General features: G+C 36.2%; 1 protein-coding gene across 6 annotated transcripts; it reads left to right on the top strand.

The window, feature by feature from the left end:
• The first annotated feature begins 108278 nt into the window (after window positions 1-108278).
• Window positions 108279-271761, top strand: LOC149803465 (ras-related protein Rab-26-like). Of its 6 annotated transcripts, none has more exons than XM_089953176.1 (8): window positions 108279-108518; window positions 169334-169444; window positions 216679-216720; window positions 231143-231209; window positions 244382-244434; window positions 246423-246545; window positions 252824-252900; window positions 259663-271761. In XM_089953176.1, exons 1-8 carry the CDS (start codon window positions 108390-108392, stop codon window positions 259763-259765), a joined length of 705 nt encoding a protein of 234 aa, XP_089809302.1. In that variant the 5' UTR covers window positions 108279-108389; the 3' UTR covers window positions 259766-271761. The 6 variants fall into 6 exon arrangements, with proteins under 6 accessions (XP_089809302.1, XP_089809301.1, XP_089809307.1 ...); XM_089953175.1 differs by lacking the exon at window positions 231143-231209 and adding an exon at window positions 230997-231063 and having other exon boundaries at window positions 108295-108518; XM_089953179.1 differs by lacking the exons at window positions 108279-108518; window positions 169334-169444 and adding exons at window positions 195002-195207; window positions 197146-197256.
• The last annotated feature ends 16597 nt before the right edge of the window (window positions 271762-288358 follow it).

Here is a 288358-nt window from a genome sequence, read left to right as displayed (position 1 = left end):
GGGGGTGGTGGTGGTTGCGGTGCCACCCAATTATTATAAAATCGCAATTATGCGCACCACCGACCAGTTGTCAGCCATGGGGATTCGATCCTGGACCGCGAGCGTCACAGTCCAATACGATACCGATTGAACTATCGAATCTTCTTACAAACATATGTTTCGGAAATTAATATGTAGCTAATAATCATTGAAAAGGAACTAACTTCGAATATATTTACTTAAAATACAATTCTGAGTTCAAGAAATACGTTTTCATCAAACAGGTTAGATTTATAAAGCTGGATTAAGGAATTTCCTATTTACTATACCGCTTATGATCCACGCCATCTATGATAGAACATCCGGTTCAGATCATCTAACTGCTAGATTTTTCCATCCTTCCTATAATATAACTGCTAGATTTTTCCATCCTCTCTATAACTGTTCAATGGAGAAATATATATTAAGAGATTTCCCACTCGTAAATCTGTATCCGTGAAGAATATAGTCAAAGGGAGTATTTAGTTGTTAATATTACTCGATAAAAAAATAACCACTCATACGTACATAAATAAATAATCACACATACGTACACAATCTCGCATTATATTTCTGCACTGAACAAGAAAAATACAACTAATTTTTAATTCCAAACATTATTATACACGTATTTCTGTAATCGAGTAAATACATGCAGGATCCCTGTACTGTACTGCAGATCTAAAATTAACCTGATGTGATCGATACAGACTAGACGCTGGATTCTGCACTCAGTAAGCTGAAAATATACATGTCGGTTTTCTGTATTTTAGATGAAATATACATGTAATGTATGTGCTGTCTATGTGTAGTGCGCTGTTCTAAATATTTCACGAATAGAGCAGAAAAATACACGAACTATATATTCTTGCAAGTTAGAAACCATAAACGGGTATGTAGATGATTATGACCATATACCGAGAATCATAAAATTACCTCCCTTTCGTATGGTCAAAAAATAAGTAGTATAATAATGATAATTTCTGACAAAAAAATAAATAGTTAACAAATATAATTCGAGGTAGTGATGATAGTTAACAATACTGAAAGGTGATTTTCTGTTTATATTTTTTTGAGAAAGCAGATCTGGTTATATTTTCTGCTACTTTTTGTACTGAAGACGGATTAATATCAAAGTATTTCGCAGCAGCACTCATAGACTGAAATATAATTTCTTCGCCAGTTTCTGTGTTTGTTACATTGATCACCCTTCTAGAAACTGTCTTACATCTTCCAGTATTACCACGTGTACAGTTTTCGCTATATGTAACAACTCGAAGGTTGGATAAATTATTGTTTTGAGGATCCCGTCAGTATGATCGATTACAAGACCGTCTTTGATCACTCCGAAGAAACACTCATACGTAAATCGATGACAATGATAATGTTTTCTCTTTCCAACAGTAAATCTAAGATAACAAGCATTAGTAATATAACCAACCGGTTTTTTTAACCTGCAGTGTCTGATGACACCATTACGATCCGATTCATAGTTTGTTATAACAGGATGTGGGACAAATTTATTTTGCTCCATATATGCAATAATATTATTTGTTTAAATCATTGTTTGTCTGAAATCTTGATATATAATCCTCCACGGATTTTATGGCGTTTTCACTATTATTATTTTTTTTGTCATAATATCTTTTAAGTTCTCTGAACCTTTTTCCAACGACTTTCCACATAATCCTGTTTTTCCTCGCACCCCAACACCACATCGCAGACACGGTATTGGTCCTAGACTTCCTCGCCGTATACTTTGTAAGTGCATCCAACAAAATTCCTTTCTGCAGGATGTGTTGCATCGATTTACTGAACCGATCATGAGCCATCTGCATTGAGACATTGTATATATAATATTTTTTATTTAAATATTTGTTTTAATTATATGAACGAATTCGAGAGATTATCCCAAACTAGGCCTTCTAAATATAAATTTAATCTCGACAGATTATCTTCTGACTTACCAGTACGAGATCTGGTTGATCCGAAAAATAAAAGTTTGATCAGTAAAATTCATGACGCCAAGAAAGAATTTTACACGGATGGTGCAACTCATGTATGGTCAACGTTCAAGATTATTCGCAATACTGTCAAGGACGCTACAATGAATGACAAACGAGCGGCAACTATCATTAACTACATCGCTGAGTACGAGGGTAATCAAAAATATTTCTTCAGAGTAAAATTCATTGTATTAACAGAAACAGGTAGTTGGATTATCCGTGATAAATATGATCCTGTCCTTGGTAATAATAAAATTGCCATATTAAGTAAAAATTCCAGACCAGGTCTGCTGATTGGTATTGAAAAACCGTATTATGAGCGAGCGTACCCTGTAACAGCAGTTATTTATGGAATCTGTGAGATAAATAAAAAAAACCAGCGTTGATAAACTGGCACCCATGAAATTTTCAAGGTTAAATTGTGTAGCCGAACGAGTAATAGAACACTTTACAAACGCTATGCGTGGAAATGGATTAACTGATTTAAGACGTGAAAAAATAAACTCGTGGGCCGATTCAGTTAAGGATACCGGTGCTACAATAAAAGATGTTGCTGAATTAGGAAAAATATTAAAATTTCCAATAAAAATATCAACGATAACGGGAGAAGTACTGTACGAATCAAAATATAAATCGAAAGGAGCTCCAATAAATATTATTGATCATAACGCGCACGCATGGACCAGCGCAGTAACAATATTTCCACGTAATCGAACTGTTAGATTTTACCCCTCAGATTCGGGAAGCATGTTTGATTTTATCAACGAAATAAGTAAAAACGATCCTGTATCAGTATGGTTACTTAAAAGTGATGAGGAAGGTGGATTTGATCAGCTTGTTAGACCGAATGGTGAAATATATCGAACAGAATATCTCCACGACGAGATGAAAAATCTCGCGGAGAAGTTTTTCACGGAAAATACTGACAAATTACTAACTAATTGTTTTACCGTTCCATCTGTTGCGGTTCATTTTGCTAGAGAAAAAAATTCATGGAAACCAACACAATTTGATTTACTCGAGGACGTACGCGCAAGTTGCGGATTGTGGAATACCAAGTATAATTACAATGATGTTATTTCGGTTGATATGGTTGCATGTTATCCAGGAAGTTTTCTAGGATACGGAGATTGTTCTGTGTACTTTAAAAGATTTGGTCACCCTACAAACGAGATGACGCGAGTGGCAATTAATGGACCATTACCTGATTTTGATCTGACTGGATTCGCTTGTGTTGAATCATTCGAGTTTAATGAAAATCTTCACAAGATTTTTTATGTTTGGTTTGACAGACATTTTGTGAAAAGCGTTGGGTGCCTATAGTTTTATTACGATATATGCTAGATTGCGCTGTACTGACATCGTTGGTGGCTAGTGAGGCAATTATATCATATCACGCGCAGACCGAAGTTTGGTTGCCCATGCCAGATTCTATCAATCTCGATGAAGTTATTAAGGAATTTAAAGAAAAATGTCCTGATGTTTCCGAAGATGATATTATCAAAGAAGCTCCTAAAATACTCGAGATTAAACTTAAAAATAACGAAAAAAACCGCAAAAGATCTCGGTAAAAGAATTATAGGTAAATTTACTCAGGGTGGTGCATATGATCATAAAAGACATCACACACGATTAATTCTAGATGATGTCGAGTACGATTTTATAATTGCTGATACAACAGCGAGAAATATATTTGTAAATCGAGAAAGTGTTTATTTGTCCGACGGAACAAAATTGGGTACGATCGTTAGTTGCATAAATGATGTCTCCCCACAGTATACTCATCTAAGATCTTCTATGTTGGCTTATGTTTCAATAAATTTATTATCGATGATTAATAGATTTCCTGAAACCGCAGTCAGAGTCGCAACAGATTCGTTTTATATTTCGAGTAAATATTTAGAATCTGTTATGGAATTTATAAGTAATGATGAACGATGGAGTTCGTGGAGAATAAAAAAGGAAATATTACACAATTATACAGAATCAGCAGATGTTCCGATGAGAAATTTTTATCGCAAGTGTAATAAAATATCAGAAATGTCGAAAGCGCCGTCGTTGAGTGATCCAATAACTAGATATAAGACAGTATATCTCAATGGACCTGGTGGATGCGGCAAGACGACTCGAGCAATTAATGTTTTTAGAAATTCAGATATGATCGTGCTGACACCCACACACAGACTTGCTCGGGAGATGAAACAACGGCAAGTACAATCGTGCACGTAACATAGTTTCTTTCGGTGGCGCAGGGATACATGGACTCCTGAACGAATGGGAGAAAAATATATACCTAAACTAATTATTTGGGACGAGATATGTACGGTGTCATTGGATACACTAAAAATGTTTCTTGATTGGTTGCTGACGAAAAATACCGCTATAATAATGTGTGGCGACATGGTCAACCGCCGTCTTTTGTTGGACCATCTCCACATGATTGGTTAAAAATTTCGTTGATTATTACGAAAAAATAGATGATGATCATAGAGCTCTTGATGCAAATTTAAAGGAGTTTAAAAATTAATCAGATTACAATCAAACAAAATTCAGTGTGAAATAATACGCGGAGTAATCTCAGAGACCTCAATGAACGATTTTTTAAATTTATGGAGACCCAACGATTTGATAGTAGCAAGCAGAAAAATAATCAGAGACGCTTTACAACAGCAGTTATTTCAGCTGCATAAAGAAAAATACTCAGAATTACCCGTACCGTTATGTTATAGACCATCAGATACACGAAAACAGAATATTAATGTTGATATTCCAGGACAGACTGAGAAGCAAAATCTCGTATTAAATGATATTGTCGCTGTTGATATCAGTGTGGTCGAAGATGCATTACGTGCTGACAAATCTCCATGGGTGTTGGGATACGCTATGACGATCTACTCGTCTCAAGGATTAACTATTTCTGATACACGAGTCTGGATTGTAGACGATCGTATCGAGTGGTCAAAATTAGTCTATTTAGCGGTATCGAGGGTCAGAAAAATATCTCAATTACGTAGAATTATAATTCCTGAAATCGTTAATAAATTTAACATCATCGATGATGATATAATAAGAAAAAAAATTAATCGGATACAAACAATCTGATAAAAAAAATAAACGCGACTTTGATCTTGATGCTGAATTTATTGTTGAGTTAAAACAGCAGCAGAATAATAATTGCGCAAGTTGTAATTGTATAATGCTGTGGAGGTATTCGAGTAATGATTCAAGACAATTTACCGTAGACAGAAAAGATAGTAGTCGCAGTCATACACGAGAAAATGTGATGTTGACCTGTCTCGAGTGTAATCGACGTAGAGGCGCCAGCGCCTTGGGTGCTAGTTAAGTGATCGCGGTGGTAATTGTGTATCCTCTGGAATTATTTGTAGTTGTTCACGTACAAATCCACGTTGAGGAGCAGCCGAATCTAATCTGTAGATTGCAGGTCTACCTGGGGATCTTGTCACGGTGGATATTTTGTGTGTGGCAACACTCCAAATAGGATCAGTGGCTCTTTTTTTTACCACCTTCAAGCTCACCAGGCTCGTATAAATACCTTACAGTAATATTACCTAATACTGGCTGTGTTAAATCACGTCGTTGTATTGGTATATTTTTTTTTGTAATTGCATTAATAGGTTTCATGTTGATTGTTCGTGTAATCTCATTATTTAATGCAGCTATCACACCTGGTAATCTTGCAACCCATTCACGAGATCTCGTATCCTGAATAAATTCCTTTGCATATTGATATCCAAAAAACCGCTCAGCATGTGTTCGATTAAATCGCTCTACAATTGCCTGATCACGGTGAATTGCAGTATGCCCTCGTCGTATTTTGGTATTATGTCGTTTCATCAACGATGATACTGGACCAAGAAATTCCTTGCCAGGATCAACCTGTAATAATTGTGGCCATCGTAATGGTCCTCGTTGATAAATTCGTTCAAACGCATCAGATACTTCAGATGCTGTTTTCGTTGATAGCGGCTCTGCCTCTTTATACCTACTTGCAACATCAACAACAGTCAACGCGTACTTGTACGTTTTTCTGCGTACAGTATCATGTGGTAAAAACAGAATATCTGCTTGATGAACTTAATTAGGAACACTAACATCGAAATATTCGTACTGAATTCGTTTCGGTGGTGGTAGGTAAATTTGCCATATTGCTTGTTTGGATAACCACGCTTTATCAGTAGAATGTTTAACCGCTGCTGCATCAGCAAGTTTACTAATTCCTGCTTTGCCTCTCCAGTATCCTCTTGGTGAATAATAAATTAATTCCATTATATATTACCATCCCCTAATACGAGTTTACCTTTCATCGCAGATCTTACCAACCAATTAGCTAATTTTTCTTTGATCTTTTTATTTTTTATAGAATCTAGCGCATGAATTAATTTCACATCTGCAATATGCCTATCTTGTAGATTTTTACTTTTATAAGCTACATCATGAGCGTGACAAGCTCGATCAATAGCGTTTATTGGTTCTTCGCCTGGTTTTGGTTGATCTTGATTATTAAGCCTGATATCAAGTCTGGTACCAGGACCGCAATAATTATATCCTGGTAGATGTTTTTCTCCTGGGTATTTAGCCCATGGAGCACCTGGAAAGTTTGACATCATTTTAGCAATATCACCACCGCGCTTATTAGGTAAAAACGAAAATTTCTTTCTACCGCACACAGAACATTTTCCACCATACGCTATTTTTTATTTTTTGTTGTAACCGTAGCTAAATCAATAGTTGGAGTTTTAACTTTACAGCGTAAACAATATAAATTCATGTTATAAAATATATGGATATAATTGATTTCTCAGCGAGAAGAAAACGAGAACCTGTTAAGCATCATCCTGCGCTACCGAATTCCATCAGAATGATTATCATAGGACCATCTGGATCGGGTAAGACGCAGTTATTACTTAATCTGATAATAAGGTGGTTGAAATGGGATAAATTATATTTAGTAGCACCATCCGTTGATGATCAGAGGTGTTATGATGTACTTAAAGATTTCAATGAAAACGCAAGATTACTGGACGAAGATAATGATGTTATAGAGTTTATAACCGATATTGATGAAGCGCCGAGCGTTGATGTTTCAGACGGATTTATTAATAATTTAGTTGTGTATGATGATGTGATGCTAGATAAACAAACAAATCCAGCCAGAATATTTTCTCGCGGCAGACATAAAAATACAGATATGATCAATGTTACTCAACGATATACACAAGTTCAGAAAGAGATCAGGGACAATTGTAATATTTTAGTTGTGTTTAATGGCGTAGATACACATACGATGAGAAATATTCATCAAACCTGGTGTACCGGTGACATGGATTATAATAAATTCAGAAATTTTTTCTCACGAGCGCAAGCTACTCCGCATGGATTTATAACAATAAATTTGCACGATCCTAGAACAAGATATCGTGTGGGTCTTGATAAAATATTTGGAAAACAGCAGAGAGGGCGCCTACCAATGTTGGTCGTCTGGTGGAAAAAAACAAAAACTAAATAAACATGTAGAGTACTTTATTTTTTAGCTACTATTTCGAACTAAGGTTTTATTGATGGGGTTGGTTTCAACAAAAATAAAAACATCTCAAGGAAGCTTTCATTTGTAAAAATCTGGACCTTTCTGCGGATTAGATTTCCATGAAGGTTTTATTTATTTTTTTTCGGAATTCTTGGGTCTGTTCGCCCTCTCTGCTGCTCATGCCAACCGTGTTTGGCTGATCAATGGATGATCTTCTTTATTTTGGCCACTCCAGAATAAGGTTCATCCGTCCCCTGCTTTGGGGAGGTGTCTTTTCTCAGCTACGCGAATTTCTCTCCGGGCTTTTAAATGAATATTGAATGTGACCAGTTTTCTACCACATAGGGCTGTTTTTTGCTTTGGTCTATCTGCTGATGTACGGTCCATTAGTATGCGTACGTTCCAGGCACCGATAGTGAGTTGCGTCACTTTTCTCTTCCTGCTTGATGTTCGACCGCTAAGACGGTACCCAAGTCAAACAGTTTGCTGACCAAGGTAAATGTGAAATATGTTATGTTTAAAGCACCCTGTCTAGGCCTTCCTGCACAGCTATGCAGATGATTATCGATCACTGCTGCTTCGGTCCAGTGAAAAGGGACCCTATTTCCTTAGTCGCATGTGTGCAGGTCTGCAGTTACAGTTCAAAGAGTATCCACACCTTGTACTTTGCTGTCCACTCATTGCCACACGACTTGAAAGTCTAAGGTGGGGAGAGGGGAATAGTGTCATGACATGCGCGTGAGTTGGAATTAAGTGAGAGAATGTTGCGCAGTATTTCCCTCACTCACTCGTCCAGGCCTGTCCGAATCCAGTGGCACGACGTCTGGAGACACGTCCCGATGCAGTGAATGACCATCAGTTACCACAGCACATGAGCTAATGCCCAGCGTTGTCCACTTGCCATTGGCTTTCACTGCCAGGGTATAAGCATATATTGTCGGCCACCTAATCGATCAGAAACAATTTTCCAGAGGGAGACAGGTGTAGCTGTCCACTCTGGATCAACAGTCACAGGTAGTAGTCTACTGTTGCAAAATCTATTAGATGCAACTTAAACAAGAAATCATGCTTGGGAAATTTATTCTACAAATTTCCCTGTAATTTTTTTTAAATTTTTTTTATTTACGTTGAATATTCTGTTTCACGTCATCTTTATTTAAAGTAACTGTAAATATTTCAGCTTCACCCTGTACACTACTACTGCTATCTTATATTCTTTTTCTCTTTAGCTTACTTCAGTTTTGTTTGAACAAGTGATGTCAAACTGAATCCAGGTCTGTCTAGTTCCGATACATTAGATGTACAGCTTATATTCATGTGTTCACTTAAAAATTAGATCTGTCCGAAAGAAGTGAAAATTTCAATATATATATATATATATATATATATATATATATATATATATATATATATATATATATATATATATATATATATATTATAAGAATGTTAGTGGCATAGATTAATAATTGAAAAGGAATTTTCTTTTTTGCTTGCCTTAGGTTAATCTTAATTCTCAAATTATAAAAATGAGTACATGAAGTAAATGCGGTAAATACATATAGACACGATATATTAATACCTTCAAACAAGCAAGGAATGCATCTAACAAAAATGTTTTTCAGCGGCTACAATGATTCAGAACTTGTCAGTCTTAGTTTTAACAATGTTAGCATCATACACTGCCATTATCAAGACAGAAAGAATTCTTCCCAATACTTAATTACCTTTCACATAATATTATTTATGTTTATATCTTGGAAATAATTGCTTACGTGGTCAATAGTTTTATTAAAGAAATCTCCTCTAGAATATGGATGATTGCTATCTTCTGTACCAAATTAATCTTCCCTTTCCGACAAAATATCATACTCTGCACTTTAACTTCGACCCATGATTATATCAGTTGCAACATTCGCCTAATTGGAATTGATAAGCTGCCATTTTTGACGTGGATTAATGAATCACAGTAAGACAACGGTTTAAAATGTCTTCATTATTGTTTTCTTATTTCACTCGACTTTACGTCACATTTACTTTTGAGCGAGTAAAGAGCACGAAGTGAACCTAATTGATTCATAATATTTGCCTTTATTATCCGCAATTGTCAATTAAGCAAATGAAAATGCCAGATTCTTAGACTTAAGCTGAAAAACGGTTCATTACGAATACCATGAAATAAAAGAAAAACCTACTGGGGACTATCACAGTTTAAATTTTCCACACTTGTTTGAAATCAACAACCCTTTCAAGATACTATTTGTCAAACCTGACATATTTATTTATTATTTACTATGTTTTCAGTGATTTACTGTTTCGATGGGATGACGCTGAGTTGAAATAGTCTGTTAGAAACATTTCAAACTGACAAAAGTGCATTTTCACGAACTGGTAAACGTGAAAAGTAGTCAAACAGAATGCAATTTCAAATCGCAGCTACATAGCCTTCTCTTAAAACACGTTCTCATTTCAAGATTACTTGACTAAAACATATCACCTTCAGATTAAACTCCTTTAAAGAACTGTTTGAAATCCATAATTATGACGATGAACATATTTCGTGTAATTTGTCTGCGTCATTTGCTGACAAATAACTACAATCCAAAAATACTTTTTTTGATCACTCGAAACGTTTTCTGCATATATTTTAGTGTTTGAATTGTTTCGACAATTATGTAGTTTGGCGACTGACATACAGAATTATTCAGAGAATTATGCCATTTTGAAGACTTGTACATAATTATTTATTATATATGAACATGAGGTCAATGTCTCCTCCCTACGGTTGCCTTTTTAATTAAGAAACCTTTCGATAGTTTCAGCAAAGAGGCTTAACACAACTGCCACACTCTGTGACAGTTTGTCATTTCAGATGATTTGATTAATGTAAGAAACCCAGCCGAATTATATGTGAAATCTACTTTCCCTTCTGTATATGCAACTATTTCATCAGCGACGCACGTCTTTGAGGCAGTTATATCATAAAATATCTTCAGGTACAGTCACGATAAGGTGAATTAACCTTGATAATGAAATGAAAGAATGCAATGAGAGTCTGGCTATCCTAAAAGTATCATTCTACGTTAATGACGCTAGATAGAATGTACTAACTTTTAATATTGTTCTGATGTATAAAAAATACTACGAAGAAACCAAATTTTGAAGTTGCTGCCTTTAATATTTTCCTTTGTTGTTGTATGTGTCGACCACACACACACACACACACACACACACACACATATATATATATATATATATATATATATATATATATATATATATATATATATATATATATATATACACACACATATAATGAGTATATACACACACATATATAATGAGAACACCACGCAAGATTAGAAAAACATGTTCTTAAAACTTAGCTTACCGATTTAAAATGGCCGCAGTGTTGTCTTGGTCAGGACCCAGGGGGATGTACTAACTGCCTACTAAAACAACATCTTGTAACGTCAGTGTCATCCTGATCATCGAAGCTGACATGCAGTCCCATTTTGTTTTCTCAAAAGAAAGAGGGTCAAATCTAAGATGCCCAATCTGATATACCCCAATTAACGTGCCCCATCGGATTCCCTGAAAATAGGTGGGCCTGACAATCACCATCAGTTGCTAAGTCTGATTTATATCCTCCCTTGAATGGACCATCCATTTTCATATACACGCTTCCCTCCCTGCAAATAGTGGGTGGGACTTAACACCAAGGTCAGATGGACTAAATATCAGTACCAGTCCCCAAATTTCTCGCCAGTGCGACATTCCCTACTTTATTTGAAGATGATCGAAATGGGAAAAATTAGGGAAAGTCTTAAGAACAGAAAAGTCTTCTAGTTATTTCAATGCATACATCTGATGAAGAATTCACGGAAAGAGACGTGCAGAATCCGCGTTAAATAAAATATAAATTGTTACTAGTTCGTGATAGTTTTACTCTGAGTCTGCAAGTCTGAGTCTGCGAGATAATCGTCTAACTTGATGAAACATTGTCTTACAAAGATTAAATTAACATTCGAATAAAATAGTGTAAAGAATTCGCCCAAGTCAATAAATACAAATTCATAGAATGATTTAATTTCATCACTGCTACGTTCAGTACCCACACAAAGAAAACCAAAACAAAATGCTGATTTTGAACTTAATATTTTCTTTCATATATTTTTTTGGGAAACGCTTATTTTGGAATTTATGTCCCCTATAAAGATGAAACAATGAATTATTAAAACTACAAGCACTGTCAGTACGCTGATATTTTCTGCAGCTGGTGTCTTGGTATGTTAGGGATTCTTGCTTCTCATTGGATGTTGAGATTGTACCACTGAAATGTAGATAAAGGCACAAGAATGACCAGAGTAAACAGCCAATCCGAGTATTGGGTGGGTATGGGAGAGAGTTAAGTACACGTGTTATAGGCATTTGAAACCATGTGCTATCAAGACAGCATCTCCATCGTTGAAAGTTTGTAAAAGCAGAAGAAGCGCTCGAAGTTTGAGAGGTATGTCATTTGACCAAAATTACCGTATATGCCATACTTTTCTAAACTAAGAAATCGAAAAAATTCCATCGATTATTTTACTTTTATTTAAGATGGTTATAAATTTGAGATAACAGTAAATTGTATATATATATATATATATATATATATATATATATATATATATATATATATATATATATATATATCTTTAGAATCAGCTTGTGTGCACACAATATCTCTTCTATTGGTAGTTGTGGAACCAGCACTTTGGCTGAAAAAGGAAAATAAAGTTCTGATCTGTAGGCTGACTTTATATATTATTGCTTGCAGAGGCTTGTGAAATTGATATTAATAATTATAATCTAATTAGTGTGAGAGACATATGTAATTGTAAAATTACATAAACTTAAATAAATGTAAAGTTTTAAATGTCACAAGAGAAAAACACTGTTGACACGATGGAATAGTCGTGATCTGAACTCAAATAATAAACGGTTGCTCTTCACAACTGACACACGTTAATTCCAGAGTATGCAAGAAAATCAATTGATCATTTACTGTTGGCTATGATATTTTGTATACTTCTGTTAGCACCCCCTCAAAAGAGAGCTCTTCGCTTTCACTATGTATACAACAGTTTGATAGTAACTGTGACAAGTCCTATCATGTCATTCAGAACATAGAGACTACTTTTATTGTAATCAACTTGTTCTATTGCTACATATTTTTCTTTGCACGTATCTATTTAATCAGTTATCTAATTCAGCCTGACAGCAATATCGAGACAACTCCTCTTCAATTACGGGGCAACTGATGTGACTCAACTGTGACAATTGCCTGAAATAATGCATACTTATTACGTATATACCTAAAACTAATTCAATTGAAATAATGTTAGAAATGACGTATTAACCTTAAATATATGCCTCCGACGTTTTTTCCCCCAAACAGAACCATCCATAATTTTTCACCACGGTTTGACGTTTTTGGAAGCGATTGTCTGTAGAAGCTGCAGAAAGAAAGAACGAATGGATAATCGGAATGAATGAATGAAAATAAACATTGGAGAAATTATCTAACAGCAGTACTTTGATGTTAGAATTTTCACATTACAATTTCAGCCATCGGTTAGTATTGAAGGAAGTGCTTGACAAAAAGTATTGCTGTTTGTATGTTGTCTTACAGCATATGAATCAATAATTACATATAATTACAATCTGATCATGCAATACATTGTTTTTATACAAAAATCCTATAAATAGAAATCATCGCTCTTCACTGTAGCTAGATGACGTTAACATACAGTGGGAATTCAAGTCTTGTTATATGTTTCAAAAGGACTTGGTGATCGGGCAGATTTCTGAAATATGGAACCATGTGGTCATTCCCACCTGAAGAAACCGAAACCATATTCACTGTCAATCCGTTCACACGGCTTCATCTCGTCCCTCTTAATAAAGCGATAATGTCACAGAGCCGTTAAGGTTACAGGCGTCCAAATGGTTTCAGTTTGCAATCATTATGAGGTCTAGACATTTCCAAAGATTATTGGTCTGGATTTTGTTTGTAAAGTGCAAAGACGTAAATCATCTAAAGCCATATAATCGTTGTTTGAATACCGCTTTAGGTCTGAACGTGATAATTATGTGTATCCTGAATCTTTAATGAAATCGTTATCCTTGTCCTTGTCTGTGACAAGACTTGTTAAGACTGTCCGTGTTAGTGAATAAGACGAACGGCTGGCGAACGAATTCCTCCTTCATCTGAAAGGAAGCAATGATGTGTCGAAAGAGCCTGTCTCGATTGGTCATTGTTTAGAAAGCCAGTTATGGTTTTGGGGGCAATCTGTATTGCGAAAGCGAAAGCAGGTACGCTAATGATATGCCATCCTAATAATTTGAAGTATTATAGGGAAAATAATCTCCTTGACTGTAGCATCTAGCGAAAGAGAAAACGTTGAATCGATTCATGATCTCCAACTTATTTACACAATGATAACATTAGCTACAGGCTAGGCATTTTGATTCGGCGTTTACTTCTCCATTAAATCACCAATATGTCTACTTTTACTAAAGTAAAGGCTTTTGTCGTTATGGTAAATTCTAGCAACAATTCGACTAAATGTATTTTTGTTTATAAAGCGAGTGGATCCGGAAAATGTTTTCGTTATTCTGAACGATATATCATCTGCGAGCACTAAAACATTATGGGGACATTTTTATAACTTATCCAGTGCCCAATATTATATCCGTGTAGAAAACGGGCTATAAAAATGATGCTCCTCAGTATAGAATATATTATTGATGAAAAGGATGATTATGAAATCCCTATCAAACGATGTTAATGAACAGGACTTAATCTAGAAAGATCAATCTCTATTTCATCCATTTCATAAACCATATTTCCAGCTCATTTATATTTCAACCATATGATAAACACTTTAGACAATAGTAATTGTCTATATATGGTCTTTTCCGATGTTTTCAGAACACTGACCAAGTTTGGCATCGAGGTCTTCTGTATAAAATGAGATTGAAAGTGTTACGTATTTAGGCTCGAATAAACAGTAAAAGAAGAAAGAGTAAAAGCAACAAGCTATGAAAAATGTAACACATTATTTATTTCTCTGGAAAAATATTGGAAAAATGAGAAAATAAAAACTTACGGTTTTAAGAATCAAATCCAAAAATAATCCAACAATAATTCACGAATAAAATTCTAGAAGTCCTAATAATAAAATGTTCTAATGACTTCAAGTTCGAGTCCCAACGAAGAATCAAAGATGGAAGGCGATGTCGTATGCTGTATCCTATACTGTGTTGAGGTCAACAGTTCCTTGTGGAAGCACAAGAATTAATCTCCTGTTTGAATTAATGAAATTCCTTTGTTCAAGAATTATGCATGAGCACTCAAAATATTTCCTGAAAAACGAATACATATTTTAGAATCAAAATAATTAGAATAAACATTAAAATGTAATTCCCAAAATGACACAACAAAAATAAAACACTTTTAATTCCCAGTGTTTAGAAGCCAGGCTGATCTCTCTCTCTCTCTCTCTCTCTCTCTCTAAGCAAAGGTTTAAAACTTGAATATTGTGCAAAACAGCAGCCCGGATAAGGGTCACATGATAATGTTTACATACACGTACTCTCAGCATGGCCCGGACAAGAACCAATCATTTTATTCAGAGAATAAAATAATAAAGGTTGTTTACTTCAATAAAACTATTTACAAGTCTAGGGTCACGTATTCAATACAGCCTCGATCTCACACGTATTATTCCCACAATAAAAATAAATTCTAAAAAAACTTGTTCACTTCACTGTTACTAATTTTAAATTAAGGTCGGGAACCAGGTCAGTCTTATGTGTTTACAAAAATGAACAGTCAAGATCAAACTATTTTCTGGAAAAAGTACCGAGTTCCTAGTAAACAGAACTACATTATTTTGACACATAATGAAATTAAAAATTAAAAGATTTTAAAACTTACAAACAATTAGATCAGATATAAATTACATCAAATATACATAACAAAAGATTGGCGTTTGAGTTACTTTTGGGATAGAAGACAATGTTCATTTGTAATTTTTTGACGAATATAATTATTAATGTTTAGCATTTTTTACCAGTACTTAATGATACACACGCTTATTTTAATCAAATGAAAATACATAGAATATTGCTGACAAGACAATTTTCCTTGCAAAATTAGTAAAACAACTGTCTGGCAAAAAATACGATTTGAAAATATATTTTTTCTATATTTTGTTTACATTGATTAGTAGTAAAGGGGGGGGGGGAGATTAGCGTCAATGGGAATTAGCATTAAAAACACCCCTGGGTCAGATTAGCGTCAAGGGAAATTTAACATGGAGAAAAATCGTGGGTCAGATTAGCGTCAAGGGAAATTAACATGGAGAAAAATCGTGGGTCAGTTTAGCGTCAAGGGAATTTAAACAGGGTGGGACTTTATAGCGTCAAGGTAAATTGAACATGGGATTTTTTTTTAAAAATTTTTTTTTTAAAAAAAGGGGTAGGGGTTTGTAACTGTGGTGCAGTCATTGCCTGTGGAGGTTCCATCACCCAGGGCTTCACCTCACATTTCTCTATCATGAACACGTGAGACCTTATCCCTCTCTTTTTTTCTTCCTCTTCTTTCAGTTTTCTTTCTTCTTCCTCTTGTTCTATCCTGGCTTCTTCCACAAGGGCCTCTGCAGCCAGCTCATTCAGGAGGCATCTGGCATACTCCAGATGCATCTGAAGTTCCATCAATTTACTCAGTCTGCTGCTCATTTTTCTAGTGTTGAACAATCAACAAGGGTAGCTAGACTGTCCAGCGAGTTTCAATTTATACTGAAAGCGCGGACGTGAAGGAAAACATCCCCCCTAAAAAACATAAAATTGATCTTACCTAGATCATGATCAAAAGAAACAACGCGCGGACCTAAAAGAAACACTCACTCACTTTTTTATGCTACCCATCACTATTTTAAAATTTTTCATCAATCACTTCAATAGACTATCCACATACGCAAAGCAATCCAATCTAACTCCAAATATACACCTCAAACACCAAGAAAGACATCATTTTAATCTACTATCCATACCAACTTACTTAAGCACTTACTAACACAAAAACACAAACACATACCCTCACATTTTTAAAAAAAGAGTTAGTGTTTATATTCACACTACTCTACCTACACACATTGCCAAATCGATCGTTATTTCTTTTCTAGAGTATTTGGGTAGCCCTGAAAAGGGCTGTTTTTTGTTTGCTATGGCATTCTTTTTTTAGTTTCTAAGAATGCGATGTCCTCTGAGGATAGACTTTCTGGCAATAGGTCTGCTTCTTCGGAAAGAGAAGAAGAACTCTTTGGTGTCGATACGACAATCGACAAAGCCTCTGTCAGCTTCAGGTTGATGTTGCTGCTGTTGTTGCTGCTGTTGCTGCTGTTGCTGCTGTCTCTGAAGTCTGTACTTCTCTGTCCATTCTTCTTTCTCTCTGTTCATTTCTTCTCTGAAGAGCTCTTCTATCAGGTCTTCAGTGACTTTTAACATTCTCACATTCTCTATTTCTTCTGGCTTCGGTATCAGACTGTGTCTGACCCTATGCAAATTCACGTAGGCCTCGTTGAGCTTAGCTAGTTTGGAGCACATCTTCTTAGGAGGATGAGTGAACAATGGATGGTTAGACTCGAAACAACCCCCCGGTTCTTAAAGTCAAAGCGCGGACGTGAAGGAAAACATCCAACACACGGTTTTCGAGCCGCAACGTTCAGTGAGTGTCATGAGAGGGATAGAGAGAAATGAAAGAGCATCAATCCAACATTCTTATAGCTAAACAAAAGACAAAGTCATTTTTTTCAAAACACAACATTTTTTATTCAAAAATCACTTAACACTAAACAACAAGTCTAACATTTTTAACAATAATCCAACAGTATAACATCAAACAATTTTTTCAAAACATCTAACATTTTTCTTCAAATACAATCTACTTTAAACAGGGCTGACAACGTTGTGAATGAAATTGTGATTTCCACTTTTGGAAATCATTAGGCCATTGATGGACACTACGTTTCCTAGCTTGAGACAAAAGATAAGCATAATGGTCACAAAACCATCGATCTACTTTTACATCGTTTCTAGTAGAAGAACGAGGATCAAAATGAGTCACTAAATGTTCTAAGGAATAGCCCAGGCTGCGATGATGCAGAAAATACACACAGTACTGTCCACACACCAAGGAATCTGTGCCTTGTAATTTCACGTTATTGAATCGGGTGGTTTGAGCATTTCTTCTCATAAAGTCAATAATATCGTCTTCCAAAGGGGGCAATCCATACGAATCGAAATATTCCACACATCCTTCTTGAGGAAAGTAGACGGCTACCCAGTGGGTTCCTGGGAGATGACTGTCGTCCGTGTTGATCACGTAAGCTTGATGGTCTTTAGGTTTGCGATGAGGGAGTTCATCTTTAGCACAGACGACAGGATTCCAAGAAGCCGTATACGAACTGTGGTTCAAAAGGTAATACAGTTCCCAGGTATCCATGTTTTGTGTGTGTGTTTTTTTTTTCTTCTTCACAGGTAATAATAAGTTGTCAATTCGATCCTGACTTTTTGCTTGAAAATGTCTGACGAATAAATGGTTATTCGTTCTGTTTCCTCACTCTGATTCAGGAGAGCTTCGATACGATGGATCTCTTGAGTGGTTAATGGTGGACAAGAATGTTCACGCAAGTCTTTATACCACTGGTGCAACACGTCTTTGTCCGAGATGAGACTCCAAGCTTCGTCCAGATACTCGTCCAATTTTTCTTCTTGACTTAACATTAGGCATTTATCGTGTTAAATTTGACTGGGATGATCGTTTTGACATCCATAACAATTTTTCTTGATCAATTCCGTCATTTTGTCGACCAAGTGTTTGGCAAAACAGGAGACTAAATGGGCTTCTTGTTCTGGCCATCTCGACTTCATGATATCTTCTTCGTCTTTATCTTGAGATTCTTTTCCTTCCACGGTCTCCTCACATTCCATGTCCAAAGTTTCTCCACTAGGTAAAGAGGGATAACAGTCTTCCATGGCTTCTAAAAATCTAGAATGACTTCTCTCAAACTGTTGATTTCTATGGTATTATCGAATTCTGCATACAGGATGACGTTCACTGTCTCTGTCAGTTTATCTGCAAACTGAAGTTCCACACGAATCTGGCCTGATTTTATAGGGTGGAAATGTCCCTCGTCGCTGCCTTGATCTGGAGTGAAATCAAAAGCCCACAAAGCGTAGCCTCCTGCGTAATCGTCGTACGTAATCCCGTGACTGGTGTTGGTTCCTAACTGTCCGGTGGCTTCGTACAGGGACAAGTACGATCTCAAGTAATTCTTCTTGGTAAAGTCAGGTTCGAAAGGTCGGGTACACAAGGTCTTGCCATCGCGACTGACTTCGATTTTCTTTACGTTGAAGTGTTGAAAGTGGAAAGGATTTTTTTTGAAGGCTCCGTTGAAGGCTTCATTCTCGACCATACCAAGGATTAAACGTTTGGGTAACTGTCCTTGGAACAGATGATCTTCGATCATGGAATGATGTCCAGCGGGAATGGTGAACGTTTTCACTTCCACGCGTCGTATGGGATACTTGGCGGTCGTTCTGCTCAACGTCTGCCTGATGTCGTTACCCACTTTAGGTAACACTTCCACGCGTCGTACGTAGAGTTTGGCCTCCTCGATTTTGCTTTTAGGATTGCCAGCAGTAGTATCAGCCAACAAATGGAAAGCGGCACTGCTACGATTCAGTCTCAGGCGGATATTCACCCCGTTCAGCAAATACTTTTCTGGCAACCACATGTCCAAATGCAAACGATCCATCAGTTCTAAACTCTGTTCACCTAGGATTTTCTTTCGTCTTTCCACAAAGCCGTCATTGTCTTTATCTAGTTCGTCAAACGCCTTCGCTTCGTCAGGTTCCCACAGCACGCAGGCATTGAGATGAGTATCCTTGGCATCTATTCCGTACGTCAAGAGATTTTCCAGGTAGGCATGGTAAGGGTAAGTATCCATGCTGCTACTGACCAGTTTGTTATTCAAGTACAAGTCCACTGAGCTGAACAAGGAATGCATGAAATTGTTGACGGGAGCTATATTCTCAGTGTCTTCTACTCCACCATTATCCTTATCTAGAACTTTGACTTTCAGATACAAGTAACTGCTATTCAGATCGATGTAATCTTCGGGCTGTCCCTTGATTTCAAACTCGATGGGAGCAGAATCTGCCAATGAGGAGACGGGGTGAAATTCCACCCATTGAGATTCTTGCATCGTCATCATGGTGGGGGGCATGGCAAACAGATCCAGTTCCGTCTTGGAACAAGCGCAAGACTCTCGGTGCATCATTTTTTTGTTCTGTCTCAATAATCGAAAATGTCTAAGTCTCGAACGGTTCTTCTTTTCTTGGACTTTCTCGCTTGAAGTCTGGTGAAAGGGTGTTTTTTTCGTCGTCGTCTCTTTCTGCCTTGTCCTTGCTGAATGCCTGACTCGGTAGCGTGCAGGGCATTTATAGGTGTTTCTCGTTGGCCTAAAATGTCTTTGCCCGTTTGCAGCAAGACATTTTTGCCTGCCCTCATGAAGGCTTCTTTAGGGTTTTGTTTGTCGATGATGACATTTTGGAGAAATTCTTTGCCTTGCGTCAGTGCCGCATCTTTCAAGGCGTGCAATCCGCGTGTCACCATCGGTTTCAATACCGGAGCCACCGAACGAAAGGCCGATTTTAACATATCTCCTAAACCGTGTCCTCGCTGTCGAGCAACTCCTCGGTACACTGGATACATGACTTACGAGTCGTGAGAAAACCGTTTTCGAAAATGGAGTTTCACCGTGACTTTTCCTTTGGTGAATGGAATATTTTGTCCCAGATCTCCTTTTACAGCAATGTTGACCGTGTCCAAATAAGACTTGCTGACAGGCAAATAGTGAGGATGGACAAATTCGCGGTGGACGTGGTAAGTGTTTCCACCTTCCTCGTCAGTGACCGTGGCAGAATTTACTTTGAAAGGAATGACACGCAGTAACGGTACGGAGGTGTGTCCCACCACGTTGTACTCCACCACATCGGAGTACACAGACATCAAATTCAGTCCTTGGTTCAGTTCTACCGGGAAACGAAAATACCTTGCAAAATGCATGTCGTTGTCAATCTCTGCCATTTTAATAATTTTTTGGTCTGCTTATCCGTGATCATATTGAGGTCTCCACCCAAAATGTCATACAAGTCAGGGCAAAATTTAATACGTATACTTTTTTCATCACTTTGAAATTTGATGAGTACACGGTGAGACAGTTTGTGGTACTCGATGGTGACACGTTTTTTTGCTGTGGTCAGAACTTTGTCAAAGGTTGCATATAATTTGTCAGCGATGGCTTCCACCAGATGTTGACCACTAAAATAATGGCCTGAGTTAATTTTAAAGTGATAAACGAAAAGAGGAGGAGAAGAGTCACTGCTGCGGGGTAATAGCTCCTTTGCAAGATGTGAGTTATGTTGAGGACTGCCCGTCATGGTTTGCTGCAGTGCTGGGTCCAAAATTTCGACGTCAAAAGTGTTCTGAGTTTCAGTGATGTTTTTGATTTGTGTAGGGTGAATCATTTCTACCAAAGCCACTTCCCAATGGGCTTCGTGATCTAAGGGGATGGCCTGAGGTAATTTGGCCGTGTAACAGCACAACGTGTTGTGGGGAAACACCTCCATGGAACTGTCACTGGGTAAGGTTAAGTAAAATTGGTTTTGGTGACTCATAATTCCAGAGTTCTGTGGCTGTCCGAGGGGATATTACTGGACGTCAGAGGCGTGTCTCCGCCCAAAATGGGGTTCTGGTTGTGGTTGGACTGGTGACTGGCACTGGCACTGGACACAAGGTTCCCGTGGTTCCCGTTCGAGGAGAATTTCAGGGAAGGATTGGGGAAGCAGGTAACCGATGCAACTGCTCAATAAAATGGTCCACAATTGTTTGTCTCCTTGTTGCAAACTCAAATTGGCAATGGCTGCCCCGATGACACAATACACCACGAAGATTTGGCAGAAAAAGACGATTTGCGTTTTAGGCACACGTTCTCCACACCACACCCACAAGGGTTGTTTTTGTAAATCTTGCACAGAAGAACTAGGTGAAGAAGGAGTGGTCGACGTAGCTGCGTCTGCTGTGTGAAAGGGCATGATGGTCACTTCTTTTTATAGTCGATGACTTGCGAAGCGTCGATCCAAGAATCAAAACTGGGTGGATATCCTTTCCAACGTACTTTGACTTCTTTGACACGTCGTTTGCCCACTTTACGGGTTCTGCGTTCGCGAATGCTTTCGATGTCGTACACGTCGTCTTCTTTTTTGGTGACACGTTGTAACTCGGGCAAATAAAACGTTCCTTTGAGTACTTCTCCGTTCATGTCTTCCAATTTATAGACGGCAGGATGACGGCCATGCACTCGTCCAGTGACGCGAAACAATTCGGTCGTCCAGTTAGGTAAGTAACCTTTGTCGAAAGTGCGTTTGGTTTTGCCAATGCGTACCCAATCTCCTACGGCCAACTCTCCACTTTTCTTGGGGACAGCCCTCGTCGGGGACGTACCAAACAGGCGCTCAAACACCAACACTTCGTTGTCGGGAGTCACGTCTTGCGAGGCACGTCCGATGCTTCGATGGTAAGATTGGTTGTACGCTTGCACCAGGTGAGGTAAGATGTCGATGTACTTCAGAGTGTGGTGATGCGTAAAATATTTCCACATGCGTTCTTTCAAAGTGCGTTGAAAACGTTCCACGATGCTGGCTTTGGTTTCGGGATTCTCGGTGGTAAAAAAATGAATGTCACGTTTCTTTAATTCTTTTTGGAAAGCTTGGTTCAGAAATTCGGTGCCTTTGTCCGTTTGCCATCGAAGAGGGTGACGACCGCTTTGTTTCAACACCCGTTGCAGGGCTCGCACTAACTCGCTGCTCGATTTGGAAGTCAAGGGCACGACCCAGGCAAATTTGGAAAAGACGTCGATGACACAAAACAAATATTTGTAGCCACGATTGTAGCTGGCCAAATGAGAGACATCGGCTAAATCGGCTTGCCATTGATGATCGATGCCTTCCACTCGGGTGCGACTTCTGGCAAACTTGCGTCGAATGGGTTTGTGTAAAGTGTAGGTAGCTTGTTCTTGTAACCATCGTTGCACTTGAGGTAAACGGAGACTTTTCAGTCGCGTTTTGGCAGCACGATACAATTTTTGAACTCCTGCGTAACCTACAGGATGCGAGGGATCGTAGTAAATGTTGGCTAAGACTTTTACCATTTTTTGTGTGTTAATAAGTCACCCACTCTTCGGTGATGCTACTTTGGGTGGGACGGAAGAGTGGTTTGGAAACGGATTTACGTGTCCGATGGGCTACGGGAGTAGAAGTCGAAGGTAGTGGTGGTGGTGGAGGTGGCAATGGAATGGCTTTGGTTTTCTTTTCTTTTTTCACTTCTGGTTTCCCTTCTTTCTTTTTCACTTCTGTCGAAGGAGGAGTGGACATCATCTTTTTAACCCAAGCTTTCATTTCTTCTCGTTGGGGTGTGGGGGACGGGGTCAACAAGGATGCTGCAATCTTACTCGAAATGAGAGCTGATGACGGTGTTTGAAACACTTCTCGCATCTCTTCTTCCTCAGGCCTTCGTGGGGTAGCATCTCTGGTGACCCCTGGGGATGGTAGTAGTGGTGGTAGTGGCAATGATGATGGTGCTGGACTTTTCATCAAGGTCTTAAAATCTTTCAGAGTGGGTAGAGCTGTTTCGTCTAAAGCTTTCTGGTGAAAGAGTTGCAGTCGTTGCAAGAGTTGACCGTACTTTTGCGACTTTTCTGTTTCGGACAAATCTTGGCGATCCATCAAAGACTGCAATTCGTGTTGTAACTGGGACATTTCGCTCAAATGGGGATTGGGAGGTAAATGCGGTGTGCGTTGTTCTTGCCACCGATGGTATTCCATCCATCGTTTGTAAGGCACTAAAGCTAGTTTTCGTCCTTCCATGGGGTTGTCAGGGGTCAATTCTGAGATCTTGGGACTTCCGAAGGCCTTTTTATCTTGCTCCCACCAGTCCTCCCAACATGGTTCCCAAGACTCCTTTCAGTATGGGGCCTAACAAGAGAGGCAAAATACCTCCACGTTGCACTAACATCTTCTTCTTTTGACGAATGGGAATTTTCTTTCGAACCATTTGGCAAAGAACGTGACGATGTTTGCTTAAGCATTGTTTCTGGTGTTTGGACAAAGGGATCGTGCCTTTCAAAACGTTCAAACAACATTCGCACACGGTATCGATGACCTCTTTGGAGGCCGTTTGAATGAGTTTTTTTCGTAGGGGTGGAGAAGCTTTGGACAGGACAGATAACATGTCCCCATGTTTGGCTAAACGTGGTGGCAGTCCTTTCCTTTTCTTTCCTTGGGGTTTTCTGGAGGGTGACATCTTTGAGTCTTTAGGAGCACCAAAAAAACACTGATACCCTACTTGGTCACAGGCCATTTTTATACTGGAACGCGTCGCCATTGATTGTCTTTACGTCGTATCAGTTTGAGGACAGGCATGACACGTCGTGCAGGGGTACGTAACGGACCAAATCGAGCCAGTTCTTGCTTGGACAAATCCAGTAAACTTTGTAACATGCCCGATCTTTCATGGACTTTGATTTTGGGAGAAGGTTCTTTGTGAGCAGCAGCCACTGCCACTAAATTGGAGGGTCCTGCCACTGGGGAAGTTCTTTTGGGGGTCATCAACGGAGATGTTCTTGGTGTGATCAACGTCTCCAAGTACTCTTCAGTTCCTGGTGTCATCAACGGAGAAGTGGACAAACGTGAGGATGCCGGAGACGTAGTCACCGCCGTGGCAGGTCGTGGTTTGCGAGTGTAAGGTTGTGTCCTGGCCGAAGTGCCTCTCTTGCGACTAGTTTTCTTCTGTGGACTTTTCTTTTTCTTGGGGCTTCTTTTCTTTTTCCGGGGTGGTTTCTGGTAAGAGGAGGGTCCCGCCACTGGAGAAGTTCTTCTCTTTGGGGACCTGGTCTTTTTCTTTTTCTTCTTGGGGCTTCGTTGGACTTTTGTCTTGGGTATAACTTTGGGGGCATTAGGATCCCATCTTAAGAGTGAGCGAATGATGACCCCTCCTAGAGTACCGCTCCCTCCAGGTTTCAAAATGATTTGTTTTTTGGTTTGAGTGTCGATGCGGGGATCGGCCAGTTGGACCAAAGCGACTTTGTTTCGATCGAAAAGGCGTTGGGTTTGATGAGGAATCTGAATGATTCCTTGGAGTATTTGACGTGCCGTCACCGTGAACCATCGTAAGACTTCTTTGAGACTAGCTTCTAAGACACGAGCTCGTGTTTGTGGATCTTTTTCTCGACTGATGCCATACAAGGCACGAATCAGTTTGACGGGAAGATGCGACTGAAGGGACGTCATGCTCGCACTGAGAGTGAGACAGACGAAAAAGGGTCTGAGGTTTTTATAGATTTTTTGATGGGGAGTGAAATGAAGTCGAGGACGGAGACGTGTACAGGACAGGCCCTCCGTCTTGGCACCAGTGGTGAAACAAGTGGGTACGAAATCGCAAATCCTCGGGGGTGGTAGGTTTCAAATCGACGAGTAAATAGGCGTGTGGAGTTTGAGTGGCATCGTCGTACGCCTGAGTCAGCCAAGGTGTTCCTAACTGTTTGGCTAAGACTTGCACTTGCGATTTATCTCGAGGGCTATTAAACAAGACCACGTAATGCGCATTGAGACTGATGGTGCGATGGGCTTTACTTTGTTGAAACAAATTTTGGGTGATGTAAACGACACTGGCATTACGATGATGCCCTTTGCGCGTGAACCACAGTTTAATTTCTTCTTCGTCTTCTCTTAACATGTCGTCGAAAATGACCAAATGGGTTTGACGGGAGTCAGAGACGATGCCGTCGTCTTCTTTAGGAATGCCTTCCACAAACACGATGGAATCGCCTTGACTTTCTCGCAAGAGGCTGTACGCCGATTGCCACTCTTTGTAACACCACACGATCCGTTGAGGTGGTCGATCGATCAAATGATGTTTATGTTCGATCAAACGTTTGACGAATTCGGTTTTGCCTGAACCGCTAGGTCCAGCAATGAGCATGTTAAAGGGATGGCGAAGATACAAAGCCTCCCAACTGGCACGATCTAAGTGTTCGTCGATGACTTTGACAGTAGAGGAAGAGGGAGCAGAGACAGCAGAGGTAGCCATAGTGTGAGAAATGTCACTTGTGACGCGAAAACAAACAAGACAAGAGTTTATATACTTTTTCAGAACACGTTTATTGAATGTTTCAAACATGAATACGAAAGACAAAAATACATAAAAGCCAAAGGCTTAAGTACAAGGATAAAAGGCACATGATAACTATGAACGTGGAATAAACACAAGTGTCTGTACAACAACATGTTTTGGATAATGTTCTAACCAGTTCTATAGTAGGGGGTAAGGTCACACAAGTGTCCTCCCGAAAGGGTCTTTCAGGTCTGTCCACGACAGTCCTGTCCTGGGTGACGGGTTCTTCTGGCACCGTCACTAACACGGGTTGAAAAGTAACTTTTTTCCTTGAACAACTCTCGTGCATACTGGGCCACTTCTTGGGTCCAAGCCTCAAAACCCCATTCTTTCCAGGCACGGACATCTGTCCAATAGGGATGTAAGTCACAAGCTACACACACATCGTCATAGACGTCTTGGGTAGCTAAAAGTTGACAAATCTTTTTTTCCTGTTGAGGTCGAGAAGTATCCAGATGAAAACGCAAGGCTTTGAGCAAAAGGAGTTTTTCGTGACCATTTAAGGCCATTGAGGTGGTAAGTACTGATCGTAAAGAGTCCACAAGGAATCGGCTGGTAAACGAAATCCCAGAAAACAAGTCACTAAGACACACACCACTTGTCGTCCCAAATTGAATGGATACAGTTCTTGTAATAATTGATGGTAATGATCCACGGTTTGAATATGGTCATTGAGTTCCTTCCACGGAATCTGTTGAATGATATGTGACATAATCCGTGGCATGGCAACTTGATTTTATAGTGTCTTTGTTTCGGAAGCAATAAAGGTAATTTCTAACCAAACACGTTCGTTCTCCAGGAGGGAATTTAAATGTTACATACTGTAACTGAAACGTCAGAGTTTGTCTAGAGGTTTCGTCTTTTTCTAAGCAGATTCCATGTAACAAATGTTGGTAATCCTTTAACTCGTCTTCCTCAATACGTTGCAGTAAGTGAATCTCCAAGTAACCAAAATTACGAACGTCTGGTCCATCATCATCATCATCATTCATACACTGAAAGTGTTCAACAAGGTCTGACCAGTGAAAAAAATTCTGACGAATCAGTCCTCTTATACCATTCAGGTACCAGTGGTTAAAGATCTGGTGACGTAACGGATGCAATTGTTCTTTACGTTTCACTTGTATTTTCACCAGCTCTCGGTAAATCCTTTCTCTCAACTCCTCAGGCAAGCCCAAAATGTTCTCTTGTAAAGTATCCATAAGTATATACACTGTTTTTGGAATCGTTGGGTGGTGGCCAATAGCCTCGTTTAACTTTGTGCCTAATGTAATATCCACTCATAATCAGTATTCTTGTACTTTGGAACATAGCATAATTTAAAACCGGACGAATCACTTTGAGTTTGCGTTTCACTTGTATTTTGATCAGTTCTCGGTAAATGCGTTCTCTCAACTCCACAGGCAAAGCACGAATGTTCTCTAGCAAAGTATCCATGAATAGGTCATACTAAATCCTCTTTGGTCTGACACAAGAAATGTACTCTTTGCACAAACATGGTTTTACTTCAGTGTCGAATTTAAATCGTTGAGTCACTAATCTACACATTATAATTCGTTCAGAAGTTTCCTCTTTCACTAAGTTGACATTGTGAACAAGATGTTGGTAATTCGTTAACTCTTCCTCTGGAATTCGATGCAGTACGTTTACAATGATGTAGGTAGAATCGTCCATACCAAACCAATCCTTTTTAAAACTAGAGGATCGTTGATCAATGTCTGTCCGATGGAACACTTTCAACTGAATCAATCCTTGTATAGCCTTCAGGTACCAGTGGTTCAAACACCGGTGACGTAACGGATGCAATTGTTTTTTACGTTTCACTTGTATTTTAACCAGTTCTCGATAAATGCGTTCTCTCAAATCCACAGGCAAAGCACGAATGTTCTCTTGTAAAGTATCCATGAACAGATTATTATGGTAAGAAGTTACTTCAATGTCTCGGTCCCACTAAGGGTAAGTAATGACAATTCGGTGACCATCGAGCATGTTCTACGTAGGCCGAATCTTGCGGTTCCCAGTGGTGAAGTGACACACCGCAACTGAAGCACTTGACTTTATCTCCTTCGCCCAAGTAGAAAAATCCGGCTCCGGCTAATTCTTCGGGGGTCGGTCCTCCCAGATACTTAGGCCATTTTCCTTTGAACGATTGAAGACGATTTTCAAAGTCGCAGTATTCCGACAAACGCACAGGGAACGAATATTCGTCTTTCACAGGTTCGTTTCGATGAGGGTTGAGTGACATGGGTAGGAGTTTGCTCAGGGCTGGATGACATCCGTAGGGGGGTAGACGTGAAGGTGAACATTCCCCTTTAAAACGAAACTCAGTAAAATGTCCAAGAGGACGAGCGGCATCACTTTCGCATCCCACAGGTTTGACACGCACAGCTTCACTTTCCATGATAGGGGTAGGGACACTAAAGTTCCCATGATGCTTTACAGCATCGCTCAGGTCACAACGTACAGCATCGTACCCATCGCAAGGCTCACAATCGCATTCCACTTCCGAAGCCTCACACTTGAATTGTGCCCTTCTAAACAACTTGTTCTGTGTTTCTCTGAAAGTATTCATCTTGTTCGCTCGGTCTTGGTAGTCACAATGAACTATCGATCTTGCCTAGGGTTCCTTTTTTATATACAGACCAATACCGACGTGACCGTACGGCAACGTAAAGTGATTGGGAATTCTCACTCGCTTCTGGTACACGATTTGATAGACTTTTTCCAAGGGTCGACTGACGATGTGGTGAGTGGGTAAACGTACAATCTTGTTCGGTTGGTGAGTGGTCACTTTAAAGTTTGCATCCTCTCCCGATTGCAAGGCTTCTTTCAATACCCCAAAGTTCACCACACGACTGGTACGATAATTCAGAGTCAGTCCTTTTACTTTGCACGTCGTGTGCAATTCTCCTTGTTTTTTCCGGTATTCGTAGCCGTAATTTTTGGGACCGCCACTGACGAAACTTAGAATCTTGTCGTCGGGATGCTCGTCTGTCCAGGCTCCTAAACGGTCTCCTTCGATGTCAGGGTGATGTTGAATCGGGTGATGGATGTAAATGCAACTGTCCGTGTCAAAGTACAGGACACGTTCCCCTAACAGTTCTAAAGCTTCGTACAATTTTAAGCGAGCATGAGCTGTCACGTAAGCCGCAATGATGACATTTCCAAAAGGGTCGTCTTGTACAAAGTCCAGATCTTCTTCGTAATTGACCAAGATCAAATCCTCTCGAACGACGTCCACGTGTTTCATGTATTTGGTTTTGTCGTGAATCATCTGGAAGTAGCGGGAAGGTTCTGTCAAATATTCTGTCTTGGGTAAACACGGACGTTGTGCCCTTTTACCCCACAAGCAGTTTAACATCACTTTGGCAAACGATCGCCTGCCTTCGTTTTTCTCGATGTGGTCTAAAGTGATGCCTTCTTGTTCGTAGTATTTCTCTTTGAATTGTATTTGGTCTTCGGGAGTGTGACACCAGGAAGGATAGCCGCTGGCTTCTTGCTTCAGTTTCAAAAAGGCATCCACGTAGTCTGCGAAAATGCCTTTCTGAGTAGGGTCACCCTTCTGGTATTGTTGTGTCTTGGGAAAGTGGCAAATTTCGTACACTTCTAACAGTTGGTATCCCATGTCCAAAGCTTTGAACAATTCTACGCTGACCCAGGTTCCCGTCAAGGCCCGTTCTTCCTGGCTGTGATGGCAAGGCTGATCTTGGTTGCACGTTTCGGCACAAGTACGGCACAAGGGAAACATCAGTTTGCCTTGACAATGGTGAGGTAAGACGGGATGGTATAGGTTCGTGGGAGGCAAAACTTTGCACTTGATCAAGCCTTCGTATTGTCGAATGTTTTTCAGGTCGATGTGTTCCGTCAGCAATTGCGGGTGCCCTACAGGAAAGCGACAATATTTGCACACGTAGGAATACAGCGAACACACGTCCAAGTATTTGATTTCTTCTCCTTTCTCTTCGTCGGCTTGGTACAGGAAACAGGTGGCATTGGTCCTTCCTCCGTACAAACTATCCCTCGGGTTCAGTGGGTCCATGAACTGGTAACTTTCCACGAGGCGTTTAAACTCGGGATCGGTTTTCATACGGTGATCGTACTCGTGTTCCCACATTTCCACCACTTGGTATCCTTGCTGTTCTAACTTTAGGCGTCGCTGACAAGTGTCCTGGTACAAGTCTTCCATGGTTCGTTGCAAAAACTGATTTTTAGTGTCACGGTCGGGGTAACAGACGGGACATCCGTGAAATAAGCAACCGTTAAACTCGTGCACGATCTTGGGGTTTTCTAAGTCCCAGCCATCTACCAAATACGTTCCGATGGTCTTTTCGCCCCCTCCGTTGCGGGCATGCTGAATCCACTTGTCTTCCTTGTCGCACAAGTAATGTAACCAACGTAGGGCTTTGACCGAGTATTGACGTTTGACATAGTGGGTCGTTTGAGGACTGATGACAGCCACGGTGTTTTCAGGCATGAATCATTGTCGATACACTAAGGAACACGCTTTGGCAATGGTGCAAGCTTCTTTCAAAGGATCGACCCCTCCGTGTTCCATGAACAGTTCTCGAAATTTTCCACAGCAACGTCGTAAAATGTCCACGTCGGAACGACAATACTTTAGCATTTCTTCCTGAAAGTCGAAAGGGTCCGAGGCGTGAGCCTGGTACCAAACGTAGAAAGCTTCTCGTTGTTCGGTACACATATTGTCGGGGTCGTAATAGTGAGCCTCAGGTAAATGGGGTAGAACAGCGTGTTGATTGGCTTCCGTATTGAAAAAGTGTGGAAAGTACCCTTTAGCCATTTCTGTCATTCCAAACGTTTTAGGCATTCGACTCAAAGGCATGGCCAAATAGCTCATCGAATCTTTAAACTGTACTTGTCCCACTTGCATGAAAATGATTTTGGCTCCGTTCAAAGTCACTTTAGGACGCTCGGTGCCTTGTTCCGTATAGTACCTCAAAAGAAACTGTCTATCGTATCCGGAGAAATTGTGAGCCATCACCGTGGCATGACGATGACAATCTCCGTAACGTTCGATGTCCTCTTGGCTCCACGTCTTGTCGACGGGGTCTAAAACCCATTGGGCAAAATCGGCTAACGTGTTCGGCCCCCGAAAGATTTTTTCACGCCCTCCGGGAATCTTGCTGCAGTGAGGACAATGACTGAAGATAGGTTCTTGAATGCACTTCTCGCACGCTCGATGAGCCACGCAGAAATTAGGAATGTGAATGCCGGTTTCCTGCATGCATTCGAAATCGAAAAAGATGAAATTGCCTTTCTTCTTGTGACCGTCCTCTTTCTCTGGTGGGGGTTGGTATTTTTGCACGTAAGATTGGTGTTCCAAGTTCACGATGTGGTGACAAATGTGACATTTTTTCTTTCCTGAACATACGTGTGCCTTGGTATTATTGGTACGTATGACTTGTTCACACGTAGAGCACAATCTCAGCAGTTGACAAGCGCATTTCTTCTGTGAACCTTGCGTTTTCAGATGTTGTTGGTAACAGGTAGGGCTGACAAACGTGCGCAGACAAGTTGAACAAGGCACTGGTTCTTCGCTCAGACAGGGTGAAGAGGCCAAACATCCTGTGCATTTCAATCCACAATGCTTGTGTTGCTCTCGAATGTTATAACCATGGTCACATTTCTCACAGTAATAACTGTATCCCAGGAATCCAGTGATACTGGTAATGGTATCGAAATGGTCATCGTGATAATAAACATGAATGTATTTTCCGTCCTTAAAATCTTGCCCTCGAAACAACAGAGGTCCGCGCACTTCTTGAGGGTGCACTTTCAAGGTGTATCGTGGAGCTAGGACATCTTGCAATTTTTGCTTTTCAGGAATGCCACAGGGTGTGTCTTTGGACAGGCCAGCTTGTTGCATCAGGAGTTCTGCTTCGTTTCGTTGTTTGGCTCGGTCCGATTGTTGAATAGTTTTCCAGGTTCTTTTCCATTCTGCCGTGTCGTTCTTGTTGGCATAGGTTCGTCCCACCACGATGGCTCGGGCTAAGCACATCTGGTCTTGAGGGTTGTGAATTTGGACGAGACTCTTTTTGGTGCTGCGAAGGTCGTTCACCAATAACATCTTTTTGTATCCAGCTCCTTGAGGAGGAGAGACGTGGGTCATGTCCAGTGTGGCTTTACCATCGGTGATGTCAAACTGATCATTAGATTGTTGTACGTGTTGAATCTTGTCCATGACTTTGGAAGCGGTCAATTCTGCAGGGGTGCTAAACTCGATCCAAACAGGGGATTTCAAACCGTCGTGTTGTATGGAAAGTCTCAAGCGATCGTCTTCTTTGGGTTGACATTGTCGCTTGAGTGAAGTGAGCAAAGAATCCCACACCCCAGTGATGAACACTTCTGCTTTCTCTAACGGCACTTCAGCCTTGAAATCTTTAAACTTCACCGTGTAGGTGTAAGCCGTGGTTCTAAATTTTCTAGAGGAGCGTTTTTCCGTCTCTCGAATGGAATAGTATTTTTCAGGGTTGACTAAGGGTGGTGAACTTGGTTTAGAAGTTTCAAATTCTGGTTCACTCATGTCCTCTTCAAAATCAATGGCATGAATTTGTGCCAAGATTTCAGCCCTGGTACGAGGCGATAGATCACGTTTCTGCTTCTTACTTTCTTCTTCTTTCTTCTCAAATGAATAGGATCGTTTCATCTTGAGTGAAAAAACGTCAAATGACTCAAGTTCAAACACCATAGACTAATTTATAGTCATGGCAAACTGGCGTATCTTGTCCTTTCACTATTCATTTCACTCTCAAGCCGAGCACAACGATGGAAGAGACTAACCAAATCGAACGTTTCGTCAGAGCTTTGCGAGGGGTCATTAGAAAATTCTCTTCAGACCAGCCTACGGACTACTCTCCTTCCTTTCGAGATAAAAGTCAAGATACTTGCTATATCTGTCAGAAGAAAGGGCATTGGTCTTCAGAGTGTCCAGACCGTCAAAAAAGAACAAAAACAGGGGCTAAAAAAGACAGAAGTCAAGATACCTGTTATTATTGTCAAGAAAAAGGACATTGGTCTCCAGATTGCCCAAAAAAGAAACAAGAAGAAAAGAGGGATTCTTCAGAAGAAGAGAGGGATTCTTCAGAGGAAGAAAGCAGACAGGTGAAGAAAAAGAAACAGGAGAAGAAAAGAAGAAGGGAGGAAAGTGAGGAGGAAGAAGAGGAAAAGAGTGTGACGGTGAAGAAATTGAAAAAACAGAGAGACTAAACAAGGAGACAGAAGAAGTAAATGAACTTTTAATTAAAGTGTTGTGTTGTGAATTGTGAATTGGATTGTAACAATGGATAAAAGAATAAATTAATGATATAAGGTAAGTGTCTTTGAGTTATGATTTTAAAATAAGAAGCTACACTCACGCACTCATACAAAGACACGTACTATAGGGGTAAAATGGGCTGTTTAATATTTTCTTTGAGTTATTGGCAAAATTGAAGGGCTATCTCTTTTCGAGAAATGTGGGTGGCCCTGAAAAGGGCCTTTTTTCTTTATGGTGTAGTTTAAGCAATCAACTTTAACTGCCTTAAGCCTTTGCCACGGCCAAGGCCTACTTCTGGACTGCGTAATGTTGATGATGATGATGATTGGGTTGAAATCACTAAGGGTGGTACGGTAGGCTTAGTCACAGGGTTGACATATTTAGCTCGGGAAGGTTGTATTCTCTTCGGTCGTAATAAAGAAGTCTGATACATTTGTTTCAGACTTCTTAACTCCGCTAAAATGTCCAACAGTACCGTGACCGTTTGATTTTCACCCTCTTGTTTCTTTGCTGCTACTTCTTCTTGCTGTTGTTTTTTTTTTCTTACCTCTTCTTCTTGCTGCTGTTGCTGTAGGATAAAAGCTTGTTCCGCTTCCTTTTGTCGTTGTATAAATTTCTCCAATTCTTCTTTCTGTCTCTGTCTAAAATTCTCCACTTGCGGTAATGAAGAAGGTAACGAAGGTTCCGGAACAAATTCTTGCGAGGAGAGAAAATCCACAAAATCCCAATGTACCTCTTCTGAAAGTAAGTCAGGGTTCCCTTGGACGGTCTCCCCTGTTGGTGCACCCCAATGGATCGTTTTCTGACTTTCCGTCATGTTGAATCACTGTCGCATAGACTGACTGCACACAAGCGCTAGCGAATCCATATAGACCAAGTGACGTCACATACTGCTCTCTTCGGATTGGATGCGAGCTGACTGAATTTTGTAACGCATGATTTGATTGGTGAATGAACTCAATCGGTTTCAATCCTTCCTCTACCTATAAATAAGCGCAGTTCACTGCATTGATTCACCTATTCTCGTCGCTTCAAGATGTGGACCACAGTTGAGTCATCCACCCTTGTGTCTTCCATGATGTTTGGAACGGACATGCTCATGTATGTCCGGTCCAAGTGGACTGTTGTTGATAGGACAGATACTAGTCTATGGATGAGGAGAGTTTATATAGAAAGACAAGGATGTCTCAAGAGGGTACTTGTGTATGGACCGGCAGTTAGAAGGAGTTTAAGAAGAAGAAAAAGATGTGACAGATGCCATCTATGTTAATATTAATATTAACATAAACCCAAAGGCCCTTTTCAGGGCCAGCCATAGTTCTCGAAAAGAGATAGCCTTTCAATTGCCTACCCCTCTTTTTAAAAAAAATTTTTAAAATCCCATGTTCAATTTCCCTTGACACTATAAAGTCCCACCCTGTTTAAATTCCCTTGACGCTAAACTGACCCACGATTTTTCTCCATGTTAATTTCCCTTGACGCTAATCTGACCCACGATTTTTCTCCATGTTAAATTTCCCTTGACGCTAATCTGACCCAGGGGTGTTTTTAATGCTAATTCCCATTGACGCTAATCTCCCCCCCCCCCCTTTACTACTTTGATTGCTGTCGTTAATTGACGATAAAGGCCAAAATCGATTTGTAGCTACATCAAATTAAGGAAGTTGTACTATAAAACAGCTGGAGACACTTGGTGATAATGGCAGAGTGGGCAAACGGAATCTGAAAAGATAATTATCAGCGATGACTTCGACTTTTTCCTGGACAGAAAGTCGCATCACGAGCGCTGTTTACAAATAATGAAATGAAGCGAACAATAGACAAACATAAATAGAAGGTTATATAAATAAATCAAACTATTTTCACGCTTCAACCAGAAAAGAAAGTGCAATCAAACCATATACACATTCAATCTCGTCCTAATGGTCCCCTGTTTTCAGTCGGAAACCTGGTTACAACGGTCATTCTAATACCCCCGGTGAATTTCCTATATAAATATCCTGCATTTGCCATCAGCGGTCAGATGTTCCCTAAACAAACAATGGTTATACCCTGCATTAAATGATCACTGTAACACTTTGGCAGTGACGATACCAAATATGCAATCAATCGCTTCATTTCTTTGATGAGCAAGGCATTGTTTAGATAAACGTATATTATGTGAATCAATTTGTAAGCATTTCATCACTCGAATATGTTTACCGGACTAGAGCTAAACTGTATGTTAGACTCAAAGGTGACAACATGTCATCTTGCAAAGAAAGCCGGTGTTTATCCTTAGAGAAGATGATTGAAGAAATTCGTTTTCTGGAAAGTGCAAAAGATAGTTGTAGTCGTGTAGTTGCAACATAAATGGGATTAGGACGAAGTCAAATCCAATGGATTACTAAGCGTAAGCGAGAAATTATGGCCGAATTACAACTCATTTTAGTTTTTTGCCGCAGTTCATAAGACGAATTTGTGAATTATTATGAAAGCTCTTTTCATTACTTTTTTTTTCTTTTTTTGGGGGGGCACCAGACAGATGCCCCCCCCCCCAGCCAAAGAATAAAAGTGTTTTTATGTTTCACTGAGTCCCCCAGATATGTTGCTTTGTTTTTTAATTTAAACATAATTTCGATCAAAAATTTAATGAATTTTTGACGGGGTATTTATTTCCTAGTGTATTCTATAGGATTGTTCTTCCGAGTCGGTTTCGATCACCAGACTCGGAGTCCCTCTCCTAGTATCTTTGTTACCTTGGCTAAAGGTCGCCTACGTCCCGTGTTTGCTATGTGTGAATGTGCTATATGTTTGTTCGTGCTATAGTTGTGTTCGTGTTGGGACAGTCGTCTATATCGAATTCTTCCCCAGTTGTCCCGCGATCCTTATAACATGGATCTTCAATATTTTGTACATATTTATATTTCCAAGTTTTTAGAATAAGAATTTTGAATTTTGGGCGAAGTAACGGTGTAATAATATTTTGAGGGGGGAAAAAATATTGTTTTAGTGTGTGCTATGTGTGTGTCGTTCTTCGCAAATCTATATTCTGCTGAGGTCAGCTGTGTTCGAGAGAGCTCCATATATTTACTTTACTTTTTTTACTTCACTCACTCGAACTTGGCTACCTTTATTTATTTATTATGTTTCCGAAAAGGGTTGCCAAAATTTTTATTTCCTATACAGTTCAGTGACAGTATAGGTGTTAGTATAGATTTGTTTCTATTGTGTTGTATGTCTACTTTTCCATGTCGCATGTCTGTTCCTTCCTTCCTAGCTCCATGTGAGTGTAGGTCTCTGTCCTATAATTCTCAAAGATAAAAGAAAGGTATTAGTATTCAATATACATTTGCTTAAGTAGAAATGGAGAGGTATACGTTCTACTATTATTTATCAAGAGTAGGCAGGAGTAATGTCCCACTGGGGTAACTACCGTTGGTAGTTATCATTACATATGCCTCTCACTCTAGTTTATTTTCTATGACTATTATTTGGCCACAGGCCATCATTGTTGTAACGACATAGTCAGTAATTTTATATAGCGTAGTTTTAGTAAAATTCCCATCAAGATATGAAATGCTTTGTTGTTTATATTTATCTGTTTTGTTTATTTCAGCTATTACCTTGTTCCTATTTATTTTTGTTTTTTCACATTGTATTATTACATGGAATTTAGAAAACGGGCCTCTTTTACACAGTGGACATTTTGGCGGTACTCTGACCATGCGCCGTCTCACAGCAGCCTCTCCTCTCAACCATGCATTGTGCATGTATTTAAAGCAGAGGCTTTGAATTTTAAGGGAGCCTAGTTTCATCCAGTGTCCCCATGCTCTGTCCCAGTTAACGTATAAATTTTCTTTTTCTGCTGTGCTTTTAATATTTTTTGTTACGTCCTCCCTTATCCAGTTATATGTTAAAGTTTCTTCTTTATTCCATAGTTCTTTTTAATCTCTATATTTTATTAGTAAATCTTTAATGTTTTTGAATTTTCTTCGAATTTCTAATTGTTTTATTAACTTATTATTTTTGTAAATATCGTCCCTATTTCTTATGGAGAATCCATAGCGGTATATGTAAATACCTTCCCATGGACTCTTTGGTTCTACTCTTAGCCTCTTAAATCTATTTAAAATATTGCCGGCTTTAAGTAGTATAGGGGTGGGGAGTCCTACCCCTCCCCTTTCTTTAGCTTTATATAGTGTTTCTTTATTAATATAATGAAGTTCAAAATCCCAAATGTAGTCTATTATATTATTATCTATTGTGCTTAATGCTTTGTTACTAATATCTATAGATTTTAAGATATAATTAATATGGGCGTACATATATGTTTTCGGTACTTGTACTCTCTCCATGAGGCATAGTGGCGTTAGTGCCCAGATTTTCACATTCTGTTCAATTGCTTCTCTTATTTGTCTGCAGTTTTCCTTCTCTTCATTTTCTCCAAAATTGACTCCCAAAACTTTGACCCTTTTCTTGATTAAATGTGGGGGCAAACCTGGGTGGTTACCTCTCCAGTTTCCTATTTTGAGTATTTCCGTTTTGTCGTGATTAATCTGTGATCCTGATGCTGTGCTAAATCTGTCAAATTCTTGGATCAGGTGTTTAAAGGAGTTATGATCCTTTATAAAATTTGTACAATCGTCGGCGTGTTGTAACATTTTCACTTCTTCTTTTATATTCGGTATTTTAATACCTTCAATATCTTTATTCAGTTTAATGCTCATGCTTAGTATTTCAATCGCTATTACATATAATAGCATAGATAGTGGGCAGCCTTGCCTCACCGATCTTTTGATATCAAATTTACCCGTCTTTGCTCCATTCACCTGCACTCTTGAAGTTATTTTTTTGTACAGGATTTTGGTCCATATTTGAAATCTGTTTCCAAAGCCAAATTTCTCTAAGACTTTTTGTATATAGTTGTGTTCTAATCTATCAAAGGCTTTTTCTTGGTCAAAAAGTACCATAGCAGCTTTTTGTCCACTATCATTTATATGTTCAATAATTGTTTTTATACTAAATATATTATTTTGTATGTCTCTGCCTTTGGGACCACATGCTTGATTTATATTTATTATTTTCCCCATTTCCTTTTTTATCCAATTCGCTAAAATTTTGCTTAGTATTTTATAGTCCGTATTTAGGAGGGAGATGGGCTTCCAATTTTTTAGATCTTCCCTATAACCCTTTCCTTTATACAGTAGTGTTATTATCCCTTCCCTCATACTCTCTGTCATGACATCATTTCTAAGTAAAATATTATTATACAACCATTCTAAGATGAGCGACAACTCACCACAGAATTTCGCATAGAAGTCCGTGGTGAGTCCATTTCCTTTGGTGAGGCTTCGAATACTTTCCACTATTTCTTTTTGCGAGATGAACTCATCACATAAGTCTTTATGTGCCGATGATATCCTCTCGCACTGAATATTTTTTAGATAGTCATCAATTTTGTAGTCTTCAATTGTTTGAGATGTATATATTTGGGTGTAGTATTCCTCAATGTATTTGAGTATTTTATTTTTATCAGTAGTTTTTTCCTCATTAATTTTCAAGGTCTCAATAATTTTTTCTCCCCCCTCCTAATCTCTTCTCGCTTATACAGCCCTTCAGCTTTTCTGTATATATGTGTGAATTTTCCCGCTCTCATTTCTTTACCCCTGATGTTTTCTTCTATTATTTTGTTTAGTCTATCGTTTAGTTTTTTTTTCCATATCTGCTGTGTTTTCCCTCTTTAACTGCCGTTCAATTTCCTCTTTCTCCATTTTAAGTTTTTTACTTCTGATATTTGAAGTTTCAATAGCTATACTTTTTATTTTTAATTTAAATTTATCCCATTCTCTAATAATATCCATGTTTCTTCTTTCAATAAACCTTTTTAATTCATTTTTAATTTCGTTTATTTCATTAAAGCCGATGCAACAAAAATGCTCTTCGAGTAGAGAGACGCTGCACTTGTAATATCCTCGACGTTTTTTAGGCTACTAACAGCATCTTATTCCGTATGTAACCAAAGGTTTCTCACAAAAGCCGACTATCCTTTGATCTCGGTTAAACTTGAGCAACTGCTTAATTCAATTATTGTTTGAAGTGTGAACACGTACGTGCATTCATAGCAATACCAGCTGCCCTAACAAAAAAGTCAATCTTGTGTTGCGCAATCACCAGTAAGCTGTCAATTAGTAATTTTATTTAGGATATGTCCCTACTCGTTAGGAGATTAAAGTGTTTGCGCTCGTGCGTATGTGTGAGTTGTTGGGTACTGATAAATTCAGACAAAACAATTTCTCAACAGAAGAGAAGATAACACCTATTGGCATTGACAACTTAAAGAAACCAAGATGTTTTAAGAGTCATTAATGACTTTATATACACCATGGGGGAGGGGAATAACTAACTAAATACATGTATCTTGATATCCAACTACTACTGCTAATATAATAGTATATGCAAAATAGTAAATGGATTTGAAATGAACATACTTTGAGCAGTAACATGTCTACGGCGGCTACATTACCTTTTGCATATGGGCCGCTGAAGACAGGTTCGAGAATATATATATATATATATATATATATATATATATATATATATATATATATATATATATATACACACACACACGATGTCATCTGATATATTGAAGCTTTTAAGACTGAGTGAAACGCTCATCTCCGCATCAAATATACTATTTTTATTCTCTTTGATTCGAATCAACAACGACCATCGATTTTGATTGTGAACTAACATCCAGCGATAAAAGTTAAATAATGTTAGCATTCATATTGAATCGAGGGTCCTCGGGTGGCCGATTCGTCTGAAACGCTCGCCTTTACAAATCACTGACACCACAGCTCTGTTCGCGTGGGTTCGAGTCTCTCCTCGGCCATTGTGGGTGCATGAGAAAACGTGTTATTAGCTTCCTGTGGGTCAATGGTTCGTCCCTCTTTCCTCCTTCACCAGACATTCTGGCCGCCATGTTTAGTCAATCATGTGCTGAACTATTGCTTTTAAATCAAAACCATCCCCGCTGATGACTTGAACTTCTATGGGATAAAAACACTACTAGATTAAAACGTGCAATATGCGACTAATCAGCATTTTTATTTTCATACTCATCGCTAACACGATTCTTAAATTATCTCTTGTGGGGAGGGGTGCCCGGATGGTCGAGAGGTCTTAAGCGATCGCCTTTAACAATCACTGTCATCTCACTGCTGTCCGCGTTGGTTTGTGTCTCGTGCTCGGCTGATATGGGTATGTGAGAAACCTTGCCAGAAGCCTCACGTGAGTTGGTGGTTCTTACTGGGATTTTCCCTGGTTCTTCCTCAACCGGTTATACTGTCTGCCATGTATAACCTATCACGTGTTGAAAAAGGGCATTAAATGTACAACAACAACAATATATTATGGAATAGATCTTACTTTATTAAATTTGTAGGGATGGTTTGTATGTGTGGCCTTGTATTTAAAAGCAAACCATGTACAGCATTCACCTTCCGAGACGGAATGGATGAGGGTAAAATAAATATCATATTCCTTCATTGGACAGAATATCTTCTCAAAGATTACAAGTAGACCTTGATGGAGACAGCGTATTCCACTGGTCTTAGAAACGTCCGAGAACTGCCGTATATTAACACCTGATATGCAAATGGGACTTCTATTTGTCTGTAAAACAGTAAGACTAGGCAAAGTTGGTAAATTTACGTAAGGCTAGAAAATTAGCTGTTTCTATTAGGTGACACAATAAACTAGCTGTCACGGTGTTTAGCTGAAACAGATCTTAGTTTTCTACCTTCCCGTTATTAAATCAAGTTTTAATATTTCACCAATATCGGTGCCTAAAGATATATATATATATATATATATATATATATATATATATATATATATATATATATATATATATATATATATATTGTATAACATTCATAATGACAGAGTTATATAATCAAAAGGATCTCACTTTGCTTGTTTGAAGTTAATTTTGATTTTCATTATTGAAGTATCAATATGAGTAAATTATATCAATCATAGAGTCAAATTAGTTGGAAGGCATTTTTCAAAGTCTGTAAGTAAGTATACAAGTCTAAATTGTATTAATGTATCTTAAATACTAATATTGTAAAGCGGTTTACAAAAAGCATTGGGCTGATTTTCGATGCAAATGCAAAATTACTCTATTACCTTCACTTTTTCCAGAACAAATTTTCTTAAATATCCAAATAAATTCTTCCAATATACTCTCACACCAATTACCTAATAAGGTTATCTTTATTTATTTATGCAAATGATGAAATATTGGACCAGTACGGTTTATCTGAATTTGCACCATACTAATATTTACTAATACCTCAGCAAAACTACCTTACAATCTTTTTCCTCAGATCTACTTGTGATGCAGAACTAGTAACTTATGAAAGTTACGGCCATGTAGTGTATATACGATAAGTAAACTATAGTAGGTGCTATGCGGAAAAAATCCCGAAAACTTTGAACCCACGATACTGTAAAACCTGCGATATCGTTGGAAGCTAATATAATAGGCACTTCTCAACAAGGTAAGATTGTTACTCATCTTTAGAAGAGAATGTTTACTCACTTGATAGCAGTGATGTTGATTGTATTTAACTGTTATTTTTGATATAAATGTCTTTGATAAAATCGGTTCATATTGAACCTCACACATTGTAATGGTTTCAAAGAAGTCTTTGAAAATCCATGAAGAATAATACAAAACTAGTATGTGAGTGCTTATCTAATTTTTTGCAACTTTGAAACTAAAAAAACGGTATCAGGTCTCACACTTGTTTCTCATGCATATCATTTCGTGGATTGTACTTTATTATGTTAGCAAGTCGAAACTTGTAATACTACTTGAAACCTTAAGGATTTTGATTTAAAAAGTTGACAAATAAAGTCTTTTTATGGATTCAATTAAACATAATGATTATATTGTATAGTAAGTACTGATCTTAGACAGACATTGTCTTATTAATAGGTTACGTATATCTAGTGAGAAATAAAAACACTCTTCTAATAACGATGAAATTTGCCAGACTTGATGGGACAGAGACCATACGCACTGAATAACAATATAATTTAGTACACCTAAACAATGGCATATGTATTGAAAGCTGAAAAGCAACACCAACACATTGATCAAACAAAGAAAATAAAACATTTTTACAAGATTCTGTCTTAAAAGAAAGGTATTGGCATCGGTTCTCTGGAAGTGAATGGAGGCATCTGAATTAAAGTGTACTGCTGATGTTTTCAATAAATTCCATTTTTAAATTTGGGAATATCATAACTACATGGTTCTAAAACTCAGTATAATCAATATGATTTTTCATCTAAAATAAATCCTTACCAAACTTGAATAGTAAATTCACCTTTTGAAATGGAACAGATTTATAACATTTTTGTAAATTTCTCCGATAAAAGGCCGTGAGAACGGACAACTACTTACCTAAACTCCTGATAATATGCTGTTTCTGAAAGTCTTGCACACATAATTAATTTCTCATTAAGAACAGGTACAGTTTCAACATCTTTAAAAATGTAGACGTTTTGGTCATTTTGTAAAAAGGTAATATATCAGATCCGTGTAATTTTCGCCCAGAATCTGTTATATCACTATGTTCCTACAACTTGCAGCATTTTGCTTATTCTCAATTTTAGTCGTACTTTGCAAGTAACGATATCTTCTATTCCGTCTAATATGGTTGCATAAAGGAAAACTCTACAGAAAATGGACAACACAGAATCATTTAATATGACTTCAACAATCAACCAAGTATGATGGATGGATCGAGAACCAATCCCACAAAGAAGGTCTTTGACACTGCTAATCACTCCATTTCTCTGTATAAACAAAACATTATGGCATTAGGGACACTACATTGGTGTGGCTTTGCGATTGTCTTTAAAAACAGAAAATAATTCACTGCATCTACTGGCAGCCTTTCCGCCTCAAAGATCGTCAATACACTTCCTCCATCATTATCCATCCTGTAAATCTTTCGTTTGTCATTTATGCAAATGATAGACCAATTTCTCTTAAACATGCACGCGGATGATACTGCTTTTTATTTTGGCTAAAACAAATAATGACAAAATAAGATTAGTCCCGCTGTCAGAGCTTCTCACGGCTATGACTGGTTAAATCCCAACAAGCTAAGTTTCCACATTAGTATTTCTCCTTGCCCTTATTTGTGCTTAGGCGACATCCAAAATTTAATTTGGCTCCCTAGTTCGGACACCAAGTTTGTTTTTACTGAATTTGACCCAGTTCTGGCACCAAGTGGTTTTTGACTCTCGATCTTGCATCCCTTGGAGAAACATGTATATTCTATAAAGAATGTAAGCAAACATTGCAGAAACTCTTAAACTCAACAATGAGAGAGTATCATGAATTTACAACAAGGACTACCTAGGTCTTTCGACGAAAGTTTGACTTTCAAACAGAATTTTCAGAAAGCCTTTAATAAAATTCAATAGCTGTGCTATGATCCTAAAATAAGTTTCTTCTTTCCTCCCAAATCTTACTATTATATTCTGTATCATACGCTGATTCTCCCACATGTCTGTGCTAATGTTTTGATGTAGGCTCGAAAAGACTGGCTTCAAAACTAAAAAGTCGCAATATGTGCATAAGTGAAAAATCTCATTATCTTTTTACATTGATATGATCAATCGGGTCATTTTTCTGAACTGATTGTATACAGCATACGGTGCTTGATGTGAAAGGTCTAGCATTACATGGCCATTAAACAGTAACCACAGCAAATCACATAAATCTCTTGTGAGTTTCCACCGTCCTGGATCAGCTCTAGAACTGGATGTGCATGCTGGTAGAAATGACAATAATTCTTTCAAGTGCTTGGGGTACAAGGCATATAATTACCTCTGACTAACTGTCCAATACAAAGTTCAAAACATTTATGAAAATATGTATCCAGTATATTAAATCTTTACCGAGATAAAGTTCTGAGATAGATTGTATTTTCATTCGCTAACTCCAATGGAAACTTTTTATGTGTAATTGTTTTATGTGTTATGTTTATATGCAACACATTAAGCATTTGTATTCTCGAACACAAATGTGTTTTACGTATGCAACATCACATTGTTTCATGTTACCTTGTTTCATGTTACCTTCATTTGCGAATTGTATCTTACTAGCCTTTGACCAGTGTGTTAAATTCTTGTTTCTCTCTCTCTCTCTCTCTCTCTCTCTCTCTCTCTCTCTGTATATATATATATATATATATATATATATATATATATATATATATATATATATATATAATTTGTATTAATTATTGTACCGTATGTACATCTGTATTTCGTACCTGACCTTGTCCAAAATCAAGTTTATGGTATACCTGACTAGTAAAATTTATTTTGCATGCAACATAATACATAGCTAAATATTTCTCTACGATTGTGGATTAAATATTCTGATGATTAGTAATCGTAAACATGTTCATAATCTTGATTCTGTCCTTCGAAACTTTTAGAATGGAGAATTCCATTAAACTAACAGAGTATTTTCAGAAAATGGCAATTGTGACCTATTAAAGTAGAGAGGTATATAAGCTTCTTCACATAAGAATTATTTATTCTTGTATTAAATTTGGAATCTGGATCAGTCGTATTGTTGTGTTCAGTTTTTCATTTGAGTGGGTTTAGTTATTAAAATATTATTTACTGGAATTACAAAGTGCTCATCAATATTCTTGGTCTGAAATATAAAAAAGCTATTATAGTGAATTTCCACAATAACATTTTGGGTTGTATTACCGTGATACATAAAAACACTGGCACATTAGCAGATTCGAGACTGCAGGCACAACAAGACATTCAATATTGGAATTTATTTGAAACACCAATGGAATTCGATTGGAACTTCATACGTTTGGACTTGTGATAGAACTTTTAAGATTATTTAGGATGGATTAGATTAAAGGCATACTAATGGACAAGGCTGTAGCTCTAGAAATTGCAGCTGCACACATTTATGTAGCCCTTCATTTCTTTAATGATATGGGCGTCTAATGAGTGATCTAGATGTCACAATTTTCCTTTTCAATGATCTATCCAACATCATCATGGGTTAGATGTGGCAGAAGTTAGCAGACAGAGAATGTCAAATTTCATGATTTTCGGCAGGTGAGACTTTGTTATGCTTTCCCTATATCATCAGTATTTTCAAGACAGTAGATCTATTAATGCTTTGTCACGCCAAGATAACTACGCCAGTGATATTTATATAAGTATGGAATTACATTGCACAAGAAAAGTGTCAGTTATTTGAATTTCAAAGAATTTTTTCCATTTTGGTCAAACCTTCACTCTACAGATCTACATACAGGCGCCATAAAATGAAATATTGCTGACTGGCCAAAATAACTGGAACATATCTAGGTCATTGCCCCAAATAAGCTTTGGCTAATCGGCTACTTTTTCAACCTTATCTGCTCTTTAAATAGTTTACGACAGCATGCAGTGTGTGAAGGGTACTGGAAATTATGAGACACTTAAAGCTACACAACATTAGCATTTTTGAAGGATGATTGATGTCTGACTAGCGACACGCTAACATCATTAGCATTTTTGAAGGATGATTGACGACTGACTAGCGACACACTAATAACATTAGCATTTTTGAAGGATGATTGATGTCTGACTAGCGACACACTAACATCATTAGCATTTTTGAAGGATGATTGACGTCTGACTAGCGACACACTAATAACATTAGCATTTTTGAAGGATGATTGATGTCTGACTAGCGACACGCTAACATCATTAGCATTTTTGAAGGATGATTGATGTTTGACTAACGACACGTTAATATCATTAGCATTTTTGAATGATGATTGACGTCTGACTAGCGACACACTAATATCATTAGCATTTTTGAATGATGATTAATGTCTGAGTAGCGACACTAATACCATTAGCATTTTTGAAGGATGATTGATGTCTGACTAGCGACACACTAATATCATTAGCATTATTGAAGGATGATTGATGTCTGACTAACGACACGTTAACATCATTATCATTTTTGAAGGCTGATTGATGTCTGAGTAGCGACACACTAATACCATTAGCATTTTTGAAGGATGATTGATGTCTGACTAGCGACACGCTAACATCATTAGCATTTTTGAAGGATGATTGATGTTTGACTAGCGACACGCTAATATCATTAGCATTTTTGAAGGCTGATTGATGTCTGAGTAGTGACACACTAATACCATTAGCATTTTTGAAGGATGACTGATGTCTGACTAGAGACACACTAACATCATTATCATTTTTGAAGGCTGATTGATGTCTGACTAGCGACACGCTAATATCATTATCATTTTTGAAGGCTGATTGATGTCTGACTAGCGACACACTAATACCATTATCATTATTGAAGGATGATTGATGTCTGACTAACGACACTTTAATATCATTAGCATTTTTAAAGGACGATTGATGCCTGACTAGCGACACACTAATAACATTAGCAATTTTGATGGCTGGTTGATGTCTGACTAGCGAGACACTAATAACATTAGCATTTTTGAAGGATGATTGATGTCTAATGAGCAACAAACTAATAGAAATATATATATCTGATACGATTGCCGTGTTCAAAATGTATTATTCATTTTTACCGTGACCGACTATGAAATTTCAAGGTGCGAGTAGTTTTCAATAATACCAGATGATATCGTAGGACAAAAGGTTATCATGGAAATACATTATTCAAAAGGTTTCAGTTATGCAGTATTATAAATCGAGGCGTGTTTGAGGATAAATATAATCTAGTCCAAAAACCAATTAGACGTCTCTGAAAACTACTCTAAGTGATTTTAGCAACTGCAGTGTAAAGATGTTATTGAGCATTTGACATAAAAGTTTTCTCGTATTCTGCTCTCAACTTTCGAGTAAAGAATGTTTATCGATATGCTAATAACAAATCGGTTAAAAATGTTTATCGATATGCTCAAAACAAATCGGGTAAATATTTTGACCGATACGCTGCTAACCAATGCAATACTTTTTTTAAAACAGATTTATGAACTGGAATCGACTTAAATGTTCCCTGATTAATTTCACAGCAACTGTGTTGAATTTATGCAAAACACAGGATACCCATGTTATTTCCAACAGTATCACAAAACATAATGAATTAACTGGAAACAGATATAGTTGGCGGTTCGTATACTAAACGATGATTATCAGCAATAACCACGTCTTTTCTTACACACAACAAAAGTTATACCCATTAATGATGAGAATTTGGATCTACCTAGTTAAAGTACATCAACGTTACACATGTTATACAATATTCCTACGCAACAAACATTCTAATGAAATCACAGCGATGGTAATGCTGATTTGCAATGTGAAATACTCTTTCTTCGTTTGCCTTATTACGTGTTGATATTGATTTCAATTGGAAAATAGGACTAAGCAAGTGTTGGAGACTCACGATTATTAATGTTAACTTTTCTGAAGAACTGTGATTCTTTGGAATGAAAGAAAGAAAGAAGGAAGGGATGGAAAAATTAGCACGCAATCAAATTAATTATATATTATACTGCGCATTGCTGCATTCAAATGCGTGCGCATCGTTGTTGGACGAGCTATAGGAATTTGGAAGTATGCATGTATCAAAATCAGATTTCATTTGGCATTGATAGCCTAGTTTATTGCCCTATTTATTCATTTATTTGTTTTCTACAGAACGCAGAAAAATAAGATGTGCTTTTTCCCCCTAATGCTTATCATTTACTCAGATTCATGAGATCTTCTGTTTATTCCTTTTTGTCTTGTCGGTACCCAAAATACATACCTCAGCATCCCGCATACTGTGTGTATTAGATGTAAAGATGCAGACGATATCACTTTTGCAACCAGACAAAAGAAAATGTACTGCTTTTCTAAAGCATATTATTCGCTCAGAAAAGGTAGAAGAAACATAAACGATGCAAGCAAAAGAGATTAATAACCCGTCTTCTGTATAGTAATTTGTGTGTATTCTCATTTGCGTATGAATGAAAATAATGTTCAAGATTTGTGCAGTTTCACGTAATTACCTATCAACACGTATTAAATGCTTTTTTCATCAGAAATAACAGATAGTATGCTGAAGGAGTTAATGCTCAACCGATCTTCAAAGTGTTCAGTCTTACGAGGTTCTCACGTCTATTAACAAGTCAGAAAAGGCAAAAGTATTGGGTATTGATACCTTCACTATGGTAACTTTAAATTCTATCTGAAAAGTTCCTTTTTATTTTCTTTCGTAGAATAGTGTGTGTGTGTGTGTGTGTGTGTGTGTGTTCTGATGTCAAAAGTTCGCCGAATCCTTCAGGTGTGTTTAAAACCCAGACCTTCAGACCCTGTCTTCAACTTTGATGGCTGAAAAAATATGTATGGTCCCTTTAGGAATTATAAGAAGATCCATTTCGGGAGCCTGTCAGTTTTAATCCTGTGATATAATTTCTTAGTTTGCGCATTCCCGTGATAAAATTATGGGATTTGTCGCTATTTTCGATTATTTATATTGAACCTGACAATGTGTTTGTGTGTAATTTGGATCCTTGGGTAGAGTTCCTTGTTCGAAGAAGACAGAATACAGTGACTAATTTCGGCTATCTTATTTATTTTGTACTCAAATTACGGACATGAAACAAGCTTTTAACCGTAGCTTTTTATGATGTTTGCGATTGATTTCCCAAATTTCCGCATTCGGAATAAATAACAATCTACGCAGATAGTTCTTTATTTTGTTTTTAAGACTGATCGGATAGATAATAGTGTTAAATCTGTTATAGCTCTATGCTTCCACTCGGTACTTATGTTGGTAGATAATTCACCACGCAATTCTGACACGATGAAAGATTTTTATTTTTATTTTTAAGTTTTATTGTAAATTTTGAACTAAGGTGATAGTGCTCAGAACGTGAGAAAGAAAGAACCATTCCAAACCATGCCTTTATTATATTTATCATATACAGTATTTATTTCGTTCTACATGCTAAATACCCAGTCACGTAAAGTTTACATATTATACTATAGTAAATTTGAGGACGAATACATTTGAAGGTTCCAGCATTCAAACAGAATAATGATTCTGGCCTACCTTAGCAAAATGAAATACATGATTTGAAATTTCTCTTAGTATCCTCTTTAAGTACTTCCTTATTCAGAAAGCTAAAATATACGCCGCTTGGTCAACTGAAGCTTGGAAATAAATCTGTAGCTAATTCTTGGTAGAAAATGTGACAAATTATCCATATTAGGCGACAAAACGAATCGGTGGTGGGCGAAATTGCACAGTCATTTAATTATCGATAGCGTGTTGATCGAGCAAATATCTATTGATCAGAACAAGGAAAGACATGAGATGTCTTTCAGCTTAATGTGAATATTGGAAAAGAAAATGCGTACCTATTTTAACACGGTATGTATTGTCTATTTCAGCACGGTACGTTCCTTTTGCTAGAAGAGAACATTTTTTAAAAATACTACTTTGAATATTTAGTGATATTGTTGAAAATCGTTTCTCGAGCCAACACAACAAAATGATAACATTCCCATCACGTGCATGTACATCAATATATTCACTGAAACAGTCTTTTAGCTCAGGTGTTTCTCGTTTACCAACAAGAAATGGACAGAAAACAGAGACTTCATGTCAATGCTTGCAAAAACCATTGTATGTTTATATTTTATCACGAGTAATGTCCACGTGATGAAAACAAGCTCTGTTGATGAAGCCTGCATTTACATAAAGCAGCTGAAAGATAAATCTAGCTGTATGATTTATAAAAAATGAAAACTGTAAATATAAAGCAGAAGTAAAGTGGGATACTATAGCCTCAATGGGAATTAGCATTACAGACTACCTTGGGAACATATAGCCTCAATGGAAACTTAACATGGAGAAAAATCGTGGGAACATATAGCCTCAAGGGAATTTAACATGGAGAAAAATCGTGGGAACATATAGCCTCAAGGGAATTTAACATGGAGAAAAATCGTGGGACGATATAGCCTCAAGAGGAATTGAACATGGGAATAGGGACTGTATAGCGTCAAAGGAATTTAAACAGGGTGGGACTGTATAGCGTCAAGGGAAATTGAACATGGGATTTTTTTTTTTTAAATTTTTTAAAAAAAAGGGGTAGGCAATTGAAAGTCATTCTCTTTTCGAGAAATGTGGGTGGCCCTGAAAAGGGCCTTTGGGTTTATGTTAATATTAATATTAACATAGATGGCATCTGTCACATCTTCTTCTTCTTCTTAAACTCCTTCTAACTGCAGGTCCATACACAAGTACTCTCTTGAGACATCCTTGTCTTTCTATGTAAACTCTTCTCATCCATAGACTAGTATCTGTCCTATCAACAACAGTCCACTTGGACCGGACATACATGAGCATGTCCGTCCTAAACATCATTGAAGACACAAGGGTGCATGATTCGACTGTGGTCCACATCGTGAGGCGACGAGAACAGGTGAATCAATGCAGTGAACTGCGCTTATTTATAGGTAGAGGAATAATTGAAACGGATTGAGTTCATTCACCAATCCGATTACGCGTTACAAAATTCAGTTAGCCCGCATCCAATCCGAAGAGAGCAGTTTGTGACGTCACGTGGTCTATACAGATTCGCTAGCGCCTGTGTGCAGTCTGTCTATGCGACAGTGATTCAACATGACGGAAATTCAGAAAACGATCCATTGGGGTGCACCAGCAGGGGAGACCGCCCAAGGGAACCCGGACTTACTTTCAGAAGAGGTAAATTGGGATTTTGTGGATTTTCTTACTTCGCAAGAATTTCTTCCGGAACCTGCGTTACCTTCTTCATTACCGCAAGTGGAGAATTTTAGACAGAGACAGAAAGAAGAATTGGAGAAATTTATACAACGACAAAAGGAAGCGGAACAAGCTTTTATCCTACAGCAACAGCAGCAAGAAGAAGAGGTAAGAAAAAAAAAACAACAACAACAAGAAGTAGCAGCAAAGAAACAAGAGGGTGAAAATCAAACGGTCACGGTACTGTTGGACATTTTAGCGGAGTTAAGGAGTCTGAAACAAATGTATCAGACTTCTTTATTACGACCGAAGAGAATACGACCTTCCCGAGCTAAACACGTCAACCCTGTGACTAAGCCTACCGTACCACCCTTAGTGATTTCAACCCAATCATCATCATCATCAACATTACGCAGTCCAGAAGTAGGCCTTGGCCGTGGCAAAGGCTTAAGACAGTTAAAGTTGATTGCTTAAACTCACCCCTACACCAAAGAAAGGCCCTTTTCAGGGCCACCCACATTTCTCGAAAAGAGATACAATTTCATTTGCCAATAACTCAAAAAAAACCCATTTTACCCCTATAGTACGTGTCTGTGTATGAGTGCGTGAGTGTACGTTCTTATTTTAAAATCAAAACTCAAAGACACTTACCTTATATAATTAATTTATTCTTTTATCCATTGTTACAATCCAATTCACAATTCACAACAGAACACTTTAAAAAGTTCATTAACTTCTTCTGTCTCCTTGTTTACTCTCTCTGTTTTTTCAATTTCTTCACCGTCTTTTCCTCTTCTTCCTCCTAACTTTCTTCCCTTCTTCTTTTCTTCTCCTGTTTCTTTTTCTTTGCCTCTTGTAAATAGAATTGTCTTCTTTCTTCCTCTTCTTCCTCTGAAGAATCCCTCTCTTCCTCTGAAGAATCCCTCTCTTCTTCTGAAGAATCCCTCTTTTCTTCTGACTCCTCTTGTTTCTTTTTTGGGCAATCTGGAGTCCAATGTCCTTTTTCTTGATAATAATAACAGGTATCTTGACTTCTGTCTTTTTTAGCCCCTTTTTTCTTTTGTGACGGTCTGGACACTCTGAAGACCAATGCCCTTTCTTCTGACAGATATAGCAAGTATCTTGACTTTTATCTCGAAAGGAAGGAGAGTAGTCCGTGGGCTGGTCTGAAGAGAATTTTCTAATGACCCCTCGCAAAGCTCTGATGAAACGTTCGATTTGGCTAGACTCTTCCATCGTTGTGCTCGGTTAGAGAGTGAAATGAATAGTGAAAGAACAAGACACACACCCTTTTATATACGCTGGTCTGCCATGTCTATAAATTAGTCCATGGTGTTTAAACTTGAGTCATTTGACGTTTTTCACTCAAGATGAAACGATCCTATTCATTCGAGAAGAAAGAAGAAGAAAGTAAGAGGCAGAAACGTGATCTATCGCCTCGTACCAGAGCTGAAGTCTTGGCACAAATTCATGCCAGTGATTTTGAAGAGGACATGAGTGAACCAGAATCCGATCCCTCTAAACCAAGTTCACCACCCTTAGTCAACCCTGAAAAATGCTATTCCATTCGAGAGACGGAAAAGCGCTCCTCTAGAAAATTTAGAACCACGGCTTACAAATACACGGTGAAGTTTAAAGATTTCAAGGCTGAAGTACCGTTAGAGAAAGCAGAAGGGTTCATCACTGGGTTGTGGGATTCTTTGCTCACCGCACTCAAGCGACAATGTCAACCCAAAGAACACGATCGCTTGAGACTTTCCATACAACACGACGGTTTGAAATCCCCTGTTTGGATCGAGTTTAGCACCCCTGCAGAATTGACCGCTTCCAAAGTCATGGACAAGATTCAACACGTGCAACAATCCAATGACCAGTTTGACATCACCGATGGAAAAGCCACACTGGATATGACTCACGTCTCTTCTCCTCAAGGGACCGGACGCAAAAAGATGTTATTGGTGAACGAGCTTCGCAGCATTAAGCGTAGCCTCGTCCAAAGTCACAACCCTCAAGACCAGATGTGTTTAGCCCGAGCCATCGTGGTGGGACGAACCTATGCGAACAAGAACGACACGACAGAATGGAAAAGAGCCTGGAAAACTATTCGACAATTGCACCGAGCCAAACAACGAAACGAAGCAGAACTCCTGATGCAACAAGCTGACCTATCCAAAGACACACCCTGTGGCATTCCTGTGATGCAAAAATTGCAAGATGCCCTAGCTCCACGCTACACCTTGAAAGTGCACCCTCAAGAAGTGCGCGGACCTCTGTTGTTTCGAGGCCAAGACTTTAAGGACGGAAAATACATTCATGTCTATTATCACGATGACCATTTCGATACCATTACCAGCACCACTGGATTCCTGGGATACGGTTATTACTGTGAGAAATGTGACCATGGTTATAATAATCGAGAGCAACACAAACATTGCGGATTGAAATGCTCAGGATGTTTGGCCTCTCCACCCTGTCTGAGCGAAGGACCAGTGCCTTGTTCAACTTGTCTGCGCACGTTTGTCAGCCCTACCTGTTACCAACAACATCTGAAGACGCAAGGTTCACAGCAGAAATGTGCTTGTCAACTCCTGAGATTGTGCCCTACCTGTGGACAAGGCATACTTACCAATAATGCCAAGGCACACGTATGTCGAGGAAAGAAAAAATGTCACATTTCTCACCACATCGTGGACTTGGAACACCAATGCTACGGGCAAAAATACCAACCCCCACCAGAGAAAGAGGACGGTCACAAGAAGAAAGGCAACTTCATCTTTTTCGATTTCGAGTGCATGCAAGAGACCGGCATTCACATTCCTAATTTCTGCGTGGCTCATTGAGCGTGCGAGAAGTGCATTCAAGAACCTATTTTCAGTCATTGCCCTCACTGCAGCAAGATTCCTGGAGGGCGTGAAAAAAATTGTCGAGGACCGAACACGTTAGCCGATTTTGCCCAATGGGTTTTAGACCCCATCGACAAGACGTGGAGCCAAGAGGACATCGAACGTTACGGAGATTGTCATCGTCATGCCACGGTGATGGCTCACAATTTTTCCGGATACGATGGACAGTTACTTTTGAGATACTATACGGAACAAGGCACCGAGCGTCCTAAAGTGACTTTGAACGAAGCCAAAATCATTTTCATGCAAGTGGGACAAGTACAGTTTAAAGATTCGATGAGCTATTTGGCCATGCCTTTGAGCTGAATGCATAAAACGTTTGGAATGACAGAAATGGCTAAAGGGTACTTTGCACACTTTTTCAATACGGAAGCCAATCAACACGCCGTTCTACCCCATTTACCTGAGGCTCACTATTACGACCCCGACAACATGCGTACCGAACAACGAGAAGCTTTCTACGCTTGGTACCAGGCTCACGCCTCGGACCCTTTCGACTTTCAGGAAGAAATGTTAAAGTATTGTCGTTCCGACGTGGACATTTTACGGCGTTGCTGTGGAAAATTTCGAGAACTGTTCATGGAACACGGAGGGGTCGATCATTTGAAAGAAGCTTGCACCATTGCCAAAGCGTGTTCCTTAGTGTACCGGCAACGATTCATGCCTGAAAACACCGTAGCTGTCATCAGTCCTCAAACGACCCACTATGTCAAACGTCAATACTCGGTCAAAGCCCTACGTTGGTTAAATTACTTGTGCGACAAGAAAGACAAGTGGATTCAGCATGCTCGCAACGGAGGGGGTGAAAAGACCATCGGAACGTATTCGGTAGATGGCTGGGACTTAGAAAACCCAAGATCGTATACAAGTTTAACGGTTGCTTATTTCACGGATGTCCCGTCTGTTACACTGACCGCGACACTAAAAATCAGTTTTTACAACGAACCATGGAAGCCTTGTACCAGGACACTTGTCAGCGACGCCTAAAGTTAGAACAGCAAGGATACCAAGTGGTGGAAATGTGGGAACACGAGTACGATCACCGTATGAAAACCGATCCCGAGTTTAAACGCCTCGTGGAAAGTTACCAGTTCATGGACCCACTGAACCGGAGGGATAGTTTGTACGGAGGAAGGACCAATGCCACCTGTTTGCTGTACCAAGCCGACGAAGAGAAAGGAGAAGAAATCAAATACTTGGACGTGTGTTCGCTGTATCCCTACGTGTGCAAATATTGTCGCTTTCCTGTAGGGCACCCGCAATTGTTCACGGAACACATCGACCTGAAAAACATTCGACAATACGAAGGCTTGATCAAGTGTAAAGTTTTGCCTCCCACGGACTTGTATCATCCCGTGTTACCTCACCATTGTCAAGGCAAACTGATGTTTCCATTGTGCTGTACTTGTGCCGAAACGTGCAACCAAGACCAACCTTGTCAGCACACCCAGGAAGAAGGGGCCTTGACGGGAACCTGGGTCAGCGTAGAATTGTTCAAAGCTCTGGACATGGGATACGAACTGTTAGAAGTGTACGAAATTTGCCACTTTCCCAAGACACAACAATACCACAAGGGTGATCCCAGTGAGAAAGGCATTTTCGCTGACTACGTGGATGCCTTTTTGAAACTGAAACAAGAAGCCAGCGGCTATCCTTCCTGGTGTCACACTCCCGAAGACCAAATACAATTCAAAGGGAAATACTATGAACAAGAAGGCATCTCTTTAGACCACATCGAGAAAAACGAAGGCAGGCGATCGTTTGCCAAAGTGATGTTAAACTGCTTGTGGGGTAAAATGGCACAACGACCGTGTTTACCCAAGACGGAATATTTGACAGAACCTTCCCGCTACTTCCAGATGATTCACGACAAAACCAAACTCATGAAACACGTGGACGTCGTTCGAGAGGATTTGATCTTGGTCAATTACGAAGAAGATCTGGACTTTGTACAAGACGACCCTTTTGGAAATGTCATCATTGCGGCTTACGTGACAGCTCATGCTCGCTTAAAATTGTACGAAGCTTTAGAACTGTTAGGGGAACGCGTCCTGTACTTTGACACGGACAGTTGCATTTACATCCATCACCCGAGTCAACAGCACCCTGACATCGAAGGAGACCGTTTAGGAGCCTGGACAGACAAGCATCCCGACGACAAGATTCTAAGTTTCGTCAGTGGCGGTCCCAAAAATTACGGCTACGAATACCGGGACCCACAAGGAGAAGTGCACATGACGTGCAAATGGAAAGGACTGACTCTGAATCATCGTACCAGTCGTGTGGTCAACTTTGGAGTATTTAAAGAAGCCTTGCAATCGGGAGAGGATGGAAACTTTAAAGTGACCACCTATCAACCTAACAAGATTGTACGTTTACCCACTCACCACATCGTCAGTCGGCCCTTGGAAAAAGTCTATCAAATCGTGTACCAGAAGCGAGTTCGACTTCCCAATCATTTCACCTGACCGTATGGACACGTCGTTATTGGTCTGTATATAAAAAGGAACCCCTAGGTAAGATCGATAGTTCATTGTGACTACCAAGACCAAGCGAACAAGATGAATACTTTCAGAGAAACACAAAACAAGTTGTTTAGAAAGGCACAATTCAAGTGTGAGGCTTCTGAAGTGGAATGCGATTGTGAGCCTTGCGATGGGTACGATGCTGTGCGTTGTGACCTTAGCGATGCCGTAAAGCATCATGGGAACTTTAGTGTCACTACCCCTATCATGGAAAGTGATGCTGTGCGTGTCAAGCCTGAGGGATGCGAAAGTGATGCCGCTCGTCCTCTTGGACATTTTACTGGGTTTCGTTTTAAAGGGGAATGTTCACCTTCACGTCTACCCCCCTACGGATGTCATCCAGCCCTGAGCAAACTCCTGTTCATGTCACCCAACCCTCATCGAAACGAACCTGTGAAAGACGAATATTCGTTTCCTGTGCGTTTGTCGGAATACTGCGACTTTGAAAATCGTCTTCAATCGTTCAAAGGAAAATGGCCTAAGTGTCTGGGAGGACCGACCCCCGAAGAATTAGCCAGAGCCGGATTTTTCTACTTGGGCGAAGGAGATAAAGTCAAGTGCTTCAGTTGCGGTGTGTCACTTCACCACTGGGAACCGCAAGATTCGGCCTACGTAGAACATGCTCGATGGTCACCGAATTGTCATTACTTACCCTTAGTGGGACTGAGACATTGAAGTAACTTACCATAATCTGTTCATGGATACTTTACATGAGAACATTCGTGCTTTGAAGTGGAGTTGAGAGAACGCATTTACCGAGAGCTGGTCAAAATACAAGTGAAACGTAAAGAACAATTGCATCCGTTACGTCACCGGTGTTTGAACCACTGGTACTTGAATGCTATAAAAGGACTGATTCAGTTGAAAGTGTTCCATTGGACAGACATTGATCAACGATCCCCTAGTTTTAAAAAGGATTGGTTTGCTCTGGATGATTCTATCTACTACAATGTAAACGTACTGCATCGAATTCCAGAGGAAGAGTTAACGAATTACCAACATCTTGTTCACAATGTCAACTTAGTGAAAGAGGAAACTTCTGAACGAATTGAAATGTGTAAATTAGAAACTAAACGATTTAAATTCGACACTGAAGTAAAACCATGTCTGCGCAAGCGGTACATTTCTTGTGTCAGACCAAAGAGGATTTAGTATGACCTATTCATGGATACTTTGCTAGAGAACATTCTTGCTTTGCCTGTGGAGTTGAGAGAACGCATTTACCGAGAACTGATCAAAATACAAGTGAAACGCAAACGCGAAGTTATTGAACCGTTTTTAAATTATGCTCTGTTTCAAAGTATAAGAAGACTGATTATGAGTGGATATTACATCAGGCACAAAGGTAAACGAGGCTATTGGCCACCACCCAAGGATTCCAAAAACAGTGTATATACTTATGGATACTTTACAAGAGAACATTTTGGGCTTGCCTGAGGAGTTGAGAGAAAGGATTTACCGAGAGCTGGTGAAAATACAAGTCAAACGTAAAGAACAATTGCATCCGTTACGTCACCAGATCTTTAACCACTGGTACCTGAATGGTATAAGAGAACTGATTCGTCAGAAATTCTTTCAGTGGTCAGACCTTGTTGAACACTTTCAGTTTGTGAATGATGAACTAGACGTTCGTAATTTTGGTTACTTCGAGATACACCTACTGCAACGTATTGAGGAAGACGAGTTAAAGGATCGCCAACATTTGTTACGTGGAATCTGCTTAGCGGAAGACGAAACATCTAGACAAACTCGTTTCGGTTACAGTATGTAACATTTAAATTCCCTACTGGAGAACGAACATGTCTAGTTAGAAATTACCTTTATTGCTTCCGAAACAAAGAGACTATAAAATCAGGCTGCCATGCCACGGATTATGTCACATATTATTGAACAGATTCCATGGAAGGAACTCAATGACCATATTCAAACCGTGGATCATTACCATCGATTATTACAGGAACTGTATCCATTCAATTTGGGTCGACAAGTGGTGTGTGTCTTAGTGACTTGTTTTCTGGGATTTCGTTTACCAGCCGATTCTTTGTGGACTCTTTACGATCAGTACTTACCACATCCCCCATGGCCTTAAATGGCCACGAAAAACTCCTTTTGCTCAAAGCCTTGCGTTTTCATCTGGATACTTCTCGACCTCAACAGGAAAAAAAGATTCGTCAACTTTTAGCTACCCAAGACGTGTATGACGATGTGTGTGTAGCTTGTGACTTACATCCCCATTGGACAGATGTCCGTGCCTGGAAAGAATGGGATTTTGAGGCTTGGACCCAAGAAGTGGCCCAGTATGCACGAGAGTTGTTCAAGAAAAAAAGTTACTTTACAACCCGTGTTAGTGACGGTGCCAGAAGAACCCGTCACCCAGGACAGGACTGTCGTGGACAGGCCTGAAAGACCCTTTCGGGAGGACACTTGTGTGACCTTACCCCCTACTATAGAACTGGTTAGAACATTACCCAAAACATGCTGTACAGACACTTGTTTTTATTGGTTATCATGTGCCTTTTATCCTTGTACTTAAGCCTTTGGCTTTTATGTAGTTTTGTCTTTCGTATTCATATTTGAAACATTCAATAAACGTGTTCTGAAAAAAGTATATAAACTCTTGTCTTGTTTGTTTTCGTGTCACAAGTGACATTTCTAACACTATGGCTCCCTCTGCTGTCTCTGCTCCCTCTTCCTCTACTGTCAAAGTCATCGACGAACACTTAGATCGTGCCAGTTGGGAGGCTTTGTATCTTCGCCATCCTTTTAACATGGTCATTGCTGGACCTAGTGGTTCAGGCAAAACCGAATTCGTCAAACGTTTGATCGAACATAAACATCATTTGATCGATCGGCCACCTCAACGGATCGTGTGGTGTTACAAAGAGTGGCAATCGGCGTACAGCCTCTTGCGAGAAAGTCAAGGCGATTCCATCGTGTTTGTGGAAGGCATTCCTAAAGAAGACGACGGCATCGTCTCTGACTCCCGTCAAACCCATCTGGTCATTTTTGACGACATGTTAGGAGAAGACGAAGAAGAAATTAAACTGTGGTTCACGCGCAAAGGGCATCACCGTAATGCCAGTGTCGTTTACATCACCCAAAATTTGTTTCAACAAAGTAAAGCCCATCGCACCATCAGTCTCAATGCACATTACGTGGTCTTGTTTAAAAGCCCTCGAGATAAATCGCAAGTGCAAGTCTTAGCCAAACAGTTAGGAACACCTTGGCTGACTCAGGCTTACGACGATGCCACTCAAACTCCACACGCCTATTTACTCGTCGATTTGAAACCTACGACCCCCGAGGATTTGCGATTTCGTACCCACTTGTTTCACCACTGGTGCCAAGACGGAGGGCCTGTCCTGTACACGTCTCCGTCCTCGACTTAATTTCACTCCACATAAAAAAATCTATAAAAACCTCAGACCCTTTTCGTCTGTCTCACACAACGTCAACATGACGTCCCTTCAGTCGCATCTTCCCGTCAAGTTGATTCGTGCCTTGTATGGCATCAGTCGAGAAAAAAATCCACAAATACGAGCTCGTGTCTTAGAAGCTAGTCTCAAAGAAGTCTTACGATGGTTCACGGTGACGGCACGTCAATTACTCCAAGGAATCATTCAGATTCCTCATCAAACTAAACGCTTTTTTGATCGAAACAAAGTCGCTTTGGTCCAACTGGCCGATCCCCGCATCGACACTCAAACCAAAAAACAAATCATTTTGAAACCTGGAGGGAGCGGTACTCTAGGAGGCGTCATCATTCGCTCACTCTTAAGATGGGATCCTAATGCCCCCAAACTTCTCCCCAAGAAAAAAGTCCAACGAAGCCCCAAGAAGAAGAAGAAAAAGACCAGGTCCCCAAGGAGAACTTCTCCAGTGGCGGGACCCTCCTCTTACCAGACACCACCCCAGAAAAAGAAAAGAAGCCCCCAGAAAAAGAAACAGAGAAAAAGTCCCCAGAAAAAGAAAAGCCCACAGAAGAAAACTAGTCGCAAGAGAGGCACTTCGGCCAGGACTCAACCTTACACTCGCAAACCACGATCTGCCACGGCAGTGACTGCGTCTCCGGCATCCTCACGTTCATCCACTTCTCCGCTGATGACACCAAGAACTGAAGAGTACTGGGAGACGTTGATCACACCAAGAACTTCTCCGTTGATGACCCCAAAAAGAACTTCCCCAGTGGCAGGACCCTCCAATTTAGTGGCAGTGGCTGCTGATCACAAAGTACCTTCTCCCAAAATCAAAGTCCAAGAAAGATCGGGTATGTTACAAAGTTTACTGGATATGTCCAAGCAAGAACTGGCTGGATTTAGTCCGTTACGTACCCCTGCACGACGTGTCATGCCTGTCCTCAAACTAATACGACGTAAAGACAATCGGTGGCGATGCGTTCCAGTATAAAAAAGGCCTGTGACCAAGTCGGGGTATCAGTGTTTTGGTGCTCCTGAAGATGTCACCCTCCAGAAAACCCCAAGGAAAGAAAAGGAAAGGACTGCCTCCTCGTTTAGTCAAAGATGGGGACATGTTATCTGTCCTGTCCAAAGCTTCTCCACCCCTACGAAAAAAGCTCATTCAATCGGCCTCCAAAGAGGTCATCGATACCGTGTGCGAATGTTGTTTGAACGTCTTGAAAGGCACGATCCCTTTGTCCAAACACCAGAAACAATGCTAAGGCAAACATCGTCACGTTCTTCGCCAAATGGTTCAAAAGAAAATTCCCATTCGTCAAAAGAAGAAGATGTTGGTCCAACGTGGAGGCATTTTACCTCTCTTGTTAGGCCCCTTACTGAAAGGAGTCTTGGGAACCATGTTGGGAGGACTGGTGGGAGCAAGATAAAAAGGCCTTCGGAAGTCCCAAGATCTCAGAATCGATCCCTGACAACCCCATGGAAGGACGAAAACTGGCTTTAGTGCCTCACAAACGATGGATGGAATACCATCGTTGGCAAGAACAACGCACCTCGCATTTACCTCCCAATCCCAATTTGAGCGAGATGTCCCAGTTGCAACACGAATTGCAGTCCTTGATGGATCACCAAGATTTGTCCGAAACAGAAAAATCGCAAAAGTACGGTCAACTCTTGCAACGACTGCAACTCTTTCACCAGAAAGCTTTAGACGAAACAGCTCTAATCACTCTGAAAGATTTTAAGACCTTGATGAAAAGTCCAGCACCATCACCAGTACCAGTACCACCACTACCAGTGACCAGGACAAAAAAAGGAAAAGAAGAAGAAGAAGAAGGGTTTCAAACTCCACCAGAAAAAGTACACAAGTTAACAACACCACCTACGTCCAGAATTGGATGGATTAAAAAGATGATGGCCACCCCTTCTTCATCACAAGAGAAAAAGAAAGTGAAGACAGAAGTGAAGACAGAAGTGAAACAAGAACCGATATTCCCCGCTCAGACATCCTCCTCGACACCTATTGCCGGTCGCACACGCAAAGCACTGCAATCCAAGAAAGTACCCCAAGAGAAAAAGAGTAGCATCTTCCAAGAGTGGGTGCCTTATTAACACACAAACACAAAAAATGGAAAAAGTCTTAGCCAGCATTTACTACGATCCCTCCCATCCTGCAGGTTACGCAGGAGTTCAAAAATTGTATCGTGCTACCAAAACTCGACTGAAAAGTCTCCGTTTACCTCAAGTGCAACGATGGTTACAAGAACAAGCTACCTACACTTTACACAAACCCATTCGACGCAAGTTTGCCAGAAGTCGCACCCGAGTGGAAGGCATCGATCATCAATGGCAAGCCGATTTAGCCGATGTCTCTCATTTCGCCAGCTACAATCGCGGCTACAAATATTTGTTTTGTGTCATCGACGTCTTTTCCAAATTTGCCTGGGTCGTACCCTTGACTTCCAAATCGAGCAGCGAGTTAGTGCGAGCCCTGCAACGGGTGTTGAAACAAAGCGGTCGTCACCCTCTTCGATGGCAAACGGACAAAGGTACCTAATTTCTGAACCAAGCTTTCCAAAAAGAATTAAAGAAACGTGACATTCATTTTTTTACCACCGAGAATCCCGAAACCAAAGCCAGCATCGTGGAACGTTTTCAACGCACTTTGAAAGAACGCATGTGGAAATATTTTACGCATCACCACACTCTGAAGTACATCGACATCTTACCGCACCTGGTGCAAGCGTACAACCAATCTTACCATCGAAGCATCGGACGTGCCTCGCAAGACGTGACTCCCGACAACGAAGTGTTGGTGTTTGAGCGCCTGTTTGGTACGTCCCCGACGATTGCTGTCCCCAAGAAAAGTGGAGAGTTGGCCGTAGGAGATTGGGTGCGCATTGGTAAAACCAAACGCACTTTCGACAAAGGTTACTTACCTAACTGGACGACCGAATTATTTGGCATCACTGGACGAGTGCATGGTCGTCATCCTGCCGTCTATAAATTGGAAGACATGAACGAAGAAGTGCTCAAAGGAACGTTTTATTTGCCCGAGTTACAACGTGTCACCAAAAAAGAAGACGACGTGTACGACATCGAAAGCATTCTCGAACGCAGAACCCGTAAAGTGGGCAAACGACGTGTCAAAGAAGTCAAAGTACGTTGGAAAGGATAGGATATCCACCCAGTTTTGATTCTTGGATCGACGCTTCGCAAGTCATCGACTATAAAAAGAAGTGACCATTATGCCTTTTCACACAGACGCAGTTACGTCGACCACTCCTTCACCCAGTTCTTCTGTGCAAGATTTACAAAAACAACCCTTGTGGGTGTGGTGCGGAGAACGTGTGCCTAAAACGCAAATCGTCTTTTTCTGCCAAATCTTCGTGGTGTATTGTGTCATCGGGGCAGCCATCGCCAATTTGAGTTTGCAACAAGGAGACAAACAATTGTGGACCATTTTATTGAGCAGTTGCATCGGTTACCTGCTTCCCAATCCCTCCTTGAAATTCTCATCGAACGGGAACCACGGGAACCTTGTGTCCAGTGCCAGTGCCAGTCACCACTCCAAGAACAAGCAGAACCCCATTTTGGGCGGAGACACGCCTCTGACGTCCAGTAACCCCTCGGACAGCCACAGAACTCTGGAATTATGAGTCACCAAAACCAATTTTACTTAACCTTACCCAGTGACAGTTCCATGGAGGTGTTTCCCCACAACACGTCGTGCTGTTACACGGCCAAATTACCTCAGGCCATCCCCTTAGATCACGAAGCCCATTGGGAAGTGGCTTTAGTGGAAATCATTCACCCGACCCAAGTCCTCAATGTCCTTCCCAATCAAACTTTTTTTGATGTGGAAGTTCATGACGAGCAAGTGCAAGAGTACTTGGATAAGAATGTCAAATATGACAAGAAAACCCGTACACAAAATCAAAATTTTACCTACCACTTGTTCATTTTCCCAGGCTATTATTTTAGTGGTCAACATTTGGTCAGCACCATAGCCACCAGGTTTAATAGCTTGTTTCTTAAAGCTTTGGAGAGTGTCAGAAAAAGTGTCACCATGGAATACCACAAAGCAGCTCGTCGCTTCTCGATGAGATTTGACGGGAGTAAAATCCTGTCCATTTTATTTTGTCCTGAATTGTTTGACATGTTGGGCGGAGACATGAACATGAGAATGGCCATGATGAAGAAAAACGAATTACCAATCATTTACGACAACGATTCTTTTATCAAGTTATTTCGTACCCCGGTAGAACTGAACCAAGGACTGAATTTGATCTTCGTGTATTCCGATGTGGTGGAGTACAACGTGGTGGGACACACCTCTGTGCCGTTACTGCGTGTCATTCCTTTCAAAGTGGATTCTGCCACGATCGCTGACGAGGAAGGTGGAAACACTTATCACGTCCACCGCGAATTTGTACATCCTCACTATTTGCCTGTCAGCAAATCGTATTTGGACACGGTCAACATTACTATAAAAGGAGATTTGGGACAAAATATTCCATTCACCAAAGGAAAAGTCACGGTGAAACTCCATTTTCGAAAACTGTTCTCTCACGATTCGTAAGTCATGTATCCAGTGTACCGAGGGGTTGCTCGACAGCGAGGACACGGTTTAGGAGATATGTTAAAATCGGCCTTTCGTTCGGTGGCCCCGGTGTTGAAACCGATGGTGACACGCGGATTGCACGCCTTGAAAGATGCGGCACTGACGCAAGGCAAAGAATTTCTCCAAAATGTCATCATCGACAAACAAAACCCTAAAGAAGCCTTCATGAGGGCTAGCAAAAATGTCTTGCTGCAAACGGGCAAAGACATTTTGGGTCGCCGAGAAACACCTATAAATGCCCTGCACGCTACCGAGTCAGGCATTCAGCAAGGACAAGGCAGAAAGAGACGACGAAGAAAACACCCTTTCACCAGACTTCACACGTCTAAAGCGAGAAAGACAAAGAAAAGAAGAACCGTTCGAGACTTAGACGTTTTCGATTATTGAGACACAGAGAAAAAATGATGCACCGAGAATCTTGCGCTTGTTCCAAGACGGAACTGGACCTGTTTGCCATGCCCCCCACGATGATGACGATGCAAGAATCCCAATGGGTGGAATTTCACCCCGTGTACTCTTTGACGGATTCCGCTCCCATCGAGTTCAAAATCAAACTGATGGATTGTTTGCATTTGGACATGTGGTTGCAAGAGAAATATTTGCTGAACGGGGTAAATGTTCGCTTGAGACTGAATCGCAGCAGTGCCGCTTTCCATTTGTTGGCTGATACTGCTGCTGACACTCCTAAAAGCAAAATCGAGGAGGCCAAACTCTACGTACGACGCGTGGAAGTGTTACCCAAAGTGGGAAACGACATCAGTCAGACGTTGAGCAGAACGACCGCCAAGTATCCGATCCGTCGCGTGGAAGTGAAAACCTTCACCATTCCCAAGGGACAGCGATCCATGATCGAAGATCATCTGTTTCAAGGACAGTTACCCAAACGTTTAATCCTTGGTATGGTCGAGAATTCAGCCTTCAACGGAGCTTTCGCTGAAAATCCTTTCCACTTTCGACACTTTGACGTGTCCAAGATCGAAGTCAGTCGCGATGGCAAGACCTTGTGTACCCGACCTTTCGAACCTGACTTTACCAAGAAGAATTACTTGAGATCGTACTTGTCCCTGTATGAAGCCACTGGACAATTAGGGACCAACAACAGTCACGGCATTACGTACGACGATTACGCAGGAGGTTATGCTTGTGGGCTTTCGATTTCACTCCAGACCAAGGCAGCGACGAGGGACATTTCTACCCTATAAAATCCGGCCAGATTCGTGTGGAACTTCAGTTTACTAATGCTCTACCAGACACGGTGAACGTCATCCTGTATGCAGAATTCGATAATACCATAGAAATCAACAGTTTGAGAGAAGTCATTCTAGACTATTAGAAGCTATGGAAGACTGTTATCCCTCTTTACCTAGTGGAGAAACTTTGGAGATGAAATGTGAGGAGACCATGGAAAAAGAAGTTATCATGATGAAGTCAAGATGGCCAGAACAAAAAGACCATTTAGTCTCCTGTTTTGCCAAACACTTGGTCGAAAAAATGACGGAATTGATCAAGAAAGATTGCTATGGATGTCAAAACGATCATCCCAGTCAAATTCAACACGATAAATGCCTGATGCTGAGTCAAGAAGAAAAATTGGACGAGTATCTGGACGATGCTTGGAGTCTCATCTCGGACGAAGACGTGTTGCACCAGTGGTATAAAGACTTGCGTGAACATTCTTGTCCAACATTAACCACTCAAGAGATCGATCGCATCGAAGCTCTCCTGAATCAAAGTGAGGAGACGAAACGAAGAAACGGTTATTTGTCAGACATTTTCAAGCAAAAAGTCAGGATCGAATTGATGACTTATTATTACCTGTGAAGAAGAAAAAAACAACACAAATGGATACCTGGGAACTTTATTACCTTTTGAACCACAGTTCGTATACGTCTTCTTGGAATCCTGTCGTCTGTGCTAAAGATGAACTCCCTCATCGCAAACCTCAAGACCATCTAGCTTACGTGATCAACACGGACGACAGTCATCTCCCAGGAACCCACTGGGTAGCCGTTTACTTTCCTCAAGAAGGATGTGTGGAATATTTCGATTCGTACGGATTGCCCCCTTTGGAAGACGATATCATCGACTTTATGAGAAGAAATGCTCAGACCACCCGATTCAATAATGTGAAATTATAAGGCACAGATTCCTTGGTGTGTGGACAATATTGTGTGTATTTTCTGCATCATCGCAGCCTGGGCTATTCCTTAGAACATTTAGTGACTCATTTTGATCCTCCTTCATCTTCTAGAAACGATGTGAAAGTAGATCTATGGTTTTGTGACCATTATGCTTATCTTTTGTCTCAAGCTAGGAAACGTAGTGTCCATCAATGGCCTAATGATTTCCAACAGTGGAAATCACAATTTCATTCACAACGTTGTCAGCCCTGTTTAAAGTAGAGTGTAAATTGAAAAAAATGTTTGTGATTTGAAAAAATTGTTAGAGATTTGAAAAATTGTTTGATGTTATATTGTTGGATTATTGTTAAAAATGTTAGAGTTGTTGGTTAGTGTTAAGTGATTTTTGAATAAAAAATGTTGTGTTTTGAAACAAATGCCTTTGTCTTTTGTTTGGCTATAAGAATGTTGATTCATGCTCTTTAACTTCTTACTATCCCTCTCATGATACTCATTGAACGTTGCGACTCGAAAACCGTGGAGGGATGTTTTCCTTCACGTCCGCGCTTTGACTTTAAGAACCGGGGCAGTTTCCAGTCTAACCATCCATTGTCGACTCGTCATCCTACGAAGATGTGCTCCAAACTAGCTAAGCTAAACGAAGCCTACGTGAATTTGCATAGGGTCAGACACAGTGTGATACCGAAGCCAGAAGAGATAGAGAATGTGAGAATGCTAAAAGTCACTGAAGACCTGATAGAAGAGCTCTTCAGAGAAGAAGTGAACAGGGAGAAAGAAGAATGGACAGAGAAGTACAGACTTCAGAGACAGCAGGAACAACAACAACAACAACAACAACAGCAGCAGCAGCAACCTGAACCTGACAGAGGCTTTGTCGATTGTCGTATCGACACCAAAGAGTTCTTCTTCTCTTTCCGAAGAAGCAGACCTATCTCCAGAAAGTCTATCCTCAGAGGACATCGCATTCTTAGAAACTAAAAGATTGCCATAGCAAACAAAAAACAGCCCTTTTCAGGGCTACCCCAATACTCTAGAAAAGAAATGACCATCAATTTGCCAATGTGTGTAGGTAGAGTAGTGTGAATATAAACACTAATTCTTTTTTTTAATAGTGCGAGTGTATGTGTTTGTGTGTTTGTGTTTGTAACAGCTCACGTACGTTGGTATGGATAGTAGATTAAGATCATGTATTTTGTTTGGCTGTTTGAGGTGTAGGGAGAGTAGATTTGGGGGTTTGATTGGATTGCTTTGCGTATGTGAATAGTATATTGAAGTGATTAATGAAAAAGATTTTTTTAGAATAGTGATGGGTAGTATAAAAAAGTGAGTGAGTGTTTCTTTTAGGTCCGCGCGTTGTTTTTTGGTCATGATCTAGGTAAGATCAATTTTATGTTTTTAGGGGGATCTTTTCCTTCACGTCCGCACTTTTAGTATTAATTGAAACTCGTTCGGCAGTCCAGCTACCCTTGTTCATTGATCAACACCAGAATGAACACCAGACTAGCGAAACTGTTGGAACTTCATGTACATCTGGAATATTCCAGGCGCCTGTTGAACGAACTGCCCGCGGAAGCCATTGTCGAAGAGGGAAGGATGAGAGAGGAGGAGGAAAGAAGAAACAAAGAAGAGGAGAGAAGATACAAAGAAGAGGAAGAGGAGAGAAGAAATTTCAGAATCCCAGAGACAGAAAATTGGGATTCTGAAGCTATTTATCCCGCCTCTGCTCTCTCCCCAAGAAAAGTAAAAAGCAACTGGAGAACAAGATGTGTATGTGGCGCCAGGCCTGGAAGGTGCCATCATTAACCAGGTGTCCATGAAGTTCAAAAAAAAAAAACAGCCCTTTTCAGGGCTACCCAATACTCTAGAAAAGAAATAACCATCAATTTGCCAATGTGTGTAGGTAGAGTAGTGTGAATATAAACACTAACTCTTTTTTTCATAGTGTGAGTGTATGTGTATGTGTTTGTGTTTGTAAAAGCTCACGTAAGTTTGTGTGAATAGTAGATTATGGGTTCGTTTATTGTTTCTTAGCGTGTGTGAAGAGTATAGTTAGGATTTTATTATATGAAATGAGAAACTATGGGATGTTTTCCTTCACGTCCGCGCGTTTTAAGTGATGAACTAGGTAATATCAATTTTATGTCTTAGGGGGATGTTTTCCTTCACGTCTGCGCTTTTCGTATAAGACCCCACAACGTTCGTCGTTCGCACCATTCTACGGAATAACAGATACAAGATGGAAGTGTCGGCGTTGTTTAATGATTTAAGAAATGTTTACTTTTGGATGATGGATGGAGAATATACTATTGAAAGGATAGAAAGAGAATGGAGATTGAGAAAAAGTCTTGACTATGTCAATGAACTGAAATTAGCCAGGAAGATGATAGAGGAGATGATAGAGGAAGAAGTTAAGAGATTGAGAGGATTGATTCAACCAGAGTATGTAAGAGTGGGGACAATAAAAGAGTCTATGGACAAGGTAAAAGCAGTGAGATGTTATTTAGAAGAGCTAGAGAAATGGTCAGAGTGGAAGTTTGTGAAAAGGGGCAGTGAACAACTAAAGAAAGCGGAAGAAAAGATGAAAAAGATAATAGAGGAAGAAGTGCAGAAAATTAAGGACAGATGGGCAAAAGATAGAAAAGAAGAAGAGAATAGAAAGAAAAAAGAAGAATATGAGAGACTGAACAATAACTGGATAAAAATCCAACAGAAGTTCCGAGCCATGGGTCACCCGGACTGGATACCGGAAAATGAAAAGAAGAAGAACAAAGGAATTTGAGGAAAGATTAGGGGCTGGTTGAGAAAATGGAGGAAATAGAAGAAAGCCAAAGGCCCTTTTCAGGGCCACCCACATTTCTCGAAAAGAGAATGACTTTCAATTGCCTACCCCTTTTTTTTAAATTTAAAAAAAAAAAATCCCATGTTCAATTTCCCTTGACGCTATACAGTCCCACCCTGTTTAAATTCCTTTGACGCTATACAGTCCCTATTCCCATGTTCAATTCCTCTTGAGGCTATATCGTCCCACGATTTTTCTCCATGTTAAATTCCCTTGAGGCTATATGTTCCCACGATTTTTCTCCATGTTAAATTCCCTTGAGGCTATATGTTCCCACGATTTTTCTCCATGTTAAATTTCCATTGAGGCTATATGTTCCCAAGGGGGGTCTGTAATGCTAATTCCCATTGAGGCTATAGTATCCCACTTTACTACTTAAAGCAATTGAAGGATGACTGGAAAGTTTGTTCGGGGATAATATTGGTTAGAAAATGGAATAAAACTATTATTCTTTAGAATTGTGAAAGTTGTTATGTTTACTTTAGTTGAATCATTTACCGTATTTCATAATGTACGAGATATTATTATCTAAAAATGAACATGTATCTATTCAAAAGTTCCAAGGTTCCATTATTTATACAAAGTGATGATGCAGGGCGATTTTAGTGAAAATAAATACAGTGTAACCTCTGAAGAAATAAAAACAACCTTGAAATTTGTTTGAAACTAAATCATATTTCAGATCGCACAATTTTCTTGTTCTAGTTTCAGTAAACGTTACATCAGTAAACCTTAACTCCTCAACTCTGAAAACTGAATGAAATTTTAAATTCCAGATGCAAATTTGACACTAAAATGAACCAAATTTAAATCAGAATACTTTATAAGCCAATAGTCTATAAACAGTGGAAATTCATTCAGTGTCAAATAATGCCAAACATATCACATTCATTTATCTTGACAACTGACCGACTATTGATTTTTTTATCAAAACATTAAATATTAATTTGTATGTAAGAGTCATACCTGCCAACCATCCTGATAATGGTGGCGGTGGGGAGTGGATGAGAATGAAAAAGTAGGTCTTGTGGTAACTGGGGAGGTATGCGGACGTAACTCGTGTAAAAAAACGTTGTAGAATTCAGAATAAATTATCTACACGCACAAGCCCATAGAAAATAACCAGAAGTTCAAAATTAGGATAAACAAAATAAAATACGTCTTTTCTTGGAAGAATTTTAATATACTTTGAATTCCCTAGTAGTTAGAGCGTTCGCCTCGGAAGCGGGAGATCGTGGGTTCGATCCCCGGCCGAGTCATACCAAAGACTTACAAAAATGGTACTAACATCTGCCTCGCTAGGCGCTCAGCATTAAGAGGTTAGTGTTAGGACTCGTCGGCCTGGTGCCAGGATGATGTGACTGGGTGGGACATGATACTACATGTCTGCGGCATGATGCCTCAGTGCTAGACATCACGATAAACCGCTACTACAGACATCGTAGCGATATGACTGAAAAGTTGTTAAAAATCCTAATCACACACACACACACACACACACACACACACACACACACACAGAGAATATACTTTGAAGCAGAAGACGCTTATAGACTTAGTATATTCATATATCGTCACCTTTCTTTCTCTCCTTCTCTCTCACATCCACATAAACACACGCACATACATACACGCACATTCACAACACATAAACACTCACAAAGCACGAATTCCCAACCACAGTGCCAAAATTACCTGAACACAAACACTTAACCAAAGTGTAATTGACCGACAAGGCTAATGTTATATTTCCCTACACTTTGTTGAGAGGCATAACATGCACACAGTTTCTGTCATTAAAACATTATTTAAAAAATACAGAATTCAACATCCACATTTCGTCGCGTATGATTTTGTTCTAATTGTCACCGTTTTTTTTTTTTTAATTTTTTTTTTTTGGGGGGTGGGGACGGTGGAGTACATCATTAACTTAGAACTGCAGACGTTGCTGCTCTGAATACTCCATTTGGATGGCTGGAATGTGATACAAGTTTCATCAGTGTTGCTATCTGCACTCATTAAAGACTGGATGGTATTGTTCAAACTTCTCAAAACGCTTTTCTGAGCAAAAAAGTGATCTTGCTGCATCCGCATTGCTACAAAGGGAGAATTCAAGTACAATGGTCATATCAGGTAAAGTATTGACATTACGGATGGTTGACAACGATAGCATCGTTTTAATCCCGATACGTTGTCAGATTGGTATTTAGTATCGATTTCATCCTGATATGCTGTGAGATTGGTATTTAATATCGATTTCATCCTGATAAGTTGACAGATTGGTACTTAGTATCGATTTCATCCTGATACTTTGTCAGATTGGTATTTAATATCGATTTCATCCTGATACGTTGTTAGATTGGTATTTAATATCGATTTCATCGTGATACGTTGTCAGATTGGTATTTAATATAGATTGCATCTTGATACGTTGTCAGATTGATATTTAATATAGATTGCATCTTGATACGTTGTCAGATTGATATTTAATATAGATTGCATCTTGATACGTTGTCAGATTGGTATTTAATATAGATTGCATCTTGATACGTTGTCAGATTGGTATTTAATATAGATTGCATCTTGATACGTTGTCAGATTGATATTTAATATAGATTGCATCTTGATACGTTGTCAGATTGGCATTTAATATAGATTGCATCTTGATACGTTGTCAGATTGGTATTTAATATAGATTGCATCTTGATACGTTGTCAGATTGGTATTTAATATCGATTTCATCTTGATACGTTGTCAGATTGGCTTTTAGCATAGATTTCATCCTGATACCTTCACATATATCATATCATTTACATATATAATAGTTCCAGAATAGGCAGTATGTAAGAGACAGTGCTTTAAAAGCCACGGCTATCGATTATTACTCTATTTTAACTTGTTACGGTCTCCTGGACATTATATTACCGAATGCTTATCATGCATATCAGTAAAATACCACTTTCATATTCGCATCTCCTCTCGACTTCTCGCGAGATAACGATGATTTTAAAGGGAATGAAACATTGCTCCTGTTAATACTTTCGTGTTAACAATCAAAATAAATTGACAATGTTTCACTTAAAGGAAACAAATGTTATTGAGTAATAAACTTGCAAGCAAATAAGATGTATGCGCAAAGGTGTGTGCATTTGAAGCGAAATGCAACTTTGGGATCAAAATGAAACTTGACCTTTCAAAAAACGTTTTCACTTGTGGATTTAAATGACTTTTTTGATCATCTTAAGGATATAAATAATATTAAAAAAATCTTCGATCACTGATTTTATGAACGAACTGACTCCTAGATAGGGAAGGTTGGAAAGAGAGCTGATTCTTTACATTACTAACATTTCATGTAAAGCATGCTAGCCAGGAACGTTTGGCCTTATTGCCTGCCAAGCAGGTTTCAAAAACAAATTTGATCAAGTGACCATAAATTGCAACAGAATATTAATCTTTATAACTCTTAATATGATAAAAATACTTTGAGAAAATAAAATGTTAAAACAGAATTAACTAGCGCAGCCATTTTATGGCCTTGCAAATGTAAAATTCTTTGTGTGAAATTATTCGTTCTGGAAAGCTAAAGTAAAGATTTTTTTATTTAAAAAAATCCCATTTGTTAATTCTATGACATTTACGACACGGTTGGCCAGGACAAATTTCTATTTATTTTCTCTATGACAAATACAGTGCGGATGGGCAGGAAAACATTGATTACTGTGATATATATATATATATATATATATATATATATATATATATATATATATATATATATATATATATATATATATATATATATATATATATATATATATTGGAGGGGTGATGTATTTATGCCAATTACTTTTTCAATGACTGTTTGAAATTCTTTGTATCAATGAGCATACATTTTTCGCGTAAAATCTTCAGCCATTATTTTTCCATGAAGGAAGTATACATTGAGTTATCGGTCATTGCGTGAAGATGTTTCACATGTTTGATAGGTGGTACATTTTAACATTGACTACCATTAGAGATCAAATTGAAAATGCAACACTGATGCTTTAAATCACTAGAAATTTAAAATGGAGTGTATAAACAAATTGGGACTAGATGTATGCTTCTGGTTTCAGACAGAAATATGTCACAGTAAATTACTTGTTTTACATTTTGTATAGAATTTGTTCCGATCTGAAAACAAAGCTAGTCCGATTCAGCAATACATCACGGCGGGTTCGTCATTTTTGTCCAGGCATTAAGTGAAAATAACTTCAATGAGACTCAAATGGCGTCGAGTGGAATTTCATCATCAAAAAATAATTGACACGTCTGAAATGTACTGCAGGTCCATTTCTTTATTCTAGCTCAACAAATGCTCGTAATTGTTGCTACAGGTAGCACTTTACATGGCTGTTTCTACAGGAATTCAACCTTTTAACTTTATTATGTTTCAACTAGTTTATTTCAACTTGTTGCTGATACTGGAAAATATTTGTATTGACCTAGAAATTGATGAGCCATAACGACATCTGTTATTTTATGTAAATTTATGTAAGCGCAAATTATATCCTGGATATTTCATTGTTATAGTAGTCACATGCTATTAAGCAAATTTAGAGAATGATTGAAAAGAAACTATGTCGGCTGCGAAAGATAATTTTATTTGTGCATGGTTGTCTCTTTCTAGTCTTCTTGGTTTACCCCGCATGGTTTCAATGTTCTAAGGCGGCGTATCCAGTAAGATTCCTTTTCTTTCCTAGTTTGGGGTGGGATGGGGGTGGGGTGTACGTTGGGTAGAATGGGGGTGGGCTGTACGTTGCTAATGGAGGATATCTGTACAAATTCACCTTTGCAAGCAATGTTAGCAGTACCATTAATTACTTATTGGTTTCATTTACACAGTTTTGTGGGCATCGTTTCAAACAGTTCTGGTTCTTTTTTTTTATATAGTTCACTTATTAATTAACATCAACACTTTAAGAAAGCTGAAAAAGGAAGTAAACCGAAAGTAATGTTCACCGCGTTGTTCCGTGCTGCCACCAATCGAATTAAAGGGACGCTACTGACTATGAACCTTCACAGTAGCTGTCATGTGCATCGAAACATTTTTTTGAGCTGTAAGTGAAGTGCCTTTACTTTATGATTATCATTTTCAGTTGTATATTTCAATTGTGATATGCACAGCAAAGGCATTTTTGAAAGCATTCAATGTAGATATATTACCCTTTTATCGCATCGCTTGGAACATCGTTTTGCTGAAAGGGTATTATAGACTGACTCACAGAAATAAACCAGCACCAATTATGAAAGATCTGTTGGTGCGTGACAAATCGCAAATCATTCCAAATTAGTAGTTGAGAGGAAGCAGAAGCAAGCCCAAGTTACTCTTGTTTAATTATCGACAAAAGTGACGAGGACGGGACCAAAGCTTTATGGATAATGACTCTATCGTGATTTCACTACAGACTTAATAATGATACGGAAATGTGTGCAGGAATATCAGATTGATCGTTTTACTGGGGTTATATCTTGCCATTCTAATCATGTCTGAACGCAATCTGTGTTGATCGCGGGTGTTGTTTGAAATTAAGTTTTCATTTAATACAGTTCTCGTGTGGAGTTGAAGGTTTTCCACTCTAATGATGCAAACGAAGAGTGAAAACAGAATCATTAACAAACAAAATGAGAGAGGGAAATCATGATTCTTCATCATTTGCCCTTTTGTTACTGTTATTATTATTATTATTATTATTATTATTATTATTATCATCACCACTTGGCTTAAGTGGTTAGAGCGTCCGCCTCGGATAACGGGAGGTCGCGGGTTCGAACCCCAGCCGAGTCATACCAAAGACTTACAAAAATGGTACTAACAGCTGCCTCACTTGGCGCTTATAATTAAGAGGTTAGTTTTAGGATTAGTAGGCCTGGTGTCAGGATAATATGATTGGGTGGGACATGATGGTACATGTCTTTGGTATGATGCCACAGTGCTAGACATCACTATCAACTGTCACACTGAAGACAACGTAGTGATATGACAGAAAAATTGTTAAAGCTACATTAAGCATCTAAAACACACACACACACACACACACACACACACACACACACACACACTGTTATTCTTCTTCTTCTTCTTCTTCTTCTTATTATTATTATTATTATTATTATTATCAAAATCAGAACATATTTAAAATATGACTACATTTACAAGTTTTTTTCTCATGGGTTGAAAAACAACGTTATAACGTGTTACGAATTCGACTAAGTAGCAAGGATGCATTTCAAGATTGTTTGTTAGTATATTGATGTCATGGTCTGGAAAACGGTGTTTAAGCAATTAATGAAAATTTTATCCTATTGACAATGACCATAAGAAAATCCTTCGATGCAGACAAGCAAACACACTTACAGATTATATTTTGATTTCGGACAAAATTGACCCGAGATCTGAAGGAAAAGAAGAACAGAGAATGAATGTGTGAGAAATACACTGAATGTATACAGAACGAAAACTCAATGGTAAACAATCTACCGATAAAAAACAAGAGAAAACCTCTGACGTTTCACATACTGCCTAAATGAAGCCACTCGATCCCATTCATCGTCCTGATCCATTTATTTTGCATGTCTAGGATATTATTAAAAAGTTTATACTTTAATCTCAACACTTTGCAGTTTAAAAAAAAACAATAAAGAGATGACGCCGATTCAGTAATAAATATCTCCTAAAACTGAAATCTACCATTATCATGTTTATTTGCTTTCAAACTATATTTTTATAGCACTGTAAACTGTAAAGATAGCGGGAAGGGTACAAAATCAATTTCGTTTCCACACTTTAATACACTACAGCCTTTATATTCTTGGAGAAAAACGAGATGAGGAATTTTTCCAAATTGAGCCAACCTTCAAACGTTTGTCAGAGATGAGGCAAGACTCCTTCGAGGATAATTTCAGATTTTACGAATTGTTTTCTTCCTGATGCCTGCTGAATATTTTGTGAAACGAATCATTGGTACCAGCCACGTAATAAAAAAGATATTCGAAATCGCAAGAATTCTTTGATGTTGGTGTGATGCGGGCCCTTAAATAATCCATATTAATATTGGCAAAACAAGGTATTTATGTGACTCGCTAGTTTGATCTTCAAAAAAATATGTGTGTGCCTCTGTGTTCAACTAGCTTTGCAATGTGTACGTTTTCATCTGAAAAGGAAGGCCAAAAGAGAGGTTTCAACGCCATGCATCAGTTACCTTTCATAGTTTATGACACAGTGGGACCAGTCATTGAAACAAAATTAATCACACATTTACCTTTATCGGGGTGAACGAAATCCAGTCATGAGCATTGCAAAGAACATTGACAACCAGAGATCAATTTAATTAAGTGACCTGAAGATAAAATACCACAATCATGTATCAGTAACGCTGATTAAAGATTCTTGACAACTTCGAAATTAATTGGCCATGAAAATATTCGCCAATAAGATATATGGATAAAGTTGCGTTTTAGGAACCTTAACAGATATATATATATATATATATATATATATATATATATATATATATATATATATATATATATATATATATATATATATATATATATATATATATATATATATATATATATATATATATATATATATGTATGTATGTAATTGTATGTATGTATGGATGGATGGATGTGTAAGAAATTTAACTGCTGTATCTGTTTAATCTAAAAGCATTTATCTTCTCCCCAAAAAAAACACAGGCACTTATCATATAACGTCTGGAACGAAAGACAGACAAACGAATCTAAATTCACAACGTAGAGCGGTTGGATATATGATGAAGCTTGAGATAAGTAAATGGTAACCTGGCAACAATATTCTTTCAGTTTTCTAGTTTTCTTAATTGCTGATCCTGTTTTATTCTAAGTGACATGTTCCTATTGCCATGTCAACTGCTTTTCTAACAACATGGTGATATTCGTTTCATCAAGCTAAGCAAATTGTTTTTCTCAATGTAAAGAAAAACAAAGAAAGAAATAGTCATTAGACCAAAAGGTTGAACTATTTTCAATGGAAACATTTTCAAATAATATCTAAACACAACTTACATGAAATATTTGGTGCAGAAATGTTTATTAATAAACTATTACAATAAATCACTGAGTGAAAGTTGATAAAATTAATTCTTCATTGTGACGCTGGAAAATATTTATGCAGGATTTAAAACATATTTTCTTCCCTTGGCACACATATGAAACTGTCATCTGTCGTTTATATCATGAATAATTGGTTATAAAAAACAAATTAAAATCCATTCATCTCATGAACGACAGTAAGAACGAAATAATAATAATAATAATAATAATAATAATAATATCTCAATAAAACGAAAAGAGATGATACACGTTTTCAATTTTTGATAGCCATATTTTACGAAAATCATTGTGACTATGCAAACTTGAAATAAATAAAGAGCTTGAGAATCTATTTCACACACATAAATTCTGAATTGAAAATTTCAGCAAAGTATTTTTTTGGAAAAAAATTATATCATTCGCTTAAATTATTTCCTCTGACCTATAATCTCTCTCTCTCTCTCTCTCTCTCTCTCTCTCTCACACACACACACACACACACATACACACGGGCGAGTGCGCGAGCGCACATACTGACATGCCTTAGTGTGATGATTTTAAACATCGGTAAACCAAAATCGATTTCAGCACATTACATTATTGATTAAACACGCTGTCTCGATATAGAACAATAAACCTCCAACTGTCACAACTATAGTTGTCTTGGGGATAAAACAAAGTCGGTCAGTGTATTTATCACTCTAAGATGGTGTCTTAATTTGATGAACGGAACTTTGATCGCAGTACGCTTGCAGAATTGTAACATATTTAAGATATGGAACACTCCAAAGTGATTTTCCAGCAGAATATTGAAACATATATTTAATAATACCCGTTGACACACACCAGTTCGGAAGCCAAACAGGGATGGGGAGACGGATGGGGCTAGAAGAATATTGTAATATAATTTTGATTGAGCGTAAACTATTATTTTTGCAACAAAAATATAACAAATAGATAGTCTCAAATAGGTTAGTAGTCTTGTTTGAAACTGGAGAATAGGGGCGTTTCAGAATATTATTAAGGGAAGTAACAAAATGCCATTGGAGAAGAGACCATAAGTTTTAGTAATATAATGATATGATAGATCATACAGGGGTATTACGGATAGTGATACCAATTTTTTTTAGATGTGATTTAAATTCTATTTGATACCAATTATTTACCATACCGTACTGAATAGGACAGCAGTTTTGCTTAAAATAGGGGTTAGTGACATTATGAAAGGAGCTCAATATTTTAACGTTATTTGTAAGAGGGATGATTTTCCCTGTCAACAAACTTATATTTCTCTCCAAAAAAGGACCAACATGTCCAAAACAAACGACTCCTCGTGGGAAACGAATGTCGTTATAAAACATACCGTTATCTAATGTTACACTGTTAAAACACACCTTTCAGCAAGGTGGCTTCCTCTCAATTACCTGTTTGTAATCTTAAAATTTCGACCCACCCTTTTTGTCCCTATAAACTTAACTTTCAAAAGTCAATTTCCCATGTGAATTTCCTGTTTATTCCTGTAATCTTTGAACCATATTTAGCACATGATTCTCGTACAGTATTTCATTTAGAGGGTAAACCAAATTCACATTCTCTGTCAAACATACGCAACACTGTTATATAAACAAACTCACATATGGTATTTCCGTTCGAGTAGAGACCGCCACCTCATGCTATACTGCTACAAAATAACTTTCAAGACGGCTCCTTTGCTAAGTTTCCCGTATGCACCTGGAATATTTGGACCCTATTTCGCATGACCTTCCCTTGTAGACACCTCACGTTACACCCTCTACACCTGGCGTATTGTAGATACAGCTGCAAGTCATTTTATAGAATGTTATTTTGTTTTAGATAGGAAATAACTTTATTAACCTGTTCAAAGAAACAAAGAAGTTATAACAAAATATTCAGAACTTTTCAAATACTCCTTATATTTCATTTATAATTCAGAATAGTTGTTTATTAAACTTCTGAAACATTGTTAAAATTAGATTGCATATGAAATAATATTTAAGAAATTAAAAATTGATTCTTTTCCTGTATGTTTTTTTTAAAAGAAATATAGTCTCAGACATGGTATTACAGCAATATGGAGATTTTTCTGATACAATTCACCCTTTCTGCCATACACCTTATGTGGCACAGGACTTCGTGCTGATATTTCTCATTGTTACAATACCACATGTATCCCTATTAGGAATTGTGCTGGATCACGCAACACATTCCTTGAATATTTAAACAAGAATCGATTACCTCATAGGTTAAGATTACAGTCTTTAAACATTTGGCTGTAAGACAAAATCTAAGTGAAAAGTTTTGATAGTAATTTCAAAAGCTGTTTATAGACATCTTCTGAGACAGGTTGTCAGTACTAATTGCACATTGGCTTGACCATGGATTTCTTAAAAAAGATTCTGTTTTATGAAAATATGGATTATTCCCAATGTTATCCCCAGTGTTTGAATGAAAGAACGGATGCTTGATAACCATAATAACGGTGTTTCAGATGGAGTCGATATTGCAGTATTCATGGATTATAAGCACGCATGAATTCCATCATCCAGCTAGCTATTGGGACAACAAGATATAATAGTCTTAAAGTCGAAGACCAAATATGTCATTACTTATTGAAAAGAGAAGTCAAATATTCAGTTAAGTTCCTTATATATTGTCAGCTATAAGTAAATGAGCAGTATAACAGTCTTGCAAATAAAACAAATATCAAATTTAATAAACTAAAACCTGAGAATAAAATAATTTGGCTTTATTATTTGAAAATAAGCACATAATCCAGAACCTTACGGATTATATGAATGCTTGCTTTGAAGTTAATAACACGAAGCACTTCTCTTAAATTAATATGATACAATATTCAAAGATATATTAAACGCTGATTTATAATCTCTGTTACATTATTCGTTTTGACTTTGTATATGTATGCCATTTTATGGCCAAATTACAAATAAACTGAATTTAACAGAACTGGTAATCTATTTGAGGTTTGGTGTTGTCGAATCTTCAATGTGACATAAACTGCCGTTTCACACAGCAGGTAGGATTCATTATTATAAAGATAATAAAGGAACAACTGATACAATTTATCTAAAATCTGCCATGTAACCAACAACGAGGAGCAAGACAAATAGCGGTTCATATAATAACAAAGAACACGTAAACAACTGCTATCAGAAAGGGATTGTAAAGCCCCGATTACGGTCTGAGAAATGTATATTCCATAGGAGATTTACAAGCTATTTTTAATCAGACTGTTCTTTATTTTCTTGAAATTTCTGGATTTTTTTTCCCATCTGGCTGCATTTAAGATTTATTTAGGTAGAAGCCGAAATGTAGGATTTCAACTTTGTATGGCTGACGGACGAATCTTGATGTGATAATAACTGCATATTGTAACTATTCTCCTATACATCCTTATAACGTTTAGAAGATTGATCACTCCCACAATGATTGTGGCATCTAATATGTAAATAGTTCTTAAATCTTATCATTACACAACTGACTTTTATCTTATTTTATTGAGTCTTTACGTTCAGCTTAACTGAAATCATATCGACATCAGAGACCTACACAACATACTCAAATGGATGAGAGATATTCCTAACTTTAATTCACCAGAAGAAAGAATATTGTGAAAATCTTTCCAGAACTAACAAGAAACCGTCAATATGAATTTTGTTCAAAGCCTAGATTGTACCTGGCAAACTATTATTTAGTTGTCTACTTCCATAAGCACGTCAAAACCGTTGCAAACAATCCACGTTGTGATCACAAATATCGCTCACGTTAAAACCATTGCAAGTAACACTGGACAACAAATTTTTATAAAAGTCATGTTACTGAAATAAAATTAGTCAATTCTTATCAATTTTTATGTGCTGAACACGAATATGACAGTCAAATTGCAAAATTGGCTCTAGTTTTTTTGTAATCTGCAAGAAATTAATGTTTACATAACGAAATGCATTCCAATAGTAAAAGGTCAACTGTAATAGCCTACCTATAAAAAATCAAGTCATTGACTACATCTTAGATTTCTTCGCCTGTCTCTTGTACAGCTGTTCGGGAGCATCTCTGAGGAGTGTCCAGCAGTAGTCAGCTAGCATTGTAGTGGACCATTTTCCCTGGTATCTTTGTTCCATTGTTGCGATATCTTGATGAAAACGTTCGCCGTGTTCATCACTAACAATACCACAGTTGCTAGAAAAGAAATCCAAATGGGAATGAAGGAAGTGAATCTTTAGAGACATATTGCAGCCAAGTTTCTTATACTTCATCAACATGTCTTCTACTAGTTCCTTATAGTTTTCTGCCCTAACATTTCCGAGGAAGTTTGTAGAAACTAGGCGAAAAGCATTCCATGCTTGTTTCGCGTCACCTTCCAGCAAGTTGTTGAACCGGTCATCTTTGAAAAGCTCTCGAATCTGAGGACCCACAAAAACTCCCTCTTTAATCTTTGCTTCGCTGAGTCGAGGGAATTTTTCATGCAGGTATCGGAATGCTGGCAAAGTCCGGTCAATGGCTTTCACGAAGTTCTTCATCAAACCTAGTTTGATGTGAAGGGGTGGTAGCAAGATTTTCTGAGCCTCAACCAGAGCTGGGTGTTGGATATTCTTCTCTCCAATGGCTACATTCTGCCTGTGAGTCCATTCCTTCCTCATGTAGTGCATTTCCCTTGCTCGGCTATCCCACTCGCATAAGAAACACATGTATTTTGTATATCCTTGCTGCAGTCCCATTAAAAGGGCAACTACCTTCAAATCACCACAGAGGTGCCAGCTGTACTTGTTATACTTAATGGAATTCAGTAGCTGCCTTAAGTTATCGTATGTCTCTTTCATGTGGACAGCATACGCTACTGGAATAGATGGAAGAATGTTTCCATTGTGCAAAAGCACAGCCTTGAGACTCAGTTTCGAAGAGTCCACAAATAGTCTCCATTCTTGTGGGTCATGAGTGATTTTTAAAGCATTCATGAGGCCCTCAATATCGGAACAGAATATCAGATTACTTTCCTTTCTGAAGAAAGGCTCCAATTGCTGGTGGCGCTTTCGATATGCAGTAATTGTGACATCTTCTTCTAGAAGATTCCATTGTTGGAGTCTTGATCCTAGCAATTCTGCCTTGTTCTTTGATAAGTCCAAATCACGAATCAGGTCATTTAGTTCTTCCTGTGTTATTCTGTGTGGGGTTGATGATGCACCACAGTGAAAATCTGGATCACTGCATGCTGATGGACCAGGAGAAGAACAGGTCGACTCACCTTTGTCTTCGTCAGATGAATCAAGAGAATATTCTGCTGGAGGTTCTGGAATAGGAAGTCCCTCACCATGTGGAACTGGTCTCAATGCAGACGGAATGTTTGGGTAGACTATTCTCGACTTCTTTCGCTTCGTTGTTCCGCCGGAAAGAGGAGGAACCAAGCAGAAGTAACAGTCATTTAGGTGGTTGCTTGGCTCTCTCCACACCATTGGGACTGCAAACGGCATTGATGACCTTTTGCAATTCAACCACTGTGAAAGCTGTGTTGTACATGTAGCACAGCATATATGCGGAGCCCAAGGCTTGTCTTGGTCACCAACCTTGCATCCGAAGTAAAGATGATATGCCTTCTTCACTTGAGAATTGATACTTTTCTTCTGGTTGGCAAATGTCACTTCCCCACAAATATAGCAAAAATTGTCCGCGGTATTAACACACTTTCGAGGCATTACTGTTCTTTATTGTACGTAAATGGATAAAATAATAAGTTTTACGTAACAGTAGCTTGAACTGTCTCGCACAACGTCTAAAATATTTTAAATGCTGAACCTATCTGATTGGGCTTTATATAGTACACTGCTTACGTCAGCTTCAGCAGCCGCCTGGCATTAGTATAATAGGCCTACACATGTATAGTACACTGCTGACGTCAACTTACTTCAGCAGCCGCATGGCATTAGTATTGCATTGCATCAGAAAATGATGCAATCAACTGTGGATGATGTGAGCATGATGGTATTATGCAATGTTACATCATTATTCCGGATGTTGCTGCAGTCCTACTGGAGAAATTTACACAGTGAAACATAGAAAATGAGGTATATGAATATCTTCAAAACGAGAGCCAATACAAATTTTTCACGGTTATATTCGTGTTCGGCACACCAAAATACTACAGATTAGGGCCTTTTCAAGTCAGTAATGATTTCACTGTTGAATTATAATTCATATTTTGATCACAAATATCACGCAAGCAAATTCTAATCAGTCTTTATCGTTTGAATTTCTTTCGTTTTTTTTGTGTGCAACCCTTGCTCGGTTTGATTGATCATGGAATTGCTGCGAAAGCTGGGTCGCTAAAGTTCGATAACAGCACTTACTGAATACAAAAGACTTCTTGGACGGTCTTCTTTTTATTCGACTCGAATAATACTCCGTGTGCTAAATTGTGTAGAAAACAGAAAACCCTTCAAGCTTGTTTCTACTTTTAATTGGAAAAGAGGCAGTGACGGATAACCTAGAATCTCTTATAACACAACATTAAATGAAACCTTTGTAAGAAATCCGTTTAATATGTTAGTTGACTGTCATTGAACAACGTTCCACTGTAATGAAGTGTTGTTTACTGTCTTATATTCTTTTTCTGGGGTCATCATAAACACTGTATGAAGTTCTAAGTGTAATTAATTTAATCAGAGACTTTTGCTTTTCGAAAAGCTCTCTATCTGTCTGCCTGTCTTTACAACTCTCATGCTTTTTGTTTGTTCGTTCATTTGTTTGTTGGTTGTGTTGCACATAGGCTCCAAACATAATGAACGAATGATTTTCGCAGAAAGCTTTAGAAATCATCGTTTTCGTGCCTTTCTGTTTAGTGATAACGTATTTTCATTCCTATATCACATCTGCTGAAGTCTTAGTTTTCTCTGTATCACATCTAAGGAAGTCTATTTTTCTCTATCTATATCATATCTGCCAAAAGCTTAGTGTTTCTACCTATATCAAATCTGTTGAAATATTAGTTATTAACGTATATTGTTTATCACAACTACTAAAGTTTTAGTGTTTTCTTATATAACATCTAATGAAGTCTTAGGTTTGCTACCTATCTGACGTAGTCTTAATTGTCTTTTTACCTATATCACATCTGACATAGTTTTATTGGTGTTTTTACCTATGTCACATCTGTTCAAGTCATGGTTTTTCAACCTGTAACACATATGTTGATGTCTTAATTTTTCTCTGTATGATTTATAATGAAGTCTTTGGATTTCTTACCTATGTAACATCAGCTAAAGTCTTTGTGTTTCCCTACATCAAACTGCTGAAGTATTAGCTTTTCTATGTATCTGAAGTCGTATGTTTTTATCCATATCACAAATGCTAATGTATTAGTTGTTTCTACCAATATCACATCTGCTAAATTATTTGTGTTTCCCAGTGTCACAGCTCCTAAAGTCTTAATTTATCTTCCTATATCACACCTGAAATCTTAGTTATTCCGTATATCACATCTGACAAAGTCGAAATATTTATGCCTATGTCACCTCTGCTAAAGTCTCAGTTTTTATTCCTATACCCCGTCTAATACAGACTTAGTTTATTTTTTACCCATATCACATCTGCTGAAGTCGTTACCCTTTATACCAATATAGCGTCGGCTATATAATACAACGTCTGATAAAGCCTTCGCTTTCCTACCTATGTCACATCTGCTGTAGTCTTAAGTTTTCTATGTCACATCTGTTACATTTTATGGTTATATCACATCTGCTAAAGTCTTAGTTTTCTACCGTTACCACATCTAAGTTAGTAATAGTTTTCTGCCCATATCACATCTGCTAAAGTCTCAGTTTTTTCCCTATTTAACATCTGCTAAAGTAGTAATTTCTATCTATATTATTTCACATCTGCGAATATCTTAGTTTTCTACCAATATTATATTTGAATTAGTCTTAGATTTTTGTCTTGACAATATCACCTGATAAAGTCTTGGCTTTCTATCTATATCACATCTGATAATGTCTTAGTAGTTTGCATAAATCACTTGCTAAGGCCTTGGCTTTAATCACATATCATGAAATGTAGATGTTTTCCTGTATACTTCATCAATTGTCTAAGTGAGATATATGAGACTTATACATGCATATCAACGTTATACTGCCTGTATCCCGTTATTACTGAGAAACTATTCCGTCTACATGTGTACAGAAAGACATGTTGTTAGCAGAAATCCACAAGGAAATAGAGCTAAAGAAAGCGATGATTAAGTAGCGGTTACAAATATATGGGCATGACAAAGTATATGGGTCATTACCGTTAAACCAATCTTAGGTAATCACCCATGGGAAGTGAGAATTCAGATGTAAATGTCTATAATGGGTTTAGTTACAGGGTAGAAAAAATAGCTATTTAAGACTGTTTTTTTAATTAATGGAATTGATTTTTAAGGAAACTTTGACAGTGTTTGACACTGTTATTAATGTTGTTCTGAAAGGTATGTTATACCGCATTTTATGTAGCATTTTATATATTGTTAATGCTACTAGCTACTAGCCTTTAAGGGAGGTTTGACAGTATTGGATACAATTTATTTTCCTGGACTTTAACAGCGGTTTTACAGTTATTTGATATAGTTGTTAATGCTGGTTGGCTTTTAAAGACAATTTAGGGAGTTTATTTCAGTATATTGTGCTGAGGAAATGAAAGCTAAATATCTTTCCCAACGAGGCAACGATCTGGACTGATCTGGTTGGCTATCCAATTTGCGACCATTGGAGATGTCAATTATCTTCACGACAGTCAAATGCGTAATGTATGTTATTACTTAGAGATTCTATCCAAATAGCACTCTACAGAAACAAATCACTATCAGTGAATGTTGATTGTATTTCCCGTTTATGTTGCTAAAGAACACTGTATTTTAATTGCCTTTTACGAGAAGATGAGCAATTAGTAAGGTTTCCTTTTCAGTAGATTACATATTTATTATCAGTTGTATTAAGAAGGTTGAATATATTATGTCCATGTCAGTTAAACAATAAGGCAAATAATGAATAATGTCTATTATATTTCATATTATATTGTCAGAGACTGCCAAAATGTCCCTGTTTGAAAGAGTTACATTAAGTCGTTGACCCTGTTCATCTAACTTGGGCAACAGGCTCATTTCACATATGAATTAGAGAAATCGTAAAATTACAAATTCAAACAGCTGTTAACTGGTCCGATGGAGTTTTGTTTGAGACATTTTAAATATATACTTTTCAAAGATATTGATATGGAGTTTCTGTATTATATTAACCTTTTGAAAAAGTACCGAACGAGGTCGAACCAGGCGTCTCGCAAGACTATTAAAAACGAGGCGAAGGACATTTCTCCATGTTTGTAATATGGCTGTAACTAAACGAAGCCGTTTTAAGTCTTCCAAAATGAAATCATTCTTGTAAATTCTTGGTGCGATTCTCCTCAATTGTTTATGTTTATAAAATAAATAGGTAAATACGACAAATAGTTAAAAATTAAGCTTAATTCATATTTCCCTTCATTTCGTTAGCTAAATGTTTCACTTTTTTGGACTTCCATAATCACTCTATTTACAAAGTAAGCACGTTGTAATAATAGCTTTTATACCAAAAGAGCAAAAGAAAGACGAAGTATTTAAAATAATATGATCAAATATATGACTTTTAAAAACTTTCGTTGGCGATTGTCAATAGAAAAAATTGCAAAATACTGTTTAAACGCTGATACCGACAATTACAATTAGCTGTGGGCTGAACATAGGTGCTGCTTATATCGAACTTGCATATCACAGGTCAATATTGGTTGCTAAGAAACAAATATTAAACTTTGTAGACAAGAATTGAAATTTTTAAACGGCAGGAATATACCATTGGCTAGCTGTGAAACGAATCCGTCGATGTATCTTATGTCTATGAAGGATTTTTTTATTTAGATCGGAAAGGGCTTTTGAATACAGCGGTGATACGAACGCCGTTCTGGCGAGTTTCCTCCATTATCTCTATGACATAAGGAACACCCCACTCCGTCAATTCTCGATCGCTAATTCATCCCGTTATGGCTCAAATATTTATCTGAGTCCACAGGTAGCTCTAGTTCAGAGAAATATTTTATTCACCGACTTCTAATCTTCTTCATTCAATTCGCCCGGTCTCAAAGATCTAAGGCGGCAACTCCAGTAGGTTTCTGTTATTACGTTCAACTTTGCATTGAGCCCTATGAAAATAAACCACTGATATTGGCCAGGAGACTACGAGTGTCTCTCGGCTTGACTCCTTTTTTTATCAATTATGTTTCTTTTTTCGAGATGGTAGTAAACGGGTACAACACGATGTACTTTGTAACACAAGTTTTACCTAAATACAATTCTAACGGAATTTTCACTTTTGTCATCATATAAATCAAATTCAGTTTCCATTCAGTACGTGGTGCAAAAGCTGAGTTCATTTACCGACCATGTGTTTGCGTGAAATTAACGTTATATGCTCAGTTATACAGATATTTGTTGGTGCTTAATGAAGTTTTAATATTTATATCATGTGTGAAGTGTCGAATTTTGAATTGCAGTGAACTTTAAAGTTGAATGCATTGAGGATTACAATGTTATCGCATTTAAGCCAGACAAATCTTTGTGAAGGGTCACTTCGACCTTTCTTCGTTCATACCCCCCCCATGTCAGTGTAAACTTCAAAGGGGCAGTATTCCAACTCACTGAAATTTACCGGGGTATCTTAGCACGGTCCTTAGAAAGTAAACATTTGAGCTACCAACCCTAACCGCCTGGTAGGAACCTCCTCTTATCATTTTTTCCAAGGGAAATTGTTACGCACTGTCGTTCACAGATTCCGAGCTGTCTAAAGCTGATGAAAGGAATTATTTATTTGGGACAAATTAGGGACCGCTGCCTACGATTGGGCAGAATAAGTTAAGGCGTACACTTTAGAGCAATCAGACTTTAGTTTGACAACCTTAGTCGAAATTCTTTAGTCTGAAAATTTCCTGGAAGAGGAAACATAGTCGAAAGAGAACAGCAATAAGGTACGCAATTTTAGTTTCACGTAATTTTATATTATTTGATTGTTTGTTTTATGCAAATGTGTTTGCTATGACTAGGTTTCCATATTATGTATCGTTTATTCAATTTCATGGAAATGTGTTGATGCTAGAGTTATTATGCAATTTATTTTTATTTAATTTCATGGAATGTGTTGATACTAGAATTGTTATGCAATTTACCTCTTAATTTTACAGTTATTAGTTCATTGTTAGAATTGATTGCATGCGATCCAAATGTTCATATGTGTAGGATTTAATAGGGTTATATGAAAATAACCTCCTTTGTTTGTTAGGACGATACAAACTATCATGAGTTAACGATAATTACCTAATTATATCTGATTTTGTAATGTTTGAATAATCTTGTAGGTTAAGGATTGCTGTGAGTTACAATTTGTGAATTTCTCACAATAGTAATCGAACATGTAGTAGCATGTACAAAATACAGTAATATTCGATAGACGCTCACGTGGTAATTTAAGACCTGCCACTGGAAGCGATGTCAATGTCCTACCGTACTAAGTCAGCATTTACGCAGTGTGTGGATAGCCAACATGGTCTGAATAACGTGAGTGAATTTTATGTACCTCTAAAAAGTGGGGTATACAGAAATTATGGGGTAATTTTGCCCTTTAGAGAACAGCTTTCTGGGAGAGAGATAGAGGGACGGGACAGTCTGAAGACAGAAGTCCGAGGAAAAGCAGGACGAAGTCAGAATAAAAGGACCAGGTAGTCCATGAAGGAGGAAAAGCATAGAGCTTAGGAAGGATGAACTAGGAGACGTTGATATACGGTCAAAGGGGAGGAAGGTGATGCACATCAATCGTGGACATTGCCCTCTTTTCACCTCTCGTTATGATGATGAAATAAATCGAAATTCGACACACCTGATAAATTCTATTGATATAATCTAACTTGAATTGGAATTGCCGTTATTAATTTGTTCTGATTAAATTTGTTATTTTCTTGTCAAAAGGGGTCTCGTATTGCTTATTTACTCCCAGTATTCTCGCTCAGTTTTCTGTTGAAATTCTATTCTTCTTTGACTCCCGCCGGGCTATAATGTCGAGGGAGGTCATCCTCCAGATAACGCCAGCCAAATCTAATTAACCACCTCTCTTACTAAGAGGGCGATGTTATACCATGTCATGAAAATCAATTATGTAACAAATTCAACAAGCCTTTCTTTTCTCATTTAGAGACCAAGGATATGTGCTAAAACTATTTTTAGAACCAAACAGAGGTACTGAAAGAATATTCCAGAAGTCTTTTGAACGCATGATAACGACAAACTGATTTCACTTTCAACAAGCAACAAAATATGTCAATCCACATGCACAGAGATTCATTATGATCTTTTGAATAAAATCAAAGTAACCTTTCTAATGTAATTGTTTGGTCCTAGTGCCTACCACATATACACTCTATTGTTGCCACCCATCACACCATTACAGTGAGTTTCCAGCTTGCAGATGGATTAGCACCACTGCAATAACTATGTAAAAAGTTAGGTGCTCAAATGCCACCTGAAAAAAACCGTCGCCATTAACGTGACAGATTAGATCTTGTGCCTTTTGGAGGTTGAAATCGTTAAAGACCTGACCGATCATCTACCGTTGCTTCTCAATCTTCTCATTGGCGCTTTCACCCACCCCTGCACGCTGGTTGCCCAACTGCAGCATTAAGTGCACGATTGTGGTCGTGGTCCATATGGAAGTGGGGTCAGTGGCAATGTTGCTAAAGCGCTGTAAACGGATAATCCTGATGGTGTTTGTGACCGGCATTTGCTTCATTTAATCTATGATCCCTGCATTCGTGGTATATTTGTATATATGACACTGAGAATGCTGCGGAGGCAACATTGGTCTGATGTTTTAAGCTTTTATGTGTCCTGTCTTTAAAGCAAGACTGGTGGAATGTATGCATTATATTGCCGAAACTTTGTAACATGCCGATATTTTGAGCAACTTGACATTTTGATGGATTGGTTTCATTCAGCTACAAGCGATTAAGATTCGGCGCTTAATAGTTGATTCGTTACTACCTGAGCTGTGAAGTAAACAGCCAAGATATGTAAACGAGTCCAGTACCTTGACCTCGTACCCCTGTTGTGTTTTTCTTGTCATGATGGCTTGTGAACTGTTCGTTTGGATTTAGGTCTTGCTTATGTTGATCTCGAGACAAAACGTTTTGCTTTCTTCTGCATGAGAATTCTACAGACCATACTGCATGATGAAACCAATCAGGAATAAACTAATAGTTGTACCAAGGTGTAACTTCTACTGGTGGTAGAAAAGCAAAAGTGGTGCATCCCTGTCGAACGCCGCTGTTGATAAGAAACCATTAACTACTGCGAGGATTCACCATTGACTCTAATGGAACCAATTGTGTGAGAATACAGGTATTGCATTGTGTTAACAACCTTGTCTGCGAGTCATATGCAACTGAGTAGAAGCGAGAGAGCAACCAGGTCAACAACAGCTTTTAGGTCAACGAATGCTTTGCAGGTATTGGTTTGTATCATTGTGTTGAGCGGTCGTTGGTTGATCTTCCTGTTGTAAAACCATTCTGTTCTTTCCTGCGCGGTTCCGTAAGCGTTTCTTTATGTTGGATAGATGATGATTAATGGCGAATGGCATCTCCGGCACATATAGCCGGATAATGTTGGGGTCTATCTCAGTCTCCGTGGTTTGACCAACATGTATGATATGTGTATGTATGCCAAGCTTGGCGGCGCCACAAGCTTATGTGATCCTCTGCATCTGCAGCTTTGGTATCAGCCCACTTTTTCTTATCCTATGCTGTTTCTTCCTAATTGTACTGAGATTGCAATATGCTGCTAAGTCACCTTGGAGTTTGGTAGCCTTTCTGGACATAATGACATCCAGTGTTTTGTCTGAGATCCAGGCCTTTTATTACACTCTTCGCGTGACCCAGATGTAGTTTGGTAGTGTGGATCATCGTATCATGCAAACACTCACAGCATTGTCCCTCTGCAGAACGGCTTCGAATTTTGTCTGCTTACCCATGCGTCACATATGGATCTATCAGACTGGTAGCATCATATTTCACGGATTTTGTGAATTTCTTTCGGCAGTACACCAATTTGTTCAACATGGCAACGACAGGTGAGCGGTCGGAGTCGAATTCAAACGAGCTTAAGATCCAATAATATGAGACTGCCTTCCACTTGTCGTTCACAAGAATGTGACCAAGTTCCTTGCAGATTGAACTTCGTTTGAGATCCATGAGTTACCATGGATGTCTGGTCGCCTGATCCAGAAGTTACAAATTCTCGATTTTTATATCTGTTATATATTTTCTGAGCTGACAGTCCTCAGGCAAATATTGTTTATATAAATATAAAAAGCAAAACCAGAGCCATTATTGTACAAGGTCACGGGCCTGAAGACAATATTGAGATTACCCATAGTTTTTCACTCTTCTTTAATATTATCATTTCCTTTATTCTTGTGAACTCTGTTTCAGCAGGATAGTGGAATAATGGCTTTCAATCTACTCCAGATATAAATATTGTTCGCCCAAAATTTATAAGCAGACAAAGACCACCGCCAACTATATCTCTCTATCTTACTATTTCTCCATTTTATCATGAATATTAAATGTGTATTATATATTCTGTATTCTGCATATTTTTACTTACAGTCCTGGTGTTTGCTTGCTATCATTGTGTGACGAGGAGAATGTCAAGAATCCACCAGACCCCAATAAATCGGATTTATGTTAACTAAATTAAAACGACAGCAGAATACTTAATGATTAGAAGAAAAGTAACTTCCGAAATGCTATCAACGAGTCTGAAGGATAAAGTTGGTGTAACCTATATTATCTGATGTGATGTGATGTGATGTGATTTTGATTTTTAACGTAGCTTTAACAATTTTTCAGTCATATCGCTACGATGTCTGCAATGTGGCAGTTTATAGTGATGTCTAGCACTGGGGCATCATGTCGCAGACATGTAGCATGATGTCCCACCCAGTCACATTATCCTGACACCGGGCCGACCAGTCCTAACACTAACTTCTTAATGCTGAGCGCCAAGCGAAGCAGCTGTTAGTACCATTTTTGTAAGTCTTTGGTATGACTCGGCCAGGGATCGAACCCACGACCTCCCGCATCCGAGGCGGACGCTCTAACCTCTAGGCCACCGGAGCGGTACCTATATTATCAATGTTAAGCCTGGATTAGGTTTTATTTATATAAGGGAGTAATGCAGCATTACTCCAAGCACTGACCTAAGTGGAATTACTCTTAAGACTATATACTTATATTAAAATCCCTATGGTTGACGAATCTAGGGACATTGATTACTACAAATATTACTACAAATATTGACACCCTAACGCTAAACAAGCAATTTCAGTAATTCGCTCCATACCGGGTTTCTGCTTGGTATCGAACCTAGGACCTCTTTATGTGAGATACGACAACTATCGCCTGCCTGCACGTTCTAGTGCCCATACTACCACGGCCACCTCCACATCACCAAAAATGATGTTTTGGTATCCGTTCATATATGGCACTAGAACGTGCAGACACTCTCGAAACTTAGATGTATACATCTGATCATGCGAAATATTTATAGCCAATCAAATATCTTTATTCTCAGGATGTGTATTCGAAACATCACTAAAACATGTATCAGGCACTTGTTGTTTTTTCAGATTATAGTGCGGAAAAATGAATTTTGGAATCAAGCAAAAATATATTTTTATGTACTTGAAAGCTCGTTCCATTCTTTTGTTTGAAAACATAAGGTAACCTACCAGTTTATGCAATATTCAGTCGTAACATAGCATTACTTAAAAGACCACAATAATAATAATAATAATAATAATAATAATGATAATATTATTATTATTATTATTATTATTATTATTATTATTATTAGCGAAAGGAAGCATTATTACCAATTGCATAAGGACTTAATTTCATAAATGGGGACAAAATTATATTTTAATTGTAAGGTACGAGTACGGGTGTCACTATACTGATCGATTTCTTTATGTATGCCATTTTTCTACATTGTGTATCATATCCAGTGCATAAAAATATGTTACTAGTGTTTGGCACAACATATAAAAATAATCATATTGCAAATCTCGTTTTCTGGAAATACCCGCATTTTAAAGAAATAACATATGTTCAAGGCAAGTTACATTTCAGAAACACAAGCATTATACCTGTTACACGCCTACCCACAAAATCAAGAAGCTGAACTGAAACATTTTATTATCTGCTGCTTCTATTCAACGCCAGAAATTGTTTCTTTAGTCAGCAACTCTCCTGGAAATAAACCAGAGAAAATGCTAACGATAATATGAGTAGTCTATAAATCATAACAGTGAAGTTTGCTTGCATGTGCTCTAATGGGGTTTGTTCAGGAGTAGGATTTATCTAGCAAGAGAGGTCTATATGAAGTCTTTCATGGCATCACAGAAGACTGCTGTAAGGTCCAAAAACAAGAACGCTCATGTCTTACTCATGAAAACGATGCTTCTTTTGTTATTTTGAAAATATACTTCTACCAATGAATCACTGTTTGATTTAGAATGACATGTATTTTCTTAAATAGTAGTGGTTTATTGAAAAAATATTCAGCTTTTTTAGCAAACGAAATAATGTAACTATTGTTGACCAAAATTTCCTCCCATGTGTTTTCTTCCATAGTGCTTCTAATTTCTCTGGAGATAGTGAATTAATTGTATGTGTCTAAACTAAACTATGAAAAGTAGTTAGATCCATGGGTCATTTTGGGACCGAGAAAACTGCATAATAGTTACCCAAACATTCGCATAAACACCCTGAAATCAAAATAAGTGTCACAAACTCATTTGCTTCTTAATTGCAAACTATTTCATGACACCTGAATTTTAAATTTTTGTATATTACGCACAAATGACTTAAACAGAAGTTCCAGGATATACTTTGTGTAACGACACTATCGTCTTAAATTAAGTAACAGGAAGAAGAGAAACCAACAAGTTTAGTAAAAATCAACAAATAAATCAATTTTTGTAAGTTCCAAAAGTAAAAATGTAAGATGAACTTACAGTATTGCGAGTTAAATCCCAAAAATCATAAATGTTATATCAATAGCCCAAAAGTAAAGAGTATTTGAAATATATTTTAATAGTGAATGTGCTGTTGTACTAATTTTCTTGAATAGGTTGATGTACAAATAGTTTTGGTTTATCACAATGATATAATCCAGAATGGCCATGAATGAATTAACAATAATTCCAAAATAGTGATCTAGTCCAAATATGATAATGGACACATTGCAATTCCAAAGAATAATTTTGAACAAATGATTCCTCTCAAATTATATCTGAAAACGAACGTAAGTAATTATACAGACTGAACTTAAATAGTGAATAAATAATTTTGTTGACAACAACCTTGTATAAAAGCCTTAGACACCATGAAATGACCAGGATATTTGTCATAAATTTATCTCCAGAACATTCTAAGTTGGTATATAAAAACTAGACCTTGAACTCCGATATCAGTAAACAACCTATTTAGAACTTGCAAAGATGCTAAAACGCAGGTACACTTCAAAACTATATCCTCAATCATGGACAATAGTCAAGCACACATCACAAATTAAATATACATAACATTTCGTCATAGCTCTTTTTGTAACAATGAATGTAAAAATGAAGCTCTTTTACAGAAAATGATCCAGAAATATATGAATTCATACTTCTTGTCAACACAGACTAAACATTACCCCAGCTATGTTGTCAGAGTATGAAACACAATTAGCATGGCCCAGTTTTAAAGTACCGAACCAACTGCGTGTAATCTATAAATAATATAGCAGTAACCCAAGGGTGAAGAAAGCACTTTAGAAAAAGAGCTATGAAATGTTTTGTTTCCATCTGCATAAAGTTTCAAATAAATTTAAAGCTATACACTCCTGTTACAAATTCTAAATATGATGCCTCTCACATGCAGAAAGGACAAATATTTATTTTTCAGCCCTGCTTTCCTGAAATGTGCGCCAATTAAATGATTTATTTATTTAATTTACATACAAAAGTCATTTATTTATTAATATATACAGGACTTTTAATTACCATAACATGTGTTCACTATTATTTTTGTTTCGATTAATTCTTTTAGGGCATCATTGGATTATTTGAATTTCTTATATATTTAAACCATTTTTCAAAATTTTAACCAAATTTTTAGTGTATTGCTTGTCCATTCAGATGCATAAGGCTATCTTACATGTATTTGCACACAACATATCAAAATCAGCATAGTTTTGTTGAATTTTGTGGAAACTGTTGCATTTCAAGGAGATGTCGTTTCATTTTTAATGTAAATGACTTTTCCGGAACCGGTCGAATCAGACCTGTTTGCTTTCTCATCCTACACAAAAGTCAGTTTACACTGTATGTTCTATTGAGACAATAATGGTTTCTGTTGAATACAAGTAATACTTTTTACAGGTCGGTGAAATCTCCAGGAAGAATAGGAGACAACTCATTTTATTAAGGACTAGAGTCCGTTTGCTTTAATTTCACGTGATGTAACGTCTCCTTATTAGTAAGATAGGTGGTCGATTGGATTTGGCTGGCGTTATCTAGAGGATGACCTCACTTGACGGGATACCCCGGTGGGAGTGAAAAAAGAATAAAATTTCAACAGAGAACTAAACAAGAATATTGGGAAGAAATAAGCAATATGAGCCCCCTTAGACAAGAAAAATAACAAATTTAATCAAAACGAATTAAGAGTGGTAATTCCAATTGAATCTAAATTACGTCAACATAATTCAATAGCAGTATCCAATTTGGATTTATTTCATCATAATAATGAGTGGTGAAAAGAGCGCAATATCCACGACTGATTTGTATCACCTTCCTTCCCTTGACCGTATATCAATTCTTTCTGTCTCCTCGCCTTCCTATTCTCTATTATACGTCTCTTCCTGGACTTCCTAGTCCTTTATTCTGCACTCGTAACTCCTTTTTCTTCGGACTTCCGTCTTCGGACTGTCCCGTCTCTCCCCAGAAAGCTGTTCCTTAAAGGATGTAATTACCCCTAAACCTCTGTATGTACCACTTTCTACATGTACATAAAATTCCCTCACTTACATTACTCAGAAGCATACAAGCTATCCGCACTGCATAAGTTCCAACTAATCATATAGAACATCACCCTCGCTTCACAGCGACAGGCCATAATTAACACATTAGCGATATTATATATCACGTTACCGTATCTCTTTACCTACGCTACCACATGCTCGATTACTATTGCATAAAATTCACAAATTCTAGTTCACAGCAAACCCTAACTTACAAGATTATTTAAACATTACAAAATCAGTTATAAATATGCGATTATCGTTAACTCACGATAATCAGTATCGTTCTAGCAGACAAAGATAATTATTTCATATAATGCTCTGACATCCTACACATTAAAACTTGGATAACATGCAATATCAGTTCTATCAATGAACTAGTAACTGTAAAATTAAAGAGATAAATTGCTTAACAACTCAACCATTAACGGATTTTCATGGAATTGAATAAACAATACATAATATGAATCCTAGTCATATCAACCACATTTGCATGAAACAATTATAAAAAAAAATAGAAAATTACGTGGAAACTTAAAATTGCGTACCTTAATGCTGTTCTCTTTCAGAAATGATGTTTCCTTGCACTAAACCCTGTCTTTTCTTACAAGACAGACACCTGGTCCCCTTTTCTTGTTTAACGAGGAAAGCACTATTATTTTTAGCCGTCCTGAGAACCACTTCCTCTCGCAGGAATTTTAAGACTAAAGAATTTCTACTAAGGTCGTCACTTTAAATACACGTTATTATCAGTGTACGCCTTAATTTACTCTAGCCAGTCGTAAGCAGCGGTTCCTAACTTATCCCAAGATAATACTTTCTTCCGTCAGATCTCAGACAGCATAGAATCTGTGAAGTACGGGCATATCAATTTCCCTTTGAAAACGATAATTTGACATGGGTTCCTATCAAGCGGTTATTGTTGGTAGCTTAAATGTTTACTTTATCATGACAGCGTAGCAATGCCCAGGCAAATCTCCATGAGTCATAAATTGTAGCCTTTCAAGTTTTAACACTGACATGGGGGAAGAAAAGAAGAAAGTGACCCTTCACAAAGACTTTTCTGGCTTGAATGTGATAAAATTTTAATGATCAATACATTCAACTTTAAGGTTCAATACAATTCAAAATTCGACACTTTACACGCGACATACAACATAGTTTCTCTAAATTTTGGGTTTCAAGATCATTATGTGACAAGCATGGGATTGTAATGCTCGTTCTAGTTATTATACTAAATCACTCACAGAAAACACGTGGTTACTATTATTCCTAATAATGATTCCTTTTATGTTCATATAGTTGTGTTAGATGCATACAAAACGAGATGATATTAAGTTTAAACATTGAAAAATATGCATACCCAAGTTTGTACTTTTATTGCAAAGTCAGTAAACCTGACATTATTTAAATTTTTTATTTTAATTTTCACACGTTCTTAGCTTTATTTAGAGTAAAGTTCAATGAAACATGCTTTTAAAATGATCAAATTGTTTGGTTCTATTTAGTTTAGTTTACAACCATCAGGATAAACTACTCTGCTGAGATCTAATGATATATGAATATAAGTTATTAAATTTGGAGAATTTATTTCCAATGTACATACTTTCATAAAATATGAACCAGAAATTACTGAAAACATAATTTAAATACCTTCGCGAATGGTTAGCAGCTATGACAATTGAGCTTTACAGTACAATACAACACAATATAGTACAATACAAAATAGTACAATACAATACAATAAAATACAGTAAAGTACAGCATTGTACAGTGCATTGTACAATACAATACACTTCAATAACGTCTGTACAATACATTACAGTATAGTAGAGTATAGCACAGCACAGCACAATACAGTACAGGACAGATCAGTGAAGTACAGTGCAGTGCAATGTAATGTAATGTAATGCAAAACAATTCAATACAATGTAACACATTGTGGTACAATGATTTCAAAACGTAACATAAATCAACACTGATTTTTAAATAATACTTTCCACTTTCATTTCATTTGTAATTTATTAACTTTTGTGAGATTTGGATTGGAGGGGCAGGGGTTAGAAAAATGAAGCAGCTATGCATATTAGTGTACATTTAAGCATCACGCACGTACAGCTGAAGATGATGCTTTTAACTGTGATAACTCTTTAAATGGGCAAAATTAAACATACACATTCAAAGAAGAAAAAAACAGTGCACCGTCCTCTCGATATTCCAAGCTATACTGATAAATTTTGCTTTGTGAATAATAATAATAATAATAATAATAATAATAATAATAATAACAATAATAATAAATAAATAAACACACACACACACACACACACACACACACACACATATATATATATATATATATATATATATATATATATATATATATATATATATATATATATATATATATATATATATATATATATATATATATATATATATATATATATATATATATATATATATATATAATTTCATTAATGAGTTTTTAAACGAGCAAGGAAATTTGAATTATCGTCAGGGGTGAGGAAGCCCTCAGTGTTGGTGCTGATACAGTGAATGAGCTTTTAGTAATGGTTCGTTGCATACGTATCTTGGGATCAAATTCAACTACTATAAGATATTATCTAATTCGTATAATAAAGGGTTCGACAGTTATATTGCACTGGTAAAGGGTGATTTGTGAGTAAATACCTGATATAATAAAAATTTCCAAGCAATTTAGTTTCTTACATACTCTTTAAAGAGGTGACATTGTTTTGAACCACTCCATAGACAGGTTTTTCTTAAAATGATTCAGCACTAGCTGCCGGACACTACAGATGGAGTGTATAAAATATGGTGCATCCTGCTTTGCGTGCAGATAGATTTTAAGATAATTGGATCACTGACTTTTTTTTCCGGCCAATAAATCTCCTGGATGGTATTCCCCGTTGCTAGCTGAAATTCATTTCCTCAGGACTTCGGAACTGAATGATTTCTTTCCCGACATAAAATAACTTGCGGCATCCATTCGATTCCGGCGCAGACGAAAGCCTACCGACTACAAGAGAATGTACAAACGAAGACAGGGAATATTTATTTTTAAATAGGGAGGAAGTGTGAAACATGTTCTGAATAAGGAATTTATGAAGTTGCGCATATAATTTCGTGTCCATACTCGCGGCGTTTGTGAAGAGTATATGCTATTAAAAAGATAAAACGTCATCAACAAATTCATGAAAACTCATGAAAACTCATTATATTTCGGATGTCATGTATAACATCATATTCCAACCTCATGCAGAGGTAACAATGGTTTAATTCTACCATACTATGAAACTCGGACAATGTTTCAATGAGCACTTTGTATTGATTTAATTTTGAGACTTACACAACCCTGCATTCGATAAGAATGGATGTGTGCATCTTGGTGTTTCTTGTTTGCCATTTTATTACTTTGTGCTGACTGTCACGTACCTCCTACGACACTATTTCTAACACCGGAGAAGGTGGACAATTAAAATTTAAATAGCTCCGAACCCCCAGTCAGCAATGCCGACGGTCTAGGTGTATAAAATACTCAAGGTGAAAATTATAACAATTTGATAAAATATATCAAACATATTCAACTATTTCATCGACAAGTTTCTCAATCGCAATTTCTTTCGAACAAATAGAAACAATGACTTATTCACAGTTGCTATCATCATATGAAACTAAAGTCTTAAGTGAGAGTGTTTCCCTTCTGTGTTGATTCTGTTTCTCTTTTGGTACTTCCGGTACCCTTGACTACGTGATCTATTGGCACTTCTGGAACCGTCCTTCCAACACTTCCGGTACTCTCAATAGACCTCCCACATGCTCTCCACGTGTCTTCCCTCTCTCCTAAACTCGGGTGTCAACTCTACACCCACCCTAAAAGCTTCCTGTGGAATTAGAAACCACGTATAATCTTGTCTCTTTGCTCTAACCTCTGGAGAATTAACCACTGTAACGTCGCCCTCTTAGAAAGAGGAGTGGTTATTTGGGTTTGGCTGGCGTTAGCCAGAGGATGACCTCCCTCGATATTATAGCCCGGCGAGAGTGAAATAAGAATGGAATTTCAACAGAGAACTGAGCGAGAATACTGGGAAGAAATAAAACAATACGAGTCCCCTTTGACAAGAAAATAACAAATTTAATCAGAACAAATTAATACCGGCAATTCAAATTCAAGTTAGATTATATATAAGTAGAATTTAACAGGTGTGTCCAATTTGGATTTATTACATCATCTTAACGAGAGGTGAAAGGAGCGCAATGTCCACGATTGACTGCATCACCTTTATTCACTTTGACCGTATATCAACGTCTCCTTGTTCATCCTTCCTAAACTCTAGGTTCTGCCCCTTCATGGACTTCCTGGTCCTTTTATTCTGACCTCGTCCTTCTTCCTTTCTTTCCCCGTACTCCTGTCTTCGGACTGTCTCGTTTTCCTCTCAGAAACTTGTCGCTGTATTTTTTCTCCTTCCTTTAGGACTTGTGCGTCCTAGCACTAAACATGCCTTTCTTTTTACACGACGAACAACTGGTCCCTTTTATTGTTTCACGAGAAAAGCACTAACCGTTAGGCTTCCACGAAGACGATTAAGTTTCCTCTTCTAGGAAATTTCCAGACTAAAGAATTTCGACCAGGGTCGTCACTTTAAAGTCAGATTGCTCTAAAGTGTACTCCCTAATTTATTTAGACAGCTCAGAATCTGCGTACGACAGTGCGTGACAATTTTCCTTTGAAAATATGATAAGTGGACATAAGTTCCTACCAAGCGGTTAGGGTTGGTAGCTCAAATGTTTACTTTGTATGGACCGTGTTAAGATACCCCGGTCAATTTCACTGGGTCGGAAATATTGTTCCTTTGAAGTTTACATTGACATAAGGGAAGAGGAACGAAGAAAGTTCGAAGTGACCTTTCACAAAGACCTGTCTGTCTTAACTGCGACAAGACTTTAATTGTTAAATGCATTCAACTTTAAAATTTTCTGCAATTCAAAATTCGACACTTCACAAACACGCTCTAACAGGCCTTTCCTAAGAATAATGGCGAATAAATTATCAGATCAACTCACACACTCACATCTAGATATTCCATAAACGCTTGTTTCTACAATAATTGTGCCATAAAAATAAACATATTGTCTTCGACTTTTGATATATGCATACTTATCCCTAATTGTTAAATTCTCGATATATTAAACTATCATCATCAACAATAATCATATGCGTTTTCTACCCTACGAATTATAAAAAAACACATACAGTTATATGTGCACAAGTCCTATAATGACTAACTCTGCATAATTCCCAATCTATATATTCATATACTAATCAAACAAGTACAAGCTCTAACACAATTCACTAAAACGTTTAGTTACACATTACAACGCAACATAGTAAATTACACAATCCATCAATCTACATACATTAATATTGCATGTGAATAATTCGCGATACGTTACGTTCCGATATGTTGATAATTTAGCGTTACATGGAGGATTCCATTTCTAATAAATTAAATGTATATAATAATTGATCAATCTTACAATGCCTAGTTATGAAAATGAGACAGATTCTGGCGAAGATAAGTTACTCAAGAATCCTTTGTTCGCAGTCCAAACTTAGAATTTCATTAGAATTCCTTCCCGCCTTTCAACTTTTGTTTTCTTTTGTGGGGAGAATTCTCCCTTATTTGATCTTCTTAGACCAGTACGGGAGTCCCCCTTGCCCTACTTGTATGGATGCCAAAGCTTAATGTCATTTTCTGCTGTTACTGTATGTGTTGCTATATGTATACTGTTTGTTAATATAATAGTATTTGTTTGTTTATTATATATTTTTGTTATTTTTTTAAATATTTTTTTTTATAATTATTTATTCTAAGTATTCATCATCTTCAAGAAGATAGCTCTGTTTCCTGCGTCTCTTTCTCTCTCTTTTTGTGCTTTTTCTCTCATCTTGTCTTCTTTTCCTTTCCCTTTTTCGCTCAGTGTTTTGTTCCCTTTCCCTCTTTCAGATTGTGGTGATGTGCTTGTTTCTTTTGCTTGGATAGTCATTTCTACTGGTTTCAATTCTTCTTTGTTGGTTTTCTTTTCCCTTCTTGGTGTTGGCATTGGTTTTTCTATCGTCTCTAGTACTGCTCTTGTATAGGATACTCTTCTTTCGCAAGTGGGTGTCGTTGTGGGTGAAGTTGATAATATTGGGGTTACGCTTAATTCCGTAGTTGTTGTTTTAGTAGCTTTATTATTTTTTGTTATTGCTGTTGTACATTGTAATGCCATGTTTAACTGTACTTCCTCTTCTTCTTGTCTGCGTTCCTGAGCTATCATTGTGATTATTGTTTCTTTCTGGTTTTTCCTTTGCGGTTGTTGCTTTTGTTGTGTATTTAAGTGTTGTCTCTTGTTCTTCTCAGACCCTTCTTCATTTTTGTTCAGGCATTTGTGAGGTGTATGCCCCGTGTTTCCACATCGTTTGCATTTACGATGGTATATACACCCTTTATACCATGACTTGACCAGAAATCCATGAAGAAAAAAACTGGTTTTATCTTGGTTACTTCATTTTTTTTCTATTTCTTGAAGCCTCGTTCCATTCTTTATGGGGGTGAGGGGAATAATGTCCATTTTTGCATGTATTACTTTTATTTTCAGCTTTTCCTCAAAGCACTTGACTGTCGCCTCTAGGAGAATCTCCATTGGAATATCGGATATATGAATCTCTATTGTTCTCTTCTTGATTTTCCTTCGTATTGGCCTTTTAACGAGCGCACAACTTCGGCACTCAGGTTACAGTCTAATGTCTCCCAACTTCTCTGTGACCCGCCTCTAAAGACGTTCAAAATGTCCTAACGGAAAAATGGACTTAGTCCGAACAAATTGCTTATTGAGACTCCGCCCTAGATTTGAGTCTCGATTAGATACGGTCTGGTCTCTTTGAAAACTGCCTTGGGGTAATTTAGCACTTATCTGGTCCCGAATAGCGCGAACTTGCTCCAAGCCGGTTGTGACATCACTGACGTTTTGCAAAACAAACAAAGGCGTCTCTATCTGCTCGTATATTTCTATTTGAATCGGTCTATAGTCGTAATATTACATAATACGTATTGACATTATTCCAGGTGTTCTTAAGCACGAATTAACTATAAGAAAATATGTGTACAACATGAATCATGAAGCATCAGCAAATTTTCCTCACAACATGAACACTGACACACACACACGCACACACACACAGATATATATATATATATATATATATATATATATATATATATATATATATATATATATATATATATATATATATATATATATGGAATATCAAGCAAATATATATTTATTTATCCTCAAAATGCATTAATTCTCCAGTTTCGTTAATTGTAATGTTAAAAAATATGTCATAATCACTCAATGTGTCTATCCAAAATTGTAATGAAGTAGCTATTGACGTCATCGATTATATTGTCCACATACTGGACGTGGCTTTCCAATTAACACTATTGACGTCGTAGTTTACGTCATGATTAAGATATGACACTTCTAGCATCTGTTTGCGTGACTGATACAGTAGGCCAGAAACTCTGTCAAGATTTGCATGTGAAGTTCGGTGGACTTAGAAAACAATCTTCTTATTTGCTCGTGACATTTGGTTGGAGTAGATAAAATATCTGCTAATTTGCCCGTGACGATCGTTGGGAGTAGATAAACATCCGCTAATTTGCATGTGACGGTCGGTGGGAGTAGGTAAACATCTGCTGGTTTGCACGTGACAGTCGTTGGGAGTAGATAAACATCTGCTAATTTGCATGTTACGTTCGGTGGGAGTAAATAAACATCTGCTAATTTTGCATGTGACGGTCAGTGGGAGTAGATAAACATCTGCTTATATGTACGTGACGATCGGTGATAGTAGATACACATCTGTTAATTTGCGTATGACGGTCGGTGGGAGTAGATAAACATCGATAGAGATATAAATACTCTACACTGAAAATTACTCGTTGGAATATATTTTGGCGGTGTAGGAGTAAACAGGCGATTTCCTAGAAATAACATTTAATGCGGTCACCCTAGTTACTTTAACATCTAATATAATTAAAAATATTCGTTATTCACGGATTTAAAAAACGAAATTGAGTCTCTTTTCTACGTTACAGCTGATAGACATATAGATAGGCATAACTTCCTTTCTTCTAAATTTAGACATTTTGATGCTCGGTTTCATATTCTCGATAGGCTTAGTTCATTGGATGAAATGTTATTTCCTCGAAATAATGTGTGTGTGTGTGCGTGCGTGCGTATGTCTGTATGACACTGTGTGTGTGTTGAATGTTTAACATAGCTTTAATAATCTGAACCACATCACTACGATGTCTGCAGTGTGGCCGTTTATAGTGATGTCTAGCACTGGGGCATCATGCTGCAGACACGTGGCATCATGTCTTACCCAGTCACATTATCCTGACACCAGGCCGACCAGTCCTAACACTAACCTCTTAATGCTGAGCGCCAAGTGAGGCAGCTGCTAGTACCATTCGTAAATCTCTTTGGTATGACTCGGCCGGGGTTCAAACCCCCGACCTCCCACATCCGAATCGAACGTTCTAACCACTTAGGCCACCGAAGTGGTGAGATATTATATCATGTCATGAGACGAAATGTGAAGTTATATCATTAAAGAGCAATACTGATTATTAATGCAACACCTACATGCAAGCACGGGCTTTACAACGTGCTGAATCTTATGACATTTAAAGTCGTTCCTCAAGAGGAACGTCTTATCGTCTAATACTGGCGGAATCCATGCAGACATTAGTTACACTGAGACATATGTGCACTCACGTGTTTAACATGATAAAGGAATTTTACGCCCATGGTTTTTAAGATTGAAAGCATTTTATAAAATGCAAAAAAATATTAAGAAGACTATTTCAAGCATCACACAAAGGAAGGAATTATAAAGATTATGATATATACACTGAAACTAATGGCAAAAACGGATTAAATGTATTGATTTAGAACTACAGAGCACACTTAGAGGAAAAGTGGAATCATAAACAGTGATTAGTGTATGATGAGCATGGATTTGTAATGGGCAAAAACTGAAGAAAAAAATGGCATGAAGACAACGAAGCAGTGACAACACGACATTAGAAAGGTTGCAAAGAATCTGAGAAAGGATATCAAAAAGACGATGAAAGAGAAAAAAGCAATTCAATGAATGGAAAAGTGACAAATAGCTCCAAGAAGGAGGTGATGAAAGACATGACCGACGTAATGACATTTGGGAATATGATTTTGTTTTCGAGAAGCTGCTCCTGTTTTGTAATATTAGTTTTAAAATGTTTCTTTTATTGATAAGTTCACATAAAACATGCTTCAAACGTGCTTTCTAAATGTGAATAAATCATATATGTTCATCACTTAGTTTCTAAAATAAGACTCAAACTAAGTTTTTTAAAATTAATGCATTTTCGTATATAAAAAGTTTGGTGGAATTTCTTTAATATGATTAAAATTTGTATTGAGCTTCAGGGAAGATTTAATATCAAACTCGAAATTTGCAAAATAAACACATTATGATAGCAAGTGCAATTTAATTAGAATAGGCAAAGCTCTCCAAGCAAATGACATCTTGGTTAAATGTTCAAGACTGGTAATGATTTCGGTATTTGTTTTTCAAAAAACAGCATCTGATGCGTCCCAAAAAGGATCCAGAAGTATTAAGTTTCCATTTCAATTAAAATCCAGTCGTAACCAAGTAAATTTATAATTATGTTTGGCAAAGTTCTGACACAAGACATGAAAACACAGAAGTTCTTCATTTCCACAAATAGTTCAGTCTCAGTCGTTTTGAAAATATGCCATTGAAACAACTTCGATATTAAACTGTGATTCTCTTATTACAGTGAAGTGTGTCCCAGTAATTCCTAATCGGGAAAGCTTTATGAAACATCCATGATGCCATGCGATGCAAAACGCTTTCCTTATGTCCAAAATGTAGCATAAACGTTTGCTTCTAATTCATGATAGGCTAAGATAGCTTTATGTAAATTAATTATGCCGAGATGCAATTCAGTTCCTTATGGATGCCTTATTGTTGAGTGGCTGGGAAAGTCTGAATTTTCGTTTTGCACTACGTATTAAATCTTTTCCATATAATATTTATTTCAAATAATTTGTACTAAACTGGTAGCAAAGAAACAACACTGTAGCTGTCAGGGTAATATGTACACATTCCATCACCTTTGTAGATTGGTACAATTTGCCGATTCTCTAGTCACAAGATATATAAACAGGAATGTTGGTATCGTATTGAATAGACTGGTAATGATTTCTATCACTTTCTTGACATCATATGTTCGTTTTGAAAACCATCTATCTTCAGCGCTTTACGTAACTGAAGCTGTTGTATTCGATGCTGCTGTTTCAGGAAAGGTAAAGTTTTCATAAAAACGAGATCTTTACGATCGTTTTCGTTATCCACAATATAGTATTAGGATTACTTATTCATTTAGGTGTATATGCTTTTTAGGCATCTGAAAAATACTTTGTCTCTAGTGGATTTAGTTTTTCAATAAAACGTTAGAGTTTCTATCCCTATTACATTGTTTAGAATTTCTAGTAAATATAATATATGATATGATATTTAGTTGCTTCGTCTCAAATACACCGTCTTCTTGTGAGTTAATATCTGGCTCCTGGATGTTCGTAACTTCTCTTGTGGCATCGTTATGTTTGTTGCTGACGTTAAGCTCTTCATAATATAAAGTATTAATTCAATGATCAACCACGACGTGATTTGCTAAGGATTGAGTTCGTAAAGAATTTGATGCAGATAATGTTCTTTGCTCTAACTTACACTTCTCTGGAAGAATCGTGCCTTATTCCTCTTCCAATACTTCAATGAAATGATGCAGTTCGCTTAAAAGATAACACCGACGAAAATATATGTTTTCGGGAATGGATCAGCAATTACCAGGAACTTATTTTATGTGATTTTTTTAAAATTAATAATAGACATTTAAAGCCATTCAACAGATTCACAGGTTTTCTATTTCAGATTTTAATGCACTTTTCTGTGAATGACGGGGCGGGGGGTTACGTGTCCGATTTTGACCATCATTACTTAAACCAGAAGAAATCTGCATTCTAAATAGCATCAGAAATGTTTGATTATTAAATTATTTACTTTTGTCTAAGCCACCAATGGGTAAAGTGATGCGCATACTAAAATCAATGAAAGCACACTCAGATTGAGGTTCAGAATTTGCCGATTTTATTATACTCCATATACGAGACTCTCTAAAGGACCGATCATTCTTGACTACGTCCACTGCTGCTGCTGCTGTTGATGTCTTCACTACCTCGAATCAATATCGGAATAGACTGTTCCAGCGCTGTGGTCTTACATTATTACACAACCAAACATACATTGATACTCCGATATGTTTGGTAAATACTGCTGAATTCAGATATGTTATTTAATGGCGTTACCTGCACTTGGGACATATAGATTTCCAAAAGAAAATGAGCATTGTGAGATTCTATCTTTGGATATAAATTAGCACTGAAAAAATATTTAATATGGCCGCTACCACGGATGTTTCCAAGACTCGCTTAATGCAGAATGGTCGATCGCCGATGCATGGAGTAGCAAATGATACTTGCAAATTAGATGGAATCACGGATTATGACCCGAATACAATCCATAAGGTAAGGCCATTTATAATCATCTCAAACGGATCAAACTTCTTCATAGATGCGTAATCCCATTTTGTGTCAAAATGTCTGCTATATTTATAAACAAACAGCGTTTATGTGTCTAATGTAGTCAAACATTTGGAATCAGACAGTAATATCTTTGATTGTACACTCTGAAATGAAGGTATACATTGTTGATTTGTACAACAAAACAGAAAGTAGATGTTGATCCAAAATAAGTGCTTGGGTGACCATTTAATGATTACGGAGATAAATACATTTAGTATGTATTTGTTTTCTCAGAAATATCCCTTCCTAACCTGCAAAAATATTGCCCAATTCTTTTGGTATCATTTTGACAACCATAAACTATGAATGGTAGATGATGTCTTAATTAGAATGTATCCTGTTTTCCTTCAGAATAAATAAAATAATGTACACTTATGAATACAAATATTAAAAAATTATATTGAAATCGAATATTAGTATTCTGGTAGAAATATTCGAATCAGTACTAGGTACACCGTTAATCTTCCATAATTTATTGGTTTATTGATTTTTACATTTTCTTCATGTTTATTTCATTATAATTGTTTTACATCAGCTCATAGGCAAACAACTGTAAAATACAATCAAACTGATTATAGAAAATCTATATAACGCTTGAGTGTGATTTCCTATGAATAGTCTATTTAGAATTGCTGGTCAAGGAAGATAAATTCCACTTACTGCAATCTGTGATCACCCAAAGGTAAAGAAACAAATTATATAAATATATATATATATATATATATATATATATATATATATATATATATATATATATATATATATATATATATATATATATATATATATATATATATATATATATATATATATATATATATAATCTGTTATTGAGAAGAAGAAAAAAAAACGTGCAAATGAAGAGATTTTAATATTTACATTTAAGTCTAAAGGCAAAATACATGACATTCATGGGTACGTTTTCAATATATTTATCAAAGTAATCGAGATTTATTTCAGACCGTGAGAACAAATCCCTGATTAAATTTAAATCTCTACTGTAAATAAAGAATGCAAAAACAAAGTGCCAAGTAAGTGAATGCCAGTCGCTAGCAATTAGGAAAAGTGGAAAAGGTCTCATTGGACAGTTTATCTGGTGAATTTTCATCCGACAATGACCAAATACAGAAAAATGAGAATAATTTTACACTGAAGATACAAATAAAAACAAACTAATGATTTTTGTAGAAAGCATACATGTGAGATTTTGACTGCAGTAATCAGGTTAATTCCTGATGCAACTGGTGGTTTTTATACTGAACCAACACTGCCACAACCCCTAAATTTTACATTCATTTTTGACAAGAAATGGCTATTTTGAATATATTTCTGTGACAATGCGGCTAGAAGAATCAGTATGTGCCTTATGCATGAATAAAGTTCACTAGTACTATAACAAATTAGCATACTTTTCATCACCCCTCAACCATCTAGATTTTTAGATATTTACCTCTGTAGCAGACACACATAAATACGTAAGCCAAGTCGGCAGCTCATTTGCAGCCCAAGTTACGCATTTGATCTCCAATGCTCATCTAACTGTGACAGGCAGTAACCAACAAGCCAACTATTTCCAAGCCTAACTCAAAGTAAATCTCAACCACATTATAGATTTAGCTTATGTGTGAATTTATAAATGCTAGGCTTGTGATAATTAGGTTCATGCCTTCTACCTTAAAAATTAGGGGGGTGTCAAAATACGAAACTATCCAGTGAGACCAAAATTAGATATGCAGTAAAGGCTTTCATGTTGGGAGGCGAGGGTGCATTAGAAATGCCGGGCAATGATCTGACGACTAAGAGGGAAAGTTATTGTGACATATAACAATTTTAACAGTCGAAAAATGTGAATGGTTTGATACTGGAATAGGGGGCCCAATTTCCATTTTACGTGCAGAATTTTCGTAAGCTTTAGGTGTAAGAAAATCTTAGCTAATTGGTAATTGCGTTTCACAAAAATATCAGTTGGAAAATTTCGTAGGTCTATGAAAAACTTTTGCGAAGGCCACTTCTCTGTAAGGGAGGTAGGTAATTACTCGGTAAAAATATAATAGGGCACCGGCAAGATAAACAGAAAAGAAGTTGACGAAGATGATGACGACAAAAAGAAAACAGTTATAACTCAATTACCCGTCCTAAATTTGGGCAAAATATGCCTTGACCTATTGGCCATAATGAATTGACCTATTGATCATAATTAAATGACCTCTTGGACATAACGAATGAAATTTAGGTAATATTTCTGAGTAAGTCTGTCTGTCTGTCTGTCTCTCTCTCTCTCTCTCTCTCTCTCTCTCTCTCTCTCTCTCTCTCTCTCTCTCTCTCTCAGATATACCCACTTCGAAATTCCGCAAAGCCAGGATTAAATTAAATTAATCACTATAATAATAATAATAATAATAATAATAATAATAAACTATCTTTACTTTCTTTACTTATTAATAACGAGAAATAAAATGTGATAATCAGTTAGATTAAAAGTAAGTATTAAAATTCAATTTTGATTTTACTTTCAGAATTGACAAAACCTATATTTACTTTCATCCTAATAAAGATTTCACATTACAACAAGGTAGAAAGTTTAGAAAATGGTTTAAAAAAGACAAATACATTAAATCTGCCAGACATTGTGGATTGTGTAACACTTATTAACGCGTAATCTTACTGGTGACATCGTGTCGTTTCAGTACCAGCACCAGACTGCTCTGGGGTCCCAGTGGTTTGAGCGTCCGCCTCGGAAGCGGGAGGTCGTGGGTTCGATCCCCGGCTGAGTCATACCAAAGACTTACAAAAATGGTACTAACAGCTGCCTCGCTTGGCGCTCAGCATTAAGAGGTTAGTGTTAGGACTGGTCGGCCTGGTGTCAGGATAATGTGACTGGGTGGGACATCATGCTACATGTCTGCGACATGATGCCCCAGTGCTAGACATCACTATAAACTGTCACACTGCAGACATCGTAGCAGTATGACTGAAAAATTGTTAAAGTTACGTTAAAAATCCAAATCACACACATACACACACACACACACACACACACACACAGTACCACCACCGTCGGATACATTTTCTTTAGGTCATTTATGATGAATCTGATGTATTGAACGTGCCAATGACAATCGGAACAAAAGTAACACGCAGTAAATCACTGGCCAATTCCAATATATTTTCTGCTACATGATCGTCCGAGTATTCAAGGCGCCGTTCTTATGCCGTTCAAAGGAGCCTCGAACATTAGATGATGGAGACCGTGGAGGGTATCCGCGATTTGGCTGAAATCTACATGAACTGAGACGAACGCAAGGCATTCCATGAAGTGGAATACTGCCGCAGATGCGGTGAGAAACTGCTGTCCGATTGGGCGCATAACCACTACCACATTACCGGAATGCCTTGACGTCGCCAACAAAAACATGGTAATCTTAAAACTGTAGATCTACCCATGATAAATAAAGTGATAGTTGTGCTGTATAACCTACGGTCACCTAATCATAGAGGTCATAGGAACGGCCTCGAATGAATATTTAAGCGACATTCCAAAAGGAACAGAAAAAAATACCTGGCAGTATTTCTGAGTCAGCTGCTATTTGTTGAAAACCTGCAGTTAATGAATATTATAACCTCTATAAGCTGATCGCCAACTTGTTTTACAGGTCACTTTACATCAATAGTCGGCATGTAGAGCAAGACATTGTCTTTCTAACCAAAACGGGCATCAACAAACGTTCAATCTAAGCGAATGGTAGATGTGCGCGCTATGCGCGCTGCACTGTGCAAACATTACGATAATTTTATCATTAATGTTGGATTGAATATTTGGTAATTTTGATCTGCTGCGCGGAGAACAATTCAGCTGCACGGGGATATCTAAGCAGCTGCGCGCGCGCAGCTTAGAGGGAACGTTGGCATCAACCTGTACAAATTTACAAGCAACTGGAAATGATTTGAAGAAACCCATATTACTGATGGAGACCATGCCTAGTCAATTCCCTAAAGCATGAATCTACGAGAAAAAGTATGAGCACGCAAAGGGTATGTGGACGGCCTTAAAATACCAAATTCTCTGGGACTACCATTATTGCTGTCTAAAGACTGAGATGCTTAATGCATTTCTTAAACTTCCCTGAACAGCTGGCGGACATCAAAAAGTACCTATCCATTGAGAAGGAACTCGACGATGAGCCTGAGATACGCGACAGTGAACATCCTAATGTACCTAGGTTGTGGCAGCAGGCAGCGAAACAGCTGGCTTGTATGCCATTTTTAGCAACTTTTATCGTTATGCGATCGTGCAGGGTCAACCAATTGTTGAGTTCAGTGAGTGGGATCGCCTAGCTAGTACAAATTACATCATCGAGTACGTTGATGAGCTCCATGATACGCACAACGCCTTCCCGCTGATCCGGGGGCATTATCCGTTTCATCGAGCTAGGATGAGCTGGTTTAGTAAAACAAATTAGGCAGGGGTTCGTTGGCTGAGTGCGCAAAGCTACTTCCAAACCTGCGAAAAATGAGTATCAAAACCTCCAACTCCACACCAATCTTGGCAAGCGCATCACAAATGTTCTCAGAGTGTTAGAATCCCTGAATGGGGACATATACATATGAATACGGTGAATACGGACCTGAAAACAAATGCTAACAATGTGTTTGCAAAAGACTTCTTTGAATCAAATCAGCATCAAACATTGGGTTTATCCAGAGTACCCTAATCCAACTTGCGGCCATCAAGGCGTAATATCGTTTTCGCTGCAGCAGAAACAAAGCTTGAAAGTACTCATGTAATTCTTACTATAATGGCAATGTTTAATTTGCTAAACGTCGACGGCAATGTCTTTTATGTAAGGCCATCTATCATTTGGTCCATGAGACAAAAATAAAACCGCGAAACCTTCGAGAATGATATGTTTTTTAGCAAACCTACAAAATCAAAAGTCCTGCACACTGAAAACACGCTAATTAAGATTCTTGGCGCGCATGTTGGAGAACTTGCTACGGACTGTCCGATTTCCGGATCTAAAGAGTTTAAAAGAAATGATATTTGCTTTCATTACATCGCCGTTTCCCTCTTGCCAACAGGCCACATCGACAGGTTAGAAGTACATGTCCTCGCGAAATATAAGCTCTCTTACCCCAACTTCCTAGACGAATTAGGGGCTCCGAGTGGCTGAGTGGTCTAAAGCGCTCTCCGTAACGGATCACTGCCATCTCACCTCTGTCTGCGTGGGTTCGAGTCCAGGATTCGGCTAATGTGGGTTTGTGAGAAAGCTTGCCAGTAGCTTCTCGTGGGTCGGTGGTTCTTCTCGGGGTTTTCCCAGGTTCTTCCTCCACCATTAATACTGGCCGCCATGCATAGCCTATCGTGTGCTGAAAAATAGCGTTAAACCCCACAACCACAACAACAACAACATCATAGACGAATTATAATGCTGCTATTCCCAAAACGTCTGGGCCCGCAAGACTTTCGCCTGAAACAAATATCAGAGGTTGAGCAAGCCTGTCAAGCTGAAGCTGAATAGCGCAATTGCCATTTTAAAAAGTACTGGCGCGCAATAAAATTTGGCATTGACAAAACAATGACATTTATGTCTCTAGCCTCTTATATGACTAGCATCGGAATTCTGTCAATTATCATTGAAGTCCCCACTGTCTTTGAGGTTGCAGTTTTAGCCTTAGGTCTGGTGTCAAAGACTATACATTTTTTTTCAGCCCTGATGGCAAAAGAACCAAAACAAAAACATGATGAGATCCTCGTTATGGGGAAATACTAAACTGGATACTAATGCAGATCATATTTATAAGGCACTACATCGCAAAGCCGTTACAGAGGGCGAATTTAATGTGGGCTGAAAGACACAAAGTACACGCTTTCGTCGCCAAGAACGAAGTGGCAAATAAACAAATTGATTGCCCGCGGAAGGACACAGGCACATACAGAGCTCTTGAAACAAATAGATATGGCCGGGGATGCCAGATAAGAGCTGTGTAGTGTCTGCCTAAAATTGTGGCGATGTCAGCTGTGGGGGAAAAAGCTGTTGGAGAATCAGCTTTTTGGCCCACTCCCATACGATGCTGTCTTTCTATAGTGGGAACTAAGCGCGATGCCAAAGTGATGTATTAGAACCTCTGATAAAAAAATAGCTGCCTGACGAACTATCGATTTTATTCAATATAGCATTACTATTAACATTTTTGTTTTGAGGAGACGCGTATCCATCCTTCTTTATCACAACGTTAGCTGCTACAATCAAAGCTGTCAGAATGAGAATGAGAAAGCAACCAATACACATTATAATTAATGGCCCTCCTACAATACCTCTAAATTCTTATTGAAAACCTACAAATTATGTAATGTTTTCACATCACCACATTCAAACGCCCCCAGTTTAAGCCGACTTCGTGGGAGAATGGTAGCTTGACAGAAATAACTGTGGTTTTTTTTTACACTGGGTGACTGGTGCAAGTCTACACTTAAATTGTACCTTGATTTTGATTGCACCCAAGATGTTGGCGGCGAGCTAAAATGTCCAATCACATCTATTATTGTGCCTTGGATACAATTGTCTTCAAACAAGTTGAGATTTGCTTGTTGCATGATTGTCTGGATCGATTTGATTCGTGATTTCCATTTCTTCGGCTGGAAAATCTGTGTATCGTATTGAAAAGAAAATGGCCTAAATATCGTCCATCTCAAGTAGAACTTAATCTGCTTAAACGCAGCCTGGATCTGAAATGAAAATAATTAAAATGATTTCAACTTACCAAATTGCAGTGTCAACAACGTCACTAAGTTAAAGATAAAAATTAAAAAGATTTAATAAAACCAGTGTAGGCTACTCTTACTTGACAAAGTCTAAAGCGAATAGAAACGATTTTATGGCCAATGTAATGGCTCTCTAAATTAAAGAAGTCACAACATTGTCTCGATTACCATTTTGTTTACCATGAATGGATAAATACATGTTAATATGCCATGGAAAAGGTCAATAACAGTTGATATTTGCACTTCGTACAAATATAGTACAATCTCAGTACTTAAATTTCAATAATGGAGTTATAGACCACTGCAATTTTGTTATAATTGTAACTTGATTTTTCCTCACAATAAATCTAATAAATGTGCAGAGAATATTATTTGAGCGGTCTGGTGTATTTTATAGGCAAATAACACGTTTATTCGTTAGCTAGAGATGGCCTTCATTGAAAGAGAGGGAGAGAGTTCTTAAGGGACCACTAAATTCACACATGTAGTAATTTTATTGCTGACGACAAAATGTGAAAACTGTACATAAGGTAATAATAGTAAACCAGTCTTGAATCAAATGATTGCTAAAGATTAAAACAATCAACTTGAATCTATGAAAACTGGTGATTCTGCATGCCGATCAATTGTCTTATTCACTTAACGAAATACCAACAGAAGTTTATGAAAGAAAATAAACTGACTTGAGGCTTTTTAGTTCTATGTTCTGACAAGGAATAATCAAAGAAACAAGTCACTTTGAATTTCTTTTCACAAAGAACGGGTTAACATATTTTTGGCAGGCATGGTGGACCGATATATCAACATATACCAGTTTGCTTAAAACATTTGTCCCATACATGAATTTAAAACTTCAGAGAGTACTATGATTCCATATAAAATCAGTAGTCGGATGCCTCAATAAGGTTCAAGTGACACATTTTCGATAATGTAGTTCATGCGCTTTTCATAGATAAATTGAAAAGTATCGATTATATTGATGACTGCGTCGTCAAGGAGATAATATATAGCTCCAGAACCAACCAAAAAATTGGCATTAATTAAAATTAGTATTCACCCTCAATCCGTTATTCGTAGTCTTTTCCAGTATTAATTTAAAATTAGTATTCACCCTCAATCCGGTATTCGTAGTCTATTCCAGTGTTAATTTAAAATTAGTATTCACCCTCACTCCGGTATTCGTAGTCTATTCCAGTATTAATTTAAAATTAGTATTCACTCTCACTCCGTTATTCGTAGTCTATTCCAGTGTTAATTTAAAATTAGTATTCACCCTCAATCCGGTATTCGTAGTCTATTCCAGTGTTAATTTAAAATTAGTATTCACCCTCAATCCGGTATTCGTAGTCTATTCCAGTATTAATTTAAAATTAGTATTCACCCTCAATCCGGTATTCGTAGTCTATTCCAGTATTAATTTAAAATTAGTATTCACCCTCAATCCGGTATTCGTAGTCTATTCCAGTATTAATTTAAAATTAGTATTCACTCTCAATCCGTTATTCGTAGTCTATTCCAGTATTAATTTAAAATTAGTATTCACCCTCAATCCGGTATTCGTAGTCTATTCCAGTATTAATTTAAAATTAGTATTCACCCTCAATCCGGTATTCGTAGTCTATTCCAGTATTAATTTAAAATTAGTATTCACTCTCAATCCGTTATTCGTAGTCTATTCCAGTATTAATTTAAAATTAGTATTCACCTTCAATCCGTTATTCGTAGTCTATTCCAGTATTAATTTAAAATTAGTGTTCACCCTCAATCTGGTATTCGTAGTCTATTCCAGTATTAATTTAAAATTGGTATTAAAGACGATTGACTTGCATATCGAACTTATCGGTCGCAATTCCTTCAAAAAGATTACTAAAATAATACTCATTGGTGTGTCAAACTCACAAGAGGGAAATTGTATATTTAATTCTTGTAACACATACAAATCGTGCGAGACAGTAACTTGCATGCATGACCATGTACCTACCGTGGATATTCTTTGTAAAAACTAGCGTGTCTATAGGTAATTAGCATGATGCGATCCAGTCCTCAGTTTTATTAGTCCCCGGAGTTTTCTTCTCCCAGACGTTCGAAAATAATACGGCCAGCTTCTGTTTGTTCCCATTCATTTATATATTTTCTACTGTTTTGTATTTGTAATAAACATATATATTTTATTCTGGGATTTTATCTACGATTTGCCTTCTTCGTTTTACTTGTTTATCAGCTAGTACAATGACTAGTGCCTTTGTACACACTAAAGTTTCAGGTCCCGTTTCTTATTGGAAAAGTCATGTCTTGGTCTTTTCATCTAAAATTTTAAAATGGATGGTAATGGGATCTAACTATAAATCCCTAAAGATTAATATACGCAGAAAGCATGTTAATGTTAACCTTTCATCAAAGTCCACAGTTCACTAAATTCAGTCCCCCAAACAACCATTCAGTCTGGGTTTATCAAGCATTGTTGATTAAAGATGCAGATGTTGTTCATGAAAATCTTGTATTCATCCCCTAGCTACCACGTGCATAATCTTCCCCAGAACTGCTTACGCTGGAGAATTTGAACCTCCCAGATTTCATAAACATTCCAATTAAAAGGTCTTTTTCGCCTAATTCAAAATAATTTCATTTGAAATGAGCAACACGCGTAATTGATATAAAAGGTTTAGTTCGAGTTAGCAGTGTGAAGTCCACAGTTATTACAGACGAAAGGAAGAAGAATAAGATGCAAATCTGAAGCCACGGAAACATTTTGATCAATTTAACCGTTGGTATGCGTCTTTTCTGGAATTACGACTTACTAAACATGTTCAAGATATATTATTGCTTAAATTTATTATATAAAAAAACTAATGAAGATTATGATTCTCTAGAAGAATAAAGTAATGCTCAAACAGTCTTATTTTACAAAATGATAATACAGATACGACAATTTGCCCATTTGTTCAATTATTCTTGAGTTTCCTTCGTCCCTGCCAAACACAGGCCCCATAATGTTTGTCGTCCACTGCGGTACCGCTTTGAGGACATCAAGTTCATTCACGAAGCCCATACATTTTTGCACTCTATGAGCCAAGATCCATTGGCAACAACAACAAAAAACACAACCTTTTTTTAAAGTAGCTAGAAACCCGAGAGCTTAAAATTTAAGTCTTATCTGAAAACTGTCCAATGCTGTTAAAACAAATGGCTGATGTTATATGCTACAGAAAATGAATGGCAAATTTCTAAAAATGGGCTAGCTGGATTTGTTTAACTGTCTTACCACCCTTAATAGGCTGCGGAGAGTTAGAGTAAAAGGACTCTGAAGTCTGTAGAGTGTTGTGTACACACTCTCTGACCGCCGATGACAAAGCTACGGCATCACGGTATATTGATACGTATAGTTACGCACTACTTCATTTACTAAGACTGGCAACTGTGAAAGGATTTCAAATGCAACTAAAGTGTCTGTTTGAAATATTATGTATTGCTATAAAATGTCACTGATAAATTTCAGACCTCATGAAAGACGCTACATTTTATGATTATGAAAGAAATATTTTTCAAAATAGTTATGCATTTATTTTGTTTTCATGGGTGTACTGCAGAGAACGGCTATGCTCAAGAAATGGATATCAGGGGTTTTGAATCTATGGTAATAAAGCTGAGCATGCATGAAACTAATAAACCATGTAAATCCAGACATATGCATCATAAAAGACATCATGAGCATGAGAACAGAGACATTCAATACTTTAGTACTCTAAGAATGTCGAAGAAGTTAACTCTGTTTCACAAAAAGGCTTATAGCAAACTTTTAGTACTGTATTTTCAATTGACCAGGTTTGTTGTTGTAGGGTTTAACGCCATTTTTCAGCACAAGATAGGCTATACATGGCGGTCAGTATAAATGGTGGAGGAAGAACCCGGGAAACCCCTGCAAAGAACCACCGACCTACGAGAAGCTACTGGCAAGCTTTCTCTCATAACCACATTAGCCGAATCCGAGACTCGAACTCACGCAGACAGAGGTGAGATGGCAGTGATCCGTAACGGCGAGCGCTTTAGACCACTCGGCCACTCGGCCACTCGGGACCCCGAACAGGTTTTATATTCAGTACATATGGATTCTTTCGAATCAATTTATTACGAGATTGGTCGTTTCAAAGATGTATATATATATATATATATATATATATATATATATATATATATATATATATATATATATATATATATATATATATATATATATATATATATATATGTCATTGGTATTTTTGATGGATTAAATCATAGACCTTGAGCACGAAGTTCTCTCATTCTTGTCATTCTCAGATCCTTAAACGGTTTGAAGGATTTATCAATATAGGTACGTAACTTCAATACATGAAAAATCGTTAAAGACTCACATTTCGAAGCATACAAATGCATCATGTGGCTAGGTGCCAAGTTGTGTTACCCTATAGATTTTAATGAATCGTTCTGGCGCTAAGCCCGATATGGAACAAAAAGAATAAAAGTGTTGTCACTATAGTTTTGAAACTGGTGGTTATGGGATTTCAATTTTTACTACGTCTGAAACGGAACGCAAAATGACAGCAAAATGATAGCCAATCAGAACATGCTTTAAGCTATTCGCGTGACTGGTTTAGTTCATACTTTGCTTCAAAGTGTACATAAAAATACCCTTTGTCAGAAGGCCGGCTAATAACAATTTTGTTGAAAACCTATTATAACTAAGTATAAGTACATTTCAAAACTGACTGACCTAGAATGGGATAATGTCAGTCCAATATGTCTTGAAAAATAATGTAGAGTATTATAAAGCAACACTGTTGTATGGATATTTACTTTATGTCCGCTTTGATGGTTACTATCACACAGATCAAGATTCTCAGTCAGTTAGATTTAATATACTGTATTTATATATTTTCATTAAAGATGCGTGTAGTGCTACCAAGAGACAGTGTTATCCAAACCATTAAATCATCTTCATAACTCATGTTTAAACTACTTTCAATACGGCTGACGTTATAATTATCCTGATCTGGTTAGTTGGTATCAAAGGTCAAACTCTTTTCCATTCATGTTCTCTCGCTCGTATTGCTTTTTGGGGTGGGGTTCGTGGGGGTGGGTAGGGGTGTTGACTATTTAAGATGAAAAATACCTCCAAGAGTTTCCATTTACCTCATTCTCGTTTTGTAAGATCTATCAGTGGCGAATGTTTCCTGGATACACGTGTGTACAATGTACCTATATTAGTTCAAACTTTAAACGATTATTTTTATTATTATTATTATCATTATTATTATTATTATTATTATCATTATTTTCTCTAGTCGAAGTATAAAAAGAGATCTACTGTGAAACGTATTTTATGTTAATCGTGACCATTATGGTCGTTGGCTATCCAATAAATAATTTTCGTACATTTGATGACTTAAGACTTTATACATGAGAGACCCCAACAAATCTCCTATTTGATTAACCTGTTATCATTTGAATTCCTTTAAGATTCCGATCTCTCTTCCTGGCATCATTGAGCGTTGCATTAATTATCTCTTTCAACGTGTCAGTGGTTTACAAGATCGTGCAAATTTCATACTAAATGATATGCATCTGTAGTTTCCAGTCTGTCTTATTTATTTCATCCGTCTCAATTACTGCTTGTAATGTTAGTTTATTTTCAGACGCTTCAATTCTCCTTCCAACTAAATATTCAAAGAACTATTTTACTCTACTGTTTTGTATGCAGTGATGAGCCCGAGGTCATAGGTCGAAAACTGCGTAAGCCAAGATATAGCTAAATCGAGCCAAGCGCAATGAATATTGGGAGCGCTCGCCAAGTTTTATTTATGTGCAGCACAGACATAAATCAGACAAATTCATCTCAGTGGTAATTGAAATTATGTCCCGTGGGATTACCATTGATTTGATCAGTTTCTAAGCCAATTGGTTGCGGAACAGACATGTCAATCATAGAACGGAAGTAGAACATGAGGAAAATTCATATTGAAAGGAAGATATGAATGACCGCCAGAAAAGGTCACAAACATTTACCTAACAACATGTGTATTGATAAAATCCTAATTTCCATCATTCTTATTCATTGTTCCGCATAGGTGTTTCTAACGGTTATCGGAACTAAAACTACTGAAGGGACTACAACATGAATAAAATGACAATTGCGCCTTAAGTGAACTTGGGTGAATATTATATGATGTGCACATTCTGCAATTACAATTGCCATGATGAAGATAACTCCTTTACAGTAGAGTGCAATGCACACTGAATAAATCTCCAGATCTGCGTTATTTTGATACAGGGTATACGATCTTTAAAAGTCTCAAGAAGGTAGGCATGTAATCTGAAGATTATCGAAACTAAAATCAATTGGATAAACCACGATCTTGAAATGGGCAACATATACGTGAGCAAAATGCTTAGTGTTGCTTTTGTATTGTGCTAACAAGCATTCACAAGCATGCTGAGTGCAAAGTTTAACGACGATGGCCAGATTAGTGATTACAGAAGCAGTATCATTTCTTTTTAGATCAAAATATAAAGAAATATTAATGTCATATCTTACATAAGAGTCATCTAAATATAACAGATTTATCTGCCCCCACCCCAGCTTATGGCAAGATTCGTGCTAAAAGTGATGTCTGGATCATCACTGCTGATGCTCGATCGAGCATCGTCAATGTATATATGCTACCCTTCTTTCATGGCAATACAAAATCTTTTTCCATTCGGAAAATTCTAAATATGGAAATGCGCCTCTACGCAACTTGCTCGACACGCCTACCGAGCTTGGTTAAAATGCTTTAATATACGTACCTTGTTTGGTTGAGATATATTGACGTGTATACGGAGTTTGGTTGAAATACATTAAATTGTTCAAGAGACATGTTCCATAAAAGAAATTATGTAGTGACCGACAGACGGACGTACAAAGCTACAGCTGTATCCCCGTTTCACATACTGGACGGATAGAAAGAGGATTTATTTAGGAAACCATATGTCAAAGATGGCAGTCGTAAACTTAATTCCTTGACAAGCTCAAGATTTTGATAAAGGGACAGAGTAATACAAAACTTAGCACATCCTGCTGATATGCAAATCAGACCATAGGAAAAAATTAGTTGCGCTTTTTATTATTTGTTAGTTGAGTCAGTTCTGCTTAACGATTTCCGTCTTGGTTTTTATAACCACATGTGGTTGAGCTCGGAGATTTCCTTATAGCTCTGCTTATTGGTTCCCGAACATTACTAGCGAAGGATTGTCGCCTTTCATTTTCTAAACAATGGGATTTATATATGTTGTAAAAACAAGTGTATTAAATATATTTTGAATGTGAAAATGTTAAAACAAACTGCTATTATTTATGGAAATCCACTTGATTGCTTTACTATGGAGTTAAAATTGCTTGCGAATCTTACAAAATAGTATTCCCAGAAAGAAATTGTGAAAATGTAGTAGAAACTGCATTGTATACAGTATTGTATGAAAAGGCACAATATTGTCTCTAATAGGCTATTATTGCTGCATAAATACGTATGTTTTTTTCTCAGATGTATGGAAAAACAACTTATGCCATGATTCAGTTTGTTTATATATGTTTGGTGTATATGTGTATGTCTCTCTCTCTCTCTCTCTCTCTCTCTCTCTCTCTCTCCGCCGCTCCAGTGGCCTAGTGGTTAGAACGGCCGCCTCGGATACGAGAAGGAGCTGGTTCGAACCCCGGCCGAGTTATACCAAAGACTTATAAAAAATGGTACTAACAGCTGTCTCACTTGTCACTCAGCATTAAGAGGTTAATGTTAGGACTGGGCGGCCTGGTGTCAGAATAATGTGACTGGTTGGGGACATCGTGTTACATGTCTGCTGCATGATGCCCCAGTGCTAGACATGACTATAAAGTGCCACACTGCAGACATCGTAGCGATACGACTGAAAAATTGTTAAAGCTACTTTAAAAATCCGAATCACATGCTCTGTGTGTGTGTGTGTGTGTGTGTGTGTGTGTATATATATATATATATATATATATATATATATATATATATATATATATATATATATATATATAAAGATTTGTATGTGTGTGTTAAAATCGATTATCCAGACTAGATACATAGATTTCTCCAGATTGTAAATATTTAGACTAAACGAGTCATATACATTTAAACGCATATGTATTTGTAATTAGAATGGAAGCACGTTTAAATGCATACGTATCAGTAATTAAGAGATTGTTACTGTTTTGTAGGCATTTGACGTGTTTTGAAACAGAAAAAGTAGAAAAAATAAAAATATTTAAGGTACTAAACTTAAATTATAAAATGTTATGTATGAAGGACAGTCAATTTGTGCGTTGTCGTGAAAGTAAACACAAGTATCACATAGCTTTGGTGAGGGTAAACTTGGCTGACATGAATTCTAGTCACACATGTGCTAAAAGGTAACATGAATTCTAGTCACACCTGTGCTGGAAGGTGATTAACTTTGATCGCCAGTTACGTCACGATTAATCGTTGATCAACAGGTAAATACGTAGGTTTGGGCTAAAATAACAAACCGTAATTTTACTGATATGAAGTATGCAAAAAGGCAATAGTCAATAACATGCATAATGCATATATAATACAGTATCGAATAAATGAATGAATTAGTAATGGCGATAGAAACATGTGTACACAAATCTTGAGAGAGAAAGAGAGAGAGAAAGCATTTTACACATATTTACCTAGGTATGTTACAGTTGTTAAATCTTGGAGTTTTAAGTAATTGTAAAATTTATACATGCAGGGTTTAAACCAATGCTTAGGATCAATATAAGATTTTCTTTGTGACAGGTAAGAGGACATATTAGGACAGTAATATTCATCGTCGATATCAATATTTACACACAATTTACATTCCCTTTCATGCCGTTAGTTTTCTATATGCCTTGCAGTCTCTATATTTAATGGATGAGATGAAACCATTAACTTTCTTTAAGCCTTTCTGTGGCTGGCATTAGCAATTATTTTAGGATAAGGGGCGGTTTCGAAAACATATGTATTATATATCTTGATACATATATGAAGTTTTCGAAGCAAGTCCTGAGCTCCATTCACAAATTAAATATGTCTTGAAGTCTGGTCAAAATTGAATTAGGGTAACACAGTATTTTTCCAGTATGAGATCAATACAATCTTTCGCACATAAGAAGCCCAGCTTTTACAATTCTTTCTTTGGCAATCGATAAGAATTATTTGGTATACTTTTCTAAGAATAATGATTATTCTGTGCTTAACAATTTGATCCAATACTTAAAGATGCGTATATATCTATTTAGAGAATGTGGATATCTGCCCAACGCAACACACACAAAAATAGTGCTGGTACAAGGTTATCATCCTGTTATCAATACGGAATATTTTCTGTGTACCCGTTCGATATTGTATTGTGTCAAAAATCCCTAAATATCACAGCAATAATACAAAATTGGAATTAAAAAAGAATCCAATAAATCATACATTATATTTACTGGACATCACAGAGTATTAGCATCACTTAAAAGTCCGTTCATTGTTTTAAGATCTTTGCCAACAGTATTATATGTAACACATTTAGACTTGTTTTTACCAACGAGCCTCTGTCGGTAAAAACAAGTCCTCAGTAATTAAAGCTATTCACAAAATCTAGAAACACATCTCCGTACTTAAATAAAACTTCTAGTCTTCTAACTCCTTTGTTAAAATATATTCATTCGTATACAGTATGCATGTAACTAATCTAAGGATGTTGTAGACCCTCTGCTGTCTCTGAACAATCGAAATAGGCTGAGTGCTTTGAACATGACTGTAAATAGATCTTGTTATAGTTTATATTTTCCCATTCAATCCACATTTGCTACTTATAGATAATCAACTGCTTTTAACAATCAATGAAGGAACGAAAAAAGCGTTTTATTTTCATCATGTAGCTTTGAATACAAAAACGTATGCATCAGTAATATTATATGCAATTGCTTAGCTGGGAAGCCTTTGATCTAATATGCCCGTGAAACCTTTCCCTATACAGCTAAGAAATTGCATGCTATAACTATCTGCATCGAATAGATCAGCTTTTAACAAAATACAATAGGTATATTTAGACCCTTGCTTCTTTGAAGGATTAATGGAACAGCTTAATAATATATTAAAATGTTTCAGCGTACAATTTGATGAAAGTGGAAATGACTCAGAAATGTATTTATTCAAAATTGTGACAAGATCTGGTTCTTTCTTATTGTCTACATTTGTTACAGATGAGCTAAATTCTTCAATTTGTTTTGGAGTATTCATTTCTCTAAATATTGGATCTCGTCAATGCCCAGCACTCAGCGTTATTCTCTGGTAAGGCTCTTATGAATTCTTAAAATGTTCATAAAAAACATAACAATCATTCGAATAATTACTGAAACATTTCGTGAATTAATCTCTGACCTTACAGAATGGTCGTGTATTTGGTTATAGAGCTGTCCGAAAAGGACTTGAGTTTTGGCAACTTAGAGTTAAACTGATTAACGGTAGCCTTTCAAAAACATTTCATAAAGGTCAAAATAAACAAAACATAACAAAATTCAATATTACGTATCTTTAGGAATATAATAAACATTTCAGTCCCATTAAGATGGGGTTTTCCTGGCAGGCGTCAGACAGTGGAAACATTAAACTGACAAATTTGATCTTAACGTTAGCTTTTTATTTGTTACAGCCCCTCAGTTTGCAAATAAATTTCCCGAAAACACTTACCACGTGGAAACCAAGTTTCGACGACTGATTCTTCGTTAAATGTGTGTCAAGTAAAGTATATCGGTATTACTCACTGTGGCCAGCCCACTTTTGGTATTAGGGACATGCATAACCTTGAAAAAATTGGCAATTTCAAGGGCAAATTTGGGCTAAATATACAATTACGGCTCTCTGGTCTTAAACATAACTAAGACAGATTCATAGGAATAAGTTATTTTGATCCCAACAACCTTAATATAAAAACATAATACACACTAACAGGACCGGGATGAGTGTCAAAGATCAATACCAGAACATTCTAAGCTATAAACAAGATCAGGTCTCTTAATAAAACTATAATAAAACAAAATAAAAGACATGGTAAACATCATTATCTGGAATTCCCGAAGAGTATACTTTGTCCTGAACTCAAATCCAAGTAAAAATGTTTTCCTACAAATAATAATTATCTTAAAATATAATCTACTATCATAGACAAAAATTTACTATTGAACTATGTAATTAATTGCTCACAACAAAAAAAGACTTTAGTCAGATAAGCCAAAATCCTTTCCCCTCAATTATGGACAAAGGTCAATCACACAATGTAAAATAAATATGCATCCGAATATTTAATCGAAAGAATTCACTTTACTTACTATCCATGCAACATTTAAGCACATATGGTCAGTCAGATTTGCAGAAACCAGCATTTAACTGATTAGTCCTTCCGACACAGGAGCTTCGTCATTTTCTTGTGGCGGACGCTGCAAATGTGACGTTTAACTGGCACTTATAGTTACTGTCGTGCTACTGTTGTCATGTCTATTGAACACGGCCCAGGTATCGTGTGTGTGTGTGTGTGTGTGCGTGTGCGTGCGTGCGCGTGTGTTTGTGTGTGTAATACAGATAACGAGCACGAGTATAAACTAGTAGTGCGTATAAGTGAGCTCGCTACATTTTCATTCGTAAATTACTGAATACGTGCATTCAGAAAATATCAAACATGATGCAAATAATGAACAGTTCTCTCACACCCTCCATACTTTTAAATTATCCTACATTGTCCATACATAAACAGTTTCAGATAGGTATGATCAGGCGAACAGGCTTTAGGCCAATTGGACCGATTTGGAAGAAACTTTTAAGTTCAATATCACATATAACTTGTTTATAAGTTTATTTCCAAATGTCAAGCTCCCATGGGGACCCGCGCGTAAATTTAGGAGGCCCCGCCAAAATGAAGCAAATCGGGCCCCGAGCTTGCTAATAAGGCCGGTGCTGGTGGTCAGTTGAGGACGATGATTTGTGTTGATAGGTGAATTGTTTCTTATTGGAAACGTTCTTTTACATTTGAGATTTAGTATGCATCAGCTGTGCACTGGACGGAAATACAAAGATGTTCGGATTTTGATGGTCGATGTCAGCGGAATAAATACGGTACAAGAAAATTGCCTGGACATATCTAATGCAAGTATGCATAGAAGGTGTCCTAAACATGAGTTTGCCAAGAGCATGCAGCCCAAAGAACAATATCGCATAGGTGCTTGGAAAGACGTGAGCTAATATCCACATAATTATCGACAGATGAATCTAGACATTGAATTTTATCCCAGAACATTCACAATTAATTAGCCGCAAGGTTCGAATACAAAGAACTTTGGATTAATTCTTCCTTGAAGCCTTATTCGTCGTCGACTGAAATACAATTGCATGCGACAAAATTAAATATATCTGAAAGCTTAAGAGACGCATTAAGTCTTCAAGACAATTCGTAATGCTCCATGCGTCTCTTTAGACTACAATAGATTTCTTTCGTGTCGTCATCCGTATTAGATGATATCAGTGATTCAATTTCAGTTACTGATCTGTCTGGTCACTACACAGACCTATTGCAGTTATGAACGGTGTTCTTTCACAAACAGGCATTATACATTAATGGTTCTGGCCTCTACAAGCATGCCACATTTTACATCAAGAATGTTCTCTTTCGTTTTCATTTTTCCACAATTGAACACATGTTTTTTAAATTTACATATGAGTGAATTTGAAGAAGAAAAAAAAGCCTTTGTAGCACAGAATATATACTGGAGATGATAAAATACATTCTCCGCATTTTCTACGTGAGACATTTAGCCAACAATATACATTTTGCCAAAATCACCAAGATCGATCTGAATTTGAAAGAGTTATTTTGCGAAAGGTACGATTTTACCGATAAAGTAAAATGAATAGCCAGATCTGAACGCGACCAACCAAGAAAGTAGACTTGTTTCAACAGATCTGGATCTCATAGCTCTCTCCTACTTGACCAAATGGCAAAAGCGAGGCCGCTTTTAACGTATGTTAATCTGATAATCCCCTCTCACCTTTCCGAATACTCTCGAAAACATCGGGCTTCATATACATAATTGACTCTCTAAGTTCGAGGATTATGTCGGTTTAAACATCTATTGCGGATAAATGAAAATCGGGACATTTATAGAACTTTGCAAGTTTCAGTTCTACCTACCACTTGCTAATAAGTCAGACACAAATATATTTTGTATTTCGTATCACGTTATGTTGCCCTTCATAGGCGTTTGAAACGTGTATTTTTCTGCCTGGGATGCTTTGAAATATTAAGGGAAATTACTGCAGCACACATATGATGGATATGAACAATATCTAGAATTTAGCTAAAACTATATGACATCAAAGTCTAGCTAATAAAAGTATTGAATAAAATAAATGTTTTTTTTTTTAAATTCTAATTTACTTTACAATTAAACGACCTTCAAATACAATACATTGAGAATCATTCTCAGTTAATTGCAAAAAATTGAGAACTATTCTCATTTAATCTGAAGTATTCACTATACTATAAGCATTGATTTTATTTCAAGATTCATTCCGAATTCATTTCATTTTGCATTAGATACCAATAACAGAGATCAAGCTCTTTAGTACTTCCCCGTGCCCACAGCACAATATGATTCATGATAGGCGGTTTGAAGGCAAGTTTAAACTTTTATCTTTAATCATGTTTATCCCGAGCTTAAGTTATAAGTCCTCATAGTATTACAATATTAGCAATGGATTACACGTTAATATTGATCACCTCTCCATGTCAGCTTAGGTAATGATTTTATTTTTAAAGCATACCGTCCTGAGAATACACAGATCATAGCCCGAAAAAAAGACCTTAATTTCCTGTCTCCAACCTCATAGCTAAATTACATGATGATTTTGAATCTACACGCATGTTCAATTGAGCCTTTTTTAAAAAAAAGTTATCATCCATATTGACTGTTAAGAAATAGCATAATGTCAAGACTCAGATTAAAGAAATCCATCATTTAACAGACAATCAGGGCTGACAAGAGGGGGTAGAGCGACCGGGGATATATCACCGGGAACCAGGCCCGAAAGGGGGCCCTGGGCCGAACAAAACGTTTTAATTTTATAAAAGAAAATTTTTGCTTGAACAAGAACTAGGAGATGTCCTGTTGTTTCTTACCCCAGGACCCGTGATTGCTTTCCATGGCCTTGCAGATAATTAATCAACTTTTGTTGCAGATTGTTATTTTATCGACACATATGCATTCCATGGTTTAGTTGCAAGTTTTTACAGCTCTAATTCTCACTAAATTTGATAAATTCGCAAATGTTAAACATCAGAACATCAGAAATGTGTCATTTGCGTGAGACAAAAGAGGAAATTGACCGTGTTAAGAGGGAGGCAATGAAATGACCACTTGTTTGTTTTTTTCGGTAGCTCACTCATTAAGATGAAGCATAAAAGATTATTAAGTCTTTACAACTTATAGTTTCTCTTGTTTAGATATATTTAATTATATGTATATATCGGTTTGAACGAATTATTCTTCTTAAGTTTTTAACAATATTTCAACTTCACATTTTTTTATACGTGCAATATGCAAAAAATATGACTGTTTATATAAATCTTAGACAAATACAAGTTGGAGACTTGGTTTCTTATACATGGCCGTGTTTAATGATGTGCAAAGTATTGGTTAGTTGTTTGGTGTTTAACGGTACATCAGCACATCAAATATTTCATGCCGTTGCCATGAATACGCAAGTAGCCGATTGGGCTTTCTGTAGGTAATACACGAACCTGCACCGTTCTTGTCGCGAGTCTTATATGCTAACCATCAAGCCACTACGTCTGTACTATATAAGTAGACGATTAGTCATTTTAATCACACTTATGAAATATACAATCTTAAAATGACACAGGTTTTAGCGTGATTGCTCTCCTTTTGTATGTAAACTCTAATTGGATTCGGTGTTGGTTGTATTCTTGTGATTCTAGGTCATCATGTATTTCAGTTTCGAAGGTTCAATCGTTCGGCGTTTCTTCCCCAACGCGTTTTTAATTATTTTTATCCTAGAGCTCTGGTACAGGTACGTAATAATCAAGCGGATGGATCAGTCACAAAACTGTGCTTTTTAAATATCGCTGTGATGTAAGATTTACGCAGCGTATAATTATTTAAATGTTAATTCGACTGTTTACTTGGTTTGTGCAAGAGTCTTATTCCAATGTTTGTTTGAGTCAGTTTCTTTGTTGCTCGTAGAAAAAGAAGATGATGATGATGAGGAAGAAGATATGAACATCTTCAAAAATATAATATTCTTTCTATGGTGCAACTTTTCAGACAAAGCAACCATTCTATCGCTTGTAGTCAATTATGGTAACTAGCGGATACAGACATTCAATATTTGATGTGACGAAATAATTTGTAAAACTATAATCAATAAAAGGTGTCCTAATAATACAAATCGTTTCTTTAATCAGTTAAACTACCAATGCATAATTGTATGTTTATGTGTTATGTGCTATTCATGGCATTAAAGACTAACTGTTGAGAAAATATTTTAGTTCTCTCCCGATTGCAATTTTTTTTCTTTTGATGTACTAGTGGAGGAGATAATTCAGGGACAATGTCTCATATGTTGCACTCCGGTTAGATTTAATATTACAATGTTACCTAGAAATAGTAGCTATTAATGTGATTAAACAGTGTTGTGAAACCACTGCCACTAAATCACTGCAATGTAAACGGTCAAATAGTAATACACGTGTAGAGTAGCAGAGCAATCATATTTGCGCAATTGAAAATCTCATCTAGGGATATGAGAACATTTCTTGACAGCTACTATTTTTTAAACCAAAACTATCCGAAGGTATTTGGACTATAGTGATTTCCTACGATTGGGCCAAAGTGATCTTTCAGTGCTTAAATACTTATGTTACAGTAAAAATGTATACGCCCATATTTCTACACGAGAGCATTTCTAACCGGCAGCTATTTTTCAAGATATCTCTGGACTACTGTCATATTTAGGATCTGGGCTGTTGTGATATTCCAGACAGAATGTAGGAAAACAAAATATTTATGTCTGATTTATATTATGTACTTGACTTTTGCCCATGACTGAGGGTGGAGATTTTGCCTACCTGACTTTTGTCATGCTTTTTAAGATATTTACTTAACTTTGAGTTCAAAGCCTAAAATTGTTTACGAGCTTAGAAGGTCTTGGAAGCGAATTTTCCATCTTATATGTCTGTTTTGCGCAACATCTGTTAGTATGCAGGTCAAGTGAAATATGTATATAAAGAGGTTTGATAAACAATTTCTGTTTAATATCAGTCTTTGGGAATCTATTATTAGAGTTTATATTTCTGTTCAGATATAATTTGACAAATTATTTATTTAAAAATGGGAACTATAAAGTGCTCATTAACCTTTTGAACTAAAACTCTACTTTGTGATTATTGAGAACTCATTACTAGAGATTTTGGCTTATACCACTGTGGTACATCAGTACATTCAAGACTGTTGGAATTCATTCTGAACATTCTGAACATTTCGACTTATGAAAGGACATTATGATTATTGAGGATTTAATTTACAATAAAGCATACGTCTCTTTGGAATTTCATTTTGTAAATTGCTTGTTGAATTTTATTACGTTTCTTTCGATTACATAGTTTAAGACCATAGAGTCGTAACAGAAAATAACGGGTTCTTCTGAGATCTGAATTTCTTTAAAACATTTTAAAAAATATTAAAATATTTTTTAAGGCTTAAATTTATTTTGTTTCTGAAAGACTGATCAGAAATCCTTTTCTTTCCTATCTGCACTTATTATAAAGAGACACGTTCGTTTCTGATTACTAAATGTTGAAAACTAAGCAACTGAATAAAGACAGGGCTATTTGAAATGATCTTATTTCTAAGACGTCATTGTTTTGTATTAAAAGCAATACATTGGTTTGGTCAAACAAATGCCATTCTGATTCTATTTTAGAGAATTATGAACCATTCAAGTCGGAAGATTATAAAACGCTTATTGGCGATTCTGCCAAGCCTATCGGTATTAAAATATCAAGGTACACACGAACTTCTCAGAGTTTTTTGTTATCATTTACTTTGCTTTGGTCTGAGAAGTCCTCTTCTAGTGAAAGTGTTCTTCTTCAGTGACTAGAGTGCGTCTTTGTCAATGTTCCTCTCAATTGTGTAAATTTTACATCATATTTAATTGCAGGACCTATGACACTATTACTTGGCAGTGACCTAGCTAGAGATAAGGTTGTGGTTAATCCACTTGTACCTGACAAGCCTTGTTTTGGATCAAAATAATTTGATCATATTGAGAATGAAGTCCCTGATTTATACCCTGCTTGTGGAATTACCTGAGTTATAGGACAAGGAGCTCTTGATAATGCTTTTGATCATGAGATTATTCCTTTAGCTGCCATGTTTGCTTGTCATTCTATTGATGGTATCATTTTTGTTCATAGTATTGATCAATCAATAGTTATTGACTCTAGTGATCCTCCTTTTAGCACTCATTCACTCTCTTGTAATAATGATGATAAGAGACAACCACTCATTCTCAAAGATCCTGAGATTTCCTGTTTGTTTCAGAGGGCTATTAGCGAAAATAAAGCATCACAACAACCAGTTTGTTGCTTTGTAAAAATGGGGGCCCTTATGAGAAAATATAGATCACCTGAGATACCAGCTGGTGATGAGTCGTGCGTGAGCTAACAAATTGTCATTCTGAGGTAATATCGACATGAGATTTTTAGTCTAGCCAATGAACTCCTTTCATCATTTAGGAGTCAGAAAGATTTATCACAAGATCTTCAGTCAGTTTTATTTGCCAAATATTTAAAGCGATGTTTCTAAATTATGTGGATCTTATCACAATTGTCAAATAGTAGTAAAACCCAATCAGAAGATATTTAAGGCTTATCTGCAAACTATTCTTGCATTTGACGAACCATTTAGCAGAAGTGTCAGTCAGTTATCTAAAACCAAGTCAGGAAACCAGTACTCGTTGATCATAGTGTGTACGTAGACATGATTTCCAAAGGCAATTCCTTAAAGGAATATTAACACTACAACCATAGCAAAAGCTTTGATAATGATTTTTATAATTGTCGGCAATCCCAATTCTGTCTATTTCGATCAATGGTAAAATTTTATGACTGGAATGTTTCATCAAGTTATGCAACAATTAGGCGTCCAACAGTTTAAATCTTCTACTTACCATACTGAAAGTAAATAGGCTTTGGAATTTTTTTCAAGAATCCTTGGGTTTTAGTCCTTTTGAACTAATTTTTGGACATACTGTCCGTATAAAAGAAAAACTTCTTTCAAATGAAGATCCCAAGATTAATCTTCTTGACTATATCTCCAATTTAAAATCTAGCTTGACAATGTCTTGTGAAGAAGAAAGAACTAATCTTCGCTCTACTCAGTCAAAAATTAACTTAAGGTATGATTTAAATACACAAGAAAATAGTTTTTTTTAGCCTTGTGATAGAGTTCTGGTTCTCTTGCCCATACCTTAAAATTCTTTTCAGGCGAAAATGTATGATCCCTTTAGAATTGAAATCAAGCTAAATTACTTAAATTATATCATTAACACTTACGAGAGTCGGAAACAGAAGCAACGCTGTCATATAAATATGTTAAAGGAGTATTTTGTTGAGATACCCCTGTTAATCATAGAATCAATTTAGATGTAACTGCCCTACATAGTGAGGATGTAAAAGATGGAATGCAATCTGACGGTAGTGACTTTGATTTAGCCAGTCTTAGGAATTCAAAAATATTAAACAATCAGGACCAGAAACTCCTAACATCTACAACCACAGAAACGGAGTGAATATTAAAACAGCTATTATGTGAATATGAGCAATTGGTTCCTATGTTCCAACTAAAACAAATAAATTTAATAATGACGCTGATATTTCTTATTCTAAATCTGTTAAACAGCATTCTTACAGATGAATACTCTCAAACAGTAATGTTTGAATAGAGAAATTAAATATTTACTTGAGAATGATATCATAGAACCAAGTAGTAGTAACAGGAGTTCACTAAATATTATTGTGCCTAAATGAGGTAAAATGTATGAACGTTTCTCGGGCAACATTCCAGCGTTTAGTGAACATACTATCATCTAGTCTAGGTAACTGTTGCGCGTACATCGAAGACGTCACCATCTGCAACGATACCTGGAAATATTAATTGCAAAAACATTCGGAAATTTTTTGATCGACTCAGTGATGTAAATGTAACAGTAAATTTAGGTAAAGGTGAGGTTTGACATGCTTGTGACACAATTCCGCAATGAAATTAATCGGGACAAAAAAAATAAAATGAAGCACTGAATTGAATTGAAACAATGGTTAATTGAACAATCTACCTACACATTACAGAACCAGGCGAGAAAAAAGATCTTCATACAAAAGGATATATGATACTTATGTTCGTCACCAGTGGCGGGTGACATATGAAAATATGAAAATTACAACGATGGATACGAATTCATTTGACAGTTTTAAATGTATTATCATAATGCACTTGACAGTAAGAACAAAAACGGGACATGTCATACAGAACTATTCTAGAGAAATCTTCAAAGAGAAAAAGCCTGAAAAGATAAAGTTTTATAAGGAAAACATTTTAAAAACAAGTTAAAGATTGGATGGAAAAAGAGAATATTGCACACTTTACAACTTACATTAATAAAATTTATCTGTAGTGGAAAATGAGACTATAATACCGTAGTATTTCAGTTAAAATGAAGACAGAACATGAGTTAACGTTGTGACAAAGCTAAAATGAATACAATAACACATTATACACCAATTGACATAAAACTAGTCAAAGCGAGCAACTATATTTCAATGTATACAGTTATTTAAACTTATAAATTTGGGTCTCTTATAGTCAAAATTTTTAAATCGAGATAATTTAAAAATATACTATAATATTTGCAAATAGCTACCTTCCTATATGTAGGAAATAGTTCAAATCAGCATGAAAAATATCAGGTAGGTGACACACAGGAAGATTTAAAGGGAGATTATATAAGTGCATGTTTCATGCAGAAGAGTTGTATATATATATATATATATATATATATATATATATATATATATATATATATATATGACAAACCAAATCACATATGTAAAATTGGAAAGATTTTGAAGACAAAGAATGAACGATAAAAAGTACGTTATTGTGAAATGTAAAGAATATACTAAATTCTGTAATATTCTGGAACAAATAAGAAATATTATTCCACAAAATCGAAATAACAATTATAACGATCCCAAAAACGTTTAGTTTTTGTAAATATAAAAAGACTGTGGGAGAGAGAATACAGCGAACTAGAAAATGAAGGAGCTATAACGTGCAATGAACACCAAACACGTATTAAGGTGTATTAAGGCGACTATACTGTAGACAATATCCTACCTGGGCTGTAAATATTATTACAGACGAAATTACCAACATAATCTTTGAAAAATATGTTCAACAATAATATGTTGGTTCTCACTACATTTAAAAAACTAAAGATACAAATACAATATAAAAGGCTGCAAGCTAGTCTATTTGAGTTTGAACAAGATACAAAGTAATGCAAATCACATCGACTTTGATGTAAGTATGATGACATTTAGACTTCTTTCGAATATCATTCAAAAAATGTTTATTGTGATTTGCATAAACATCTAATCAACTATGAAATTGTTACAGCACAAACGTTAACCATACACGATTTTAATGCATATATAAAACCGTCAGTCTAAAAGGAATTATAATACAATTAAATAAAAATCACGTGATAATGGAAATGTATACACAGTCTGGATGAGGTAAATGCCAATTTCACCTATTACAGTATATATATATATATATATATATATATATATATATATATATATATATATATATATATATATATATATATATATATATATATATATATATATATATATATATATATATATATATATATATATTTAGTTTTCACGGCACTTTCATGTGGCAAGTTGTAGTAACTGAAATTAAACTATTGGTATAAAATGCACAGTCAGCACTGCAGGTTGCTAACAAAGCACAATCAATAACTATATGATGTTACAAATGCAACAGAGAAATACTAATAAATTAATGGAATAACAAAATACAAAGTACCAGAGATGCAAACAATAAACGAGATTAAGATGGTATTACAATAGAGGAGATGAAACGATTAGAGACGAAAAGCAGCAGAAGATTACAAGTGTATGTACACGTATATTAAATAAATGACACACTAGCAAGTACGGCACCCTACTCTTGTCCTGCAATTTATTTTAATGCATTGAGTTTTTCAACTTACGAATACACTAACATGAATCAAGCTAACATAGCAAAAGCATATAAGGAGATAAATATGTATCTTATTGAAACTTCTTTTTTTTTAATAAAAAAGTCATTAAAATTTTCAATTACGATTATAATTAATGCACCTTAAAATTTGTCAGTAATAACTACATGATAAGATACAACATGACATGAGATTGTAACAAAATCAAATCATCTGGGCAATGTGAATGGCAACAATTGGTTGTAGGACTTTCAAATTATATCTAATGGACAAAACTGCTCACAAATTAGCGAAATCATCACACAAACTCCATGCTTTTTACCAGATGCCAATTTTTCTATCTGAATTTAAAGAACATTCAACTAATAATGATGCATTCAAACACACGACCCCACCCACAGTCCTAAAAAATAGCCATTGATGCGAATCAGTATGGTCTGAACATTTTAAATTTCCAACACACCATGACTGGAGTTAGTGCAAGCAAATCATTACTTGATCGATATATTACAGCTATGGAGCCGGTACCGTTGAGTACTGAAGAACACTGTCAGCTGAGAAAATTTATTTTAACGCAGAAAAAGCTGAACCTACTTGTTTGACATACTTCTTCTTGCAAGATGTCCGTAGAAATCTCTGAAAAGTTTTATTTTGTTTATTTCTGATAATTATCTCTTAGGACGAAGTCAAATTTTGATATAACGTTTTGAAACATTGTATTTAAATTCTACGACTCTCTTAAATATTTACTATATCTAAAAATAAAATACTTTATAATCAATAAACTTGCTCAAATCCTATTATTGTTTTATCCCATAGGCTTGAATTTGACGAATCCAATTAGAAAACTTCAAGCGCTAGGATCTTAATGCATATTTAGGCCACAAAGACTATTATTCAGAAATTATTGTTCATTCTTGCGTAAAAAATTAAATAAATTTTAAAATATATAAAATATCCCCGGTGTAAATTATCCGACACTGTTAGCCCCATATGTAAAATACCTGTCCATTGTTATATTTGATAACTTAGAGTTCGTATATATATATATATATATATATATATATATATATATATATATATATATATATATATATATATATATATATATATATGCTATTTGTCTATATCTATTAACTAATTTATATTTCATTTTTTTTATCTACAATGATAATATATTGCTAATGGTAAAAGAGACAAGAATATAATGTATTCATATCCTAGCCAATATTGACTCAAATACCCCATGCTTGAATTCTTTACTTTACTAAAATCACGATAACTTGGTTAGGACAAATACTTATAAACAAGACAAAATTTTCTGCATTGCGGCAAATTCGAAAATATTTCCACTATCAAATCTAATGCGAGTTTGCTTTCAGACAATGTGGTTGCTCTGGCCGGAAGGAATCGTTAGTTTCTATCAAGCAGTGAATTCATCAAGGTACATGACATATCAGGTATCACTCTATTGACACGCCTTACTCACTTGATGCATTGTTACGCTATGTGGTATTATCGTATATTTTAATCTGTGTAACCTGTGTTGCATAAACAAATTTCATTTTTGCGCTTAACTCAATGCATAATCAATAAATTGTATGTGTTATCTATCGATCTTGCGGTAGTTTTGTCGTACATGTCGTACAGAAATATGAATGATCTATGAACATTCTCGTGTTGGGACACAGGATTTTAAATTTGATTTGAATTTTGTTAAAGTGTTTGAGCACCAAATTATTACATTGATCCACCTCTCAAATATTAGAATGGTCCGGGGTCCAAGAGCATTGTTGATGTTAAAAAGATGTGCTTAAATAATGGTTTTGTCTAGGATACGGGATTTTAAAATTTTTTAAAAAATAGTGGTTTAGCATTGAAATATCACTGATCTGAAAGTAGCCTGAGGCATATACTAATAGGAGTGGCCGTAAAATGTTGTGGAATCCCTACAACAGATTTTAAATTGCAGAAGTATTGGTCTAACACTCTCAACCCCAAAGCCTCTATAATTTGAACATATGTACACTGTGCTTCCAAGCCCATATATAAAGAGTCCACATTTTTATTACATTCAGGTTTTCTCTGCTCGTTATATTGTTGTTGGTGTTGTTGATACTGATGCATCTGACTTAATTACGGTCATTAGAGTTTCCTGTCTGAATTGTTTTTGTTTATAGTCCATTTTAGCGACACGCTCAGCGACGAAAATACTCTCATTTCATATGTTTCAGTATAGCGTTCAGCATATGGCAGTTGTTTATAATGCGGTTGCTGATTAGGATTAGTCAGTCTGCCGTACTCAAGTTGAGCAATCAGGACGTTGTCATCAGTCTTAACGGAAAGAGATTTTGATTCATTAATAAAAAAAAAACAGTCTTTGCCTTCAGTTTCCTGTCATGATTATGATTAATGTTCTCTCCCGACATACGCTGTCTATTGAATTGTTATCACTGATTCTTTACATGAAAGAGGATTGGTTGTCTTTTTTTCCGATAAGTATATGCACTTTGAAAGATAATGTATCAACGTGTAATACTGAGATTTAAAGCCCGAGGTGTTGCCGCGCCACGAGCCAAGGTAAACTACGCGCTCCAGACATCTCTCAGCCCGAGTTGCCCCTGACGTGCTGAGTGTTTCATACATCCACCATAAGGAACCATCCATATCCTCATCTCTGAATAATAAATATTGATATATTGTTTGTGAAAAAAAAATAATGCAGTTTCATCATTCTGCATTACAGCCATGTAGGTCTGTGAATACCTAAGGTTGTTCTTTGTATTGTGGTCGACCTTGGTACCCAGTTTTTCATAATTCTTTTTTCGTCAGAATTAAATGCATCACTTATAGTAAATTTATTCTAAACTACACCTCAAACATTCGTCAATACAGTCGGTTGAGAACACCTAAACTTCTCACATTTTATCGAAGAGATTTCACGAATTCATTCAACTGAATATAAATATAGGACAATTTTACATATAAGTCATACTATTCTCGATAAATGAATGAATGAATAATGAACTGTTATATCTCAAGGTAAAATCTATTTTGTGTAAGATCTAAGCGTATACCCTCCCCTGATCTTAATGTATACCGGACCCGAACTAAAGCGTTTTAGCTCTTTCCAACAACATTATCGAAACTTTAGAATCGTTTGTCGCCTGCAGAAGATGACTGTTTGAGGTACACACAAGATAATTTTAAATGGTGGCATCAAAGATTTTCAAAGTTAACTTTATTGATTGTAAACTACAAGTTTTAATCATCGGATTGTGTTGCATAAATTTAGACTAGGCTGACACATTACCACATATACTAGCTTATAAGTTAAGTCAAATTGTAAAAACCAAAGATCATGATCCATCGTTGCGTAATGCGCATGCAGGTCAGTGTCTATGCTATTTGTTCTACTGATTACTCCAAAACAAACTGCACAGACCCAGATCTATCGGCGCAAAATACGACGGCAGATCTGGGTCTGTACGGTTTGCAGTTGGACTCTTATAAGCGAGTAAATACAAGTACATGCGAGTAGAAAGAATGACATAAAGCATGTGAACATGTTATTTATTTAAATGAAATCTCGCGCATGTAATAAGTTATCTGTATAACATGAATATGCATCGACTTTGAATCAATGAATTCGTCTTGGTCAGGAAATGAATCTCTGGCTTTAAGAGAAACTTGCATACTTTCCTTCCAACATGCCACTCTCAAGAGACCAGTTTGGTGTTAAATTATACACGCGAAACAGACAGGACCACTCCTGCTGCTGGTGTGCGAGAAACAGACAGGACCACTCCTGCTGCTGGTGTGCGAGAATTTATTTTTGTTGTAAAGTACAAATAAGTTGTCAGAGGCATAAAATATGGAAACATGTTAAGGAATTTGACTAGTCTGAAAAAGTGCTTATGTATAAATGTCCTCCCCAAGAGTCGGTCTAAATGGCAAGTTTTGTTGTGAGGTGTGATTAAATATTGAACATGTTCATGATCGGTAGCATGGCCATTAATTATTTTCTTTCCTCTTGATAAAATTTCACTAAAGTCATCTTTCTGTACAGTAAATAGCCATGTGTAAAATAGCTAGTGTCTGTTCGTCAGTGTATCCCAACTCAAACATTCGTTTCAAAATACGGATAACGGCTACAGACTCATAGATTTCTTCCAACAAACCCCTTTATTTTAATGTAGATTCTTACCTCTTTAAGTGCATGTATTTACAAAATCTGGCAATATATAAAAAATGAATTTGCAATTTTTTTTTACAAATTGATAATTTATCAGAGTTATACATAACCATTATAACGCCATTGACGCTTTCTAAACCGCCTTGTTCAACCAATGACAAGACTTGTCAGAGCCATGATCGCATCAAAGACTTTTGGAGAAACGAATTAACCTTCTCTTCCTTCAAACAGCCAACATGGCTCCTATATGCACTGTGTTCTTCAGAGTTTAGTACTAAACTGTCTTTGAAAATGGGATAGTTTATATCCGTAGATTAAAATATAGTTATTCCCAGACATACGAAGTGCTGTCGCTAATTAGGTTTGAAAGTTTTGCTGCATTTCCATTGGTGCTCTGAAATAACATCGCCTCTGTTGCCTCGGAAAGTTAATTCATTGCGTCGATGGGCCACATCGGTTTGTTCTTGCAAACGCGTACTAAAAGCCTATTAAGCCATAAAAGAACAAAACAACCCCAATAGTGTCATTGGCACGGCGTTCGTGTTATTTCCTGTCACTTTAACGTTTCCATCAATCCACTTTAATTCAACCTTTCCAGCGTTGTTGCTCAAATTTATCAACCGGACGATAAACAGTCATTACCCATCTTAAACAAATGACCATTTTGACAGAATTCTTATTGGTATACAAAGTAGACAAAAATGTAGCCTACAGGTTGTCAAAATTGTAATCTCTGTCTTGTTTTCTCAGACTGAACGAGACTAGTACGGTCAATGTTGCAATTATTATCTTTAATGGTCAGACTAATAATTGAGATATAAATTAGCTACCCCCATGTAGCATCACTGCAAATAAATCCAATACATATGATTATAAAGTCATTGTAAGGTCAATGCGAATTTAATTCACCTTTTTAACGTACACGTCTATATTAAAGCAATGCAATCAAATCAGTCCAAGTGGGGCATATCAACACAGTTATTGGAAATACAGAAATATTGTGCACGAAAATCCTACATACAGGAAAGCATATTATTATATGCTCATTTTTTCCCCCGTTATCTTTACATTGTTGGAATCGTTCAGTATTCCCCGATACTGAACGCGCGCGACAATACACATATAGCATTCACGTGAATAAAGGAACTACTTTCTATTGTAAACAAACAATGACGCAGACACCAGCATTTTTGATTTGTAAACAAATCATATACACTCGCGTAAGAGGCTCTTTACGTTGTGGTTATTTAAATTTGTTTCTGAATGAACTAAAACATGTTTCGTGGACTGCAAAAACAAAAAACCCAGCTGTTTTGGCACATTCCGCGTTGATAACAATGTTACGGATTTAGGCTAGCTACATTATATAAAAGACGGACGATTATGTCCTTACAAATAACATACAAGTGACAAGAAATATACTGTATTCTTTATCTGGTGATAAGAATGGCAAAATAAAATATACTTACAGTTTTACATCCTGAATTTCCTAAAAATGTTTTTTTTTTTTTTTTTAATTCTGCAAATCCGAATTACATGAGCCATGTCATAGGTTTTCAATCTGGATTACACATTTTGAAAGTGTGCTGTAATTTCGATAAGTGCAATTGCATCCTCCTTACTGCACTCAAAATGAAATACACATTAAATTCCATAGCGTCTTTTTGAAAATTGCAATTGAAAGACTTCATATTTTCCCACGTTATGATTTCAAACATTCTATGACAGAAACAGAAACACATTTGCAGACTTAAACACGCTTCTCCCGCGCCACTTCAATCCGATGTATTTCATGTATAATTTGCACAGATGAATCCAGTCCAAAATCACAAACCTTCGTCGAATTGAAACAAAATACCAAAATATATTCACTCCAGATCAAATGGAAAAGTCGTTGCAATGCGCGTTCATTCACAATACGACTGCAAATTTAAATTTTAACTAGACACGCCATTTTCTTTCGAAAGTTATGTCGAGCGCGCGACTAAGTTCAAATTGATCTGGGCGCAAGTATGTGCGCATTAATAATGATGTCATTTTGTAATGTCAAATCTGAGCTTGTGTATTTAGTTTGGAATACGGCATTCATTCATTTACGTTGTTTCTTGTAGTGTATTTTGTTTATATAATTAAACCTGAGGTAGAATTAAAAAATGAGCATATAATAAAAAGGTTACTGCATTTGTACGGGAAAATATGAACTCGTTTTGTCGGAAGGATATACTGCACTCACAAGTTCGTGCAGTATTCATTCCGAAAACTCGTTCCTATTTTCCCATACAAATGCAGTAACCTATAAATACAGCATCCCACAGACAGTTTCTTTGTCCAAAACCTGCCACTGCTTATACACTTTTCATGTATTGCCCTACTTTATTTCTTTGCTTTATTAAAACCCAAAAACCACATTCGCTGTTCCTTTACTGGTTTGTTCTTTAATACTTTAGAAGACAAGAATGGACGGATATGTTAGGGTCAACAATGCCAAAACTTTAATAATAGTTTGTAAAGAAATATCGTCATTCAACACTATATTATTTATTGCCGATTCAGTCCAATCGCACAGACCTTGAGTCTTCTCTGCAAGGGCGGTTGAAAGTCTGTGGACCATTTTGAATATCCTTAATTATATCTTGACGTTTTAATTATCCGTCTTGTGAAAGGGATTGTCCGACATAATGCACGCACAAATGCAAGAATGAATGGATATAATCAAATAATACCCATTCATTTTTAAGGAAAGCAAATGTTTCCACAACGGTACCAATGAACTTCTCTATCTTAAAACCATTTATAGCAGTTGCTATGGTTACTAGTATAAGGATCATACATGGCTAATACTGGTATCAACGTTAGCGGCATCCGAGGGTGATTTTAAAGCCAGGGCCCCAATGGAACGGGTTTCAGAACTTCGACACACTCGGGAGATTCGGAGAAAGCTGATGCAAAAAAATGTAATCTTGCAAAATAGAAAACAAACCAATCAAAAACGTAAGTTTTAAATTCTCAAATCCCATTTGAAATTTCCATAGTGAAGGCGCCCATCCAATATGTTGACTTGTTGACTTTTCCCCGGACCTGAATGCGCTCCTGATCAGTTGATATAAAACCGATGAGCCTCTCGTAAGATATCCAGCATCTAAAATCTTTTGTGAAATAACCACTTGAGAAAATCGTTCAGTATCTGTCAATTCTTGGAAATAAATCAACTGCCAGATGTTTGTTAGGCTACCCAGTTTCTAAACCGTATTTTGATTTATACGCAAATGGCAAGACTCGCCGGTTACTGAGAAGCAGACGAGTTGAAAAGTCCGATTTACATGGATCGTTGCGTCTCTGGCTCAGATTGAATAAGGTGTAGTAGGAGAGAGTATGCCTTATTTCTGTACTTAGACAATTTCCTCTATGCGACTGGCAAACCTAACTTTCATTCAATGCATATACCTCGATACACGCCGTCCAACAATACTTTGTACACCTTTTCATGTAAGAATGTGGTTTTTTTAACCTTGAAAACACAAAATTAGATCACACGTGTTAATTTTCTATCATTTCAAGACAGCGCTAGACTGTCAAGAATGAGTAATTCATCTGTTGCACGTTTTATCATAAGCTCTTAAAATGCAGCTGATTGGTAAAATATGCCTAATTACCTACTTGTATAGCATTAACAATTTTCACATGTATATTTTTGTTCATAATGTAATTCCAACACTTACACATTTTATATTAGAGCCAGGAAATTGTGCTCCAGCCGTTATGGAAAGTATGTCAACATCGTTGTGACGAAAATCGTGTCATATTTAAAAAAAGAAATCTGCCAGGTTATGTTATAATTCTCGCAACACCCACTCACACCCAAACATAACGATTGCAAAAAATTAAAAACCCAGTAAAAACAAATCAAACTAAAAGGATATAGATATGCTCAAGATTATGCAATGAAAGCACCTGTAACTACATTAATAATGTCTCTTAATTACCAACATTAATTAATCGTTTCTAAAAGTACTACAAATGCGACGCAATGAAGCAGAGAATGTTCATTTCGTACAAGTTCAGGTAATGTAAATCATTGTGAGCAAACTTGTAAGTAGGCAAATTTTACATATTTTACCTAAAATTCATCTTTGTTAATGTGATTATTTATTGATTCATTTCCTGAATAATTGTGTTCTCTGTGGAATCTTACTTCTGGAACCCTATGGATGGGATCTAATCTACAAGGTTTATTGAAATGGCAAAAAACCTAAACTACCATCATGCTTATTTTTGTGTACAAATATCCGATAACATTGTTGTGATACACAGTTGTACTCGTGTGGCTTTGCATGCTGAAACCATTCCAGAGCATTTACTTTGAGAATTGGTAAGTTTATCGTTGAAAATTATACTCTCCAGACTTGGAACAATGATTTTTATTTTCAATTTATTTCCATTCAAAGGACTATTTGGTTTCCGCATGAAATTGACGCATTCCTTTATATTTGTAATGTGATTTCTTCTATCAACATTTTAATACATACCTTCGAAAATATTTAATGTGAACCCTAATGCACAGAAAACGAAGGATGAAATTACACATATTTATTGACAACGTCATTAAATTATATCTAGCTACTTTAAATATCTAACTACTTAACACCTTCTTATGTAACTTTGTGCCAAAGAGTGAAATAAGGTTCTGGTCTGGTCTGCAATTTATACTGGATAACAATGACTCTCAAATCCATATTTATTCCCCTTTACTCATTTTTCCGGTAATATCTCAACGTCTTTCGCATTTTGTTTGTGGAAAAATACTTCCCTCATTGATCCATTTGATTCTCATAGGAACATGTCCATAAATGGCCTTACGAGTCATACATCAAGATGTCGGAATGAAGTTTTTTTTTTAAACATTCAAATCTAGTAAAAGTTTACATAATAATAAATATAAAATACTTTATCAATCTGTACGTACAATTAGAATGAAGGCAACGAATCTTTCTGTTCAAAGTTGTAGAACAATCCCGTCCCAATCCCACCCACCCACCCCAAAAATTACTCAGATAATTAACTTGCAACTAGTTTTGATGATTATGATCAATGCCCTCTCCAGGCATCCGTTTGCTATTAATTTAGTGTCCATTCGAATAGCGCTTTCCGTGCAAGAGAGCCTGCACTCATAATCATGAGACTTTCATGTACTTAAGAAGGTAAATTATTGATCTAATTGAAGAGCGAATGCCTGAAATCTTTGTAGCACTGTGATTCGAGGCACACCACACTGTTTTATAATGCAGTTCATCCATGATCTACAGCATCTCAGTAAAGCTTTTTATTCCAGTTCTTTTACGAACAGAAAATATGTGATGCGTGCTTAAACCCTTCCTTGAATAGATGTATATTATAATTTTCTGCATTGTCGCATGACATGTTTCTATCAAACTGTAAATACTTTAAAGCATCTGTTATCAACATATTGTTAATAACAACGTTATCAACATATTATTATTGCAAGAAGGTGTATCAAGACAGGTACTGGTGCATCTAAATTATCGGATCTTCGCAAATCGATGTTAGCAGTCATACTCCACATATTTTCTTTCTTCCATTGGTCTACGCTACCTTCACATCTGATATTTTTATGTTAAAAATTTGTTGTTGTTATGGGGTTCAACGCCATTTTTCAGCAGAAGATAGGTTATACGTGGAGGCCAGTAAAACTGGGGGAGAAAGAACCCGGACAAAACATGGAAAGAACCACCGACCCACGGGAAGTTACTGGCAAGCTTTCTGACGTACTCACATTGGCCTAGCCCGAGACTACATCTCACACAGATAGAGGCGATACTGAAGTGTTCCGTAACGGTGAGCGTTTTGGACCACTCACCCACTCGGGCATATTTTTTAAAAATATTTCATTCAATAACCCAGAACTGATCCATCTCTGAATAAAAGTGGTGATTTATTATCAATGCATTCTTATTCTTAACACTCCAGTATTTAATTTAAATCTTTATATTCGTTCTACCAGTATCCTAAAACAATTCGTGAACAGGGCTAACAGTAAACATTTAACTACGGGTGAAAAAGGAAAATCGAAATATCTGTTACAATGTAAGGACAGCTTACTTGTTTAGATTTTAAAGGAAGTTACTGTAGAACTCGTTAATTCTCTCTTTTTCTAACAAGTATGGGTGTTATTTATTTGGACAATTTGCCGAGGTTCTTTAACTGCAATGTTTCCATTACGTCATCAAATTCAACAGCATACATTTAAACGCATTCTTGTGGCTTCGTCATTTTTCTAATTTTCAGAGTAAAATATATGAAGTAGTCCTTTTTCTGACAGTATTCGTCTGGAAGCAAGAAGGAACAGGAGTCCGATTTCGAAGAATGTTTATTTCCCGAGTAACAGCACATGTCATTCGATTAATCTCGCTGGGAGTCAATAGGTTGCTTGGTGATGGCAAGAAGAAAAATGTAAAATAGTGTTGAATAAGTTTCTAAAATTCTTTGTTTTCTTCAGATGTCTTTAGTTTTCAAATTCAGTTCGTATGAAGAATATCACTTCAATTAAAGTTCTCCGGCGTTCATTCCTATTATAATTTCGCGTAATGAAAGCAAATAGACTGCGGGATGCCAGACCAAGTGTGGTTTAATAATATTTCATGCAGACGAGATTAGGTAGTCATTTATTCAGAAAAAGAAAGCTTCAACAGTTTTACAGTGACTCTTCTTGACTCTTGATGGTAGTAGAAAGCATATGTCAATCTATGCAAACTATGAAATAGAATATACAAAGAGATCTCTCAAGAATGAAGCCGAATATTTAATTTTTACATGCGTACTGTAAAGTGGAGCGTAGTGTGTTATATATCGGTTTGAACATTCGTCAATCCAAAAATAATATGTGTTTCCGTGCGATAACTTTACAGACGCGTTGTCCTACAGGAGAAAAGCAAATATTTATGTGGGTGTAAATAATGTTGTGACCGACTACAGCAAAATGGTTTTACATAAAAACGAGTTCTGTTTGGCACGTCTTCATCAACATTTGCTGATTGGTTGAAAAATACGATGCAATGGAGTCTCTTAATTTGGAAGTGCTCAATCGAACAGTTATGGTCATCATAATGTGAGAAGGTAACATGGTTTCGGTGAATAGCGCCTACTCTTTAGAAGCTCTAAGCGCTTTACAACATTAGATAACACCTATAAGATAAAAATGTATAATGACATGATTACAAACAGAAACACCATGAAATTTAGAAAACATAGAAAAAACACGCTGAGAATATTTAAGGTAGGAAACATTATTAGGTCTTTAAGTTTGTTCTTGCAGTCGAAATATGTGAGTTTTGATAGCAATCTTGAATGGGATCACTGTGTCTTTGTGTCTAAGTTCAGTGGCCAATTCATTCCACGTTGCTGGGCCCTGGTATGCAAAAGAACGCTGTCCATACGACTTTGTTTTCATAGTGGAAATAATGAGTATACGATTGTCAGAAGAGGAGTGTAAGTATCTTGCTGGTGTGTACACATGGGTGAGGTCGGATAGATATGTTGGACTAGAGTCCGTCAGTGAAACGTAGCACAGAGAACAAATTTTGTGTTTGATTCTGGATCGAATGGATAGCCAGTGTAAGGTACAGAGCAGTGGGGAGGTGTGCTCTGATCGTGGTACTCTAAGTATGATCCTAGCAGCTGTGTTTTGAACTTTTTGAAGTTTCTGGAGTAGATACTGAGATGAACCAGACATAATTGATTTACAGTAGTCCAGTCTTGAAAGTACTAATGAACATACAAGTGTTTTAGTGGCATCAACTGAAAGATATTTGCGAATGGAGCTGATGCGTCTCAGCTCAAAATATGCAGCCTTGCATATGTTCATGACATGTTGGTGGATCGTGAGAGTACTGTCCAGAGTAACACTAGGTTTCGTACTGATTGTGAGAATTTAATGTTGGTGTTGCTGATATTAATTGTTTGAGGTAAAGGATGTGAATGAGAAAGTCTTTGTGTTGTAATCAGAGTGGCGTCAGTTTATCATCATTCATCTGCAGCTTGTGTGGTAGCATCAACTTCAGTGGTTGGCTAGATTTGTATATTTGGGTGTCGTCAGCGTACAATTGGTGAGACACTGGATGATGATCTATAACACTTGAGAGCGGCTGAGTGTATAGAATGAAGATAACAGGTCCAAGAACAGACCCATGTGGAACACCACAACATAGATCAACTGGGCTGGAGTGCATTCCATTTGCAGACACGATTTGTGTCATGTTGACCATGTAGGACTCTAACCACAGTAAGGCTGTATCATGAATGCCAAATACATGCTGGAGACGGTAAAGTAATATATCATGGTCTATTGTGTCAAATGCTGCAGACAAATCAAGGAGGGTGTGGACTGTAATCTTTCCGCTATCCAAAGTAGAGAGAATACCATCAACTACTTTTAGAAGAGTAGTTTCAGTACTGTGGCAAGGGCGATATACAGATTGTACATTGCTAAAAAGACTGTTTGAATTCAGATGAGATACAAGCTGGGATAGAACAACCTTTTCTAAGATTTTTTATATGAATGGGAGATTAGAAACTGGGCGGTAGTTCTTTAAATCGTTATGGTCTAATGTTGGTTTCTTCATTAGAGGCTTTACAATGGCAGTTTTGAAAAATGATGGGAATCCCACTGATGAGAGAGAGGTATTAATAACATCAGTTAGTGAAGGCAATACTGAATCTAAGCACTCAAGCAGCAGTGATGTTGGAATTGGATCGTGTTCATGTGACTTTGGTGTACTCTTCATCAGGATTGTACGTACAAAATCCATAGAGATAGGTTCAAATGCTGCTAATGGTTGCCGCTCAAATTCTGTATCCCAACTGTATGGTGACGACGAGTCAATTGAAATTGTGGTGTCAAGCCTATCTCTAATGGTTTGTACTTTGTCACGGAAGAAATTTGCAAACATGTCCGGAAGATCGACTGGAGAGAAGGTAGTTGAAAGTGGTGTGGATTTGTTCCTTGACATTAGCTTGTTAGTAATCTCGAAGAGCTCTTTGCAGCTGGAACTTTCCATGATCTTAGTAGTGTAGTGGGCTGATTTCGCTGCATGGACTATATTTGTGACATTCTTCTTAGAGGCTTCATAGATTTGCTTATGAATAGTGAGTCTGGTGGAAAGCCAAAGCCTTTCAGCTTTAGGGCGGTCTCGTTTAGCAGTGCGAAGCTGATCCCTAACACTGCTACACCATGGAGAACACTTTTGAATTGATACTTTGCACTTGGTAGCTGGGGAATGTTTGTCGACCAATGAACGCATACGGTTATCGAGTTGTTCTGCTGTAGGAGGTTAGCAAGTTGTTAGGTTTTCTTGGATGTCATGCGTTAGTTTGGTTCTATTTATCATACAGATGTTTCTTTTAGTAGCAGATAAAGGTGGAGGGTTCGGGACTGATACGTCAAGATGGCATATAATGCAGAGGTGATCTGATGAAAGTTCATGGGATACCAGGGAGGACCGTAAAATGTTATCATAAGGTCTATGAAGACTCCAGTCTAAAATGCGACCATGTTTATGGGTGGGTTGGTTAACTGACTCTTTGAGGTTGAAAACATTTATGGAATCTATGAGTTTTGATGTGTTTGCATTTTCGGGACAGTCAAAGCGAAAGTTGAAATCTCCAAGAATAATCAGGTTGCCACCTATCGAATTTCCATACTCCAGGAGATTCGGAAACTGCTCCAAAAAGAGAGATTCAGTCAGCTTGTTTTTCTACTAGGAGGAGGGCGGTATTAGCAGACAAAATGGACTGACCTTTGCTCCAGTGTGAGTGTGGTTTGGACTAGTTCAAACGATGTGTGGTCGAAATTGAATGTTGTGGTGTGGTTAAGACGTTTGATCATGGAGTTCTTTGTGATGACAGCAATTCCACCTCCGCGAGAGTTACGGGGGAACGAATTGATGGAGTAGCCAGTGTGTGTTAGATCCGCACACTTGGGCTCATCGCCTGATGTTTTTAGCCATGTTTCTGTCAGGAAAAAGACGTCAATATTCTGGTCGTTGATAAAATTAACTATTCCTGTGCGCTTTTCCGGTGGTCCTACTGATTGGGCATTGAATAATGCAATACGCAGAAGTATCTCTTGGATAGTTGATACGAAGGTTGACGAACTAATATGGATTTGAATGAGGTTTTTGAATTAATGATCGAATTTTTAAATTGTCGAGCCTGAAAGGGCATAAAGGAGATAACTGGAATTATTCTTCCTGTTCTACGCCGGCCAGCTTTGAAACAACGTTTCTTTTTTTCGCTTCTGTTTACATTTAGATAATAATGAATGTAGTCCCACTTCATTTAGTATAGAGCACAATGTAGTGTGAAGAGCCAAGGAGTCGTCATTTAAAGCAATTAATGAGGGTCCATCATAGCATAAACGGGTTGACCGGTGAGTATCACGTGATTTCGGTTTGTTTAAATGGAAGTTGTAGCAGGGGAACAAGACAGCTAAGAAAAAAAGTCTAATTGTTCTCGTTTCCAAAACAAGTAGATGAAGAAACACATACGAACTGGACAGCCAATACATAATGAACACAGTAACATAGACGAAGACAGGCAACAAGCACACATATCATGTAAACGGCACTGAAAAACAGAACAGCTGCTTCAAGCCTGTTAAGCGATAGCGGCCATCTTGTTCATACATTCCAAAGCTTATGAATATGTTGGCCATGATGACAAAAAGATATCTATGGACTAATTTTACACTGAAGATCAAAGGTCAAGCTCATTAAGATGTGACAAATGACGTCAAGGGAACCCTCCCCGAAAAGACAAAAGACGATTGATAATTTTAGGATTAAAGGAGAGAAGTCAAAGTTGTAATGACCCTTATCACGACAAGCCGCAGGAGTTCAGTTTGTGGAACTCTTGTCTTAAAAACAAGCTGCATCGGTGTTTATTGCGAATGCAAGTCACAATTATATGCACAAGGTACATAAAAGCAGATATTCCAGGAGCAAAACGTTAAATATTTGCTAGTCTTTTTCTTACAATTTTCAGCGTAAACGTTATTTTGCTTGGTAAATAAACATTTTTTTCGGTTACCTAGATTGATCAAATAGAAAGACACATCACATTTTGATTAACTCATTTTCCTTGGATAATTTAATCAGTACTTGGCATTTTTGTGCCATTATTCAAGCACCTTAATCATACATGAATTTCGCAAAAAGCGCTAATGGTCTGAACGTGACGAGTAACTCTTACATTTATGTAATGAGCTCCAATAATTTAATGTCAGTGCAAATATAAGATATTGTATACGCCAATCGTCGAGTCTAATAGAACTATATAAAGCTAAAGAAAGTCGACACCTGGTTTTGTTTAGGAGGAACAAATTCATCTATTCATGTTAAAAGACAAATGAATAGCAACAAATTACTCTAGATCAAACTGTGATTTCAGTGCTCAAGGAACATGAATTCTTACCCTTAGAATGTGTACGAAATTCCTCTGTAATTTAAAATAACTCATGAGATTATTATTTAAAACTGAATTAAGCAAATACCAAAAAGAGAAGTTATAACCAAATTAAGATGTTATTACGTAGACAACAAATATAATATTTTTTAACAATAGCATCATTACAAAAACTATAGTACGGACTGGGACGGTGCTAATTAGTACCGATAAAAGCCAACATGAATTGAGAAAGAAATGCCGTTGTTATGGTAATGGAAGGTGGAATGAAGCATTTTATTGCATGGTCATCTTTGAAATAAGAACTCACTTCCCTCCAACGACTGTTAAGGTGGTGTCGCTGAAAGCAGCATATTTGGGTCATAGCGACACATTAAAATGCATTTTGAAAGTAAGTGAATACTATACACGGGGAAGTCTGTAAACAACTTACATATATAACTTGGATTAGTTGTGAATTGACAAGAATCCTTGAAGACATCGAAATGTAATGTAAATACATTCTGTCACCAAACAAAAAGATACAAAAATGTACTTTATTTTTGTAATCGTTTTGCAAAACTTAACTATATTCACACTGGCAGCTTTGACAGTGACGTGACGGACAAAGCAGAATAGCAATCTATGTCGGTTGCCTTTAAACTTAATGAGTCCAATTGTGACGGAAAAAGATAACTGTTGGAGAATACCTCAGCTTATAGATCGGGCCGATACAGTGTATTCGCCAGGGAAACAATTAGAGTCAAGGAAATTATTGATTAACCAGGATTATGTCCATATACATATCACGGATGTCATAAAAAAGAACGTGAGAACTGATAACATTGATTTGACAGACGGAAATGATCACTAACATCGATAATAAAATAAATGTTATCCATTTCAACCTAGATACGCTGATATGAGCGCGATCATGGATAACATGAATTTAACAGGCTGAAATGACGCGATCATGGATAACATGAATTTAATGGGCTGAAATGACGCGATCATGGACAACATGAATTTAATGGGCTGAAATGAGCGCGAACATGGATAACATTTATTTTTATAGATGATTTCTGCCGACTTTCTTTAGAAACGGCAAATATCATAAACAATTTTGCTTATTTGAAAGCTCTTGACATTTGTAGTTATCAGATTTCTCTTAATGGCACATGTAGTTGATCTATTTTTGCTCTCTCTCTCTCTCATCACGGTAGCTCCGTTAGTAGTGTTTAAGATGAGCATGCAGTTGCAGGTTCGATACTCCGCCCTATCCAGTCCAGATCGGTTTCCTGTGACCTTGGGAAAGACACTTAGTACTGATTTCCTCTGCACGTTATAACCTACACTTTGTTAAAATTACCGTTAAATCCAACAACAACATCATCAAAGACAACAACAACAACACACACGCGCACACATGCACACACGCACATTTCTGTTCTGGAGAGAATTACGCTGCTAATATTTTCTCTTTTTTCTTTTATTACGAAAAGCTGTTTAATCAAGACTTGCATGTACACTCTGTAAAGTAATAAGCATCTATTGTACGCACAAAAAGAAAGCGGTTGTCTGTAGCATAATTAGTAAAGCCAATGGCTTTAGATTTTTTTATTCAATGCTGTAAAAACAGCGTTTCCTTCTTAGAATTAATCCTTGGGGGATTGGGTGGTTGGTTAGTTCAATGTTCAACATATCGCCACCTATTGGATAGAAGTGGCAAATAGTGTCTAATCAACTTTTAACACGTAAATATTATGGAAACTTGTCGAACTTCTTTGAATCTCTTGTATCAAAGAGTGAGAAGTAATCCTTTTTCTTCTTTTAGCTTCTTTTATGCGCAGCAAGACAAACTAATGGTCTTCTTTACTTTCGGATATTAATTATTTTTTTTATTCATATTTCCAGAAAATCTCATTCTACGTTCCTTGAAATATCAGAAAAGGACTGATTCAATATAAACCTATGTCATTTTAAGCTGTGACAATCTCTTTCTCTTTCTAATATTAAATCTTAGCTTCGTTCTTTTCATGGTGAGACATTTGATGCGCGTTGCAATCTTTGTTCTCTACTTTCCATATTTTCAGCTGACCTATTTATACATTTTTACGTTAACCTCCTGATACACCCTTTAGTCAGGACTAAAACAAATTCCATTCTTTATAGCCAAAGAGGGAATATTACGTGATGGAGACCTATGTACTGGCCTATAAGTCCAATCCGACATCAGATTGCAAAGATCCAGATCAATAGAACAAACACAATTGACCTTTATCTTCCGTCGCTTAAGGCACAAGATCAGGGTCTATGTTGTTTGTACTTGGACGGAATTTTTTACAAAAGAATGAACGGTAAGTATCCCATATACCTCATATACGAATGAACCCGAACCCATCACGCTTTCTCTCTTACAAATTCCATAATGCACTTATGGCATCAATTTAGATTTGGCAACTAACAAGAATTAGTTGTTACATATATCAGATTTAATTCATATTTATTTTAATTTAATTGTTTGTCAGTTTTAAACTTTTTATTCTATCATATGCTATTCTAATGTAAATTTATTCACCGGAGATGATACTTTTCCAGAAAATCAGTTGATCTGAATCATTCTTTCGTAAATACCAGGTGTTGATCTAAATCCTGAACTTGTTTCAGAATTTGTAGCAACTTCGTAAACAAGTTCTATTTTACTTTAAAATGATTGATTTTAGTCAGGGTCATTTTTGGTGTACGTGACATCAACGTGATCACGTGACCGACCCCACCCCTTTCGATTTCGCAATTCCGGTTTTTCCATTACTGCGCATTTGTTAGTTTTAATAGAGATACGTAGAGAGAGATTTCTCAGTTTTGAGCTTTTTACACTGATGTCAAGTTTTTATCTTGTTGTAGCCAGATTTTGAGTTATAATTTTCTTTAGATCAGTTGATTTCAAAAGGATTTTTAAAAAAAAAAATTGGAAATATTTTGAGGAGTGCTCACACAGAGATTTTGGAAAGACATTGCTTACAAATTTAATTTGGATTTCCATCACCGGAGTGCCATTATTTGTATTTCTACAAGGAACTGTAGATAAGCAGAATACTGACTACAGCATACATCATCGTCATCCATCTTGGATTTTCCATCAGGGTTCGAACTTGAAATTATTAGAACATTTATTACTGGGACTTTCGCAATTTAATTCGTCGATTATTCTTGGATTATGTTTGAATTATTCTTGGATTATTTTTGGACTTGATTCATGAAACCGTAAGTTCTTCTCCTTTTTTCATTTTTGCAGAATTTCTCCAGGGAAATACATTATTGGTTACATTCTAAAAAGCTTGCTGTTTTCACTCTTTCTGTGTTACTGTTTATTCGAGCATAAACACGCAAGATAGCATTCAATATTAATATAATTAACAGATGGCGCATATTTATTGTAAATCAAAAAGATAATTTACATTTACCTCAGGTCGTCACTATTTTATTATTCAATAAACACTGTACGTGTGTTTGTAAGTACCCAACCCCGTCAAATTTATCGTTCACGGCTACTGTGTCTCATCCTTTTCTATGGTGCCTGCGCTTCTTTGATATTCATGAAACTTGTCGACATGCTTATTAAGCCTCCAGTCATCCTGGCATTTAAATCGGCCATATTTACCATAGGTTTACATTCAAATTCAATATGAAGACCAATAAGGCGATATAGTTACTGTATGAGAAAGCATCATGAATGGTTATTAATAGTAAAATATTCACTTATTCATTGAAATTTGCTTCTTGTATGCTTTCAACCTAAGACCCGAAGAAAAACACTAGGATTACTTCTTGTCTAAAATATACTCTCTCTCTCTCTCTCTCTCTCTCTCTCTCTCTCTCTCTCTCTCAGTTCTACATGCAATCTCATGACCGACACCAGCAACACAAGGATCTGTGGTTCGTTGGACAGACTTTTCCTCAATTCAATCCTTAAATGATATAAAAAGGGCAAAAATTAAGTTAATATCTTCGGTATAACAACATAGTTATGAAGGAATTACTATTATATGCATATTTGTATATTTTATGAGTACCAACGTCGTCATCTTTTAGAAATGCCACCAAACTGTATTTTTTCCTCGTGACTATTCATCTTTTTATTCACGCTGTTGCACGAATGACCATGATATCTTTATTCGCATTATTGCACGATTGTCCATGGTATTTTTTATTCACTTAATTGCACGATTGATCATATTATTTTTATTCACATTTTTGCACGATTGACCATGGTATTGTTATTCATATTATTGCACGACTGACCATGGTACTTTTACTCACATTATTGCACGATTGACCATGGTACTTTTACTAATATTATTGCACGATTGACCATGGTACTTTTATTCACTAATTGCACGATTGATCATGGTAATTTTATTCAAATCATTGCGCGCTTGATCCCGGAATTTTTATTCACATCATTGCACGATTTACCATGGTGTTTTTATTCACATCATTTCACGATTGATAATGGTATTTTTATTCACTTAATTGCACGATTGACCATGGTGTTTTTATTCACATCATTTCATGATAGATAATGGTAGTTTTATTCACTTAATTGCACGATTTACCATGGTGGTTTTATTCACATCATTGCATGATTGACCATGGTATTTCTTTTTTACATTAATGCACGATTATGATCTTATTTTTATTCACTTAATTGTACAATTGATCATGGTATTTTTATTCAAATCACTGAACGATTGATCATGGTATTTGTATTCACATCATTGCACGACTGACCATGGTATTTTTATTCACATCATTACACGATTGATCATGGAATTTGTATTCACTTAATCGCACGATTCACCATGGTATTTTATTCACTTAATTGCACGATTTACCGTGGTGGTTTTATTCACATAATGGCACGAGTGACCATGGTATTTCTATTTTATGTTAATGCACGATTGATCATGGTATTTTTATTCACTTAATCGCACGATGACTATGATATTTTTATTCACACCATTGCACGATTGATCATGGTATATACGCAGCATTCTCGTGCACCATCAACTGATCGTCATATTTGATGCGGAAAAATTCTACAGGTTTTGCAGTTACTATCTTAACATTTAAAGACATTCAGATTTGCAAATTAACCATACGATTGCCAACTGCTTTCCGTTAACATCTACCTTTTGCGACCGTTATTTGATAACATAATTCAGGATGAGAGTTATAAAACAACATTTCAGGACGAATACATAAGTATGGGGTAGCAACCGAGAGTCACCATGAAAAAGAGAATCCTGCAGATATAAATAAAAATATCACCATGCCTTCCTACAATATGGAATTTTATTTGTATTCCAGCTTAATACGTGTTATTGTTAGTGCTAATTTGAATCAGTCCTGTGGATTTTAATTGAGTCTTTTCAAACACTTTATTACGTGTAATTCGCATTGTGGTTTCTTCTGTAAGAATCCATTAGGTTGTCAGTTGGCAGAAGTACAATTAAGAATGCCGAACTTGGCACAAAATCAATTGACAAAAATATTTAATAATCATTAATCAACGATAACTTTTATCTTAAATTACTTATAATGATCATGATTGATATTCGCTCCAAGCATGTCTTTTTTTAAAAATCAATTTAAAGGCAATTATATTATACCTTTCCGTTTAAGAAAGCTTGCAGTCGTATTAAGGAGATGGTACTTGTAAAAACATTTATTTACTTCAGCTAGAAGTTAATGGCAGAATCAATCTGGCACTGCGATCTGAATTATATCGCACTTTCGAAGCTGATGTGTTCTGTTATATGTATTTTAATGTCGATAAAATACATGTTATTGAATAAGGCAAGTCTTATTATTATTTTGGAAACAGAATGTCACAAAAAGGACACAATCATATACCTGCTTTGATCAGATATTTCTCAGTTTAATAGTCTGTCTTATTCAAAAATATATTTTTAAAATCGCTTTATTACGTGCAGCACCCATGTATATGGAGGGGGATACCGGCATAATTATATGCATGTATTTTCTAATCTTCTTTGATTCATTATTGTAAATGGCTGATTGCAAGTGCTACTTTCATAATTCTATCAATTTATATTGTATTCTTCATTGATGCAGTTTGTACGTGGCAGTTTGCAAGTGCTACTTTCCTTCTGCATTATTGTCAATGGCTGCTTGCAAGTGCTACTTTCATGATTCTATCAATTTATATTGTATTCTTCGTTGATGCAGATTGTACGTGGCAGTTTGCAAGTGCTACTTTCCTTCTGCATTATTGTCAATGGCTGCTTGTAAGTGCTACATCCATAATTCTAGTCATGAATTATATATTCTTCATTGATGCAAGATGTAAATGGCTGCTTGAAAGTGCCTAGATCTACTTTCCGTCTGCGTCACTGTATCTTGCAATTTGCCAACTACTGAATTGATTCTGTAGTTTGTCGTAGAGTTGACTAATCCTGCTGAATCTTCACTAGTCCTACTTCACTAGCTGACAGGCAGCAACTGAAACTGGACTAACCATCGGACTAATGAAATTATGAAAATTATTAGTCCGACAGGAAATTTATTATCCATGTACTATCAGACTTCTGCCAATTTCGAGCCTTGATGTCATTTACGTGGTCATTAATAATACACCAGAGCCGTAACACATATGACAAACACATGTCAATATCATTAGTACCGCCTATTTCCTTTTTTAGTTGAATCTGTTGGTTTAATATCGGTATCGATGATTTTTGAGAATGATTCCCAAATCACGCAAGAATGAGTAGATATTCAGATTTCGGCTGAATGTAACCCTAAATTGAAATACTAGAAAGGATTGTAGCCCTCGATAATTGCCTGCTATATATTGTTATATGTTGTACACCTTATTTACTCTATAACCTCTGGTCGGCATCAACTGATGTATGTATGTATGTATGTATGTATGTATGTGTGTGTGTGGTTTAAATGTACCATTAACAATTCACCAGTCATATCGCTACGATGTCTGCAGTGCGGCAGTTTACAGTGATGTCTAGCACTGGGCTATCATGCCGCAGACATGTATCGTCATGTCCACCAAGTCACATTATCATGATACCAGGCCTCGCAGTCCGAACACTAACCTCTTAATGCCAAGTGTCAGGCAAGGCAGCTATTAGTACCATTTTCATAAGTATTTTGTATGACTCAGCCGGTGTTTCAACCCGCGACCTCGCGCATCCGAGGCGGGAGTTCTAACCACTTATATATACCAGGTTTACATACTATTCACCTGCATATATATGCTCTAAAAGTACTCTATTCAGTCATACCATGTCCATATTCTGGAGGATATCTATCTATCTATCTATCTCGTCGCGTTACGAACTATCTGCATTGACATACCTATTTTGCAATATATAATTTTGTACTTACAATCAATATATACAACCAGGTAGGGAGAAGAAGAATACGTTATATTTCTGCGCGATTTTTACTGTATTGCGCCATAATCGCTCTTACTATTGTACAATACCGGTAAATATTTTAAGTGAGTTGGTTGAACTCCTTTTAAATGTACCGACCACTAGTTCCGAATGACAACTGAACATGATCAGAAGGCTATCCAGCGATTTTGGGACATATATAAAGCCCATCTCCTTACAGTCACAAGGACACAATCCTGGTGCAGTAATATATGTTTTGAATATCATATACTAATGGCTTCAGTATCATGGAATTATAATAGTCTGTGTTTATTATGATGTTGTAATAAGTAAATGACCAATGGTACTTAAGAAAACTTTCATGACATCGACTGTTGTCAGCTTATCAAAATGTCAATGCACTTTAAATGCACTGCTAATAACTGCCGAGTTTATATTGCCTTTAGATTAAGATGAAAAATTATCTTCCGAGCAAGACCCAGACAACATTTCCTAAATCAATGAAAAGTCACTTCTGAAGTAATTAGCTTGTTATTGACTCCTGATGTAATGTCCAATCTAAACAAGAAAGAACGAAAATAACTACAATGGTGTGACAGCTAGACAGTTATTTACAGTGTATTTGAAGTCCATTGACTTGGAATTGATTGAGAAAGATTTATTTATCCAAACCAGGTTAAAATACTAAGAAAGAAGGTGCGGGAATTATGACTTTGATTCGACTTATCCAAATTAGAATAACGGAAAAATATATGCACGTCGTAATAGTTATTGTAAGTAAACAACTGATCCATATTTGCTCTACAACCATATTTTTGTATGTGACGCTGACGTTTTGTTTAATCTCCAGGCTAGTTAATGAAGAACTTGCTGACAATGTTTAAGTCGTTACACAGAGAGGCAAGCAAGAAATCTTGGTGTGATTAGTATCCTCAAGAAGAGTCATGTTGATTTAAACCGATGTAGAAAATCGATCTTTTTCGCCAAGCAAGTATCAAGTGTTTGTGCACCGAAAATGACCAAACAATTCCGGTTCATAGATACTAATTGTGGTACCAGTTTTCATGCATTCTGTGGCTGCTACAAACCACTAATTTAAAAACGCAATGACGAACAATTATCTCTTTGTAGAATAAAAAGACCTCTTCCTCAATCAACTAAATGTTATTTCTCAAAAAGGCACCAAAATTGATGCCAATAAAAATAAATGAATTCACAGGATGTGCCCTTTATCTGAAAACGCTGAACGGGAATGACTAGAATACATAAGGCTCTATTTTTTGGGGAAAACGCTGAATTGGAATGGCTAGAATACGTAAGGCTCTACAGGGTGAAAACGCTCTAGAGGGGGGAAAAGCTGAATTGAAATGACTACATTACGTAAGGCTCTACAGGGGGGAAATTCTGAATTGGAATGGCTATAATATCTAAACATATACACTGGTAAAACGCTGAAATAGAATGAATAGAATATATAAAAATGTACATTGGTAAATAACTGAATTGGAATGATTCGAATATCTAAAGCTCCACATCGGTAAAGCGCTGAAAAGAGACGGCTATAATACAAAAGGCTCTACAAGGGGAAAACGCTGAATTGGAATGACTATAATATCTAAAACATAATATGAGAAAACGCTGAAACATTTACGGCAAAACGAACATATATATAGTATAGTATATCGTCACATCATATTAAAAAAAACATAATAAACAGCAACGTACCGATTCAATCATTTTCACTATTTCATCCATAGTATTAGTACAATTCAACGTTGAATCCAATTTTCTGGATAAATTTATAATCCAATACAAATAGTACTTGTTTTATCTTACGCGGCCTAAGTTTAAGATATTGAAATTTAAAACAAACAACAATTGGGATACGATTTGCAAACCTTTCAATTGATGTGTCATTTCGGCCAACTATTCTTCGAAGAAGATACAAGAAAATTTATACATTTTGAGGATCAATGTTTCTTAGTGGTTTTTCTTTGATATTTTTACATTAAAACGTCACTGTCAATCTAAACACTATTTATAAATCAAGTATTGTACTTCAGAACAAAGCGGTTCAACTGCTTCGCCTTTTGATCAAAAGAATTCGTTCCGTTAAATGAATGTTGATTGTCGGAAAATTGGATCTCTCTTTGACGCCGATAGTTTGTATACATGCAATATTTCTAATTAAAATTACACTTTGTTCCGTCTCGGCCAACGGGGAACATAAGATAAGACACAATATCCTATATAAAGAAAAAATAAACTCTAAAAGTGCAAATATACTAGTTATTAGGAACTCTTGGGACACTAGCAAACGAGAACAATTGTAGTTGGCAAAGCTAACCTGAATAGGTATGTTTAATTACAAATTGTTATCTTTTTCCGATGAAAAAAATTTTAGACTCCGTAAACCATAATTTGGGACTCTGTGGATTTCAAAATATGCTTCACAAAGTCCAAACATTGTTTCCACAGCGCTGTAAGCCACACAGCTTCTTTGGTGTGGTTATCCTGTCTGGTAAGTGATTTCTGGTTAGTCATGTCACTTCAATGAAATTTTCAAAGAACGATAATACCGGCTATTTCGTTTCATGGGTTTGTTGAATTTTTAAAAGTGCTCTTGAGTGTGTATGCGCAAGGTGCATTGGCAAAAGAACCCATTAAATGATGTATGATAACAGGAACTTATATACCTTATGCGTTGCCTCAAGCACTCTTATTATAATGTGGCTTTTAACGTCTTGAGACAAAGATCTCTGCAATTTGTATAACAAGCCATATTATTCGTCCTATGCCAGGAAGAATGCATCTGTTGTAAAATCGCGATATTCTTTTTGAATGATATTTCTGTTGTAATAACTTCTCCAAGTACTAGCATTTATAGACATGTCTTCAACATATTAGTAACTCTTTTACTGAACGTTTTTAAAGGTAATTTATAAGACCAAAACATAATCCAGAGAGACTTGGTCTGAAAGAAAAAGAATCCTTACATCGACGTGTACAGTTTTATCTTCTGCGATTAAATAATTAGGTTTGCCTTCGGTATATAATTGTAAAATGTTTTAAAATTCTTCATTTTTATTACCCAACATTACTTAGGATCTTGCTCGCTTCAGTCACTTTTGATATTCCTTGACCATTCTTCATCATGCTACAAAAAAATAATTACTTAAATTTTCATACTTGAAGAACGTGTTCAAGATGGAGATCGACATTTTAATGGTACCTCTTTCTGCATATGCATTTTCTTTGCTTTTGTCTTCCCTTCATATTTAATTTCTTGGTAAGACCTTGGCCATTGTGGTTTCCATCCTTAATTAAAAGAAAATTACAGTTTTTACTAACTGATATTATGATAAACAAAATACAGCGCCGTCTAGAATGCGTTTCCATGGAAAACGTATTGTTTGCCCGAAGCAAATGACTTGACATTGTCATATACACCAAATTTGTTTATCGGATCACAAGACATTAAAAACCCAATCTAGACCGACCAAATATTTGGTAAAATAGGAGCCTGATCGAACAGAACGAAGAATGTCTGCAATGGAGATAAATTTTGTAAATGTCAACAATGTGCTATGTGAGCTGTTTAGACGGTCAGTATTGTGTTTATCAAGTACTTGCAATCAGAGCGGTATTTCAGATATATAGTGGTTAATCATAGTCCCTAGCGTATTGCGTTTTTGTACAATAGTTGATTCAGTAAATTTTAAAAACGTACTTGTTTGATGTACCGGCAGGACTAGCTGAAAATTGTTGTATATTGTGTGGAAAGAAGCAGAATCTACTTTATTTAAAAAAATAATACTTAATGATCTGTTTTAACTTCCCTTCTTCAACAAGGTCCTTGTTATGGTAGTTGTTAATCCTTTCCTTTATTTACTGGTATTCTTTAGTGTGGACTTATTTTTGCTTCATTGTTTGACTGGAATCGCTTTTTGTTTGCTCACTTTTATCTGTTACACAACATGGTAAAGACATTTTTGAATGAGTAGCACTCTTTATGATAGAGATTTAAACTAAACAGCAATTAAAACAAATTGTAATTTTGTAAATATGGTCTCAGAATGTCACATACATGAGATGCAAGTGAAAATTGTATAAACGTGTGAATAACAGTCATATTTAATCCAACTCTAGCAAAACAAGAACATGAACACAAGGTTACCAACAGTTATTTTATCAAATGTATGCATTAACCTACGTCAGTAGCAATGCGAAAAAATGTAGCAGTCAGAATAAATGAAGCAGTCAGACTAAATGTAGCAATTAGAATAAATGCTTTGGTGAAACGAATCGGTCATTTATGCCTTAACCTACATCAATAGCAGTCAGAATAAATGTATCAGTCAGACTAAATGTAGCAGTCAGACTAAATGTAGCAGTCAGACTAAATGTAGCTATTAGAATAAATGTAGCAATCAGAATAAATCTAGCAGTCAGACTAAATGTAGCAGTCAGACTAAATGTAACAGTCAGACTAAATGTAGCAGTCAGACTAAATGTAGCTGTCAGAATAAATGTAGCAGTCAGACTAAATGTAGCAGTCAGACTAAATGTAGCAATCAGAATAAATGTAGCAGTCAGACTAAATGTAGCAGTCAGAATAAATGTAGCAGTCAGACTAAATGTAGCAATCAGAATAAATGATTTTGTGAAACGAATCAGTCATTATTGCCTGCATATTGCGCATAACATAGGTACACAATATAAACAATTCACATTATTTTCAATAACTGTAGCCTGTACAATGACACAATTTCATGATCTTCGTTTACCGTAGTTTCATTCTTTTTGCTTTGTGTCCTGACTAGAAAGTATGCACCTTTAATGCATCCAGTTCCTATCCTCCCGTCAGATGAATCATTTGAATTCAATAAAAAAAATTCTGAACGTATGTATGATTACGCAAGTCGCATAATATACAAGTGATTAAAGTATTCATTGAAATAGTCACCATTATGAAGTTATTGTTGTAAAGAACAATTAACATTATGCTTCCATTGCCTTTTATCAGTCAAATCAGGTAATGTAAATTGATATAATTTAAAATCGCCAGATATAGAAAAATCCCATTTTAGAGAATGGATGTAGTGTACTCTCTGCAACATTTAGCACGGTACTTGAATGTGCGTCCATTTGTTGTCCTGTCCTGCATCGTACCATTTAGCAAGGCACTTAAATTAAATAAGTATCAATTTCTTGTTCTTTTTTGTGTAAAGCTAGTGCCATGAAGATTCTTATCTAGCGGGGGAAATGGCAGATGAACGACATTCATTACAAGGATATGCCATTTACGCAATTGCCAGATAACTTTACCTGGCTGTTAAGCTACAGTCACAGACCTAAATCTGATTGGGATAATAGAAGGAATTCTACACAATATAACCATGCATCCTATAGTTCCGTGCCAATTTAAGTTTTTTCTTTTGATAGTTATCTGGTTGTATTCATACGATAATGATGACTTCTAAAAGAATTTTTTTTTAAAAATTGAGCTTAAAATTAGACGTTTAGCTTACTTTTTATGAAATAAATTAAATTTCCATATCCAGATCATATCCACGTGATCCTTTGTAGCCACTGATATTATACATTTTGTGTACGACTTATTTTCGTATGCAAGTTGATTCTCTCTCTCTCTCTACATATATATATATATATATATATATATATATATATATATATATATATATATATATATATATATATATATATATATATATATATATATACACGTGTGTGTTGGGGATGTTGCTGTCAAACTTGTCTTTGTTCCCATCGTATAAAACATTGCATCGTAATCTGAGCGGACAAGCCAAATATCTTTATGGTACAAGCATGAACGTAAAGTTCTGTGTGTGTGAAAGAAAGCACAAAGGAAAGAAAGGTTCTAATGCCACTCATGATAAAAGACGAAACGGACGCCAAAATGTTTCCGATTAAACATGTTAAAAACGATATAAATACAACCGTTGAGTGCAAATGAAGTGCAGTATATATTATAATATATATTTACGTCTATGCTCTCAAAAAGTAACAGAAAAGAGTGAAGACTACAAGCTTTATACAATTTCAATCAAAAAATTCCCCTGAATACAAAGTGAAAATTAGGAAAAAAAGAGAACGTATGGTATTGCAAATTAAATCCAAAAATAATCCAAGATATAAAGACACAAGTCCTAGTAATAAAAAGTAAATAGTCCTGAATATAACTCAGTTCAAGTCCTGTAAAGATCCAAAATTGTCAACAATCTCTTGTAGAATTACAGAAATATTATTCCAGGTTTGAATTCAGTGTGAATTCCATTGAATATCTTTATCCAAGAATTTTATCAAAACACTTTTGTATTTTGAGAGAAAATAATCACTTGAATTCAGTAATTTGAATAAATAAAATTCAGCCCTAACTGATCACAACATAGTACAACTTAAAGTGCTAGATGTTAAAGCACAACTGGTAAAATCCTCACGGTCACAAGATAATATATTTCTCTGCTTTACAGCTTGTCACAAATTAGCATTTTCTAAAAACAACTATTACCCAGTGGAAAATAACTGTATCGAATGACCTAATGAGCCTTGTTTACAAGACAATAGCCTACAAAATTCACTTAGGAATCTCCAAAACCCTGACCCAATCAACATGTTTACTTGAATAATAATTCAGTTCATAAGCTTATACACATAGAGACTAATGAAGTTATTATTAGTTGTTTACATAAATGAAATTAAAAAAAATATAAACGTCAATCAGGTCAAGCAGAATTGAACTCAATTTGGACAAGGTCAAGTCCAGCAAGCAATGTTACATTATAATAACATGTAATGGAAAAAAAATGTAAAACTAACAAACAATTAAATTATATATATATATATATATATATATATATATATATATATATATATATATATATATATATATATATATATATATATATATATATATATATATATATATATACCGGTCCACAGGTCACAGGCGATGTCAAGTCCATCATCAAAGGGTCCGACATTTAATCATGCAAGAAGACAACATGTAACCAGTGACCTAATGGTAAATGCAGGTAGACACGTAAATCAGCTCTTAGTAAGGTTATTTGTACAATGGAAAATAGAAAATAGAGAAGATGCAAAACACAAACACGAAACATATTTAGATCGCATATCAAATTTATTAAATAATATTAAATTCAGTACAACATCCTCACTTTGTAGTAACCAGGTCGATAATGTGTAGTATTCAGCCAGTCACATAACTGATCTAGAAGCAGGAATCAAAATATATCAGGATTATAGCCAGAACAAGAATCGGGATTCTGGTCTACTGACTTGTCATCAATGATAGTATCAGAACTAAACCCATAAACCCAGCCTACTGAAGATGATTTCGTGGTATGCAACATACAGCTGATAATAAAATTGCTTCAGCAGAAAGATGAGATCCACCAGTGGACTGGTGGAACTGGATCAAATGCATTCACATTAGCAATATGCACCTATGCAGTTTACATCATTGTCATTGTCTTAACATGCATCCTATATTCCAATCAAATTCTGTAACACGGCTATTTATACAACATCGTTTTCGTTTGAGAGTGTCGTATTCCTTTTGAATAGTTCTTTTTTCCCAGTTGTGCTTCTTTTTAAGCTTCTGATGGCTTCGATGCATCAAAAATACCTCCACATGTTACCGTTGGGGATCGGAAGTAGGATGTGTCATCAGACATCGCATAGACGCAGAAGATTTTATCAGGAGTTTTAAGCGTCTAATTAATGGATATTGCACACTAGTTTTTAATCTTCTCATCTCACATAGATTCATGAGTTGGCATCAGAAACAATCCACTGTGATTTATTTTCTCTTGGACTCTCGTATTTCTTTTAATATAATAAAATAAACAAATTGTAGATTAAATTTACTCGAAAAGTCCAACAGGCCAGATGGACTCGTTATTAATTCTTTGCTTCAATCCACCATGAAATTATTTAGCATCGGACTTGCGGGTTGAAGTGGGAAAGACAATTGGTTTCCTTATACGTTTTCGACTTTTAGCAAGGTCTTCATCAGACGAGAACAAAGGACACACACAGGCACAGACAGCATGCATAATAAAAGTAAAGCTACAAATATTAATATTTTGACACCGACAAACTTGTATCACACCCAGATTTCAAAATGGCGACATGACCAAGTAGTCTCGCGCAAAGACCCAGTGTCACACAATAGTCAGTGCAGTTTGCTTGCAAGTGCAAAAACGGTTTGAAAAGATCTTGGAGTCCATCATTTCATTAGAAGTAATTAGTAGACAAAACAACGTTGGCAATGATTGACAGGCGCATTATGCGACGGTAGATCTGGGTCTTTGTTGTTTTAGTTGGACCCGAGTTATAAACTCGTATCACCGGTATATTCTACGAATATCTGATGTTCAATCTAGTATCAGTAATCTTTAATTGGAGCTGTGAAACCACTGTGGAACCATAACCGTCAGTTCACGACGCAGTAAATACGTTAGAAAGCCTTTAGCTGTTTCTACGGTAGCTAGGATAATGAGGCCATGACATAAAACTTATTTATAAAGAGAATATTCGAGTCACAATCTAATAAGTGAATCGAATATCCTCTGTAAATAATGCATAAAAGGAAGGCCTCATTTCAAATGAAGATCTGAGATCATTAATGGCTATCTAATTATCTGACAATTTTCAATTCTACATCATAAACGCGGACCAAAAGTAATTTACACATTCGCACTCAAGGGTGGGACTATGCATTTCTGACGATATGTATAGTTTTAATGAATTTTTGGAGTTTTTCTTGACAATATATAAGTAAAGCGGAGAATGCAAAGACTTCCTGGTTGACCATGAATGGCATAACCTTTTCTCTGTACACACAACATAATAGGCCAGTAAGTAACGCTTACGTTTAGCAAGACAAAATTCTTTGCAAATCTACCGTAAATGTCGGAATTGGTGAGCGCAGTGAAAAATGTAAGAAATATAATCTGTGTGCAAAGGCAACCGTCCAGTGAGACCAAGTTATAGCAAACTCTTCAGTGACATAGTAGGCAGGTATTGCTGTAATCTCTATTGTGTCCTCCACATATTTTTATACTATAAACCATATCCAAAAATTCACACAGTATCATTAGCAAAAATAGCTGGAAGACATAATGACGCCATTTCTATTCAAGAAAAATTGAGAAACGTCGTCAATATGAAACCTTCGGTCGTGAGATCGATATATGTTTTGGGTATAGTTGATGAGAATATATTTTATTTAAAAATGATAAAAGAACTTGCTTCAAATAGAAACTTTTTTGGGACTCATAAGAGAACAAGAACATGATCGGTGTATAACTGGGCCGTAATATTTTAGCAACGACATTATATAGTTTAATGTTTTCAAGTGTTGAATCAATTGCCATTTTAATACTCATTTCCATTCTCCACAGACAATCCTGGTGGGTGACAGTGGAGTGGGAAAAACTTCGTTGCTAGTGCAGTTTGATCAGGGAAAATTTCAAGCGGGATCCTTTGCAGCAACTGTTGGCATAGGGTTTACGGTAAGAAATTATATGCGGCCTCCATTATCACTGATAGAGGATTCACGGTAAGTAATTTTGACTGATGGTCAGTTTAGACGATACTGATCTTGCAGAACATGTACGAGCCAGTTCGTTGCACTGTAGCCATGCAGACTTGCGGAACAAACGAGGATATATCGGACCATGGGGGGACAATGGTTGCAAGATCCATTCTTCGAGTGATTATTGATAATGTGTACGCTGAAGAGGGTAGGAAGTATTTTTTATTTGCATTTCACTATGAATTGATAAAGGTTTTCATGTCAATGATTGTGTAGTAATATACTGTTGTAAATATAGTACTTTCATTCCACAAATATTGTCCTTCATGTGTTACTGAACAAACACAGCTGCAGCTTATTTCTTTTTCGGAAAAAACATGATTCTTTGTGGACGGGTTGCTGTTTTACGGCGTAAACGGCATTATGAGACTGTTCGAGAAATTTACTCGTTGTTTCTAATTCTATTTTCAAACACTTAAAGTGATTATGTTGACGCCAAGGATAATTACATCCATTTCCTGTTACCAAGCAATCAATGTGGGTTTTTGTTGTCTAGGGTCGCCGGTGGCCGAGTGGTCTAAAGCGCTCACCTTTACCGATCGCTGTCATCTCAACTCTGTCCACTTGTATTGAGTCTCGGCTGGGCCAATGTGCGGTATGTGAGAATGCTGGCAGTAAGTAGCTTCTCTTGTGTCGGAAGTTCTTACCGGGGTTGTTTCTCTACCAGTTATATTGTTCACTATATATATGTCCGATCTTGCGCTGAGCAATGACGTTAAACCCCAAAACAACAACAATGACTTAGCCCCCAATGGGAAGTGGCAAACACGAACTCCGATGACAGTTGTGTTGAATTTATAATATATCTACTTACTTCTACAATAATATGGTGCAGGAAGCCACGTAACTATGGCTGTCTAAGACAGGTGATTTACTTAGTAGCGGTCATCTGTAAGGCAGGTTGGAATGTAATCACACACTACAAGGACCCAAACCTAAAATATAGCCAGAATTAGTTATGAAGGAAACAATTCTCGAACATCCCGCCAATTTGGAATTTACAAAAAGTTAACACATATTTGGAAGCTGAGCTGCATCTACATGTATGTCATCAGTGATTCAATGAGCCAGAAACGTTCATCTTCATAACTATATAAATGACAGAAAGTTCTAACCTTAATGATCCTGACATATGTCAAGTACTGAATATTTGCAGCATATATATATATATATATATATATATATATATATATATATATATATATATATATATATATATATATATATATATATATATATATATATATATCGATTTAATAGGGATCTTTTTCCGTTAATATTTTGTTTAACGTCCCCAGTCATCTTCTGTCTCTTGTCTTGTTAGCTTAATAGTGATCTTTTTCGTTAATATTTTGTTTAACGTCCCAGTCATCTTCTGTCTCTCGTCTTCTTAGTTTGACTCTGAGCTTTTTCTATTGTGCTGAATGATCAGTGTGAATCGTCGACAATGCTGTGATAGAATAAATTGATTTCGATTTTTGTCCCTTAGCTAGAATTCATCTTCGAGATTTGTTCCATTCATTTTGTTTGATAACTTTTCACCCAAAACATATAATCCATGCTTGTAGAATAAAACTTGGTAACCAATCGAGGGATATATTTTAACTATGTACAAGGTGTGTGTGTGGCACATTCTGCAGACTCAGTTTTAACAGTTTCTTTCAAAATTTGCAATAAGTAGGCATCATGCCAGAGCTTACATTCTATTTACTAAACTGAAAAAGAATCTTGTGAAGGTTTTCTTTACAAGAGAAAAACACTAAATAAGCATCAAGCAAATTATTTATCTCGATCTCATTATATCATAATTGCAATGGCAGTAGCTGGTACAGTAAAGTAACATTTCCATTGGTCAGAATGTTACCACGTGATCAAAATGAATTGCGTTCATTTCCGTATGAACTATAAGGAGAACTACTTTTCTAAGAATACCCACTTCTATGAATAGAGTCACGTGTACAGCATAAGATAAACACTTCCAGTGAAGGCAAACACAAAGAAAGCATTAGAGGAAAACAACATTCTTACATTTTTTAAATAAAAAATTTGAATAAATTTGGCTTCCATTAGTTGAAGGACTGGTATTATGATGACCTTATTTATTACGATCAAGCAGGACAATCCCAGGTGCTATATATAGCTACGTAACAGAAAAAAACCAAACATGTATTACTACGCTCAATTAAGGTTTATATTTTTAAATGATGCAAACAAAATAACATAACGAATAATTGAAATTTCAATTATAAGAGTTTAACGTTGTTTTTTCTGAGTTCATCGTGGTATAAACTGTCAGTTGCCGACTCACACAGCTTACATAACGCCCTTCGGGCGTTATTTGCTGTGTGAATCGGCAACTGACAGTTTATACCACGATAAACTCACAAAAAAACAACGTTAAACTCTTACATAATTGCAATGCCAGTAGCTGGTACAGGAAAGTAACATTTCCATTGGTCAGAATGCTACCACGTGATCAAAACGAATTGCGTTCATTTCTGTATGAACTGTAAGGAGAACTACTTTTCCACTTCTATAAATAGAGTCACATGTACAGCATAAGATAAACACCGCCAGTTAAGGCAGACATGAAGTAAGCATTAAAGAAAAACAACATTCTAACAAACAAATAAAAAATAATTGAAAAAATTTGGCTTCCATTGGTTGAAGGACTGGTATTATGATGACCTTATTGCGATCAAGCTGGACATCCCAAGTGCTATAAATAGCTACGTAACAGAAAAACCACAAACATGTATTACTACGCTCAATTAAGATTTCTGTTTTTTTAATGATGCAAACAAAATAACATAACAAATAATTAAAATTTCAATTATAAGAGTTTAACGTTGTTTTTTCTGAGTTCATCGTGGTATGAACTGTCAGTTGCCGACTCACACAGCTTAAACTCTTACTTTATTTCGAGATTTTGTTTTTCATACAAGCACCAGCTGCAGTTTCATTGGTTGTTTCAAGTTGTCACTTATTCCTTTTCTTTGTTAATAGATGTTATTTCTGTGGGTTGTACATTGTCCATTCGGATAAACTAATATGTTTAACGTTATTTTTATAGGTGGGGAGTACCTACATTTGAATATGTGAATGGTAATTCATGTCCCCATGTCCTTTTTAATATGTGTTCTTTGGCACACAAACATTTTTATATGATCTAAGTGTATTACTGTCACTCTATAGTTCGAAGAAGACATTACAGATTATTGGTAATCTGTAACTTTCGTGATGTCATTTATTTTTTCCACTGAAGCTAACTCATTTCAACACAAGTCACTGACCAAAGAAATATTTTTATTTTATGCTAAGCAGTGAATTACTTTATTTTCTAATTAAAATAATATTGATATTTCACTGCAGTGAAAAAATAACAAGATTTTGTCACTACAGGAACTACTTTTTTGGGTCAGAACATACTTACCTCCCTTTGATTTTGTTGTCAGTGAACTACTTTTAACTTATGTATATGTCATTGTCATTATTAATAATCCCTGTCTGTTATCCTTGAAACTTGTAGTTTGTTATTCTGGAAATATCAGTTAATGTTTATCACTCTGATGTGGAACAAATACTGTGCGCAGGTACACATAGCACAGCAGAACATGTACGGTAAACAACTGACATTACCGTAAGAAATCTGCTAATTTACTGTCACAAACTTTAGGTAGCCAACTTATGTGAGCATAAAATAAAAAGAATATTTGCTTGAAACGAGCGAATAACGGATACATTTCATCTCGTGGGTGAAAAACTCTAGTAGTTGCACTCGTGGATTCGTCACTATGTATCTTGTGGCATTTTTGTATTTTTAAATTTTTTTTATCTACTACTAAAATGAATAAGTTTTAAAAGCGTTAGGGTAATGTGCGTTGTCAACCAAAATTCATATATCGTCATGAACTGATAAAACCCAACTTTTTTATTTGGCTGTTTTACAGTTCTTGATAATAAGACCTAAGTGACTTCGGCTTCCAGCTAACATCCTCATGACTGAATACGCTTCTCATACAGACTGATTCATTTTCGTCACGCATTATTTTATTCCCTTGCATACCTTTTCTCCAAGTGATTAGTGTTCTGACTCGGTGGTCTTAAACTAAATAACGGAACAGAGCAAAAACATCAGGTTCTGTAAAAGTCAACAAATAATTTATTTTCATAGAATATGAACTGAAACTTCAAAACAACTTACAGTATTGTGAATTAAACCCCAAATAGTCTTAACTTTATATCACTAGTCCAAAGACAGAGAACATTATGCCGAATGAAATCCAGTGGTGTTTCGAATGAATTTTAATACGTGGGGGTGTGTGTACATAATGAAGATTTCGGACTTGCTATATTCTCCATATTAACTGAAGTAATGAGCTCAGTCAAAGTGATTACTTTTCATACATAAATTTCTAAACTCATTAGATATATCGCGTAACATCTGAGTGTCTTCATGTACACAAGTCATAAGGTCACCACAAGTTATAAGATCGAGGTGTGTTATGACATTTTTAAGGTATTGTTCATGTCTGAGTTAAAATGTGAAACAATTTTATCGGTAGTGTAACTGTTTCATTAAACGTTTAAAACAATATATGTATACATTCGTATGGCAAATATCTTTCTATTAAGGTTAGGTGTCAGTTGTTAAATGTAATTAGCCTCACATTGTGGACATAGTTTGGTTTGAATTTTAAGGTTTAATTAAAGATTAACTAGTTTTGCGATTTTACCTTGTGCATCGTAAAATATTTAAATGCATGAAGTGTCTCTGGAAACCATTGATTTAAAAAACCTGTGTGCTGATTTGAGGTGTAAACAGATGTAATTTGTTTGGGGGCTGTTGCTGCTGCTTCTCTTGTTATTTTCTTCTTTAGTTGTCATGTTTTCTAGTAAGTCACTTGTGCGTTTAACCAAAACAAATTCAAAATGGCAGTAAAGTAAACGACAATGGTGGCGATCTACAGTTTCGTATTTTGCATAGGGTTATATTTTAAAAGAAGAATAATTTTCAGTTTTCCTCATTGGTTATACTTACTATTTAAAAGATACCTTGTATATCTTAGGTATTTTTTAAAAAGAACATTTAATTAATTCTATTTTGTTGAATGATTGATATGTGTAATATAGGTTGTAGAGTATACAGCTTGGCCTTATTCCAGATGTGCATTTATAACATAAAATGCTAGCTCAGCATGATCAGTTTCACTTCCCGGACTTCAAAGGTAATTTTAATAAGAAAGAGCTGATAACTTTATTTTACATTTTTGTAATTCCATCATTGCACTTTTTGAATCTGTTATTGTCTAGTCTGGTAAAACTCATTTTTCCAATTTTTATAATTGCTTAATATGGTGTACTTTAGACTAATTCAGGATGATTTTGTGAGCACATGGGAGCAGTCATTTTGGTTATCAGTATGCTTAGAACATATACTATTTCCACAAGTACAATATCCAAAGAAATTTCAGTCACAAAACATTGAAGTAACATAGAGGTATGTCATCATTCTTCCCATTGTGTATGTTGCAAATTCAAACAACTTCACCTTTCACCTGTCACTCTAAGAAGTTGATAATATCTGAAGCGCACCCCACCCCACCCCAAATTAAACCTTTACCTGCAGTTCATTATTCGTGACTTTTACGACTGAACCCTTTTCAGACATAATATCTATAGTGTACCTATATTGCAACAATGTTTTGTGCTCTCAAAATTAGTCCAGTAAGTAAAACAAGTATGGTGCTAATGTACATGGCATCAGGCCCGGCCCTAGGGCAAGACGAACGAGGCAACCGCCTTGGGCCCCGCGCTTTCAGGAAATCAACTCCGCAATGCATTTGTTTCAGCTTGGGGCCCCGCGCTCATCGCTTGCTGTCTTGGGCCCCGCATGCTGCCTTGGGCCCCGCACATCCTAGGGCCGGGCGTGCATGGCATTCATATAAAAGTTCAAGCTAACAAATGCATAGACAAAACCATTACCGCCCAAATTAGTGAATTCATTTAAAATACATATATTTCCAATACAGCAAGAAAACCTCAAATAACATAAGCATGGTTATAAAAAAGATCAAAGATCAGGTACAACGATCAATATTCAAATAAAACAAATGAGGAACTACACAAGACTGATCAAAACTGAAGAATGTAAATAAAGAATAAAAAGCCTTCCAAACACAAGTAAAATAAGCTGATGACGATAGAAACCAACTAAAGTCTAATTAAATTTAATATCATCAAAGAAACAAGTAAAACTCAAATGAGGCAAACGAATGCTAAATAAAAATGAATATAGCGGAATGAACAAACGAAAAATCAAATATGAAACGAATGGTAACTAAATACACCCGTCAAATGAAACAAACACATTACACAAGACTATCAAACGCTGGTGTTGGTGTTGGTGTTGTGGGTTTTAACGCCATTTTTCAGCACACGATAGGCTATGCATGGCGGACAGTATTAATGGTGGAGGAAGAAACCGGGAAAACCCCGGGAAGAACCAGCGACCCACGAGAAGCTACTGGCAAGCTTTCTCACATACCCACATTGCCCGAATCCTAGACTCGAACCCATGCAGACAGAGGTGAGATGGCAGTGATCCGTTACTGAGAGCGCTTTAGACCACTCGGCCACTCCGGATTCCCTATCAAACGCTAAGCGAAGTAAAATATATTTAAATCAAACACTCTAAATCAAGCATGTTAAACAAACAGAAAAGAAAACAATTAAAGAAACAAAATAATTTACAGAAAACGCAAATATGCACGTTATCTATTCGCAAACACAACCGTCAAATGAACCAAACGACAAATATACTTTATCAAAATAACAGAGTATGCTACTGTACCGTTTTGACGAGACTATCCTAAAGTAAAAGTGGATATAGATGAACATGGCGGTTGGTGACATACATAGCGTGCAAGCCATCACGCAGATTTAAGAAGTAGCACTGCTTTTGGAAAACTAGCCAGAGTGCGGTCTCCAGGCTACCTCTGCAATTATATGGAAATGTAAAGAGTGTTTACAGCAGGTGTCGGAAGTATTTGGCATGCGTGCCGATGATGTCACGCCAAACACCTTGGACAGGCAAGCGATACGAGTTTAGTTTTGTATTTTATGTTCTTAAACAATACTTAAATAAAGGCGATTAATATAACTTGGCACGCACCACTCAACAACTGAGCGGACCTGACAATATAATTATAAATGGTTCCCGATGCCTTGTCTACATAATATAATATATCAAAAGGTTGTATCTTTGCCGATAAAAGCATATAACACACTTAGAAATTACGTCGATAATCACGTGTATGCTGTCCATTCAGTCTGCCAAGCAATCCAGGCCTATTTTTTAGTTCTTGTCGGAAAGTTTAAATTGTGGCGATTTAAAGCCTCAAATCAACAGTTACTCTAACCTTGATATAACAAGGGGATACAATCATGAATAGATATAAGAGACACGGGCTATTACAGACATACGTTTCAGATGCCCTTTTAATGTGATGAAATTTTCTTTTTCAATAGACTATCACACGTTTTAATGTTTTAAACCGGTGAGAAGGTAAGAATCAGAGAATAAAAAAATAACAAATTATTTCTGTCTTTCGTCCGTTTGGATAGTGTTAATTCTAAGTGGGAGGGGGCTAAATTATTGATCTAATTTTAATAATGTAAAACATACCTGTCACTATTGTTGTGCTTACCTTTTCCGGTGTTGAACTACCCTAGTACAAATTAGAAAATTCCATCCTCGTATTAGATGGAAAAGTTCCAGAACTTCTATAGCTAGAAAGAACACAGACTCACACTGAACCACATAGTAGTCGTTATCTTTTACTTAGACCAGACTACTTGGTTTGGGACATCAGAATGGGGTTGTATGAGTCTGGTAAGTATGAGGAACGGTGTCTGGTAAGTATTACGCCATTAAAATTACACCCCTTCCTCCACACCTAGCAGCCGTCATCTTTTACTTACACCAGACTACTTGGGTTGGGGCATCAGAATGGGGTTGTATGAGTCTGGTAAGTATGAGGAACGAGTCTGGTAAGTATTACGCTCTTAAAATTACATCCCTTCCTCCATACGTGGTAGCCGTCATCTTTTACTTTGAGCAGACTGCTTGCGTTGGAACATCGGAATGGGGCTGGATGACGAACGAATCTTAAACGGTGTCTGGTAAGTATTACGTAATTAAAATTACACCCCTTCCTCCAATCACAAAACTGCTTTTTAATAGCAGGAATGCAGTCTCTATCCATACTGTTAATTTGCTACTGCAGAAGGAGGCTCATTTAGCCTGTCATAAAAATGATATAATCGCCACTTACGGTAGGAGTGTCCACTACTGTAAGTTGGCAACAGATGGTTCCCTTTCTCGTGACGCAACTGTTGGGTCCAAGTGAAGGACTGATAAGTGCTCTTGATAGTGATGACAATTCAACTGGAAATAGTGGATGATAAAATATCAGCGGAGGCTTTTAAAGGTAGGAAAAGATATTTCCTTCTGTATTGTCTAGCTTTAGCTGAGATCAAATAAGACCCTAAGGCACTAACTGGGCATATAAGTATATCTTGAACACTTGCAATGGCAAAAGAAGAGACCCCTTGTGCAGCGACATCTGGAGTAATACCCTGAGTATGTATACCAACGGGACGAGTAGATCGCTGAAACACAATCGTTGGGGTCACGGAGGGGCTATCATAAGAGGATGGTGTGGGGTTAGAGAAATTTAAGAGACCAAAGAGAGGAGTGCACTATGTAGCTGACCACAGAGACCGTAGTGTCCGGGACATACCACTCCTTATGTTGCCCTGCGATCTCCTGGCCCTTGTAAACCCTTGAGAGAGCTCCTTATCCATAGCCTAATGGGGAATGTCACCGTATATGGGGAGGAAGGTGCACTTCTCCAAAATGGATGCTCGCACATCCCGTAAGGATTAAAAGGGAACATAGGGATGGTGGTTATGCCGTTCCTAACACTTTTGCTGGTCGGCAGTGTATACGTCGACTTCGAATATCGAACAGAATTAATTAAAAAAACCTGGGTGACCTGATCAATGTCCCAAATAATAAGGTACCTCAAAGCTGGTGCAATGTTTCTGGCTCCCAGTGACCAGGCAATGAACGACGTCCGGTCAGACGGTTCAGTTCTGATGGAGGAACTTTCCTTAGTAATTATAGGTCATAATCGCATCTCTGCCGGAATAGGGCTAAAAGCTTTGATAGCGTGGCGCAGGGGCGGGAGGGTAAGGGTCGAATCTAACCTCAACCCGAGCATTTCCATAATGGCATCAAAAAAAGAGAATTGCTATTTTGGATGCGCCTATTACGTGTGGTCAAACTGGGATTCACTTCTTTACTGTTCTAATTGTTTTGTACCTTTCCGTCTAATGGGAGGATGGAAGTTTCTAATTTGTACGAGGGTAATTCCGACGTTGAAAAGCAGAGGCGTCCGCATAATTTTGCTGGGGAAACGGGCAAACATGTGGTGTTCAAAGATTACGTTTTACGGATGTAGAAGGGAAGATGTTAATAAGCGAAATGAAGGAGCGGGCGGCAAGTGCCCAATTACCCCTATGTGCTGTCACCCATGTGATAAGGTAAGCAATGTAATAGTGACAGGTATTGTATTACTGCTATTAAAATAGTAATGACCTTGACCTTCAAGGTATAAGCATGACTCTTGTACATGATGTATTCTTTGTAATGAATAATACAGAGGTGATGCGTCTCATTATTTTACTTAAAGCAGCTTTCAAATTAAACAAACGTTGAGACAGTCTAACTAAAATTATAAATGTGACCTTGATTCTGAAGAAGGGGCTTCCAACAAAACTCTCTGAACAGAGGGTCCAATTTGTTACAAGCTGTAGATTACAAGTTTCGAATGGACAGTATATCCCCTTCAAACCTCCTCTCGGTTACAGATGTCATCCTTTTCAAAGCTGCAGTTTGAAATCTTAAGTCCAGTATCAGAAACGAGTGGCTATATTTGTATTCGCTTTTCTGTGACGCTCCAAAGAAACATTGTATTCATCCATTTGTCACGGTCATGATTTCAATTTCCATTTAAAGCTTTTTGTTATTTAATGTAGTCTCATGCTTGGGTGTTCAAATGACCACCTCCGCTACCCCAGCGACGCTTTACTCATAAATTACTTCCCACTGTATCATTCATTTTGGGGAATGTGCATAAATCAAGACTCACAGTTAAAGAAACAAAACTGCCTTAATGACGTCAATATTCATAATCATGACGCTAACTGAAAGTAAATTACATATCGATATTCTCACAAACAACATCTGCTGGAGCTTCTGCCATTAAATGTTATTGCAGTCGACACACAAACATCTGATACATGGGCTACAAAAAGGTTTATAATTAAAAACAAATACTGACTACCGGGAAAATCTTTAAATTGCAGTTAACAGCTGTTGCAGCGGTTGACCGAAATAAAATAGCGATATCTCTTTTCGATTTCAATTTTTAATTGATATGTTATCAGCTGACAATTCTTCGATAATAGATATTGTACATATATACACAAACAAGCACACGCATGCATGCATGCATAAATACGTAGGCGCGCACGCACGCACACACAAATACATAGATACGTACGTTCGTACGTACGTACAGACAGACAGACAAGACTAGACTAATTGAAAAGACGTAATTCCGTTATAAAAGTAACGAACTTATTTATCAGAGTAAAAAAGAACACACACCTGCACTATCACGAGCAATTTCTAATACCTAACTAGGCTCTTTATACAATAAACCGCAAGCCCAACTTACAACCACAGCGTAACACCGAGAAATGCAGTATATTATCATTTAATTAAACCAAAACTGTGTAAGGTCTTGTCAGCAATCTTATTGTGCAACAACTCAGGAAAATGCAATTCCCTTTAGTTCATATATAGTAATTTTCCCCACATATTGTGACCTCTGTTTCCCTTTATCCGTGCTGGCTTTGTTCCCCGTCGATCCTACTTTGATTAGAATCTCGTTGTCATATTAAGTTTGTCACTGTGTACTTCACAAAATATATTTGTAAATTACCCTTTAATACAAACATCATGACATACAGTGGAAGCTTTCGATTTTTCTATTCTCCCTTCTGTGTTACATTTATATTTGTCGTAAGAGTCACCCGCTTATTATAAAGTACGTATTACTCAAGAAAAGCATTCGTAGGCCTATTAGAATGTAAATCTCATCTATAATCATTCATTTTTAACATGAATTAGGAAAGACACAGTCTGATACTACTTTCTGTTGTTGTTGTTGATGTTGTTGTTGCAGGGTTTAACGCCATTTTTCAGCACAAGATAGGCTATACATGGCGGCAAGTATAAATGGTAGAGGAAGAACTCGAGAAAACCCCAGAAAGAACCACCGACCCACGAGAAACTACAGGCAAACTTTCTCACGTACCCACATTAGCCGAGCCCGAGACTCGAACCCAAACAGACAGAGGTGAGATGGCAGTAACCCGTAACGGTGAGCGCTTTAGACCACTCGGGGCCCCACTAATATCTGTATACATGTAAAACTAATAGTTGTTACTCTAAATGAACTCAAAATGTTTCAGTGCGAAAATTCAGTGTAATATCAGGCATACTCCAAGCACACAAAGTAAATATTCATCGTTTACCAATAGATTCCACGTGAACATATATAGTATTTTTTGGTACTATTATTTCCACCAGATAAATGACAATAGAATGACCATGATATAATAAGCTAACTGTAAACATTTCCGAAATATACGTAAAGATATATTTGCATGGTCACATACAATTAGATACTATACATTGTAAATTTATTAGTTGATTCGTGATTCTTTTTCTAATTTGTAATATTATTCGGTGCTGTGTTAGCCAGCTAACAATACATGCACACATACATACGTACGTACGCACGCACACGCACGTACATACATACATACAGTCCGTTATAAAAGTAATATTTATTTACCAGAGTAAAAAAGAACAACACAAATCTACACTATCACGAGCAATTTCTGATACCTAACTACACAATAAAAAAAGAATTTAGAACGCGTCAGATTTTGATAAAGAACACAATTTAAACTAAACTAAACATTTTATATTAATGGCTGACACATGTAGACAACATTAACCACTCTGATAATATATACAAACTCCAAATTAAGTACTTAAAATCTTTATACTAGCTAATGCCTAATTTATTCAACAAGTGAAATAAAATATCCTGGTCGTGTAAAGGGCTTGAAAATATTTTGTCTACATTTCGGGCATGATGTTATCTTGCACAAATAGCATGTATGCAGCTATCTTGCACACATATCAGTTATGACATTATCGTGTACATATATCAGATGTGAAGTTATATTGCACATATAACAGGTATGCAGTTATCGCGCAGATTTATCGCATAGTCGGTACACTTTGCCTATAGTATGTGCAGTTTCATATATATATTTTTTTATATTATAACACGTGAACATATCACTTTATGTGATTCTGATTGGTCCAAACAAGCCAATGAAATTATTGTGCTGTATTCTCTTTACTGACTGGCTACGATAGTGGGAAAACTTTTGTAACCTCGCCTTCTGGAATATTTTGTTTTCAATTAATATTTTGGCGGCTATTTTTTTATTCGAGTCACGAAAGGAATTGAGGAAAAAATGTTTTCGTCTATCTGAATATGGTCAATTTACTGCCACAGGGACTTGTTGTGTCATGATAACAAAAGGTCTAAAAAAAAACACAAGACAAAAACAACAACAAGTATTGCTCAGTTGAAAGCACGGTGTGTGGGGTGGGAGTCGGGGGGTGGGGGTGGGGTGTGGCGATGAACATGTAGCATAGAATCTACCCTACATACAAGCGAGGCATAAATATTAACTTACAGAAGTAAATAAACTCACCTCTGTTCACAGAAGAATGTGGACATAAACCTATCTCCAAACTGACAGTTTAACCAAGCACTGCATATCTACGCGGTAAATACGTGATGCAATTCCGACTCAAAATGATTTTTTCTTTTACAAATTCTGTAGTCTACTGTTCCAAGTATTGCAAATATGTGGTCACAAATACATTACAGTAAATATGGAAATTTCTGCATCCAGTCAACCTTCTGTCACATGAATATTGCAACAATGTAATGTTAGTTGTTACCAAAACATGGATCGTCTACCGCAATCTAAACTGAATATAAACCCCCTTTTGTTTGTAAAACCCCTCCACCAATTTAAATAATGGAAAAATTCTTTAATGTGATAAAAAGTTCACATAACTTAATTCATTCATTGATTTATAATTTCTAGCATGAATGAAACCAGAGCGGTCCTAACACTGGCATTCACTGCGCCATTCATGCTTAACGAACATCCCATACTAACACGGTGCAACGTTGCATAAGCTATGGGCGAGTTGATTTCATGAGACAACAGTGTGGCGTAGTATATCCTATTCCGTAAATTACCATAATGTTGAGAGTTATATCATTTGCACACATGTACATAAAAATAAAACCGCTTGTTAAATCCGCATGAAAGGCAAATTTGTAGTTGTCACTCTTTTCCTTTGTTTGATTCGACACTGTAAATATGGGAAGCAGACGACATATTAATTTAATTCTGTGTACATACATGTGTCGTTGTGCATTCACCCCTTCGCCGAAAAATGTACTTGGCCACGAATTGGAAATGACTGGCGAACAGGATCGTCGCGCAGACGATAACGGTGTCAGGATTCTACCTGGGCATAATAAGGTTTGAAATTATAAATCAATAAATGAACTGAATAAGTTCTGTGCATCTTTCATCTCATTTGTTCTTTTCGTTTTAAAAATCGGCAGGGGGTACCAACAAACGGTGAGGTATTCAATATTAAATCATTACCCATTTGAGATCCTCTGGATATCAAATATGATGGTATCTTGTACATATATCAGATATGAAGTTATATTGCCCATAATTCAGGCAGGACGTTATCTTAAACATATATCAGATATGAAGTTATATTGCACATATATCAGGTAGGACGTTATCTTACACATATATCAGATATGAAGTTATATTGCCCATAATTCAGGCAGGACGTTATCTTAAACATATATCAGATATGAAGTTATCTTGTCCATATATCAGGTATGTAGTTATCTTTCACACATATAAGGCATGAAGTTATCTTGCACTCGTCGCCTTTATGACGTTATCTTGCACATATTACAATAATTGGATTTACCCTGTACAGGTAACAAACATGAGAATATCCTGTACACATAGCAAGTAAGAAATTTTCATGCACACGTAGCAAGTATGAGAACGTCCAGTATAAATAACAAATAGGGGATTATTGTGTATTGTGTTTATTATCTATCAGAATTGAATGCTTTGAAATTATATTTTTCTTCAGAAATTTGGTGGCTATATTTACCAAACTTTTGGGCCAATATTGGCATGATGGAGTTTATTACCTAATTTGCTAAAACACTCAAGTTTAGAACTTTTTACAGCACTTATTATTTCGTTTCTGATATCAATTAATTTAGAAAGATTTGGTGTTTGTTTTTTTAGCCAAACAGTGGAATAGTTTCGTTGACGAATAATTTTGCAATATCAGTGTGCATCCAGGGAGGATCTCTCGAACGAACAGTTAATTTATTAGGAATGGACTGTCATTAAGATATTACCAGAGACTTTTCAGACCTGTTCATCCATCGCAAGATTAGAAAGTCCCAACTAGCTCTTTATAACAAGTCTCTGTACATTTCAGAATTAGCTACTTTATCGTCCCATGCTTTCGTGTGATGTAATACCAAAGCATTTATTTACTTTTTGTCAAACAAAAAACGGGGTACAGATCACAACAAAAAGGTTCTAAGACCCCTTTTTGTAACAATTTAGTGTTTCACTCATATTATTCAATCAATCACTGTTGAGCCATGATTAATAATTCGTGTGGGTTTATCGATCCATTAATGTAAATTGAAGTTTCATGATATTTGTCATATTTCTGCATGTACTGGATACAGTACGGTCGGCGTTGAAGTCCCTTACTATTAGTATAATTGGAGAATGCTACTTGTTGAATTTGGAACTCAACCGAAGCCCAGTCATCGAATCTTGAGTGTATATGAAAAGGTCCAATTTAATGTTTTTATGCGTTAATACTTAGTTCAGCCAAAAATGCCATATGATACGGTATTAATACATTTTTCTTATCAATTAACGGAATTCTTGTTTTGCAATAAATAGCTTTACCCATGCCGGCCTTAGACCGATTGGGCCCACAGGGGCCCCGTGCGTTAATAATTTGTTTTAAATATATCGAGAGAGAGAGAGAGAGAGAGAGAGAGAGTAAATCGGGGGGGGGGGGGCAAATTCCAAATCTGGTCCCGCGTTTGCTAAGACCGTTCCTGGCGTCACCAACCCCATTTCTGATTATACACAGACGAACTGGTGGTTGAAAATTCTGTATCAAGTGGTCTTATGTTGAAATAGGTCCATCTAACCACGTCTTACTGACTGCACTGAACTTGTTCAGCTCTTTGCTCGTGTGGCCATTCTTACTGTCAATATTTTAACTCCTTACCGCGCGAAAAAGATAAGCCTCTTTGCTAGATAGGGCCCATGCGTGGGTCCGGATTAGATTCAATATCATTAGCAAGTCAGAGCAACAAGTGAACAGCACGTGACAGTTGCTTTGATTATCTTATGTGTACGCGTGTACAATCACGTTGTAGTGGTGATAACAAAACTCCGATTTAAAAAAAAAAAAACACCTTGCTACTTGTGCATATGCGTAGCAGGAATCTTTATTGATAAAAGATATATGTTGGCAAAATACAAATTGTTCGCATCTAATCATTTTGCTTATAGGTCCGGTAGTCTTTGGCTGGTAACACTGGTTGGTGATATCCAGCCAGAACACTGGCTGGTAACACATAACCAGAACACTGGCTGGTAACACCCAACCAGAACACTGGCTGGTAACACCCAACCAGAACACTGGCTGAGGACATCCAACCAGAACACTATGTACTACTCTAGATCAATGTTCATGGTTTAAGTGACAGAACTCAAAATCATGGCTGGTTTGGTTGCGTGCCAATTTAGGATAAACAAGGAAACTTGGTAAGGACATTTGCATGAAAAATCAAAAGAGAATTACACAGGCAAGTTCTCCGGCCAGTTTCCAAAATTCCAGAATGTTCAATCCACTGAAAACCATGTATGTGAAATATGTTGCCCCTAATGGAACCAGCATTCTAACATAGTTTCGAATCCTAGAAAATAAAACGCAAACAAAATGCAAAGATGTGGTCAGACACACAAAAAAACTAGTGCGTTTTATTATTTTCAACTATTGCACGGGAGTTTGGTAAAGTACACACACACACACACACACACACACGCAAATAAATAAATATATATATATATATATATATAGTTACGAGTCTAGGCTCTTACAAAAAGTAACACCGTTCCGGTGGCCTAGCGGTTAGAGCATCTGCCTCGGATGCGGGAGCTCGTGGGTTCGATTCCCGGCCGAGTCATACCAAAGACATACAAAAATGGTACTAACAGCTGCCTCGCTTGGCGTTCAGCATTAAGAGGTTAGTGTTAGGACTGGTCGGCCTGGTGTCAGGATAATGTGACTGGGTGGGACATCATGCTACATGTCTGCGACATCACTATATACTGCTACACTGCAGACATCGTAGCGATATGACTGAAAATTTGTTGAAGCTACATTAAAAATCCAAATCACACACACATACCCAAACAGGAAAAAATTGAAAATTCAGTATATAATTTATTTCCCTAGAATAAAAATGAATAAATAAGAAAAAAGAACTTATGGTTGTACGAATCAAATCCAAAAATAATCCAAGAATTATAAAATAGACGTCTTTGTGATAAAATGTCCTAAATTAAACTGAGTTCGAGTCCCGATGAAATCCAAAATGGAAGGCAATGACGTCTGTTGTAACCTTCAGAGTGTAGACGTGTCAACAGTTTCTTGTTGAATCACAGAAAATATTATTCCAATTTTGAATTCAGTATAACTTCTAATAAAAGTCTTTATCCAAGAATTCTGTAGGAGCAGTTATGTATTTCCAGGGAAAAGAATCACTTGAAATTCAATAAAATACAATTTCAACTCAAACTGGTCACAACATATGTTTGGAGCCCGACTGACTAATCTCTATAAAGGCAACAGTTATAAGACTAATAACAACGCAAAACAGATTCCCGGATGGAGGTCAAGAGTTCATCTTTCCAGAAGGAATGGAAGTTTGTTACATGATAATTATCACGTCGTCCAGGTATGGCCTTGACTTAACTTAATTCTTACATTAAGAAAGAATTTTTTAAAAAATTGGATAAAAAGGTTGTTTACTAAAACTGTCACTGGTTCTGAATCAAGATCAGAAACCTAGATACAGTGTTTTTATTATTTGGTGTTTACCAAAGAATATTAAAAAAGTCAGAGCAAACAGAACTGAACTCAATTCTAAATAAAATCAGGTCCAATAAACAATTTTATATTACAATAACTATATATATATATATATATATATATATATATATATATATATATATATATATATATATATATATATATATATATATATATATATATATATATACTTTATTAGACGTTTCTTCCGTTTTGTCGTATTACTGTTTAGAATGTTTAGAATATATATATATATATATATATATATATATATATATATATATATATATATATATATATATATATATATACCAGAGTTCTTATACTCCTATATAATATATAAGAACTCTGATAAAAGATATAACGGAACAAAAGTCATGAGCTACAGGAAAGTATACATAATTTACTCAATTAACAGAGAAACAGGACAAATGTAAAATAATGTACAAATAAAGTGAAGAGAGGGTTTACACAGAATCACGCTACAGACTACAGAGCAATATCCAGCCCAAGAGAGAAAAATTAAGAAACATCGCTATTAATCAAACGGAAAATGACTCGTGACTAGATCCAGGAGAGCATTACTAGTACAGTCGGGCGCTAAGAGAGTGTAAGCCATCTAATAAGATAGAATGAAATGCAAAGGAGAAAAAAAAATCCGTAAAACGTACATACATGGATCGTACATTCAAAACACTTACCCATTTGAATCGTTTAAGCTATACATCCCGCTGAATATACTAAACAGGAGGTAAAACATTAAGGTTTATGTGCCCTTCTTAGTTATCACTTCGTGTAATTTGGCCATTAGTCTAAGTTTGCTCCGAACCTTCCTACCCTATGTTAGATATGTTGACATTTCTGTTGGTTTGTGGGGTCAGAGAGTATTGCCTATTGAAAAGTTGAAATTCGCCTCCACCTCGCTGTGTCGGCGTATGGTAGTCGCTTACCACCTGGTCTAGCAAACTTAACCGACATTACGTGCAGCAATACCTACATGAAATCGATAGGATGATGAATTTTCTTCTAAAAAATGCGTGCGTATTTAACAATCATTATGTATTGAATTCGCTGACAGGCGAAACTACAGTTTGGACGAAATTTGACCTGGTACTCGCCATTTGCATTGCTATTCATATGGCAACCCAACTCACCTACATATCCATGACATCAGAAGTCCAATAGTTACGTGACATAAAAAAGTTCAATGCTGATGTGCCAAAAATCGGAAGTATTGAGTAAAAAGGGTTTATGTTTTTTTTTAAAAAGAAAGGACACGTAATTCTCATAAATTTTCACTTTGTAACTTAGAGAAATAAATATTGTTTGTTAATTTTAATAAACTTGTTGGTTTCGCTTCTTTCTGTTATATCTCTAACAATCTGCCGTTCAAATAAATATGTGGACACATTTACATTTAGTAGAGAGCGGTTTGTGTCAACTCGTGACCAGTAGACGTCACAGAGACGCTGAGATACTAATTTTGTTAAGGCTAAATAGATTTGCTTTGTGAATTAACTCTGAATTAACTTTGTATTCAAAAAGCAAAATTTGGCTGTTAAATATAAATACTCCGTTTTCAGTGTTTGGTTTAAGGTTGTCAGAGGTTATCTGCATTCTAAACAGTAATACGAAAAACGGAAGAAACGTCTAATAAAGTTGAATGTGGATCGTGAAACTCGGGGTGAAAATAACGATTAAAAATAAGACTGAACCAGAACACACAAATACACAAATTCACAATGTTAAATGTCTGTTGCGTACCAGAAGGCCTAAATAAAGAAACTCACAACGTTAAATGTAGGTCATACAATAGAGAACTTGAATAATTCAGCTCACTTTGTTATGTGCAGATCTTGTACCAGATGTCCTAAATGTTCATTGCAAATCCTGAACCACTGCGGAAAAACAGTGACACAAATTACCATTGAACTGAAACACAAATAAATATGAAGGAAAGAAACTAAGAAGAAGCTCACCAATGAAATGAATAAACCTAGTAACTGCACATAAACCAAATTAAAAACTGAATTTCCTAAGGCATACGATTTAACACAGAAAGTGTTACTTGGTTCTTCAGATAACTAATTTATCACTTTTTCAAAACTGAGATGAAGCATTGGCAGACAACTATTAATTTCAAATCGTGCTAGTTGTTGGGAAAGAAATTGTTTCGAGAAGATGATCTTATTTTTTTTTCAACTTCTCTTGCTTCAGTACGCGCTCGACCGTATCGTCTTGAAGTGTTATGAAATTTGTTCAATCCCATGTCTAGAAATTCATTTACTTGTCTTCAGTGTTCATTTACTGACGCGTTAGATCCACTCTGCATGTGTGATGGTCATATCCTCGCGGATGAATGCCATGCGTGCTGGTCACGGTCACGTGGATGAATGTTATGCGTGCAGTTCATGCCCTTGTTATGAATGACATACATACAGGTCGAATCCTCGCAAATGAATGTTATGCGTGATGGTCATATCCTCGTGGAAGAATACCATGCATGCAGTTCATATCCTCGTGAATGAATGCCATGCGTGCTGGTCACGGTCACGTGGATGAATGTTATGCGTGCAGGTCATGCCCTCCTGATGAATGACATACATACAGGTCAAATCCTCGTGAATGAATGTTATACGTGATGGTCATATCCTCGTGGAAGAATACCATGCATGCAGTTCATATCCTCGTGAATGAATGCCATGCGTGCTGGTCACGGTCTCAGGAATTAATGATATGCGTGCTGGTCGTGTCCTCGTGGATGAATGCCATGCGTGATGGTCACGGTCTCAGGAATTAATGATATGCGTGCTGGTCGTGTCCTCGTGGATGAATGCCATGCGTGCAGGTTATGCCCTCCAGGATGAATGACATGCATGCTGGTCATGTCCTCGTGTATGAATGCCATGCGTTTTGTTGGGTTCTGTACCTTCTCCTGGACTCATCGATTCAGACGATATTGAAGCATCAGTCACAAATTTGTCTTCCAGTGGCTTGTTTAAAAAGAAATATGTTTTTGAAAATATTTCTACTTCAATATTGTGCGCGATAAATTTCGAAAGTGTCAGTCTGAATCTATAGGTTTGTGCAGTTCCAACTTTGTAAAATACAGAGAACCCAAAGGTGTGGATGTCAACCCCAATTTGATCGGTCTTTTTCACCTTTCTCCTCAGTGATTCCGTATATTCATGAGCTGTTTCTACGATTGCACATTTCAAATCATTCACTCTTCAACTGTTCAGTAGACGGCTGGAAGGTGATACAAGTATCGTTACACTGTGAAATCATTGAATTAAACCTTTAAAGGACGGTCTGTAATTTACAGACTAACCATTTAAGGGGTTGGCATTTTCTTTTTGGATGTAGCATTTCAAATATTTAAAGCTGTAATATCAAGTACAAAATGCTCAGTCATCGAAGATTTGTTTATTTTCCCGGAAAAAAACCCACAAAAAAAACATGCCCGTTCTGGATGCATATATTCTGTAACTACTCGAAACCGAATGCGTGTGACGTCAGACAAGGGTTTCCGTTTCGCACAACCTTCACCCAAAATATCATTTAAGAATACACTATGAATCTGCACGGTGTTAAAACTAAACTCACCTAATAATAACTTTCTCTTGCTATACTGAAAGACATATTTACAAATACAATTTGACAGTTTATAGTGATGTGTAGCATTGGGACATCATGCCGCAGACATGTATCATGATGTCCCACCCAGTCACATTATCCTGACATCATGCCGACCAGTCCTAACAATACCCTCTTAATGGTGAGCGCCTAGCGAGGCAGCTGTTAGTACCATATTTTATAAGTCTTTGGTATGATTCGGCCGGGGTTCAAACCCTCGACCTCCTGCATCCGAGGCGGACGCTCTAACCACTAAGCCACCAGAGCGATCAATTTGACGTGTACATACCGTATCAGACACAACTTTATGAAACTCGAATCATCTAAGAACTCCTACACCTGCATTTATAGTATTCGTATCTACCTTATAGATTAATCAGTTCTTATTTTCGTACTTCGTAATATGTCCATACATATTATTGCGTCTGTCTGTACTAGTAGCGTACTAACAGGAGGCAGATGGAGCGTTTTCCCCGGGCGCCAGAGGTCTTGAGGCGCCAAAACCATGGGTACCTTTTGGGGCATCGAAACTTCTTTGAGACTTCATCCTCGCCTCGGGTGCCATTTATCCTTAGTTAGTCATTGGTTCGTATACTTAGTATTTCCCCATCCCATAATCAACACACGATATCATTACGTTCTAAACCTTGTTATTGATTTGCAATAACAGCTTTTGTTATGTTGATTGACTCTTCAATATAATTTATGGGAATAATTGATATATTGTAAGTAGAAACCTACCAGTCCAGTGTACTGGTTGCTGGACTGTACCCTCGTCTACATTTTCTACACACATGCACACACATAGTGATATATATATATATATATATATATATATATATATATATATATATATATATATATATATATATATATATATATATATATATATATATATATATATATATATATATCTTTTGATAGGTGTTTTCGGTTTGGGTGAATTTATTCAGAAGTTACTCTGTTTTGGGAATTACATAGTGGTGGTGTCAAACAAAAAGCGAGAAAGAAAGAAAGAACATGTCAACAACTTTTATGTTTACTCAAATGCAAACAACACTAATATGAAAAATATGGTAAAACCATACGTACATATCGCACGCTGAGAAGACATACGTTATCGTGGGGAAGATTGCAGTTAGAAATTGTTTGATTCCTAGAGATACGTCTTCTGCTTTTTGTCCTGTTGGTTCTGCATAAAACTGAATCAAACCCAGGACCTGGAAGTGGAAGATCAGGGAGGCCGCTAAGAAACATCAGACAGGTTTGAGCATTTTCGCGAAAGAATATGCCATAGCTACAATCAGAGACAGGCGAAACAACTAAGGCTTTGACATTCGGAGAGAAAATGTTTTGGTATGAATGCATGGCTCAGTCAAGATCAAACAAACCGTTGCAGCGGCGAAACTCAGCCAGGATCAACGCCTGAGACTAACATAGGAACAAGGACGGATGCGTAAGTCTGCAAAGTCCACAAAGATCGGATCATCTTATTTAGATCATACGTAATATTAGTAATGTGCGACTCCTGAACAATCGATTCGAACATAGAAATGAAAAATTATAAAAATCAAATGAAGAATTAAATTTGCACAATAAAACTTTTTAAGAACAATGAATGATCTTACTTGATCATTGTTAAGTCTAGAAGTATAACGCTTCTGACAATCGAAAAGAAACTTGAGAATCAAAAAGCCTAATCACGCGGAGATTATTTAATCCATCATGGTATTCAAGAAATATATGAAATTGAAGTGACATTGAAAACACGATAATAGAATATATAAGGCAGACGTTGGATAGAGACGAATCGAAAATTTAAATTGACCGAGCATACTGTCTGCATTCGAAATTGAGTCCATTGCTTGCAATTGTTAAATTTTCTGGCATTAAAGATAATGAAATAGTTTTGAAGAAGTGCACAGGAGTTACTAAGACAGATCGAAACAACGCTCAGGAGGAAGAGATTGAGAAGGAGAAGTAACCGTAGCTGACAATGAATACCAAGATGATCCAAACGTAGCTGAATCGCATATCCGTGTTTATGAAGACTTCCCAGAAACAGAACGTCAGGCACTTACAGTTCTCTATCCTTTTCTTGATACAGGCGTTCGGGGATGATAAAACAGCTTACTTGAAATAAGTCAGACATACTATACATAAAACGGAATATGTATGCAATGATGCACTGCATGATAATATACGTATAAGGGATTAATAGGGGGTTGGTCGATGTCAATTTTAGCATGCGATAGTGATATATAAATGAGTGTTCAAATTAGGTTCTGCATCTGGAATATTTCAGGTTTGACGGAAAGGTTATATGGCGAGCATGTGGATTTCATTGACTTGGTTAGTTTAAAGCATGATTCTTATTTTTATTTTTTTTGCACTGGCCGAGACTTGGGCTAATGATAAAATTCATGTAATTATATCAGGTTCGAGATCAAGAGCTTCATGAGAAACATTATTTTGGGGGTATTGGTGTTTATGTAAATGGACACGTAAAGCATAATGTATTAATTAGAGAGCAAGTCAAAACATATCCTCTGGTTGAAATTCTCTCAATATGTATAAACCCTTTGGAAATATTTAAGTTTGGGTGTGGTATATACGTCACCTAAATGCTCGTAATAGATGCAGAAGAAAACTTGTTTACCATTATTAAAAACGAATCGCGTACTATACTCACAGTGCTAGATAGAGCATAACGAAATAAGACAATGCTTTAAATCATTGTATGAAGAGTGTTTGTGAATCAGCACAGACTATTAAAGTAGATGAAATATATATATATATATATATATATATATATATATATATATATATATATATATATATATATATATATATATATATATATATATATATATATATATATATAATTAGAAGATATTTCGGCCGTCAAACAACCCTTGCTAGATGCAGATTGCAGATCAGCAACGGATTGCATACTTGATGCACTTAGAAACTTCAGAAGCAATAATGTGACGGGTAATTTTGCTTTACACAGGCATTTCAGAAAGATGTGCAAACCAGGCATAAACGCAGAGAATACAAAACAAAGGAAATGCAAGTCTTGTAAAAGCACGTTTAGAGAAAGATTCTAAACTTTTCTGGTTACTTTTAAAATGTCCCAAACCCCACCACTGTTGGTTGGGAAAATAAGTCGCACCGGATGGCACCAGCACTTTTCAGAAATATTTATTATACATCGTGAGATGGGCCATGAGATGCCTTTAAAAAACACAACAACAAAATAGCAACACTTCCTTATCCTAATAAAACAAAACAAATTCATATTAAAACCTCTAATACATAAACGATCATAAATTTAGTTTCTCTTTAGGTAAAATCCGCATGCTAAAGCAACAGATGAATGTCCGCCACCCATTATTTTATAATTTAAGACGTACGAAATTTAAGAGCGTTTATAAGAATAGATATTGTATGACTGAACTTCGTGATCAATGAATATGTGTATTTTGATACAGCCAACAAGCTACGAATAGAATTACGGGTAAACCTAGGTACTGATACACAAAGTCAAGATAGTATGATTAGGTTTACACATTCAGAAATCCAACTAACTTATGTATTGAACATGTTTTTGTTGTTTAGTGTTAGACCTGCTAAAGAGTAATTCAGATGAAATTGTTTCTTATTTAGCAGCGGCATATGCGACTCTCTCTCTCTCTCTCTCTCAGCCTTACTGGGCCTTAGGAAACCTTTTGATCATTTTAGATATTTAAAAAAGCAAATGAACTAATATTTATGTGTGTGGTTCATTTTGTTATCAGTGATAATGATAACATAAGTACGAGGGCATCGTTAACTTTTAACTAATGTTATTCACCTTGAATTTTGTTGCTAGATTGTCAGGATGAAGTATTTCTTTCAATTAATGCTTTTGTTGACCCCAAAAGAGTGTTTTTGACGTGGATCATGATTTATTCACAAATGGAAAATACGTCAATATTATTGTTATCGTGATCTGTTCAGACGTTAATTCTGGTCTTTTTAAAAAAAATGAAAATACGACTTTAAAAAATCACACTGAAGAAGCATCCATCTAAACCAGGTATAATCTTAATTATTAAGATATTCAGCCTTACAAGCTGTAAAATGTGATTGGGGGGAGTGTTGTTGTCTTTTTTGTTGTCCTTTCTGTGTTGCCTGAGAACATTTCATCGATATTTGATAATTTAGATATGGGTGTACGTTGTGCATTTTATTTTCATCATCACACAGTGTAAGGGAGATAACCATTAAAGACTTATTTTCTCATACTCGACGGTCCTACGCAGACTTGAAGCGTGACAATATGGAAAGGAAGTGAACCCAACCGCGTCCTCTTGACAGTTGTGACGTCATCATTCCGAATTTTACGAGCCGGCCATCACGTGTACTGTAACGTTGTTTACGCTGTATATTTTGCTGAAAGTGTAGGATGTATTCTTGCAATGAAGGACTCTAATTCATCTCCAAAAGACTCACATCCACCGAATGGATTTGCTCGTAATGCATCGAGTACTTCTGCAGAGGTGTTTGATAATTCTTGCAAGGTTAGATCTTCTTAAGTTCATGCGCACTTTTTAATTTCACACTTTAGCACTGCACAGTACTCTGTGCACACTTCAATACATTTAATTTCGTAATAAGATATGCCAAATATGTCAGTATTAATAGAAGCAATCATGGCAGGGCTGTATGCTAACTTTAGTGTATGATAACATTGACACTTTGATTTTGCGAAGGCTACCGTCATCGAGTATGCTTCTCTAGATAATAAGATAAGATTTATTTAAAGTCTGCATGGTTTTAAACAACAATTCAACATGCGCTCAGCTGTACAGTATAGTTCGTTCCGCATAGCAAATTTTATCCTATCTGTAACTCGGAAAATTTTTAGGTTACAGATAGGCTACAATTTGTGATGTTATGTGGAACGAACTCTAAAAATGAACTTCTTGACTGACATATGCCAAGTGAAATGTCAGGTGACGATTACTGTTAAATAATAAGAAACTGGGTACAAGTTTATTGACATTTGGCGTGAGTGCATTATTTTTATCAAACCAGGGAACCTTAGGGTCTCTAAAGAAAATGCAGTCGGTAGGTTGAGAAGATTTGCATAGTCATGGTTTATAGGGGCACAGACGACTAAATTAGTTCCCTCAGACTGTAGTGTTTATATTTAGCCAGATAGCTACAGTTTTTTGATATGATTGGCAAACCATGCTTACAACTTATAAAAGATCTATCCATGATGAAAATTTTGAAACGATGAAAATGATATCATGCACGCCTGAATTTGACAAAACTTGCTTTGTGCTGATTATAAATATAATTGAATCAGATGAAGTCTCATTTACATTCAGAATGACCTGTATGATGACAGCAATAACATAAAAATGGATTTAGGTTCAAGCCCACAAATGCACACAGTCGACCCATATGCAGGTTTCTTCTAAAAAAAATAGCTAATTTTTATGGTAATTATTTTCAGCAAATTGACAGTCTTCATTTTCAGTAGTTTTTTTTTTTTATATACCACCGCATCAGCTTGTTCTGTTGCCCATAAAATCATCAGTTGATTGTTACCTGAAATGAAATTTCACTTTCATAATAATGGTTTATAGTCAACAGTATTTTTCTTTAAAACCTCCTGCAAGCTGTCTTGAAACGACTATTTTCATGATATTGATGAATTTATTTCAGTTTGGGAGCCTGTTGAAATAATTGATAATACTGTAAATGAACTGAGATATTTGTTACAGAATCAAGATCTAACACCTAACAGATAGTGGTTTAGTGATCTGGTTTTTTCTGGATAGATGTACCTAGTTTGACAAAAGAGGGATAATGCAATAATTCTATGATGACTTTAGTAAAATAACTTTCCTTTTTTATCCCTACCTACTTTAATGATTACAGTCATATAAGTTCCACTTTTCAAAGCTGAGTATTGTTACTCAAACAGGCTTTTGGGAAAATGCACTATTAATAGAACTCCTGAAAAAAAGGCATACACAGCATTTTAACAAGCCATTCTTTGATACCTGTTGACTAAACATTGGTGCTGTAAGTAACATCGTCTAAAACTTTAACAAACAATTTATTCCAAAAATATCAATCCATTCAGCCAAAATGGATGATAAATACTGGGGTGGGAGGCAGAGCATGTTTATCATAAAACAATATTTTTTATTGGACTGGTGTCCCAGAATTAAGTTTGGGGGGGGGGGAGAGAGAATTTCTTGCAATGTCACTGAATTGTATCCTTTCAATTGACATACTGTTTTCAAGTATGTCATATGATACAGGTGGCTGATTTTTTATATTAATGACTATGTAAACTCTGGTCCAAGGTCTTTGACTCAAATCCCCAAAATAAACGACTACAAAAAGTACACATTGGTCATGATAAGGTAGCTTTTGATCCAGTTGGCTTTCTTATTTTAGTTTTACTGGTAGAGGTTAACTTGCTCATGTTTTTGTAGGTGATGTTAATTGGAGACAGTGGATGTGGAAAAACTTGTCTCCTTGTCCGATTTAAAGACGGTGCGTTTCTCTCGGGAAGTTTTATCTCAACAGTTGGTATCGACTTTAGGGTAAGTACCTACTTTGTTATACACTGGATCAGTGCATTGGAACTTGATGGAGCAGGGATTATTCCATGAGTTTTAGTTCTAAAAGTCCCATGAAGAGTCCCAATGTTGTCTGTATCAGTGGCGAATTCCAAGCAGATTTAAAACCATTTCTGACAATATTTTTACTGAACTGATAAATTACTATGGATATGCTTCACCATAAATAAGCATTGAACACTTTCCACTCTGAACTTATGAATATCAATGACAAATGTAAAGCATTCAGTGTGTTTGGTTGACTTGGACCATGAAATAATGTACATGTACCGAAAACAAAAAAGTAAGGTATGTGTACTGCTATTATTGCAGGTGTTTCAAGAAAATGTCTTTTTAATCATTTAGGCAGCAATTTGTGAGAAATTATTCTCTTTAAAATTGTTAAATTAGATGAAACATCCATTTCCACACATTATTGGAATATCCTCACTTAAAAACTCAAAATATTTTTATACAAAAAGCAGAATTTCTAGGAGACTGTTCCGGTGTTCAAAGTGGTTGGAGCATCCACCTCAGATGTGGGAGGCGACAGGTTTGAACCCTGGCCAAGTCATACCGAAGACTTAAAAAATGGCACTAACAGCTGCCTTGCTACTTGTTCAGCATTGAAAGGCTAGGACTGGTCAGCCTGGTGTCAAGATAATGTGACTGGGTAGGACATGATGCTACACGTCTGTGATATGATGTCCCATTGTTAAACTGCTACACTGCAGACATCGTAGTGATATGACTGAAAAATTGTTAACGCTATGTTAAAAATCCAAATCACACACAGACGAACAAACTTTGTTGAGTTTGAATAATGCTGTGTGCTTTGGTTGATATTAGGGTAGATGATATGTGTACAACATACAAACATGTAAGCGAGGAAGCTTGAATGATCTTTTTTTATATGAATTTCAAAAATGTATTCTTACAACAGTAAATAACAGAAACTTAACTTTTACTAGGTACACTCAACTCTGCCATTAGACTTCTGTTTTTAGTATAACATGCTAGGGAAGATATGCCAGTATATGGTTAAATCAGTCTGTGGCCATTAACTCAGTAAATTAAATTTCCACATATATCTGCTTTATAGTAGGCAGTTAAATGAATTAACCACATATGAAGGAAAGGTCTTGTGAAGGTGACAGTAGTCTTGTATTAATTGTCACTGTAATTGATTCATTCATTAAAAACTTGTACACAGACAAATACATGTTATGGTCAGCACAAATATACAACATTATGGTCAGTTCATATATACAACTTGTTATGGTCAGCACCAATATACATGTTATGGTCAGCTCAGATATACAACATGTTATGGTCAGCACGTATATAGATGTTATGGTTAGCACAAATACACACCATGTTATCATTAACACAAATATTGGTGCTTGGCTGAGATCATGGGTTCCAAAAGTGTTACATATATGCCAAAAATTGAATATTATGTAAACATCATGTTTTTTATGCACTGGTTGAATACTTTTGAGCTTATATTTAATGAATATTTATGACACTGACCTAAGAGAGTCATATTTTGACTTAATCATGATGAGAAAAACAACACATTGAAAAAATTGCTCATATAACTTGGTGTCCTCCTTTTGCGCAAATTAAAAGTGGATATAGGCACAAACAAGCATAATAATAAAAAATATTTCATTTCACAGCATTTTTAATTGAACCTTTTTGTGAAACCTGACATAAAAGAGTAACTTGACATATAATAATGAACATATATAATTGGACACTGTTATCTGCAGAACATACACAAGATTAACTTTTTCCTACTTAAAAATTCTGAAAACATTTTATTATTTAATTTGATCCATGCTATTTGCCAGAATTCAGTGGTCAGGTACACACATGTGGAAAAAAAATATTAAATGTTTATTAACACATTAACCCCTAGCGACGACTTAATGGGGCAGGAGGTAGTAGCCTACTGCCGAGCTCTGTAGCATCATGGTCATGCATGATACACTAAAGTGGGTGGTATTATAGAAAGGTAGACAGATGTAGCTTTACAATGATACCAAATAATTGGAATATCTAGTTGCACTACAAAATACAGATAAAAAACCTCATTTTTTGGACCTGACTTTTTCTACCGAAAATTTACCCGTGGTTGGAATCCGATTTTATGTCCGGATTTTTGACTTTTTGGTCTCAGATCTAAGGCAAACTGGTATGAACTGCACATAATAACATGTTAATTAAACTTGCTAATTTTTCTTTTCACCAATACCTGCGAAATGGATCATATGGCACCTGGATATAGTCTATTCCATAGTTCAATTTTCTACGATACTGTATGAAATAGGTTGAAAATGAATGATTATTTCTTAAGAAAAATGTGCCATTCCCACCATTAAATTTATAATGCTTTTAGTAACCAACACATCCAAAGACAAGAAGAATCTGTCAGTTTCAGTTTCCAGTTGGTAACAGATGAACCTAGTCAGAGACAATAATAATGACACAGATTTAGACATGCTTCATGATGTAGGGGATGGTGGAAATCCAAGAAAATAAATATAATAAAGTGATAGATGACATCCAGCTCATTTTCTCTCTTCTATGTGTGTGCACATTTTGCATGTGTATGTGTCTGTTGCAGTAGATTGTTAAACAGACTGATTTTGGGTATAATTGTATTTAAGTTGATTTCAGAAAAAAAATGTCAGCATTGTACTATTAAAAGATTAATGTCAACAATCATGTCTGTTGTCATTGTCAAGTTTTAAATAAATTTGAAATCCTTTCTCTTGTTGTTATTCTTCTTTTTCAGTAAAAATATATGTCCTCATATCGTTATTCTTAAGCGCTTCATTTTTATTCCTGTGTGCAACAAAATCTGTGTTATTGCAGTTAAGGTGCTGTAATCAGTCTTCTTACTGTTGTTACTCATCCAGTACTACTGGAAGCTTGTTAGCTTCTTTAGATATATGGTGTTTGCAGAGGTTTGATTTCTGGTAAAACGTTTTGCTGATAGACAGGTACAGGTTTTGTTGTTTTTTCCTCCAAGGATTTCACAAAAATTGGAGTTCTGGCATGTGCAATAAATTATTAATATTATTATCCTTGAACCAAAGAGAACATCTGTTTGTCACTCATATTACTGGATATTATGGATCGGATCATTCAGGGCTTTTATTTGTTACATATGACATGGATATATCAATGGAAACACAAATGATACATAAAGATGGACAAAATGTAACGTGTAAATTATTAGCGGCATATGCACTCATTAATATAATTGTATTCAGTTTTGTCTTTATTTTTTTTAAACAGCCTACGTGTCCATCTCATGATCTATCCAGTTTGGCTTGTCCATTTTTCTGAAATGTTGTTCTGGCCAGTGCTAAAAAAAATCGGATGGTCTGACACACGGAGCCTTTCTAATTTCAGATTGGTCAGTCCTGTATTCTAAGTGACGTGTCTGTTGGGCTTGTTGAAAAGAAAAGATTTGCTTGAGAAAACTCCAGCCACACTGATAAAATACACAAATTTATTTTCATGCTGTTGAAATACTATTATTTAATTATTGATATTTATCTCCAAGTATGCCCCTTGCCCTTACAAAGATTATCTACTGTCATACTTTGTACAAAACCACACCGGTGGCCTAGTGGTTAGAGCATCCGCCTCGGATGCAGGAGGTCGTGGATTCTGTCCCTGGCCGAGTCATACCAAGGACTTACAAAAATGGTACTAACAGCCGCCTTGCTTGGCGCTCAGCATTAAGAGGTTAGTGTTAGGACTGGTCGGCTTGGTGTCAGGATAATGTGACTGGGTGGGGCATCATGCCACATGTCTGCTGCATGATGCCCCAGTGCTAGACATCACTATAAACTGCCACACTGCAGACATTATAACGATATGACTGAAAAATTGTTAAAGCCATGTTAAAAATCCAAATCACACACTTTGTACAAAGCAAACATTTGACTTATGAATGGGGAACAGATTGCCTGAGTTACTTACAAATAATTGGTGCTTGCTTGACTTTAACATACATATGATCCTACCCATCATAGGACAAAATACAATTTTTAAGAATGTCTACTTCACATACCATTTTATAGTTGAAATCTGCTTCTTTTTTAAAATGTAAAATATATAATTTTTAAATTGAAGAAAAGATAGAAAAGGCTTTTTTAAATGCATTCTATCCATGCATTACAGAAACGAGAACCTGAGTCCACTGGATACCAGAACGGTTTCAGTAGTCATTGAAACTGGTGAAATGATGTGTGGCTGAGTAATGGCATGACTGCTAACATATACTGTATACACAACAACTTTAATTGATTGCCATGTTATTGTAATCTGGAGAGTTAGGCTAAATACAAGATGCTTTTTTTAAAAGTATTATAAATAGGCAGTGCTCAAAAAAATCTGATAGCCCGATACCCAGGGCCCCTCTAGTTTTAGATCAGGTTCATCCTGTATTCTAAGTCAGAGGTGAATATTGGGCTTGTCGAAACAACATTTAATTTTTATGAGGAAACTGATAACACTGATGAAATGTGTAAATGTGTTTTCAATATGTTGACATACCTGCCATAACATGCCAGAATCTAAATCAGATCACCACTGTCCTGTGTAAAATTGAGGTCTGAAATAGTATTGAAGCATGGAGTTTCATGCTAAAATACGATTTTGTACTTCCAAACCCCGACAAGATCATGTTTCGAGAAAAGATCATCTTCAGTGATTTTCAATAAATTTCAGAACTCTTTGTTGACAGAGTTTTTACACTGTGAAGACGCCAGTGAAAAAAAGAAAGGGGGTTATTAATTCATTGCACATACTGCAAACAACACATCAACATATGTCAACTCGGTTCTGACCAGGATTCACTTAGAGAAACCAGCAGAGAAGTTTGAACAGCAAGACCATGTAGTCCCTGGTGAGTGTACTGGTGAAAGTTAATGACACTTGCATTACTCTTTAACCCATTTGAACCTTATTGAATTTATATTCAAATTGTTGCTTTTGCAACATTGTGTGACTTTTAAAAAAAGGGAGAATTTTGGGCATGTGGAAATCGGAGTCCAGGCTTGTGGAATTTCTGTCAGGGCTTGTAGTTTTTTTAAGCCATCAGCCCTTGGCCTGTGTCTAAAAATAATTTTTTTGAGCACTGATAGTAAAGGATTTTAATGTGGTCCATGAAGGCTTTGGAGCTGTCGAGATGAGATAAAAAGAAAATAACCATGAAAAATAATTAGAAAGAATCACTTGTCAATGAGTAAGTATTTTTTTGTTTTGTTGAATTGCTATTATGTTGTTCAAGTTGTTTCATATGAAAGTTTAATGAAAAATAATTGAGCTGTACAATGGATGATATCAGTCAGTAACTGGTGGAAAACATTGCTTTACATGAAATATTTTGCGATCTAAATAAACACAAAGGTCAATTTAATGAGTTCGCTTTTGACTTTTAAATATTTGAGGTTCAGTTTTGATGACAAATATTAGCAATAAAAATGGGGCAATTTTGGACACATATAGATTGGTGTCAAGGCTTGTGGAACTTGAGTTAGGGATTGTGATTTTATTTAAAGTCACCAGCCCTGGGCATGTGTCTGAGAAAAAAAAATTCTTTCAGTACTGCTGACTCAATGACAACAAGTTACCCCTAACATATGGATTTGATTTGCAATGTACACCTCAGCTTATGGTGGGGTTGTTGGCAAAGAGAAATAAGCTTTTTGCAGGTGTATAAAGATGGCAGGGGAACAGACTGACTTACAGTAACATTTATGCTATCTAGATGTACAAATAATTTTTTGTGGAAAGTATTCTAGTCCATTAGCATCCATGTTAGTTTATAAAGCCATGCTTGACTGGTTTTATCTATATTAAGCTATCACTTTATGCTCTAGGTGTTTACAGGTAATTTTCTATAGACAGTGCAGTATAGTTCACTAGTGTCCACTTTCATAGTTTATACAGCCAGGATTGACTGGCTGAATCACCTGTATAGCTATTGTTTCCTCCCAATATTAACATGTGCCTAGACAATGTGCAGCATGAGATTCAACCAGTGTAAACACCTGAAATGGTGAACAATAATCAAATTACCTCCTTGGAAAGTAGGGGTGAAATGATACACCTATGCCACATATCAATATGATTCACATACAGAGCTAGATATGATAAATTTTAGTGATACACATATTAACCTGATGGTCTTTTCATGTTTAGATGGTCTGTCAGTGGTAAGGTGGTGTCATTTTATATGTTTTGACATCTTGGTTGCGTTTCCAGTATGCAGATTACAGAGATAGATAGATTTATCATCTGTTTGTTTGCCATTCTTGTTCTTGACAAGATTTGTAAAACATCTGAAAACAGACTGTTTGTTAATTGTCAATGGTTTTAATTCAGACTTTTAGGCCATTTCAGGTTGCCAGTTTTGATCAGATGCAGTTCTAATCTAGGTTACCATAATCTTTGTTTTACATTGCATAAATGCTTTAAAAGCATCATATTTCATGTCCTCACTTAAATTTGGAAGACATTGTGATCTTATCTTCATAACAGAAGAAACAGTTCCGTTAACTCATGCCAGGAAAATCTTGTCCAGATCAAAAGTCCAAGTTTGAGAGCATTAACAACCAAATCCATCATATTTATATGCAACACAACTGCTGTGGCCACAGTATCGGAAAAAGAAAATTATTGACAACATCCACTTGCCTTCTAGAAATTAACAAGATGACTCATGTGGTTTGGAATCCTCTCCCTCACCAGTTGGGTGCTAAATTTGGCACATTTAGTTGCTGATTACATATATTTTTGTAAACGGAAATGTTATAAACTTGTTATTTGTGTATTACTTGAGTACTTTATGGATCATTTAATACCCATTAGTCCATTTTTATGAGAAATTCATATGTTGCATTGTATCTGTCTGGACTGAGTTTTGATGTGCTGCTTACAGTGTCAGGTGTTAGATAAGTTGCAGTCTGGTCTGAGCGGTGGTTATTGTTTTACCCGGACTTAAGTGACCACTTATTGAATATAACATTTCACTACATGACACAGTGGAGGTGTAGTCAATCCAAGTAGATAAGATACGAACAACAGTGAAGCTTCATGCAAAAGTGGTATTTAAATGATCAGTTATGTATTTAAATCAGACAAGAAGTACAAGTTTGGAATGTCTCCTTTATATTGATATGTGTTATCAATAGCTGAACAAGCTGATGTGATGAAATAATTAGCATGGAAATGACAGGTTGGGGTGGAGAGATTTCCAACACTTGAGTTCAAACCACCTTTTCTTAATTTGTAGAAGACAAGTGGATGTTCATCTTCACTAGCCAAAGTTGGTGGATCGAGTAGATATTTCTGTGCTTCGGGTCTGTGAATTTCATTGGATGCACATCCAGTCAAAATTAAGTTGTTCAAATTTGAATACTGTTCCTACATGAACGAGACATTGGGAGCACACGCCTTGAATAGATTCATCAATAAGCAATTTTCCATTGCCAGTCCATGTTTGTACAAATACCTTTCACTCAAATACACCTGTAATGGCTTCACTCTGGTATGTAGTCATACTTTCGATGTTGAACTTACAAAGTATGATCCTTTTGAAGTCAATTTTCTCCACCATTTTTGGCTGATATACAATGCACCACAGTTACATGCTCTTGTTTTTGTTTTTTGGCATTACATACAAAGGGGGAAAACTCAAAATGACACTATTCTGACAGTCCTTGTCAAGTATCCATGTGTGGGGAAGACTCGGCCACTTTGATATGGAATGGGAGAGACTTTATCCCAACAATCCAAGGATAAATCATTTTGGATTGCCACCTGATCACATTTAGTGCTTATCCCACATTATCTAGATATTCTTTAGCTACAGATGGCCCAAAAGATCTATTCAGAGCAGTTATTCTGCTGCAGGAAATGATTTTCTCACTTAATAAGTAGAGATTGTTCAGAACATAAAATCACCAGGCTTTTAATTATTAGTACCAAATGCCAACAGCACTCTTTAGCGTTCAGCTCTCCAACCTCAGCTCTCTCAGCCTTTTAATATGTGCAGTGTGATTTAGAATGGGAACACCAACATTTGTTTATATCGTTCACAATTAGTTCAAATCTACCAGATGCATGCCTGTTAGCAAGGCCTCCAAATCAGGGAACATCCTTTTGGCCACAATGCAAGTCACAGGAATTAAAGACTGTGTATTGTCTCACTTTAGGACCAGCTCAACATCATTGATATTCAGCTACCTGGATGACGTATCACAAAAGCATCAATTGCATTATAGTTTAAATCAGGACCTGAATTCCCTTGTTTCCCTCTAACTCAACCTTGGATTCCTCTTCAGTAAGAACAGATCTAGTATTATCCCATCTCAATATTTCACCCATTTGGCTATGGAGTTCAAAACATGTCTGAACAAAGTTGGTCTTCCACAGTTATGTGCTTTGAAAATCATGTTGACAAAAGCATCAGTTCATGCAAAATTTAACATCTCAGTCAGAGAATTCTTTCACCTACTGTGTTCCTCAGTGTGGCAGCTTGTCTCATCTTCCTGGGTTGTCTGTTCATGGGATGATACTGTTGTTCCAATGGCGATCGAAGCTTTACTTACTGGAGCAAACATCACTTGTTTCTGAGTATAGGAGGTCACATCTCAGCAAAAGAGAGAATCTAACTTAACAGCAGTGTTTCTCTTGCATGTCCAGCCTCAATCCAGCCTAAAAGAGAAAAAAAGATTTTAAAAGGATACAAGCATGGTGGGCTGTTGTGCCCACCTCCTGCCATTTTTTAAGGAGGCCAGCAGATTGTGGCCCATTTCCTAGAGATGAAGGTCATAGTGAAAGCATTTCATAGGTGGCAGCAGATGCTTTATTGAAAGGGTTGACTTGTTTTATCTGAAAACTCTTTGATGGTAAATTTATTTCAGAGCACAAGGGGGCAGGGATGAGATCCCCAGATCTGTGCAACCAGGTTTGGGAAATTCTCTGATGTCCTCAGCAACAATCCACTTTGAAGTCCATCACATACCGGCGTACTACTAATAAATGTATTAACAGACTTGTCTCAAAGGAATCAACCAATACAGACCAAATGGTTGCTTCATCCCACTGCATTCAGTTGAATATACCAAATGAGACTGACTTGTAACTGATTGATCTGTTAGCAAAAGGTGGAACACAGAATTTGCAACCTTTGTCTCTCCAGTCTCAGACCTGAAGAGCTGGGCAGTCAGTGCTCTTTCCATAGATTGTAACAGTTTGGATGCCTTCACTTTTTCTCCAGAACCTGTGATCCTGAAGATCTTTTAAAAACCTCCAGTAATAATTGAAATATAGATCTGGATTTTGTACCAATTCCTACATCCAAAGGCAGATCATTCTAATCTGACTCCGCCTATGTTACCCAGGGAGGGCTGGATTTGTAAAGAAGTGGTAGTGTTCCAAAGATATTAAGATTGGGTATCAAACAAACATATTTTACTCCAAAAATTGGTTTCTTGTCAACTTTTCAGTACTTGTAAAATGTTCTGTGAAGTTTAGAGTGGACCTAGATCAGACGAAGGATCTTCACAGCTGTTAATGTTGTTGTATAATGTTTTACAACACAGCAACACAGATAGGTTATTTAGTGCTGAGGCAATTGGAATAATGTACTGTGCCCAAAGACATACCAAGGTAGCTTAACTGGGTCAAACACAAACCTTGACAGATATGGATTTTTTTTTTGCTTTGTGAACAAGAGTAGTGGAACATGTTTCTTCCATCATCAGTACAGTAAATATGACCACTGCTAGTAATCTGATTTTACGCCACCCTATTTTATTTTGCCATATGATTTAAAATTGTGTAGAATGTGTTAATGTCCATGTTATGGTTCACATGATACTCCTTTGATGAATGTTTATTCTTAATATAATTCAGTACCTATATAACAGTGAACACAGTAATTGCCTTTGGTTATAGACATGGTAAGTTACCAGTAGGTTCATACATGTAGTTCGAGGTAACACTTTTATACTTTGAGGCACATGTATACCTGTCATCAAAACTTGGTTGGACATGAAAACATGTGCACAGAATTTACTGTTATTATGAAACCTTGACTGATTTTTAGCTTGCCTAACTGAAATAGAGGAGAGCTTTTGTGCTTTGTCTGGTGTTGGTGTTTGTGTCTGCACATTAAAAAGTGTATATACATATATACTGCATCTCAACCAGTCTTTTTTATTAGCTTGTATGCAACTGTACAGTTTGGAGAGGGTTGGAAATGGGTTTAGAGGACTAACTTGTACATAATTAAGTTTTTAGGTTTAGCTCATTTATTATGAATGCTGTATACATACTGTTATTTCTGTAATCATAAATCTTGGTGAGAGATGCTGTTTATAGTACAAAACCCATATCATAAGTGTACGTCACTATGACCCATATGTCATACTTCACTAATTTTTTGTTAACTTTTGCATTTTATATTTATTTTTGAAGCATTGTTATTAAACTAGATGAGTGTATGCATCACTGTTAATTAGTATCACACCTTTAAAGCAAAAGATGGTAATTTTGACCTGAGCTGCATTTCACATTGTGCTAACTTAGGTTAACTCATGGCCAGATGGGATTTTTGCATTCTGTATACATACTGTTATGCCTTGAATTGTAAAACTTGGTGAGGGGATGCATAATGATGAGTACTATTCCCTCAGCACAAACTAGGTTACTGTTGATTTTGTGTTTCAAGTTTTTTTCTCAAGCACTTTTCATGTCAGAATTATTCAACTTGATAATTTTATATATCTATTTTTATCAATGCATTTAACAAAAGGTTACTGTAACCTACATTTTGCTGACTAATGGTAAGGTTTTGCATTGAGGTTATGACTGTATAGGGTTTCTTTTGCATTCTGTGTAACTGCTGTCCCATCTTGGATTTTGTGAAATTTGAGTGAGAGCATACTTTTTGATAATTACTACTCCTACATGCTAAGTAGACCATTGTGGCCCAAATTTTATGCCTCACTGTGATGGATTAAACAAGTTTTGATTAATGTTCATTTTTCAGGCACTCTTAATGCTACAGCCATGAAATTATTGCTGATATGCATCTCTGTTATGACCAGACCCAGGCTATAAAAGAAGCTCATTATGGCCTGTAGCTATATTTCATCTTTTGTTGGCTTTGGTGGAGTTTTTGCCTTTAGCTCCAGACCATAATAGATTTTGGTATGTTTTATGCATACTCTCCTAATAAGAATCCTGAAATGTGCTGTGGAGAGGCATCATAACTATTGCATAAAGTGGGTTTGGTTTTTCATGCTCCTGTGCTTTTGTTGAATCTTTGTGTTTAAGTTCATTTTGGGTACCGTTTTTGTTATGATCATGAAACTTGACACATGTAATTGGATGCATACTGTTAGTCTTGCACTCTTGAACCAGAAAGGTCACTGTGATGCACACTGTATGTCTTAACGACATGGGTATAGTATTGTATTTAGCTGATGTACACTGAATGCCTTAACGACATGGGTATAGTATTGATTTAGCTGATGTACACTGAATGCCTTAACGACATGGGTATAGTATTGTATTTAGCTGATGTACACTGAATGCCTTAACGACATGGGTATAGTATTGTATTTAGCTGATGTACACTGAATGCCTTAATGACATGGGTATAGTATTGTATTTAGCTGATGATCACATAGAATTTTCCATGTTATACACTTGTACATTGTAGTCTGTACAGAACCAGTGCTTTTGCAGGTTGGAATGAGTATATATATGCATCCTTGATTTATCTCTAGTTTTTGTATCAGTAGAAAAATTGTGGAAAATTGAGGGCGATGGGAGATTAAGGTTTGCTTTATATCATCATGGCTTGCACTAAAGTTATGGAATAAGTTCTGACTCTGTGTATGGATACCAGTATGGTGACCATTTCGAAAATATTGTTATCTCTACTCGAAGTAATGATTATATCAGCATTGGATTTTCACCAGTATTACTTAATGATACCTAGTTCCAGAATGAAAATGTATGCCAGTCCATACATCCAATACCTAGTTCCTGAATGAAAATGTTTGCCAGTCCATACATCCAATATGGCTGCTATGATAGTATGTTTTGAAAACCTTGCTGTATTACTCCCCTGAATGGATGGTCATGTACTGACACATGGTTTTCATGAAAATACTTCTATTGTTTACTTGGCTTTAAATGAAAATGGCACCAATCTAACATCCAATATGTTTTCCACAGCAGCTAATTTGAAAATCATATTATTGCTGAAGAATATCAGCTGTGATTAAGTTCCAGCACTCAGCTGCTGCAAGGAAGAACTCATGTTACATTGGATTCCTGGAAATTATATTTGCCCAATAGAACATAAGTCCCTTTGAGGGACTTTTTATTATAGCAAGAATCTGCTTTCAAAATTATTATCAAGCTCTTCTGTGTACCTGTGTTTAAATTTTGTTTTTATATGTACTTCTATTTAAATTTTGTATGTATATGTACTTGTGTTTAAATTTTGTGTTTATATGTACTTGTGTTCAAGTTTTGTGTGTATACGTACTTGTGTTTAAATTTTCACAAACTGAAAATATACTCATCAGTAATTTCAAAATAATCTGTACTTAGTAGGTTTTGTACAAGGCAGTATTGGTCATGGTTCCAATTTTACGTTACTGCAGGACATGAAGTTATTAGATGCTGATGCATTTGGAGTCAGGGGCCTTGTCCAGGGACACAATAGTATGGTCTGAATATACCTCCCTGTTTGTTTGTACCCCACTTCTGATTCAAAAACAAAAAGCATAAATAAGATAAAAGACTGCACAGAACATTTTTAGTTCATTCGTTGATTTATAATTTCAAACCTGATTATGACCAGGGGGCTATAACACTATTATCGTCTGCGTGTTTCATATCAAATGGAAGTTTTTAGTGTAAAAGATGACCCTGCTTGCCTGTCATTTCCAGTTCCTGGACAAGTTCATTTTCATTGAATAGGTGGATGCATGACTATGCATGTATGTACATAGAAGGTAAAAACTATGTTGTCTGCTTCTGATATTTACAATGTCAAATCAAGCAAGGTAAATTAAGAATGATGTCAGATTTGCCTTTCATATTGATTTAACAGGCAGTGTAATTTCTATGTACAGGTGTGCAAAGAGATACAATTATCAACTCTCAGCCTTATGGTAATTTCCAGAAATAAGCAACAGATACTGAATAGGATCCCATATTATATATGCAGTATGGCAGTGTCTTAGATGGATACTCCTTTAAGCATGAAATGCACAGATGATGACTGTTAGGGCTACCCTGGTCATACCCAGGTTAGAAATCAATGAATGAAATGAGTAAGTTCTGTGCAGTTTTTGTCTCATTAAAGATTTTCATTATTAAAATTGGTAGGGGGATATAAACAAATGGGGATTTATGCAAAAACTATTATTAACTGGGTTAACCCTTGCTGATCCAGTGGTAGTATTCAAACCTGCACACTTCAGGTTTCAAGTTTAGCTGAATGAGCTCCTGACAGAATTGTTTAGCAAATAAAACATATGGTTCTCTGTGGAGGCCAAAATGTTCAGAAGGTAAGTGATATTTGTTTTAAAGTACAGTGTCAGCTTTTGTTAGTTTGAAAGTTCCATTAGGTTCGCACATTTATGAAATTAGCAGTGGACTTTCTTTTCTGCCCTTGCTCCTCATGTGTATAATATAATTCATGACCAGGGCCTAGGAAGAAAATTCTCAAGCACTTGTTCAAGGGACGAGTTAGTTGTAAGAGTTACTTTTTCTTGTCCTACTTACACTCAGCACAATACAATTCTCCACTACACTGCTTTAACTTTTACAAAAGGACTACAAGTATCTGATGCAAGCTCGATACTGAAACATGCATAAAACATAAAAGTATTATGTTCTAGTACATGGCTCCATAGGTAAACATAATGAGAGATAATTTGAGAAATTGCAGTTTGCATCATAGCCCTTGGTTTATTTGCTGTATTCACAATGCAGTGAACATTCAGTCTTTATAATGAGCTATCACACATATTTGAGAGTTAGATATCGGAGAAGACTAGGGATAGAATGTTAACATTTTATGACTTTTGTCTCGTTAGATATTAAGTTTGCATGCCCCAGATAACCTGTATTTTCAAGACTGCAGCTTTATTGATACATTGACATGCCAAAGTAAAGATGCCAGCAGATATCTATTTAAGAAAAATATTGATTACTTGAACTCAAGAGAATTTCAACATTCTCAGTTTCCACCAACTTTCATGCAAAAGAATCCTTTTTGGTCAAGCCTCTGTTTTAGAGAGGTTATACACAGGCAACATAAAAAGGAAGCTTACTTATTTGCCAAAAGAATTGGAATATTTAGAGGTCATTACCCCAACTAGATTTTGACCAATCAGTTGATCTGTCAATATTCTCTGCTTTCTAAATAGATTGCAATAGCATGCATTGAATGAAATTTGGTGAGAATCAGCTTAGACTTAAAACACTTGTTTTTAATAGAAGTTGGCAACATTTTCCCCATGAAAAGTAATTACATGTACATGATTATAGAAATCTCTGTTGGTATCTTCCCTTTGGCATGACATAATGTATCAGTGAAGTTTCAGTCTTGAAAATACCAGTGACATGGAGCAATTGTAACTGATGAGATGAAAACATTTTGATAGTCTGTCTCTTTAATGTATCAGAATTCTGACAATATGTTGGCTCGTTGAAAGGGAAACAATGACTGAATTACTATAAAGTGTCACTGAAAAGCGTTACAATCCATTTAGAAACTTAGAGTACATGGGAGAAACTGCAATAATGATCTTAATATTTAACCATTTTGGTATGAAGCTTACATCCAGTGTAACTCATGTTAAAAAAATTAATAATAAAAAAATTAGATCATATCCTTGGAAAGATGTTCCAGCCTGAAAACAAGGAGGCAAATTAGGTTATTTATACCTGACGCATGCCAAATGAGAAATGATGTTGATCTTTGGCGCTTGTTACGGGTAGAAATTGCACTCAGATTTATTGTCAAGGTGTGAATCTGCTTTTACTCAGCTCATGGACAAGTATAGTAGTGTTTTACTTGGCCCAGTCAATTTGACCATGTCAGGACAAGAGGACAAGTGTGATTACATAAAGTTGGTACAAAATAATAGTTGTTGAACATTTACTTATTTACTGTCTGCTTTTTTATTTTGCATGATTTATTAAATTTCTTAGTCATAACATTCTAATAGTCATAGAATATTAAAAAAACCATTTCTGTGGTTGACCTTTTCCATTGGTATAAAGTTCAGATTTGATTGTGTTGTCTTGATATTTTAAAAACAGAAGAATACTAGACATTAAAAGTCATACAATGTCTTGATTACTGATTTTTGAATGATCTTAACTGATTCAAGGATTCATCAGCCCTAAAAATAAAAATAAAAATGAGTATTTGGTAAGCAGGAGATCACAAGATACCCTCACTTCTGTTGCATGAGTTAGTATCCTTAAGGATGTTCAAATTACTACAGAAAGTAGGTCACAGCAGCCCAGTGTATGTGTGACACAGCTTAATTCCCAGATGCACCCACACTGTGTGTATTTGTCAGCTGCAGTCAGTTAAAAGCACTGATGTGGTTATTACTGTATATACTTGATTGTGGGTAATGGATCACACTGCAGACTGTACAGACCCAGATTTGCCATCCCATAATGTGAAGGCAGATCTGGATCTTACTGTTTGTTAGGAATAATTAGTAGCACAAGCAAAAACACTATCTGCTGGCACATTATGCAATGGCAGAGCAGGGTCTTTTTTGTTTGCATTTGGACTGGACTTTTGTGTGCAATATATACAATGATGAGAGTGATGGAAGACCAAGTATTTAAACATAATTTTCAGTAATCAGCCATCAATGAAGGAAGCTTTCTTCTTGAGAATATTATGTCTTTACACCTTTAATTTTAACATATTGCTTATATATTAACCCAAAATGTTGATTTTAAACTATTTGATATTCAGTTGGGGTGGGTGGGTGTATTTGTATTGTTCCTCAGTCACAGTACCACACATCTTGAATTGTTCAGCAAGATCATGTTGTGACAGTGATAATTCTGTTAACTCAGGGAGGCATAGAAATGTTTACATATTTGCAAATATTAAATGTTTGCATGAAAAATGTAGTGAAATATCTCCAACCAATTAAAAATGCCAGTTGACCCTTCCTGATGATCTATCATTGATCTCTAACTAAAAACCTATTTCCAATGCTAGTAAAAATGTTAAAAATTAAGAACACATACATCTTTAAGTATTGTTCAAAAATAAAAATAAACAGGCCACATTGACCTAGTTTTTGATGAGTGAAAAAATTTTATTCAAGATGCACATATAGGGTAAGTTTGATAGTGATGGTCAAAAAGGTACTTATAGCCTAAACTTAATTGTAATTGATTTTTATTCAATCTTGAAAAGTAGTTCATAGTGACCCAGGTTTGGTGCACAATGCAGCTTATTCCAGGATGCACACAAAGTGTAAGATTAGAATGATGGACACAATTTTGAAGTAATTTAAAATCCTGAAAAATAGGTCATAGTGAGTTGCTTTTGGTGAACAGCATACAACCATCCTATTGAGCACCTTTATTGCAAGTTTGTTGGCAGTTGATGAAAAGATGTAAGAATTTGAGACATGGCATGATTTTGAACCAATAGAATGTGGGTCACATTGGCCCATTTTTGTTTATGACACATGACACATGTATGTCCCAAGATGCACCCACAATGCAAGCTTGATGTTAATGAGTAAAATATTATAGGAATTGTTACACAGAAAAGGATAATGGATGGATGGATGCATGGACAGATAGATGCACAAAGTGATTTTTATGGTGCCTGCTTCTCAAGGTTTGAATATATTGCTATCCCTTGTCCTCTGGCCTTGGTGAATGTTTTTTTCTTTCTGAGTTTGAATAAACCTTCTTTTAGCTGTATCAAAAGTCAGTAATTCTATCATATCAGGGAATTCTCAAGTGTTAATTTTAATTCAAAAGTCTTGTTACAAGTTTAGTTTTCACATAAGAAGGCAAAAGGATCAAAATACATATATTGACAACCTTTGAACAGAAGTTTTCTTGAATGTATGTTCAGTAATATGGCATGTGTTATTCTTATGTAGTGGTTCATAGCCACGATACCTAACATAAGAATGTTTATCTTTTTATGTTTGGAAAGCATGTTACTTTATCATCCCCCTTTATACTTGATTATTGATTCAACAACATGATGAAACATATGTACTTTAGAATCAATTACATGTTTGTAATCGTATGAACTCTTATTTGTGTACAGTGTATCTCATAGTTTGGGTTAACTAGCATTTGTTGCAACAACAGATTTTATTCAGATGAGTGGAATCAACTATAAGTGTGTGTGTTTGTGTGTGTGCATGCGTTTGTATTTGGTGTAAAATGAGGACATTCATGCAATTACACACCAACATACCGTAGACACACCTCCAACTGAGGGTGTCCTCTGTTGAAAAAATGGTAAAATCCTGCTTCTGCCAACTATTTTAGCTAGAATAACGTAAAACCATGATTTGTGGGAAGATCCCCGTTTACATGCTTGGTGCTTGTTTTTGACTTTGGAGGAGAGTAATCTTTCTACCAAAGTTGGAGATACACACGCCCTAATCTGAAATTGCCTAATTATCTGACCCATCTGTAAAGTTAAAATGTCCTATTTGTGGCAAAATTTTAGACACGTAAAGATATTGAAAAGACATCCTTGATATGCAAAATTTATTTTATGATTATTAAATGAGCTATATCTACCCGTTTCATCATTTGCCTACTTAGTATTCAAACAGATGTGAATCAAGTGAAAAATCTCACTAAGGTGCATCACATTTGCCACCATGGCAACATAAATGGTTTCTACCGAGACCCTTCTTGTTTATTCCTTTCTGTAATTTACCAGTCTCCTACCGTAAATATTGCCACTGCAGTTACACCATCAATGTATACCACTAGGTTTTTGTAGAGACTATGGTACTCCAGGGACACTCTGGCACTTTTGACCTGAATTCACTAAAAGTCAACCATGGCATCATGGAAACTTACTGGCACTTCACTCGATGACGTTTGCTCTCACTAATTGGCTAATTATTTCAGGCCAAGGAATATATCCATTGCACCGAGTTCCAATAATCAAACAAGTAGCCATACAAATCTAAGAAGTCCTTACAACGGGGCACTATAACCAAATGCGCATGATCCAAATTTATTGCAGTATGATCTCCAAAGTGGTGGATTAGTCCTACTGTAGTCTAATTGCAGGACAATCAGTCTATCAATAAATTCATCGGTCAGTCAATAACAACAAGATACATACTCAAATAAGAGGTTAATTGCCCTAAATTAGAACAGTAGTAGATGAAACCCTTATGTTGGTTACAGTTGCTCAATACTTGTATGTGATTTGGATTTGATTTTAATGTAGCTTTAACAATCTTTCAGTCATATTGCTACAGTGTCTGCTGTATGTCAGTTTACAGTGATGTCGAGTAATGGGGCATCATGCAGCAGACATGTAGTGTGATGTCCCACACAGTAACATTATTATGACACCATGCTGACTAGTCTTAACACTAACATCTTAATGCAGAGCGCCTAGTGAGGCAGCTGTTAGTACCATTTTTATGTCTTTGTTATGACTCAGCCTTGGTTCAAACCCGCGACCTCCCACATCCGAGGCAGACGCTCTAAAACTAGGCCACCTGAGCAGTAATATTGATTATTAAGACTTGACTAGATCTGCAAACATGTCCTCAATGGTTATAATGCACCAGTGTCCACGGTCTCCCTGATTTTGTCAAATAGTGTACATCCTTAGTTTGCATGGATTGTACAGAATATTTGTGTAAACATGTGAGTCCTCACTTGCATTGCTAATTTTCATATTCCTTAGAATTTATAATACAGTTCCCGCTTTGATACATCACCATTTGCTATTAATTTACTGCCTCGAACTGCATTTCTTTTCGCTCTAACAGAACAAATGTCCTCTGTATGCAGTTCCATACTCAAGTCCTCGATATCCACCAAATACAATAATGTGTGTGTGTGTACGTGTGTGAAACATGGCTGTCAGAAGCATAGCTAGAGATGGGTAGAGAGATAAACGATAGATAAAAAGAAATCTTTTTGTAGAACACTTGATAAACATATATCATTTATCACCAGTTATCCTGTGCATGAATAAGTGTCTGCTAATTAGCTATGTTCCTCTGTAAACAGAATGTAGCAACATGTAGATTGCTCTTTTCCAGTGTACAATTTAGTTGTCTTATTTTTCAGAATAAAGTGGTGGATGTGGATGGTACCAAGGTGAAATTGCAGGTAAATATTTCACAATTACAAAGTGCTGAAATAATTGAACAGTCCAAAGTCCAGGTTTGTACTAGTCTTCCAGATCCAGCCCCTCCCATTGTCTCAGTGAGCTGCCTCTCAGGCTTGTAAAGCAAACAGGGTTGTCTAATTTGCCTGACAAAACCATGAGCATATTTAATTCAAAGTTCTTGAAAGATTCTGGTAAATTATTGATAATCAGCCCCCTGCTGGGGATTCATTTGTGGATCCCTCACTCTTATGAAGATCATCAGCTAACTTTTATAGAATTCTGTCTACTTTGTTTACAAAACAAAGCTTGGGACCTATAAATTGGAATCAGTGCTTTTCTTTTTCTCCATATTTCATTGATTATCTTTAATTAGCACTCATTTGTCATTTGTGAATAATAATTAGGTAATCATTGCTCATATTAATAAGGTAATGCATCACTAGCAGTGTTGCACCTAGGATAATAAAGGTAGGGAACATTGCTTCCATGTTCTCTAAACTTGGCGGACATTCTAAAGAGGCATTGTAACCCCAAAAACTGTATAGTTCTTAATGCACTTAGTCTGGTTGTGTTAAAATGAAAGGAATAAGTGAAATATTTGTTATTATTTGCATTTTACAATTTTGCCCTCAGCACTCACTATCATCTTGCCATTACACATCTATATCATTTACATAAATGTTTTAGTAAGTGCCCAAGTCATCGATAAAGACATTATGTTTGAATATGGGGATCAAAGAGCTATGCCCAAGTCATCCATAAAGACATTGTGTCTGAATATGTGGATCAAAGAGCTATGTCCAAGTCATCCATAAAGACATTATGTTTGAATATGGGGATCAAAGAGCTATGCCCAAGTCATCCATAAAGACATTATTTTGGAATACGTGGATCACCTACAAAGAACTGTGCTTTGGAATTTCCATTCTGGAATATACAGTGTACTCTCATTTAACTGCAGTATTTTCTACCAGTATTTATTATAACAATTCCCATTTTGTTCTGAATTATTTTTGTTTTGAAAGTAATGATTGATTAAATGCCAAACTGTGTATTTCTGAAAGTTTTTTTTGCCCCAGAAGTGTCCCATTAGTCATTAATTGAGTATTGAAAATAACCCTAGCAGCTGTTATTGACTGACTGCACTGCATCCTGAATGTTTTGATTACCAAATATGTTGTTTTAAAATGGAAATGAATTGCTATCTGAAATTTGTTATTGCCTTTGGTGACCTTGGCCACAGCTAGCACCAACAAAAACAACGACATGCACACAAAAAAAACGATAAATGGATATTTTAAATATTTTCCTGGTTTGGTTGTCAGGACAATAAAATAAACAGAAACTCATGATCCCATGCCCAAGGTGTGATGCTGGTTAATTATAAAGAGTGGTACCCATGCCATTGTTTAACAGTTAAGCTTATCAAGAAGATTAGCACATTTAAAGTATTCAAGGTAATGTTTTTTGCCATAATGGATCATAGATAATTGCATTGTATTTAATTCAGACAGATCAGAGCTGGTGATTCTGTTGATAAATGGAGTGCATGTTTTCTGTACATATCCACAGTACTTATGACAGGAACTAATTCTGAAACTTAACTCATTTGGCCCCAGAGGTTTTTGTTGTTTTTGCCTGAAATGCGCAAAGCAAAGATGTTTGGGGGGGTTGTTTCTGAATACATCGTAATACATCGGCTTTCAACAGATTTTCCATGAGACTAATGCTTAGTTGTATTAGAAACATCATTTTCCTTTGGTTATTTTGCTTGTGCATGAGCAGGAGGGTAAAAGTTGTAGTTCTTTTTTTTTTTTTTTTTTTTTTTTTTTTTGCTTGATGGACCCATCATTTTCATATGGAGAACGCTCTTTATGCCCACCTTATCCTAGTTTTTGCAAAGGTTCACTGTCTGTGTGCAGTTCAGACCAGTCTTTCTTAAATATGAGGCCAAAAGGTCTAAAATCCAGACACAAAATCACATTCCGACCACGAGTGAATTTTGGGTGGAAAAAAAAATGGGTCCAAAAAAATGAGGTTTTTCTCTCTGTATTTTGTAGTGCAACTAGAACTTCCAGATTATTTGGTATCATTTTAAAGCTATATTTGTCTGCTTTTATGTAATACCACCCATGTGGTGTATCTTAAATGACCAAGATGCTGCAGAGCTCGGAAATAGGGTACAGCCTCATCACGCCTACAGACAGGATTGGGGCCGAATCAGTTAAACATGTTGGTTTTACTGTTTGAAATTTTAAAAAAATGCAATGACTTTCTGACTTGATTTCTGTTTGAGTACTATATGCAGATTTTTGCAGTGTTCAGGAAATTAAGCTACTAGTTCTGGAAGACTTTTCCCAGGTGATTATGATGACCTGCCAAGAGAGTCAGTACATTAGCAAAGGCAATGCTGAAGACATACAGAGATTGCAAGCGCTGAAGTGTATGTTACAGTTCTAAAGAATTCCACACCTGAACAAGCAGAACTTTTGAAATTGTTGAAAGTGAGAAGATTGGTGGTTCATTCTCCAGATCAATATCAAAATTATGAGGAGACTGTTGCAAGCAGGAAACTTTTCAAAATACATGTGAATGTCAATTGCTGATCATTCAGAAGGAAGACATTAATAGGAGCGGTTGGATACTGGTGGACTTATGGACATGGACGAAAACATTGCTTTAACTAAAATGGAACCAGATTTTGAGGAACAAAGTCAGATATAAATGATGTTTACAAAGACAGTAAAGAATAAAGTGTTTTGGTAAATACCAGTGGTCATGGTTTGCATAAGGACTAAGAAAAAAACAATGGAATAAAAAAAACAAAATAAAAACAATGTTAGAAGACAATGGTCATACACAATTTTGTTTCTGAATTCCGCTATTTTGAGAGGCAAATAAAGAGAAAATGAGTAAATTTGAAGAGTTTTTTTAATATATTTCTTTTGTTACTTAAATTTCCCAGCTGTTTCGGGGTTGCAGAATGGGCTTGATGCACGTCAGAAAGCATCTTCTTAGTGGAGGCAACCTGTTTGCAAATGGGTTGTGTCTTCTGTTGGAGGAGGAGAGGATCCTGGTACAGTAGTTAAGTAGAGGAAAGGCTGATGGTTGGTGTTCTCATGCAACACACTGAGTTGGTCTCAGTTTTGTATAGACTGTTGGTCAGAAGGGCCTGGTCTGATGAATCAGCCTGTCATGCCAATTTAGCTGTTTTCCATAGTTTAAAAGCTTCATGTTTGATTAACATGGTATTGTTTCCAAACCTTACAAGAGACAGGTTCTGAGGGTGGTGGGTGAGTCATTTCAGCAAGGTTTATACTTTGCTTGAGTATATCATCCTTTGTAGCCCTGACATGAGAAATGCAAGAAGGACTGTAAATCTTTCTTCCCTTCTTGGGCTTGAAGGTGGGTGAGGAGCACAGGTGCTAAAAAAACAATGCTGCTATGATGAAACCTTTGACCATTAGTATGAGACCTGGTCTCAGAAGGAGTAGAGATAATGCAACCAGTGATTCAGATGAGGAAACTCATCCAGTTCAGGGATATTGACCAAAATTTCTCGTCACTGAATCCAGTGTTGAGAACTCGGAACTAACCAAGTTTCAGTTTATCACCTTTTGCTCTTCAGAGCTTGATTTGGGCCTGAGTTACTTGTAGAGTGTAGCTGCAAAGCTCATTCAAGTAATCTACTTGACTCAAAGCAGTTTATGGTATTTTCATTACAAATCTCTTACATACATGCCAACCATTACACTTTGGTGTAATCATTACACTTTTTTGTTACCAAATTACGCATTACGTGTAACTATTCGGATTATGCGTTTTTGATACATCCCCCTTCAAAAACATTAATAATTTGTTTTCTCATTTTTATTAACATCACGTTAATCCCACAGACTGTGTTCTAGAAAAGATGGCATCTATGTAACTACGACATAAAGAGTATGCTTGTCCGAAGACTTGCATGCACTTTCCTAACAGATGTTCTATTTATAGCAGTTACCCTACTTTAAGAAACATGCTGGTTTCTACTTTCAACTTTTGACCTCGGTTTTTAATATAGCAGCTGTATGGCTTAGTTAGGAGAGAACAGACTGGTTTTCTAACTTTTAATCTTTGCTTGCAGATTCTTTGTTCTAATTCAGAGCAGAACCAGTCTGTAGGTATTTGGCGCTAAAAGTCAAGTCAGATTTATTTTAGTCGATGTGTGTTAGGGCAAAAATATTTTTCACATAATTTCACAGATGGATTAGGAAAAGATGAAAAATCGATTCAGAGATGAATACATGAATTACACAATACAGCATGCCATTCTAGGGAACTTCATGCCCCTTGCAGGCTGCGTGGAAAGGATTTTAATATTGGTCATGGTGGTAAAACAAGAAAACTTGAATTAGCTCGTTTACTAACTCCAGTACTGAGGTAACTTCTTTTTATACAGAGAACTAAATTGTGGACACAAATTTTATAAATGCAGATGCGTTATGTACTGAGCTGTTCATAAAACACGGACAACCTCTAGCAGTAGAAGACTGCATTGGTCCTTTGTTTAGACGGATGTTTCCTGATTCCAAAATTGCAGAAAATATGCATGTGCAAGAACCAAATCATCTAATATTGTTAGGTGTTTAGCAGAAGATACTTCACTTAAAATTGCAGAAGCCATGAAAATTGGGCCGTTTATGCAACAGACAGGAGTAGTGATTGTGACAAAAAGTTGTACCCATTCTGTGTAAGAGACTTTGACAGCGAAAAGGGCAGTCAGAGTGCTCTTCTTTCATTACCAGAATTAACAGTAGATTCCACTGGAGAAAATATTTTATTATTTGCTTGATAATACTTTGAATAAACTTAAGTTGGCAGAACTGTATGTTGTTTTAAGCTCATACTGCATCAGTGATGACTGGAATTCACAAAGGAGTTGCATTCTGTATTTTGACAAATGTCTCTAACATTGTACATATATGGTTGTCTCTCTCGTATGATGCACCATGTTGCAGGAAAAGCTGCTGATAAATTAGATGAGCTTCGGAAGTATCACGTTGTCACTCCATTCTACCTGACAATGTACTTCATACGGATAGAGTTGATTTTTTCATCTTATATCCCAGCTAAAAGACCCAATAACTGTAAGATATAAATTTCCTCTTCTTTGTCAGGTTATGAAAGGAATATAGGTTCTTTACCATTCTAATGCTGACTGTGAGAGATTGTTCAGTATTGTTCACAAAAATAAAACTGAATTCAGATCCAGGCTCACTAACCCAGCACTTAGTGCTTTGCTGGCGTGCAAAGCATTCATAATCTCAGCTGGTACAAAGTGTTTTGAATTGTAATATGAGAGTCGGTCGCTTTTTAAAGCTCAAAGTGTTCAGTACAAAAACTTGAAGCAGTAATTGATGTTAAAATTTCAGAGGGGTAAATAAATCATTGTGTACATATGCTCATTGAATTTTTATCATGTTATATGTGGATTACTCTTTTTCTGCTCAGATCATTCTTTTTGTCCACTTGGATTACACTTTTTCCTCACCAGGGGTTGGCATGTATGCTCTTAACTTGTCAAGAAGTGTTGTTTGATCTAGAGGTTTGAATGGCTGCAGTGAGGCTGAGTTGCTAAAAAATTTCAGGTCTCCAAATATCTCAAAAGCTATATGAATCAACATTTGCTGTAATGGCAAGTTAATTCCAACAAACACATATCAATCAAAGCCAGGTTCTTAAATATCCATGTCAGCCTTTTCATTCCTAGTCCTTTGTGGTTTCTCAGCTGCCAGAAATATGGCCACCACAAAGATGGCTGCAAGAAGAACCCAGTCAATCCTATGAGGGTCACAGTGGATTGTTCAGCTCAGAGAAAATCTCTTGTGTGAATTGCCAGGCAGAACTTTCTTATATTTTAGCAATTGCTCTAAGCGGAAACAGGAGAATGGGTTCCATCTTGTAAAATGGGAGGAAGGCATCAGCTTTTATGAGGCAAGGAAAGTTGTAGAAGCCACATCTCCACTTAACACAGTGGGCAAATCCTATACTAGCACAGCTAAAGTGGAAAAAAAAACTTTCACAAATGCCAGTAATACATGGCTTGGCTACAGGTTCAAACCAAATTGACTGTCTTGACACTGCCAAAACCCATCCTAGCAGCTACCCCAACTGACAGTGAAATAGACAACTCAATCAGTGTGCGAATGTCACAATTAGGACATTTAATGATACAAATGAAAAACCACAAAAACAGCTGCCAACCACTGGCCCCAGTGGACATAAAATTAGTGTTCCATAGAAGATTCCGAACTCTCCTATAGAGAAACCAGTTAAAGCCATTCTGCCAAAAGAGCAGCATACTGTTTGCACTAATGGATAATACATGTTTCTACCCAAAACAATGAGAGGATTACAGAATTCACTAGACTTCCCAATGGATCTGAATTTACTATCAAGCTGTTTAATAAGTTTGGACGTCTAGAGAGTATGGACACTAGAGAACCCATTGATATCATACCAGGGAAAGCTCCCAGATACCCATTATTTGCACTAGTTTCATAAATATTTCTGATACCATAATACAACAAAAATTGCCTTGGTTTAAAGGCCAATATTGATGAAATTAATCTTCAGCTTGGAAAACATCTTATACCAGTTTATCTTCAGGAAACCTGATTGAAAGAAATCTTAAAAACTTACGTTGTACAGCACCTTTTCAAGATATACGGATAAAGTTGCTGGTGGGGTGTGCCTCTTTATAATAATAAAGCTCCTCACAGTCAAATTAATATCAGTAGTACATTACTGGCTATAGCTGTTTGTGATTCATTACATAAAACTCTTTCACTTTTCTTCAATACATGCATCATAATCTTCCTTCAAGTACTCCAGTCTGTTAATCTGATTTAGAAGATCTTATTCAACAACTTTTTGTTTACTCGGTGACTTTAATGGCCACTGTACACTTTGGAGCTGTAAAGATGTCGACAGGAGAGGAGGAAGATAAAGGAGTTGATTTCAATCTGTGTTTTTAATGACAAGTTGTATACTCACCTGCATCCTATGATAGGATCCAACTCGTCCATGGATTTGACTGCCTGATAAATTTTAAATCTGCTAATTCTGAAGATTACGATAAATTTTAACTCTCAGAGAGTTACAAAATTCTCTTGAATTGCTCATGATACTTCAGCAAGACCAAATGATATCCACTATCAAGTTTTGAAACTTTTATTTGACACAGATTTAAATAGATTGCTGAAACATTTACAGATTTTAGAAAGCGTCAACTTCTCGTAGTCTTGTCGAGATGCAACAGTAATGCCAGTATCCAAACAGGGAAAGTACCATACTGACCCTTCCAGCTATCGTTGCATATCGTTAGTAAGCTTTCTTTTTAATACCATGGAGTGGATGATTAGTGATAGACCAGTCTGTTTTCTTTGAATCCAACAAACTACTACAAGATGTTCATTGTCCGTTTGGATGCCAGTGAAGCACAAAAAAGCCATCGTGTGAGACTTTATGCATTTATTAGAGAAACTTTTATTTAAAAAAGAACATATAGTTGCTGTCATTTTCAGCTTGGAGAAAGCTTATGACTCCACATGGAAGTACAGTATTAATAAATGAGTTATTCATCCTAGGTCTGAGGGGCCATCTGCCTAACATCATCTTCAATTTATTAAAAAAACATCAGAGATATGGTAGGTAGCACCCTATTTGAAAGCTCAGGAGATAGATGTGCCTCAGGGCAACATAATTTGTTAGTCACCCTATAACATCATAATTAACAGCCTTAATCCAGGACCTGACTACTCATTGTTTTGAGGTTTTGATCTGTTGTAGATTAAAGCATAGATAAACCTAACTAGAATTCTTAATTGAGCGTCTGCCTCGGATGCGGGAGGTTGTGGGTTTGATGCCTGGCAGAGTCATGCCAAAGACTTATAAAAATGGTACTAACAGCTGCCTTGCTTGGCGTTCAGCATTAAGAGGTTAGTGTTAGGACTGGTCGGCCTGGTGACAGGATAATGTGACTGGGTGGGACATGATGCTACATGTCTGTGGCCTGATGCCCCAATGCTAGACATCACTATAAACAGCCACACTGCAGACATCGTATTGATATTACTGAACATTGTCAAAGCTGTGTTAAAAATGCAAATCACACACACACACAAAAAATACTAGTATGTAAAACTACATTTATCATCATTGGGAGGTGATCATGTATACAAAAATAAAATATCTGTCATTAATGAGGACACTAAATAAGATCCACATGATCGTCTCAATTAAATTCACATGCATCAGATGTAATTGTGCTTAAAGTATAATGCAGTAGTACAATATTTTGTTGAATTTACTATGTGTGAGATATTAAACAAGTTCAAAACATGACAATGTCATAGGTATCATCTCATCTTGTGATCTGTATAATTTATGACCTGAGGACCCTTAAATAAAAAAAATGAGTGAATGTATTTTGTTTGTCTATAAATGAGAGATTTCAGGCCTTCATGCCATTTTGCTGGATTGTATGTTCTTTAAAGTCCATAGTTAGCTGAAACCTTTGTCAAAGAGAAAATAGTAATAAAATAATAAAATGGAAATTATAAAAAATAATGTATACTATAGTCCAGTTTTGAAGATATATATATTTCAGAGTTAAATGTATATACTATTTCTATTCTATTTTGTCTGAATCCTGAGAAAGATCATATATGCTGCAAAATTCATTTACTTTCATATTTAACTTATGTGGGGTATTTGAAAAGTTCTGGATATTTTGTTATAACATTTTTTGTTTTTTTAGACTTAGTAAATGAAACACTGATTAATAGACAAAATAACGTTCTTTAAAATGATCTTAAGCTACACATTCTTAAACTACCCCAGCTGAGTCATACTAAAGACTTATAAAAATGGTACCAACAGCTGCCTCAGCATTAAGAGGTTAGTGGTAGGACTGGTCAGCATGGTGTCAGGATAATGTGACTGGGTGGGACATCATGCTACATGTCTGTGGCATGATTCCCCAGTGCTAGACATCATTATAAACTGTCACACCGCAGACACTGTAGTGATATGACTGACATTTTTATAGAGCTGTGTTAAAAATTCCATATCACTCACACACACTAGACATGCCCCATGGAGGACACCAGTAAATATATGCATGTGACATGACAGTAGTGTAATAAAGCTGGAGGAGAACAATTCTGTTGCTAATGAAAGAACATGTTGTAAAATACAGGTGGAGTAGTATCCCACTGATATCAAGGCTGGAAGATGACCCATGTTCTGGATGACTATGATGACTGGTGAGTGAGAAGTGCATGGCTCCTGTGAAGGAAGCACTTGATGAAAATTCTTGATAGACTATGGAAAATATTTCTATTATCATGGACATGAATGTGTCAGCTGTTTTTAATATAACGAAAAATCAGTAAATGCTCAGGAAGGTCAGTGGTAGATGGGTTGTACATTTGTTGATTTCTAATGAAAAACAGACTCGTGTTGAAATCACCAAACAGCTACTTATCAGATATGATAAAGAGTGACCTGAGATGTTTCATGCAGATTGTCACAGATGAAGAAACATTAATGTACTTTTTTAAACTGACTTGAGAGAAAATAATAAAATTTGGTTGGAGAAATGAGCAAATTGCTTGATATAGTTGGACTAATGACAGTGAGTTTTTTGCACATTATTTTTGATGCAAAATATCTGGTTGTCCAGGTATTTGTGCCTGACTCTGCTAGTATTATGGATATTATTACGGCTCAAAAAATCTACCAGAAGTTGATTAACACTACCAAACCATCCATCTGTGTACATGATGTGTCCATTTACTCGATGACAATGCAATCTGCGATCATGAGAGACATCCTGAAGGAGCATCCAGACATTTCTACATCAACCACATGGCCCTGATATAGTTCCAAACGATTTTTTGGATAAATCCAGTTTTCAGATATTTGCTTAGGGCCAAATGAAAGTCACAAAACAGTTGAAAGTGCAGTTTTTCCAGTGTATAAACAACATACCAGAATGTGAATATAAAATGTTATTTAATAATTGGATAATCAGACAAGTTTACATCATTGCATGTGGAGTACTTTGATGGGATGCACCGATGTACTGTTCATTAATAAAGAACTTTGTTTTATAGTACAGTAATATTCAGAACTTGATAATACTCCTTGCATTGTGTTGTTTTCTCTGCAAGTAAACATCTACCATCCCACCAAGAAAAATGCCTTTTATTGGTTAGTGTATGTACATTTCCTGTAGTCAGGCAGAATTTGTTGTGATCTTTCTTCTAGATTAGTTCTTGTGTACATTGCTTGAACTCTCCATTGCCTTGTCCATCCATGTGGCACACAATCTCATTAGTCCAACTATAGTCCTGCAGATTTTATCTCTTCTGATCTGATTGACCACAGAATCTTATGGGATGACCTGTTGTCCTTCATCAGTCATGGGATGGCCTGTTGTCTTTCATCTGTCATCTACTGTCAAGCATTTGTCTGTCCATTGATTAGCACAAGTTTGTTACACTTGCTTATCCTAAAATACTTGTAGGATTGCCTTGAAACTTTACACACACACATTCATCACAAAGTCTTGTTTATGCTAGTTAAAAATTGTACTGCTCAGACATAAAAAATATGAAAATCTTGTTATCACTACTCATTCTACAGTGATAGTCATATAGACATGAATTTTTCATCTGGGGTGACCAAGTGCTCTAAAGTGCTCACCATTACAGATCATTGATATCTTAGCACTGTCTGCTTGGGTTCAAGTCTCGGGCTTGGCCAGCATGAGTATGTGAGAAAGCCTGACAGTAGCTTTCCCAGGGTTGTTGGTTCCTCCCGAGATTTATCTTTGTTTTTCCTCCACCAGATATACTGGCTGTCAGGTGCTGAAGAATGGCATTAAACCCAAAACAACAACACATTTTCAACTGAAGACTTCTTATGATGTCTAGTTGACAATAAAAAGTTGTCTCATTTGGACAACCATTGTAGACAACACAGTGGTCATCTTCAGTGGTCATCTTGAAAATTCTGTTTTTGCTACTCCCCCAGAATGGATGGTCATTTCAATATAGGGTTTTCACTAAATGTCTCAAGCACTTAAATCATCCAGTTTTAGATTTCATTTGTACAAAAAAAATTATATGCATTATGGTATTTATGTGAATGCACATTGTTATTAAATGAGGCCAAAGAATGTGCAATATCAATACTATAATCTCACTGAAAATGTGTGTTAAAGTCTTTTCTTTGAGATTCTTTTAGTGAGATTTAAGCCTTGCCTAGTTATGATGAGCATGCTTTGCCTGAGAATGATCATATTTCATAATTGTCATTTACATGTAATATTCTTCACTGGTTTCAACAATACATGTATCATTTTAAAGAGTCCACACACAACGGAAGTGGAAATATGATTTTTTTCTTTCTTCTTCAGTGTTGTTTAAATTCATACCTTTCATTTAGCACTATTAGATATAAACCAGAGGAGTTTATTGGCCTGTTGTTCTTCCATCATCTTTGTGTCCTTGAGCACAAGTTTGTTATCACTACCTCTCCTAAAATACTTGGAGGATTTCAGTGGTCCAAAATGCAAATGGTGCTGCTTTGACATCCAGTATGATGACTACAGTTACCATCTTGAAATTCTTGGTATCACTACTCTGACAGTTGTATGAACCGGGGGGGGGGGATAACTCAACGTTCCTAAGATGTTGAGTTGGTCCTAATGAAAATGGTACCAACTAACATCCAATATGGCCACAACAGCAACCATCTTGGGTTTTCCCCCAAAAGTCTTCTTACGATATCTAGTGGCTTCTAAATGAAAAATGGTGCTACCAGGACAACCAATGTGACTGCTGTGGCCACCATGATGAAAACCTTGCTATCATTACTCTTCCTAATTGGAATTCATATTGACATGGGGTTAGTACCAAAAGACTTGTTATGTCTAGTTCATCATAACTGAAACTGGTGCCAGTCTGACCTAAACTATGACAGCCATGGTACTTTCTGTCAAATCTTGTTGCTGCCAGTCTCCTCATAAATGGAGAGTCATTTTGACACAGGGTTTTCACAGAAAAATGTTATGGTGTTTAGTAAGATTTTCTGGTGTCTTGTTTTTCATAAATGAATATTATGCTAATTTGACGTCCAGTATGGTCACCATGGTAGCCATCTTAAAAATCTTGTTGCTATTTCTCCTGAATAGATTGTTATATTTGAATTGGATTTTCACAGAATGTCTTCTTAATGGTGCCAATCTTTCATCTGGTATGACCACTACTACATCCATCTTGAAAATCTTGTTATTGCTACTCTTCCTGAATATATTGTCATATTATCATAGGGTTTTCACTAAAAATGTCTTAAGATTTCTACATATCCAATATGGCCATCATGGTTGCCATCTTGAAAATCTTGTCATTGTTCAAGAATGTCAGTGATGGCTTCATCACTTCACGGGTGAAAAAAAAGAGAAACAGTCTAATCTTGCATTCCTGTCAATTATTTTTTCCATCAGAGTGCCAGTTCTGTCAAGGGAGTCTTGTTCATTGAGTATAAGAGGGATCGTATAATATGTAGAGGGATAAAGTATAATATTTTAATGCCTGTGCCACCTCTATATTAACTGGTAACAATCATGTACATGTAAGGATTACATTTATATTAACTGCCTTCATTATGACTTTGTTTCATTTCTTCTCACAAGTAAATGTATAATATACAGTAGCTCATGTTTTGTTCATTACTACGAGAAAAGGAGAACACATTGATTTGATATTATATGTATGTGTCTTTACAAACATGTAGTTGCAGCTTGTACACAGCTTTGAAAAGGTAAAGCTAAAATTGTCTTGACATAGATATGAAGGAAGATGAGAATGCCAGTTTATGTTTATGTTTTTCAAATAAAGCTGCTGTTGTTAGATCATAACTGTCGTATGTTTTTGTTGGTAATGCAAACTTTGAAATTCTATAACTGCTACTTAAAGGAACTTCCATTTCAAATTTGCAGAAGTAAAGTAAATGATAACAGACTTGAATTTGAGGACATTAATTAATAGGTACTTCAGTGTCTGGCATTAAATTTTACCATGCTACATATACAGAACTGGTAAAATATTTTTTACAACAGTAAAACCGTCTTTAATTTCCTCGAATCCTCAGCTGTGAGACGACTTACACACTTTGGAAACTGTCAAGAAATACTTAAAATATAACATTGCTGAGAGAATTATGATGTCAAAATGTCATCATGAAGGCACATGTACATGTAAATTTACCCTAGTTATGCACACACACACACAGAGTATTTTGTTTAAAGATTGCTTTTCTTTGTATGTCCTCTCCTTTCATCAGTTGATGATCTTTTCAGTTTTACATAGTAATTGAAATATGTGCATGCTTAGGAGAATAACCCAATGAATTGACTATTATGCAGATTTACCTCACTCAGATGGAAAGTTAAAAATAAAAGCAAATACTATTACCAGTAAAAGTAAAGTAAGTAAAAGTCCACATTAGTGTCACTAAGATTAGTATTACCAGTAACCACTAGTATTACACAGCACAAAGCAGATTATCAGGATGTTGGCTATCCAGATTATTCCAGATCATATATGCTACAAAATTCAGTTACTTTCATATTTAACTTACGTGGGGTATTTGAAAAGTTCTGGATATTTTGTTATAACATTTTTTTGTTTCTTTAAACTGGTCAGTGAATTAAACACCGATTAATTGACAAAATAACGCTCTTTTAAATGATCTTAAGCTACACATTCTTAAACTACCCCAGCTGAGTCATACTAAAGACATAAAAATGGTACTTACATTTGGCTCAGCATTGGGAGGTTAGTGTTAGGACTGGTCAGCATGGTGTCACCTTGTTTTTTTGAAAAATTTAAACTCGCTGTCCATAAAATTATTCAAGAAACTGAATAATTGGCATTTTACTATAATTTAATCAGTAATCATTACTTGTTCACCAGTGTATTGTATAAATTGTATGACACTGGTATCACACTGATGACACACTTTTTTAAAATGATACTACACTGACATTACACTGATACAACACTGAAAATAAGACACATTGCAATTTTTCAAGTGTACCAGTTGGATGTGAAAGGTCATTGCTAACTTTCATTATCACTGCTAAAGACTGCAAATGAAAAGTCATCTAATTTTTTTAAGGTTTTCTTTCTAACATTCGTAGTTATATTAATTTTGTCAGATATGGGACACTGCTGGCCAGGAAAGGTTTCGCAGCATTACCAAGGCATACTATCGGGACGCAAATGGTAATGTAGTTCTGTATACTTATCTGCTGATCTTTCCCTTTACCTTAAGGCTTTTTCAGTATTCTCCCTGTTTTTTCAGATATGGGACACTGCAGGCCAGGAAAGATTTAGAAGTGTCACACATGCATATTATCGAGATGCTCATGGTACCTGTTCCATTATATCAGTGTCTTTTCTTCTTGAATGTTGTCTTGTGCTTATTTGTCCTATGGAAAAATATTCATTGCTTTTATTTTCGAGCTCTTTTCAGTTAGTCTTGTCAAATTTTAATTGAGCTTTTTTGTGGTACTGTGGGAGGTGGTAAAGGAAATGGGTGTGAAAATGTAATATGCCAGATGAAGTTTTCAATAAACCTTACTTTGAGGAACATGCAGGTAGATGGAAAGGTTTATCTTGACTGAAACGTACTAGGAGGAACTGGACATTAGTCAGTGAGTTCACAAGTATCATTATATCAGTTTTTCTTTGATTTGTTTATTCATTATACTTTCAAAATACACCTTAAACAAAGTAAAATTCAGTGGTCAAGAGGTCTAGTTTACAAGCTTGTTTCTTTGTCAAACAAAATCAAGGAAGATGTTACCCACTGAACATAAGTCAGATGTGACTCCATAGTTTCTTTTTTGGGCAATTAATAGATCTGTAGCTAGTTAATCATGTTTAGTCGTTGTGTTTTCCCAGTTGAAAACACTTCCTAACCTCAAAACACAAGACAAAAAGACCATTCTAGTCAAAAGCACTTTGATTGCTCCAGGGTCTTTACTACTGATATTAAATCAATTCCTCACACTGCATGGTTTAACAAAAGATTATGAAGCGGCAACCTTAATTAAGAACAAAATTTGAAGCCTAGGCCTGAAACAAGATAAAATATGTGAATCTTAGGCCTCAGTTAAAATATGTGAAGCCTAGGCCTGAATTAAAATATATGAGGCCTAGGCCTGAATAAGAAGAAATTGTGAGGCCTATACCTCAATTAAAATAAGTGAAGCCTGGGCCCGAATTAAAATAAAATATGAGGCCTATGCCTGAATAAGAAGAAAATATGAGACCTATGCCTGAATTGAAATAAAATGTGTGAAGCCTCGGCCTGAATTAAAATATTTGAAGCCTGGGCTTGAATAAAAATAAAAGATATGAAGCCTAGGCCTGAATTAAAATAAAAGATGTGAAGCCTGGGCTTGAATTAAAATAAAGCATCTGAAGCCTAGAAAACACTAAGTAGCAGCAACAGATAACTCTTTTTGTCATACTCAAGCTTTCTTTTCGGACATGATCAGATAAAACCTCACCATCATGTGTTGCATATTTTTGAGTTAGCACGTCAGCTTCTTGTGAGTTATAAATACAAATTTTAAAGGGGTTGAGTGGAATAAAACTTGTTGGGTAAAATTCTAGAGTATAGTTTGCTGAAAGAAAAAATTATGTTTTATAACTAATCAGTTTGAATGGAAAACAGGTAATTATAGAAGGATAATACTAACACTAAAGCATCAACAAATCCCGAATCGAAAATTACACATTTTCCAATGCATCTAATAATTATAAAAATGTTTCTTTATATATCACTTCTGAGATCTCCTTTGAGTGTTTTTATATTAAATTTAGCAAATATATATGGCTGCCTTGTTAATTTTCAGGAAAAAATGTCAGGTAAAGGCCATTAGAATATCAGGATAAATGATTTGTATTGCCACTCCTTCTGAGTGAGTTTGTTTTTGGTTCATTTAGTGTAAATTTGACATTTGGAATCTGAAAGACTCTTTACTGTCTTCAGATCAGAGGAGTTTTGGTTTATGGGGTTGAAGTCATTGAAATAAACATGCAAATATCCAGGACCAAAACCCTGATTTGATTTTGTTTTGACGAGAGTTTTTGATTGAGATGCTGGTCCTGAGAAGAATGTGTGTGTGTGTGTGTGTGTATATATATATCTATGACAGAGTGTTGGTATGTATGTAGTATCCTATTTAATGATATTAGATGCTATTGTAAAAATGTAATATTAAAAATATTCTTAGTGTTTTGCCCACATTAGCACATGGAGATGAGAATGTTATAACTTTCAGCAGAGGTATCGTTCTTATTTTAAAAAATGTTTGTGTTTTTCGTAAAGTTTTTTTTTAGCGTTTAGCATTATGACATAGTGACTATGATATTGGGTGTACAGTTGTGTCAGTCACAGACAAGATGAATGCTTTGCAAAATCCTTGTGCTTTTGTTTTCCAAAGTCTTTTGCTGTGCTTATTTCTTAAATGATTCATCCTATTGATATTGTTTCATTGTATATTTTACTTTATGCTATAGTTCCACAACTATAAATAGTGTGCCAACAATGTGACTATTTGATAATGTCATTCAGATTTTTTTTCTATTTCAAATGTCACAAAAAGACAAGACATAGAGGTCACAATGTGTAACCGTGCATTGTCTCTCTATCTATCTGTCCATACTTCTATCCATTCTGCATCAAGTTTGTTTTCTTAAAGGGCAATATCTGCTGTTGGTGTCAGTAGTTTATCATTAGGATTTGTCCACAATGCATTGGAGAAGAAACATCCTTTAAGGTTGAAGGCCAAGGAGGTCACAGGGTGCAGTTGCTTAAATGTTAGTTGGGTGGTCAGTGGTTGAAGTTTATGGATCTGTACTGTCTACTATTGTCATGGATGAAGTAAAGATGTTTACCTAGTCCAATAAATAAGCCCCTGATCCATGATAATATTGATTCGCAGTTATGGGGCTGATATGACCTATTCATTAACACGTGCAAAAATCTGCAGCCAGTTTTGGCTGCACATATCGGTGTACATTTTATACACTTATTGATATTTTCTTGCGGCTGTGGATCTATCGTCAGCTGAAGGGTTCTTTTGGTGGCATGTACATTATATTTCCAGAGCAAATCCTGTGTTTGGTGACTTGTAAATCCATGTGGAATAGCACAACCCTCTGTTATATGGCCATTTTGAATTTTGCATTAGCTATGGCTGTTACCAATCACTGGTATGTGTCTAAAGTGTGCATAGGCTTGTTTTGGAAAGATATGCATGCACCAGTAGTGCACATTTTAATGAGAAGGTGACATCAGACACACATATTGTCCATAATTATCAACACAGATTTGTGGGGTTGATGTATCAGACTAATGTTTACCATGGGATATTAAATACTGCTGTAGTTTTGGAGGTCAGAGATCAAGGTCACAGTGCTTAGTTGGGTAAATTTAAAAAAAGAAGAATAAACCTCAGAAAAACTTTTAACTTGTCCATAGATAGACTCTGAATTATATATACTATTTTTCCTTGAGGATGATTTTTAAGGATGCTAAGTCAAGGTTGCTTCATGAATTGTGTTGTTTGTTGCAAGCATTATGAAGGGGCTTTATTTTTTGTTTCCTTACATGGATTGTTTTGAGATTTGCGAGAGTAACTGAATGTTTATTTGCTTTTCTTTGACATTGCATCATGTACTTTGGCTGTAAGATTTTTAATAAGTGCAGCAGTTTGCCAGTTGAATCTCATGCATCGAGCTTGAGACCCATGTACAGAAATCATACTAAGATACATATCCTGAATTTTCTCTTGTATTCTTAAAAAAGTTTTTTGGATATATTTTCAGCATATTAAATCATAAAACTACTCTTGAGTTCTGTTTTATAAAAATTTATTCAACATATTTAATCTAAGTTTTAGGTTTAGTAGCAACAAAATTATGTTAAATATTGTTGTTAAAAACTTTGAGAAAATAATTTAACTACTTTCTGATGCAATTATAATGTGATGACTTCAGGAGAGTTTCTTCCCCCTGACCACCCCCACTCCAACTTTGGCCTCACCCCATGTCTGCAGCTGATTACAGTGTGAAGTGTCAGCTGTGCCAGGTTGAAGTCATACAGCCTGTATACATGGTGTTATAATGACCAAAAAGGATCATAAACCTTGAGAGAGGATGAAATAGTTCTAGTGACGGGGTGTTTAAAAGGTCATTGGTCAAGAACACAGGGTTATTTGATGGTGTGTTTCTAAAGCTGTGCAGTACATTTACTGTCTTTCGATCTAAATACCAAATCATGAAACCTTTTAATCATTAATGTGTTTCAGGTTCATTGCCAGTTTAAATGAAGGCAAGAACGCTGACCACAGTGATTTTAATTGTATGGGGGGGTTGAACAAAGTTGAATGTTTATCATATTTGGCACACAAAAAGTGTGTTTCCTATTGCATTGGTTTTAAAATTAGGGTATTGGGGTGTTGTTCTTTTCTTTAACACTATATATTATAATGATTAGCATATATAATGTACTAAGCACTTCAAGTACTGGGCTAAACTGGCTCAGTTAGATATACAAATTGATTTTGGGATGTTTTTATAAAATAAAATTTTATTTAAACGTTATGTAGATATTATAATGATTAGTATATATAGTGTACTAAGTGTTTCAAGTACTGAGCTAAACCAGCTCAGTTAGGTACAAAAATAAATTTCAGGACTTTTTTTGTTTTGTTTTCTTTTATGCTTGGGGAAAAAGTGTTATGGTCAGCAATGAAAAACAGGGATATTCAGCCAACCAGAAACACATTTTTATTTTTGGCCTTAGTAGCATTACTGTTGATGCTGTAGATTTGTTTTGGTCAGTTTTCAACTTGCATAAATCTGAAAATTAAGCATATACAGAATTTTTAATTTGGCTAATCTGCACCATGCTGTCTGAACAGTAGCTGTACTCAGTTGTTTCTTACAAGAATCAAATGTGATTATGACAGAATGTTAATTTTTGCTCATTAGGGCCCCACTCAGCAAAGTTGGTGGTGCCTGATAGTAATCATATCCAGCTGTCAGCAATTCGGTTTCCACTGGATAACTTTATTAGGACTGATTGGATTTCAGCCTTACATGGCATGCAGCTTTACATTGCTGAGACTTGAAAAAAAGTTTGATTTCCAGCTTTCTCTGTCATCATTTGGAGGAGTTATGTCCCCTGATCATCCATCCTAACTTTTTTCACAGCAGAACTAGATCAGATCTTGTTGCATTTGAACAAACTTTCACATGCAGGCCTGTATTAATGAGAACTTGATTGCATTCAATTTCTAGCATTCAGCAGCATTATCTTCATGAGTTGTGACCCCTGATTGCCTGTTATTCTGACTTTACTTTCTGCAACATACATTTTCCAGAGATTTTTGGATTTCAGCCATCTGTATATCAATGAGGCACTGAATGAGTTTGGTTTTTAAAATTCCATAACATTTACAGGCCATACATTTAAAAATATTTCCCTGTATCCAGAAGGAATAGTACATTGAGAAATTTACTAGTTTTGCTGAATCTTTAAAATTCCTTCCCATTAAAAAAATGTCAGACATATATATCTAGATTAATAAGATGTTTTTCTAATATCACCATCATTCATAATTTAGACATACAAATTTTCCGTCAGGAAACCATCAAGGTTTCTTGAAAATATTCACTACAACTTCTCAAGAAAAAGCAATGATTATCAAGAAAATGATGAGTAAACATTTTTACAGCCTTATCATTTGGAGAAAAACAATTTATATAAGGAAAAGAGAGAGACCTTATTCATCCTGGTCATTTTGCAGTTTGACAAGTACATAAGCTTGGTATGTAGTCTGTGACATACATCTTTACTCTATAAATCTGATTACAAATCCGATAAAGGTTTGTAGAGTCTTCTTTATATACATTATGTCAAATCATAATTGTTCTAACCTTATATTAGGGAGTAATTGAATATCAGGGATTTCCACAATTAGAGAGAACTAGGACATATCTGATCCTTCCAGTTTTCGAATATTACCTGTGATGCCCTAAATAAATGCTGACTGTGGCAACTGAAACTTGACTCAGTATTGAATCATTATGAAAACTACTAGTCCAACAGGAAATGTACTAACCTTGGGCAAGCAGATTGCCACTATAAAGACATAAAGAATTGTCAAAGACCTGAATAGTTGCCACTGCATCATTATATGCCTATATTGCTTACAGTGGTCTGTTGCTATAAAGACCTGAATAGTTGCCACTGCATCATTATATGCCTATATTGCTTACAGTGGTCTGTTGTTATAAAGACCTGAATAGTTGCCACTGCATCTATATATGCCTATATTGCTTACAGTGGTCTGTTGCTATAAAGACCTGAATAGTTGCCACTGCATCTATATATGCCTGGACTGCTGCTATAAAGACCGGATACAGGAGGTCATGGGTTCAATCTCTGGCCAAGTCATACCAAAGACTTACAAAAATTGTACTAACAGATGCCTCGCTTGGAGCTCAGCATTAAGAGGTTAGTGTTAGGACTGGTTGGCCTGGTGTCAGGACATCATGCTACATGTCTGCAGCATGATGCCCCAGTGCTGGTCACTATAAACTGCCACACTGCAGACATCATAGTGATATGACTGAAATATTGTTAAAGCTATGTTAAAAATCCAAATCACACGCACACACACGCTATAAAGACCAATAGTTGCCACTGTATCAGTATATGCCTTTATTGCTTACATTGGTCTTTCACTACAAAGACTCGGTACATCATTGTCCCTCTTATAAAACTTATTGTTTTGTTTTTTAGTTGTTTCTACTCAGCCCATTTCGCTTAGTTTCAGTTCTTCACTATTGAGAATCATTTATGATATGGGTTCACATAATTAAATAGCCAGGTTTTATGTGTTTATGCCTAAATATAAACTTGCATCCTAGTTGGAAACTGCAGCACTCTCAGATACTAAATGACCCATCATTAAAACATGGCTTCCAATATAACACATGTATTCTAACGGATCCAGTGTCATTCCATATTAGTAAAATTACAAGTATGATATATTTTATTGCAAGGTGATCTTGCTATAAGGTGGTGTACCCTTTTACTCCAATGAAAAATGTTACAATGAAGGAATACTGTATGTAAATATAAGGTAGCCTCACTTGAAAAGCAGGTCATTTTTTGTGTGCACATTGACAGTATTATAAAGTGGGAGTGATATATAGAATAGAGGCTATAGTTAAGTGCCCTGGAGCAAAAATATTTTTGTGACACTAGATTCCTTCCTCTATTCTAAAGGTATTATTAAAGTCCCATTGGAGTCCACACCAGATGTGTTTAGCTCATGGTATTAATATGTAGGCAGGTATTGATGCAATATTGGGCTGAGAGTAAACATCTGTGACAGGAAAAATAAAGATATTTATGGTACTGTTACTAGCTATAGTAATTGAAGTGTGATGGATATTGTAGACGGCTTTAAACTGTCGTAGAAGGACATGCTTTACATGCAGCTAGGACACTATTGATACAATAATTCACATCTACAATTAATTTGTCACAAGATAAATGCTTTCAGTACAAAATATTTATTAAAGTCCAGAGACAATAGGAATAGTCCACGCAGTAGAGCAAACATTTACTGTTATTCATAGTCATAACACTTTCAGCATTTTTAAAATACTACTCTGCTCTTGCTCGACATAAAAATGTTTAGAGTGTGCAACCTCTGCCATCCTTTATTTTGACAACTATATCTGGCACTTGGTTGACATTGCACACACACTATGTATTCACTTATAAGTCAGGTACAGCTGAAATGAACGTAGACTCTGATCTGCTGGCACATCATGCAGTGGCAGGTCTGTGTCTTTGCATTTTGCAATTGGATCTTATAAGTGAATATACACATGAATTGCATAAACTCATTGAAATGCAGTGTGATGTTTTGCATTTATTGACTTAATATTGTTCATGTATTTTTTTTAGCATAGATATGTTTAGTATATGACTTTAAGTTTTAGAAACATAATGTGAAATATCAAGTATCATGTCTGATAAAGTCTTTATATAATCTACCAGGAATAATCATATAATACTGACAATGTTCCCCTCTGACCCTCCCCATTCTCTGATAGATGTTTCTGTATATTTTATATTTCAGCTTCTTCACTGCAAGTATAATAGTTTTACTTTAAAACTCGCTAAACTAAAAAACATTTTTGAACTGGTCTTGAAACTTTCCTTTGTTGTCCATAACTGCATATTATGTATATTTAATTGTGTGCTTACCTTTTTTCATGATTTAAATGGGGCCTCGAGTGGCCGAGTGGTCTAAAGCGCTCTCCATTACGGATCACTGCCATCTCACCTCTGTCTGCATGGGTTTGAGTCTAGGATTCGGCCAATGTGGGTATGTGAGAAAGCTTGCCAGTAGCTTCTCATGGGTCGGTGGTTCTTCCCAGTGTTTTCCCGGGTTCTTCCTCCACCATTAATACTGGCCGCCATGTATAGCCTATCGTGTGCTGAAAAATGGCGTTAAACCCCACAACATCAACATCATGATTTTAAGTTGGACTTTAGATAATGTAAACATCTGTTTACATAGCATTGGGCTCAGAACATTCTAGGCCCAGTCTTGTTTACAGTTTGATTGGAATTTTCCCTTGGAATGATTCACATATAGGTCAAGTGAAAATGTGTAGAAATAGGGATTTGATAAACAAATAATTCATTCCTGTTCTATATCAGTCAATGATCAGAGTTTGCATTCGTTTTTTTGACATCAGATATCATTTCAAGAGGTCTTATTTATTTTAAATATTCATTGGAATTGTTAAAGTGCTCATTGATGTTTTGATTAATACATTATTTGGGTTTTGTGAATTCATTCAAAGACATTCTGAATTGTGTCAATGTGTTACATTAGAACATTCAAGACCATTGAAATTCAGTTTAAACATTATGTATTTTTTTACTTGTGATAGGACATTTAGGATTTAATTCACAATACTGTAAGTGCATCTTACATTTTCAGTTAGTATTGCAGAGAAATAAATAACTGATTGATTGTACTTAAATTGTTGGTTTCACTTTTTTCTTTTGCATGTTTTAAGACCTAAAGTCATAACAGTATGTATACATGATGTGATAGAACTATTGATTTTATTTTCTGTATCAATGTTGTACTTTAATGCAGGGATTGGTAAGGTCAAAAGCATTATTATCCTGAAATGGATTAATAATTTAGAGCTCATAACTGGATCCAGATCAGAATTAAATACCACATGATTACTGCACTGTATCATTCATGCTAACAGTGTTCCTGATATATCTTGTATAAAGTGGATCCACACTTTTGAATGAGGTCATTTAAGTTTATTGTGCCAGCAGATAATCACAAAGTGTGTGCTTTGTTTCAAATTATAATTAAAAAGGATAATATCAACCCTGATCAGCTGGCACATAATGCACAAACAGAACTAAGTCTTAAAGCTTTTTTTGCCATTTTGTAGATTTTACTCATGACAAAATTAATTACCATATTTATCCAGTGATAAAACCATTTTTGATGAAAAATCATGTTACACTCACAAACAAAAATAATGCTTCCATAAAAGTTCTAAATTTAAGTAACTTCATTTAATTTACTTAATTTGTATCAGGTCATATCCTCTACAGTGTAATTGTAGAAATGGTTCTTCTTGATCCAACATAGAATGAGTGGTCTTGTTTGGGAACAGTTTGGTTAAAAGCAGGGCAGTACAAATAGTTTTCCCGGCCAATTGTTCAGGACAAATAACCTTGGAAAAGAGACTTGTTCTGACTAATTTTGTACTCATCCCATTATTCAATTTTAAAATTATCTTTGTTCTTCAGTGAATAATGTCAGTAATGGAAAAGACAGGATTTGTAATTGTGTGGGTGTAACTAGGTTATGTACTGCAGTGTAATGTAGCTATGTTTTAATATGTGCTTTTGGTCGCCTGTTTGTCAGAATAGAAGCTAAATTTATTGTTTAGAATATCTAGTGTAATTTTGGGTTCTTGTCTTTTGTGCCAGTCCTCACTGTTGCATAGAGCACCAGAACTGTTAAAAAGAAAAATAATTTTGTTTCTTTATGTATGACAAAATTTATATCTAGCTGTAAATAATGATAAATTTTAATTCCTTATAATGAAGCTGATTTTAATTTCCATCTCCAAATCTGTCAGATTTAATTATGGAATACAGTTCTAAGCCATCTACACTGCAATTAGCACAAAATCACTGTACTTGGTGTTGTTATTGTTGTAGGTTTAACACCATTTTCAGCACGTGATAGGGTACACATTGTAACAAGAATATCCGATGTATGAAGAAGCCCAGGATAACCACCACCCCACAGGAAGCTACTGGCAAACTTTCTCACATACCCATGTTGGCCATGCCCATGACTCAAACCCATGTGGACAGATGTGAGATGTCACCAATCTGTAAAGACCACTTATGCATCAGTTAAAATTCCCACTATTCAAGACTCAGAAATTGTGCAGATACATGAAAGATCTGGAATATTTACTTAGGGGAGCATTTATATTATTCCAATTGCAATAAATAAAGTCCACTCTTTGTCTACAGACATGTCTTTATCCAATGTTAGGACAGTAATATTGGTGCATGTTAAGACTCTATTTGTGCAATTGTTAAGAGCAGATTTGCAGATCTGGAAGACACCAGTAGTGGAAAGAAGGCTGTGTGAAAAACTTTAATATTAAGTTAAAAAAGACCATAATATTTTTGGAAAATTGCTCTTGTGTTTGACTAAATCTTTGGTGTCTGACATTAAAACCTACTTGCTCTTGGTATCAAGCTATCCAATTTGCACAGCCCAGAAATTTACCAGGGTACAATGCAGAATCAGAGTTGACCATTCTGTGCAAACAGGGCTTTATAAATCTGTGCAGACATGGTCCTATATATCTGCAGTTCCCCCCCCCCCCCAACTGCATGGTCTTACAGACACATACCCTTTCCTTAGCTGCTTCCTCAGGGAATTACTCAAAATTTTAAGACCCATGTGCTGATCTACATACCACCATGATAACACTGAATTGATAATAATAATTGAAATATGTATTCTGATATATACATTCATACATTAATCTACTTTGGATGTTTATTGTGCTTGTATTGAATGAAGAGCTTTTTATGCATGGTATGTACATGTACTGCACTGTAAAGAATGAAACTGAATTGAAATTCCCAAGATTTCTTTTTAAGATGTATTGCATTATTTGCAAAATGTCAGCATGATATAATTAACATTTTATTGAAAGCTTGAGAATAATTAATTGGTAACTGTGAAGGGATGAAATCTCATTTTTAAGATACTAGAGACATTTCAAATTAGGTTAATGGATTGACAAGTGGTATTATCGTGCCCAGAATCGACATCAGTTACGCAGCAAGAAGTTGATGGCTGGTGGCAGCATTTCACCATTGAACAGTATGCAAATAAGGCTCTTATACTGTAAATCACAGAAAGTAATTATTACTGAGTAGAGAAATCAATACTTTATATACCTGCTTATAATGCCAGCACACTATAAACTGCACAGACCCCGATCTGCCATCGCATGATGCACTGGCAGATCTAGGTCTATATAGTTTGTTTAGCGTACTCAGTAGAACAAACAACATATACCCTGGTCTGCAGGCACATTATGCTATGGCAAATCAAGATTTTTGTTGTTTGCAGTTTGACTAGACTTGTATATGCAAGCATATACAGTACGTCATATATGCAAGCATATACAGTACGTCATATATGCAAGCATATACAGTACTTCATATATGCAAGCATATACAGTACGTCATATATGCAAGCATATACAATATGTCATATATGCAAGCATATACAGTACGTCATATATGCAAGCATATACAGTACGTCATATATGCAAGCATATACAGTACTTCATATATGCAAGCATATACAGTACTTCATATATGCAAGCATATACAGTACGTCATATATGCAAGCATATACAGTACATCATATATGCAAGCATATACAGTACATCATATATGCAAGCATATACAGTACGTCATATATGCAAGCATATACAGTACGTCATATATGCAAGCATATACAGTACTTCATATATGCAAGCATATACAGTACGTCATATATGCAAGCATATACAGTACTTCATTATCTTCTCGGCATTATACTGGGCAGGATAATGTTAACCTTTTTGCTATAATCTAGATTAAACTACCATGATTTATACTTGTGTGCAAAGAGATGTTTCTGTATTCACATCATATACATGTAATTCAAAAGTAGCTGCATATGACAGATTTAATTTTTGATTATGTTCAAAAAATTTCACTGAGTTTTAACAACTTATGTCAGGTATAGTGAAACCAGTCTTTGAAGTACACTTGAGGACCCATACAAAAATTTCCTGTATGGGCAAATGTCTGTATATACATGTTAGACATCATATAAATTTTTAGGTACCCATAATTGTTGTCCTTTGTGAGCAGGTGACTCTTAAATGGAGGTCACATTCAGTAATTTAAATACCTTGAGGTGATCTTAATTGGAGGAAAGAAAATCAGAAAAAAAACCACCAGCCTAGAAGGACCTCCCTGGTGGCCTAGTGGTTAGAGCATCTGTCTTGGATGCAGGAGGTCGTGGGTTTGATCCCCGGCTGAGTCATACCAAAGACTTACAAAAATGGTACCAAAAGCTGTCTTGCGTGGCGCTCAGCATTAAGAGCTTAGTGTTAGGACTGGTTGGCCTGGTGTCAGGATAATGTGACTGGGTGAGACATCATGCTACATGTCTGCAGCATGATGCCTCAGTGCTAGACATCATTATAAACTGTCACACTGCAGACATAGTAGCGATAAGACTTTTTTTTTTAAAAGCTACGTTAAAAATCCAAAACACACACACACACCAGCCTAGAAGTGTTGACCATGCATGCACCTACTTGCACACATGAAGGAACCAGTATATAACATTTGCCCAAATACTTCCAAAAGCAGTTGTGAAACCAATATACTACCAAGGTCTTGTTTAATAAAAACCTTTAGATTTTTTTGGTTGGATTCAGCAAATGAGGACATCTGCTCATAATGGACAATTTGTGCAAATCGTTTTCCTTAATTTCATTATAAAATTCAACTTGTATAATTTTGGCTGGATTTTAATAGCACCTTGAGAACATTTTTGACCATATTGTGCCAATGCAATAAAAGATTTGCCTTATCTGAGGACACACCAATGCAGCCAATATGACCTGGCATGGGTGGGTATTGAACCTGCTACTCTTAGATTATGAATCTGAATATCTGCTAACTGAACTTCATGGCATGCTCTGTATAAAGTACATCTGTCCAGAAAGGACAGATTTATTTCCCTGCCTTGACTGTATTTTTATAATTAACCAGTTTCACTGTTGTATTTTTTTTCTAGCTGACATTTGTCTCCTTTACCATATGGATATATTCTGATTTTATTTTCCATTACAGCTTTACTCCTGCTGTACGATGTCACGAATAAAACCAGCTTTGACAACATACGAGTAAGTTATTTGTCAGGCACAAGATAAATCAGATGAGACTTAGTATTAGATGGATGACTAGACATTGGTACAGTGCCATATTTAACCATAAATTGTGTGCATTCCATTGCAAGAAGAAAAAGGGTCTAGGGTGATTACATGAAGTCATAAGTAGAACAAATGGTTTAGCTGGTTGACCGTATTTAGAGCACTGAGCCATTGCAGATTAGAATTGTTGCAGTTTGGTGCACATTGTACAAATGCATTATTAATATTGTTCTTTGATCAGGAGAGCTTTAGTTCTATAACATGCGTCTTGTTGGTGATTCTGTTGATGTTACATACAAGATATGATACAGTTCTTTTGATAAATATATGATATGGAATGTGTTTTTATTACATACTTTAAAAGAATAGATGTTTATTTTTATAGCATAAGAAGTTCATTAATGCGTGGTGAGGAGGTACACAATGTGTGCAGATAATTTGTACTATTTTTAGATACTCTGTATGTATATCCTTACAAATGTGTGTGCGGATTTGCTCGGTATTATCATCTCTAATTGAATCCTCTGTTTTGGCGATTTTTGTTGATACAGGTGGTTGTATTTTGCACACTGAAGCAATTCACCTTTTCAGACTTGAGATAATGTGAAACTTAGCTGGTTGGCCATCTCCATATTATGGCTGGTGATTAGTTCACTATGCTTTAAAACATTATTGAGATGACTGTTGGACTTCGGTTGCTTTACTGTTTTGAAACTATGCATAATTATTTCAGTTCTATAACTAATATTAACTGTGTCTTTGTATTTTAGCAAATATTTTTATCCTATCTGTTAAAGATTATATAAACAAAACATGTTTTAATGTTGTTTTTTGAAGGGATATCTACCTTTTTGAAAAAAGAAATCTCCTTTAATTTTTGAACTGCTTCAGTGGCCTAGTGGTTAGAGCATCCACCTCAGATGCAGGTAGTCATGGGTTCGATCCCCAGCCAAGTCATACCAAAGACTAACAAAAATGGTACTAACAGTTGCCTCGCTTGGCGCTCAGCATTAAGAGGCTAGTGTTAGGACTGGTCAGCCTGGTGTCAGGATAATGTGACTGGGTGGGACGTCATGCTGCATGTCTGCAGCATGATGCCCCTGTGCTAGACATCACTATAAACTGCCACACTGCAGACATCGTAGCGATATGACTGAAAAATTGTTAAAGCTATGTTAACAATCCAAATTACACACCCAAATCCTTTAATTTTGAATGAATAATAACACTAAAATGTATCCAATTCAGCACAAAGAGCAGTGACAGAAGGCACAATATGTTTAGCAGTTCACATGTGAAGTGTACTGAAACCTCTTGGAATACTGTTTTTAATGATCCTTTCTGGAATTAAAAGTAATTTATGAAGAAAAATGAACAATCCTGATACAGTCTATTATAAAAAAACTATTTATTCTTAACATGATTATAAAATGAGTATTCAACAATGAAACTGTTTACCCCTCTCCCCAACTAGCATTGATCTCCTTCCCTTATTTTTAATGTATGTCACAACATGCCCTCAGATATATTGCAGTATATGTTTGTGGACCTTGCTCACAATAATCAAGGGAGAGTTGTATACATGTATAGTGAACTGAAATATAAAGATCCGTGAAAAATTATCTACATTTACAATTATTAGTAAGATTAGTTTGAGTCTGTGAAAGAAAAGAGAAAATAAAGTAAAAAGAAAATACTTTTTTTTACAGTCCTTTATGGGCTTATGCCTTTTCACAAGCTTCATTAATTCATTCTGTTCATACATACAGTTTTTCAGTTATCGGTTTACTCAATTACACTAGGCATTTTCTAAAGCTATGCTGCTTTTAAAATTGTCTCATCTGTTATGTATGAAGAATATTTGACGTACAGATTTTGTCACATTGGATTTGTGTAAATTTTATGAAATGACAATTTCGTGATTTTCAGTAATTTTGAAGCTGTTTATTTGATATTTTCAGGCTTGGTTAGCAGAAATTAACGAATATGCTCAAGAAGATGTGGTGATTATGCTTCTGGGAAACAAGGCAGACATGGCAGCAGAGCGTGTGATACGAAGAGAGGAGGGTGAAAAACTGGCCAAGGTTAGGAAGAATGAAATAGGGGACTCGGAACAAAGTTAATCAAGCCTCTAAAACTGACTTCCATAGATGAAGATTTATAATTATTTTTCTGACTTATTTAAACAAGACAGTATTTTCTTTAGAAGTCGGATGACATTGATGGTGAACAGTTCAGGAATTGGTTTTGGTTTGGGCTGTTTTTATTATTTTACAGCACATCAACACGTTGAAGGTTGTATCATGCCAAGGCAAGTAAAGTACCTTGAACAAAGACACATCATGGTGGCTGATCTGGGTTCTTCCAGTGATGGTTATCAAACTTGCTGCCTTCTGGTTACAAGTCCAGTGTCTTAACCACCAAGCCACAGAAGCTTTTCCAGTTGAATAAAGAACAACTCCCCCCAATAGCTAAAGCAAAATATGTTTGTGAGAACACAAAATCAGGATAAAAATTTTACTTGAACAAGTTACCATATATACTGTCATAAAAGTCAAATCCAACTGCAAACAGCATGGACCCTGATATGCTGTCAAATAATATGCCAGTAGATCAAGGTCTCTATTGTTTGTTCTGCTGATTACTCCTAACAAATTGTATCGTGAGTATATATGGTCAGCAAAGTCTGTCCAGGAGGCTACATTCCTCCATTTTACATCTTTTGCCACAAATCATAATACACTTGGTCTTTTCAGCATCCCTTTGTTTTTCCTACTTTTTCCTGCTTGTTATTGTTAGACTTCCAAGATTTCTCTATCTTCAGTAACAATTATTGTTTTGCTAATCATATATAAAGAGACAATTTTGTTTTACCTCAGCATGTTTCCTCTCAGTGGTAGCAAATGAAACCATTTGCTTTCCAGTTTCGCTGAGATTCTGGCTTTTAAATCCCATTTGACTACACATTCCATGTGATGTGATGGCTACAGTTTGGGAGAAATGTGAGCTGAAGTTATTTAGAATCATTGTATTTCCCAAAGAAGGACCCTGAGAGAATATCAGCTGTAAATATGCAGTGTCAGCATTAAATTTGATTTAAAATCAGCTGCATAATACGTATAAGATATGCAGAATAGCGATTCAGAATATTGATTCTTTATTACCAATATTTATCGTTGCTAATTTTCATAGCTTGTCAATCGTTTATACACAGTGTGTAAAGCAGTCATACTGCAAGATTTGTATTCAGCAGGTACCTTTTATGACCTTTCTACATTTAAAAAGCAAATCAGATTCATTTTATTGAGCTTTTGGGGTGGGTGGGTGAAAAGTAATGATTCATCCAGAAGACTAAGTATTATATATCAGTAGAATAAGGGAACAAGTTGTAAAGAATTTGAGAGGTACATGGTAAAGTGATTTGCTTTCAGATAATTGAAAATGCATGAAAATGGCAAGGGACATGATCATGGTGTAAGAGAGATTCATCTTAAATACAAGCAGGTGGTTGTTTTGTTTGCAGCAAATCAATTCAGTTTTGACACACTGGACTTCAGCAGCATATGAGTAATGCTGAAGGACATTAAGCATTAATAGATTGCAAAAATGAGATTCAGCAATTCTCAGACATTTTTCATACCATGAGGTAGAGGAAGGAGAAGATTTAGTTCACAATCATTTATACACAGTGTGTAAAGCAGTTATACTGCAAGAGCTACAGCCGATGGGTTTCTGCAATGAAATAAAATAAAAAAACAGTAACATGTTACCATGGCAGAAGCTTTATGGGCCTTGTAGGTAGATGCTTCTGGGTATTCTTACAGTTCCTGTGATGGAACTCCAGAACTTTTTTATGGGTTTTTTTTTTTTGTTTTTGGAAGGAGCAAAAGTAAAATGTCTTAAATGATTTTTGATTAACTTTGACCATACTTCAGGGAGGATATCTTGCAGAAAATAAATAAGTGTAAAATTTCATTTACCTTTCTGTTTCATGAAACCACAAATGCTCAGGGGAAAAAAGCCGTGGGATTGGTTTGATTCTGATCATTTGAGACTGGGGAAACTGTAGCTTATTTCTTTAAAGACGTTATGTTTGGTCATGTGAAAGGAAGTAATGTAGGACAGGCACTGGAGGAAGTACTGACAGAGGAGGAGTACCAACTGGCTCATCTCAGTTTTTTTTAATTAGACAGTGAAAGCCCTAATGTTAATAAGACAGCAAGGTTCATTGTTACTCATTTGAAAGTCCAGTACTGTTTTTTCCATGTGCACTGAATATTGTTCACAATGCCTTCAGATAAGGTCTTGGTATTTTTGGAGAATGGGCAGAGCAGTTAACTTAAGACCTGTTTCACTGGTTTAAGTTATGCATTAGTCAGAGGGAAGATTTCATGACTACTCTGTTGTGAGATAGGATTTGGAGAATGGTCTGTTCATAAAGCATGTTATTTTCTGCTGGTCCATTCTTATTATCTCTGATGATGACTGAGGTGGGATGCTGTATATCAATACTTTTGGAAAGATTTAATGGTAAGAGCAAGGGAAGACAACTCTGAGCAACTTCTGATGAAGAATGAAAGGTACAAAGGAATCTGTGAAAATTTGACACCTGGAAACCTGTATCAGATATACTTCTGATCACTTTCCTTCCCTCTCACTGTTAAAGAATTTTTTTTGGCGCTGTTTCAGAAACAAGACTCTTTTATTCATGTGCTCTATGAGGAGAGAAGCAAGCTGCTGAAGAAATTATTACTGAGGTTCATCAAGGTTGCTGTCTTTGGTAATTTGAGTGAGAAAAAGCTTCTGAATATGTGTATGTCATGAACTCCCAAAACTGTTTAGATCAGAAAGATATAGAGATTAGTGTAGAATATCACAGAGCATGTATTGGTTTTAGAAATTAAGACATTCCTACAGGAGGTTTCATTATACTATTGTACATGCCTATCTCTTGATAAGTCCATTCTTCAGAATGTACAGTGCTTACATCAAGAAGTTGCAGTGAGATGCCTGAGGAAGCTGGCAGAAAGCTTACCAGTATAAGCCAATATGATGGGCCTCATGTAATGGATGGGTGAAAAAGTCGCAAAAGAATGGATATACGATGACAATGGAGAGCTTAAGAGTGTTGGTCATTATTAGAACAAAGTGTTGCAGATCTGAAGTTTGACAGGAATGCTGAAGTTTTCTCTGCTTGAGAAAGTTGTCAAATCAGCTGTATGTTTGGTTCATACTAACGCAGATGTTGAAAGAAGTTTGTCAAGAAGTCAGAAATAGAAGACCAAAATTAAAGAAGAGTCTTTAGATGGACTGAGACTTGCCAAATATGATGTCATGGTGTACAGGGGAATCATTACTGATATTCCATTAACTCCAAGCTTACTTGGTGCTGTGAAGGAATCACACAGTGCGTAAAAAATCATATTCAGGGAAAAAGCTGAGTCAGAACTCATGAAGATGAAAGCAAAATCAAGTAGAACAACTTTACAGAAGCCATGATGAAGAATGAATAAAGAAAGAAGAAGCATTCAGAAAAAAGATTCAGAACAAAAAAAGTGAAGGAGGCTTTCAAGAAGAGCTTTATGAAGTTTTTCAGTCGTTTGTAGAGACCAGTGAAAGACTGAATTCTGCTGTAAACAGAAGGCTTTTCAGTTGTTTATAGAGGCCAGGGAAGGACTGAATTCTGCTGTAAACAGAAGGCTTTTCAGTTAGTTGTAAAGGCCAGTGAAAGACTGAATTCTGCTGTAAAGAACAAGAACTTTAAGGAAATCATTGTAATCATTAGTCTTTCAGAGGTGGCAAAATCAAACCTGCAGAAATCAACAGAAGTTTTAGAAAAGTGCATACAGCAAAGAAATGAAATAAATGAGGAGAAAAGAAAATGTGAATGGCTATGCAAGTAGATTTCAGTGTTCTTTTGGGATTAATACTCCCATTAAAAACTTGATTTGTTCTTAAGAATTGAAGATACTTGCTTAAAGTTCTAAGGTTCTTAGTATCTGTTATCAAGACTATATTTTGGGATTAGTAAATGATGCATATATTAGCCTTTTCACTCATTAGAGTTTTGTGAGTATTGAAATCATAGTAGTTTTGCTAGAAATTTATACGCATAGTGCCTGCAAAAGTACTAGGCAATAATCTTTATTAAACTCTGTTCTTTGTATAACAATTGCCTTTGTTTATCAGACATGACCTTTGTTTATAAAACAAGACTTGTTTATCAATTATGACCTCAAATCATAATGGTTTTAATTGAAAATTTTCAATGGAAGAGGGCCACCATTAACAAGTTCTTGTAATTAACCCTGATCATGTTTGTTCACATTAAAGTTTTTGCATGACATGCATAGTGGCTGGTAGGGATAATTTAGAATGTAGTACTGGCTGACTTTGGTGAAAGCGTACATGTATTTGCAAGTCAACACTTCTACATTCGTGTTTGTTCTGTGATAATGCAGTTTTGTCATATTAAGGGATGGTTGATTATCTGTTCATTTTCTTACATTATTAGTCTAGCTTAATTGCATATGGTATCTGCAAGAGTTGTAGAAGACAGAATATTAATCAGTGTACTTTTCTGTATTCAGTTTTTTTTATTATGATTAATTATAATAATAATTTGTCTGTGTGCTTTTTATAATCATTATAGTAACAACTTACTACTAATTCAGTGTACAGTTTTCAGAGAGATCTGTTTAAAGTTAGACGATTTTTCTTCTTAATCTAAGAAATGGACCAGTTCTAACATTTATGCTTTGTTGCTATTTGTATTTGCTACACAGATTTTCTTCTTTTTTTTCTATGTAAAATTATTTTAAATCTCCAAAACCACAAACCAGTCAAATCATATTAGAAACTATACCGTGTTTGGCCCTTTATGATCCCATAGAAAGGCTGTTATGTTAACACTTTCATGTTAATGCTCTAAATAAATCTTTTAAATAAATTTTTTTTCATGCTTTTATATACTGCTACTTTTAGTGATAGTGATTTTGTTATATACACATAATGCTGATATTGAATATAAAAAAATGTTATGGCCTCTCTGATGTAGAACAGGATGTTTAAAATATAGAGTTATCCTGGACTCGAGAGACAGCTAGTATGTGATTAAAAGCATGCTTTAGTCTGCATTTAAGTCAAGTAAAGGTTTTATATTTTCTATATTTACTGAAATTTCATGCAATATTTCGTCCCTATTTGTTCTGTACCTTATCTTATTTCTTTATAAAGATTAAGTACCCCAAGGTTATCACTTCTTTTTCACAAAGGGTTGCTGGAAAGACTGGACTATAAACGTATGTATTTTTTTGGCCATTCATTTTTATGGTCTATCAAGAAAATACTGTGATCATGGATATTCCTCAGACAGGAAAAGTGTTTATAGTGTGGATATTTTGATATTAGTGTTTTGATTTGTGGTTGGTAGCAACCATGAAATGCACAGAAATCCCCTCAGATATAACTGAATTGACAGCATGTCACTTATTTTAAGTTTTACATTTTTAATAATACACAGAAATCCCCTCAGATATAACTGAATTGGCAGAATATCACTTATTTTAAGTTTTATATTTTTTAATAATACACAAAAATCCCCTCAGATAGAACTGAATTGACAGCATATCACTTATTTTAAGTTTTATATTTTTAATAATACACAAAAATCCCCACAGATAGAACTGAATTGACAGCATATCACTTATTTTAAGTTTTATATTTTTAATAATACACAAAAATCCCCACAGATAGAACTGAATTGACAGCATATCACTTATTTTAGCCTCATTAAACTTTTCCTGGATTAAACTCATTCAGCAAAACTGCATATGAAATAAAGCAGCTGATAACTTCCACTCTCTATGGCTCTAATGTCAACATGATGTAGCCTTCGAAATGGAAAATCCTGAAATTCAAAGACAAGTACAAAATGTAAATATTTGTAGTTGAAATGTGTTGCATGAGATCTGCAAAGATCAATACATGCAGGCCAAGGACACCAAGGTCTACAAACACTTGATAGCATTTGTATTGTGAAAACTCCCACTGATTTGTCACTAGCAGCAGTCAGTGGGTTAGTTTGCTTGTCCACACATCTGCCCATTTGGAAATTATTTCAGAATTAATTCTATTTTTATCTATTGAAGCTTTGTAACATAGGTGTGAATGTTAAATGTTGATGACAAATATCCACCATTCTTGTGGGTATAATGTACTCAATGATGTTCATGTTGTCAAAATTTAATAAAAAAAAGGTTTGTGAATATTTATTATGATTTACATATCTCGTTGTAATAATAATAATAATAATAATAAAAATAATTACTATTATTGTTAAAAACTTTTTCACTTTTCTCAGGACCATAATGTTGCTTTCATGGAAACAAGTGCAAAGACTGGGATGAACGTTGACTTGGCTTTTATGGCTGTCGCAAGGTAATATCATTGTTTAATACTCAAATATTTATATATAGGACTCGTATAGTAAGTGCAACAATAGGAAACCATGACTCACAATAGGTTGAACCATGAATTTCCTGTTATTACATTATTCAGGATTGTCATTTTATAGTTAAATCAACACAATAATTTCTGTAGATTTTGCATGAAATTTATTTTTGTATAAATTTATAATAAATCTAGACTACATATTCTTCCATAATCTCATTGGTTCCAGCTGGCATTTGGTGTGTAATTTTGTGCTGTTGGCTGTTTGTAAGTACTGGATTGTCACATACCACTTGAGAGCCATTTCACTCAAGACCAGTCATATTTGGTACCAAATAAATGGTGTAAAGGCTAGTTACAAATATTCATTGCTTTCCCTGATCTGACATTTTTTTTGAAAAACTTGTTATCCTCTAGCCATATCTTCTAATAAAAAGTACAGAGGTAGTCATGCCTTTCCATCCTCTACTTTATGGATTGAATACCATTGGTCTACAGTTTAATAGCAATAAAATCAAGATCAGGTTTATTTTTATGCCAGACTTTGACTGAGTTATGATTCCTGAAAAATTAAAGGTTTTTCTCTGCTCCAAAGACTTGACAAGAACCTAATGGATTACCATACAGTTTGGTATACTTATTACGTTTTAAAAGTCTAGCTCAAGTTCCATCTTTTCATTCAGATTTTGACTGAGTAATAGTCTGCAGTTGACCTGAGCAATAGTCAACATTGACTTGAGTAATAGTCCATATTTGACAGTAATAGTCCACATTTTGACAGTAATAGTCCACATTTGACAGTAATAGTCCACATGTGACTGAGTAATAGTCCATATTGAGTAATAGTCCACATGTGACTGAGTAATAGTCCATATTGAGTAATAGTCAACATTTGACTTGAGTAATAGTCCATATTTGACAGTAATAGTCCACATTTGACAGTAATAGTCCACATGTGACTGAGTAATAGTCCACATTTGACAAAGTAATAGTCCACATTTGACTTAGTAATAGTCTACATTTGACTGAGAAGTAGTCAACATTTGCTATAATAGAAGATTACCTTTGCAACATGAATTTCACTTCTGCTTGCTAACTTTTGAAGGATTGCATGACATTAAACCATATCTGGTGTATGCTTTAAAATTGAGAAAACCAAACCCAGGTTAGATTTCACCATTTCCTTTCAAAATTTGAGAGATATAACAAGGCTTTGAAATATTTTGAAAGTCTGTTTTCCCAAATGCTAGTAAATGTTTCAATTTTTACTTCCTTGTTTAAATTTTGTTCTTTTCTTTCAAAAGTGTGTTAAGTAGTAGTATCTGAAGTTAGTACATCAGACCCCTTTAAGACTCCCATTGCCACAACAGACCCCTTTAAGACTCCCATTGCCACAACAGACCCCTTTAAGACTCCCATTGCCACATCAGACCCCATTAAGACTCCCATTGCCACATCAGACCCCTTTAAGACTCCCATTGCCACATCAGACCCCTTTAAGACTCCCATTGCCACATCAGACCCCTTTAAGACTCCCATTGCCACATCAGACCCCTTTAAGACTCCCATTGCCACATCAGACCCCTTTAAGACTCCCATTGCCACAACAGACCCCTTTAAGACTCCCATTGCCACATCAGAACCCTTTAAGACTCCCATTGCCACAACAATCCACTTTTTGCAAGATAATGCATGCTTGCACAGCGAGTGAATACTGTTCCAGTGAATAACATTAAGAGAATTAATCAGGACAGAGAATGCTTAAATGGAAAAATGAATTACTGAAATGAATGATGAATAATGTATTCAGTGTAATATTTGCATGTATTTGAATAAATGTATACCCCTTTTTGGGGTCAAGCCATGCCTAAAAATTACAAGACTGAGCAGACGTAACTCAATCTTAATGGAGAGAAGTGGCTGCTAAAACATGTCTAGAATATTACGGTTTTCTTGCAACTTAACTATTCTGTGTGTATAATATTTCCTTACCAGTTTGTGGCTTGAGTTACTTTTATAAATCAGTCATACATATACTTTTTCAATGCAACTGTATTGTGAGAAAAACTGCACCTCCAAAGTGGAGAGCACCCAACATAGAAAAAGGAAGCTGATTTTTTAGTGTGTACATACACTTGATGGGGACATTGTTTATTATATCATAGGTGTGTATTTATTATGATGAGTTTATAGGTGTGTTTTTATTATGATAATTGTATACCTCACAAAATTAGGCCAAATATGAACATCTTAAGTGCATAGTGTTGGTATTAAGTAAAATGTGGAAAAATATTGAAACAGCATATATGTGATTCATGAAAATTAGCATGTGAATGAATACAAAAATTGCATCAACAAAAGTGAGACGTTTTGGAAACGTCTGATGTCAAACAAGAGTTTCAAATATACTCAGAATGAGACTTTATAAAAATAAAAATATAAAAAAACATGACCTTTGCTGCTTTAAACAAAGTTCAGTGAAAGTGAGGTAAGTAAACCTTGGGGTGGAATGTATTATGTTATGATGTCCATCCTTCTGTATGTTTTTTATCTATTTCAACACAATAACTTTAGTTCTCTACAATTACCTGCATGCTTGAACTTTGAGTAAAGAAGAAGCCTGTTGAGTTTGGAGTCAAAAGGCCAAGGTCAGTGTTGTAACTGAAAGTTTACAAAATGGTTCCTGCATAGTAACATGAGTTCCACATCACATAATTGGACCATACTTTGTGGATAGCTTGCACATCAGTTAGAGAAATAGCTCATTGATTTGTAGGTTGAAAGGCCAAAGTCTGACATGAGAAAAAAAATGTTTTTGCTCAATGATATTATTTTTCTTATTACTTGGTTAGCAGCAATGAATTTTATTTTAACATTTAGCAGACTTGACATCAAGAATTTTAAAAGTCATTTTTAATTCATAAAAAAGGGTAATTGTCAGTGTTGGAGAAAAATTTAAAGATTCCCTAACATTTGAGAAATTCCTCTAGTCTTGTTTTGTTTAATGCTAAAACCAACAATTTTAAAATAGCAAACTATTTCTTGTTGTTGTTATTATCACTGCCTTTGACAAAAATTCCAAAATTCTTAGGAGTATCATAAACAAGATATTGTAACATCAGAATTTGAGGAAAGATTTTGGAAAATTTAGTGAGACTGAGATGAGAAGATAAAATAGAAACTGGGACCAGCAAGTCAGATAGAACTGTTATTCACTTAGTCTCATTGCTGATGCCTGAACCACCATTTTTGTATCAGCTATGTTGAGCTGATGTAATTGGCAGTTTAAACCATATAAACAATAAATTGGTTGTTCTAATTATAAAATAATATTAAATTACCAAATGACAAAATATACTGTAATTTGTTTTCTTAAATTATAATAAAGAATATAAAAGAGAGATTTATAGAGAGAGATGTATAAATTTATTTCCATGCACGAGTCAGTTGATGAGTAACCCATTATTAGTACACTGATATTAGGCCTGCTTAATATGGTTATGTTTATGGCATTTGAATTTTGATAATTAACTTTAATGAAGCATCAATGAAGTTTTAGTTTAAAATGACTAAATAAAATGAATCAACTCTAGTTCTACCAGTCAAAAAATTTGTTTTTTGCTGGCATGTGGTCATTTAAATTTGGCTTTTCTGTCATCGTTACATCTGGTGGTGAAAATGGATTTGTGCAGAGTCAAGGTGGGTTATTTTAAAGTGTTGTTGTAAATATAGGTCTAACTTTTATTGAGGTAAATAGAAAATTAAATTGATTACACAGAAACTCGTAACTCAGATTATTCATTTGATTCCTCTGGCATGATTATACTAACTCAGGGGTAGAAAATTTCAATCAGTTTGTTGCCCACTGGGCAACCAAAATGTTCACCCATATAGAATTATAAGAGTACATTTTACTGGTTTAGGAAACACTGAACAATGACAGTTTATTTTGCTTTGCCAATTCAAGTGAACATGTGTGTGCAAATGTTGGCATCTGTTATATCTGGTATTTGTTTTGTCATTTTGTGAACTTTAATCTTCAGAGCAACATAATGGATTACTTAGATATTTGACAGCTGTCATTTACCAGGCTAAATAACTGTCTTAAAGATACTGTACATATTCCATCCATAAAATTAAAACTTCCTAATAAAATTTGATATACCGTATTTCATGTAATTCTTCGTAAACAAAAAAATAATTATTAATTTCAGTGTATTAAAAATTATATGTAAAATAAATTATCATTTTGTGGTACTGACCATATACAAAAAATAAAAGGATCGTACCTGAACAAGTTCTACAGAACACACACTACTTGACAACCTAACGGTACAAACATACAAAGTAAATGTATATTTTCTGTCTCATTCTGCTCTCAACTCAAGAATCTAGGATAATGTCTCAGTGTGCAAGCTCATCTGCATTTAGAGCATATGTAGCTGTTATGTTGTGTAATGTTGGCAAAATGATTAAGATGGTTTGAACATGCATTAGTTATGGGTATTATTTATTGGTACATTTTACTCCATGACATAAGTCCACATTGTCAAGAAATTAAGTGCAACTTGTATTCTTACAGCAACAATAACCTCATTATCAAGTTGCAGTAAAAAAATAAATAAAGAACTAGAACTCATGTTTTAGTTAATGTGCACAAGTGTGTGTCTGTGTGCGAGAGAGAGATGAAACAAAATTTTGTCAGTGTTCAAGACTGTACTTATTCAGGGTGGTTTTTATTTTTATTTTTTGCAAAGAGAAAAATGAATGTTCTAAGCTACCTGATGATTCTTATAATCCTCATATATTACCACCCTACCTTATTCCATTATCAATTAACCCCGCTAAATCAAGTATTCATCACTATAAACTGTCACACTGCAGACATCATAGTGATATGACTGAAAAATTGTTAAAAGCTACATTAAAAATCCAAATCACACACACACACACACTCCAAGTAATCATTCTTGTTTTAATTACAATATACATTGTCACGGCAAGCACATGGCTTCGCAGAGTTATTTACACAGTAATTAAACATGCTTAGCGCTTTGGTTATTCTAGTTGAAACCAGATAGAGGGCAAGAATCAACAGAAGAGGTCAAATCAGTGAGGCTGCCAGTAGGGAAATTAGGTTCTTTTTAGGGAAATGAAAATCTGTCCATGTGCTATTGAAGCCATTGTCCATACAGCAGATGTTGTAAGGACAAAGGATCATACGCGTTACTTGCTCATCGAACTTACCAAGAAAGATAACAATAGAGGGGTATATCAAAGAATAGATTTGCAATAAAATGTTAATTAAATCCAAATCAGAACAGTCCAAGCACTTAGAAAATGACAAGGTTTTTATATTTTATTTTTGTGTGACTATAATGAGACAATAAGACTAGTTGATCACTGATCTTTGGTCTTCACTTTAGCATGTACTGAGATATAATTTTTGTTGGATAAGAAAAATCAAAAGGGATTCCAAACTCATTTTAGAATGCATGTGGTGTTTTGTTACGGTGACGGACATAATAAGGAGAACTAAGTAACGATAATATTTAAAGATACATTTTGTGAAGACCTTTATCGATTTGTTAATAAACACTAGTAGATATTGTAATGACAGCAAGCTTATGCATCAGTCATTGTATTTTCTCACCAACAAATAATTATTAATTTTTGTAAAAACAAAATGGCAATTTGGTATTTTCGATCTTTTTTGCGAATGTAAATCTTCCTAGTAGCAATTTTATGTCCAATAATTGAATGGGTTTTTAAAAAAATACAAAGTGGTATGTATGAAAAAATATGATAATTATTATTTTGATAACTGGATTGTGTGCGAAAAATTAAATGGCATGAAAAAATACATGAAATATGGTATTGTGGTTCTGTATCTGATTAATTTGATATATCATGGGTCCTTGTCTGCTTTAATTATATCACTGAGGGATTTATTCCTCTCAAGATTGGCATGCTGTCTACTAACATTTACTAAGAATAGGTTGTGTTTATAATAATAGGCACTATTCTATATTTATCTATACTGGCCTGTTGGCCTTGAAAAAGTGACTCCAGCTCTGTAAAGAGACGCAAGAGAAATTTTAATCTTATGAGGCAATTACATGTATTATGATCAGAGTGGTTACCTTCCATGATCTTTTGTGATAGCTTCTCCACAAAATCATTTCAGTACAAAATGCTCTTTAAAAGTAATTGCTTAAATATTTTCAATCTAAATATTTTATGAATTTTTAAAAGCAATTTTCAGTTCAGAGATAGAAAAAAAAGACGAACATCAAACAATGAGGTTACATGATTTTAAAGGGATATTAGCATTTGCTTATGATCATAAAAAGGGACATGATTTGCAATATTTCACAATTTATGTTTATCACGTTGAACCTATTTAATGTACAGTATTATGTAATGGTACAAGTCATCTCAGTATTTTCCCATATGTAAAATAAATATAAAGTTATACAATTATGTTGAAGACCTTGCAGAATATGATGTGTTTACTTTTTACTAATACAAGTAATTTCTTAATAAGTGAAATAGGTTTACAAGTTTAAGGAGACTTAAGAGAAACCTTGCATGGTCTTGTGGTATTTACAATCACTTGAAGAACCTTGAGCATATGCACATAGAATATGAAAAGGGTCAGCTTTTGTGTAAGGCCATATTTCCGAACAAATTTCTTTAATATTCGCTGAATCGTTATGCGTGTAGTTACTGATGTTACTTTTGTTGCAGAGACTTGAAGATGAAGAAAACCAGAAAACCATCAGATCCAGCTTTCAATGTGGCGGAATATGTCACAAAAGAACAACAGACTTCAGGATGCTGCGGAAGCTAGTAAAATATAAAGTCTAGAGTCACAGCACAACAAGATGAAAAGTTGTTGGTCATAAATCCATATATCACAGTCACTCACAACCATTCAAGAAACCTTACATAGCAGTTTTTGTCATAAATATAGGGATGACTATTCTCCTAATTAAAAACATTGACAGACAAATTTAGCATATTATCTCAGTATTAAGAAGAGACTTGGATCTCATTCTCTAGATATGAATAAAAGTAATTGTTAAATGGAGTAGAGAAAGATCTGTTCATTTATTAATTATTTACTAATTATTTATTAATCCAATTAACATCAAGCTTTACTTTGAATTTTATGCCCTTATTTAAGCTGAGTTTTTTCTTATGATCTGTCAGAAGCCACTTGAGGCAAGAGTAAAAGCACTTTAAAAAATTAGATTTAATAACTATTAGAAGAATAAAATAATATATTATATTTTATAAAATGATTCATTACTTTGTTAACTGATGTGTAGTAATGCAGAAGGAAAAGCCTTGAGCAAAAGTCAAGAGCTTTATCACATAACAATTATGTTATGCTTGACTGGCCTTAATGGTTGAGAAAGCAACAAATAGCAGTTTTTAATGTAATGTTAACACTTTCCATTTAGAGCATGAAATTTTTCATTCATCACATTGTATAAAGTGATTATAATATAAACAGTTGTTATAAGAGGCTGTGACTCAGTAACTTCCGTCATGGATCCTTGGAAAGAATTGTAATGTTTTTAAGTGCAGTGGACACCTTCTTGAGTAGTCCCTTGACCAGCAGCCACTGATTATACAGTCATAATCCTATGACACTGATGAGTTTGTGATCTGAAGCATCCCTCAAGGATGGACACCCACCCCTCTAATGTGACCAGGACCTGGCATATTAGTGTAAGAACTGTCAAATTTACTCATCCTTAGCAGTCACATAATGATCGTTTAAAGAAAGAAATCTCACTAATATTTCATGATTTCTCAACTTTAGACATTGACATTTGTGTCAACATGCCAATAAATAACTTAAAACCATATTAAGAGGAACATAATTTGATTAGCCTTGCAGCTGTGTTCTTTGAAGTCATGTGTTGTCTCATTGATAATTATCAAGCTGATGACAACATCTAACCGCTGAAAGCTCAGTATTGTTCCTCTCAAGTCAGCATGACATGCATTTGCCAGATAGTAAAATGGTATGATAGCCTTTTTGGCTTTCCTGTCACAGATTATGAAATGTGCATAATTGGGTAACAGACTGAAAGCGGCTCACTTTGTATTACTGTCGAGCATCTTGTGATAACTACAACAAATTGCCAATGAAGGAAAAAGTTGTTGCAAAATGTTCATCAGACATTCTTAGCTTGAAACAAAAAGTGAAAACAGTTAAACTAAGCAAACAGAAGTAAGAGTCCTTTGATCACTACTGAAGAATTTTATGTCAGAAAGATTAAAATAAACATCGCCAGTATTCAACTGCAGTCTGCAGTGAGTGGGAAAATGATATTATTGTAAGTTCAGGAATTGTTACAGTCAGGTGTTTGTGCCCAGATTTCATTGACAAGGAGGTTTTGCACCAAGGTTGATGATTGTTCATAATTTGTTTAAAAATAACATTGATATTAGTTTCATCACATTAAATCCATACCCTGATGATATTCTTGTGACTTCTAAATGAAAATAATAAATATTTAAAATTTAGTTATGCCTTTCATGCTTTATATGTAGTTAGTACTCAATCTGTGTAATCTCCCTCTGGAAAGGCCACCATCTTGTAAGGCCACCTTCCTGCTGTAGAAGGGTTGGCCTTAAAAGGGGTTTGGAGCATGTATATTGACCAGGTTTCCTTAAGATTGTCAGTATATCTTGCTTTAGAAAAAGGAACCAAATACTCTTTTATTTTAATCTTTCTTTTAAACTGGGAAAGAAGATAACTAAAACAGTTTTAAGTAGTTAAGTTCCCTTCCATAATGGTTACAAATGAAACACAATTGTAAACCTCATTTGAATGTTATATTCTTGTCCCTGTACAATGATCTTTCTCAGTAAGATCATAGATGATTTAACATGTTATGTTTGTCGTGTTTGATTGATATTAAGATGAAGAAATACGTATTTAGGTAGTGCATTGATCTCGTCAAGTAGTTGCCATTCTCCTAAGTCACAAATTAGAAGTAGTCATTGTATAGATGAATTCTTAAGGTCAATATGGCTAATCCATTTTTTCTTTACTCTGGGATGCTGTACCATGACTTGACACTTTTTCACCAGGTACTTTTTTCCTTGCACCAATATTGTCATGTTGCATCCCTTTTGGTGTTGTGTGGTGGGGTCATGTGCTAAATCTTGTATTGCCTTGTACAATTGGAACTTCTCTCCTATAATGTTGGTTGGTGGGATGTGGTGGCCTGGATTTTTTACTCTTGGGAACTATAGCCCGGCAGACAACAGTAAGTGAACTTGTCCCTTGGAAACTGTAGCAGCTCAGACAACTCTGTTAGCGAACTGGTCCCTTGGGAGAAATACATCACCAGACAGTGTTCGCAGTGATCAGGTCCCTTCGGAGAAGGCAATAATAGAATAATAATTGTCTGAGTGTCAGAAGAGTAGAAGGTTTAATGTTAAATTTAGATCAGCTGCTTGTTGAAAAGACTAAGGCCTGAATATGGTTACTGCTCAATAAAGAGTTATGTCCCTTTGGTCAACTTTTTTTCTTTTTCATTGTTTTGCTGGTTGTTTTTGTTGTTTCTTTTTTTTAAATATACATTTTCCATGTAACTATTCTTTCTGCCCATTAATGCGTCATACTATTGTTCTGTTACTATCTTATTTTAGTTAATGTTTTTAAAAGAATGCTGAATATATGATATTGAAAATTCCTTTTGTTTTTATGCTTTCTTTTTACTTCTTTTCATTATTCATTTAATTTATACACAAATAAAGTTTTGACAATAATTTTGTGATGTCATCATTTATGCTGTAACTTTATATCCTGGATCCATGAGAGTTATGCATAGAATAGTTTTATAACTATTGTGGTACATAATTCTTTATTTTATACGTTATATTAACCAACCTTTCTTATCTTTGAAGTAATTGCACTATATTTGCTTGTTAAGTGTTACCATACAAGAACCAGTGTAGACCCAGATCCACTAGTCACATAATGCATCAACTGTAATTCTTAAATGAAAATGTGATTTAATGGTTGTTGTTGTTGTTGTGGGGTTAAACGCCATTTTTCAGCACGATAGGCAATACATGGCGGCCAGTATTAATGGTGGAGGAAGAACCCGGAAAACCCCGGAAAGAACCACCGACCCACGAGAAGCTACTGGCAAGCTTTCTCACATGCCCACATTGGCTGAATCTTAGACTCGAACCGCCGCAGACATGATTTAATGGTATATATGCATAAGTCTGATATATTGTGCTGATTAAAAGTTAAGTTTAAAAAATGTAAAGGTAAAAATTGCAAGAGATTTTTTTTTAACCCTTTATTTCATAGAGTATATGGCTTTTTAAGCCTTTGATACACATGTAGCAAAATTACCCAGTGCAGTACACTATAAATAGAACACCTGTTACCTATTCAACTCCATGCACATAGGCCTGCCAGTTAACTGTTAAGCAGTGTAGTGCATGTTACGTTTAACAACAGTTTTAACCATTTGACATTTTTGGTACACATCTATTATGTATGGAAAAATTTAAGAGTAAAGTCAGATCATTATAGCTGTGTAATTATTTTTCACGGAAGAATTTTTTATGTGCTTTTAAATCTTGAGAGAACTTGTTCACTGTCAAGTCAGTGAAACAACATGACCAACCATAGCTGCCTTTTCTCACACTAGAAATTTGCAAGTTTTTTGTCTGCGTCTACATCAGTAAGTGGGGGCCCCGAGTGGCCGAGTGGTCTAAAGCGCTCTCCATTACGGATCACTGCCATCTCACCTCTGTCTGCATGGGTTCAAGTCTTGGATTCGGCTAATGTGGGTATGTGAGAAAGCTTGCCAGTAGCTTCTCGTGGGTCGGTGGTTCTTTCCGGGGTTTTCCTGGGTTCTTTCTCCACCATTAATACTGGCCGCCATATATAGCCTATCATGTGCTGAAAAATGGCATTAAACCCTACAACAACAACAACATCACTAAGTAATCTGAATTTGATCATTTCTAAAAACTAATTGCTGCCTACATCAATATCAGAGCCTTTACCTAAGTTATTGAAGCTTTCATAGTTTTAATTCTAATTGTGAAAACTTTGTAAATACTGAATGAAATCTGCGACCTCCATTTTGGAGAGTGGAGTATACGACCCAGTTACTTTAAATAGCAGATTTCGACCAGAGCATAAACAGTGACCACATGATCTGACATAATGGTCATTTGCAGAAATGAATGTAGTATGTAATAGGGGGGTTTTCCAAAGGTGGCACATTGAAAACCCGCTTAAAATGGCTGATGTTTTACAGCAGTCGTCAAAAGGCTCATCTATGCAAATGGAGTAGAGGCGTCTAAAGGCTCTTCCATGCGAATGGAGTAGAGGCGTCCAAAGGCTCTTCCATGCGAATGGAGTAGAGGCGTCCAAAGGCACTTACATGCGAATGGAGTAGAAGCGTCCAAAGGCACTTCCATGCGAATGGAGTAGAGGTGTCCAAAGGCACTTCCATCTGAATGGAGTAGAGGTGTCCTAATGCACTTCCATGTGAACGGAGTAGAGGCGTCCAAAGGCACTTCCATGTGAATGGAGTAGAGGCGTCTAAAGGTACTTCCATGCGAATGGAGTAGAAGCGTTTAAAGGCTCTTCCATGTGAATGGAGTAGAGGCGTACAAAGGCACTTCCATGCGAATGGAGTAGAAGCGTCCAAAGGCACTTACATGTGAATGGAGTAGAGGCGTCCAAAGGCACTACCATGTGAATGGATTAGAAGCATCCAAAGGCACTTCCATGTGAATGGAGTAGAGGCATCCAAAGGGACTTCCTTTGAATTTGTAAAAATGCAGTAGGAGCGTCTAAAGGCTCTTCCATGTGAATGGAGTAGAGGCGTCCAAAGGCTCTTCCATGCGAATGGAGTAGAGGTGTCCAAAGGCTCTTCCATGCGAATGGAGTAGAGGCATCCAAAGGCTCTTCCATGCGAATGGAGTAGAGGCGTCTAAAGGCTCTTAAATGCAAATGGAGAAGAGGTGTATAAAGGCTCTTCCATGCGAATGGAGTAGGGGCATCCAAAGGCTCTTCCATGCGAAAGGAGTAGAGGCATCCAAAGGCTCTTCCATGCGAATGGAGTAGAGGCGTCCAAAGGCTCTTCATGCGAATGGAGTAGAGGCATCTAAAGGCTCTTCCATGCGAATGGAGAAGAGGCATATAAAGGCTCTTCCATGCGAAAGGAGTAGAGGCGTCCAAAGGCTCTTCCATGCGAATGGAGTAGAAGCGTCCAAAGGCACTTGCATGAGGTAAAGGGTTAAGGATGATAAACCCTTTCAAATAAAATAAATATGTAGTTTTACAAGATAAAAGATAAAGATGTTGAGATTCCTAGAGAGGTATTTAATGAGTTACGGTGTCCTACTTTTGATGTGATGTAGTATAATTTATCTGAATTGCTGCTGCATTATGTAAAAGCAGATCTGGGTCTATGCTGTTCACATTTGAGTGCCCATTACACATGGATAAACATATAAGTATGTGCTTTTTGTATACATTTTATCAATTTTGAACATTCAGCATTTATTTTTGTAATTCAACTCTTTAAAATGAATGCATGTCTCACATTTGTGATTAGAAATCCATATTATTATTTACTTTATGTTTAAATGTAATATCTGCAGAAATATGTATATATTTGTTCTTGTTAAAAGTTACTTTTTCCTGTTATTATAATAAACTTTTTTTTCAAGATGCAAGGAAAGCTTTCCACAAAAGTGTATTGATTTGTGGCAGTAAAAGCATTCAGTCTTAATAATTGATAATAGAAATTAAAATGTCGAAGGATAAGCATGTATCTTGACCTATTTATTCTTATACTTTATTGATTAAGAATTATGGAAGGAATATATTACAATAGTTGCAAAAAATAAATTTGTGCTTGTATTTTTATATGTAAAAAAACTTTAGGTTCATTTTATAAAGCAGTAGTCATATCAAACGTTTTTACCACTGTTGCTACAGTTTAGGGTTCTTAAGAAAGAGAATATAATTCTAGCAATACCATATTAGTGTATTTATCACACAGTCATATATTTGTGTATTGCCTGCTAGTGCCAAGACATAGGTAAGACACTTACAGCAACATTAATAGCCTACATCCGTAGCTGTCATATCAGCAGCAACTTTGTTTGAAACATTTTATATACTCTGACATGCATGCAGTTCCAGTCTCACCCGTATAACCAGAATAAAAACACTAAACACAGGCCTGACACAAGTTTCCACAAAGCACTTGTCATTTCTGCCTTGTGCATTTGTCTGTGTTTCAGATTAAAGATTATCTTAAACTTAACTGAATAATTTCACTCAGCTGTTTTCTACATAGGGCATGGAAAAGATGCAGATTGTTCAACCAATTTAATAAATTTTATTTGAAATAATCATGAAATCACTACTTATCCTGAAAAGATGATCATACCTACAAGGTGTTTCCAATAAAATATAATGCCAGTAATAACTTATCTCTCACTGTTATTATGTTTTACCTTTCCACAATGAAAGAACCTCATCTATGCTAGATGCCCTCCATGATAACCATCTTGAAATCATTGAATGAACTCATCTTGAACAGATAGTTTAGTAGACAGTTTTTCATGAAAAGACTTTTATGTTAACTAGTTGGTCCTAAATGGCAGATTGTACTGATCTGACTAACAGCATGGCCATCTTGATCATTTTTGTTATTGCTGCATCTGCTGAACAGATGGCCAAATCATTTTGGGTTTTCATTAAAAGATTTATGATATGTAGTTGATCCTAAATAAAAATAATGATGACCTGACTTCCAACATGGCTGTCATGGCATCCATCTTGTTTCTTGTCCTGATCAATTGGCGGTATTGACATGGGGTTTTCACTATGACAGTTATTAGTATATGTAATTGGTTCAATTGGATGTAATTCCTACCGACAGCAGTTTACATAGTGACTTAATAAGAATGTAAATTATTTTATTCAACCAAATAAATACAACCTCATCAGTTGTTCATAACTGCCCCACCCCTTTGTTTTGAAAAGAATTATTTTTGCTAAATTTTAAAGTAAAATTATATCATGATCTTAGAAAAAATAAGTCATGTGACTGTTATTCATGATTGGAGTATGTTATCTACTGTTTTGCTTAAACTGTTTTGTATATTTATCAGTGCAGTATTGCATATCTTACTTGGAAAGTACATGTATAGCCTTATTAATGATTAATTATTCATTCCATGTCAAAATGAGGCTGACTATGGAGTTGTGTACAAGGTTTTAAGTAATATTGTAGTGATAAACAGTAACAGTATTAATTTAGTGAAGAAGTTAAATGAAGAAAAATATTTAACAATGCCTTCCTGAAAATGTTGTTTGCAAAAGAAAGGAGTTACTGAATGGTTGTGCTTTGCAACTTTTCTGGTTTTCGAGCTGGGAAAGTCAACGTTTTTCATTCTGCATTGTTGTAGCATAGGTATAAATTTTCTTAAAGAATTTTGACATCTTTATGTTTTATATTTTGTCTTGTGCTTAGGTATTCATTTATTTGGAAGGCTTTATCATCCTAATTTCTGTGCAATTCATTTTTACATTTTTTTTAAAAACCATTTGTTGGCACTACATAGCCAATTTTGTGTTGATGTGCTTTAAAGCACAACCACATACATAAAAAATTTGATTTGAAATCAATTAACAAGTGTTTCAAGTTTTACAAAAGCAATGAAAATATCCAGTTGAATTAATGATGCATGTTGAGAATTACATAGTCATTTTTGATGGCTTTGACATAGGTTTTCAGTAAACCACTTCTTGTGATGGGGTGGCCAAGTGGTCTAAAGTGCTCACCATTACAGATTATTGCCATCTCACCTGTCTGCATGGGTTTGAGTCTTGGATTCAGCCAATGTGGGTACACTGTATGTGAGAAAGCTTACCAGTAGCTTCTCAAGGGTCGGTGGTTCTTTCTGGGGTTTTCCCAGGTTCTTCCTCCACTGCTTAAACTGGCCGCCATGTATGGCCTATCTTGTGCTGAAAAATGGCGTTAAACCCTACAACAACAACAACAACAACAACAACAACAATCTTGTGATAGATTCTTGATCAGACCATTTGCATATTTCCACTTTGGTGAAGAAGTTTGAAAACTATACCTTCCTGATCTTGGAGTTAAGTATTTATGAACAGTGACTTGTACATATATTTTAACCAAACACTACAGATACATTCCAGTGAATAAGTTTCATAATCAGCATTTTGTTATTGTTTTCAGGGTCAAAGGTTGTGACTGGAGGTGGGTACTTTTTTTATCTGTAGTGACTATTGAGCATGATAACACAAGCAAGTATGAATTGTTTTTTAACAAACCCAATTTGTGGATGTATCTGAAAAATACTTTTATGATGCCAATTTAATACCTTTGGTTTCTTATTTTAAAATGTCAGGTTATAGTGAATTACTAAGTTTGGTTGATTCCACATAGGAATTAACGAAACTTAGTAATTCACTATAACTTGACAGTACCTGAGATATTATCCATACTATCTAGGGCCATGAAAAAGAATTTTGTATAGTCTTTCTCATGCGAATGTGTTAACTTAAACATAGAAGAAAATAATTTTGCCAGTAATTTGCAATATTGGAGTTTCTTAAGAATATCAGAAATGATTTCAGTATTCAGCAATTTGACAGAATTGAAGGACAGAAGAAACAGTTTTATAGTATGAAATTATTTTTTGGGCCAATGGAGCATCGTTTCCTTCATGAAACTTTTGTTATGTCTCAGCTCAAGATGACTGGATTTTACTGTATGCCTCAGGCCCCTCCTCTGTCCTGGAATATTTACACAAAAATATTTTTGATATATGGGTTGCCAGATGGCCAAGTGGTCTAAAGCACTTGCTTTTACCGATCACTGCATGGGATTTGAATCTTGGCTTGACTAACATGGGTATGTGAAAAAGCTTGCCAGTTACATTCATATGGGTCAGTGGTTCTTCCTCCACCAGTTATAATGGCCACCATGTATATCCTATCTTAATCTAAGAAATGGTCTTAAACCCCAAAACAACAGCATTTTTGGGAATGTATGATTTTGTGATTAAAATGTCTTGCTGAATGATCTGAAAACATGTACGTTCCAAAAATGTTATGCTGTAAAGAAATCAAAATTCATGTACTCTTAAGTTTGAAGTATGTTCTTTAGGATCAGTATACTGTTACACTACAGCCAGTATAGTTACACTATAGCCAATGTACTGTTACACTACAGCCAATATACTGTTAAACTATAGCCAATATACTGTTACACTAGAGCCAATATACTGTTACACTACAGCCAATATACTGTTACACTATAGCCAATATACTGTTACACTATAGCCAATATACTATTACACTACAGCCAATATACTGTTACACTATAGCCAATATACTGTTTACACTATAGCCAATATACTGTTACACTACAGCCAATATACTGTTACACTACAGCCAATATACTGTTACACTGCAGCCAATATACTGTTACACTATAGCCAATATAACATTACACTACAGTCAATACAGTGTTACACTACAGCCAATATGCTGTTACACTATAGCCAGTATACTGTTACACTGTAGGCAATATAACATTACACTACAGTCAGTATAGTGTTACACTACAGCCAATATACTGTTACACTATAGACAATATATTGCTACACTACATCTATACCCAACTTACTCTGGAGCTATAACATCGTCTCCTGTAGATGGACGGATGCCAAGAAGATACCCAGTACACTTATGCTATAGTCAGTATACGGTTACATTATACCCAATACACTTATATTATTGTCAGTATACTGTTACATGATACCAATAAACTTACATTATGGCCAGTATACTGTTACACTATACCTAATACACTTGCACTATAGCCAGCATACTTTTGCACTATACCCAGTACTGTTACACTATAGCCAGTATACACTTATGCCATAGCCAACATACTGTTGCACTACAACCAGTATTCCCGAGTGGTTTAAAGCGCTCTCAGTTACGGATCACTGCCATCTCACCTCTGACTGCATGGGTTAGAGTCTCGGATTCGGCCAATATGGGTATGTGAGAAAGCTTGCCAGTAGCTTCTCATGGGTTGGTGGTTCTTTCCAGGATTTTTCCCGGGTTCTTCCTCCACTATTAATACTGGCCACCATGTATAGCCTATCTTGTGCTGAAAAATGGCGTTAAACCCTACAACAACAAAAACAACAACCAGTATACTGTTACACTATAGCCAATATACTATTACACTACAGCCAGAATAGTTACACTATACCCAAACATTTATACACTAGATATGTACTGTTACAGTAAAATACAACCAGTATACTGTTACACTACAACCATTTTACTGTTACACAATACACTGTTACACTATAGGCAGTATACTCTTACACTATAGCTAATATTCCATACTCTTTGACCAATATACTGTTACACTACAGCCATTATACTGTTACACAATACCCAATACACTGTTACACTATAGCTAGTTATATCAATAGCTTGTCTTTGTTGATAAAAGTTTGTACATATGCAAATTAGGGGCAGTTATTGTATGATATGATTATTTTTCCTCTGAAATGTAGACAAGATATTTGTATATGTATATGATCCATGATTGTACATAGATATTTCAGTACATATATACATATGTATGTTTATTTGCCATGATATTATAGAGAAAACATTATACCTAATTATATATTGTGCATATTGCCCTAGTATGTAAGTACGTATTGTAGTGGCTGATATTTCAAGCCAAGACCCTCGTCATAATATATATATTGTAACTTATTACATACATACTGGTACTTACTAGTTTTGGCACAGGTATATGACTTATGTCTGCCTCAGCCTTTAAATTGATGTATCTGTAAAAACAGTTATAGAAGAAAACGTCAACCATAGAAAATTTTTAAGAAATATGAATGCATTAATTTGTGTTTTCTTGTGTAATGTACAGTGGCACATGTACCATATATACTCACAGTTTTTGAGCCAACTGCACACTACACATACCTAGATCTACTGGCATATAATGCACTTGCAGATCTATGTCTGTGCAGTCTTTTGGAAGTAATCAGTAGAATGAACATACATCCTGATCTGCTGGTGCATTATGCGATTGCAGATCAGACTATTTTGCTTGCAGTTGGACTTGACTTACAGTTGAATGTACAGGGCACTTCATGTCTGAGAAGGTGTTTGGAGAAAAATAACGTTTTCTGTTCTACCAGAAATTTTGTTTCATAATTATGGTTAACTAAGTTTTATAGACAGATCATCTGCATATTAAGATTGGCAATATTTAAAATCATTTGGAGAGAGTGAGTGAGAGAGGGGGGCATGAAAGTATACAAATTGTGACTGTACACATCCTAGCATGCCAGCTTTTGATCTGTCAACATGTCTTTTATTCAAACAATTGGTTGTCATGATCATAAAGTGTAATTAAAAGGTCTGTTAAAAACTTAATCAGCATAGGTACAATGTCTGAGCTCTTTAAGTTCAAACTTGGACAACTTCTTGAAGCCCAGACCTGGAAAATCATATAACTCTTTTGAGCTGGAAGCTTTGTTTTGACCAATCACAGATGATGTTACTTTTAAAAGAGGATTTTCTGATTGAGTGATAGTGAAAATTCAAGTTCAGAGTTTATGATTTCCAGGCCTGGTCATCACTTCATATTTTCTGCACTGAAAAATCAATCAAGTTCTGGAAGGTTTGTATTGATAGCTGATAATCAGTAATAAACAAAGGCAAATAAAATGTAAGTTGCATTCTGTCTTTGTTTTTCTTTTTTTTATGACTCAGATTTTTCAATGGAGAGAGTATATTGTGTTGTCCTTTTCAGTCTGCCCTATCCTGTCCAGTTAAGTTCCATCCTGTCCAGTCATGTCCCATCCTGTCCAGTCATGTCCCATCCTGTCTATTCATGTCCCATCTTGAATTTTGCTTCCACTCTAACTTTTTAGGCACTTGTGGCTTAGATCCAAACTTTACATAAGGTTTGATGTTATGAATACCAAGGACAAAATAATAAAGAATTATGACTTAGAACATTGTATTGGGAGGGACATTCATGTAATATGGACTCATTTTTAGTTTACTTTATTCCATGTTTGTCTGCATGATGTAATTAAGATTTTGTTAAAACATATTGGCACCAAGATCTTAATGGTTGCGATTAGTCTCATCCCATAATCTACCCATGCTAGATCTCCTTTTTACACCCATCTAGAACGAGTACATTTTGAGGAAAGTGCTACTAAACCAGACAAAAGTTGAGATATAAGTGCCAAAAGACCCATTTGACTCTGTATTCTTCTCAAGTTGTTTATATGCACCTTGTCCTGCAAATTAAAAATGAAACGTGATGATACAAGTACAGTAGTTCTTATATATGTTTGTGATATTGTTCCATATTATACTGAAAAACAGAATCTTTTTCATTCACCTGCTGTTTTCAGTATAAAATTTCAAACAGGTGCTTAATAGCAAGATGCAAGAGCAATTAGCCAAGAAGTCTGGATCAGTGGGATGCTTTCAGTTGAAATTTCTTCCAGTGCTATAGATTGTATGTTGAGTAATAGTTTCAAGACTTTTCTGGCTTTTGTACATCTATATTGGAATGCATATCAGGGCACTCACCATTTATTATGTACTTCTGAGAGAGTGACATATGTAAGGTGAAGTTGTTTGCATTTGAAACCTGCACAGTGGAAAGAATGATGGCATACCTCTATGCTACTTTGATGTAATGTGCCTGACATCTAAGCACACTGGTAACTAAAATGACTGCTCCCTAATGCTAAAAAAAATCAGCCTGAATTAGTCTAAAGTACACTATCTTTTGCATCTATTAAAGTAGGGAAAATGAATTTTGCCCAACTAGACAATAGCAGCTTCTGAAAGTGAAATGGATGAATTACTACATATATAAAATGTAAGAAAGGTTATCAGCTCTTTTTTTTTACAATTTACCTCTGAAATCCAGGAAGTGAAAATGACAAAGCAGAGCTAGCAGTTTTTGAAAGATGCACATCTGGAGTAAGGTCAAGCTGTATACTCTATAACCCATATTACACCCATCAATTATACACCAAAATAAATGGAATTAAAGGTACTTTGAACAATACCCAAGATATACATGGTCTTTTTAAAATAGCCATCATAACCAGTGAGGAAACGTGGGGAAATTCTTTCTCTTCAAAATTCTAACCCTATGCAAAATATGAAACTATAGAGCACCACCTTGTTTGTCCAATATTGAAAGACCCAATGCTTGATTGCTTTGTATCGAAGTTGGTCAAATTTTGTTAAGAAGCATTTATTGATAAAGTTGTGAAGTTATTTTCCTATTTCTAGTGTTGGCAGCCATATCTGATGGTGCAATATCAAAATCTCAATTGTTTGATAAAGAGAGAGGCCTGTGTATAATAATGAAGTAATCTTGCATATGGTTGGCTGACCTTGTTACCACTTGGAAGGCCATTTTCTGATTTGATTCTGATCCAACATTGCAATAATGCTTTAACCTTGGATAAATTTAATAATGAATGAGATCTATGCATAACAATGATTGATCTTACATCTAAGTGGCTGAGCTTATTACCACTCTGGATGCTGTAGTTTTTATTCTAGTTGATCAAACTTAGAATATGGGCTTATGTCATAAATATCTCTTAGGTAAGAGAGATAATGAGCAAGATAACACATATCAATTACCTGATCTTACATGTGATTGGCTGTGCTTGTTATGATTGTGGAAACTGAGGTTCTAATCTGACTGTGATCAGATATGGAGTTAGGTCTTGTGTTGGCAAGATCTTGCATGTGTTTGATTACGAACGAGATCCAAGCACATAATTGAAGGGAACCTTAAATAACTCAACATCTCACCTATGTCTACATCTATTCGAGTCCTGGCTCAGCTAAAGTTGATGTGTGAGAAAAAATCCCAGTCGCTTCCCTTGGCTCGGTGGTTCTTCCCATGGATTTCCTGGGTTCCTTATACTAGCCACCATGTACAGCTTATCATGTGCTGTAAAATGGCATTAAACCAACAAAACCAAGCCAAACATAATTTGGGATTCCTTTTATCTGATTGGCTCAGAGCTTGTTACCACTCTGGAAGCCATATCTTTTTTTTCTGATTTTGATCATACTTGAAATTTAGATATTTATCATTAAGATAACAAATTTCAAGATCCATGCTTAAAAATGCTTGCATCTGAATGGCTTAACTTATTAGCACTCTGGAAGCCATATTTCTAATCAGGCTTTGATCAGACTTTGAATACATTGTTATATCATCAACATCTTGGACAAGTTTGGTAATGAACATGCATCAGATTGGTAGAGCTTGTCAACAATTTTGTTGTTATTATATTGTAATCAGATTTTATTAAACTCTTTATAAAGTTCATATTTTTAAGATATCCAGTGAGTTCATTATGAGGAAGTACATATTAATTAAATTCAGTTGTTTGAACTAATCCTCAGTTCATTTGCTAAGTAAGCAATTTTTTTTGAGAATATTTTCTTTTATTTCTTTATATAAGAAAAGCAAGGGAAGTAACCCATGATATTGACTATTGGAAACACAAGCATGGACTTGCAGAGTCCTCGCCCTTGCAAAGATGCGTGTCAGATATTAAAAAACAAAACAACATTAGAATGCAAGAGACATGCTTTTGAATAGAACAATTTATGCAAATTAGTCAAATAATACACCTTAGAGATTAAAATGAACAACTTGTAATTTAATTCTACCAAAGAAAAATAGAAAACACTGTAGTAAAGATTGTTTATTAGTTTTCTCCATAAGAATGTTTTACTTTAATTTCACTGGCCAAATTCCTAATTGCTATTTATTCCAAAGGCTTTGTTATAATGTTTTACTTTAATTTCACTGGCCAAATTCCTAATTGCTATTTATTCCAAAGGCGTTGTTATAATGTTTTATTTTAATTTCACTAGCCAAATTCCTAATTGCTACTTATTCCAAAGGCTTTGTTATAATGTTTTACTTTAATTTCACTGACCAAATTCCTAATTGATATTTATTCCAAAGGCTTTGTTATGATGTTTTACTTTAATTTCACTGGCCAAATTCCTAATTGCTATTTATTCCAAAGGCTTTGTTATAAGGTTTTACTTTAATTTCACTGGCCAAATTCCTAATTGCTATTTATTCCTAAGACTTTGTTATAATGTTTTATTTTAATTTCACTGGCCAAATTCCTAATTGCTATTTATTCCAAAGGCTTTGTTATAATGTTTTATTTTAATTTCACTGGCCAAATTCCTAATTGCTATTTATTTCTAAGGCTTTGTTATAATGTTTTACTTTAATTTCACTGGCCAAATTCCTAATTGCTACTTATTCCAAAGGCTTTGTTATAATGTTTTACTTTAATTTCACTGGCCAAATTCCTAATTGCTACTTATCCCAAAGGCTTTGTTATAATGTTTTATTTTAATTTCTCTGGCCAAATTTCTAATTGCTATTTATTCCAAAGGCTTTGTTATAATGTTTTACTTTAATTTCACTGGCCAAATTCCTAATTGCTGTTTATTTCTAAGACTTTGTTATAATGTTTTGCAGCATTTAATTGATTAAATGATTTGATTTACAAGGTCTGCCAAAGAAAATTTGCTCAATTATAACATTTGATCACCTATGCCAAAGCCTGTGAACAATACAATGGTGATGGTTTAAAAAACAAAGGTGTAACAACAAAGATGCAGGTAACAAAAACACCATATTCACACATAAATCATAACAGGTAAATCAAAATGTCCAACAAAGGTGCCAAGTAATAAAGGCGTGTTAATCACAACTCATTCATAATGGGTGATATAGAACCACAGGTCGCTGGTTCACTGCAGTTAAGGCATAAAAAGAAATATTTTGTTTTGTGCTCTTTTTACGAAATAATTTAGAAATATCCTTTAGCCATTGTTAAAAGGAGACTGATTAAGCCAGAAGCGTCTCCAAGCTGGAGAGAATTATAGTATTAGAAGACGTGGAAGGCTTCTGACACATCTGCGATAAGATTACTGCATTATCAAATATCCAAATTTCTTCATCGTCCATCGCCTGAACAATTCGGGACGAAGATGGGGACACATGAGGAGAACGTGTCGGCTCAGTCGGGACCTCCTCGTGCCCATTCGAGTTCACTAAAGTGTTTAATTCATCGTCTTGTCTCTGCTGATATGGTGACCTACGACTGCCAGTTCCATCTCTCATTGGTTAATTACAATGGCAATCCCCTTGTGATGCAGGTAAGATGGGTGGCGTCCCTTTTATTTGTCCATCAAAAAATAAAGCCGAAAGCGTGGATGGGGAAGGTCTACAAACACTCCTGAGCCATGGGAAACTCATCCACGGCACGAGGAGTACGGAGACATTCCAAAGGAATCTTTTTTGTGGTGAAAGTCCTCAAACCCCGTACGGATTAAACAGAAACATAGTGAACGAGTGTTTCCGATACTGTCTCTTTCCCTTGAGGGTGCAGACTGCTCCCCGGTATTTTTTGTCTTGCCCGCTGCCCGGTTATTAGACCCAATGGCTTGTAAGAGATGCCCTGTGATCGGTATATATCGCTTTGCCCTGTGTCTGGCGCCAGACTGCAAGTAAGTTGATGAAGATCGTCATGAAAAGTGTCTAATCTAGAGAATTTGACTTGATAAATGATCTAGAGTTTCTAGACCCTTTGACAAGCTAGAAGTGAAGGACTTGCTCGTAAGTACCTGCTACTTCTTAGAAAGGAAAATCCCAGTCATGCCTCACTAGATCGATGTTCTGGAAACCTGGATGTACGGACGACTTCCTTCACCAGGACGTGCCATAAATCCCTCATAGGATCGGCAAACTGGCAGCTTTCTTGAACCGTAAATAAGCAATTAATCAGTCCCAGAGATCAGCGTAATGACAACGTCCTTACACCAGGAAGTACCATCAATCTTTCCCTGGAATGGACGGGTTCCAAGGATAAGAATAGGAGTTGGTTCCATTTTACCTGCATATATAGAACAGGGGTTAGCTGTTTGGTCCAACACCTCATCTGACCATAGTCTGCAGAAATCACATTAGTCCGTTCGAGTACACTTAGTACAGGCGAGATGAGTGTCCCAAGAAGTATTTTCATGGCTGCATTCGCCAATTTGTTCACTATGCTAAAAGGTTTTACGAAAATAACTGAAGAAAAAAAAATGACAAAAGAATAAATTGAAGAGGGTAATATCTACTTAACATCGGTAACAACAAAAGGACACATTTTATGAAAGCATTGGTTAACAAACATGTGCACACACACACACACACAAAATTGAGAAACAGGGACACCGATAATTTTGAATAAATTCAAAGACTATGGAGATAAAGAAAAAAAAAGTAGGTACCCATGAATGAAATTATGACAAAAGGAACACGAATGGGCGAACATTTGAGCATCTAGAGACACGTATTGTACCGCACTAAGTCCGATGGAAAAAAATAATGATACTCCTAATTACAGAATTGACTAAGATAGCAGAATGTTAACTGTTAATTTTATTTTAGAACTCCAGTTACTACTTGCAGGATGGAATAGTCACATTGGACTGAGTGGTACAAATGTAAGGAAAATATATAGCAAAATAATGATAGGCGATTGTGCATTGCTGCTATTAAAATAAAATGTACTATTGTTGTTAAGCGACAGTAAATAAAAGAAAGTGGTGTCAAACTTTAAACTCACAATGCTGGCTTGTACCTCTGAAGAATCAGCTTCTCTAATAGCCCTCTGAAACAAACAGGAACACTGAGGATATTTTTCTAATTAGACAACAAGTGAGTATCGTTTGTCGCCTGATTGCAAAGAAGAGAATGATTGGTCGAAAGAGGATCACAATGAACATTACCTTTTGACTGATCAGTAACAGGAGCAAAAGTGACCTAATCAAAAGTCGGACAAATACACGTGTTAACCAAATAAATATATTCCTCATCAATTTCATTCTCATGAACCCTTTTCGCCATAGCTTTAGTAACTGCACAAGTTAGGCATAACTCAATGATTTTATTTTTAATAGGATAAAACTTTTGATCCCAAACAAGGCCTGTCAGTTATAAGTGGATTAACAACACCATTATCTCCAGCTAATTTATTGCCTAGCAATAAATGAACACCCTCACTGGGCAAAGAAATAGCAGCGCCGATGGTGACTGGTCCTGATACTAAGTCTGATATTAACTTAAAATTATAGAGTGGAATTTGAATAAAGCCTCACTCTTTTCACTGAACAAGAACACTTTCAGTAGAAGAAGACAAGGAAAAATTACCTGATAGTATAGGACTCCGATAAGCTACTGTGTCCTTTAACATGTTAATGTTGATAGGAATGGCCGAATCATCAACAGAGAAACTTTCTAAATGAATGGTCCAGAATTCTCCATAGAAAAGTCAGACTGGGGTTTGTTTGACCCGACAAATGTATTGTTTCCAATACATGATCGTGGCCTTGACCTTAAGAAACAAGAGCATATGGAACAGCTCTGTCTTTATGCTGCTTATGTTTCAACTAAAAGCAATCAGAAATAACGTGCCCTATTTTCCTGTCGTAAGTGCAAGTAAGAAGATATAAGGATGTCTAGTTAGTCCTATCAGACATTTGATCCTTAAACGTTGAGCCAGACTGAAATTTGTAAGTACTTGCTTGATACTGATGTGGTTTCTTTGCAACCATCTGCTGAGAGGAGAATATACTGGCACATGTTTTTGTGAGTCAAGGAAAAGTCATCAGCTGTGCGAGCAGCGTTTACCAAAATGTGTAACTAGTGTTCATCAATGTACATCTTGACTTCGCTATGGACACAGCTCTTGAATTTTTCAATTAATATAAGTTGCCTGCGTTTGTCATACTCTTTATCAATCTTTTAGATGTACACCACCTGTCAAATAGATTTTCTTTTTCCCTAGCAAAATCGACATGGTCTTGGATACTTTCTTTCCTGCAAATAATAAAACTCGGTTGATATGCCTCAGTAACTGAATAAATTTAACGAGCTTTGCCAATAAGTACACTCTGTAATAACAAAGTATATTGCCCTCTTGGCCATTTTAAATTCTCGGCTATTTATTCAAAATGTGAAAAATATTGATGCACATCTTTTTTTTAAACGGGTTTCTAATTGAATATTTTTGTGACATCAAAATCTAAACTTTAGTGCGGGGGTGCATTTTGCTTGCTAGTTCTAATTCTTCTATTTCTCTTTCATCTTTTTGTATTTGCAGCTTCAGTTCTCTCTCTCTCTCTCCTTTTTTCTTTCTTTCTTTCGCATTTGCAATTTCATCTGTATTTCTCTTTCTTCTTCTTGTATTTGCATTTGCCGCTCTCCCCATTACCTGCATTTGCTTCTCTTTTTCTTTTCATGCGTTTGCATCTTTCTTCCTTCTCTTTTTGATGCTCAAGCTTTCTTAGCTCAATTTTCGTCTGGTGTTTTAGAGTTAATTCTTTTCATTTCATTTGAGAGGTGGATAAATACTTACTAATTAATCCTAAACCTTTTGCATTAAAAACTTCCTTTTCCACCAAATACTTTTTTTAATCTCCTATTTCAACAAAGACAATTTATGTCGGAAAGAGAATAGCGCTTGAAAAGCTCCAGCAACGTGTCTTTCCTCAAACTCTCAAACACTTTCTAGGTCGGATTGGAAACATAACTCGTCATCCTAGATGAAATTGTGAAAGCTAGTTGGTTTCACTATATAAAATCAAAAGAACATAAATAAGGAAATGTCCGAAATAAAATGAACTTAAATTTCAAAACAGTTTCAATTTCTCGTAATTAATTTCTGAAAATGGTATCCCAGATGAGTCCCCAAATTTTAATAAATAATTTAATTATGAAAGTTATAAATGAAAATGTGAGAGGAACTTACAGTATTATGAATTAAACTCCAAAACGAATGAAAAGTTCTGTATAAAATTCAGAACCTTTGAATGATTCACAATGGTTCCAGAATAATATTATAGTCGAAAAAAAGGAGCACATTCAAGTTTCCCTGAACAGTCCGAACAATTTTTTTTCAATCATTGCAATATTTAGCCGTTATCATCGTGTGCTAAGAGGATATGTTAATATTAGAGCACAGAAGAGCTTGACTCGAACAAACTTAACATGGACTTAACGCTTCCAAATCAATTGATGTGCGTCTCTGATGCAGATCACATGCTAACTATCTGCAATGTTTTAATGAAGTGTCATACTTTCTGTACAGGTACACACTTGTTTGCAACTAATAGTTTTGTGTTACTAATACTGATATTGCTCCATTAAGAAAATATTTCTTGGGATAAACATGTCTAAATATTTAATTTATCTGCATAGAATTACTTATAAAAACTGTACCACCTTTGTGAACTTTTTAAAATAATTAGAAGAAAGTTTGATACGTTTGGTAAATTATAGTTTGACGGTTACTGCTATCACCATAATAAAGCATCGCATGCGGGAGGTCGCAGGTTATAACCGCGGCCGAGTCATATCAAAGACTTATACAAATGGTACTAACAGTTGCCTCGCTTGGCGCTCAGCATTAAGAGGTTAGTGTTAGGAATTATCGGTCTGATTTCAGGATAATGTGACTGGGTGGGACATGATGGTACATGTCTGCGGCATGATGCCCCGGTGCAAGACACCACTACCAACTGCCACTCTGCAGATATCTTTGCGATATACTGAAATTTTTTTAAAGCTACGTTAAAAATCCAAAAGCACACACACACACACACACACACACACACACACACCATAATTAAGTGCTTGAAACATTTGTTATTTATATCGTATCAAATGAATAATATATGAATTCGATGTGGTATTTTATAGGGGTGAAACGATAAACCTATGCCGTGTATCGATACCATTCACGATACGCAGCCTGCGATACGATACATATCGATATACCTATGAGCTTGATGGTCTTTCCATCTTTGGAAGGTAGGTTGTACCCTTTCGTGTATATTCACATTCTGTACCTACTTCCAGTATGCAGACTTCAGATAGACATATAGTTATCATATATTTATATGCAATTCTCACTGATGAGAAGATAACAACATACTTTCAAACAGACTACCTGTTGGTTGCAGTGAGTTTTATCCAACGTTTTATGTTATTTAATGGAGGCTGCATTTAACTTACTTTGTTTTGCACAACATGATTTTTTTTGAAAACATCTTATTACACATTTCTTGTCACAGTTACACGAGTTACACGTGGAAGACAATACTATGCTATCTTTAAAACAGAAGAAATATTGCAATTTCCTCTTGCAAAGAAAATCTCATCTAAAGCAAATCTGGGCATGGGAATAAGGTTGAATACCAACAAAATATATTACATTTTACTTCCTGCAGACGCAAAAGACTGCATCAGCCACAAGTACTTGTTCGTGAAGGGAAACTACTGACTACACCAAGTACTTTTCGAAAAACATTTCAACTTACACAAAGTAATAAACTTGTAAAATTTTCTTCGTGAATGTTTTCAAAACTACGCCGTAATGCTTAATCCCGAGCACGTTGTGCTAATCAAATTCATGTCGTGTTTGAGGAACACAGATGCGAAACAGCTGCTGTCCCAAAAATAGATGTCGCGACAAAAACGGTTAAACAAAAATTGTTTACTTCGCCGATCACATTTTCATATTTGGGACTTTCTACAAATTTGCGGTAGTTCTCGCGTTTCACTGTTCTCCAAGCGCGCGAATTCGTACAAATTTTGCACGATTCGTGCAATGGCACACTGTTACGGCATCTCCTTGTAAGTACCTGGCATATCTAATGACTTTCCCGCGAAGACTATGTTGCTCTGCCAATACTTCTGTTTGTGACGCAGAGAATAGGCTACTTTGATTTCTGATTGTTGGTTATTGTTTAACTTGGACCGGAACAAGCAATAACCACAAACGAAAATTCAATGTAACATATTTCACCGTGCAACAAGCCGGTAGCGTAGCTTTCAAATCGACCCAAAGAGTCAAGATACAATTCAAATAAGAAACTTTGCGTGAAAGTGGTTATTAAATGATGATCAAAGTACTTAATTATACATGTGGAACACGTACGGAATGTATGCTGAACATGCTTCTGGGTTAAAATAATTGCATGGAATGGGGGAGGGGCAGATTACGAACCATGTCACTTTGTGTTAACTTGTAGACGGCGAATTGGTATTCTCTAATAGTTTCTTTTTTCGTTTTTAATAATAAACATCAGTGTCTGTGACTGCAAATGCTGTTCAGATGGATTATAATTTTACAGAATTACAAGGCAACTAGTAATAATTATTCATGACTGTTTAAGACAAAAATAACATGCATACGGTAAGTATCGTTTTATATCGAGTCTCTGTCTCTTGTATCGATATGTGTATTGTAAAAGCAAAAGTATTGATGCATCGACATATCGATGAATCGTTTCACCCCATGTATTTTAGATATCAAATGTCTTTACTCACGAATCATTTGAAATTTATATAATTTACTTTTAGCTAAAATATCCCCAAAAGCAAAACATATTTCGTTCACAATACTAAATATGCAAAGAAATTCTGACACTTGGATACATTTATTAGTGTGCAATCAGATGCGCTTTTGGTACTTCAGCTCTTGGCTACACTACGTTATTATTATGCAATTCCTCCTCAATATTTTCCCGCAATATATCGTTACAGACGTGCATCAGAGATATATATTTCTGACTTGGTAGGGCTAAGTCAGCTTAAAAGTATTTGGTGTAGTTGATTGATTATTTAAATTAACGTCGCGTGCTCCCATTGGGCATGTCCGACGATACATTTGGCCTAGTGATTTGCGTCACGTTTACATTCGGCAATGAGGTGTAAATTGTCTTGCCTAAGTGTTTAAAACACGGCAGCAGAACCAGCCTGGGTTATGTTGGCACCTCTTAGCCCCTTCCAGCATGCCTTGCTGGTTAGGACTTAGAAGTGACACCATGTGTTCTAAAATGTAGTCGTTTGGTAGCATGTAGTTTCCTGTTCTCCCTTTTGATGTAATTGTGTATAAGAAAATAAATATGGGGTGGGGGTGGGGATAATTTAATCAGGGTTGCTCTTTGCTCTGTTCTGTCAAATATTTAAACAGTTGTATTTATCCCAGTAAGCTTAGGTCGAAACTATTCTCCTTCCGCTGCGGGGAAGCAGAATGTCTGGTTTCCCTGTTTCTTCCCTTGCTAAGAATTTAGAATAGTACTCCTCTCTCTCTCTCTCTCTTGATATCCAGTCAGATAGCTGGTTTCCTCTCCCTTACCTCTAGTTTTATAATTAAGGATGTTGTATTGACTTTTGTATTGGTTTTTGCCATAGTCATTGGTTTGTCCTTGTGATATGTGTGTGCGGATGTTTTAATACGACCATGTAGTTGTAAGGACTGGCACTGTCTAGATCAAATTGCAACAAATTTCAGTCTTATCCGATCCTAGCAATACGGAATTTAGAAAGAGATATCATTATGCCTAAAGGGTTTTAAAATATGAGAAAAATAAATAAGGTGTCTAAGTTTGTGTGTCTATGTTTTTGTATGTGTCTGTGATTCACAATGATCATAGCTGCAATTGTATGCTTTGGCGTGCATTGTGGCTTGTCAAATTGTTGGTTTTTTGGGTGGTGGTGGTTTTTGTTGTTGTTTTGTAATTCTTTTGTAAGAAGGATTGAAATTTAGTTTTAAAGTGATTGAAATTGGGCATCACGCGGATGTAGCATGTGAATCAAACCCTTTACTCCTATGTAGGAGTCCCTCACGCTAATCACTGGTATTTTAACAACTAGTTTAATAAATATAATTGTATTATGAAACTACTCTTAACTTGGGGTGATACTTGTTATATAGTGATTTTACGTATTTCTTCAATTTAATAGCAATCATTCATTATAATGTTTGTTATATTGTAATGTTGTTACATTAAATATGCAGTTTGTATTTCAAAAGTAATTTTTCAAATCTTTTTTTTTTTTTGCTGCAATTCTTTTTGCAAGGGGAAGAACATTGTTAAACCATAAACCTGTGATTTGAGCGTCTTTGTCTAGAGTTTACCTCCCTTACTTCACTCAAAATAATTGGCCAGTGAATTGCTTTGTTCCAAATTTTTCCAGTGATGTCAAATGAATATTTTTGAAAATAGAGCTTGTTGGTTGCTTTCTCTAGTTTATGTGCTTACATCTATATGTGATAGCAGGTTAAAATTATTTGTACAATATTGAAAGGCTATTCAATGATTTTGGAGTTCTTCAAACGTTTTCCTTCATTAGAATCAGCGGGTATATTTTACAATGGATATACTTTATTTGAATAGAACTATGCCATAATGCTTTCTATAAAGTTTGGTCCAATTCTTTTCAACGATTTTTGAGAAGTCTCTTAAGGTTGTTTTATATTTGTGATAGTAGTCATATGTGATGGAAGATATGAATGATTAATGCAATTTGAAAGGTCTTTCTTTCACAATCATTACAGTCAGCAGAGCGATCTAAAAAAAAAAAACTTTTTTAAAGGTGTTTCTTTTAGTAATGATTGCCATAGTGTATGCGTATCTGTTGTAAATGTTTGAAGGTTTCAATGCCAAGATGCTTTCTGTTAAATTTGGTAAAATTCTGAGATACGATTTTTGATAAATGGGCAATTAAAGCCTTCTATAAAAGTTCAGTAACAGTGGTCATTCTTTATAGTGTATCAGAATCATAAGTATAAAACTGAAAAGTCTTAATTCCTGGATTCTTTCTATCAAGCTTGTTCAGATTCTATTAAGTAGAAGTCATCTAAAAGTTTCTCTCCTTTAACTAATGTCACATTAATGGGTGGTGTAGTGGTATCATTTTTTTAAATATAAAAATTAAAGGTTTTCAATCCGAAGTTTGATCAAATTTTATTCAAGGGTTTTAGAGAAGTCGTTTGAAGAGTTTTCCGTTTTCAGGAGTACGTAGCATCATGTCCCACTCAGTCACATTATCCTTGTACCAGGCCGTCCAGTAATAACACTATCGTCTCAATGCCGAGTGCAAGCGAGGCAGCTATTAGTACCATTTTTATAAGTCTTTGGTATGACTCGGTCAGGGTTCGAAACCGCGATCTCCCGCATCAGAAGTTGATGCTCTAACCACTAGGCCACCGTTGCAGTCTATCTTTTCGGCAATGATAGACATTTGATTGTGGATTGTATCAGCTGAAAAGACCTCTATGCTGGACGTTTTTTCTCTAATTTGGTCCAATTCTGTTGAGCAGTGTTTTTTTTAAAAAAAACCTTTTTCTTCTTTTTATGTTTAAATGAAATGTGGCCATATCTGATGGCAAATTAGCATATTTTGTTCAAGTCTTCATGCCTTGATGGGTTCTTACGTGAAGTCGTTTCAATGTTGTCGTTTTTTCTTTCTACTTTTAGCCATGTTGGCCAGGTCTGACGGTGGATTGGATTAATTTGTAAAAACCTAAAATGGTCTTCATGCCATGTTGCTTTCTCCTATGGTCAAATTCTATTCAGTGGTATTGCAAGTTATTTAAAGATTTTTCTTTTGTTAATTGACCTGTCTGAAAATTGAGCCGCATCATATGTACAAGCGCTAAAGGTTTTCATATCAGGACGCTTTATATCTTTAATACAAATTCTTTTACGCTGTTTATGATACGTCCTTTGAAGGTTTTTAAAGATTTTTGTTAATGATTTTAAGGGCAGTTCTGAATCATTTGCCCACTTTGGTTTTGATTCATCTGTAAATTAGATGTTTAGTAGAACCACCAATTCTGAGCCCGAAATTAACGAGAGTTAGTGATTTTGCTAACGGATCACTAAAATCCAGCCGTCACTAATCCATTGGAGCAGTTTATTGTACTTGACGAGGTAACACAATATTCTCGCAGTGCACAAGTAAACTGGTGTAATACTTGTCAAAGGAGTGTCTGTGCACGCAGGAACGGCCTTAGCAAACGCGGAGCCCGATTTGGATCATTGTGGCCGGAGCCACTGGATTTACGCGGGACTCCTGTGAGCACGGCATTTGGAAATATACTTTTAAAAAGTTTTATATGATATTGAACTTAACATTTTCTTTCATCGCTTTGAAATTACTTATAGTTGATATATTTTATTTTTTTTAAAATACTAACGCGAGGGGGTCCCTGTGAGCGCGAGCGTGATTGGTCCAAATCGGTCCAATAGCCCAAAAGCCGGCCCTGCTTGCACGCGAACTAGCCAAGTATCCTGCCACCAATGATTTCATTACTGGTTTTAAAGGTACAAGATCTTTGTCCAGCATTGACCAATTGGTCATGGTTGCATTGGCCAAAAGGAAAAATTTAAAATGATGGTGTTCATCAACTGGCCCGATTTCAAGGTTTATGATGCACAAGACATTATCAAGTTGAGACATGCTGCTAGACCAAGAAAAACACGACGGAGACTTTACCTTATGGACCTAGATCTGATAATGTATCGGTTACTGAATATCAAGACGAGCTTTCAAATTTTCTCAAACAGGACCGGCCCTAGGGCAAGGCGAACGAGGCAATCGCCTTGGGCCCCGCGCTTTCAGAAAATCAACTCTGCAATGCAATTCGTTTGCTTGGGGGCCCCGCTCATCGCTTGCTGCCTTGGGCCCCGCCTGTTTTGTTTCGATTTAATTTTAATGAATAATAAATTAAACTTGTCTGATGTTTGCTTTTAAAGTCCAAATCTACAGGCAATGCTGGCTTTCAGTAATAACTGTTTCAGTGACAAATCTCATTTTTTAGAATTTAATTAAACTTACTTTTAAATGGCGATTGTCCATTTTATTTCAATCCTCAAACATCCATATTCCTTGGAAGGTTATATGCATGCTCCGTAAAAGTGCATACGGCAAAATCAAAGTAAAGTACGTGGACATTTTTGGACTAGGTCAACCTGAAGGTGCGTCCGGTACAAACGAGACTGAAAGTCGCAGTGTTGTTGCACTGAAATTGCACGTTTTTATTTTTTTTATATAAAAAAAAACCGTGCTAATTTGATTTGACCCAAAATCCTCGTTTTTTGATTAGTACACGGCCACCTTTGCGCAAGTGGATAGGAAAAAAAAAGTTTTGTCTGGTATTTATATATATATAAAAAGAAGACATCTAAGGTGCAGAGCATTAAACAATCAGACCTAACGAGACTTTCTTTACACTAGTGTTAAATTTTAGAACAGAAATTTATATTCAAGACGAATAACTGGGCCTACATGACCCTGCCGACATTATAGCAGGATCAGTCAAACTAAAACGAATCCCATTTTAGAGCCCTGTCTATGTCCTCAGTGATAAAAACCCAACATGGGGGAACTGGAGAGAGATTACACTAAATACACATAACCTGATCTTGTCCTAATACTGTGTTAGTTCAGTGAAGCTGACATATAAGCAGCTTTTTTCACTCATTACCAAGAGGTCATTATACAGGCATTAAAATAACCAACTACTGGGAACTCGATGATACTATTCCCGTAAAAGATTGTTATTGAGCTCTGCAGGGATGAAATTAAAATGGTGGTGGTGGGGTATAGTTTCCTTGACTAACGTACTAAAATACCCATGGCAGACAAACTCCATGATGAATATAGGACGAGCAGTCGTGGAGTTTGTCAGCCCTGGTTATCTGAGAGGGCTTTAAACAAAGCCAGTCACAAGTGTTTGCAATATCATGAGGGGCTCTTCAAAATGCACCCATTGTTTAAAACTTTGTCATGTTTGATGTATACTCAGCGTGACAATATACCGTTAGGAACTGCTCACAAATACAGTAAACTAAGTTACAAAGAATAAGGATACAACAAAATTACAATATTGTAATTCACACCATTTTTTGAAGCAAAAGCTTGTAGTAGACTTTGTAAGGTAACTACACTTGCTAAAATAATGTTTGTTATTCCTGTTCAATGCAGTATTTACGAAAAGTCATTGGTGAACCTTTAATGCCGAGTTGGTTGTATTTAAGAAAATTTAATTATGCCAAAATATGACCATTGACAGTAGTTCAAAATGTGAATCCATATACCATCTACTGATAATTTGTATATACAGGTTACAACAGGCTTCACCCCCGTATCCAGTAGATCAAAATATTTGGTTGACTCAGATCTTTCTCATTTTCCCTTAAAAGAGAACAATTTCGTCGACAAAGAATTTCTCAAAACGAATCTGTGAAAATCTTGGGAATACATTTCAACATGTAATTGGTTATAAAAATCTTGGGAATACATTTCAACATGTAATTGGTTATAAATGTTTTCTTTTAAAACAAACAAAAAAATAAAACAGCAGACTAAAAGGGATTTTCTTAGCTATCAAAAACAAG

This window comes from Sinohyriopsis cumingii, chromosome 3 (assembly GCF_028554795.1).
Source record: "Sinohyriopsis cumingii isolate HCF-2022 chromosome 3, ASM2855479v2, whole genome shotgun sequence".
NCBI lineage: Eukaryota > Metazoa > Mollusca > Bivalvia > Unionida > Unionidae > Sinohyriopsis > Sinohyriopsis cumingii.
Note: the sequence above shows the minus strand (reverse complement) of the source record. Positions and strands in the feature narration are given on the sequence as shown.

What these genes read in the sequence shown, in the direction of transcription:
- LOC149803465 (XM_089953176.1), top strand. Translation starts at nt 108,390, where the DNA reads ATGGCCGCTACCACGGATGTTTCCAAGACTCGCTTAATGCAGAATGGT. An exon ending in AGGGTGAAAAACTGGCCAAG is followed by an intron (nt 246,546 to 252,823) that starts GTTAGGAAGAAT and finishes CACTTTTCTCAG; the next exon opens with GACCATAATGTTGCTTTCAT. An exon ending in GCTTTTATGGCTGTCGCAAG is followed by an intron (nt 252,901 to 259,662) that starts GTAATATCATTG and finishes CTTTTGTTGCAG; the next exon opens with AGACTTGAAGATGAAGAAAA.